The sequence below is a fragment of the Carassius gibelio genome, chromosome A21, assembly GCF_023724105.1.
Source record: "Carassius gibelio isolate Cgi1373 ecotype wild population from Czech Republic chromosome A21, carGib1.2-hapl.c, whole genome shotgun sequence".
NCBI classification, from domain to species: domain Eukaryota; kingdom Metazoa; phylum Chordata; class Actinopteri; order Cypriniformes; family Cyprinidae; genus Carassius; species Carassius gibelio.
Window position 1 is genome coordinate 2,420,494 of NC_068391.1, and position 232,071 is coordinate 2,652,564.

General features: G+C 34.5%; 8 protein-coding genes across 15 annotated transcripts; 5 read left to right on the forward strand and 3 right to left on the reverse strand.

The window, feature by feature from the left end:
- The first annotated feature begins 18,478 nt into the window (after positions 1-18,478).
- On the forward strand, positions 18,479-56,226 carry LOC127942346 (synaptic vesicle glycoprotein 2C-like). Its single transcript, XM_052538034.1, has 13 exons — positions 18,479-18,750; positions 26,271-27,016; positions 38,610-38,790; positions 41,345-41,496; positions 45,879-46,012; positions 46,392-46,481; positions 46,578-46,688; positions 46,992-47,080; positions 48,488-48,652; positions 50,301-50,434; positions 51,716-51,919; positions 51,997-52,156; positions 53,362-56,226. Exons 2-13 carry the CDS (start codon positions 26,440-26,442, stop codon positions 53,543-53,545), a joined length of 2,181 nt encoding a protein of 726 aa, XP_052393994.1. The 5' UTR covers positions 18,479-18,750; positions 26,271-26,439; the 3' UTR covers positions 53,546-56,226.
- Positions 56,227-59,730: 3,504 nt separating this feature from the next.
- LOC127942129 (semaphorin-4D) lies at positions 59,731-106,733 on the forward strand. 5 transcript variants are annotated; one of them, XM_052537726.1, is made up of 20 exons: positions 66,788-67,224; positions 69,702-69,802; positions 86,869-87,002; positions 88,852-88,997; positions 89,085-89,147; positions 89,294-89,392; positions 90,492-90,585; positions 90,685-90,801; positions 92,406-92,557; positions 94,290-94,465; positions 94,659-94,815; positions 96,001-96,223; positions 97,291-97,406; positions 97,536-97,705; positions 99,353-99,399; positions 100,349-100,681; positions 103,519-103,629; positions 105,053-105,262; positions 105,330-105,403; positions 106,252-106,733. In XM_052537726.1, the coding sequence occupies exons 2-20, from the start codon at positions 69,765-69,767 to the stop codon at positions 106,279-106,281; spliced, it is 2,490 nt and encodes an 829-aa protein (XP_052393686.1). In that variant the 5' UTR covers positions 66,788-67,224; positions 69,702-69,764; the 3' UTR covers positions 106,282-106,733. The 5 variants fall into 5 exon arrangements, with proteins under 5 accessions (XP_052393683.1, XP_052393682.1, XP_052393681.1 ...); XM_052537723.1 differs by lacking the exons at positions 66,788-67,224; positions 103,519-103,629; positions 105,053-105,262; positions 105,330-105,403; positions 106,252-106,733 and adding exons at positions 59,731-59,865; positions 78,916-78,986 and having other exon boundaries at positions 100,349-102,734; XM_052537725.1 differs by lacking the exons at positions 103,519-103,629; positions 105,053-105,262; positions 105,330-105,403; positions 106,252-106,733 and adding an exon at positions 78,916-78,986 and having other exon boundaries at positions 100,349-102,734.
- A 2,118-nt stretch (positions 106,734-108,851) lies between these two features.
- Positions 108,852-110,932, reverse strand: LOC127942208 (cyclin-dependent kinases regulatory subunit 2). The gene is made up of 3 exons (XM_052537876.1): positions 110,713-110,932; positions 110,310-110,437; positions 108,852-109,555 (listed from the first exon to the last, which is right to left on the reverse strand). Exons 1-3 carry the CDS (start codon positions 110,769-110,771, stop codon positions 109,512-109,514), a joined length of 231 nt encoding a protein of 76 aa, XP_052393836.1. The 5' UTR covers positions 110,772-110,932; the 3' UTR covers positions 108,852-109,511.
- A 2,650-nt stretch (positions 110,933-113,582) lies between these two features.
- LOC127942206 (SHC-transforming protein 3-like) lies at positions 113,583-138,892 on the forward strand. Of its 2 annotated transcripts, XM_052537875.1 has the most exons (14): positions 113,583-114,310; positions 114,396-114,445; positions 114,893-115,988; positions 121,732-121,802; positions 124,003-124,066; positions 126,485-126,604; positions 126,681-126,734; positions 127,999-128,050; positions 130,261-130,390; positions 130,464-130,611; positions 131,694-131,748; positions 131,843-132,037; positions 134,284-134,579; positions 136,290-138,892. In XM_052537875.1, the coding sequence occupies exons 3-14, from the start codon at positions 115,425-115,427 to the stop codon at positions 136,416-136,418; spliced, it is 1,878 nt and encodes a 625-aa protein (XP_052393835.1). In that variant the 5' UTR covers positions 113,583-114,310; positions 114,396-114,445; positions 114,893-115,424; the 3' UTR covers positions 136,419-138,892. The 2 variants fall into 2 exon arrangements, with proteins under 2 accessions (XP_052393835.1, XP_052393833.1); XM_052537873.1 differs by having other exon boundaries at positions 113,583-113,832; positions 114,069-115,988.
- Positions 138,893-139,359: 467 nt separating this feature from the next.
- On the reverse strand, positions 139,360-143,523 carry LOC127941338 (sphingosine 1-phosphate receptor 3). Its single transcript, XM_052536323.1, has 2 exons — positions 143,316-143,523; positions 139,360-141,890 (listed from the first exon to the last, which is right to left on the reverse strand). Exon 2 carries the CDS (start codon positions 141,768-141,770, stop codon positions 140,721-140,723), a length of 1,050 nt encoding a protein of 349 aa, XP_052392283.1. The 5' UTR covers positions 141,771-141,890; positions 143,316-143,523; the 3' UTR covers positions 139,360-140,720.
- A 12,620-nt stretch (positions 143,524-156,143) lies between these two features.
- On the forward strand, positions 156,144-162,885 carry LOC127941814 (guanine nucleotide-binding protein subunit beta-2-like 1). Its single transcript, XM_052537252.1, has 8 exons — positions 156,144-156,369; positions 156,970-157,141; positions 157,223-157,370; positions 157,535-157,630; positions 157,897-158,007; positions 159,603-159,743; positions 160,802-160,912; positions 162,752-162,885. The coding sequence occupies exons 1-8, from the start codon at positions 156,261-156,263 to the stop codon at positions 162,815-162,817; spliced, it is 954 nt and encodes a 317-aa protein (XP_052393212.1). The 5' UTR covers positions 156,144-156,260; the 3' UTR covers positions 162,818-162,885.
- Positions 162,886-163,722: 837 nt separating this feature from the next.
- LOC127941815 (heterogeneous nuclear ribonucleoprotein A/B-like) lies at positions 163,723-169,438 on the forward strand. 2 transcript variants are annotated; one of them, XM_052537253.1, is made up of 9 exons: positions 163,723-163,847; positions 164,235-164,387; positions 165,193-165,361; positions 165,436-165,594; positions 165,668-165,823; positions 166,332-166,425; positions 166,514-166,675; positions 166,763-166,843; positions 169,085-169,438. In XM_052537253.1, exons 2-8 carry the CDS (start codon positions 164,254-164,256, stop codon positions 166,828-166,830), a joined length of 942 nt encoding a protein of 313 aa, XP_052393213.1. In that variant the 5' UTR covers positions 163,723-163,847; positions 164,235-164,253; the 3' UTR covers positions 166,831-166,843; positions 169,085-169,438. The 2 variants fall into 2 exon arrangements, with proteins under 2 accessions (XP_052393213.1, XP_052393214.1); XM_052537254.1 differs by having other exon boundaries at positions 163,724-163,847; positions 165,668-165,799.
- Positions 169,439-175,820: 6,382 nt separating this feature from the next.
- LOC127941339 (zinc finger and BTB domain-containing protein 7C-like) lies at positions 175,821-201,601 on the reverse strand. 2 transcript variants are annotated; one of them, XM_052536325.1, is made up of 4 exons: positions 201,442-201,588; positions 189,541-189,674; positions 180,200-181,514; positions 175,821-177,824 (listed from the first exon to the last, which is right to left on the reverse strand). In XM_052536325.1, the coding sequence occupies exons 3-4, from the start codon at positions 181,498-181,500 to the stop codon at positions 177,254-177,256; spliced, it is 1,872 nt and encodes a 623-aa protein (XP_052392285.1). In that variant the 5' UTR covers positions 181,501-181,514; positions 189,541-189,674; positions 201,442-201,588; the 3' UTR covers positions 175,821-177,253. The 2 variants fall into 2 exon arrangements, with proteins under 2 accessions (XP_052392285.1, XP_052392284.1); XM_052536324.1 differs by lacking the exon at positions 189,541-189,674 and having other exon boundaries at positions 201,442-201,601.
- Positions 201,602-232,071: the final 30,470 nt, after the last annotated feature.

A 232,071-nucleotide genomic window follows, 5' to 3' on the forward strand; every position in this document is an offset into this window, starting at 1 on the left:
GCAGTACTATAAACTGAATGTGTTTTAAATTCACAATAACCAGTTTTATATATTAATCGTCAATAAATCAAATCCGCTTCATCGTCAAACATTTTATCCATTTTATCTCTTTTCTTTTTTTTAACTGAACAAATTCAATCGTTATCACAATGAACAGATTTATGCGGATTCTAAGCAATTTTAGTAATTGGACTTTGAAAATACTATTTAAGTGAAATCAGATAGATACAAATAATTAATAATTGATGGCTTTTCTGAGTGCAGATGTCATATCAGTTTTGTTTATATATGACTGACAAATATGCAAGTTATGTAAGTTAAGTTATTAAGTAAGTCAATTTATGTTTAAAGCTGCGGTAGGGAACTTTTGACGCTCTAGCGGTTAATAAACAGAACTGCTTGCGTCTTGCGGAAGAACATCGTAGCCGGAACTACTTCTCTCTGTTTATGTCTATGAAGAATCACAAAGGTATTGGGTTACTCCGCCGCGGTACCCCCGAAGCAATCTAAAATAGTCCGAATATAAACACTTATTATAGGTGCACCCTAGTGATTCAGGACAAGCTAAAAACACGGTTTGGAAAATGGATTCATGGTGTACTCGCTTATTATATACATTTTTCTACATTTTGAACACAAACAAAGTTACGGACCGCAGCTCTGATTGGTTATTTCTTACCGGGAGCGGATGACTTTCTGTGTGTGTTTATCTGAATGTGTCTCATGTCCTTTAAACGACTCCTGAGCGTTAATGAAGCAATAACAGAAGAGAAACCGCAAGACACTTGGCGGTACAGTAATGACCTTGAATATTATTAAAGCACAGACTATGAGAATAGTTCTCCCAAAAATGTACCAAGTTTGTTGTCTGTAGCTAAAACTAACCCCACATGTTTTGTCAAATTTATGAGCTTTTGCCAGTGTCTATCTATCATTAATACTGATTTGTGTGTTGAGTTTCATGTAATTCTAAGCATGTTTTCTGTCTCAAAATCACCGTAAAAGAATATTCAAGGTTGACAACAGTATGTTAGGTCCCATTAATCCCTTCACTGTTTCACATACACAAGAAAATACTATTTCAGTCTTACCACTTTCTAATGAAATGTTTACCTCAATGTATTACTTGCAATTTATTTTTATTTGTGAAATTTATTAGCAATTTCTGAGTGAAAGTCAATTTTCTTTCTTCTCGATTATCCTGTTTTTCTCAGGAAAATAGATGTTATTTAGTAGTAGTAGTTTTTGGTTGTTATAATCTGACTGCACAGATTTAATATAATGCGCCGGCAGGTTGCACTCCTGGACCGTCGTCTCTCTCCATCTCTCTCGGTCTCTGTGGGGCTTTAACAAAGTACAGACTGTCTCATGCATCCTGTTCCTCTTGGACACGCCGCAGGATCATAAAAATAAGAGAGAGATGAGAGGGATTTACGAGACTAGCAGGTACACGATGCTCCGCTGTGTCTGCTCTTATGATGAATGCTCTCGTGTGTTTCTAGGCTTGGTTTTTCTCTGTCTCCAGCTGTCAGTCATTCATCACAGATGAGTCCCCGTCCTAGCAGACACGCACACAGAATTTACACTCTCTGATCTTTGATTGACAGCTGTCAGTCATATTCCTAGTGCCTCCTGAGACGAGCACTTCCTGCTGGTGCAATCAGATCAAACTGTGGTGCACACTCATATATTTTAAATATTACATTTTTATATTATATATAATATCTGAGTAACATATAATATTAATTATATATAATGTATATTTTATACATCTGTATATATTTATATAAACTATTTCTACTGTATGTGTGTATATTTGTTTATATTAATTACTGAATTTATGTAAATATGCAGTTATATTATGCACATATCTATATATGCATACATTTATTTATATAATTATAAATATGTATTAATTTTAAATTTTATTATATATACATATATAAATGAATGCATTTATTTCTATAAGTATATATATTTATTTCTATATATGCGTATGTATATTTAAAATAAATTATGAATTATCATATATATATATATATATATATATATATATATATATATATATATATATATATATATATATATATATATATATATGCACACACACATAGATGTACATATCATAGATGTACATATACATAATTAATCTAGTATAATAATAATAATATAAAAATAAGCATTTATGTACAGTATGTATTTATCTATTTAGATAATATATGTATATTTATACATTGAAACGTCTGAGATCTCCTTTAACTCAGGTCTCTAAAGCTTTGGGCAGGATCATGTTTATGGATGAACAGGAGAAGGTTTTGTGCTCTTGGACACACATTAAGTCGAATTTCAGGAAATCACAGCCAAATGTTCTATTTGTGTTCATTCCTTTGGCTTGATGTTTCGTTTACATGCATTAGCATAAAGCATAATGCAGGGAATTATGAGCAGTCGTTAAAGTTTAATGGCGTTGCATTTGGTCAGTCGTGTAGCCGCAAGCAGCCATGAGAGACTGAGACAGAATTAACCCTTTTTTGATAATACAGAAAGTAAAAGATGTGCTTCCTTTCTAGAGCCATTAAAGACAAAGGAGTTATCTGTTCTCAAAAATGCATAATGCATGAAAATATAAAGGTATATAATAATGTTTTTCATTTAACTATACCTCAATATGATATAATGCATAAAACATGATGATATAACACAAGCGTTTGGGAGTAATCATGTGTTTTAATGCATTCTGAATCATTATGGATACAGTTATTCACAAGATCATGCAACTGATTATTAGTCACGATGGATGCATAGGTATATCTGTGTAATGCATTATAAATACAGGCTTGCAGTTGAAGTGTCAGTGTAAGGTCTGTTCGGCTAATAAACACATATGATGTGTGTTGTAGTCGAGAGCAGCTGAAATATGTGGCAGCTCCCATATGGCATTTCTGCAGGACGCCAACACTGTAGTGCAAACCCAGCAGAAACCTGATCGAGAGAGTTGCATTTACCCCCAGTGTGTGTGTGTGTGTGTGTGTGTGTGAGAGTGTGTGTGTGTGTGTGTGTGTGTTCTGGGATGGCAGCCCATTATAGCCGCTCTGACGGAGCTGATGGAGGTACAGATATTATAGCGCCATGAGCCTCTTTCACTAATAAAATTATGAAAGACTTGTGGTCACATTCCTGGCCTATTCCTTATATATTTATATATAGAAAGATATGAGTGTGTGTTTTCAGTAAGGTTTAAATGTTTGTGGTTGGTAAGATTTTAATGTTTTTATGCTCACCAAGGCTGCATTAATTTGATCAAAAATGCAGTTAAAATGTGAAATATTATTACAATTTAAAATAGCTGTTTATTATGTGAATACCTGTTACAATTTAATTTATTTCTACGATGCAAAACTGAATTTTCAGCATAATTATTCCATTCTTCAGTGTCATCTGATCTTCAGAAATCATACTAATTGCTGCTAAATAAATTTTTTTGATTATCATCAATGATAAAGACAGTTGTGCAGCCTCATGTTTTTGTAGAAACCGTGATACATTTTATTTTTTAGGATTCTTTTATAAATAGAAAGTTCAAAAGAACAGCGTTTATTTGAAAGTCTTTACTGTCACTTTTGACCAATTCAATAGAATGCTTCCTTGAATAATAAAAGAGTTTATATCTTATCTTATTGAACTTTTGAAAAATATGTATTATGTACATATTTTACATTCTATTACCAATAAAATTGAGATGTTCTATCACATAAATAGAAGGACAAAGCACAAAAAATATATGTTTTTGGGCATGTGGTAATACTATAGTATCTTTTGATGCACTATGTGGAATCGTTCAGTATCAGGATCTTGAGGGATGAAGGGTTTGAGCTTTCCTGCAGTGATCTGCTTTTCCTAATGCATGTGGACAGTACACAGACCTCTTAGCGTGATCATGCGTGACGCAAGCGTGTGCGTGTAACCCCTGGGCTCCGTGTTAAACACCCCCACTTCATCACAGAGGCTCTTTTGACCCCGAACACCATCAGGAACCCTGCTGTGATTCTGTCATACCACTAAACCTCAACTCTTGCTTTCAGTCCTGCATCATTATCTGCTCAACGGAATTCAATACCTGTTTCTTACTCATTTTCAGTGCTGATTCTGTTTATCACACTTTCTCACAAGGTATGATGCATTTCATTGCGCGACCAAGTCTTGTATTCTCTCCTTTTCAGGAGAGACAGTGGTTATAGAAAATAATCAGTTTTATTTTTTTCTGACTTTTTTTCTGACATGTTGGTGTTCATATTTCACCTGGAAAACGTTATTAGAACTAGCTACTAAATTAGTTAAAACTGCCTATCCATATACAGCTATGATTCGTGAATCCCAAACTGACTCAAATGATTCGCGAACCTGTTCCAAACTCCCGAACTGACTCAAATGATTCACACTCCGAACTCCCAAACTGACTCAAATGATTCGCGAACCCGCTTTGAACTCCCGAACTGACTTAAATGATTCGCGAACCCGCTACGAACTCCCGAACTGATTCAAATGATTCACGATCCCCAATCTGACTCAAATGATTCGCGAACCCGCTACGAACTCCCGAACTGACTCAAATGATTCGCGAACCCGCTTTGAACTCCCAAACTGACTCAAATGATTCGCGAACCCGCTTTGAACTCCCGAACTGACTCAAATGATTCGCGAACCCCCTACGAACTCCCGAATTGATTTAAATGATTCGCGATCCCCAAACTGACTCAAATGATTCGCGAACCCGCTTTGAACTCCCGAACTGATTCAAATGATTCGCGAACCCGCTACGAACTCCCGAACTGATTCAAATGATTCGCGAACCCGCTACGAACTCCCGAACTGATTCAAATGATTCGCGATCCCCAAACTGACTCAAGTGATTCGCGAACCCGCTTTGAACTCCCGAACTGATTCAAATGATTCAAATTATGGTTTATATTTCACCTGGATGTTATAAACTGAACTAGCTGGATAAAACTAAAACTGTGTCCGTCTTTATTTCAGGCAACATGCGAAAAAAAAGGAAATTATTTTAAAGGTGATTATTTTCTTTGCCCACTGTATATATTATAGGCTAGTTCACAAGTTTGGGGTCAGTAAGACTAAGAAGTCACCAAAGCTGCATTTATTTGATCAAAAATACAGTAGAAACTGTAATATTATGAAACTTTAAAAAGCTGTTTTCTGTGTGAATATATGTTGTAGAATGTAATTTATTCCTGTGATGTAAAGCTGAAATTTCAGCACCATTACTCCAGTCTTCAGTGTCACAGAAATCAATCAGCATGTTTTTCTGTCTATTCATATTCAAACACAACCCTGAGCCACGGTTCCTCCATCATATGTGTGTCTGTGGGGTTTCTCACCTGTTTTCTGGTGCAGGTGAAGATGGTGTGTCTGATCATCACAGCACACCTCAGCTCAACACTGAATTATCATCAGAATTAGCATCTTAAATCTGTCCCTTTGGAATCAGAACGTTCCCTCATGCCTGGTTACCATGGAGATCTTTTGGGTCTTCAGTACAGAGCTTCTTGTTGATGTCCTCATGAAAACAGAAAACAGTTTTTGTTGTTAATTTTCTTCGCTCGGATTGCTTTGAACATTTAAACAACCGACGATAGTTGTTTTCATGAAACATTTCAATGGATGTAAACTGAGAGATGTGTGTATGTGTGTGTGTGCGTGTGTGCGTGTGTGTGTGTGTGAGTCATCTGCTTACAAATGGATTAAGTAGGAGAGCTTGCAAGAGGGGAAAAAATCCTGATAGAAACTGGAGGTAAATGCTCACATGTTACTACACAAGTCACTACACTGACACAAAAATTTACTTTAAAACAATTTTCTACTGTTAATTCAGACTTACTGCACAATTACAAAGAAGTTGCAAAATATCAAATAAAAATGTTTGAATTAAGACTAAAATAGTAATTGAAATTGAAAACATATACTCCAATAATCTTTGTTTTATTGACATCTTCAAAAAAAAAAAAGTTGCAATATTTATATAAAAACAGGGTTAATATAGGTCACTAAAACTAAAACCAAAACCATAAAGTTTTGTTCTTGAAATAAAATAACTGAAAAAAAAACATTTAAAAAAATATATAAAAAAAAAAATCTAAAATCTAATTTACATTTAGTTTATCTTGATGTACTAAAATAACTAAAAGTTAAACTGAAATACATAAACAATTACAACTACATATATATATATATATATATATATATATATATATATATATATATATATATATATATATATATAAAGAATAACAGTGACAAAAATAAACAGCAAAATTCCTGAAACTTTATCTAAAATGAAAATGAAAACAGAAAATATAATTCAAAATATTAATAAAACGTTTTCATAAATTTTACTTGGAAATGACAAATTATTACAAAGAAAAGGCAAGTAATATTGAACTAATCATGACATTTTGAAGTAAAAAGACTAAAATTTTATTTTCTTGTCTTTTTCAAATTATACAACTTATATTTTTTTTTCTCATGAGAAACATCTGAGACTTTCCAACATTTTATCTCAGAGAGATCTCATTTGTTGCATTGTCAGAGTATTATTGCTGTTTTCAGAGTGTTGTTTAGTGTGTTCGTGCAGTTGCTGTATGTTGGTTGCCAAATGGTTTACATTTGTGTTCATGTCAAAAATAAAAAAAATATGAGCAATAATGATGAAAACACATTTTTTTCAGTATGTTTATTTGTGGCGTCCACTATTAGACTCTTAGCAACAGAAATAACAGATTGCATGTTGAAACAGAAACAGGCCTCGTCTGCTGATATTTCCCTCGTCTGAGTCAAGCTTTGTTCTTTTATGTTGTGTAATAATGGAAAGAGTCCGCACCTGCTGAGAAACACCAGCGGCCTTCAGCAGCACTGTGTGGATGTGAAGAGACAAAGAGTTCACGTTCTCCTGCTCATCATGACCTGCGGCGCTTCTTCCTCAGCAGCCCACGCACACGAAATAAAGCACTTCAGATGCATGAATCAGCCGTGGGAATTTTCTCTTCTGATGAAAGTATTTTTAGTGCATTGTGGCAACACATCGCCAGAAGCAGTGCGTCGCTCAAACACACCGTGAAGTCTGTGCATTGAAACATCTGCTTGCTTTTCTGTCTCACTTATTTCTCATTCTCTCTCTCTCTCTGTTTATTCCTTCAGGTCCTCCATTTCTCTTTTAATAGGACTGACCTGCTCTGTTTCTTTTTTTAAAGTCTTAAATAAAAAAGATTATAGGAGTATGTTTTACAAGATGCATGTTGTTTGCACCAGGGTTGCTACAGTAAACTAAAACCATAAAATAAATAAATAAATAAATAAATACTTGAAATAAAATAAACGTTAAATGAAAGAAATAAATTCTGGTAGTTTCAAAGAAAACGTTTCTCATTTCATTTAGTTTAAGTGCTAAAATAAACTCAAACTGAAAAAACTGAAAAACAAACAAACAAATAAATAAAAACATGTTAAAATACTAATTAAATGTCAAAACATAAGAATAAACACTGAACAAAAATGTACTTTGAAACAGTTTTACACTATTATTTTTACATTTATTTCTCAATTAATTACAAATAACATATTTAAAAAATGAAATAGTAATTGAAATAGTATTAGTAATAGAGTAATTGAAATAGTCTTTTCTTGTAAACATACTACACAAATCTTAATTAATGATGTCCTACAATCACTAAAACTGATGACAAACAGCTAAATTACTAACACTTTAAAACCGAAAAATATAAAATAAAAAATAATTCAAAGTATGAATAAGAACAGTATAACACTGTTTGGAATCAATTAAACAATAATAATGTCAAGACAAATAAATAAAAACTGAGCTCAGCTCATTATTCACATCAATGGGGTTTTTGATGGATAATATCATCTGTTGTTTTGTTGCTTTATTGATCAGCGTTTCTTTCTCATTGCAGCACAGATTCAATGTGAAGGTCACACACACGCCTCCGTGTTCCTAATAAATGAACAACATCTTGATATTAATGACCGTCTGAAGATGCCATCTGATATTTCATCTCTTTAGTTTCTTATTCTATGTTTTTGTAATTAAATGAATTATTTTTCTTTTTTAAAATATATAATGTCATCATCCTCAACTCAAACCTTTCTTTATTCCGTATAAAAATAGTCTTTTAAGCTAAAAAAAAAACATCAAATTATATATATATATATATATATATATATATAATTGCATCAAATTATATATATATATATATATATATATATATATATATATATATATATATATATATATATATATATGCAAGACTTGTTAACTATATTATTAGTCAATAACAACTTATGACCTGTTTCTAAATACAAAGAAAGCTAACAGAGGTATTGCATTATAATTATAATTTTATGCCTTTAACTGTAATTTTGCATTATTGACACACTGTGTTCCTAATGAATGTTGTTCAGTTGCTTTGACACAATCTTCTTTGTTTAAAGCGCTATATAAATAAAGGGGACTTAAAACGTAAAAACGTATCAATAAAAACGTATTGCCAGGAGAAAGTCATACAGGTTTAATGAGAGTTAATAAGTAAATGATGACAGAATTTCTTTATGTTTTCTCTCTATTAAACTATTTTTGATTGCTTCCATTCATTGCTTTTAACTAGGTGTCAGTTTGCCTGCCAGGATTTATCTTAAACATTTTGGCAGCGTATGACATTATTATCAGAGATTCCTGACTCTCCTGTAGCTTCTAAAAATGATTGCAAACTCAGCCGATGAAAACACAAAACAGTTGCAGATGTTGTCACCCACTCCGGTCTGTTCCGGCTCTGTAATTAGACTTCAGTTTGACAGCAGACAGCCAGAAAACATGGCATACCTGACTCGTTTACTGTGCTTTTATTTATAACTTTTAAGACAAATTTGGATGACAATTTGGGGCCTGACAGTCAAACAACCAAGAACCAGTCTGTTTAGCATTTAAGAAGTGCACTTTGTGAGTTTTCCCAGATTAAACTTTTAAAAAAGTGAATTTGATCAAAGACAGTCGCTGAGTTTTTTTACTGGGATTTTGCTGGGATCAAACAAATGATTTGTTCACCGTTTTGAAACGCTTTGAATTATTGGGTCAAAATTTGGTAGAGCTCTTCTAAAACATGTTCTGAAGTGACCTGAGGAATTTCAAGACAGCGCCACCTAGAGTTCAGAACATATAAGGATGTTTTATAAAGATCATACAAAGATATCATACAAAACACGCTCTTGAACATAACAGAATAATTGATTTGCTTATCTTTAGATTGAGCAAAACACTTTTTGAATTATTATTTTGACTTGGCTATATGGTTCTTTTTGAATATTAAAAATATCCGGTTCTTCCGGTTCATTCTTTACAGAAAGTTTCTGTTTTCTCGCTTTTTTTTTCAGTGTTTAGTTTGATTCAGCGAGCATGTTGTGATGGTTTAAAAGCACTTTTGCACTGCATAAATACAATTAATGTGAGATGTGTGTGGGCTGCGATGTGTGTTCGCAGCTTTAAAACATTTGGCTCCATTTGCATGTGCTGAATATAAAACACTTCGTCCTGCGTGCTGCTTTTTCATAATGAATCCTTTTTAAAAACACTTCAGAAATAAAACAAGCTGAATCCATTCTATTGCACTTTTGTGATTTTCATTTGCGTATTGTTTTTAATCATTTTGCTCTTATTGATCAAGTTAATCTTGAGTTAGCAGCCTTTCGTTCATTTCTGACTCAAGATTAGACAAGAATTAGTGAATAAATGAGATTTTGGTAAGACTTTACACTTTTCATTTGCTAACATTAGATCCCTTTGGAAGCTTGTTTCTGCCACTGAATAAAAAATGAATAAAAAAAAACATACTCTGGCTTTTTCTTACAATTCTGACTGTTTTCTTTTGTTGCAATAGTGAGATATTGTGATCCAAACTCACAATTATGAATTATAAAGTCCAATTAAAAACAAACAAGAGTCAGGATTGCTATAGTAAATTATATCATGAAATTCGAAAGAAAACAAATGTCAAAATTGCGAGATTTAAACACGGATACCTGCAATAGTGTACATGAACTAACAAATAAAATTCTTATAAATAATTAATCAATTTTAGTTCATGTTACAGTAATTTAGAAAATTACTAATGCATCATTAACAGCAAAAAGAAAAAAGAAAAGAAAATAAAGTATCTGTTATTTATTTGACCTTAGCTTACGTGAACAATGAACAGTTGCATTTTTATTCATTAACATTAAGAAAGATGACTAAATAATGTAACTAATGTATAGCTCACTGTTAATTATGCATTAACTAGTGTTACGTAACTAATGGGACTTCACAGATGTTCAACACGTACGTTTATTAAAATGTGTGTAAATCATGTAAAATACACATGATGACATGAAAATAAGTCAGACTTCCCAAAACTACAGTAAATGACGACACATTTTCACTTTTATGGTCAAAATGTCTTATTTTGTGATCCATGGAAAGACATATTGGTTTGAAACGAGTAAATAATGATCGTTTTAACCTTCGGGTGAGGTGAGCTATTTCCTTTTTAACGAATAAAATCTCTTTGTCTCGTTATTATAGCTCTGTGTGGAGATGATGGTTCTACTTCTGAACATAAGAAGAGGAAAGATATTACCACAGTCTATCAGCACAAAGATGATAAAAACTGTGTGTCATCACTGAGAAACCAACACACACACACAGACACACACACACACACACACACACACACACACACACAGCTGTGTCAGCCCTTTCAGGGTGGGGTTCCCTTCTCCACTCATGACTCATGCTGGAAATGTGTCATGTGACTCCAGACAGCCAATCAGACGCATCAGAGCAGGGATTCCATGTGTGTGTGTGTGTGTGTGTGTGAGAGAGTTAAAGCTTTAGCTAAACGACACATTAGAGCTTTACACAGAACTGCACTTCACCATTAACTTCCACTCATGGTTATGTGAGGAAATGGAGCTCAGAATAAAATTAAACCATATTCAAAGATGATGTGTGTAGCATATTAAGAGCATCTACACATCTCATATACTCAATCAGGATTGGAACAAATTTTACTAAGGCTGGAAAGCTACCACAGAACACCTTAGCACATGCTTATCAACACCCTGGCAACAACACATTATTTTCCTATTTCTTAAAACCATCATAAATTACACACTAAAGCTGTTTAATGCATTTTTAGCCAAAACGCCATGAAGATGTTAAATATGTCAGTATTTCATCTGAATAGAAAGGATATAAATAAAAAATAAAGGATATTTTGTTATTCTAAAGAATAAAAGCTATGCTTATGTTATGCATCCATGATTCTGCTGTGTTGACTCGGATCACATCAGATTGTGGTTAATCTTGCAGATCATGACTTATATCTACTCTTCCTCTCCCTGCAGTTTGGTAATATAAAGATTCCTCCTTTGAACTCCCACCTCTTCTGTGGGATTTATTGAAATGCCACCTCTTCTGTGGGTTCATATAAAGTTATGATTCGCGAACCCCAAACTGACTCAAATGATTCGCGATCCCTGTTTGAACTCCCGAACCGACTCAAATGATTCGCGAACCCACTACGAACTCACGAACTGATTCAAATGATTCACGATCCCCAAACTTACTCAAATGATTCGCTAACCCTCTTTGAACTCCCGAACTGATTCAATTAAATTTGCGATCCCGCTCCGAACTCCCGAATTGATTCAAATGATTCGCGAACTCACTCCGAACTCCCGAACTGACTCAAATGATTCGCGAACTCACTCCGAACTCCCGAACTGACTCAAATGATTCGCGATCCCCAAACTGACTCAAATGATTCGCGAACCCACTCCGAACTCCCGAACTGACTCAAATGATTCGCGATCCCGCTCCGAACTCTCGAATTGATTCAAATGATTCCCAATCCCCCAACTGACTCAAATGATTCGCGATCCCCAAACTGACTCAAATGATTCGCGATCCCGCTACGAACTCCCGAACTGGTTCAAATAAATGTTGCTATGTGGTTGCTAGGTGTTCTGAGTGGTTTTTATTGTTGCTATGTGGTTTCTAGGTGTTCTGAGTGTTTTTATATTGTTGCTATGTGGTTGCTAGGTGTTCTGAGAGAACATAACAGTCCTGAATTCTTAACACACACACACACACACACACATACACACACAAACAGGCTTCTGCTCGGTGGAGAAAAAAGCCAATTAACATCAATGTCAGCAGTCATTTATTATCCGCAGAAGTGAACACGGGTGACAGCGAGAGGAAGTACCTCCACACCTACTCAATAATGCTCACTCTTTCTCACTCTTTCTCTCTGTTTCTCTCCATATTTCTCTTCTCCTCACCTGTAAAGCAGCAGGCGTTTGTATGCCGTTTGCTGATGGCTTTTCAAGCTCATTGTTCCTCAGATCCCACGTTATATTGACAGAGCCTCATCTGATGTCTGCAAACACACGCACACCTGAACCAGGTGTCTGACGGCGCATCTCTCACACGAGATGAGGACTACAGCCGTCTGACAACACAGGATCTGTCAAGGGGTGAGCTAAATGGATCTTCATAGAAATAATTGTATTTATACCATCTACATATGTATATACTGGTGATTTAAAACTATATACACCAGTCAAAACTTTAAAAGAATTTTAAAAGAAGTCTCTTCTGCTCACCAAGGCTGCATTTATTTGAAAATAATGCATTCCTGTGATCGAATTTCCCAAAAACATGAAGCTGAACAGCTGTTTTCAACATTGATAATAATCAGAAATATTTCTTGAGAATGATTTCTGAAGATCATGTGACACTGAAGACTAGAGTAAAAATTCAGACGCGCATCACAGAAATAAATAACAGTTTAACAGATATTCACAAAGACAACAGCTATTTTAAATAGTAAAAATATTTCACATTTTACTGTATTTTTGATCAAATAAATGCAGCCGTGCTTAGACTTCTGTTTTGATTATTCCAACATTTCACTGGTACTGTAAGACTGAAGAACTGAAAACGTTGAAATGACACACAGTTAATTGTCCTTCACCATAAAGCATGTCAGCGTAACATCTGACCGAACTATAATCACTTCATTTACCACGGGAAAAAAAATCACGTGCGACAGAAACTCAGTAACAGCTTAACCATCACAGCGATGATTGACACCCGCCCACTCCTGTCCGCTCGTGTCATCACACCTGTCATGTGACCAAAGGGTTGCTACAGCACTAAGCAGCTCATTTGTGGAAATGTGGAGAAGTTCACGTGAGCGTTTGTTCGCTGTCTATTCAGGCTTAGATAAGTGCTGCAAGTGTGACGCTGAGCCCTGAGGTCAAAACAGATGCTATTCATGAACAACAGAACCGAGAGACACGAATGGAGATAATTAGAATCTTTCCTGAATAAAAAGGGCAAACGGCTGAGGTATTGAAGAGATTGTGTTTACTTCTTTATTAATCCAAGCAGGGTGGCTGATGGACGTCATTCATTAGGGCTTTCAGGCTTTTCCAGCACACACACACACACACACACACACACACACACACACACAGGTCTGCGCTTGCTGTATGAAGCTCAAATGATGAATCCCTTTGAGTAATTCACAGAGGGCAGTTCGGCATTATGTCGGCTTTCTTGGTCTTGAACAATACAATTCCTTTAAGCGTTTCCCGGCCAGATGAAATCCACAGGCAGAGACAGGGAATTCCCACACAAATCCATCAGGACTGTCATGAACCACCACAGATGTACACTAGCGTTCAAAAGTTTCATCCTTCAGTGTCACATGATCTTCAGAAATCATTCTAATGTGCTGAATTTCTGCTCAAGAAACATTTCTGATTGTTATCAATGTTGACAGCAGTTGTGTTGCTTCACGAGTTTTGTGGAAACCTTAATAGATTTTATTTTTCATGATTCTTTTAATGAATAAAAGGCATTTATTTGAAACAAATAATTTGTAACCTTAGAAATGTCTTTAATACCCCTTTTGTTGAATAAAAGTAAAAACTTATTTTAAAAAACGAATGAAATTAACTGTAATTTTTTGTGTATATGGCTGTTATAAATTATAGTAAACTTTCATACAGTACTTTTATATTTAGGACACTTAAATGCAGGTTTTAATAAATAAGGTCTCTGGTTTCCAAACAGGTTTCCAAAGTAATGCCCCTCCCACTTCCTATTTAGCTCCACCCCCGGTCTGCCATTGGTGTAACTAAATTCACACGTCTTATTTCTGCTTTGACCTTTGACCCCTGCCGCACTGATTACAGCTTTGGAACACTCAAACACAGCTCTTTGTTTTACAGATAACATTGGGGACAGACACTCACCGTAAGAACAGCACTTAAGGAGGATGGGAAATGTTACTGCTGACTGAGAGGGTAAAATCAGCCGCTCTGCGGGTCAGACCGAGAGATAGAGGAGAACGCAAGGTTAATTACATCAGACAGACAGAGAAAATAGAGCATGTGTGGAGGCCTTTCTCGAGGTCCAGCCAATGTCAGCGTTTAATATCGTCCTCCAGTGAAAAAGTCCATCTCCTGTTGTCTCTCACATTAAAATCCACCTACATATTTGTTTAGAGATATTTTGGACTGTTTTGGCTTGTAAAGGGTTCTTGATCTTTGCAAATGTCTCTCTTTTCATTGAAGCAAGTTATTATAGATTATGGACTCATATTTTTGCCTAAAGCAATGGTTTGAAGTTAAAATGTCTCAATGGATTTGCTTCTTACAAACATACAGCTTTTGTTTTCTCCAGATGTTAACTGATGGACTGGAGTGCTACGGATTATTGTGTTGTTTTTTATCAGAGCATTTATTGCTGAGAAAGTGATGGAATGCTACATTTCTCCAAACCTGATGAAGAAACAAACTACATCTACATCTTTGAGTATACACTGTAAACCCGAACAGTGAAAATTTATTTAAAAAATATAATTTCAGTTGGACTTAATTTAAATGGAAGTTCATTGGACTTAATTGAAATAAGTTCTCTCAAAAGGCTGTTGTAGTAAGGTGAACTTAAAATGATTGTGTTTTCTAGTTCCCAGCATGCTTTGCATCAACCATAACATTAAAAGAAATATAGAAATGAAGTGTTATTTTGTTTGTTTTTACACAAGATTTATATAGAGAGACATAAGTTAGTACTTCAATGTTGTGTTATGTTAGGATTTACATATGTTTCTGTTATGTTGGTTTTGTAGTGTTACCGTTGTGGTGAAGAGTAGAGCCTGTGTTTAGCTTGAGGATGGAAAGCAAAATTTAAAGGCTATATATATTGCATGATGATTGAATAATTATATGCAAGTATTGTGAGTCTTTTTCATAACTAGTACATACCAGTGTGCTGTTGTTACTTTGTTTACTTAAATATTTTCCACAAATGTTTTGAGTATTCCTGACTTACCAGGTTTACAGTGCAGGTTTTCAGCTAATTTTCATTTTTCTGTGAACTGTTCCTTTAAGTTAGGAGTTATCAAAGAAGGTAGGTAATGTGTACTAAAGTTCAAAGCATGTCTTTGTGTCTGCTTAATGAGTTATGAGCAGCATCATTTCTGAAAGTTTGCATGCAGGAAGTGAATGCTTTGGCAGACAGTGGAGAATTTAAACAGGCACCAATTACACCCTTCCCATCCGCCTACAAAGGTCTTCATCATCACCCTGCAGGTGTGAGTTTTATCAGTAAGCAGGAACAGGGTCTCTCTCTCACACACACACACACACACACACACACTTTACTAACAGCTCCCTGTTTTCCAGGTTATTTGCATGAAATTAGACGCCCACTGATGCACGTAATTGCATATCAATTAAAACCAACATCACATGTCCAGAAGATGATGTAGAGATATCTGAGAACATTGTGTTGCTATTTACAAAGCTTTGTACTTTCTCCAGTGCTGTATCTATGTGTGTGTATACAGTATATGTATATTTATTTGAACCATTAAGATGTTTTTGTTAGTTTTACCTTTGGTCACATGATGATTATAGATGATCGGATCATTGCCTGATTTCTGTCCCACAATCCTTTGCTCTAATCAATATATCACCATGGCAACATGCCGCCCTCTCACACTCACAGGAACAGTCTTGAGAGGATTGGAGGCGGAGTTATTCAAATCAAAGAGAGCATGCTAATAATTACAGGGTCACCAGTGAAACTACAGCTGTCTGGAAATATGTGTGTGCATGTGAGCACAATATTGCATTTTTTATTGGATTTTATTGAATAACCATAAAATCACATAATGTCCATGTATAGTATTACAGTACATTATATGTAGTGATAGACAAATATATTATCACCAATGTGTGTATATATACATTTCTTAATTTAACTATTTACAAATAATTGCAATAGTTTAGATTTGAAATGATCAATTAGATAAATTTATTACAAATTAAATATGATGACTATGAGGTTTTAATATATATATATATATATATATATATATATATATATATATATATATATATATATATATATTATTATTATTATTTATTTATTTATCTTACTATATCCCGTTAAAGCATTTAATTAAATCAACCACTGAAATAAATCAAATTTAATCTGAACATGTGTATATAATTTTACTAAAGCTTTGGCAATGTAAAGCTGTTTTTACCATGCCAGTAAAGTTTCTTGAATGGTAAGAGAGAAGGAAACTTTATTAGTGCCCATTTGAGCTGAAAAACTGGAAACAGCTGGTGTTGGATGTGAATGCGAGGGCATTAGCATATTTATTGCGGCCGTTAGAATGAGCAGGGAACCCTGCACTCTTCCTTCCTGCATCTTCATCCCTCTTTTGATTCTCAAGACTTCCAAGAGGAGGAGAGCTGAATGATAGAGTTCGGGGTTGAGAGGCCGGATAGGATGTGAGATGCATTTCTCTCCCAACAGCTCTCCGGGGAACCGTTATAGCTCTAAACAAAACAGAAAACCCTCCTCGAGGCAGGAACTCATTTCACACAAGCTCCTCGACTTCATTTTATGCCTTTGTGATGTTAATGGACACTGACTTGAAAACCCATCAGAACTCAGTGCTGTGAACTTCAGCTGAAACTCTGGAGCTTCTGATGCCAGCTGATGTCACGGATCCGAGGGGAGGCGATCGTGAACGTTTCCTTTCATATTCACTTGTGCATTTGGGTCTGTTCTGTGTGGTTATACTCTATACAAGATCATATAGAGTCTGTTATATATTCATCTGATCTACGATATTCTGTTATATGGTTCTGAGTAGATCTGTTTTGTGCAGATGCGGATGGTTCTTTATAGATCTATTTTGTGAAAATGTGATGTACGTGGTTCTGTGTGATTCTTAGTAGAGATATTTAATGTAACTTTGTGGTTCTGTAGGGTTTGTACAGTAGATCTGTATGTTTTTGATCTATGATGTTCTGTTTCAGATTCTAAGATCTGTTCAAATCTGATCTGTGTGGTTCTACAGGGTTCTCTAGTTCTCTAGTGTATGAATCTGGTGTGTGGTGTTTGTTCTGGATGCTTCAGCTCTACCTTGCACTCTCAGACACCTGCTCTTCCACAAGTGACATCACTAGCCATTTTATTTTATTATTTATTTGTTTTAAATTGAATCTCTCAACATTTTACAAAAGCAGGTGGTGAAGACAACATAAAAGAGCAACACCTACACTCTCCACTTCCTGCAATGTCACTTGCAATGGACACAAATCGTGTGTTTTGCCAATGGAGAAAATAAGCTGTGGTGGTTAAATGATTAAAACTATTTTTTTTTTTTTTTTTAGATATGCAGGTCTTGTCTTTTTCTCCTACAGGTGACTTGCACTGTACGTTATGGTACTAGATTAGTTTTAATCGTTTTTCCATTGGCAACATGCAGGATTTGTGTCGATTGCAAGTGATGTTGCAGGAAGTGGAGAGTGAAGTTAGGTGAAGCGACATTAATATTTTGTTCTCTTTATGTTGTCTTCACCACCTGGCTACTTTTGTAAAATGTTGAGGGATTCAATTTAAAATAAATAAAATAAAATAAAATAAAAAAGACTGCAAGTGACGTCACTTGCGGAAGCGCAGGTGTATGAGAGAGCACGTGCCCGAGTCCAGTGCAGTTCTATGTGTTCTCTTCTTCAGAACCTTGGAGAGCTCCATTCCCACTGTCCCGCGCGAGTCTGAGCAGATCACGTGATCTCCTGCCTGGCGATGAGTCGCCTTCAGAACAACAGTGCCGCAGTTTTTTTCTTATTGATGCATGAGTGTCGGGGGAAGCGCAGAAAGTTAAAAACACCGAAACACGAGTCACTCCAACAAAAGCAGGAAAAAGCCCCAGAGCCTCCAGAGAATCGTGACTCGCGGAGAAAGAGCAATGCGTCACGGGTGGGTGTGGTCTTCGTATCCACGCATACAGTCATCAAATATCCTCACTATGATCCTAACGTGCTCATTCTGCTCCCCTGCCCCCCGTCGCGTTACATTCAGCGGGGCTGCTCGCTTTACAACTATTGATTCCTCTCTCTCTCTCTCTCCCTCCCTCCTTCTATCTCTCTCTCTCTCCATCACTTCTTATCTTTTCTTCAAGTGCTGCAGAGAGCGCGGCCGCTGCTGCATTGTGAGGAGAGAAAGAATAACGCTAAAGGAAGATCCGCGTTCACGCGCTCAGATGGCCGCGCGCCCGTGAAATCTGGACTCGCGCACATTCGGTAAGTGATTGAGTTTTTCTGCAGGTTTTACGCACGAGTCTAAAACGTAAAATTAACTTTAGCTTCATACGGGGAACGTTCACACGGACGCGTTGATGCATTTGCAAGGTTTCGGCACGCATTTAAAAAAAAAAGTTGAAGTGTTTTTAACATAACACGCCAGGTTACAAATGCAACACAAAGACGCAAATCTTAAGCTTGTGTAATTAATAATTACAGCGGAACGCGTCCCGTGTAAACGCTTCTAATTAAAAGCGGTGTCGAGTCGGATTTATATTTATGGCGTTTCATCTGTGATTAAAAAAAATTCTCTTGAAGTGTGTAGCCTATAAAAAAAAATAAAAAATTAAAAAAAGCCAAGAATGCAAAACGCATGAAACAATTACTGTAAGTTATCTTGTATGTCAGTTTAGTCGGATTTAAATATTGATTTTGCTCAAAGGTAATAAAGTCAGGGGTAATAATTAATATGCAAACACATATATATTATGTGTGAATGATATTTTTCAAATTAAAATGGACTGTGTTAGGGTGGACATTTAAAATGATAGAATTTGAGATTTTAATCAGGAATTTACGAGGTTGTGCGCCGTTGCTTAATTTATATGTGTTCAAAAAAGTAAAAAACTGTTATTTGTAATCCATTATAAATTCATTTTGGATTTAAGAGGCAGAAATATTGTTCAAGAGCAAATATTCAATATTTTAAAGCTTTTTACACTGTATTTTCACCCCCTGGGGAATACAAAAGTAGAAAATCTTTTTCTGATATATATATACAAAATTGGTATGCATGTGTGTCAAGCTCCGAAAAGGACCAAAACACCATATAATCAGTTCAAAAAGTTCATTTTTTGAGTCTTTTGAAGTCAGAACAGACCACACGTGACGTCATTAGAATCAAACAACAGCATTGGTTAATGTAACATGATGTCACTGACACGTCAGAGAATCATGATTAGATTTGATTCTGTTCCACATGCAAAGCATCATATAACTTGAGAAGGCATGGAATAAATTTGAATGGATCACTTTTATGATAAGTTCACTGCTTTTTTGTCGCTTGACGAAAAAAAAAAGCCATTTTACATGATAAATATTCTTTAAAATGATACATTTGTATTAAGAGAGAGTAACGAATGACAGATTTTGGTTTAAAATATTCCTTTAAGTAGTAAACATGGAAAAAAGTATTCTGAGTACTATAGATGATGAATGTGTGTGTGTGTGTGTGTGTGTGTGTGTGTGTGTTTTTTTAAGTTGCTCAAGGGCTCCCAGTGGTGTCCTGGATTATAGAAAGAGAAAAAGAGAGAGTCACTTTAGGATCTTGTTCCCTAACAGAGCAAAATTTGTGTGACTGTCACAAGATGACAGAAATCCACCTGAAAATGAGTCATGGAGGTGCATGTGTGTGTGTGACGGAAAGATAAAACGGAGAGGGATGGCGATTGATTCCCATGCACAATGTCAAGACAGGCCAAATCTCATTACGGGGCGCAGCTTGCGTCAGAGCCGGACGGTGATTGATGCCTTTTCCCGGTTTGCTGGCGATTCACGTGCAGGCCAATGACTTTTTTGCCAAGTGGTAGTAAACGGGTGAAAGCTGCGGTGCGTGAAACAACCTGCCTGAGAGAAAGAGAGATGCGCTGAATACACAACTACAGTGTTGTCCTGTAACTGGAAATGTAGCTTTACTACAGTAATAAGTAGCTTTTTGGATAGACTTACTTCTCTCTTTCTTTTTTGCACATCGTGGTATCAATGTATCCTTTGGGTGAACTGTATTGTATTGTAAGTATAATGTGTGGCAATGATTCAGTACCACAGTTGTTCTCATAATACCCAAGTATTACCATCTGATACCTTCACTTCACCTTTTATAAGCGGTTTTAGTTGAAATCTCACTGTGTTGACCAGTTTTAACCTGCACATCTGCATTAGACTGTGTGTTTGCTTGGACTGCTCCTTTGACATTTAACATTTTTATGAGAAGAATGATTCACTTTTATTCAGGTGAACCACATATATTTTAAGTCAAATATATCCCACTGAGGTGAAGCTTTTGTGCTTTCGGAAATATTACATTTTATTATATTTAATAGACTTTTAATCTAATAGTTTTATATATATTTATTATTATTATTATTATTATTTATTCATATTTATATAAAAATACAAAATAATATATAGTAATTTGTTTAATAAAATCAAATCATACATTATACATAATATAATAAGCACACACACACACACACACACACACACACACACATGTAAGCTTAAAACAGTATATAATCAATTGGTCTTTTAATTTAGATAGCTTTTCCAGGTTATGCACAGGTGTGGTGTATTGATGCTCTCTCTCTCTCTCTGTGTCTCTCTCTCTCTGTGTCTCTCTCTCTCTGTCTCTCTCTCTCTCTCTCTCTCTCTCGTGTATGAATGTGTCAGCTGATCAGTGGAGGGGATCAGACAAAGAGTCCCTCAGCACACAGAGCTGTGACCTTTGACCTGTAGTCTGAGCCACTGACAGGAAAAGCACAGACATTCATTTTACACACAGTACCCTGTAACCCGCTGTGTGATATATATATATATATATATTGTATTTCAAGCCTATAGTTTTTACTTTATAGGTAATAGATCAAACTGTAGGAATCTGTCTACATTAGACACACACACACACACACACACACACACACACACTCCGCTGCCTTGCTGGAGAGTCCCAGTGACCAGTGAAGCCTTCAGCTATCCATCATTACATTACTGCAGGATACACGTGTGTGTGTGTGTGTGTGTGTGTGTGTGTGTGTGTGTGTGTGTGCAGTCTTCAGTTGTGTAAGAAGTTTAGTGTTTTTTTTACCAAACCACCGAGTTTTATGAACCACAGATCTGTTTTCTGCAAGGTGATCCAGGGACAGTGGAATACAGCACGACCTTCTTCATGCAACTTTATAATTACTCCCTCCAACACATCAACAAACACTAGTCGTTAAGTGTTGAAGGTGTGTGTGTGTGTCCTGATGTTACACGTATTGAGTGCAGTTACCTGTTTGTGGAGGGGTCAAACCTTTCGGCTTATGGCTGATGCTGCAGCGTCCCACGAGTTCACCCCCCGACCGCGCTCAGATTGGGGTTAATGCAGAAAAACGGGTGTCGCATTGATTACATCAGCCCTCGAATGATGTCATCGTTACGTCAGGGACTGCCTTTATTTGGTCTAAGAGGAAATGATGCCATGCTTTGCTGGTTTTAGGTCTGGGTTTTGCCGCAGTGTTCCGGACATGTCGTTTTGAGGGAAAGCAAGTTTTATTTTTTTATTTTTTTATAATTTTAAAGAAAATGCTGCATTCATTTGCCCAGATTTGTGATTGATTGATTGATCAGTTGTTACGTGTTACGGGTCAAGTCTATCACGTCATGTCTTCTTACAGTATTTCATGTTAAGTGTATACTGTACAGGGTGTGAGAGAGAAAGCGTGCGTGTTCCCCTCCGTGATTAATGAGGGTTCTCCGACAGCATCAGCGGCTCGTGAAACACGACTGTTAGAGAATCATTCGTTTGGTTTCAGCCGAATCTGGACAGATTTCGCTGATTTTTCAGGAAAATAGGCCATACACAAGACCGACTCATTTCTGAGATTCAGTTAATTTGATTTATTTGTTGTTTTATGTCTTCATGTGTTCCCAAACCATGCAATTTGATATTTTAAATCAGTTTTAATAAATGACAATGCTGAATATTATAATCGAGTTTATGCTTTTTCACAGCAAAAACCTTTCCATGCATTTACAGTCTGTGAACTTATTAAAAATAAATTAATCGCTGACGAATCACATTTTTTTAATAATCAAAATCAGAATGAGATTCATTTTTAATTTGAAATTGTTTTTTAATTGTATTTATATTATACATAAATAAATGTTTCTTAATGTTTTAATCTGTTTTGGTTTCAGGGACTAAAACAGCAAAATTTTAAAAAAAGTTCTTTCTGGAGCTAGAATAGAGTAGAGTAGAGTAGAGTAGAGTAGAGTAGAGTAGAGTAGAATAGAATAGAATAGAGTAGAGTAGAGTAGAATGGAGTAGAATAGAGTAGAGTAGAGTATAATAGAATAGAGTAGAGTAGAGTATAATAGAATAGAATAGAGTAGAGTAGAATAGAATAGAGTAGAGTAGAGTAGAATAGAGTAGAGCAGAGTAGAGTATAATAGAATAGAGTAGAGTAGAGTATAATAGAATAGAATAGAGTAGAGTAGAGTAGAGTAGAGTAGAATAGAGTAGAGTAGAATAGAGTAGAGTAGAGTATAATAGAATAGAGTAGAGTAGAATAGAGTATAATAGAATAGAGTAGAGTAGAGTATAATAGAATAGAGTAGAATAGAATAGAATAGAGTAGAGTAGAGTAGAGTAGAATAGAATAGAGTAGAATAGAATAGAGTAGAGTAGAGTATAATAGAATAGAGTAGAGTAGAATAGAGTAGAATAGAGTAGAATAGAGTAGAGTAGAGTAGAGTAGAGTAGAATAGAGTAGAATAGAATAGGGTAGAGTAGAGTAGAGTAGAATAGAGTAGAGTAGAGTAGAATAGAGTAGAATAGAATATAATAGAGTAGAGTAGAATAGAGTAGAGTAGAATAGAATAGAGTAGAGTAGAATAGAGTAGAGTAGAGTACAATAGATTAGATTAGAGTAGAGTAGAATAGAATAGAGTAGAGTAGAGTAGAATAGAGTAGAGTAGAGTACAATAGATTAGATTAGAGTAGAGTAGAATAGAGTAGAGTAGAATAGAGTAGAGTAGAATAGAGTAGAAGAGAGTAGAGTAGAATAGAATAGAATAGAACCTCTGTGTGATGCACCAAACATCTGGAAGTGTTTGGAGTGGAAGGACTGAGGTATTGATGCTCTTTACTGTGGAACTGAATTGAATAGTTGTGGACTTCTTCATCACAGATGGAATATTCTCTGTTATATTTTCTGGTTTTCTCATTCTCAGGAATATCTGGTATGTGTCAAAGAGATTCACTGAGTTTACTGGGGTCAGAGAAAGCGAGTGTGTGTTTATTTTTCAGATGTGAGGAGATCTTCTGTGTTCATTCTTCAGAGATGCACATATGTGTGTGTGAAGTGTCAGTGTCCTGTAATGTCTGCGTGCGGAGGTCTCTTCTTCTTCATTATTCTTTATCATGACTCTGTCCTGGTAATGTCCACATCTCTTCCTGTGGAGGTGAACAGTGTGAATGCAGTTAAACTGGGCTCTCCGTGCCTGATTTATGGCTCTCCTGTGTTTCTGCAGGGCACATGAACACCTGAGATCTGCAACGCTTTCACTTTTTCAATTACAGCTATTCAGTTAAAACCAAAAATACCTAACTAATTCAGATCTGAAGTAGACTGAAATTGATGATTATATTATATTATTATAATTATTCATATTATATTATTATATTATTATTATTCATAATTTTAATTCGATATTATGTTTGGTTAAATTATTTTATTTATTATTTTTATTTAGCTGTATATACAATAAAAGTAATTTATTTACTTTTAATTTGGTAAATTTTTATTTAGTTTAAAATAAATTTATTATTTATATTGATTTAGATATTTTTTTAGAATAGTAACTTTTGTACTTCATTTTTTATTTTATATATATATATATATATATATATATATATATATATATATATATATATATTGTCACGGGAGGAGCACAAGACAGACACAGTGGGCGTGGCGTCAGGCCTCGGAGAGGCTTTTATTAACAGAAATCATAAAACAAAGGGAATAAAAGTGGCCAAAGGGGGAAAGTGTCCAAAATAACAGGGAATCTGGTGTCCTCGTCGTGCTGCGGGGTTTGTGTAGGTCGGGCAGTGTTCATCAAGGAAGGGTCCAGGTAAGGGGCGGAGTCCGGCGGCCGCACGCGCTCCCCTCCTTGGTCCGGGGCGCGAGGGGCGGCGGCTTCCTCTAGCGGCCACATCTCTCTCGTCGGCCGCGGCGCTGGTAGGGGATGGACGGCCCGGCATCCTGGCCCGTCGGCCGTGTATACGGGTGCGGTTCCCATCCGGATCGCGGGTCCGGCAGCTCACGTCTTGGTGGCGCGGGAGTCCCTCAACGCACCCTTCCTGGACCCACGAGGACACCAGTGTGCATGCACGGGGAAGAGACCGGTCTCCCGAGGAGAGGCGCGTTGGGCTTTTAAACAGCGGCGGTAATGAGGCTCCACTTCCTTCAGGTGTGCCCCATCACACGCCGCCAGCCCTGACTCGTCCAGCGCCCCTCCTCTCACACACCCACTCCAGTCGGGAGCCTGGTGAAGGGCGGCGATTTAGGACGGGGTGCCGGTGACAATCAGGGAGGAGGCAGCTGACTCGTCACATTCCCCCTCCCAAGCGACATCCCCGTCCCCAGGGCGCCACCCACACGGGAGTGCTACCATCCTCAACCAGGCTCCAAACGGTCGGAGTGGGCGGGGCTTCCTCTCCGGGCGGTCCTCCCTCTCGCAGCGCACCAGAACAGGGACAGAGAAACCGGGTTTTAGTGACAGCCTCAACCAACCACAGGGTAAAATGACAATGGCAAAGTCACTTACCCCTTGTGTGGCTGGGAGGCTGTCCCCAGTTTTCCTCCGTCCCAGTCTGGGTTCTCACGAACGTTTGCAAGCGAGAGGGAGTGACGTCACCAGACGTTTCCCAACTGCGCTGTCTAGGCTCCGCCTGCCCGCATTCTCCACCAGTGTCACGGGAGGAGCACAAGACAGACACAGTGGGCGTGGCGTCAGGCCTCGGAGAGGCTTTTATTAACAGAAATAATAAAACACAGGGAATAAAAGTGGCCAAAGGGGGAAAGTGTCCAAAATAACAGGGAATCTGGTGTCCTCGTCGTGCTGCGGGGTTTGTGTAGGTCGGGCAGTGTTCATCAAGGAAGGGTCCAGGTAAGGGGCGGAGTCCGGCGGCCGCACGCGCTCCCCTCCTTGGTCCGGGGCGCGAGGGGCGGCGGCTTCCTCTAGCGGCCACATCTCTCTCGTCGGCCGCGGCGCTGGTAGGGGATGGACGGCCCGGCATCCTGGCCCGTCGGCCGTGTATACGGGTGCGGTTCCCATCCGGATCGCGGGTCCGGCAGCTCACGTCTTGGTGGCGCGGGAGTCCCTCAACGCACCCTTCCTGGACCCACGAGGACACCAGTGTGCATGCACGGGGAAGAGACCGGTCTCCCGAGGAGAGGCGCGTTGGGCTTTTAAACAGCGGCGGTAATGAGGCTCCACTTCCTTCAGGTGTGCCCCATCACACGCCGCCAGCCCTGACTCGTCCAGCGCCCCTCCTCTCACACACCCACTCCAGTCGGGAGCCTGGTGAAGGGCGGCGATTTAGGACGGGGTGCCGGTGACAATCAGGGAGGAGGCAGCTGACTCGTCACATTATATATATATAATAAAATGTATAAAGTATATAGTAAAAATTCTCTGTCTTTCTCTCGAGAGAAGAGAGAATTAAAATATGACTCTGTTTCTTCTCTCCATAGTTCCCTTCTGCTCTGAGTGAATGAAGCTGTCTGTCAGAAGGAACCACATACATCACACTCTCCTTTCTTTCTCCAGACCCCTCGACTCTGATCTCGTTCCCCGAAACTCACGTTTGATTCCTGACTGCTGGAATCCACTTCTGCTGCCAAACAGCTGAACTCTGCCCAGATGGAGGACCCCTACAGAGACAGGACGTCTCTGGTCAAAGGCGCTCGTGACATCGCCAAGGAGGCCAAACGCCACGCCGCCAAGAAGGTCAGCAAAGTGGTGGACCGCGCTTCGAACGAATACAGCAGCCGCAGCTACAACCGCTTTGAAAATGAGGACGCCGATGAAGACTGTTACCAGGACGGCCAGGCTCAGCGAGAGGATGACGAGGGATCCAGCGATGCCACAGAGGGCCACGACGACGAGGATGAAATATACGAGGGCGAGTACCAGGGCGTGCCTGCAGGGGGCGGGGCTACGGATGGGCGTGGCCAGGTGGCGATTGGCCAGCTGTTGACGGATGGAATGAAGGACAAGCGTGAGCTGGAGAAGGAGAGAGAGGCGGATGAAGAGGAGCTGGCGCAGCAGTACGAGCTCATCATCCAGGAGTGTGGACACGGACGCTTCCAGTGGCAGCTGTTCTTCGTGTTGGGCCTGGCGCTCATGTCTGACGGGGTGGAGGTGTTCGTGGTGGGCTTTGTGCTGCCCAGTGCTGAGACGGACATGTGTGTGCCCAACTCTGGAGCTGGATGGCTGGGTGAGTGATGAAAGAATAGCACAAACAAACAAATAAAATACTACTTTCATGAAGTTTGGAAGTAGTTTGAAAAAAAAGCCAAAGCATCAAGCACGAGAAAACACAATGCATTATGATCTGGTAAAAGGTTGTCAGTGCAATCAAACAGTATTTTTTATTTTCAATATTTAAAATGAATAATTTTAACATCTATATATATTATGCATCCAGTCAATCTACAATATTTGCTGAAATTTCTAGCTAGAAATTATAGGCAAAAATGGAATAAAAAAAAAAAAAACGTTTCCAAAAAAATATGAAGCAGCACAACTGTGTTCAACATTGATAATAATCAGAAATGTTTCTTGATCCTTGATCGGTAAATCAGTAGCTTTATAAGAATGATTTCTGAAGAATCAAGTGACACTGAAGACTGGAGGAATGATGCTGAAATTTCATCTTTAAATCACATAAATAAATTTCATTTTAAAATATATTCAAATAAGAAAAAAAAAATGAAATTGTAATAATTTATAAAAAAAAAAAAACTTTATTTTTCAAATAAATGCAGCCTTGGTGAACAGAAGAAAATCGACCAGCCACAAACTTTTGAACTGTAGAGAAAATTCTAAATGTGACCAGTGTACTTTATCTCACTATTTAGATATGAAAGCACACATGAAGTATCCAGTGTTAGAGATTCAGCTGAAGCACCTCTGCTGTCTTAAACCGCAGGCTGTGGGATGGATTCTGGAGCTGAGCCTATATTAATCATCTCTGTCTTTGTTCCAACACATTTCTGTCTGTACTCACACGCTTTAAAGACCACAAGCTGCTTTTTTCCACCCTTTGATGTAATGGAGGTTTTTTCCCTTGTGTGTGTGTGTGTGTGTGTGTGTGAGGGCTTGTGTTTGGTGTGTAATGTTGGTGGTTGGGTGGTGTTTGCCAGTGATACCGTCCTGTGTCGTGCTTGTTTCATGGTTCTCTGTGTGTGTGTGTGTGTGTGTGTGTGTGTGGGTAGAGACTGCTGTTGTATTGTTTAATGATCTCTCTGGGTCTGGATGAGTTTAATGTTTCGGCAGCAGGTCGTGCAGCACATTTTTTGGGCTGGGCAGATTTGAGCTTATTTAAGAGGAACTGGAGTGTGTGTGTGTGTGTGTGTGTGTGTATTTCCTTCACTCTTTCTGTTATATAAGTTTATATTTACCTATTATATGCTATTCATGTACGTGCATACATAAAACATAAACCAAATTAAAGAGCTGATGTTTTCCATGTGTTTTTTAGATGTTTAGACAGAACACTGTCATGTTTAGCATCTACTGTATATTAATTACTTGGCAGTTTATTATAATCATTTAAGAAGTATATGCAATAATAAGTTGCTTAGGTAGTCTCCACATTTTGGATATACAGTATTTTCCCCCACATTCTGTTTTTTTTTTCTGATTTGGTTTTTGCTTTAAGGGACATTTTAATAGTAACATTCGATTTTAGTATTTAGAAAGCATATCTTATTAGCTGAATTCATGAAACATACAATTTATGAAAAGTTTTAAATATCGTTTTAGGGCCTAGTAAAATTCAGTTAATTTAAATTATTTTTATTTTTTAACAAATCAGGTTTTCTGGATTCAATTATGGTTTAATTGCATTTTAATATCCAAGAGTGTCTAATCAATTGAATTGGTAAAACTTTGGGCCCTTTGATTTATTTTTTTATTTTTTTTCTGGATTAAAGATTTAATACAAATATATTACCAGGTGTAATAACATGAAAGCATAAAATATTATTCAATCATTATTTTAAAATATAATTAAATTGAAACTTTAACAAAATTAAAACTAAAACATAAACAAAAAATATTATTATTACTTCCTTTGAGAAGTAAATTCTTCTGTACAATGTTAATATATTTAATTACTTAAAATGACGATTTTCCATGACGATGTTTGCGTTTCTGTGTATATGTGACATGGCAATAGTTTTTATCAAATGAAAACCGCTTCATTGCATCAGCAGCAGCTGCTGTCATTCATTATATAGTGATTGGCTGTAATTGTGTTGCATCTTGCAGCATTTTATCATTTTAGCGAGCACAGAAAAATGACTCGTCTCCAGTGTTGGACGAAGTACACAAATCAAGTACTTGAGTAAAAGTACAGATACGTATAATAAAATATTACTCCAGTAAAATTAAAAGTACTCCTTTTTCAATTTTACTCAAGTGAAAGTACAAAAGTACTAAATTTTTTATGTACTTAAGTAAAAAAGTACTGAAAGATAGATGTTTGCAATTTTATACAGGCTAATTTTATTTTATATTAGCACATTTTTTTATTTTTATTTTTATAATCCTACTGCTCAAAATACCTGGGATTTTTTCCAAAATAACCACTATATGGAGTCAAGATATATTTTTGTTGTTGATATGGACTACGCTGACGAGAGTAATGTTCACTGTGAAGCTTACACTGTGATGAACCTGAGAGAAAACAGAGATGACCATCTGATCTTCACCAGTAAGAACAAAGTGTTTTAAAGTTTGTTGTTTTACAGAACATCACAGTTATATATGATAAGGCCTGAAGATTTTAAGGAAAATATAATTATATTTTCATAATGATTTTTTTCCTTCTCAAACCTTGTCTGGGGTGTAAAAACACCCCTGGCCAAATGGGGTGCCTCTTCCCCTCTTTGATAATTACTGTAGTAACCATGTTTCATGTCTTTTCTCCCCAGATGTTATATATATATATATATATATATATATAGGTGGTTGAATAAAAATATTTGGACATTATTTATAAAAATGACCTCAAGTTAGCACCAGCAAGCTTGTTAGCTAGACAGTTAGCATCAGCTAACAATATTTACTTATTTTCAGTACGGTTATGAATAACGTCCTTAATAACAATGGATGAAAAGTTTAGAGCTCTACTGATGATTAAGTCTAGAGTGTGTCCACCTTTGTGTGTGGGTCCATGTACATAGACAGGTTAAAAAAAGCCTCAAGTCAAATATTAATTTATCACCAATTAACTGTTTGACAAACACTTCCTGCTTCGATGTCTAGATCTGAATTTAAAAAAATCTCAAACATGCTCCGAAGTGGCGATCTGAATCTACCGAGTCGCGAACAGGCTCCGAAGTGCCGATCTGAATCAACCGAGTCGCGAACAGGCTCCGAAGTGCCGATCTGAATCAACCGAGTCGCGAACAGGTTCCGAAGTGCCGATCTGAATCAACCGAGTCGCGAACAGGCTCCGAAGTGCCGATCTGAATCAACCGAGTCGCGAACAGGCTCCGAAGTGCCGGTCTGAATCAACCGAGTCGCGAACAGGCTCCGAAGTCCCGATCTGAATCAACAGAGTCGCGCACACCTCCGAATTGCCGATCTGAAAACTTCGACCAAAGAATGTAAAAATTTTTTTTTATCAATTTCTCTAATAACTCTATACTCTAATAACTCTACAAATCTATGAAAGACTCAGATCACGTGTCTAAAAATAAATCGCTATAGTAAAAGAGAAATAATAAGAGGAGTGAAGTTTCCTACCGTTCTCTGTTTGGTCCTCACGCGCGTCTGACGCTCTGCGGCGCGTCTCCGCCCCTCACACGCGCGTTTACAGTGCTAAATTAATCATCTTTGCTAATTATTATACATTTACTTCATTGTCAGCTCCAGGTACTTCATTTATTATTGTTCATTGAACTGTTTGAAACAAAAAAAGGTTGTATTTCAGTAATAATTCTAAATTATCAAAATAAAATAAAATAATGGTTTCTATTTTAATATCCTTTAAAATATAATCTATTTCCTTGATGTGCAGCTGTATTTTGAGCATCATTCCTTCAGGCTTCAGTGTCACATGATCTTTAGAAATCATGAAAATATGATGATTTATTATTAGAACTATTAATAGTTGTGCTACCAAATATTATTTTGGAATCTGTGATCTGTGAAAGTGTTTTAAAGTTTGTGGTTTTACAGAACATCACAGTTATATATGACATGATAATAAGGCCTGAAGTTAGGAAGAACATTTTAAGGAAAATATAATTATATTTTCATAATGATTTTTTCCTTCTCAAACCTTGTCTGTTGTGTAAAAACACCCCTGGCCAAACGGGGTGCATCTCTTCCCCTCTTTGATAATTACTAGTTATGTTCTGAACATCACATCCTTATTTATAAAAATTACCTCAAGTTAGCACCAGCAAGCTTGTTAGCTAGACATTTAGCATCAGCTACAATATTTACTTATTTTCAGTACTGTTATGAATAAACATTCATGTCTGTCTAACGTTACTCGTCTATAATCCAAACAATATACATATGTTTAACGTTACTGTTAATACACAATATAAAAACAGATGTCATGGTAGCATTTTAATAAAACGGTTAATATTACGGTAGCGGGGAATTTGGACATGCATGAGTTATTTTATTTAATCTGTGTTAGTTTAAGGTTATTTTATTTTATTTTTTAACCTAAAACACAGAGACGCTGATTGATGTGTCTGCATTTCAGTGGGCTTAAACAGATCACTCTTTACAGCGGATTTAGTTCCCAAACAACTGACAATTTTGACCTAAATATGATTTTCAGTTACAATAATTAATCCTAAATTTCGACATTAATAACTTACTTTTAGCAACATCAGACGCACGCACGCTCACAAGATCTGCCTGTTCTTACTGACTCGCACTAAACGGTTCATTTGAATCAGTGAGTGGTCGACTCCAGAACAGCTGCAATCGGATCATTCTAATTCGTAAACGAATCGTTTGGTGCGATTCGCGATCCGATTAAAGTTTATTTTGAAAAGACTCAGTTCGTTCATGATGAATCAGACACCGCTTCTGAGTGTCGGAGCACGTGATATATTATAGGGAGTAACGATATGTTTTATGAAATGTAGTGAAGTAAAAAGTAGGCTACGATCTTATGCTTTGGAATGTAGTGAAGTAAAAGTAAAAGTTACTCAAAATAAAACTACTCCAGTAAAGTACAGATACTTGAAAAATGTACTTAAGTACAGTAACGAAGTAAAGCTACTCCGTTACTGTCCACCACTGCTCGTCTCTGAAAACCTGTTGCATCATGTCTGAAGGTTTTTGTTAGACGGAGTTCATTTCTTGATTTCATCAAATGCTATAATGCATTTGCATGTTCATTGGCATCATGCGTTTGATGCACATGCATGTTGAATTATTTGAGTAAGCGTAGTTGTAAATCAAATAATGATTAAATAAACTACCAGAAGGATGATTTCCTCTTCATGCAGATCAATACTCCACACTTAGTCTTGATCAACTCTCCTCTTCTGAAGACATGCATGTTTTATCATGTTTTAAATCTCACAGAGCTCCCTAACTAGACAGCATCTTGTTAACAGGAAAACGATGCTGACTTCTAAGATTCCCCTTTGATGCAAAAACAAGCTAGTCAAATCCTAAAGCAACATGCTTTTATTCTTTGTAACGAATTCCAGTGAAAAACATTTGTAACTACACACACGTTTCGTGAATAACTAAAGAGGACAGATTCAAATAAGTGTGCAGTTTTCTGTATTTAGTTTGCCGTGTCTGAAGGTTAGTTTGAGTTAGTATGCAGCGTGTGTTGGCAGCTCACTAGCTTCAGCAGCAGGTAATGAACAGCGAGGCTCAGAAACGACTCCTCACAGACACAGAGAGATGATATTCATTTGTCCGCCGGCCACAGAGCTTCCATTATATCTTATCTTTCTTCATCCCCTGCAGTAAAGCTGCTTTATTTACCCTCTCTCTCTCTGTAATCATGTGCTCTTTTCCTCCTGTCCTCTTTGTGCCCGTCGCACAGGACGACTCTTTCCTCCTAATGACGCTGGAACGATAACAGTTGAGAAACACACACACACACACACACACACACACACACACATGCACAGTAGCAACAGGAACTTAACACAATCATGTAAAACACACTCTGTTAGCCTGCGGTTGGATCAATAACTGTGATCGATCCATTAGACGGCAGTCGGAGCGGATGGAGAGATTCTGTAGTCCTGGATAAAGAGAGCTGTCAATCACAGATGCCTTCGAATGAACATGTTACATAATCTGTGAAGAGATCATGCAGACTTTTATTAACCCTCTGTGCTGTTTGGGTGGTGGTCAAACATTACCATTTTTTTTAACATTTTTTAAAAATTCAATAGTTTAGTTTGATAATTTTTTTTCATATCAAATTTTGTATTTTGTATTGATTTTATGGTACTAAATTATAGTTATGATCCATTTATTACTTGTTTAACACTTTTCGAGCCTGAAAATAAAATTTGTTTAGAAACTGAATTTAAATCTTTAATGGCTTTGGACCAAAGTATGGTCTGGAGTATCCCTCAAGAAAATGAACCATGATTTTATTATAGTTAATGTGTAGTAACCATGTTTATTTGGGCATATCGATTACTATTTAATTGCAAATAGCATGGTTAAACAATGGTTTAACTATGTTTTTTGTGTTTTTTTATATAAAACCATGGTTAATTTTCGTAAGGGTTTAATGCTGAAGTGAAATTCAATTTATAGAAGTTTATTATCATAAACAAATGATACATCAATAAATAAATAGATAAATAAATGTTATATATTCTCCACACCATGTTTTACTCTAAAACTGCAATAAAATCAAAGCCATAAATCTAAACAAGCTGTGTTCCAAATTTGAGGTTGACATCACAAATAAATTCAGTCAGATTTTGTTTGGGTGCAGTAGCAAACATTTCCACTAGATGAAGTTCATTACCTGTTCATTTCAAATGCATTGACTCTGAACAATGCAAGTGTCTTTTTCCCCAGAACCATGTTAATGTGTGTGTGTGTGTGTGTGTGTGTGTTCGCATAACAAGTGCCAAAATCTTGGTTACCCACCAGGTTTCGTACCATTCAAATAAAGTAAAAAAAATAAAAAAAAGAACTTAAATTTTTCAATTAGAAATAACAGAAGAGCCCTGAGGGTTAAGACATATATGCATACAGAGAGAACGACTGAAAGAGAGAAGGATGCAGCACATGTGATGTGGGTGATTTAGCTGGTGTGTTGGATAGATAGAGAGGATGGAGTGATGGAGAGATGAGCAGAATGAACTCTGAGAGGTGAGACGCTCTTTTGCTGAAAGGACCCCTGAGAGGCGTCCGTAATAAGCCTGACACTTTCTGATTTCACGCTTTACTGCTCTCTCTCTCTCTCTCTCTCTCTCTCTCATACTGCAGTCTCAGCAACATCAGATGTTGTACTCATCAAGCAGATTTGTGTGTGTGTACAGTATAAATATATTATATATATATTAAATTCAAGAAATTGATACTTTCATTCAGCAAGAATGCATTAAATTCATCAAAAGTGACAGTAAAGATATTTATAATGCTAGAAGATTTATATTTCAAATTAAACTATTCTTTTGACCTTTCTATTCGTCAAAGAATCCTGTAAAAATAAAGGTTTCCACGAAAATATTCAGCAGCACAACTGTTTTCAGCAAAACAGTTATAAATGAATAATGATCATAAGGTTACAAATTATTGGTTTTAAATAAATGCTGTTCTTTTGAACTTTCTATTCAGTAAAAGAATCATATAAAATAAAATCTATCAAGGTTTCCACAAAACATATGAAGCAACACAACTGTTTTCAACGCTGATAATAATCAGAAATGTTTCTTGAGCAGAAAATCAGCATATTTTTCTGATTTCTGAAGATCATGTGACACTGAAGACTGGAGGAATGATGCTGAAAATACAGCGGAGCATCACAGAAATAAATAACATTTTAACTGATATTCACATAGAAAACTGCTATTTTAAATTGTAATAATATTTCACATTATATATATATATAGCGTCGACCTACAGATCAGACCTGAAAAACAAATATCTGCGTGTGTAATCATGCTTGATTAGTCTTTATCTGTCCAGAGCTTCTGTAATTAAAACATACAGGATGTTCGTCCCGCCCACACTCGTCCTGTCCTGCACTCTGATTGGTCGAGCCAATCAGACCATATTTGGTTATGAATCTTTCCCATTAAACACACGTTGACCTTATCACGACTCATTCTCCAGTCCCTGTTTTCCATATTCCCGTGTCTGGAGTTGTCCGTCTCGCTCCGGCTGTCGCTCGCGTAGGTTTCCGCAGGGATTTTCTGACAGGATCAGGGGAATCACAGACGATTCTCCGAGAGAGAGAACCAGAGAAAAGGAAAGCTCATTACTCTCGCTGAATGCAGGGAAATTAAAAACAAGAGCTTTGACATGAAGATTCAATTCACTTGCACAATCACACATGAGAGGAAAGATTACGCAGCGAAAGAGGGGAAGACAGGAAAAATAGATTTTGAGTGATTTCTGCACCATTTAGGAACATTCTGTGTATGATATTACAAAAAAAAGCATATTTAATAAGCTAAAGCCGCATATTTTTGCATTTGTGACCCTAGAGCACAGTCTGAAGTCTCTGGGGTATATTTGTAGCAATAGTCAAAAAAACATTGTATGGGTCAAAAAAAAAAAAAATAATAATAATAATGCCAAAAATCATTAGGATATTAAGTAAAGATCATGTTCCATGAAGAAACTTGGTAAATTTCCTACTGTAAATATATCTTAAATTTTGATTAGTAATATACATTGCTAAGAATTCATTTGGACAAATTTAAAGATGATTTTCTCAATATTTAGATTTTCAAATAGTTGTATCTCGGCCAAATATTGTCCGATCCTAACAAACTATTCATCAATGGAAATAAGATTTATATATTAAAAAAAATAAACTCTGAAAGCTGTATAAATCATCTTTCCATTGATAGATGGTTTGTTAGGAGGACAATATTTGTCTGAGATACGACTATTTAAAAATCTAAAATCTGAGGGAGCAAAAAAAAAAAAACAAATCGAAATATTGAGAAAATCATCTTTAAAGTTGTTCAAATGAAGTTCTCAGTAAAGCATATCACTAATCAAAAAATAAGTTTTGATATGTATATGGTAGGAAATATTCAAAATATCTGCATGGAACGGGATCTTTACGTTCTTTATGTTCTAATGATTTTGGGCATAAAAGACAAATCGATAATTTTGACCCATACAATGTTTTTTTGGCTATTGCTACAAACCTAATCAAAATATACAAAATATAGAACAGAATTTTTTTTTAATCAGAGAGAGAATTCAAATTCAGGCCAGAGAAATATGTTCTAAATTGATAAATCTGTATTTATAATATTAATTTATTATTGTGTATTGTGTGTGCTCTTGTGTTTGTGACATATCAGGACAAAACTCTGTATGATGACAGAGTTCGTGTAGGGCGACAGAATATACAGTTTGTACAGTATAAAAACCATTATGCCTATGGGATGAACACACTTTACACAAAAAAAACATGTGTGTGTGTGTTCACTAGACTGTAATACTGTGGATGAGTGTCTCTGAAAGCAGCTCTTTTGCTGATGGTGGTGTAAAGGTCTGTGCTAGCGTTAGCGAGTCGCAGTATTCAGTTCTGTCAGACAGTAATAGATGAGCGCGGTTCCCGTCCCATCCGTCTGCACACAAAGATAACACACACTCTCAGAGAGAACACCAAACACACAGAAAGAGATGAGGTTTGGGGTTTCCACCGGTTGAGCTGGGCTTCACTTACACACCAGCACATAAATCAGGGATTTATTACCATATCTTGAGTGAGCGGACAGGACTGGATTTATTACGTTGGATTTATGTGTGTGTGTGTGTTTTCTGGACTGAATACATCTCACAAAGGGAACAATGAAATACTCCTATTATTATTTCTGTTGAGACATTGCTCATCTTGAGTAACTGTGTAGGTCATCAGGGTTTAAACAAAATAAGCTTGATTAGATCATATGAGCTAATCTTTTAGCTAAGCTTTCCTCTTAAAGGGACAGTTTACCTGAAAATAAAAGTTGAGTCATCATTTTCTCTCCCTCATGTCGCTCAAAACCAGTATGACTTTCTTTTTTCTGCCAAACACAAAAGAGAGACACTAAATTAAAAAAAATAAAATATATATATTTTACAACTTATTATAATATTTTTGTGTTTATGCTTAAACAAAGCATAGACCAAATGGACACTTGCTGTGGGAGATGAGAAAAATACCCAGTTATCTCTCGTGAGATATCAACAACATTTACTGTACTTTTACTGTACTGTCTCACTTTTGTGTGTTTTTATTTCTCCAAACCATCTGGACGAGAAACATCTGAGACAAAACCAGTTTTGTTATCGTTAACTAAAACTATTAAATAGCATCATGGTCTATTTGAAACGAGCCTGAAATAAAATAAAATACAAGTATTAGATGGATAAACTTAAACTTTAAAAACTTAAAAAACAGGAATGGACTGAAATAAGTAAGTTTAATTACTCAAATTAAAAATAAATGAAAGCTAAATAGATAAAAAAAAAAACAGCAAAACAAGCACATATTAATTAATAAATAACATATAAATATGAATATTAGATGAAAACTTAAAGAACCTTAAAAAATTTTTTTACAAAATCACAACAAATTTTTTTTTAAATAAAAGTACACAAATAAAAGCTAATTAATAATAATAAATAAGATTAGTCATAAATAATAGGAATAAAAAATAAATAGTACTAAAATAACACTGAAAAGATTATTCTTAACGAGACAACTGATAATACTTGAGTTGTTTTATATTTTTCTTTTAATGTTTTTATGTCTTTTAAAACATCAGAGTTTAAACATGTAATCATTAAACATGTAAATCAAACAAATTGTCTTATAATTCATCACATAATGATGGGAGACAAACATACCAGTGTTATTTTAGTACTACTGAGATACAATTATAGTTTTTGATGATGTGTGTGTGTGTGTGTGTGTGTGTGTGTAGTATAATATGTAATAATCTTAATAATCTGTATATGCTGTTTCACACTCGTGCTGTGTGTGTGTGCGTGTGTGTGTGCGTGTGTAAGTGTACGTGTGTGTGTGTGCATGTAAGTGTGTGCGTGTGTGTGCTATGTGTGTTTGTGTGTGTGTTATGTGTGTGTGTTATGTGCGTTTGTGTGTGTGTGTGTGTGCGTGTGTGTGTGTGTGGTTGTGCGCGTGTGTAAGTTTGTGTATGTGTGTGTGTGTAAGTTTGTGCATGTGTGTGTGTGTGTGTGTGTGTGTGTGTGTGCGCCCATGTGTGTGTGGGTGTGTGAGTGTGTGTGTGCGTGTGTGTGTGTGTAAGTTTGTGTATGTGTGTGTTTGTGTGTGTTTGTGTGCGCGTGTGTGTGTGTGTGCATGTAAGTGTGTGTTTGTGTGTGTGTGTGTGCGTGCGTGTAAGTTTGTGTATGTGTTTGTGTGTGCGTGTGTGTGCGCGCGTGTGTGTGCGCGTGTGTATATGTATGTGTGTGTGTGTGTGCGTGTGTGTGTGTGCATGTGTGTGTGTGCATGTGTATGTGTATATGTGTGTGTGTGTGTGTGTGTGTGCGTGTGTGTGTGCGTGTGTGTGTGTGTGTGTGTGTGTCTGAAGTATAACGTGGTTTCCTGTGATGGTGAGCTCACAGTCTTCCTCGGTGTGTGTCCTCAGGCAGTGTGGTGTATCTGGGAATGATGGTGGGAGCGTTCTTCTGGGGCGGTCTGTCAGATAAAGTGGGTCGCCGTCAGTGTCTGCTGGTGTGTATGTCAGTCAACGGCTTCTTCTCCTTCCTGTCGTCCTTCGTTCAGGGCTACAGCACCTTCCTCTTCTGCAGGATGCTCTCTGGGTTTGGGTGAGTTCACAGTCCATCCGTCTTCTGCTTTCATGAGCTTTCCTGAACTGAGCTAATGACTGTGGGTTCATTAACTGCACCGTGACGAATGATCACCGATGACGTGCGGGAAAGATCAATCAGAGCATTCTTTAGACGAGAGAATAGAGCTCAAACTTAACTGCACTCTAAAAAATGCTAAATACGCTAGTTAAATATGGACTAACCCAAGTTTTGGGTTAAGAATTGAATTTAAAACATTTAACCAACAGCTGGGTTAGTCCATATTTGACCCAAAGTTGGGTTGAAACAACCCAGCATTTTTTTTAGAGTGCAATATTTTCCAAGCTGATTACATGAAGATGTTTATGTTTAAATATGCAAATGAGGCAGTATCTAATTAAATACACACTGATTTGCATACATTTAAAGCAGAATTATTATAGTTAACTAAAATCATAAAAAAGCATTTTTTTGTTACTTGGAATAAGATAAATGTTAAGTGAAATAAAATAAAATGTAGAAAAAAACTTATTTTAATTTAGCTTTCACCTTTTCAGTTAGTTTAAATGTAAGTACTAAAATACAAACTAAAAATTAATGAAAAATTTAATATAAAAAAAATGTTAAATGCAAAAAAAAGAAAAGAAAAGACAAAAACAACAAATTACTGAAACTAAAAAAAAAAAAAAAAAAAAACTGAAACAGAAATTCTAAAAATGAAATCTAATTTCAAAATATTAACAAAAATTTTAATAGTTTATCAATGATACTAAAATAACTCTGGAATAAAGCCAGACTCAAAATCCATGCATTGAAGTCTACAGATGCAGATCAATAAAGTGCAATAAAATAAAGACTTAAATGCATATTTTTGATGTTTTCTTTGCACTAGTCTTAAAGAAGATGAATATTTAAAGGCCAAAATCTCAAAATGTATCAGTGTATGGAAAAAAAGGCTTTTCCTGTAGTGTCTCACCTTAAAGGTGAAGCATGTCATTTCTGCACCATTAAGGGCAAAAAGGTAAAAATGCAGAGCCAGAAGCCATTCAAATTGAGCATTTGCTGTCTTTAAATTCTTTTGGGATGGATGCACATGAATACCTACCAAATGCTTGAATAATTGTCCATGAGAAGCTCAGGATTTCAGTCAGGAACAATCTTAGTTAAAGAATCCTGGTGCAATCAATGTGCATTGGTCATACACTATTAAGTTAAAATGTATGCATGCATTTATTTATGCATGGGATTTTTTATGAATTACTGTAAATTATTATACATTTAAATGTATGCATTTTCCGTACTGTAAAAGTTTGGGTATAGATTTTTTGGACCAGACTTGAAATCAGCCTTTTATTTTAATGCAATATTAATATTTGTGACCCTGGAGCACAGAAGCAGTCTTAAGTCTCTGGGGTGTATTTGTAGCAATAGCCAAAAATGCATTGTATGGGTCAATATTATTGATTTTTATTTTATGCCAAAAATCATTAGGATATTAAGTAAAGGTCATGTTCCATGAATATATTTAGTAAATTTCCAACCGTAAATATATCAAAACATAATGTTTATTAGTAACATGCATTGCTAAGAACTTCATTTGGACAACTTCAAAGGTTTTCTCACTATTTAGGTTTTTCTGCACCCTAATATTGCAGCCAAATATTGTCTTGTCCTAACAAACCATGCATCAATGGAAAGCTTATTTATTCAGCTTTCATATGATCTTCAATTTCCAAAAATGTACCCTTATGACTGGTTTTGTGGTCTTTATGATCTTGTGCAATAATTAAGCAAATAAATGCATCATCAAAATCCAACGTTGCATGGTAAATAAATAAATCAGTTGCAGATTTTTTATGTACATATATGTGTTAAACTCTGTTTATTATCTGTGGAACATGTGCAAAGAAATAATAGCACTGACATTTTGTTCCTTTGAATCATTTTCGGAGTATCGGACCACTTCAGGACGGTAGGAATATCCAACATCCGACTAAAAAACTGATAAAACACACAGGAAGAAACTGTGCTGAATTTAACTGTGCATTATATAAAGAAACTCTTACATTAGATCAAATGTGACAGTTACAAAAGTTTCCATAATGTTACAAAAATTCCATTTGAAATAAATGAGAGATAGACTGTATGTGTATAATATATGTATGAGATGCAAATCCACTCTAATAACCATAGAAATATGCTGTAGACATGAATGTTGTTAAAAAATATAATGGTAAATTCTAAGTATAGTTTTATGATGCTATTGATTGACATTAATGATACCGGATTTAATTAAAACCTACGGTTCTGTTCAAATCATTTGGGCCTTAAAAAATATTAATACTTTTAATCATCAAAGACACATTAAATTGATCAAAAGTAACAGTAAAGACACTTTTAACGTTTCTGTTTCAAATAAATGCTGTTCTTTTGAACTTTCTGTGAATCCTGAAAAAGAATCACGGCTTACACAAATTATTATTTTTTTTAAGCAGAAGAAATGTCTTTTTAAAAACACTTGTTATATTTTAAATCTTTAAAATCTGAATAGGTTTCCCACACTGCTTTGCAGGATTGGCGGTGCGGTTCCCATCGTGTTCTCATATTTCGCCGAGTTCCTGGCCCGTGAGAAGCGCGGGGAACACCTGAGCTGGCTCTGTATGTTCTGGATGGTGGGCGGGATCTACGCCTCAGCCATGGCCTGGGCCATCATTCCACACTACGGTGAGTGACAGCTCCAGTCGACCAATCAGAGAGCTCCGCTTCTACTGTATATCCAGTCATATCACCCAATGACGTTGCAGAAACAGCGAACAGTGATGCTCATCATTTCAGCTTCATAAACCACAGCAGACAGCTTCATTTGCATTTATGAGTAACTAATTACATACTCGTGCATGTAGAATGCACATTAAAATATATTTTTTTGCAAAGTATTTTATTAGTTTGCTTCTTTAGTTTGTTTCTTTTTTTAGTTGCTAGGGTGTTCTTATTATTTTAAATAATACAAGAGACTCTGTCCAACTAGCAGATGATGTTAAACAGAGGCACAGAAGTCAATGCAAATTTGTTCATTTTTGATACCTGCTTTTATTTGGCGATTATTTGATTACATGTATAAATATAAGCAAGCCAATAATAATTACTATAATAGTGGATCATTAATTAATATTAATTATTACAGATTATTTTATAAATATTGATAAATGCATTATGTACTAAATACATTTTAATATCAATATTATATATATAAAAATGTGTGTGTATGTGTGTGTGCGTGCATAACATTTAATTAAATTATGATTTAATAATGATTTATATACAGTATTTATACACACACACACACACACACTCACTCACTCACTCACACACACACACACACACACATATACATATACTGTATATTAATGATCACAAATTTTGGTAATACTTCCGATGCAACTTTTTAAATTAAGAATATATTAAGAATATAAGAATATAAATATAGACAATAAAGAATATAAATAATCTAGTTTATGTTTTATATTTAATAATATGCTTACATTATTTGTATACTTTAATAGATGACATTATAATATCGATAAATAAATAAATATTTTAGAATATTATATATATATATATATAATAACTATAATATATGTAAATAATAAATATTATAATATATTTAAATGTTATAATATATATAGAAATAATATAAAATATATAAAGATTATATAAAGATGAATTCTCACTGTAAATAATGTTCAGTATGTATTTTAATAAAGCATGAGGTTCTGCTGTCCTGCTAGCAGATAATATGACACACTGACACAGTTTGTGCAGAATGAGACAGATGTTTGTGCTGATGTCAGATAACTGATCCTGCGGGAGGTGTTTGGTGCTCTTCTGTTTAACGGGAAGCCTCTGTGTCCTTCATCATCTCATTATGAGCAGAATCTGATGCATGATTCCCCGTGAGAGAGTAAACAGGAGCAGAAAGAACAGTCTTCTGAGAGATACTGAGGTCAATTGATTAGCGGCTCTTGTTTTAGCTGCACTTCTGTGGTCAGGAGGCAGCGGTGTGTGTCCGAATGACTCCATCACTGCAGGAGAGAGACTTTAGCGCCGCTCAAACTGTTTAAGAGATGCTAGCTGTAAGCTAGTGTGTGGATTTAGCTTTAGTTTGAAGATTTACTGCAGCACGACCGCCTCATTCATGCTCAAACTTATCAGATTGTTCAAATATTTTTGGGTTAATTGTTTTTAATAAAATTTGTATCCCAATATTTACTTTTGTCCATATTTGACCCAAAGATGGGTTGAAACAAATCAGCATTTGTTTTAGAGTGAATATTCATTTATTTATGGATTTCTTTTTCTGTGACTTGAACAATATTTACTCCAAATGTTTATTTTTAATTTTTTTTATTGTATTTATGTTTAAACTGATAATGCATTATGTTTTGATTATGATTATGTTGGATTAGAATTATATTTAATATTTTCACATTTGACATATATATCATATTAGTATATATCATAATATTATATCATATTATCATATTATTTATGTTTATTAAATATTACATTGTTTATTTTTGTATTTCTACTGTGAAGTTTGAAAAAAACGGAAAACCTTACTCCAACTGTTTTTATTTTATTTTATTTTATTTTATTAAAATAATGTGTGTGGAATTAGCTACAAAACACCTAGTTTATATTTTCAATTTTGTATATTTTCCTGGTAAAAAAAAAATAAAAATAATTCTCAGACCAGTTTAGATCACCTTAAATTGAAAGGTGTGGTTTTTAGACAAACAATGCTAGTCTTTTACTAGCTGGTTAAGATAAGATGCTAAACCATTCCCACCGTCCTGGTAACCAGCTCAAACCAACATTAGTCAGTGATGTTCAGACTAGTTCAGCTGATGTATACTAGTTTGTGATGAAAGCTGTGTGTGTGTGTGTGTGATGTTGGTCTTGTGCTGGTGTGTGTCTGTAAACTCACTGGTCTATGAACACACTCCATTACACACATAATCTGAATAATGAGATTCTCTATGGTGACTGATAAACACAAATCCACGGGGTTATTCCTCACACACACACACACACAGTGCGCTGCAGTCCTGTAATGAGTGTAGAGAATATTAAGCTACACGTCTGAGATGAACATGACACATTGGCTGAGTCTGTGAGAGACAGAGAGAGAGAGAGAGAGAGAGAGAGCGAGAGAGAGAGAGAGAGACAGAGAGAGACAGAGAGAGAGAGAGAGAGTGAGCGAGCAGCTTTAAGTGTGTAATATTAAGTCTAATCTCTGCGGTGATGTTTCTGTGTCCCCGACGGCCCTTTTACAGCCACGAGTGAGGGATCGCATTAGAATCTAGAAGACATTAGTGCTTAAAGACTACAGCGCTCTCTCTCTCTGTGTGTGTGTGTGTGTGTGTGTGTGTGAGATATTACCACTCATACAGTATAGTGCATTCTTGCATCATCAGCTAAACTGCAGAGACTTTCAAGTGCTGGCGCTATAGCGAAGAAAACATGTATGAATAAATAAATACTCCATAAAATACACTTTTTTTCAATTGTCATAGATCTTCTGTCACTGAACTGAACAAAGCAGTGTGAACTGTGTTAAACTCCATTTGTGTTTGAAGCGAGAGGAGAGTGAGTAAATGATGACAGGATCTTCCTTTAAAGCATTTTTTCTGGTCTAAGGCCTTTCTGTCCTCTAAGGCACATTCATTTTTACTCTGTTTCCCCGCAGCTGTCCTGTAAGCATCGCACTTGGCTCCATCTCACACACACACACACACACACACACACACACCATATGGTGCGGCTCCGCCTCTAGACATTCAGCGCAGCATCAGAGAGCAGCAGCCATGTGGAAAATGATACCAACTTTAATGATTATTTTTCAGTGAGAGTGTGTTTTTCAGCAGTATTACTCCTGCAGGCATTCTTAATCGACTCCTCTTCACACACACACACACACACACACTCACACACACACACACACTCACAACAAACTTATTCACTGTGAAATTCAGTTGCAGAGGCTCCTCAAACACTTTTGTGGAAACCACATTTCCTTGCGTCACTAACAAAATAACAAAAGAAATCATCATGGCATGCAGGGTAAACTAACAATAATATTAAAACCATAAAAATACAAAATAAAACATTTCATTGCTTGAAATAAAATAAATAAACATTAACTTTAATAATCTTGCACTTATTTTATTTCAGCTAGTCACCAAGGAAGCCTTTCTCATTTTTATTTAGTCTGAGTAGAAGTACTAAAGTAACTAAAGTAACAAAATAAACTAAAAATAAACTAAAAAGTATAATATATATGTAGACATTTGAAAAAAAAAGATGATAATAAAAAATTAAATTACTAAAACATTACATTACATACTGTACATAACTTCAAATTAAATCTAAAATGAAAAAATTCAATATAATAAAAAAATTATAATAGTACATCAATAATACAATAAAAGCATTTTGGACATGGTACCACGTAAATAAATTTAAACCCCAATTTTTTTATTATTATATTATATATATTATTATTTTTTTTTTACTAGTGGGTGCAGGACACTATAGTTCATTTATTTCAGTGAGGATAGCAAATGTTTTGCAGGAATATTTTCTGACATCATCAAGATGGACTTGAGTTCTAGTCATATTTTATTACCATTATAGCGAATAAACTGTGATAATGAGTTAAACGTTGAAGATTTGACAGTACCAGTGTTTGGGGAATGTTACCATGGTACAATCATATCTATTTATTGTTGTTGTTTAAGCTAAAATGGTAATGCTTTTTTATTTTTTTGTTGGTATCACTGTTTTATTCTTTGAGTATCATGTAAATATGGCAAGCTGTATATCAAAAGTACCATTATATGATATTATATTATATGATACCATCGTTGTATCCTGGTGATGCCACATTGCTTTTGTTATATGTGTGTTTTGTGCTTTTAAGTTATACATAAATAATCTAAGATCACTCTCAGCAAATTTCACACAGCTGGTTAAAGTAGAAAATGATGTGTGAGCATAATAAGAGATCTACATTGAGAAGTGTGTGTGTGTGTGTGTGTGTGTAGGCTGGAGCTTCAGCATGGGTTCAGCGTATCAGTTCCACAGCTGGCGTGTGTTTGTGGTCGTCTGTGCGTTGCCTTGTGTTTCGGCGGTCGTGGCACTCACATTCATGCCAGAGAGTCCTCGCTTCTACCTCGAGGTAATGAGTGTGTGTGTGTGTGCCAAACTGTGTTATTTTACATTTTTTATTATTATAATATTTTACGATTGTTATAACTATTCTTCTATATTTATTTCTATATTATTTTAATATTTTTCTTCAATTTTATATTGATTTTTATATTGATTTTAGTCAACGTTTTGGTCATTTTGTTATAGGTTATAAAAAGGAATTTTTGTGTAACATTGTGAAATATTATTACAATTTAAATTAGCTGGTGTCTATTTTAAATGTATGTTTTAAAAAAATAATTTATTCCTGTGATTGCAAATGGTTTATGTTCTTAACACTTCTGCTTTGAAACGATGTGTGTTATGAAAAGTGCTGTATAAAAAACATGACTTATTCTCATCTCCAGATTGGAAAGCATGACGAAGCGTGGATGGTTCTCAAACAGATTCATGACACCAACATGCGTGCGCGCGGAGAGCCTGAGAAAGTGTTTACTGTGAGTCACACACACACACACACACACACACTCACCAGCTTGACCTCTTGACCCCAGTCTCTCAGCCTGCGCTCGTCTCTCTGTCTCCCCCTGCAGGTGAACCGTATAAAGATCCCCAGGCAGCTGGACGAGCTGGTGGAGATGCAGTCCGAGTCAGCAAACCCTGTGGCCAAAGTCTTCTTCAGGATCAAGAGAGAACTGCGCGGAGTGAGTGAACAAACCCTCACATCTCCTGTAGATCCAGTTTATACTACTGTTCCAAAGTTAGGGTCTCTAGGATCTTTTTTTTTTATGTTTGTGATTTGTTCTGTTCATCAAAGCTGCATTTATTTGATCAAAAATACAGTAAAAATGGTAATATTGCGTTATATTATTATAATTATAAATAACTGATTTCTATTTTAATATATTGTAAAATATTATTTATTCCTGTAATGCAAAGCTGAATTTTCAGCAACATGTGTGTGTGTGTGTGTGTGTGTGTATGTGTGTGTGTGTGTGTGTGTGCAGATCTGGCTCACATTCATGAAGTGCTGGGATTACCCCGTCAAGGACAACACTGTGAAGCTGGCCGTGGTTTGGTTCTCGCTGTCCTTCGGGTGAGACTGTTTTGGCCTGAATATAAACACATTATCACCCATTGGAGCTGTGATTATAGTGATCACACACTGTTTGTGCCATTTAGAGTACAATATCATCATATTCTATTCTATTGAGCCTTGCTCTGATCAAAAGATGCTGTTTTCTTCTTTCTGGAAGTGTAATGAAGTGTTGTTGTTGTTGTAATCCCTGTGTTTAAAGTAGCTGTCTTGCAGTGGTTAGGCCCAGGGGTGGAGCTGCATGAGGGGGACCAAGCACTGTTTAATTGCTGTATTTGTTAGAGCTTAAGTCTGAATGGATGGGCTCAGAGACTCACAAAAATCACACTGACCTGGCTTTTCTGGGACTTACTCTATTCTATTCTAAAGTAGAATAGAAGTAGAAACTCTATTCTATAGTTCCAGCTCTAAAACCAGATTGGACGAGTCATGATCTAATCTGTAAAATACCCAGTGTACAGTTGAAATCAATTGAAATCCATATATTAATTGTCCAAGTTAGATTAATTAAATATATTAATGGCACAAGATTTGTTTGCAAAGTCAAGTGTCAAAGTCATTGTGACTAATTCTTAGTGTGTACTAACTATACTTAGTGTGCTCATACCAACCAGTGTTATTTGTATATTTATTTAGTATTATTTAGTAGTATTACTGCTTATATAATGAATTATTATTTATTATAAACAGTAGTGATTATAAAAAAAATATTTCTAATATTTAATGGTATTTATTAAAATATATTAAACATTTAAGAAATAAAAAATATTTCTAATATTTAATGGTATTTATTAAAATATATTAAACATTTAATAAATAAATAATATTTAAATTACCTTTTTTCAGTTTGAATTTAATTTTTTGTTAAATTCTTTGTAATTTTGTTGTGTATTTTTTTCATTTTTATTTGTTCTTGTTTTTTTAATGTGTGTATATATACTATGTATGTATTTTCTTTTGTATTTATATTTTTGTCATTTTAGTACATCAAGTTAAACAAAAAAAGAAAAAAAGAAATGTTTCTTTGTCAACTATGTTATAATGTTTTATTATTTATTTACATTTTTCATTTAGCATTTATATTATTTATTTTATTTTAAGTAGTCATTTTGTTATATGGTTTTGTCATTTTATGAAATATTTCTATATAACTTTATTTCAGTTTTAGTTTTGGTAGTTTTAGTACTTGACCTTAAACTTATTTTATTTCAGTTAGTTGTACTGAATTTTTTTTATTCATCTGGTTAATTTTTTGCTGACGAGCAGAAATTAATTAACTAAGGGCTGGTGTCACCACCTACCTGTGTCTCTCACACACACACACACACACATACACACACACACCTCAGCCAGCTTCAGTCCCTGTTAGTCACTCAGCTCTCTGATGATGTCACTTCCTGTGTGCAGGTACTACGGTCTGTCTGTCTGGTTTCCTGACGTCATAAAGCACCTGCAGGCGGACGAGTACGCGTCCCGCGTCAAGATCCACAACAACGAGAGAATCGAAGATTTCACCTTTAATTTCACCCTGGAGAACCAGATCCATAAGAACGGAGTGTTTATCAATGACAGGTGTGTGTGTGTGTGTGTGTGTGTGACAGTGTGTCTGTCTCTCATATTAAAGATCGGATTCTGCACTTGTGTTGCATTTTATACAGTGAGTTACACTTATTATCTCCATCAAGGTTTTTTTTTGGCACCAAAAAAAATCATAATTTAGTTTTTCACCTTCCGTACAAATAAGCATGCTGTTCTTTTGCTGTGCTTTCATGATAACATTGTCCATTTGAATTATAAGAAGAAGAATTGGTATAAATGGTAATAATAAAACATTTTGACACACTAAGTATCTCACAATTCTGACTTTTTTCTCACAAAGAGTTTACATCTCACAATTGCAAGTTATAAACATTTCACAGTTCTTTATGTGCAGTGTATATATATATATATGAATTCTACATTTACATCTTGCAATTCTGACTTTTTCCTTGGAATTCAGAGTTTATATCTCGCAATGATACTTTTTTTTCCAGAATCCTTAGTTTGTATTTCACAATTCTCTCTCTTTTTAGAAAAGTTTAATTTGAACAATTCTTTTTTTCTTCTTGTTTTTATTTATTTTTTATTTCTTATGTAAATCGCAATTCTGACTTATTCCCTCATAATTCTGAGTTTTACTTCTTTGCCATTTGAACGTTTTTCTTTGAACTCTAAATCCTTCAATCCTGTTTTTTTCCCTCATTTTTTTAAAGAATTTGTAAGCCACTGAATTATTTTTTTCTCACAAAAGTGTATTTATTCAGACTTTTCTTCTCAGAATTGTGAGGTTATATCACAATTCTGAGACACAGATAAAATCGTTCTTATTTCATGGCTAATTAAGCTCGCATAGGTTTATAAGTTCACTTGGAACATGATTGGCTGTAGGTGTTGATATGTAAATGTGGGCGGTCATATGTTAATGAGCTCATGGTTGTGATGTCATACTTAGGAAGATTTCCTGAAGATTTCGTTTCAGTAAATAGATGTTTTGGGTTATGAATGTTAGAAATCAAGCTCTTATATCAAAAGAGCAAGAAGAATGGGAGTTTTTCTCTTGATATAAAAGTGAGATTTCATTCTCCAGTGAACTCTGAGAGGCCTGAGTAGTCATCTGTGTGTGTGTGTGTGTGTGTGTGTGTGTGTTCTCAGCGGTCCGATCGCTCTCTCATAAATAACATCCCGGCGTTGAGGTAATGTCTCATCCAGACGCAGGGCCGGGAAATGAAAACGCCCTTATCTCTCCTCCTTTTCTCTTTCTTTGAGTTTCGCTCTGATTCTCTCTCTTTTTTGTTTATTGTCTCCTGCTCCTTCTCTTTCGCTCATCCCTCGCTCCTGCAGATGAAGCTCTTATCGTGCTGTTGTAGCGTCCAGCTCCTGTGATGCTCATTTATGAACAGATGAGATCAGACGACACACACATGAATCACGATGACAGAACTTATAAATCATACAAACAACTAAATGGAGAATCATCTGAGAAGCTGGAGACTTCAGCAAACAGTTGACCTCCATTGAATCCAGTTGCTAACCTAAAGAAGCAATTGAGATGATTATTTCCTTATTGGCTCCAGATGCAGATTGAACTGATGTGGATTCTCTCTCATTAACATTTTAAGGTTTGATGTGGTTGTATGCTGTCCTTTCGAGCTGGTTAATCGTGTCCTGTCCTTTATTTCAGATTCATTGGCATGAAGTTTAAGTCTGTGAGTTTCATCGACTCCAGCTTTCAGAGCTGTTACTTTGAGGACATCAGCTCCATCGGTTCCTTCTTCAAGAACTGCACCATCATAGAAGCCTTCTTCTATAATACAGGTACGAGTGTGTTGAGATTTAATGATCTACATTTTAGGGATGTCAGCTGATAGAAACAATCACAATGTGATATAAATATTTCAAATATGTCTAAAATAAATATTCTATAAAAATAATATATTTATATATATATATATATATATATATATATATATATATATACTGATTATTTAAAATTGTAATTATATAATTTCTAAATATTGTGCAAATGTAATAAATGGTCTAGCTTTCATACATATATATATATATATATATATATATATATATGTATATGTAAAATTCTAAATATAAATAAATACTATAAAACCAGGACAATAATATAAATAATACTATATAATATTATAAATAAAAATAAAATATATAAATATTCTTCAATAATTAGCAGAATATTATATTTATATATAAATAACATATATATTTTTATGTTTAAATATTTATTTATTCATATTCTAATTTAATATTTTAATTAGAATATATTTTTCAATTTCAGTGTTCTAAACTGAACATAAAACTGAAACTTTTCTTTTTTAATTTAAATAAAAAAACATGACAATATTTTAATAATAAATATGCATATATGATTTTATAATTACAATTATATTCATACAAATATAAAATGAGGATATAACCAATGTCCCCATTTTTCAAAACACTTATAAATCATACAGAATGAGTTTTTTTGAGAAAGTAAAAATGCACAAAGTTTCCTGTGAGGGTTAGGGTTAGGGGTAGGGTTGGTGAAGGTTCATAGAAATATACAGTATAAAAACCATTACGCCTATGGGATGAACACACTTTACACAAAAACAAACATGTGTGTGTGTGTGAGCAGACAGAGATAGGGTCATTTCAGGGTCCGGCTGACTCAGGAAAAGCCACCTTACACACTTCCACAATCTCCACAACTCAGCAGAACGCACACAAACACGGACCGTGCAGAGGCCTCATGGGAAATTGAGTTCACGTCTCTAATGAAGCCGTTACAGAGCTGCTACAGAAAGCTGCAAATGAGTTCTGAGTGAAAGTGTGAGAGATGGACATCTGCTGCACACGCTCAAACCCACTAATAGGTCAAACTCCCTGAAGACCCTCCAGTGTGAAAGAAACAGAGTGTAGTTCAAACTGTGACCAGAGGGGGCAGCACAGCATCTGTCTGTCTATATATCGTTTTATCTTTTGTTCTGTAAGTTGCTCTAAACATCTGTCTGTGTACATCACTTTACTGTTCTCTGTAGGTTTTTAAAGAGGTTTTGTGTGTCATATATCTCTTCTCTCGTTCAGATATCGACGACTCAAAATTCATCGGCTCCTCTGTGATTAACTCCACGTTTGCGCACAACAAGACCGGCTGCCAGATGACGTTTGATGACGACTACAGCGCGTACTGGGTGTATTTCATCAACTTCCTCGGCACGCTAGCCGTCTTGCCAGGCAACATCGTCTCGGCCCTCCTCATGGATAAAGTGGGCCGTCTGAGCATGCTAGGTCAGACACTTCATCAGATCCACCAATCACTTCACCAGATTCACCACATCCTCATGTTGCTGTGTTGTTGTGTTCAGGCGGCTCGATGGTGTTGTCTGGCATCAGTTGTTTCTTTCTGTGGTTCGGCACCAGTGAGTCCATGATGATAGCGATGCTCTGCCTTTATAACGGACTCAGTATATCGGCCTGGAACTCACTGGACGTGGTGACGGCCGAACTGTATCCCACCGACAGGAGGTGCGTGAACACAAATACACACAATCACTATAATCACGGATCGCAAGATGCTTTCACTTGACTCGAATCAGCTTTACTCAATGCATCAAGCTACAGTGCTGGTATAATCAACTAAAACTAAAGCCTTTAAAAAATGTTTGATTGAAATGAAATATATATATATTTTTTATATTAAAGGAAGAACTTAGAGATGTTTTGGCGGATGACTGAAATAAGTAAAAAAAAAAAAAAAAAGGAAAATAAACTTAAAAAAATAAAAAACTGGAAAAAAATGTAATGCAAGGAAAAACATACAAGTGAAAAAGCACATAACATAATATACTTAGAATTAATTAAAACAAATTAAAACTAATGAATGTAAGTATTAGCATTTAAAAAATAGGTTTAAAAAGGTTAAAAACATTTTTAAATTAAAATTATTTTGTTGTTTCTAGATCTCCCTATGCTGCATTTAATATAATTTCTATAGCTAATATAGATAAATGCTGTTGTTTTTTATGTAATTACATATATTATAATCACATTAAAATATAATTTATATAAAAATGTATTGATTTATTATTTTTATTATTTATTTTTACAATTTTATCAGTTTTGTTAAATATATCATTTTTATATTTATTTAATTTAATAGTTTCAATCATTTATACTTTATTATTTATATTGTTAAGTTGTATTGTTTTTTTTGTTTTATCAGTTGTTAAATATATAATTTTTTATATTTATTTAATTTAATAGTTTCTATGATTTATACTTTATTATTCATATTGTTCATTTGTATTGTTTATTTTTTTTTACAATTTTATCAGTCGTGTTAAATATATACTTTTTTAAATATTTATTTACTTTAATAATTTATATGAATTATAACTATTTATTATTTATATTGTTTATTTGTATTGTTTATTTTTTTTTTTACAGTTGTGTTAAATAGAATCCTAATAACATAAAATCATACAAATGTTACATAATAATAATGCAATAATATCCTTATTTTGTGCAACATGAACACTTCTCTGCTTAAGTGAAATGTCTAGTCTGATCATTATATAATGTAAAATATTGCGCACAAAAAATGGTTAAAATGTAGTTTGGCTATAGCTGTAATTACGAGTGAATATTAAGCAGTGAAGACCTTAAGATGTCAAAGCTGACTAGAAAGCTGCTAATCCTGCTAACACTGGTTGTGTTTGTGTCTCCTGCAGAGGAACTGGCTTTGGCTTTTGTAACTCCATGTGTAAGCTGGCCGCAGTCTTGGGGAATCTAATATTTGGGTCATTGGTGGGAATCACGAAATCCATCCCGATCCTGTTGGCGTCGTCTGTGCTGGTCGCTGGAGGCCTGGTGGGTCTGCGGCTCCCCGACACACGCTCCAACGTCCTCATGTGACCCCACCACACCTGTGACCTCTGACCCTGAGTCCTCACAGAAACACGCTCAGGGTGCAGGTGGAGGCGACGACGACGTGTTTGCTTTATTTGTTAATTTAAAGTGTGTTACTCGTTCATTTAGAAATGTACCCAGTTTAGATCAAAACTAGATTTCGATTTTAGACAGTGAGTTTTTGACCTAATCTGGGTGGGCGGTATTATTATTTTTAATTATTTATTTAAATTTGTATTATTGTATTATTTTATCTTTATTATTTTTAGCTGAACACACACAAAAGAAAATTCAGGTGATTTTAATGTTGGTTTTTTTTTATATTAAAGTGTTAATTTTTTGGTTTTAAATTATGCTTTTAAACCCAAACGAGAGTAAAAAAAAGGCCATTTAGAGATGTAGAGATTAGCTTTTTTTGTTAGCATCGGTCTGATTCTCCAGTGGCTTCCACCGGAATATTTCTTAAACAAGACGATAACGATTATCCAGTTTACATTTTCTGCTTTTTATAAAGATTTAGTTAACAGACGAACACCGACACGCTTTAACTTAATTCTTGCCTTGGTGAACTTGTCATCGATTTAGCCCAAACGGACTTCATTTGGTGTTTTTCTCTTTTAAAGACGTCTTGATAACCCAGCTACGCTTCCATGTGCAAATCTTCCTCGGAAAACTGAATGGCCTTTGCTTTCTCTCCATGCCTCCTTCCTGTAAACCCCTCCCGTCAGCTTCTCGTAGGTTGTAGCGATCCATCGTTCAGCAGAACTGAGCGTGTGTCCGATTTATTTTGGGATGCTCTACTGCTCCAATAGCTGGAAATATTGTGTTTCATCACCATGCACTGGAAGTTCGTACATGCAGTTGTGCAATATGACAGGACGTGATACCATCGAAGCCCATCTCTTCGAAGATAAAAGTTAATTGTGACTTTTTATCGTACACAATTTTAAATTTTTTTGCAAGTTAATATCTCGCCATTCACAATTTGGACCGTTTCTCGCAATTTTGAATTTTTCTCGCAATTGCGAGTTTGTGTCGCAGTTCTGAGTTTCTAATGATTGCAAGGTTATATAATGAACAACAATTCTGACTTTATAACTTGCAATTGTACATTTATATAACAATAATGAGAGAAAATGTCAGAATTGCTAGATTGTTTTTCGCAAAACCACACAACTGCGAGTTTTTGACACACATTTCTGAAATATTTCTTGCAATTATGACTTTTTCGCAATTGCGAATTTATATAACACTGATGCAAAAAAAGTCAGAATTGCGAGTTTCTATCTAGTTTATCTCGCAATTCAGATTTTTTTATTGCATTTCTGTAATTGAGAGTTTATGTTTTGCTATTCTGACTTTATAAATCATAACTGCAAGAAATAAAGTCAGAATTACGAGATATAAATTCACAATTTAGAATTTTTCTCACAATTCTGATTTTATATCTCACAGTTCTGACTTTGTAACACGCAACTGCAAGTTTTAACACACATTTTTTTCTTGTAATTCTGACTTTTTCTCGCAATTTTGAACTTATATAACAATGATGACAGAAAAAGTCGGAATTGTAAGTTTATATCTCGCAATTCCGAATATTTCTCACAATTGCAATTGTGATTTTTTTTCATTGCATTTCTGCAATTGAGTTTAAATCATGCAATTCTGGTAAAATAAAAACAGTCCAAATTGTACGATAAAAAATTGCAATTACCTTTTTTACAGTAAATGGGCTTCCATATGAAACGCCTACATCCTAGAAAATAAAAAGCCATTCAGCCTGGTCTGGTCTTGATGACGTACAGACTCTGCTGCTGCTGTCTACATGCACTGAAGTATACACTAAACACCAGAAACAGACTCCACACAAGTACACTAGTCCACTGCATCAACACTGAGATATTACGGATGGAGTTTGCATTCACGGACTTGGGTATACATATGTTTCTGGCCTAATTTAATAATATTTTATTGTGTGTATGTCAGGAAAGTAATTTGTTTTGAACCCATTATGGGTGAAAACATTTGCTGTACTCGTCTAAATGTTGTAAAGTGTTGCCTGTTGAGTTTGAAACATTAAAACATTATTTTGCATTGTCAGATGTGTATGCTAATGTCTCCTCATGTGTTGTAGATATCTTGTATTTAATGAACATTATTTTCTGTCTGTAGATGTTTTTTTTTTGTTGGCTGGTTGTGTGATTTTCTGGGTGTTATTTAAGCTGACAAGAGGATTCAGTGTCATACAGGTATTTATTATTATTATTATTATTATTATATGTACAAGTTTGAACAAATTCCGGTCTTGTTTTTTTTTTTTTTACAAAATCATTTGGCCTATCTGAAAAATTTGAAAAACGTGTGATATCTTGTGGTTAAATGCACCCATGCATGTGAATATTGATACTTTGTGTTGCAGTGATTTGTTAATCCTGATTTGGAAGATGAATGTATCATTATTGTGAGCGTGTGATGTTGTTCTGAAATGCGTTTGGATTGGTTGTGGATCTTGCAAATTCATTTTGTCGAAGTGTCTGTGTTGCCACTGGCCAAATATCTCAGATATATCTCATTTTATTTTGAAAAGAAAGAAAAAAGTGCCATGTACAGTGTGAATGGAAACTGAAGTGGATTCGCTCTGGATCCAGATGTACTGCTATTAAAGAGTTTCATTATAAGACTCTAAACAGTGTCTGCTCTTTTTTATTTTCAGGGAATAATATCAATTCAATTTACCAGGACACATAAAATAATGAATAACAAAGATTAATCATAATACCTCATCTGAATTATTTGTATCTAATAAATTTTACAAACCCTTCTTGAAATGATAAAAACCCTCATGGATGTAAAAATGTGTTAATATTTTGAACTCTAATGCTGAATGTGAGTACAATAAAATGTCTTGGAAATTAAAAAAAAAAAAAAAAAAAAATATATATATATATATATATATATATATATATATATATATATATATATATATATATATATATATATATATATATATATATATATATATATATACATTTTTATTTTTTATTTTTTTATTTTAAAGTATGAATATACTTAATAATGGTAATATATAACACCTGAAAATTGCTGGAAAAACGTGCTCATAATTTATGAATTTGATCATATATTTTCAATTGAACACTAATATTATCTAATTGTAATATTAATATATGGTGTAAATATATTTAATATAATAACAGCCATATATAACACCTTAAAGCCTAGAAAAACTTGTTTATAATCTGTGAAAGATGTCTAAAGAATATAACATATTTTCTAATGAAAATGATGAACATAAATAATAGATAATCCTGATGATGCTTCGACACTAGATGGAGCACGAGCTCCAAACATCTCCACACGTGAACTAGACTCCTATACTTCTATTGCACCTGGACTGTGTAGAAATGTGCTGTGTAATTCAATAATTCAGTAATGACATCTGTTGGTGTCTGACTGACTCAAGGACAGTTTAATCCTGCAGGAATGTTCGACTGAAACCAGATCCTCTCCAGCGCCTCTGTCTCTGTCTGTCTCTGAATTGGCTCCTGCTGAAAAACAGCTTGCAACTTCTTCAATATGCATAATAATAATAATAATAACAATTATTATTGTCAACCTTATTACACATTAAACATAAAAAAAATTACATTATTTTTATTAGATTAATAATTGCATTATTTATTAAGTTCAACAACATCCTTAGGGTGCATGATAATAATTACAATAAATATACTATATTATTATTATTAGAAATATTTCATCAAACATAAACAATATTTTATGTTATATAATTATTAATATGCATACCAAATTAAATCTTTTTTTTTTTAAATTTCTAATTTTACAGGTGTAAGACACGGTTGATCATTTTTGTCCTGGATTTGTGGTTTAAACCAGGATTAGGATTGCAGAAGCCGGAAAACTCCTCTCTGGAGCCCTGATTGTTGCTGGAATCTCCATGATCGGGATTCCGGGCGAGTCTGAGGATAATTCTGCGTCCCGGTGGATCCATTTCACCCTGAGCCGCTCACAAGAGCAGCTGAAATGGAAACAGGTGAGAGATGTTTAATAGTTTGTATACATAGTAGAAGTTATACATCATATACGAACTGCGACTATCTTCTGTACGATTCTGTTTACAAATGTTGCATGCTGGGTAAAATAGAAAGAACTCTGTTCAGAAGTCCTGCATGTGCTTGTATGCACCACAAAACAATAATATGGCAAAGCATGGTGATTCATACTCGGAATTTGTGCTCTGCATTTAACCCATTCAACTGCACACACACACACACACACACACAACCTGAGACTTGAACCTGCAACCTTCAGGTTACAAGTCCGACTCTCTAAACGTGAGGTCACGACTGCCCCAATTATAAAGAGAGAGACACAGATCAGATCACTAGCACATAGGTCAGATCTGATCATAAAATACCACACATTCTGTGACCTCACAGGTGTATGTGTCACTGTTTACGATGTGACCGATCAACATTACACACAGCACTCAGAGCGTGACGTACAGATCACACAAACATGTTATCTGTGTTACAGAGCAGTTCACCAGCACACAGCTGATCTATCAGATCTGCATCTGTGTAAGGAGCGTCATTACCTCAAATCACTCTCTTTAAAATTCTTCTAGCTCGGCCGATCAGGGTGTAACAGATAAACAAGATTAAAGGGTCACAAACAAGACGTGAAAACAGATGGAAGCAGTTTGCATGGATCATCAAAGCTAAATATCCAGTAGCCAGAGGAAGGTTTGATGGATAACAGCACAGGTCACGCAGGTTATGAGAATTAGCTTTTTGAAAGAAGCCATGAAATATGTTTATGACTGACAAAAAAATTATCAAATAAAATACATTTATAATTTCATAAAACAAACAAATATATAAAATGAATAGTAATGGTAATGTGTTGGAAAAAGACAACGCTTGCTCTGTCCTCTATACTCATGTTTTGGATTCACTCCTCCACGGGCAGAAAATGTCACATAACCTTTGACCTTTCGGACAAGGGGCCTTTCATTTCTTTCTTCCAGCTTGCTTGTAAAGAGACAAATGTTTTTTTTCCCTCTTTTTATATCTTATAAACTTCCACTGTAATGTAAAGGCACATAAGCTGAGACAGAGAGGTCAAAACGAACACAGGGATCCTCACATACTGAGGTTATATAACACTTTGACCACAGGTTAGCTTTTAAAATAAATAAAAAAATATACATTTTAAAATAGATAAATAATATTATCACAAGGCTGACTAAAATACTCTATTTTGATAAAATATACATATTTTTAATATTTGTAAAAATATTTTTGAAAAACTTTATTTATGGATTTTTCAGAGCCACTTACCGCAGTTTTCGCAGTTACACCTGTATGTAGCAACAAGTGACTGTATTATGAGAATTTATTGAATCATTCACTCAACAGATTTGTTTAAAAAAAAGTTGATTCATTTAGAAACGAAAGTGACCGTCATTAAGAATGAGTCATTGAATCGTTCACTCAACAGTTTTGTTTAAAGACTATTCATGAGTTTTTATTATTGTTGTTGTAGAAAGCTGGAACATGCACATAATAACAAGGCGGATTATACACATAAATACATATTTAACATAAAAAGAAAGAAAAACAAACTTTCATCGGGTTTTATGATTGTAGTAACTAACCAAGCTGCTGCAAGTTCTAATGTGATATTTTTTTTAACACACACACACACACAACAATTTCGATAAACAACATAAATAAATATTTAGCAGACGCTTTTATCCTAACAATTTTTACCTATCGTGTGTTCCCTGGGGATTCGAACCACTTGCACTGCAGGAACACTATATTAAATAATATCTAATAAATAATATATTAAATAATATTTATATTTATTAAAATTTTTAATGGTAATATTTATTATAACTATAGGATTTTTTTCTAACATATGATGTTACATTGTGTCATTTAGTTACTTTCGTAAAAATAATGTTTCCTAAGAAAAACATAAAATCCTAATAAAATTAACGAAAACATTTCAATCAATGCTTTAAAATCAAATATGTATCAAATAAAAATATAATATATTGAAATAAATATATTTCACACGTATATCGTGTCGTTTGTAAGCATCTCATTTACTGGCACGCTCTCTCTCTCTCTCTCTCTCTCACACACACACACACACACACACACACACTGCTGTGCTGAGAGGGAAAGAGTGTGTGGCATCAGCTCTCTCTCACACACTCTTTAAACTCGAAGCGCTTGAGTCGCGCGCGGAGGAGCGGAGCTCGTGACGTCTCTCGGGTGAGTGAGTGTCTGTCTGCGCGGGAGTCATTCGCTGTGTTTTCAGGGTTTCACGATTGTTTTCCTCCGGTTTCTATGGTCTCTGCTCTCGAGAGCTTTGAGGACTTTGAGCTGCACTTGTTCCTCCGCGTCTGGATCGTTTACAGCAGGTTTATTCCTCCTCTACACGACAATACGCGTCGGTTTCCCCCTCCGCTGCCGCTTTATTCAGTGTTACTTTATATTTGGTTCTGAAACAATGTAACAAAAGGGAAATATTCGCTTGTTTTAAAGTACAAACTCTCATTGGCTGACAGCGACTGCTGTTCTCTCGTGTTCACTTTAACTGTTTGCATAAGTTCATTCAGACACAGTTAACATGGTTAACCTGGATCTGTCGCACTGTTTGATTAGTTGTGTTTTTTAATGTTAGTCTGGCATTTTAGGGTCATGTGGAGGTCTGCAGTCAAACTCGCATAAATTATCCCACACTTTTTTTTATCAGAACAACAAAAGAGGCTTCTAGTTCAAAATGAAAAGCTTTTTTCTTGGTGCGTTTTCTACGATTGCTAGTTGAGAACTGGTCAGGTTTTGCCAATGTAAGCAATGTATTTGGTGACAACATAGATATGAACTTAAGGTTTTTGTTGTTTTGTAGGAGTCATGTGATGTGCATTATAAGTAATATACAAGTAGTAAAATCTTACATGCACGCAGAGTTTTAATGAATAATTTGGTTTCATACTTGCATGTGCAATAGTCTAAAAATGTTGTTTAAAGTAGAAGTATTGTGTGTTATATTGTATTTGTGCAGTCAGCTGACATTTGACGCACTGACATATGTCAGCTAAATGCAGAAATGCTGTATTTCCCTGTATCTTTGTCTGTTTTTCCCCTGTTTATCCTCCTCTTGTTCGTAGAAACACAGAGAGTGACTCTTTCGTATCTCAGAGCAGGTGCCTGAAGGCCGTCTAAAATAGAAGCTGGTAAAAGAGGCTCGAGAGTGGAAGAATATAGCCCTCAGTTATCATTAAACGCCTGTGTGTCCATGACCTCTTGACCCCTGATGCCTAAACCCTGACCTCGGAAATGATAGTTTAGTCTTGGACTGCTTGGTATTTCGCTGTTAATTGTTAAAACTGAAATGCTTTTGTGAATCTGTTTGAGATAAACATGATAATGTTATTCAAAATAAAAATGGTTAAAACTAATTCTTAAGTTTAGTATAAACTCATTTGAAAAGTTAAGAAAGATGACGTAACCTAATACAAGTGCATTTCTGGTTATAATCAGCACTAGTCATTGCTGTTACACTTTTCTTTCGTATTAGTGTCATTATCATCATCATTGGTTTGCTAAGGGGCAAAAAATCTCAGGTGAATTTCTGCAAACTTTACAGGATTTTTTGGAGGGAAATTTTGGAAAGTTTCTGGAAGTCTACACGCCTTTGCATCCCTGATTATGATTATTTACACTTCTTTTTTTTTCTTTTTTTTCTTTTTTTTGGGGGAACTAAGTATTTTTATAAGAAAGGCTTAGGGTAAGTTGAATAAAACTTTTTCAAAAAAATCAATAGCAGAAGTCACAGTCATGATTTATTACCATGTTAATCAATGGAATAATCAACTATTCTGGAGAGAGAAAAAATATATAATTTCTGAGTCTTTGACAATGCCACTTGCTGAGTTTCATGTGTGTGTAATGAGGTCATGTGACAACAGTGTAGCATACTACTATTAGAAATGCCTGTATGCTGTTTCACATACTATAGTTTTTTTAAATAGTGTGCAGTGCAGTAATCTAGTATTTATTTTGAGCGTAACCTTGATCTCATTATGTGCTGTAATATTTGAGCAGATGCAATCCCCCTCTCCACCCCCCATTGGGTTCATTGGTGTTAAATAAGACCCTCGGGACATTTTTAATGAGGAAATGATCTCCTGAACGGGTCATATAGTGTATGTTCTTCTAAACATGGTTCATGTCGATGGCACATACAGTGACCTGCCTTCATGGTCACCATAAAAATGACTAGATCTCACCATAGCTTCCTAGTTGATTGATTGCAATAAGAATTGCCTTTTTTTTGTATTACTAGTTTTTTTAAATGTTGTGTCTAAATATGCATACGCATTAGTTAAATATACAACAATATGCATATGTTTCCAAAACAGAAATCTGAACATTGGATAAAGCCTGGTTTTTATTTTATTATATGTAGTCATATTAGAGTTTTGTAAGGATTTGCATTTCTCTTTTTATCACTCCATAAATTAGAAAATACTGTCAACAGCCGAAAAAAAAGTACATTTGACTATGCTTTTGGAATTAAGTGTTGTAAAAAGTCAGACGTATGATATATGAACAAACCCATTCAGAATGTAGATACTGTAGGAATAAAACTGTAAAGTTTGGTGCATGCATGCAAGTGCTGTTAAAGTGGAGAGAAAAAAAAACCTCATATCCTTAAAGAGATGTACTGAAATTGAAATCTACAAATGCAAGTAAATAAACTTTCCACTTAATGAAACCCCAAATCTCAAAACTGCCTAATGCATGAAAAAGCAATGTTTTTGCATGCAGCTTCCTGCTTTAAAAATCAATGCAGCGATTGACCATCTTCAGACCTGAATGGAAGCGATAGCAGGGGTCTCTCATTAGCTTCGACCGCGTTCTTCATGCTAGTGAAATGCAATCTGACCAGAGTTGACATCGATGCCCTTTCCGCTGTCCGACCCTGATTTAAGGCTCCGTCCACATTGTGGATGCTGAAAAAGACCCGTCTACTGCGTCTAATGTTCCTTCACTTCACAAAAGTGAGATTTGTGAGCCGAACACAGTCATGCTTTGTGTCCCGCTGCCAACATCCCTCCATCTCCCAGAGGAGTGCGTAGAGAAGGACATGGACTGATAGGAGGACGCCCTTTCTGGAGAATAATTACCCCTCTAATCTGACCAAGGGCTCGTTTATGTAGCCCCAACACCTGCACAGGTCTCAGATCAGTCGTAGGGTCTCTTCATATGGCTGCTGTTTCTGGTTCTGTTCTTGAAGACTCACAGCAAGCGAGCAGTGCTTGGTAATCGATAACAGGGTTGAGTAATAACAAAGATGCCCTGAGGCCAGTAGAGCGTCTCGCTTCAGTTGACAGGACTGCGCTGTGTGTCACTGCATCTTACCTTGGTGCTCATGCACATGTTTTACACACATCAATAATTAATTTTGTGTAATGTGTTGAATGTTATTGTTGGGAGCAGTGTTTATAGATAGATGTCATAGTCGACGCAATCTGCAGCTCTTATTGCAAATATCGTATGTTATTGTATACACTTAAGCCAGTAAGATTTTTTTTATGTTTTAATGCTCATCAAGGCTGCATTCATTTGACAAAAAATACAGTAAAATTGTGAAATATTATTACAATCTAAAATAAGTGCTTTCTATGTGAATATTTGCTAAACTGTAATTTATTTCTGTGATGCACAGCTGTATTTTCAGCATCATTCCTCCAGTCTTCAGTGTCACATGAGAATAATATGATGATTTGCTGCTCAAGAAACATTTCTGATTATTATCAATGTTGAGATGTTGATATTTTGTAGAAATTGTGACTTGTTTTCTTTAATAAGCCTGAATGCAGGGTCAGGTGTTGGTCAAAAGTTTTTTTTTTTTTTTAGTGCACGTTCCCCTCCCTGTTCTTCTTCTCTTCTAAAATTTTTAGGCCCACACACATTTTTCTTTTTCCTTGACCTTTATCCTCCGGTGTCCATGTATTTCTTGGCATGTGAAGAAACTCCTGGTAATTGGAGGTCAGAGGTCAAAGTGAAGTGGAATGCATTAGTCAAAGCCAGAGAGATTTGAAATAAACCACCCAGATTGCTACTTTTTGAGATGAATGGAAAACAGGTTGGATGTTTTGATTTTTGTGGTGAAAAATTGGTGAAAGAGACTTTCTGACGATTTTTTTTAGCATAACATCATGCACTGATGTGTCATTCACATTGAGCCCATTAAACACGTGTATTGAATTTGGTTTTAAATGAGCGTCAGGTTGTGTCGGGTCACAGGATGAGACTCACGCTTGTGTGGGATAATCATTTTAACCTCAGATTCCTGAAACAGGCTCATTCCAGAGGTAATGGATTTATTGGCTGATGGGAAAGCTGTTTTTGAAGCATCTCAAAGCACTCATTGTGTCGAGTCGACTTGATTTCTGTTGCATGCCACGAGTTCTCGGACACGGGTGTTGTTTTTGACTAATGCTAGCCAATTCTTTCTTGGGAAATGATAATAATTATTCCTTGTTTGCATTTAGAGCAGCAGGTTCCAGTGAGACTTGTGCTGGTCTTTGACTCTTTGTTCACGAAAGGAATAGTTCATCCAAAAATGAACATCTGCTCAAAATGTTCTTATCCCCAGGCCATCCAAGAAGATGATTTAGTTTCTTCTTCGGATTTGGAGAAATGCATTCCATCACTCGCTCAGCAACGTGTGTTCTGAAGTGAATGGGTGCCGTCAGAATGAGAGTCCAAACAGCTGATAAAAACATCACAGTAATCCACAGGACTCCAGTCCACCAGTTAACATCTGGAAAAGCCAAAAGTTGTGTGTGTGTAAGACAAAAATCCATTATGAAGACATTTTCAACTTTTTTTAACGGCTGTTTGGATTCTCATTCTGACGGCACCCATTCACTGAAGAGGATCCACTGGTGAGCAAGTGATGGAATGATATATTTCAAAAACAAATGAATAAATCTGCATTTTGGATGAACTGAGGTTGAGTAAATTCTCAAGAAAATAAAATGTTGTGATAAACTAGGACTATTCCTTTAAAAACAAGCTTTCTGAAAGAGGATTTTGTGCAGCAGTGCCATTTAAGAAACATTTTCGGTTCCTAAAAAAACCTTTAAGTGAACCGTTCTTAAAAGAACCATATTCTTTCATAATCTGAAGAACATTTTAATAATCTAAAGAACCTTTTTCTACTATAAAGAATGACTGTTTTTTGGATGTTAAATGCTCTTCATGACCATTGATGCCTGAATAGGACTATTAATTTAAATGAATGATTTATTAAAGCCATTGTTTTCTGTGTTGTTTAGGGAGTTTAACATGTAAAACATGAATTTAGAGATGAAATGCGTCTGTAAAGAAACAGTGGAGATCAGTGGAGAACAATGTTACGTTAGAGCTTTAATAATGTTCCTGGGCCAGTACAAACATCTTGTGTTAGAGAGGATGCATTTGTTTTTCTGCCTGAAGCTCGTCAAGGTCTCTTGCACCAAAACAGGATCATTTTTTCAACTTTTAAACTTGTGAGCTAATACAGATCATGCACAATGTGACTAGATATGATTGATGCAGTAATGCTTAGAGGTTCTTCGTTACTTACTAGCAATTTCTGAGTGAAAACGTTCTGTTCTTCATCATGTGATGGCAGAATTGGCTGAAAACGGGCATGATCTGTATCTTTGCTTGTGTTTCGTGAGAATCCTGTGACCTTCTCGGTTGGGGTGGTGACCAGAAAGACACATGGTACCCAGTTGCAAACAACATCTGCTGTAGTACACTGACTCGTGGTCATTCTGTCTGCTCAGGGATCATTGTGTTCTTTGGTGTTACATTGTAACATTATCCAGCGTTCTAGAATGTTGAGTGCAACATTGTTAACCCAAATGTTATTATTAATATGTTAATGCATTTGAAGTTTTATATTTCTCAATAAAAAGGCAGAACTGATGTGATTTCACTTGGACACCTCCCTTTAAAGTCGAAACAAGGAGTCACAATCTGTGGCTGTTCTTCCAGAACGGTGGTTTCGGAGAGAAGCAGGCAGTTACAAGGAAAGACAAGCAAATTAAATTGGGTAAATGATTGGCGTGTAGATGAGACACAGTTCAATAAATGTACATGCACAGCTTTCAACACAAACACTATTGATGATTCTTTCATAACACCTGGGAATTATCTGTGAATTTATTTTTATAAAGAGGCTCAGTTTTTATGAATCTAGGGAAATTTGATAGACAAAAAACTGGTGTAAGATTCACAAATTGTAAAATGTAATAAAATATAATTTCACAAATAATTAAATGGGAGGTATTACATTGAATTAAGCTTGCAATTTTGAAATAAATATTCCGAAATAGTATTTTCTTGTATCAGTTTTATAAAAAAAATAAAAATAAACAGTGTAAATTATTGATAATTTTATAACTCTGTGTTATCAACTTGTTTTAACATTAAAATAAATTATGAAATTAAAAAATAATGATGTATTATGTATTAATGTGTAGATTCACATTCATTATGATATTTATATTGAACTTAGCATGCTTCAGTAAAAACCGAAGCTCAAAACTATTTAATATTTGATCATTTTATATTCAATTTCTAAGGTTTTTTTCCTAGAACTTGTTATAGAAAAATAGTATACTGCCGTTTGAACGAAAGAAAGAGTACATGTATATATCTGCTTCAGCTATGAACAGTTAATCAGTTTGATAATGTTTTTGTGCATATATAATCGAAACACTACTGATATATCTACTGTGATCTTTTGTGTGTGTGTGTGAGACTCTTTTTAATTGCTAAATCCACACAGAGCAGTTTGTGAGGTCAGCTCAAGTTTTGTTCAGGAGTCTGTGTTGTCGTCTCTTGTGTAGTGGTTAAATTTAGGATAGAAAGAAATGCGATAAGAGTGGATCAGTTTGAAAGCAGAACTCTGGTCAGGCCTGGTTAGACAGCAGACATGACCCTGTAAACAATAGAAACACAGCCAACACTGAGCCAGCCCCCTCTGTGCTGCACGGACATTGATTTTATTCTGCTGTCAGCCGTCTCAAGTGTGCACGGCCATGCACACACACACACACACACATGCATGCACCAGCTGATCTGCGTTATTGTTTTGCACCTGTCACAGAGGCTGTGCTTCAAACGGTGTGTGTGTGTGTGTTTGTGTGTGTGTGTGAGCGTATTAATATCTGACATCAATATTTAATTGTTGCTTTGACTGAGAGTGAACGTTGAGGTTAAACCGTCTTGATCTGAGAGCCGTTTCTGCTCGACTGTGATGTTTGGCACATGCTTTTCTCAGAAAGGGAGCGAGAGAGACAGAGAGAGAGAGAGAGAGGGAGAGAAGGAGAGAGAGAGAGAGGGGGGAAGGAGGAGCGTTCAGACCTCCACAGCCAGACACAACCATCAACCCTTACGACACCCAGAAAATCACAGATTTACTCTAAATTATACACACGTCTGGAAGCAAACAGACACGTATGAGACCGCAGACTCTGAAATGATTCTGGCTTGGGTTTTCTGCATCTTTGTGGATTTTGTGGTCATCTTCTCTGAGCCTCAGAGTGTCTTCACCGGCACTTGGTGAGTTATGCTTTTTGTTTTATGGGATGTGTTATTGAATGCATATTGAAAATTTAACAAATATGCAGTAGATTAATTGCACACTTGCAAATTTTATAGGCTCTTTTTGTTATTTCTTTCTATATATATATATATATTATTTTATTTTTTTGATATTGGATGCATTAGAGAATTTAACATGGCAGACATGAACATTTTACAGATACTTGATGTTAGAAGGCATTTGGTGAGTTTAATGTTTCTTGAATGTTTTGGGATGCATATTGCACATTTTAATAACAGTAGTTTATTTGATAACATGGAGATTTTATAGGTTCTGTTGGTTGTTTATTTGGAAGCATTTGGTCAGTTTAAGTAATGTTTCTTGTTTTTTCTTGATGTTATTGGATGCCTATTGCTTATTTTTAAAACATGCAGACAATAGATTAGTTGAGAACGTTTTACGGATTCTGTTGATTGATTGGTTAAGTTTTTTTCATTTTTAAGCGTGTTTGCGTGTCATTTTGCATGTCATGCATTGCTATTAATATTGCTCATGCTGAAGATTATTATAATTGCATGCATATCTCACACAGACATGCATGATTCCTCAAATCAAACACCTTATCAACTTCAAAGCAAACGCTTGCAACACACTAAAATCAAGCAAGTTTTGCATAAAAATAACGGCAGAAAATGTGAAGATCAGGTCTCGTATTTTATTTTGGAAATATAACATTTGGGTCGATGGCCATATTGTCTCCCAGAAGACTTCAGTGATGTCTCAGACAAACACACGTCATCTAGAACCAATTAAAAGCCAATTAAACAGTGATGAAATTGCATTAATTGATGCTGTTGATTAACCCTTAACTGTCAACCCGTCCCGAATACGGGACGCCTATGATTACTTCACTATATTACAGTCAAATCTAATCTAATCTTGACAAACTATATATCGTTGGAAAGGTCTAAGGCTCCCAAATATATATTTTACCAATGTTGTTTGTTAATAATTATGTAGGAAAAGTAATAGATTAATTTATGACAAGAGTGCACCCTCGGAAATCTACATTATAACGGGAGTTTTTACCTTTGTTTCACATTTTAGAAATCATCAGAAATTGTATATCAACAGAAAACTTAAAATATCAGAATTCATCCTTTTAAACCCATTTTAAAATCAGACATTGCATTACCATGTAAATGGCACATCAAAATCATGTTACAAAATGTTTAACGGCATGAATTATAAAAATTTAGGTTTGTTTCATGCACATTCAAGTCTATCTTCAAAAACGTGAGTAACAGTTAAGGGGTTTTAATATGCTATTTTATCTTATTATTTGTGGTGTTTAAATGATCAGACTTATGATTTTTCACATGCTGGTTAATAAAATCCCATGCATTTTTTATTTATTAGAAATAATAATCTGATAATCCTGAAAAAAAAAATTTATAACTTTTTTTTCACAAAAACATGATGAAGCCCAACTAGGTAAAGATCATGTTCCATGCAGATATTTTGTGATTTTACTGTTGATATATTAAAACTTAGTAATATGCATTGCTAAGAACGTTATTTGAACAACTTTAAAGGGGATTATCTCAAAATTTTGAAATAGTTGTATCTCATAACCATAACAAACCATGCATCAATGGAAAGCTCATTTATTCAGCTTTCAGATGATTTATAAATCTCAAACTGACCCTTATGATGGTTTTGTGCTCCAGGGTCACATATAAGAATGATTCTGAAGGATCAATTTAAACTAATGTTAATAAACGTAATAATTTATGAAGCTGACAGTGTGCTGGAGTTATAATGATATAAGGGGAAATTAACAAATAACACACAAGCCCTGTAAGATATCGCTCTCTTTTTAGCACCACTGCTTGATTTGGCACAGTTTCTAGGATTCATATTAATCGATATTTCGGTTACACAATGTTAGATTCACTGGCAATGTTTCAGAAATCAGGTTTTGAATCGGAGTCAGTGTTGTCTGATTCACTCTGAATGATTCACTCTTGGGAGTCAGGTTAAATTTTTAACAAAATAGGAAATATGTTGCAAGAATACTATTATATTGTAAAAATGTAGTGTTTAATATAGAAATGTAATGTGTTTTAATTGCACTTGTGTTGTGAGTCAGGTTAAATAGCTTTCGGAAGCCGGTTTGAATCGCTCACGTGAGTCGGATTGAATCTGTTGAATGAATCGGAAGTAATATTCCCATTTCGTGCTAGACTTGTTATTTGATCAGCCTGACAGAAATTGAGATTCAAAATTGCATTAAAAAATCAAAATAAAAACACTGAATTCATGTGACAATGTAGCATTAAATCGTTTGAAAGACTTCCATAAAGAGTTGCATGCAATGTGAAGTACACACTGTGCAGCGAGCAGTATGTTAGGATTGTATTCTGAGCCTTTGTGTGTGCAAGTTCAAATATCTCCCCCTCCTAATGTGAAAGTCCTTGTGTCCTCTCCACAGATCTGTGAAGAGCTCTCTGCTCCATCTTCAGCTGCCTGAGACGTGAACCCCAGAAGACTCTTAATGAATCAGTATTCGCCGCTCGATGCCATGGCGTTCAAGTGAGTAGTTGTTTTCCTCTGTATTTTTCTTCTCCTGTATGATCTCAGTCCCTATCATTAGGTTAGCAGGGATGCAGGGTTACGTCTTCAGTCCAATGCATGGAAAGCGATGGCATATAAAGGGTCTTTTCTCCGAGGGCCCCTCGGAGACGTTTGGCATTCGCATAGAAGCTGATTTGCATTCCATCTTGGCAGAGTCGAGGTTTCTGACGCTGGATGCTTGTTGGCTGCTCGCTTGTTTTTCTGTTTGGCCCAAATTCCTGTTTTCTTTCTTTATTTCTCTCTTTCTCTTTCTCTCCTGCTTGCCTTTGCCAGTTAGAAGACAATGAGGAATGGAAAAGATGACTGTCTTCATGAGGTATTGGTCAGATGAGGGTGTTTTCAAAGAGTTTGACAGACAAATACAGAAGTTTTTTAACTCTTTGAGCTAAATGGTGTCAGAAACACAATTCATAATGTGTTCATTGGTTTGTTTCCCCACGCAGTGAAATCAAATAAGGCTGCAGGATATCAGGGGGAAAAATACTTTTTTGTATTAATTTGTTATTGATTAATTTATTATTATATTTAATAATTAATTAATGAGTTTTTTTGCATAAAGTAATTTTCACTAGATTTAAAATAATTACAAAATGTTATATTATTAACTGTGATTAATATTTTATTTTTTAATAAAAATATTACACAAAATACTAAATATGCTGCTAGAATACTATTCTGTGGAACTAGAAAAAATATTTAATATTAATATTAGTAAACAGAATTAGTATAAATTAAAATGATAAAATATATAATTTAAAATATTTAATAAAATGAATATTTTATAGTTCTATTGTAAAAATAGTTGTAAATTATCTTTTTTTTTTTTTACTTTAAACCCTCAATACAATAAATTACAATACAATAAATAAACCCAGATGCTGTAAGCAACTGAAACAACACATGAGCTGCTCGTGTGTAAATGAACACAATGCAGCACTTCACTGAAACACACAGCTCATGTTTTTATTTCTTTTGCAGTTTGATCGCATTAGGCCATATCATGCAGTCTCTGTTAGTGATTGAAGGCTGTCAGCTGTCTCTCTACCTCATGCACACAAACCACGGTTTCCATTCTGTGGAAAGTGTTGCAGTGGCTTATGGAATTTGGACATATTGCTGAAGCATCACATCATTTGGTGTATTTTCCCTGGTTTTTAGGCGAATAAGCAAATAGTTCATAGCCATTATTTTGTAATGGTGTCAGCAGTCCTGAATCTGAGTTTTGCTGAGTTTTGAGTCTGTTTTAGATGGTGTTTCAGTTTGAGTGAAAGATGATCTTGAGGAATCAACACTGAAAGAGGAGAACTTGATGTTTGTTCAGTGAATGCAGTCATGAAAAGGAATGAAGAACAGTGTGCAATGAACTATACTGAAAATACAGCACCATCTCCTTATTGCTATTATAAAAGTTTATAAAACACACACATGCACACACACACACACACACACACATATATATATATATATATATATATATATATATATATATATATATATATATATATATATATATATATATATATATACTGTATATATACTGTATATTGAGAGAACACTTTCCAATAAAAACATGTTTTATTATTATTGTTATAGAATTTTATTAATATTTATCAATATTGAATTTGTCTCTATATATTTGTATTCATTTTTAAGTTTAAGTCGCATTAGTACATCAAATAAAACGGCTGAAATAAAATTAATTTTATAGATTTATTTTATTATTTTATACCATTTATTTTATTTACAACGAACAACAATATTCATATCATGGTTTTAGTTTAGTTAAATATATCAACCCTGTGAAACTTATAGAATAATTATTAATATTGATAAATAATAAAAATCACGTTATTCATATTATTCATTCTATTGATCATATTATTTACATTATAATAGTGTATAATTATTAACTAAAATAATTTGTAATAATAATATTACTTTTTAAACAAATGTAGCATTTTATTTTAAAGTGGTCACATGTTGTCATTAAAAAGAACATTATTTGGTGTAATGCAGTGTGTTTATGTGGTTTAATGTTAAAAAAACACATAATTTTCCATTTAATGTACATTATTGTTGCTCCTCTATGCCCCGCCTTCTAAATCATGGCGATTTTAAAAGACTCATCTTTCTGAATAAGAAAGGTGTGCTCTGATTGGCCAGCTATCCGGTGCGTTGTGATTGGATGAATGCCTCAAGCTAAGTATGAAGTTTCATCATGTCTTAAAATAAACAACATCTGCAGAAGTTAAATCATCCTCAAGACTTCTGGAAGTGACGAGCTTGTTGACGACGTGTTGTCGTGAAAGATCAAAGGTAACCTAGCAACCGGCACGGCATCTGATCCGAGGCCCCCGATCCAGCCGTCCTTTATATCGCCTGCGCTGAGGTTTTGCAGCACAATTGTTTGTGTGGAGGAATGATAAATGTGCTGCCAAAAAGAGGTGAAGAAAACACAGAGTACGAGAATGAGAGATGCTCGCTGTCATCGGGTCCGGAACAAAGACGCTCTACACAAAACTACTTGAGATTCATGTCTGTCTGAATGCATGCCTGTCTTCCTCCCATTCTCTCTCTCTCTCTCTCTCTCTCTCTCTCTCTCTCTCTCTCTCTCTCTCTCTCTCTCTCTCTCTCTCTCTCTCTCTCTCTCTCTCTCTCTCTCTCTGTTAGAAAAAAGAAAAGCACACACTTTTGTCGGTCTGGATTTGAAAGGACTCTTAAATGCAGAAAATCTGTGATACAAGTGTCTTTTCCTTTTCTAAAAGGGGATTTTTAGAGACAACGATGGTCTGTACGTGTTCAATTGTATTGTGCTATCTCAGAAAATTATTATTTTAATTAAATAATTAAATGTTACTAATAAATATATAAGTAATCATTTTTCAAATTTAAATCGCATCTAAAAATATATAAAATATTTTTATAATTTAAGTAATATTTAAATGAAAAAATATATATTAATATTGAATCAATGTAAAATTAATAATTTTCAAAAGTTCATTTAAAATTGATTGTATTGTGCCATCTCATTACAACTACTGTAAAATTAATCTTTATTAAACGAATGCCACAAATGAATCAATATTTAATTGCATTGTGCATCTCATCTCAATCATATTTTGAAAACATACATATTTCAAATAACATTTAAATAAATAATATTTAAATATTAAATATTTATTTATTTAAATAAATAATATTTAAATCTTTAAATATTAAATATTTATTTAAATAAATAAATAAATACCCTAATGGTATAAATAAAAATAAAAATTATATAAAATATTTTGTTTATATATGTTTATTATAATAATTGTATAATTATTTCACCAGAACCACATTAATAGGGTTGACTGATTAAGAGCTGATTTAGTCTGATTTCTAAAAAGCTCTTTTAAGGAAATATCTCAGCCGCTTTTATGGAGCAAAAAAGTTTTCTGGGAGCTTAGATTTAATTGGTTTAATATTTAGTCTCAAAGCATAAAATAATCCAAATTCGCATTTACAAGTGAGTTATTAAAGCATTTCTTGGATTGTTCTGATTAGCATATGAGCAGTCCGAGATCACATGACCCTGATTTAGGCGTAGGTCAAAGGTCAAGCTCCTCTGACCCGTCACCTCCTGGTTGGCGTAACAGCTCTGATTCAGGCCGAACAAACGGGAAGCAGCTGCGATCTGAATCGTTTACAGATATTAATTGTTGCCTGAAGTCTTTAGGAAATCTGGAGTTACTCGAGAGGAAGATAATAAACCTCGTTTGTTGCTTTGTTGAGTCACTTCTTCCTCTGTGGAACAACAAAAGGAGGATCGTTCATTCTTCTCGTTTCCATATAGCTGACGAAAATAAATGGGGACTTTGACTGACTTTTAGCTTTTTAAAATGACCAGAATGAGTAGTTTTCTGAATCACAAAATCACTTTATATGAGAAGTAGAGAAAAATATAAGTTAATATAAGTTTCAGAGAGTATAATTCTCTGAAAAACCATTCCCTTCTCTATGGCTCCTTTTCTTTTTAATTTTCCTGATTGCAATTGTGATTTAAAATGCAATAAAAAAAGTTTGAAGTGTTTGTTTGTAGGGCTGCACAGTTTAGTTTAAAATTAATTATATAAAATATGAAATTTGATTATATATCAATATGATTTTATATAATCATATTGATTTTCATATTGATATAATAATAATAATAATAATAATAATAATAAATTAATATTGAATAAATATATTCAAAATACTTTTATTTGAAAAACACCTTTCATAAATAAAATAGAGCTCAATTTTTTTCTCATGGGTGGCATGTGAAAAATAGTGATAAGAAAATAAAAAACTAAGGTGAATAATCATAATAATCATTATTATTATTATTATTATTATTATTATTATATAAAATTATTAAACTTAAGAAATGCATGCTGAAATAATTAACTGTAAAATATAATATTTAATAATAAAATTAAAATTAAAAGTATAAGAAATTATAAATAAAAAAATAGGAAAACTTAGAAAAATAGTGATAAGAAAATTTTAAAAAGTTCAAATATTTATTAAAAAAATATATAAAAATGTTAAACTAAAGAAATTCATATTATTTCCCTGTGAAATATAGAATATAAACAAAAACTAAAAGTACTTGTTAAACTATCAAGCTTTTATCTGGAAAGTGCTTGGGAGAAAATTAGCTAAAAAAAAATTGGCGGAAATTTTTTTGGGGCTGAAAATGTAATAATCGCACCAAGCCTTTTGGTGATTTTGGATTTATTTTGATTAATTGTCTTCCATTATAGCGCTCAAAACTGGTTTAAGTCCTAAAGACACGCTTCGACCAGTCATAAATATTAGACCCCTATTTTTTCTGCAAGAATGGTATATGCATATCTTTTTAAAGTAAATTACAAACAAAACAAAAGTAAGACTGAGTTGGTTACCTGCTAGTTAATCAAACTAGCTTAGTCTTAACATGGGATCTATGTCTATGACCTCAGGTTCGATGTCAGTGGACGACATCTTTGAATGTCTTGAAGTGTAAACTCTCGAAGGGAAGATTTTTTGCATGAAACAAATAATACAAGTTATTCATATGGGTTTGAGATGAATGACCAGAACTCAAGTTTGTTAATAACTCATCTCTGTCTCTGAGAGCTGTGCTTGAGCAATTGAAATCTAACAATATCATGCTCTAGTTTTGTAGTGCTGCGGTCGTCTTCTCATCAATCACACGCGTTTGTTCTCCGATCTGCTCACCAACAATCGAATAGTCGTCTCTGTTCAATAGTAGAAGTTCTGCTTTATGAAGAGGGCGACCTGTGACATCTTCACTTCCTCCGGCTCTTCTGAGCGTGACGGATGGCTCTGTCGCCGGATGTTGGAGACACGTTTTGTGCGTGATGTGTGAAGCGGCGTGCGACCGTTTCCTCTCGCTGTAACGTGACGTGACCTTTGACTCGTAGCTCATCAATTTTAGGCCGCTGTCAGTGATCTGACAAGAGATCCGACACCTGCCACGGCGGGACGAGTGTGTGTGTGTGTGTGTGTGCGTGTGTGTGTGAAACCAGAGGAAGGATGCTCTGAAGGTCAACAAGATGAGATAAGAGCTTGTCGTGTTTTATTATAAAAATAAATTATTTGATTATTATTTATTAGACTGTTTCCCTTTGTCTTTATTAATTTTATTCCCTTTATTAGCGTTTCTTTTTAAATATTTTTTATTAAATGCATTTCTATTTCTATTATGTTCTCTTTTTGTCACCCTGAAGCAGTGCTGTACAAATAAGTGTTATATGAATGTTTTTCTTCATTACAAAATATTTACTTATAATTTATTTTTCATATTTATTTTATATATTTATTTTCTTGTTTATTAATATTTTCTGTCATTTAAAAAAAATGCTTACCTGTGAATTACTTTTATTTTTAATAAGGGGCGATACAATGAATTATTTATTTTAATGAATTCAATTTATTTATTTTTTTTTTAAATTCATATTTATTTTCTGTTCATTTTCTTGCTAATTCCTTCCTGGGAATCTCTCTGTGCTGTGTTTTATGTATGAAAGGAGCTACAATTATAATAGTAAAATAAAATAATAAAGTCATTTATTATTATTATTATTATTATTATTATTATTATTATTATTATTATTATTATGAAAGCACTTATCAATATAACTAAACTAATATAATGATAAACAGCAGTATTTCAGTGAAAGTTCATTTGTTACAATTTTTTAAAAATATACTAAAAATCAAGTGAATTGATTGAAACTTTTTTTTTTTTTACTTTTTTTTTTATATATAAAAACCACACATTTACTAAAATGACTGTCTGCAGTACTGCCACATTCTGGGAGAGTGTTTTTGATAACTTCATTATGACTGTTTTAAAACTACAACAACAACAACCTGTAGCTTGAGGAAAAGTAAAAAGTAGCTTTTTAGTTGCTCTGATGCTCCGCTAATGAGGTTTGAGGTCATTACGTCTAAATATCATCATTCATATCTAAACCACATTTTCCAAATAAGTCTCTCAGGTTGTTGTTTTCCTCTTCTGACCAATTGATCCATCTGAAGTTAATGCTGATATATGCAGACATTTGTGAGGATGCATCACTCAAATGAAGCACTGAATCAAATTTGGACTGACATCAGGAAGAAATTAGCATGCAGTATAATGGATAATTGGGACGGGGCCTGTGTTTGTGTGTGCTGGCATTACGTCCGCATGACTTGCAGTAATTGTCTCTGGCTGGTTTATTCACCCCTTGCCTCAGTCCCGGTTAACAGACGCTTGAGCGCTTTCTCTCTGACCTACATTAAAGTGTATAGCTGATTGTTTCTTCAGCAAAGGTTAATGATCTCAGTTATATGAATCAGAACCAGAACTAATCAACAACACAGTAGCTACTTGTTCATTTTCAGCTTGTGTTTGTTTGATTTTGAAGGATGTAGTAGTTAGTTAAAGGCTAGTCTCTGCCTGTGGTTGTTTAACTGTTTGCTAAAAGCACATAGAAGTGTAAACTAATCATAGATCAGAGATAAATTGACAATTCAGTTTATTTTCAATAGAAATGGACCGATTAATCGGTTTTACTTATATTTACTTTTAGCAATTTTCTTAATCAGATATCAGGTATTGTTTATAGGGCTGCAATAATATGATAACAGTAATAGTACTAAATAATAATAATAGCAATAATAATAGTTGAAAAGTAAAATAATAATTAATAAAGATTTATTGTTATTATTGCATTATCGTTATTGTTATTCCACATACTTGTATTTGTAAAGCACCTTTCATATATAAAATGCAACTCTAAGTACTTTACAGTGTGACATAAGAAAAATATAGAAAAAAAAAATGAAGTGGAAAATATTTATTAATAATAATTATTATTATTTTTATTGTTGTTGTTGTTTTTAATTGTTAAAAGATATAGTTTTATAGTATAATAATAATAAATTATTTGCAGTAAATATAAGTAAAACCGATTATCGGATAGTTGAATTTTCCGTTTATTTCTGATTATTATAATTATATTTTATAGTATTTTATAGTATTATAATAACAATAAGCTTTTTATTTTTTTCCAAATTCCGTTTTTTTCCGTTTAAATTTTTCTGGTTTGTGTTTTTTTTTCTGTTTTAATTTTTCTCCTTTTTAAGGGTTAAATTAAATTGTATTAACTAAAAAGCATGTCCAATTAATTAAAATAATAAAATGTATACATTTTCACATTAATTTATTAAAAGTTTAACAACAATTACATGTTTAGGGCCCTATGAAATGTTTTATTTCCGCTTGGAAATTCTGTTGTGTATTTACATTTTTCTGGTTATCAAATGAAGGCATAAAACATTCATTTAATTAATCTATTAATTATTTAAAATTAAGCAAACTTTTATTTTTTGGTAAACGAAGGGGATCTACTATATAAAATAAAACACGGAATAAATATTGTGTTATTATTCCTTAAAAAATAGTTTGTTTAATTTTAGTAGTAGTAGGAGGCCATGTACATTCTGCTGAACATTTCTGGCAAACACATGTCCTTAAATTAAACCGGACTTTTATTTTGACGGGTTGATGTACCTTTACAGTTCTGTGTATGTGATGTGACGTTAGTTTTACACAAATCAAACTGTAAAATATTTATAGAGTCACTCTCTTACAGATATTAGTTCATTTGATGTAAGTGCAATGACCTACTTTTGATTAATTCATTCAAAATTGTACAAATTCCGCAACATTCCGCGTTAAACTGTAAATTCCGTTTTTATGACTGGATTCCTCGATTCCGTCCGTGTTTTGTGCATCGCAGATATAAGTGAAACCGATTATCGGTTTCCCCCCATGTGCATTTAGCAGCCAGATAAACCACCTCAGTCTTTAATCGCAGATTTTTAAGCAGTTTTCTTAATAGGATTTCATTTTTATAATATCAAACCGAACGTGGATAAACTTCCTGTTCCTGTATACGAGGACGATATCATGACATTTGCGTTTAGACCAATGGTGTTTTACGAAACATGCTACAGTACTCTACTGCTGTTTTGTTTTTAACTGTACTTTTGTGTCAAGCTTTTGAAGGGCATCCAGTATCTGATGTCTGATCTTGCATCTGTCCGCATCTGTATCTCTATGATTGCTTTGCTTCAAATGTGACACATTATTATTTCCGCTATTGCACGTGAGTTCATTTTGAGTGTGTGAACGGAGGCAGATTCGCTGCTGCTAATGTCCACTTGAGTGTTTTATGATTGACATGATGTTATTAAAGTTAGTTTCAGGTGATATTCTGGACAATGTTGTATTGTTTAAGTAAATAAAGATGGCTAACTGCTTAATGCTTTGGATATATAGTTTAGAATTGATATGATTTTAATATCTGACCAATACCGATAATATTTAACATCAAATCAGTGCTAGTGTTTTAGAGATAAGTTTATATGTGTTCATTTATGCTCTCATGTGTACGGTCTCTGTGTGTTTCCTCTCTTTAACATTCATCCGTCCATCCGTTCAGTGTGTGACTCCATGATAACCCTCTCCTCATCTCTGTGTCTCTCTTCAGCCGGCGGATTTTATAGTTCTCTCTGAAGGACGGATCTTCAGGTCTTGTCGAGCATCGTGGGAGAGTTACAGGTCAGAAATCCTGTGTGCTTTGGGGCTTTCGCTCGCTCTCATTGGCTGAGCTGCATGCGATGACATCATGCATGTAACCCGATGGCCACATTTTAAACCTGCATGTTTCTTTCTCCTCATTTTGATCTTCTGCTTGAGGTGGAAATCCTTCTCGTCCATCCCAAGTGATTTTTCTTTTTCTCCTTGGTTGTATTCAGGTTTCTTCTCTCTCTACTTTTTCTGCAGTTTACCTTCTTTTCTTCATTCGCAAAAGTCCACAGAGTGGCTTTGTTTAATCTTTTCTGTTTGGCTTTATGGTTCTTTGCCTTTTATTTCTTTTTTGTACATTTGGGTTTGTTTTTTTCAGTCTCTCTCTCTCTCTCTCTCATATATATCCAGCTTGTGTTTGATTACTATAATAAAGTGACATTATTGTGCTATTGATGAGTTAACCAATACCTTGCTAGCAATTATATCATTTAACTATCATTAGATGGAATTATAGCTCTTTTTTATGTTTTAACGTTTGTAATTTCCCTTTTCACTTTTTGGTAAATGTTAATTTTTTTTTCAAATGCCTAAAATTATTTATTTCAGTATTAGTTACTTTATTGCGTTAAGTTAAACTACATGAAAATAAACAGAGGTTGCTTTGACACACAGCTGACATAGTTTCATTCTTTAATAATAATTTTTTTTAAAAATTTTGTCATGTGAAAATTTTTTTACTTGTTTTTATTTATTTATATTTAATTATGTTTATATTTAATTTTATAAAGATAAAATTATATTTTAAAAGATAGTTATATTTAATTAAATTATTTTGTGTATTTAAATTATTTTATTAACTTTTATGTTTATATTTAATTTTATAATCTATTTATTTATATTTAATTTTATAAGTTATATTTATATAGTTTTTATTAGATATATTATATTTATATAGTTTTTATAAGATAGTTATATTTAATTAAATTATTTTGTGTATTTAAATTATTTTATTAACTTTTATGTTTGTATTTAATTTAATAATCTATTTATTGATATTTAATTTAATAAAAGTTATATTTATATAGTTTTTATTAGATATATTATATTTATATAGTTTTTATAAGATAGTTATATTTAATTTAATTAAATTATTTTAACTTTTATTTACTTTTTTTTTTTTTACATCGTTTTCTGGTCCAGCTGCTGAAAATAGTGCATCTGAGGGCTTGGACAAAGCGAAAGATCACCAGAGTCTCTCACACAGTTGATGTTGTGGATCTGAAATGAGAAAGATTTGTAGCACATTCTTCAGTAGAACTTGATCCAGAGTTCAGAGTGATTTGTTGTTCATCCGAGCGATCTATAATGCTACTTTATTGTTAGTGGGATGTGAGTATTTAAACTGACGGACGGTTCTTGGCCAGAATTTGTTGCATTGTGGGTCGTCAGGAGTCTGGAATGAACTGTATCAGTGTCTGGCTGTCAAAATGAGCATTTACTCTCACGTTTGCCAAGTCCCAGGCGAACACTGTGGAGGTGCTGGGAGTTTCACAAAAGAGCCCAGAACGGCTTTTTGTCCATCCTGAACCTTAAATCCGAGCGTGAAATCGCTGTCATGCTAAAGATGGTGCCGCGTTACAATACTGAGCATGGAGTGTGACAGTGAGGAGTGTCATGGGGTTTTACTCTTGTTTTAAAGACTCGTCAGGGCAGAAAAAGGCACCTTAATTAACAGGAAACAGAATGATGTATAAAAGCGCTGCTTCAGTGCGGCCCGCTGTGAGGGGCTTGATTCACTGTCAGCTCTGTGTGAGACACTGTTTCTGATTCATTCAGCTTTTTTTATTGTCTGCAATGGTGTTTGAGTTCATCTGAAGTCTTCTTAACTTAAAAAAGGGCTCATTCTAAACATTTTGTTTCCCCATATATAATTAAAATTTTTTTGCATACATAAGTCATTATTTCGTCTTTGTGAATTAGACTATTTATGTATAAATATACATATATAATTGTTATTATTATAATATACAGCCTATTTTAGATAAATAGATAGATATAAATATAAGAAAATAAAAAATAAATGGTATATAGTGTGTATATATATAAAAAACATTAAATTAAATTACAATAAAATAAAATAAAAATAAAAAGGAAATGAAATGAAATTGAAAATGTTATATATATATATATATATATATATATATATATATATATATATATATATATATATATATATATGTCATTAATATATTCATTATGTAGATATATTTTTTATTTTATATTTATTTGTATTATATATATATATAAAATCTCATACATATAAATATAAAATAAAAATATATCTACATAATGAATTATATATATATATATATATATACACACACACACACACATATATATAAATGACATTTTCAATTTATATATATATATATATAACACTGAAAATAAAAGTACATTTATGTATGAATACAATTAATATATATTTTAAGTTTTAATATTTATTCGTAATATGCTAATGTTTTTAAACAAATAATGTGTGAATACAATTGAATGTAATAAAAATGATACTTGTATTAAAATATCTGGAATTGTGACACTGTGCATGGTTTAGTTTCACGAGTCGTTTCTGTAGTTAATGTTCAGTAAATAATCCGTGTAGACTGGATTGAAAGCTGTGAATGTGAGATTATGTAACTGTGAATAAGGCTGTGTTGTTATAAAACGGTGAGTAAAATCCTGTTTTGTACGACCTGAGAGCGGTGCGCAGCTACAGAAACCCAATCTTTCTGCTGCTTTGAGTTTTTGTCAGTCTGTTGTATTGCTGTTCATCCAAAACTCTGCTCGTGTCGTAATATAACCCACCCCTAAACCTAAGTGTGTGAGATTTATTTATATTCCGAGAGAAACTGAAGATTCCTGCGCATGTGGAGACACACACACACACACACACACACACACACACACTCATGATGACCAGCACTCGCTGAAAACTGTCCAGTCTCGTCAAGGTTAAAGTCTTTCACAGTCCAGACTTCTGCTTCTGATCTCTGCCGCCAGGGAATATTAATAGCCTGTGAATATCGAAGATCAGTTCCTCTCTTATCCTCCTGGACTTCTGTTTTACAGAGAGTGTTCCTCTTCTGTATTTCTGTCATTAGAAACTCCTGAACGATCAAAGTCCTGTAGATCACAACACCCAAAACCCTCATTTACCCCCACAGTCAGATTCTTTCATGGCATATGAACTTTGATTATTTTGTGGAATCATATCTGACCCTGGAGCACAAACCAGTCTTAAGTGTCAACTTTTCTAAATTGAGAAGTATACATCATCTGAAAGCTGAATAAATCATCTTTTCAGTGATGTGTGGTTTATTAGGATCAGACAATATTTGGCTGGGAGACAACTATTTGACAACCTTTATCTTTAAATGTGTCACAGTGAAGTTCTTAGCAATGCATATTATTAATCAAAAATTAAGTTTTGATATATTTACTGTAGGAAATATGATCTTTACTTAATATCCTATTGTTTTTTGGCACAAAAGAAAAATGGATAATTTTTTACCAAGACTGCTTTTGTGCTTCAGGGTCACATTTGTTTCTTTTATAGCATCATAGGAACTTGTTTTATGACATCAGAGGAACTTAAAAGTTCTCCTATAGGATCATTACATTCACATTAATCTTTAGCAGACGCTTTTATAGGAACTTATAGGTTCCTATGATGTCATAAAAGAACATTTAAGTTCCTATGATGTCACTAAATGAACCTCTAAGTTCCTATAATTCCATTAAGTTCCTGTGATGTCATAAAAGAACCTTCAAATTAAATGATTGCTTAAATTATAGGAAGTTTTTATACAGTAGGTTTCTTTTAAGGCATTAAAGGTTCTTTAATGACATGATAAAAACTTCATATCATCATGGGAACTGAACGTTTCTTTATCACGGGAGAAACGTAGGTTCTCTTCTAACATTTGAAAGCAATTTGAAAGGTTGTTTTAAAAAGCTTCTCTTATGTCATCAATCTATAAAACCCATTTTAGGAAGCTTTATTTTTAAGAGTTTAGACACTCGGATGTTGAAAATGAAGTTTTTCATTTGACTCAGCAGAGGTAGTCATTATATTTTACAGCACAGTGACACGAGTGTGTGTGCGTGTGTGTGCGTGTGTGTGTGTGTGTGTGTGTGTGTTTATCCTCTTAAATGCACCTCACATGTCATTTCTGCTCCGTCCTGCAGCTCATGAAAAGCGTGTGTATTTTAAAGGTCTCCGTAGCTCTGCCTAAATGTACGTTTTTACCGGGACTGCCCCTTCGTCAGGCTTTGGTGTGGTCAGGTCAGCGCTGTGCAGATGGACGGCTGTAATTACATGTGAAGCAGCTATTTTCTGTCCTTTGCATTACCTACAGTTCCTGTCCTGACGCTATTTAAGGCTTGACCGTAGCTGTGCTGCAGCTCGCTGTATTTAGAAGGATATTGTAAAGCAGATTTACATACATACAGTGGCACCAAAAAAGTATTTAGATGCGTTTAGTGTGAACTGATGGCTACTGTAGTTTAACTAGTGTTTTGTTGCACGGGGCATTAATTGCACGCTGCTGCTCCACAGAGCCATGATATCATGAAAGATTCATCACATCTGATGCCAAACTACCGCAGTATTTCGGAGTAGTTTTATCAGTAACTGTATTCTGCTGTGGTCACAGGATTGTAGATATGTTTCTGTGTGATTTCAGGTCAACATGCAACATGTTTTGCTCAGAAATGCATCGCCTAACTGGGCTTAAATACATTTATACACGCCATTATTTTATGCAAATACCAAATATCATTTTAACTAAAACTTGTAAATATTTTTTATTTTGTAAATATGTAATGTAGCAAGCTCATCTGCAATTGGGTAATGGGTAATTATTTATTAAAATATATTAAAGTGTATATTAATTATATTACAATATAAAATTATAAATACAATTATTTTATATATCTATTATATTATTTATATATTTTTATGTATTTTTAAATAAATACATGTAATATTTAAATACACACACACACACACAAATTCAAGGGAATGAGCTGATAAAATAAATACCTTGAGTTGTCTCGGATAAAAGCATCTGCTAAATGCAAAGTTGTGCATCAAATGCAGAAGATGAATATTTATTTTTCTTTCTTTTTCTTTATTTAAAATGTTTAGAGAGGAGTGGACAGATTGAGGGTGAAAGATAAACTCTCAGATTCTTAGAAAGAAGCTACAGAAACCTAAAGAACGATCCGCAGTGACACACACACACACACACACACACTGCAGAGAGAGAAGGGGGATTGTGGGAGCTGTCAGCAGCGGTATTGTCGGCAGAGAGTGGCATCGATGGCTGTGTCCGAGCGAGAGGAGGGTCTCCGCTGGCAGGCGTTGAATGTTTGAGAGCGGACACATGCTCGCCCAGTTGGCCGGACGCCATCCTTTAAACCGAGCCTGCGCTTCTGAGGCCGTGCGTGCGGCCGACACCAAACAGGTGCTGCACATTCTGGAGACATCAAGAGTATGAATGCAGGACAAGTGGACTGTGTTTGAAATAGCATGCTACATGAACTACTGTGTAGATATCAAACACAGACTCAGAGATTTGTGTTGAAAGTGCTCCATAACTGTATGCTGCATGCAAAACGGTCACATCTAATCATTTCATACTGAATAGTTTTGCATAATATATATTTTTTTTAATAGTAGGTGGTGTGCAGCACATTCTGTACTGTGCATTGTGAAAAATGACATAATTACATCACGATTTAAAAAAAAAAGTGTAATTAATATTTTTTATATATATAAATTACAAGTGGCACAATTACACGTGCAATGTAGTGCATTCAACAATTTTAATAATTATGGTATGCATTTATAGTAGGAATGTAACAATTTAAGTTATATGAAAACTTATATTATTTATATATTATGTTGCATTATAATATATTAAAATTTATTATTTTACAATATACATGATTATACATTTTAACCGTGCATATATGTTTTTATTAAGATAACAGTTATATTGTGTATATCAAATATTAGATCAATTTTATATACACAAACAAATGCGTATAAATGTGTACATTTTATAATATTATTTTTAAATTAAATTATATTTAGTTAAATTATAAGTATGTAATATAAATGTGTAAATTTTTTATTAGGTCCATGTTTTCTCGTCATTTTTATAAAAATAATTATATATGTATTTACACAGTATAATGCATAAATCTTTACATATTTTAACTTTAATATATATATATATAGAGAGAGAGAGAGATTATATTTATTTATATTCACATCCATTTATTTTAATGATTTTAGAAAATGTTATGCATATAAATCACACATCATATTGCAGATAGAGTATTAGTATGTTTTTCCATACACACTCACAGAATCACAGAAGAACCGACTCAGTGTTTAATTAATCAGGTCTGACATGTGAATAAGGCTTTCTGGGAAAGTGCAGTGTGTGAGAGGCCATGTCATGCGCTCACACACACACACACACACACACACACACACTCAGGCCCAGTCTTTGTTGATTGTTTACTGTGTGTGTGTAATTCTCTCCTCACACACACAACAGGCTCTTTGTGTTTTTGTGTGAGCCCCTTCAGCAGACCCTCATGTTAGGGACTTTGGCTTCAACAGCAGCACATGTCTGTACATTAAGGGTCACTGGAGTGTGTGTGTGTGTGTGTGTGTGTGTGTGTGTGTGTGTTTCATCTGTCTGTTGATCAATGATTGTTATTTTATTTTACGCTCTTGATTTCCAGTGCATCATTCAGTGGTGTTGATGTTCAGTCATGTCGGTTTGATTTCATTTGGGTTTCTCTCCAAACACTTTGGGTTTTTTTTTTTTATGTCTTTAGCCACAAAGAGTGTGCACCAGCTAAAGAGTGCATATCCAATACTTTAGCTGAGTTTTTCCCTTAAAGCAAGCTTATAATATTAGTTTCTGGCACCAAAAACAATCAGTTTAACATTCAATTTAATTTGTAAATCAGTTGAAATAAAATACTTTTTCTTTAAACCTCATTCAGAATTTTTGAATGGAAATGTATAAATATTTATAGTTATTTTAGGACGGTAAAAAAGAATAATATTGCACTCAGTATTGCTAATATTGCATATAATATACATATAAACAATGAGGTCAGAGCCTCTAAACATTGAGTTGCATGCTATTCAACTATTATATTTAAATATTTTTGATTAGATTTCATTATTAAACCAGTTTAAAGTCGGGCAGTGTGAAGTCATAAGTTATTGAACAGTGGTTTCTCTTTTTGTTTTTAGTCAGTTTTCCAGTGATGTTCCCCTTTAAAAAGCACTGTGTGTACTTTTTTAGTTTCTTTCTTGTTAAATCTATGTTTTAAGGATTCTGTGAAAGCTTCTTCTCTGTCCGATCAAGACGAAAGAAATGAAACCTGTGTCTGATATAAGCTGCGAGCAGAAGTTTGTAGTCTGTCTGTCTTTGCTTGCAGCTATGATGTTCACATGTTGAAATGATGTTCTGCGGAGCTTCCTGTGTCTTATTATTACATTGCTCTCTCTTCGCTCCGTTTGTTTTCTTTTCAGTCTTTGAATCTTTCAGCACTCTGCTCCACACAACAGTAAAGTGAAGCACGTTTGGAAATCATTTGTAGGAATTTGAAATCACCTTCCAATACTACTTCATTTCCTTTGAGTGTTTTTCTCATGTTTTTTATACACTGTGCATGTGTAAATGTGTAAAACCTGTTTGATGATACGATGACAGACACGTGTCTGTTTGATCATGCATCATTTCTGTTTCTTGTTCTCTGTCAGATGTGGTTTTGACAGTCCTCTTCTCTCTCTCTGTGTGTCTGTGTGTCGCTCTCTCAGAGGAAACCTCACGCTGCCGAAGATCCCGGAGTCTAACATGGCTCTGAGCGTGTTAGGTGTGTTTCTGGGATTGCTTCTGGAAGTTTCCACACATGGACCCTCCAGCGTTCCCAGAAGCTCATGGAAGCACGACGGTGAGTCAAGGGTTAAAGTTTTCTCGTCAAAAGATGTAATGGATGTGAAGCATGTGCAGGTGCCACGTGTTTGCTGATGCTATCTGTGATCAAAAGAGCAGACGTCTAACGGTCTGTGTCTATAAAACATGCATCTAAATACATTTCTAATCAGCATCATATTATTCTGATTTCTGAAGATCATGTGACACTGAAGACTGGAGGAATGATGCTGGAATAAGATTAGATTAGAATAGATTCAACTTTATAGTCATTGCACAATGCATGCAGTTAGCATCTAACCAGAAGTGCAATAAGCACAGAATACACATAATAAATTACATTTTAAGGAATATTCACATTGAAATCAGCTATTTAGTATTTAAATCATTTATTGCATTATTATTTTATTTTTGATCCAGTGAATGCAGCCTTGAGCGTAAAAGTCCTCTTCAAAATCATTTATAAACTTTTGATCTATATATATGTATATATATAGTACAGTTTGGTTTCAGCAGCACAGGAAGTGACACGTGTGGTCTTTTTAAACCAAATAGCATCAAAGGAGGTCTCGAGCAACCTGAGACACACACACACACACACACACACACACACACACGTGTGCAAGTGACTCATAAATCATAATCTATGCATGTGCATAGTGCGTAAATGTAATTTATTAAGCCTAAAGTCTTCAACCGCTTCATTCTGTGTTGGTTATTTGTGCTCTTTAGCTTGTTAACTTTCTTAAAACATGATTATAATGCTGGTTAATGTTAATTTAATGGCAGTAATAGCATTGGCTCATGTGGAGATGCTGTCTTCTGTTGAGCAGACACTGAAGGACAGACGATGTTAGTGTTTTATTGTGCTGAAGATGAAATGAAAAGCAGTGAAGCATCTGCTGCTTTTATAGAGATCAGGATCTCCTCTGGAAGAGATTCGACCACAACCGGCTGGAGAGGGATATTTCTACTGCTCAGAATACTTTTTGGAAAGTTTATTTCCTTTTGTGTATTCGTTCAGCAGACATAAAGAGAGCTGGAAATATTCCAGATCTATAAATGTATTTTCTTGCTTCGCTGGAAAATGTTCCGCATATTTATTATAACCACGAACATATTGAAAGGTTTGTAATGTTTTGAAAGAAGTCTCTTCTGCTCATCGAGGCTGCATTTATTCGATCAGAAATCCAGTAAAAATTGTGAAATATTTTTATTATTTCAAATAGATGTTGTTTTATGTGAATTTATTGTAAAATGTAATTTATTCCTGTGGTCAAAGTTGTATTTTCAGCATCTTTCCTCCAGTCTTCAGTGTCACATGATCTTCAGAAATCAGAATAATATTCTGATTTGCTTCTCAAGAAACATTTCTGATTATCATCAATGTCGAAAACAGTTGTTCTACACAATATTTCTTTAGAAACCGTGATGCTTTATTATTTTTCAGGATTCACGGTTGAATAGAAAGTTCAAAAGAACAGCGTTTATTTGAAATCGATATCTTTTGTTTCATTATAAATGTCTCTCCTGTCACTTTTGATCAACTTAATGCATCCTTGATTAATAAAAGTATTATTATTATTTTTTTTTTTTAATTACTAAAAATTTTTGAATGGAAGTGCATAACACTGATAATAATCAGAAATGTTTCTTAAGCTGGAAATCAGCATATTAGAATAATTTCTGAAGATCATGTGACACTGAAGACTGGAGAAATGATGCTGAAAATCACAGAAATAAATTAGATTTTAACAGATATGCACCTAGAAACAAGCTTTTTTAAATAGTAAAAACGATTTCACATTTTTCCTGTATTTTTGGTATTTTTGCTTGGTGTGAGCTGCTCTGTGTGTGTGTTTGTGCAGATGTGGATCTGCTGGAGTTCTGGGAGCCGGATGTGTTTAACTACACGACTCTCCTGCTGAGCGAGGAGCGCGGCGTGCTGTATGTCGGCGCTCGAGAGGCCGTCTACGAGCTCAACATGAGCAACGTGTCGGTCAAGAGCAACCAGGTGAGAGTTATAACACACAACTGATTCCTGAGCAGCTGAAATGTCTTTTAAAGACTCTCTTGTGATGTTATATTGATCCTGTTCCAGCTTCCGTGGAAAGTTCCCGAGAGAGAGAAGGCGATGTGTATTTTAAAGGGGAAGTCTAAAGAGGTAATGTGGAAAAACTGAGCTTAATCATATTGAGCTCAATCTGATTATTCCGTCACTGTAAAAGTTTGATCCTGAAGCTGTTTTTGATCTGTGACTGAAACGGTTTTTTGATCTGTGACTGAAACGGTTTTGTGCTCGTGTGACAGACGGACTGTCGAAACTACATTCGAGTTTTGCAAGTGCTGGATGAAGACACGCTGTATGTGTGCGGGACTCACGCGTTTCAACCCCTCTGTGATTATCTGGTGTGTACATAAGACTAAGACTGCATCCATTTCTTCAAAATATCTTTCAAGAAAGTGTTTTAAATCCTGAACTGATGCAGCCAACGCCCAAAAGAATTGCACTGTAACATTTGAAGCAAATAAGTATTTGAAAAAAACTTGGTTACATAAAGCAATAGAAATGACTTTAAATCATCCAAAACAATAACACTGAGGATTCAGCTGTTAAATACAGTTTTGTTTTGAAAGACACTGATTCATGGCTTCTACAGAAGAATATAAAATCATTTTACATTTAAGCTAAAAAAATCAGAGTGTTATTTTAGTTATTTCTATACTATTATAATATTTCTTTAATATTTAGATTTTTTTAATTATATAATTTTTATTTTAGTTTAAGTTTCAGTTGTTTTGTTATGCGCTTTAGTTTTTTATTACTTTTTTAAATATTTTTATTTCAGTTTTATTTCAGTTTTTTTTATTTTTTTATTTTAGTTTAAACTTATAATTGTTTCAGTTGTTTTCCATGGCAACATTTAGGTTTATTTATTATTGTTGTTGTTTATTTTACAATTGCAATCTAATATTTTATTTAAATATTTATTTTTGAAACAATTTTTAGTTTATAAATATATATATATATATATATATATATATATATATATATATATATATATATATACAATTTATATATACAATTTATATATATACAATTTATATATATACAATTTATATTTATTTATTTAATTTAATTGTTTTTTGTGCAATTTATAAGTTTTGGATTTAGTTAATAATAATAATAGTGTTTAGATTTTTTTATTTTTCATTTGGGAGCTAGTTGTTCCGCTTTATAGAATTAAACACAAACACTTGTTGCCAAACTTTGTGACGTTTTGGTATTTTTAGAAGTTCCCTTGTGTTTTGAACACAATGCTGTCAATGCTGCATTTCTGCATATTAATACAATAGTTTCCTCTTTCTGTTGCCATGAAGTCAGGTTTGTATCATGTGACTCTAATCTGTACTTTATACCTGTTCTGTGTTTTATTTTTGCTTTATCTTATAATAAACTCAGACTTTGAGATGCATCTTCACGTCTTACTGTCTGATCTGTCTTCAGTCCCTGCAGGGCTTCAGTTTGCAGGATCGAGGAGAGGACGGTCGGGGGAAATGTTCCTTCGACCCGGCTCAGAGCTTCACCAGCGTGATGGTCGGTGAGTTAACACACTCGAGCACATCTGCAGGACACTCGGTGTGTGTGTGTGTGTGTGTGTGTGTGCTGACGGACGCTTAACTGCTTGTTTCTCGTTCAGACGGCGAGTTGTACTCGGGAACGGCGTATAACTTCCTGGGCAGCGAGCCGATCATCTCCAGATCTTCTCCGTCTCAGAGTCTGCTGCGCACGGAGTATTCAACGTCCTGGCTCAACGGTACAATACTGTATAAAACAGCACGCATTAGAAGTGTGCAGAGAGAAGCGTTAGTGTGCAATCACATTCAGATCATTTCATGAAGAAAAACAACATCAAAATCATCATCATTGTCATTTTGAGTTAATAAAAATGAGTTAATAAAAAAACTAAATTAATACAAACATATTTGTTAATTAAAATAAAGATGAAATGCTATAAAAAGTAACCATTAGACGAAAAACTTCAACTAAACGAAAGTTGAAATAATTAAAAACTAAAACAGAACTCAAATGAAACCTAAATAGAATAAAAAAATAGTAGTAAAAATTACAAAAGCACATAAAATCATTAACAAAATTATTAATGTATAAAACTAATATTAAAAACTAAAAACTGAAAATATAGAATTAAATTTGAATTCAAAATATGAATAAAAACTATAGTGTAAATAGTACAAAAATATAAAAATTGTAAAAAATAATAATAAAAATTATAAATGTATATGATATTTCTAGAGTTTTTATTCATATTGGTAAGAATTTAACTATGTTTTAGAAGAAATTTCAAAACATTAATAAAAAAACGATAATATTTTAATTTATATAAATATATTTTACTAATTAAAAACTAATAAAATTACTAAAGCATATAACAAAATTACTGAAAATGTAGTATTTTTATTAGTATGTTAAAATAAAAACTGAATAATAAAATTGCTCAATATTAAGGATGTTTATTAGTATATAAAAAATGTTTAACTGAAACAGTTAAAATGAAAACTAATTTAAAAAATATTAGTAAGTGTATAAGTAATACCTAACTATTAATTAAAAAAACTAATAAAATGATTAAATCACTTAACAAAATTACTGAAAATGTAGTGTTTTTATTTTTATATTATAATGTAAACTGAAAATATGAAAATGTAAGATAATTAAAAAATTTGAATAAAGTATATTAGTGTATAAATAAAACAATTATTAATAAAAAACAAACACAAAAACTGAATAAAATTACTAAAGCATATAACAAAATTACTGAATATTTAGGATTAAATAAATTAAATTAAATTAAATTAAAACTTAAAACGATTAAAATAAAAATTAATTAACAAGTGTATAAATAATACAAAAATATGAAAAAAACTAATAAAATGACTAAAGCACATAACAAAATTACTGAAAATGTTGTGTTTTTATTTTTATATTAGAATGTAAACTGAAAATATGAAAATTTAAGTATATTAGTGTATGAATAAAACAAATATTAATAAAAAACAAACACAAAAACTGAATAAAATTACTAAAGCATATAACAAAATTACTGAATATTTGGGATTAAATAAATTAAATTAAATTAAAACTTAAAACGATTAAAATAATAAAATGACTAAAGCACATAACAAAATTACTGAAAATGTTGTGTTTTTATTTTTATATTAGAATGTAAACTGAAAATATGAAAAGTATATTAGTATATTAGTGTATAAATAATACAAATATGAATAAAAAACAAACACAAAAACGAATAAAATGAATAAAGGCACATATGATTCCTAAGAAAGACCGTATGAATCAAACTAGAGCGTAATATAGAGTGAAACAGTTCTGTTCTGTGTCCAGAGCCCAGTTTCGTCTTCGCCGATGTGATCCGAGAAGGACAGGACAGTCCGGACGGAGACGATGATAAGATCTACTACTTCTTCACCGAGGTGTCGGTGGAGTACGAGTTCTTCGGGAAGCTGCTGATTCCCAGAATCGCACGCGTTTGTAAGGTGAGAGCGTTTCGGTTTTTAATCAAAGCTGAAAAATGACTCCTTCCTGGGAATTTGTTCCACATGCTTGGGGTTTTTTCTCTGGTAAACAATCAACTTCCTCCTTCACCTTTGACAGATCTGATCACCTGCCTTCGTCTCTTCATTCTTGCTTTATCTGTCAACATCTTGCTTTCAGTTCACTCCTGGACAACCACATTTTCTTCATTATATATAATCAGTGCAAAAGCAACCACGTCTGGTCATTTTTGTTGCATAAAAATCATTCAGAGTTATGTGTGTATTCTTGCAAGTCACATTTTTGACAGTTTCGCACAATATTGATGTTTATTCTAGAAGCTTTTATTCATAAAAGAGTTATTAAATGTATATTAGTTATATAAACTATTAAATAATAATGATTAACTATTTAAAAACTATAACTAGTAAAACACTACATAACAAATTTATTAAAACAAAAACTTAAAATCTAAAATTAAAGGTAATTCAAAATAATAAAAAAATCTTAGTGTATAAAAATATACAAATATTAATATTTAAAAAACAACATACAATTCTAAATTTAAAAACAAAATACAATTTTAAAACAACATAATACAAGTTCTAGACGCATGAGTATTTATATTATTATTAATAAACCTGATATTAAAACAAAAACTTAAAATCTAAAATTAAAGGTAATTCAAAATAATAATAAAAAATTAGTGTATAAAAATATAAAAATATTAATATTTAAAAAAAACATACATTTGTTAATTTAAAAACAAAATAAAATTTTAAAACGACATAATACAAGTTCTAAACGCATGAGTATTTATATTATTATAAATAAACCTGGTATTAAAACAAATACTTAAAATCTAAAATTAAAGGTAATTAAAAATAATAAAAACTTTAAACAAATAAAATAAATTAAAACATTTTTTTATTTAATTAAAATTTCAATCTTTATACATTTCTAAATTTAAAAACAAAATACAATTTTAAAAACAACATAATACAAGTTCTAAACAAATGAGTATTTATATTAGTATAAATATATATAAATATAAAAATAAAAGCTCATTCAAAATATGAATAAAACTATAATTGCGTATAAATAATACTAAAATATTAATATTTTAAAACAAAAACTAGTAAAAATGACAAAACTACAAAAAAAGTATTAATAAATAATTTTAATTATTAATAAACCTAATATTGTAATGAAAACTCAAAAATATGTAAAAAATAATAAAAATAATAATAAATAAAAAATTTAATAAAAGTGCATAAATATGAATTCGACCAACCATAAATGAACATATCTAAATTAGAGAAATTATTTGTATTAATATTAGTTTTAAATGATAATGTAGTATTAAATGATATTAATAGCTGCAGACGGAGACGGTTGTTTAGTTTATGATGCAGTGTGTCGTTCTGATGGAGAAATTAATAAAAAATAAAAAAAGTCTGATATGAATCATTTTCTCTATTAAATATAATAGCTCTATTTTTCTTCATGTCACCATCCTGGTGAAACTCCCGATGATCTAACTGAATAAAACTTCACTTCGAGTGTATGAGATCACAAACATTCATAGAATAGTGTGGAAACCGCACGACTTCTGCTTTCGGTTTATCGCTCGGAGCGGTGTTTGGTTTTAGTTCCAGATCTGTCGAAACACACACCTGGTGTAAATGAGACGAGCTGATATTGTGAAGCTGATGGCGTCTCTCGCTGTAACAGGGCGATCTGGGCGGTCAGCGCACGCTGCAGAAGAAGTGGACGTCCTTTCTGAAGGCCAAACTGGTCTGCTCCATGCCAGAGCTCAACTTTGTCTTCAATGTGGTTCACGACGTGTTTATTCTGAAAGCAGCGCACTGGAGAGACACCATCATCTACGGGGTCTTCACATCTCAGTGGTGGGCTGTGTGTGTGTGTGTGTGTGTGTGTGTGTGTGGTTAGTGACTCATGCTGATGAGCAGGACTTGAAGCTTGTCTGGTATTTGATTCACTTGTTCCTGTTTGTCTGTGAGTCAGAAGAATGCAGATCAATAGTTGTTTTTATGCATGAGGGGTTTTCTTCAGAAATGTTCCTGTGTGTGTGTGTTTCAGGGGGAATGTCGGTCTGTCCGCCGTCTGTGCGTATAACATGAGCTCAGTGCACGAGGTTTTCTCCAAAGGGAAGTTCATGCAGAAGGCCACGGTGGAACAGTCCCACACCAAGTGGGTTCGGTTTAACGGCATCCCCCCGAGTCCCAGACCAGGAGCGGTCAGTGTTTCCCCAAAACGGGGATTTCAGTGATATATATGTGTGTGTGTGTGTGTGTGTGCTTACAGGATCCTTCCATTAGATGATGCTGGGAAGGGAATTAGTCATAAGAGTCTAGAGAAAAGTAAATAAATTACAAAAAAATATTAATTTAATATTATATAATATAAATATGTAAATATGTATATATATATAAATAAATATGTTTTTTAAAGCATGTGATGCTTATGTACGGCAAGCAGTTTGGAAAATGAATGGATGTGAAATAAAATACAAATCAAATTTTAATAAAAAAAGTCTAAATATATAAAAGTGAAAAACTTGTTATAGAAAGATGTTTGATTAGTGAAATAAAAATAGTTAAAATAAATGTCAAAAAATGTAAAATATAAAATAAATTCATGAAAAATAAATAAAATAAAATGTAACTTATTTTAAGGAAATAAATATTTTTAAACAAGTAACAATAAATACATATATATATATATATATATATATATATATATATATATATATATATATATATATATATATATATATATGATAAAAAAAAAAATGTACATAAAGTTATTTAAAAAACATTTTTAAATAAAAAGTTTATTTATATATATATATATATATATATATATATATATATATATATATATATATATATATAGTTTGTTCATATATATATATATATATATATATAATAAAATATTTGAAAAATAATTAACATTTTTAAATAAAGTTATATATATAATAAAATAATAAAAAAATAACAATAGATAAAATAAAAATAAATATAAATAAAATGTAAAATATTAAATAAAATCATAACACATAAATAAAATCAAATAAAAATGTACTTATTTTAAGGAAATAAATGTTTAAACAAGTAACAATAAATAAATAAAACAAAACAAAAAAATATATGTATATATAATAAAAAAAATACATTTTTAAATAAAAAAAGATATATTTAATAAAATAATTGAAAGATAATTAAAATTTTTAAATAAAAAAGTTATATATATATATATAATAAAATAATACAAAAATTATTACAATTTAAAAAAACAAAACATTTTTGATTAAACTTTTAGGATGAGCAGTTTGTAAAAGAAAAGAAAACTGAACCCATTAAGTTGGAGCTGAGCTGCTCTCTGGTGAATGTTGTCGTGTGATGGTGATTGTGTCCTGCAGTGCATCAGCCGTCTGAACCGCAGACAGAACATCAGCTCGTCGCTCCAGCTGCCCGACAAGACGCTTCAGTTCGTGAAGGACCATCCTCTGCTGGAGGACCCGGTTCTGCCCATCGGGAACGGCCCGCGCCTCATCACCAAAGACGTCAACTACACACAGATCGCCGTCGAGAGAGTTCAGGCGCTCGATGGAAACATCTATGACGTCATTTTCACCGGCACCGGTGAGTGTGTGCAGTGACACGTGTGAAGGCACAGGATCGCCTCATTTATATAGAAGAGAGATTTAATGTAGTATTTCTCAATACCTTATAATACACTTCATATTTTAATCATGTAAATGGGTCAAAGACGAAAAAGTGTTTAAGTATAAAAAAGTGCAATACTGCTTTAAACTGTTGTAGTTTTTCCCCCCCAAAAAATGCAAAAAGTTTTCTGTTTTATTTAATTGCAATTTTGTTTTTGTTTTTCGAAGCAAAAAATAAATATTATATATTTACAACAAAAATCTATTTATAAAAGACTAATTACTTTCACCCCAAACACTAATGAGTTGTAATTTTACATTTGTAACATTTGCCACTATCCTAGGTTTTGCCCAGTTTTTTTACTAATTTAAAACACAATAAAATTCAATATGCTGCATTATTCTTTTAGATATTTTAATATGTACACGTCAGAATAAACATGTTGTTTGAATTTTTGCATAAATATTGTGTTACACTGAATGACAGTATAACATTATTTCAACCACATTTTGACATTCTCCAAAAACTTATTTAAACCTTAAAAGTAGACATTTAACTTACATTGAATGTGCTTTCTATGGAGACAAAATCACTTCTGTACATTTTTTTTTTTTTATGTCTTTGACCCATATATAAATATTCATACTTGCATTTTTATTCTGAAATAACTTCAGATTTAAATAAATCATATAAAATTAATGATTTTAATTTATAGGCACCAGTGTAATTGAATAAACAGCAATATTTAACTATATATTTATTTTTTTCTTAATACTTTATAGTATATTAAAAATTTTCAGAAGAATCATAATTAAATTTTTTTTTTATCATTATCATTTTTTTTTTTTTTTTTTTTTGTAATTTTTTTGTATAGTTTTATAATACAAGAATCATACTTGTTTTTCGTATATACTGTATTTTTTTATTTTCTATGATATATTTTTAAGTGATTTTCACCGAGTGTGTTTATGGTGAAACGTGTGACCGTCTGGTTTTGACCGTTGATGTAACCCGGTTCGGTCCATCTCTGAATGTGTTTCCAGACAAAGGTTTTCTTCATAAATCTCTGCTGTTGGACGGCGAGGTTCACACGGTGGAGGAAATCCAGCTGCTGAAGAACGCGGAGCCGATTAAAACCCTCCTGCTCTCCTCACGAGGGGTAAGAACCAGAATCACGAGGAACAGGATCCACAAACACATCGAATCTGAGCAGAGAGGAAGTGTCGTTCGCTGGAGCCAGACAGACGGAGTGTGTGTTCCTCATCTGTGTGTGTTGTGTCCCTCTCAGAGCCGGTTCCTGTACGCTGGATCGGACTCAGGAGTGGTTCAGTCTCCCACAGCGTTCTGTGAGAAGAACCCGTCCTGTGTGGACTGTGTTCTGGCGCGGGACCCTTACTGCGCCTGGGACCCGCGCTCGGCCGCCTGCGTTAATATTTTCCAGCAGGATGCCGACCGACGGTGAGAAAAGAGAAGTAACGTTGGTTCACATTGTGTTCACTTCTCACACACTTTAACAGGAACACGGGATTTAATCAGCTCTCGGATCTGATCTGATGGATTATTATTACACACATCATTGTAGAATTTCCTTTTAGGTTTTGAAAACTCTTTAAACATTTTTGAATATATTTTATGTAAGCCAGACATCTTATATTCACTCTTAGTTTTATGTTTATATATATGAATAATAATTAAAATATATATATTTACTTACATTTATGCATTTGGCAGATGCTTTTATCTTAAGCTACTTTCAGTGCATTCAGGCTATTTATTTATTTATTTATTTTACCTAACGTGTGTGTGTGTGTTTGTGTTTGTGTGTGTGTGTGTGTGTGTGTGTGTGTTTGCGTGTGTGTAGGTGTGTGTGTGTGTGTTTGTATTTGTGTGTGTGTGTTTGTGTTTGTGTCTGTGTGTAGGTGTGTGTGTGTGTGTATGTATGTATATATATATATATATTTTTTTTTTTTTTATTATTATTATTATTATTTATTTATTGTTTTGTATTTTTTATTTACATTTCTGCAAGTATTTTTTCATACTATTTAATATTTTAAATATTAAATAATTATATTTCTAATTTATATAAATCCCTTTATAATTTTTTTTAGGATTCATTATTTAAATATTTCAGAATTTATTATTATATTACCTAAATCAATATTTGCATATTTGTTTAGAAATAATCATTTTTATATTATATATATATATATACACTTAATAATTTTCGAGTTATGTCAAACATCATAATTTATTTTATTTTTAGATTTTTTTTATTAAAATTTATAATTTATAAAATAGTATCTGTACTTGCATATTCATTCTTAAAGGGCTTTATAATCATAATTTAAACAGACTTTTTCCATTTTTAAAACAGGAAGTGAATACAGTAAATATTTTATAGTGTACTTATAATTTTAGAGTTAGATGTATAATTTTATGTGTTTTATGTATACATATATGTAATTGTATAATATAATATCTATTTACATATGTCTTAATCATTTTTAATGGTTTATTATTTTAGTAATTTATTATACGTTGTAATTCATATAATTTATAACATAAAACTGTATTTGCATATTTATTTGGAAATACACACACACACACACACACACGTATATAAATTGTAAGTGTTTTATCTCTCTAATATGTAGGGATGCACGATATTGGATTTTGGCCGATATTCGATATGCCGATATTTTCTAAATAATTTTGGCCGATGCCGATACCGATATCGATATATATACAAATATATACTGATATATTTAAACTTTAATTTTACTGAAGAGAAATCCATGTATCTCTTCTGTACTGATTCTACCATCAATTTATTATTTTACAAATGTAGACAGACATTCACATCTGAAAAACAGGTCAATTATTTCACTTGGAGAATATCGGTTTGGCTCATCGGCAGAAATATTCATATCGGCCGATACCGATAATTGTCATTTTAAGCTTTTATCGGCCGATACCGATGTTGTGCCGATATTATCGTGCATCCCTACTAATATGTGTTCTGGAATCTGTTTTCCAGACATCTGTAATCAGGTGTGTCTGTGTTTACTCTGAACTCTGTGTTTATGTTTTATGTTTTTGCAGGAAGTTGTTTCAGAGTCTCAAAGGGGATGCTGGGATATGTCCTACAGGTGTGTCATGTAGAAATGTCCTCAGTATTGACTCAAACTCTTTTAGTGCCTGACTTTTGTTGGTTTAGGTTTATTTTTAACTGCATGTACAGAGAGCGCACGAGAACATTCTCACTGTTATTCTAATGATCAGATAGACTTGCATGTGAGTGTGTGTGTGTGTGTGTTTGTGTGTGTTTGTGTGTGCGCGTGCGCGTGCGCGTGTGTGTGTGTGCGTGTGCATGTGCGTGTGTAAAAGTGGCACACAACGCTTAGCTTTTAATGTTTATAATTTATTATATCTTACTATACATTTTATATATTTTTATCATTTATTATTTTATTTCATTTAAGTATTTTAAAGTATAATTACTACATATATATATATATATATATATATATATATATATGTGTGTGTGTGTGTGTGTGTGTGTGTGTGTGTGTATATATATATATGTGTGTGTGTGTGTGTGTGTGTGTGTATATATATATGTGTGTGTGTGTGTGTGTGTGTGTATATATATATATATATAATTTTTTTATGTATATTATCATAAAATGTATATTATGATTGATTTTTTTCAGAGTCTCAGAAATTAAATAAAAAAACATAAATGTAATTAATTCATGATTTGTTTTATAAATGTGAAGTATTTATTAAGTATAAATTCTTTATCATTTTAGTCATTTGGGTAATTTCAGCTGAATTATCATCATTAATTTCTATTTATAATTTACTATATCATATATTTTTATTTATGTAATTTTATTATATAAGTCAACGATTGTGTATTTTATTTTGAACTCATTTTCGAGTCCGAGTCGTTGGGTTAGGAAGTGAAATACAGTTCAGATCTAGTTTTAAATAAACGCTGCATGTATTCTTCACTACGCAAGAATTGGTTTATAAGCACCGTTTAAACGAATGTCTTTTGTGCGTCTGTTATGTGTGTTTTCTCTCTGTGTCCAGCGGCTCGTCTGGCGGTGAGCGAGTATCGGCAGGTGTTGGTGAAGCCGGGTGCTTCTGTCGATCTGTCGTGTCCGGTGCGCTCAAACCTGGCTCAGGTGTTGTGGAAGCTGGACGGCCGTGTCCTGACCGAAGCCTCACGCTTCCTCCTGCTGGAGGAGAACGGGCTGCTGATCTACAGCGTGACGCCGGAGGACGCCGGCCGCTACGAGTGCTGGTCCATCGAATCATCCGCGGGAAAGAACTTCACCCGTCTGGTGATGGGATACACGCTTCGACTGGAGCTTCCCGAGAACGTGCCGTCCGTATCCGCGTCTACGATCACACCGGAGGAAGGTAATGATGGAGACGGCTCTGGACTAACGCCGGCTCACACGGACGCTCCCTCACTAACAACCCCTCCCAGCGTCGCCTTTAAACCCAGATCCTACATCCCTCCGGAGGTCAGCAACGTACCGACGCGCACCGAGACGCTCGACCCCTCGGCGAAACAGATTCAGGATGACATCAGCGTCGCTCTGCTGTTGCTCTTCCTGCTTTTCTTCCTGCTCTTCCTCGCCGCTTTGGCGTACAACTGTTACAAGGGGTACCTTCCAGAGCCATGTCTCCGTGTGCGGTCCGCGCTGCTCGGCTCCGACAAAACGCCGCCGCAGTCCAAGTACGCAACATGTGAGGCTGGGCTCACGGAAAAGACGGATCGGAACGGAGCGCATCCGCTGCGTCCTCTCAGAGACACCGGATACGAGACGGAGCCGGAAACAGGGAACGGTGGAGTCCCGTCCAGCAGCTTCGAGGACACCAGTGATAGTCCCATGTTCGACGTGCAGTCCGCGTCGCAGTCGATCGAATACGCAGACGGCGACGCGACGGACTGACGCGTTCACAGAACCAGCGCAGCTCTGCAGGAACAAACGCAGAATTCCAAATCAGATTCCAAATTGGAAACATTGTTTACCAGATTGGTAGGTTTCGTGATGTTGTCCAAGTTGGAGCAGCGGACTGTATTTGAGTATTTTTGTGGCGTTTAATGTTCACTCTCAGATCACGCTGCAGAAGCTGATTTCTGACTTTGTTTTCAGTGCAAATATCTGCACGCCGTGATATCAAGACACTCTTACTTGATTAGGAAAACGAGTTTAGATATTAAGCATGCTTCTAAAAATGCAAAAAAAAAAAAAAAGGTTAAGACTAGGTGAGGCTTTGCTTAAAACGAAAAAATACTGTCTTTTATGCAAAATATAATTTACAGGTTTTTTTTGTTTTTTTTTTGGTGAAACCCCAAAATTTGAAGACATTTTAACATATATATATATATATAAATGGTACCTTTTATTATTTTTATTTGTTAATAATTTTTTCATTTTTACTATTTCATAACAGTGATTTTGATTATTATTTTTTTTATATATATAAAATAAATAATAATAAAAATTGTCAGGTACATTTTGATGACTGTATTACATATAAATTAGAAGACAAAAACAAAGCAAACTGTAATTTCTAGTATTTTTAAACTTGGGATGAAATGCAAAAAAAATACAACAACAACAAAAAACTAACAATTGTTGCATAAAAAGGCACATTTTTGGACCATTCTATAGTTCTATAGTTTTTTTTTTTTAACTTATTTTTTTTCTTTCTTTCTGTTCCTTTCCTTCTTTTCTTTGCATTTGCATTTTGACATTCCATGACTTTGTTTCAAAAATAATCATTCTAATGTCATATAATATGTATCATTAAACACATAAACTTAATTCAAAGCAGCGGAAAGATGATAGTTTTTCTGACCGCACTGACAGATCTTTTGACACTTTAAGCATAAACTCTCTTCACTTTGAGATTTGTTTTTCAGGAAGACAGACTTTCCTTCTCAGGTAAATGTGTCTTGGTTTAGGAGTGTGGAGATATTGGCAGGTTTTCTGCTCGGTCTGCGTGTGATGTTGAATCTCAGGGATGTTTGATGTGATGAGGAAGAGCCACTGTTTCTCCAGCTGCCGATAGAAACCAGACCAAAAATGTCTGAACACTGATGCGTCTCTTGCACAGCTTCCTGTTGTTGTTTCTGCAGATGTCTAACACTTTAACCTGCTTTTATTTGAGAGAACGAGAGCGAAACAAGATTTTTACACAGTCAAATAAATAAATCTGAGACTTGTCCACTGGTGTCCACAGACGTGAGCTTTGAACACTTTTTTTTTTTTCTTAAAGAAGGTTTATGTTTTAGATATTTTTAAAGCTATTATATTATTTAATTACAATTCTGCAATAATAGCGTGAATGTCACAAAAAAAAAAAAAATAATAATCCCCAAAATCTAAAGAAAATCTTTTTATGACATTATTTCATGGCTTATTTAATAAAAATAAAACAAATACATAAAAAAATTAAATACATGTGGTCATACTGGGATAATTATTATGACTGTATTACATATAAATTATTTTCTGCTGTTTTTTTTAATGAAAAATATAATATATAAAATATTCTTTTTTTTCTTTGATTTTGGAGTGAAATGCATTAAATTTAAAGAAAAATTATCAATGTTTACATTTTACTGATATTATATGAAGTCTGGTTTAAATACAAAAAAATACATTACAAATATTAGTTTTAAATGTTTCTTTTTTTTCTTTTCAAGAATTACATTTTAGCATTCTATATTTTGACATTATTTCATAACCGTGATTTTAATACACAAAATAATAAAAGCATCCTAACCAGATAATTTCCTTGACTGTTTTATCATGGATTTTTTTTTTCATATATATATATATATATATATATATATATATATGCACAATATAATTTTAGTTTTCTTTTGATTCTGGGACGAAATGTCAAAGAAACTACAAAATATAAATAAAAATTATTTTTATTATTTTTATTTTGCAATTTTGACAATATTTCCTGACAGTGATTTTAATAAATATAATTTAAAAAAATCGCATCCAGATTCATATAAGATTTTTTGCCATTGTATGTAAATGTGCTTGAATGTCATGAAAATAAAATAGAATAATGATGTCACAAATAGAGTTTATTTTGATGTCAAATCTTTTTCTTTTGATTTTGGGGTGAACGGTGTCCTGGTTTGGCTGTAGTGTTCCCACATCTCCTGTCCTCCTCTGATTCTCAGCACACTCTTCCTTCCACTTCCTGTTTCCTGTTTCCAGAGCCCAGCTCTTTCCCCTCGTCCGGGGCTCGTCTGATTCCTCCTCTGCTGACGGAGCAGTCCTGGAGCGTTCACCCTCACCAGGCCTTTCTGCTCTTCTGCCTGGCCCTGGGTGAGTGCTGCCTCTGACCCCTGACCTCTGACCTTTGACCTTTCTCTCTCACTCATCCATCTCGTCTCAATACTCTGTGACTTCCCTTCCTCGCTCCTCCTGCACTATCAAGTGTTCTGATTGGCCGAGGAGCCAGAAGTCAGACAGGAAGTCAGTGAAGAGTATTTAGACAGCGTTTGTGTGTCTGCATGTTCCAGATCTTCTGTCTGATGCATGATATGTTTTTTTATTTTTTTTATTTTATGCATTCTTTTTATTCAATCCATAAAGGATGAATAAGCTTATTAGTAAATCGTTTTAGAATTTCTTTCCTTCCTTTTTTTTTTTTTTTTTTTATTCTCTAATTTATGATTCTGGTTTCTGCCTTGTTTCTCCGCTGACGTGTAAAGGAAGATGATTGACTGACTGTACAGTGTAAATACACTATATGTACATATGGAAAAGCTCTAGATGTACAAAGTTTCTTCAAATCTTTTTTGGTAGAGGGACTGAATAAATGTCTGAATGGCAAAACATCTGTGTTGAGGTGTGTTAGTGAAGATGTGTTTTAACATGCACGCTCATGACAATATGAATATAACTTTGCACAACAGACTGATTCTTGTCTCAAATACATATTTGTGTACTTGTAACCCTCGTGCTGCTGAAAATCCTTTACCTCATTTGCATTTTAAAAAAGACTTGTAAATGGTTCTTGGTTTCTTCTTTGATCCCAGGCCTCATTAATCTTAACACATTCACTTCCGTTTCTGAGCGAATATTAGCAGAATTATCTATAAATATTGTCTTTTTTCAAGTTCCAAACGTAAAAACCTATGTTATTTGAATGAAAACCTCATTTTAAAAAGATTGAATCCAGTATATGGCAATAATGTCTTTATGAGAAAATTTTGAATTTTTTTTGAACATTTTTAAATCCCCGAAAAAAAAACAAAAAAAACATATATATATATATATATATATATATATATATATATATATATATATATATATATATATATATATATATAATTTTTTTATTTTTTTATTTATTTTTTCATATATATCCAGGTTAAAATGACTGGAGCAAAACATGAAAACATTTATTAACTTATGCTTTATTTTATTTTTAAGAACCCGTTTTTTATTTTATTTTTTTATATATATAAAAGCATTTTTTTAGGAATACAGAGAGACATTTGTTTCAAATAGTTATATATGGTGTGTTTTTAATGCTTTTTTTGTGGTGATCCAGCCTAATCAAATAAATATGGTGATTATTGCTGGTTTATGATCTGAACCTACAGTTTATGATGCATGCGTGTGAAACTAGTGTCATAACACAGACAGCATGATGGTGCTTTCAGCAGTGAGTGTGTGTGTGTGTGTGTGTGTGTGTTGGAGTGCTAAACAGGATCCATATGTAAGTGCAGTTTTCCTTCAGGTCCTAGAGATGTAAGTGTTGAGTGGCACATAAACGGGCAGAAGCTCGAGACTCGCGTCACTGAATACAGACATGTGGTTTCCCATGATGCCGTGCTGGTGAGCAGCTGGCTGAAGGAGGAGGCTTTGACTAAAGACGTCCAGTACGAGTGTACAGCGGTGTCTGAAGCAGGAAGTGATGCGTCTAAAGTGGACCTGCGGCTCAGCAGAGGTAGTGTTTCATCACTGTGTGTCAGTCTGAGCTGAACGTGATGTGACGTGTGTCTGTGTGCTCTCAGACGAGGCTGTGGAGCGCTGGAGAACCGCTCTGACCGACCACAACACACTCCTGCAGCAGTGGAAGAAAGCATGGGTGAGAGAAATCACAGCATCTTTGATTTCATAACAGTCTCTCAATGAAATCAAAAGAGTTTTCAACAACAAATCAGCATATTATTCTGATTTCTGAAGATCATGTGACACTGAAGACTGGAGGAATGATGCTGAAAATACAGCGGAGCATTACAGAAATAAATTACACTTTAACAGATATTCACATAGAGAACAGTTATTTTAAATTGTAATAATATTTCACAATTTTTACACTTTAAATGGATTTGTGATCAAATAAATGCAGCCTTGGTGAGCAGAAGAGACTGATCTCAAACTTTTGGATGTTAAAGTGCATGTTTGATTTCAGACTCATTTGGGCTCACTGCACACATTTGTTGAAGGTGAAAAAGACTTCAAGTATTTATAAATATCTGCATTATTTATTTGTGATGCATTTCTATGTTTAAAGTGCTTCCTCATCTGACTTTGGGTCAGTACTGAGGTCAGACATAGAAATGCTTCCTTAAAATTGCTTCAGAAAATACTGAATAAAGCAGTATTTATTGCACTCCCCCTCCAAAAATTCATATTTTTTTTATTGTATATATTTTTATTTAAAATGTTATATTTTATTTTATTTTAGATTTTATTTAATTAATTTTTTTATATTTTTATTTTAATTTTATTTGTATTCTGTTTTATATTTATATTTAATCATATTTTATTTAGTATTTTACATTTTTTTGTATTTTAAATATTTATTCTGTATTATATGTTACATGCCATTGTCTGGACATGAATATAAGCCCAAAATAGTTTCAGATGCTTTATTAAACACATTTGTTTTCTGCAGGCTGATGTTTGTTGTTTATTGTTGTTGTCCTCCAGGAGAGCTGTGATGGACAAGGTGTTCTCTGAACCGCCTCATTATCGCTCATCATGGCATCATTTTCTGACTCCAGGGACAGACGCTTGGACAAGAGCGCACACACACACACACACACACACACACACAGCTCAGACCGGGAGCTAAACACACACTCGCAGTCGCTCTGGGTCTGTTGGTGGTCCGTGGATCCCGTCGGTCGGTGAATGTGTTTGAGCGCCGTGGAGGATGTGTGCAGTGAGACGGGCCTCAGGCTGATGACAAGTGCTGTCTACGACCGTCTGCACACTTCTATTTATACTCCCTCCATCCTCGAGAGCAAATGACACCGGCTCATGTTAGTCAAAGCAAGATCTGGATTTCAACTATTGTGTTATTTCAATAATCACGTGTGTTTATCTGAACAGATATATTTAAACTTTCCTAGAATATATTTTGTCTTTTAAAATAGAGGTTATGACCACAATAAATAATATTTCTATCACTTGTGAGCGTCTATAACCATGTTTTTAGTATTGAGATACTATCATTACTTTTTCATTTTCCATTTTAAATAAGTTTACTTCTTCAAGTACTAGTATATTTTAAGTGTTTAGATACTTTTTTTATTTCAGTTTTAGTTTTAACTGAACTAAAATGAGAAATGTTAATTTGTCAACCTGGAAAAACAAAACTATTTATTGAGATACTTTTATAGTTTTATTCATATTTTAATTGCTTGAAATATTTTCTTTTTTCATTTTAATTTAAGTTCGTTTTAGAAAAAAAAACCTTTTTAGTATATCAAGTTCATCTATTATCTTTTTTTTTATTAAATATCTATCTATATCTATTTATATTAATATAAATATCTCATTTTAGATTTTAATTTTTTTATTTTTGTACATCAATTTTAATTTAGAATGAAAAATATAGTATTGGCAACTAGGTGAAATAAAAAAAAATTATTTCGGTTATCGTTTATTTTATTTCAAATAAAAATAAAGTTGTTTTTAGTTTTAGTTTGATGACAATAAGCCAGATTTGCATGCGTCTGTCCTGTTTTGAGCTGTAGGTTTGTATGAAAACATAAAATCTTTAAAAACATAAAAGCTTTTGTGGATTCTCTCCATATCGAGGTCAATGATGTCACCCTTTATCCTCATCCAAAGGTCAGCACACATGACCCTGACCCCTCTGACCTCTGAGATGACCATATGACTGTAAACTAACCCACACAATCAGTAGCCAATAAAATACTTTTATATATAAAAATCGATATAGACTCCTACGACACACACACACACACACAGACATTGTTTATGCCTCTTAACAAGGGAAGGTGACATCTCATCCATTCATATTTCTGCATAAAAACCAAAACTGGATAGATTATTATTGCAATTAATAATAGTATTTAATTATTGAATGCATATGCAACAGTATTCTGCAGCACAGCTGTCACACAATGCTCTTTCTGTACATTTTCCACAAGATTCTCAATGCAATCATTAATCTGTGAGCAAAGGAAAGCATATTGTGGTTTTATCTTGTGGTTTGAGGCTCTCTCCTCTTCCTCTGTTCATTATGAGCATCTTTTAGCCACATGCAGGATGTGGTTCTTCAGAAAAAGGAAATGAGTTAGATCCAGCCACAGGTGAGTGAATTTAATAAACAAATAATTTAATTAAACTCTACTTTGATGAAACACAGACTTAATAATAAGCATCTGTAAGTAAATCTGGTCATGCTCCAGCCAAGACAGAGACATTTATGATAACTGAACAGATCTGTTTAATGTTTTAGAGTCCAAACAAGGCAAACCTAGTGGCTTTTTTTTTTTTTTTTTTTTTTTGACAGCTATCGAAGTCATACAAGTTGTGATTTTTGTTTTATATATTAAGAAAACCTGGATGTCTGGATATTTAGCAGAAGCATTAAAATACATATTTTATATTTACAGAAACAAAACTGGACTCGTATTGCAAACAATAAAACGTAAACTCTGCCATGATAATCTGAAATCTGATAAAACACGTTAAATATTCTGCCTTAATTGTGATCGTAATTCTTCCGTCGGAGTATTATATTTCCTTCCTCTAAGCTTTAAACAACTACATATATTATTTTCAAATAGTTGTGCTTTAACGGGTAAGTTCGTTGATTTTAAAACAGCTTTGTATTGTAACAATGTCAGGGGAACAAGTTAACAATGAATAGCTATGTTTCCCGTTTGTTTACATTCGACAGGTATAATGCTTTTGTAAAAACTACAGATCATACTTCCGTCTTTTTGAATCCCCACACACGGTTATCCTGATCGACCCAAGTGCATTATGGGTGTTGAAGTTTTCCTACCTACTTCAGACCCGTTTCACGATTTTCTCTAATCGTTTTGCACAATTGTTTGTCGTGTATAGACAGACACATTTTATGTGTATCTTATTTTGCCAGCCGTGAAATTAGACCTTTTACAATTAAATAATTTACCATTAGAATATTTTTACAAACCGTTTTTATTCAGTTTCAAACCGAACCATAGCGTTAGTTGTGATGTGGCGCCATCGTGTGGTGAAAGATTTGAAGTGTTGATAGAGAAACCTCTCATAAAGCACATGTGAGGTGGAATTTTAATACATTTTTTTATTATAAAGAGCAGCAATAATAAAAAACAGTTTACACAGTCACAATTCTATTCTTTTTCAAAAGTACATTGTGATGAAGGGTGAAAACTTGTTCTTTTCAGGTAGCACAGTTGGTGATAGTGCTGTGATCATGGCTCTTGTTGTATTTCTACCTTTTTAACAAAGTTTTATATGTGATATAAGCACATTTCTAACTTCATAAAGCATCTGTACAGTATCACAATCGCCTTCCCTGAATAATTAATTTCAACCTGAGAATGGCTGATGTCTTAACGAGATAGACACCAAGAATCTCCCTTTAGTACATCTCTTATCCCAAAAAATGTATTTAGCTCAGCCACTTAAACACTGATTTAGGTTTCTAAACACTGATGATGCATCACAGACTTTTATTCAACACAAATCTTTAAAGGTTTGGCTTCACTCAGAGAGGCACTGGAGTCGCATTATTATTATGAATATTTTTTCCAGAGTTAAGAGTCCTTAATTTTCACTGAAAATACATTTCCCACAATCCCTTGATTCTGTTTTAGCACAACAGACGTGAAACGCAGCATCATGGTCAAAGGTGTCCAGAAAACGTGGTTAGTTCTCCAGTATTCACTGAAAGCCACAGGAGTGTTCCTGACGGGACGCTGTCACTGTTTCGGCAGAGGTCGCCTAAACAGCAGAATATGAGGTTCTGAAAAATAACAATCAAATGTAAGTCTTTTTAGTTCTTTCATCTATAATAACTTTTATATTCAAGGAGTCATTCACTTTCAGAATAAACGTTTCCTGATCATTTACTCTCCTCCATGTCTTTCTCTCTTCAGCTGAAAAGAAATCAAGGCTTTTGAGGAAAACATTCCAGGATTCTTCTCCAAATAATGAACTTCAATACACAGACAAAGAAGTCAAGCATTTGAGGTTAAAAGTATATGACTTTTTTATTTTTGTTTTAGAAAATGATCGCACGGCTGGGATCCTGGAATGTTTTCCTTCATAACCTTCATTTCTTTTCAAATGAAGAAAGACAGACATGATCTTGGATAGAATGGAGCGGAGTCAGTTATCTGGGATTTTTATTCTGGAATGAATTTATCCTTTAAGGACACAGTTTGGAAATGCAATATTCAAGCCCAGATTCACATCACATGCTCAGAGATCAGCTGACTTTAGTGCCGTGTGTGTCTATCTGTGTGTGTTTGTTTGTTTGTGTGTGTGTGTCGGTCTGTGTGTGTGTGTCTGTCTGTCTGTGTGTGTTTGTGTTTCTGTCTGTGTGTGTGTGTCTGTCTGTGTTTGTTTGTTTGTGTGTCTGTGTTTCTGTCTGTGTGTGTGTGTGTCTATCTGTCTGTGTTTGCTTGTTTGTTTGTGTGTGTGTGTGTTTCTGTCTGTGTGTGTGTCGTTCTGTCTGTCTGTCTGTGTTTGTGTGTGTGTCTGTGTGTGTTTCAGACCTGGTTCATGGATCATATAATGCACCCATCCGAGCGACTGCTGCACGCCCAGCCTCCTCCACTCGTCCTCGGTCATCAGATGGGATTTGGGCACTTGTTTGGCCAGTTCTCGCGGTAAGACCACGTGTCTGCGTCACAAAACGACAATCAATAATATTTACGTGCTGTGACTGACGTGAACGTGATGCTGCGGAATGACGTCACTACAGTAAAAGCACACGGGAGGCAATCCTTCCACAAGTTTTCAAATGACGTCAAAACATGCTTCTAAAATGACCAAATTCGTATGAATTAAATATACTAAGCAATTCATAACGCTTCCTTTCAATATTGACGCACAACTGACGCTTAAATAAAAACACGCGCCGTGTCGAGGCCTCAAACCTCGTTTTTCTCGTCTTACCGGTATTCGTAAAGATCATCTGTGTATTTATCCGAGTAATAGATCTGTTTATGAGCCATTGTAGTTGTTAAATTAAGTCACTTATGACAATGATCAGATGTATTGATCCGTGAAAGAAGGATTCAATCAGACTTTCGCAACTTTAACAAATTTAACCGAAACAGTTTTGAACCCGATGTTCAACCGGAGCCGCCGCTTCTGATTGGTTGAGAGAGGTCATGTGATTGGAGTCAGCGTGAGCACGTCGGAAGGGCGGGGGCGGAGGAAACCGATCAGCGATGAAAAATGTTCCAGTTAATATATAATAATGTTTTTTTGTATTTTTATTTTTAAATAACATTTTACTTTTATTGCATCTAACTTTTATAGTGCTCGACGTATTCAAATTTTCAAAGAAGGTAAAAATAAAATCGTATAAATTGTATTATATTTCAAAAACAGAAGAGAAAAGCTGAAATAAAAAAAAGACGTAATAAACAAAATTGTCATTTTAACCAAAGTCCTTTTAAGAAATATGTATATATATATATATATATATATATATATATATATATATATATATATATATATATATATATATATATATATATATATATATATATATATATATATATTTTTTTTTTTTTTTTAATAACTCATCAGACATTTTTAAACAATATCTAATTTCATATAATCATTATACATGCAGTTTTTAATGAAACCTAATTGTTCTGTCAAAAACAATCTGTAATTTTGGCTTCAAAAAGACAATGCAGTTATTTGTTGAAAACCTTGCTCATGTGAAAATGCACACTTTATTTTGTGTATTAAATAATAATAATAATAATAATAATAATAATAATAATAATAATAATAATAATAATAATAATTATAACCAAAAATCATTTTGCACAAGTTAAGGTCCATTTTATGTCAAACACCTAAATAAACTCAAGCTACTGTTAAATAATATAAATAATTTACACATTAAATATGCATTTGTGCCATTACAACTTTTTGAGATATGCACCGAATGATACATAATATTTTATCTTCATGCTCCTAAATGCATTAGAATTTAAAAACACACAAAAACATAAGCCATCATAATCAATATTGTTCATGAGTCAATTATAGTGACTCATCCTCGGGAATTTGCATCATAGATTGTTTGCATGAAAACAAATGCTGATCTTATGTAGCGGTATCCTAGTAACACCTGAATTCCATCTTCCTGCAAACGCATGTAGTGGCATGTTACACTACCGGAAAACACTCTATCGCAGCAGCCAATGGCATCCACCGAATGTGAGCTGCCAATCATTAAGGCCGGCCCCCTCACCTCATTCCTGTTGCTATGCTGTCTTTGAAACTATGGTTACAGTAAAGGTTCCTGTAGGCAGCAGCATCTCTCTCTCTCTCTCTCTCTCTCTCTCTCTCTCTCTCTCTCTTGTGTTTCTGGACGCAGTCAGAAGATTTACTCTGCTATATGCAGTTTTGAAATAAATGCTCTATCAATATGTAGTAGATATTATTGTTTTATTCTATATTTAAATTTTTTTATACTGTAAATTGACATTTTAGGGTCACAAAAGACATCTAGAATATTGAATCTTTCAGGGTCACAAAAACAAAAATAGTCTGTTATAAATCTGCAGTTTAGTTAAACGAATGCTTTTAGGTCACTAAACCTTACTATCAGTCACAGGAATAAAATTATTTTTGTCTTAGCTTGCTTTTCCTGCCATTTAAGAGTGACATACCTCATATGTGTCCTAACAGACATGTGATCATGTGATGTGATGTTATTTTCTGACTTTGGAAATAAAAGCTTTATGTGCTCTCTCTCTCTCTCTCTCTCTCTCTCTCTCTCTCTCTCTCTCTCAGTTTCCATACTTCCTGCTGTTTTAATGAGCATGTGTAGGAGTGAACCCGACACACTTCAGTCACGACTATGAAGATAACACAAACACACACACACACACACACACACATACATAGTCCGCCACCCACTATCACCTCTCTCTCTATGCGTATAAATATAAACATATACAACACATAATTTGTAATAAATACAGTATGATTTCTTATATATCTGTAACAGATTTTCTGTGTTTTTCATCATTCAGGTGTATTATGAAATGAAGATGAACCCGATGAACTCGTTTCCACTGTGAGTAAACAGCCTGAGAAACACTGTAGAGTCGAAGAGATTAAATAAATCCTGATCCAGATGTGCACCACTTACGTTTATTCATTATTGAAGGCTATTGATCAGCTTTGTATATTTAATATGTTAAATATTAGAAGTCAAAGTGAAGTTTTTATTTTTTTTATTAGTGCATGTTATTCCAACAAATATTTTATGTGACTTCATTCAAGGCTAATTTTTAAACTTAAATGGATATTCTTTTCTTAAACTTCCCTAAATGCATCATATTTGTGGATTTTTCATCTGCTGGACAATAAAACTCAGACAGATTTACACTGAAGAATGAACTCAACCAGTGAGAGAGCCCCTAGCAACCACACACAACATCCTAGCAACACTGTAAATACTCTAAAAGCAGTCACAAACACATTAGCAACCAAATAGCAACATTCTTGCAACCATCCTAATACCCTAGCAACTGCACCACATTACATTTAAAAAAAAAAAAAACTGACATTTTCTTCAAGAAATGTACAAATCTAGTTCCTTTGCTCTTGCTGCGTGTTTTTATTTTTAGAACGACCTACTGCAATCAAACGGCTCTGTTGTGCAGGATGCATCATATAATTCAGTATATGTTCTTTGATCAGCCTTCATTCATATGAATGTGCTAAAGACACAACGAGGGATCCGTTTATCGGCGAGTGCAATCGACTATCATTGTTTTCTTCTGAAACAGGCCATGCATCCCACTGGGATGTATTTTAGGGTTACATGCATTCAGGAGTTTCGAAGCGACGCAGTATGCAGTGCTGTCAGGAGAGAATGGTTTCTCCCATCACCTGTGCTTCAAGTGGTTTGTCCCACTATTCAGCCAGCCTACCCTGAATGAGTCATCCTGCTCTTCCCTGATTGGCCGGTTGGGATCCATCCCGAGGGATTGCCATGCAGAAAGCTGCCGAGGCCTGACTTCATTCACAGAAACATCGGTATGCCCTTCTGCCTTTCCATTCACAGCAAGCCCAAATCATTTGTGTGTGCACGGCTCCCCAGCATCCTCACATCCTCTCCTCAGCATCTCTTCCACATCTCTGTGACCTCACAGAACAAGGAGCTCTTATAACGCTTTCTTAGCTTTTGTCTTAGTGGAGAAGACAAACCCTTGCTCGCTCTCTCTCTCTCTCTCTCTCCTTGTTTCTCTCTCTGTCTTTTCCTCTTTTTTCAGTTTGCAGGCAAGAAAGCGAGACGCTGGGAAGGACTGCAGTGCGTTAGCCGCAGCGCTACAAGAAGCTTGTGAATGACTGCTGCTTCCCTGTCACGAGCGCTTCTGGACATTTTACATGAATGGCTCTTCTTTTCCTGCCTTAATATCGTGGGCTTCATCCCGTTGGCTCTTTTTTATTAGGGCTGGGAGATCTGACATCACTGTTTACGGTCGTATCCCTGCTGAATACGGATGGCATTTAAGTGAGATTGAATCGTTGAATGTTGTGTTTAATTATACAGCAAAGCTCATTGAGGAGTAAAGCCTAGCTTGTTTTGTCCTCTCTAGGGGGAGATATATTCGAGTGCTCGTGTGGATGGATTTATGCCGATTTCGTAGTACGTAAGGAAGAACGTATGTGACGAACAAAGATTTAAATTTGAACACATTTTTTAAACAATGGCGATGCATTAGCGAGGTAGAACCAACCAGACTGATGCTTGGGAAAAGGAGAACGCTTTCAAATATTTAACATCAGTTTGGTAGATTATTATTTTACAATCAATGGCAGCTCATGCAACACACCTTTTGAGTAGAGCACCTTGCTTCTGAAATAAAACTGTGATTGCATGTGTGGAAATTTAGAGGGCTCCAAGTTTCATTGTATATGTGATCCACAAACACGCACTGTACTCAGTCGTGTTTTCTGCATTATGTCAGTGGATTATGCTGCTGACTGATTTTGATTCTAGTTCATTCTGACTGAGCTCGGATTTCATTACAGTGATCTGTTTATTGCATCTTTTCCATTCTGTTTATCCGTTTCAACACGGATCGAATCAAAGCAAGAGGCGTTCCTACAAACAGGGCGAATTTGAAGAATTGATTGGTTCTACTGAGCTGTAAGGTGGGAGTTTTTTTTTTTTTTTTTTGTTAGGGAAAGTGCTCTGCAGTGTTGAGTGAGTCTTTTGTTGAGAAGGGTCTCTCGTTCTCTCTCTCTTTCTCTCCGAGTGAGTCATGCATGTTCAGGGATCTGCCAGGATGCAGAGGGAGAGAGAGACATCCCATCAGTAGAGCTCTTTCTCTCTCTCTCTCTCTCTCTCTCTCTCTGTCATCTCTGGCCCTCTATCTCTGTAGAGGAGCGACCTCGCGCTGCTTTTCTCTCTGTCTCCATGGATTCTGCGTCTTCTGGTTTATTTTTGGTCCCCAAGCTGCTGCTGCCGCTGCCGCAAGGCGTCGGATTTTCCTGACGGTCCCCTCGCTTGCTTTCTTCGAACCCTTGAGGGACGCTTTCTCGGCTCCAGCATGTTGAAGAAGTGGACAGTCAGCTGGGAGTTGGATGTGTCCGTTCGCGTGTAGGCTGGCACACCGAGGGGAATGCTTCACCGTGCTAAATACAACCGATTCCGGAATGAGTCAGTGACGTCCGTCGATGAGCTTCTGCACGGTCTCTCCATGAACGCCAAGGTCTCGGCCGTCCCGCCGTCGCCGCCCGTGGGCGACCCTCCGTACGCCCCACCAGCCGACGTGTTGCCGCCTGACCCTGTGGAAGAGACTGGCACCTTGTGCACCCTCATTAACAAAGTCTCCAACCTCAAATTCGCCAACTCTTCTGGACTCCTAGGCATCAAGGGCCTGCCGTCCGCCGTCAAGGACCTGGCCGTGTCTAAACTCCAGGGAGGAGCGACAGGAGGCGGATCCGGCAGCCCAGGATCATCCACCCTCCCGGCGGCCTCTGGAGCGCCTCACGCCCCACTGGAGCCCGGATCCACAAACTCTGGGAAGAAGGGAAGGATGGAAGAGTCTCAGCCCGGCGGAGAGAGCTGGGGCCTGGGAGCATCGGGTGCCGTGGCTTGCGGTGGTCTAGTGAATAAGCCGTCTCATGGATGGCTGCACTCAGCCGAAAAGATTTCCGGACCTGGAGTGACGTACGTCGTTAAGGTAAGATCCAAATTCTTTCTGTGTCCTGCATTTCTCTTGTTGTTTTCCTTCCGTGTGCTGGGACGGAGGGATTATGTGTACATTACAGATCGCCAGTGACTCGAAACAGCACCATTAGATTCACAACTGACCATAAAAGCACAGACTGTTCTGTCACATACTGCACCATGTTCATCTTACATGCATGTAAATCTGATTTTGTAATACCGTTAACAAATAGTTTGGAATGAAATCATACGGTATAGATTAAATGATCATGTTTGTGTTTGAATAAATGAGTGAATTTAAATTTAGTTTAGTTGTTTTCTTTGATGGAACTTCAAAGGATGATTATGCATAACCAGTGTTTGATATTTTATAACATTTGAGCAAAACCGTAAAACTAATATCATAAACACCTGTGACTGAACCAGGGTTGTTATAGTACTAAAACTAAAACATTTTTTGGTTTCATTACTTGAAATCAAATAAAATCAACATAAAATAATAATAACATAAAAAAAAAACATAAATGTATTTTTTATTTATTTAGTTGCCAAGGCACCTCAGTTTCCTTTAGTGTAACTTCTTATGCTACAATATTTAAAAATAAAATAAAATAAAACTATTTTTAATTATATGATAACTAATATCAATTATATAATAAAAAATAAATCTATATAGATCTATTTATAAAAAATATATAGAAAAATGGCAAAAACACACAGCTATTTTTTAAATGAAAAAAGAAAAAAAGAAAAACTTTAAAATTTTAAATATGAATAGTATCTCAATAATACAAAATGTAAATATAAGTTAAAATGAATGTGGATAGTTTGCAAGCGTGACTTTTCATATTCCTCTTCGTTATTAAAGTCAAATTATATTTATGTACACCGCTTTATACCAAGCAGCTTCATATTAATTAACCGGAAAATATTGTGTTTATTTTTTAAAACTGTAAAACGGATGTAAAGGAGTTCTACAGTAAATAAAATGAATCATTCGTGTCCAATCATAGCTTTATTTAATTCACTTTATACAGTAAAGCATGTTTTTACGTTCCAGAGACTCTTCTCTATGTGCATCGTTATTGTGATTATATTCTCAGCTTCCCTTAAATATCAAAGGCAAAGGCCGCTTATTTTTTACATCTACAGATTTGATCAATTCAAATTAACAGCAAGTTTATCACATCAAAAGGGAAGTGCATGCAAATCGCGTAACCACAGCGACCGGTCACCAGTCCGGGGGGATGTTTTTCCGGCTACGGTTCTGTTACTGTATCGTCTCCGAGGATCATGACGTGTGCAGGACAGAGCAGTTATTCTTGTCCACATCTATATGCAAAGACAAGCATGATAACCGATCTTTGACTGTTGAAGTTTTGATTTGTGCAAATATGTGCACGTACGCCATGTTTTACATGCGTGCATGCATTCTGTGCATTCGAAATATGAATGCACATGCTTGTATTTGTCTATAATTATATATGACATAAATATAAACATGTGCATAAATAGGTGCTACATGCATGTTAATCATAAACATAAACACACACATATATAATATATCATTCATTCATTCATTTGCTGGTCATAGCATTGTGTAAATGCTTGAGAACTCTGTGTTGCATGTGCATTTCTCTTCTATACATGCAACATCATCGTCTCCTTTTAGGGTTGTTTTGCAAACATTTAAAATATTTGTGCTTCGGTAAGTGCATTTTAATGCCGTTGTACAAACATATTTGTGTAATAGACAATGCATGTTGAACACTGACCTCAGATTTTACAGGATCGTGTATTTTAAGCGTATTGTCTAGTGTGTTTGCGATCAAATAGGCATGTTCGCAGCCCCATTGAGCTAAAGGTGACTTGGATTCGTGCAGCATGAATCATACATTATTCCCTTCTAGCTTTTTTTTTTAGTTCTGAATTGGTGTTGAGGCAAAACACGAACCGCCAACACGACTCAATTATATTGTGCAAACCGGCGTGCAATGGAAGTGGACTAATTTGATGTGTTTTATTATGAGTGACAAAGGTCTCTCTAAGCATTCAACCTACAGAGAGTGACACAGGCAAAGTAAAGGACAGTATTTCTAGCTCCTTGTTCGAGTTTGATGTGTTTTAGTAAGAGTAAGTTGGCAAAAGTTAGCGGCGTCTGTACCAAACCCCTCTTTGCTGGACTGAATGTGTGTTATTCTTTACAGTTCACTTATTTAGTGACCCTGTGCATGAACACACACACACACACACACACACACACACACACACAGACTATGCTCCATTTGACTAAAAGGACAGCTGCTGACATTGACTGGATGGGAGCTTCTCAAACAAACGTGACTAGCATTCAGACAGACTACAGGCTTTTTTTTTCTTCTGTTAAAATTAATAAGACACTTATTGTGAATATACATTGCATATTCCAAAAGCCCCCTGTTGGCATTTTTCTGAGAATGCAACATGTACTTATACATTTCAAAACACAGAATACAAGTTTGCATAACATATGCATTTATTAAATATATTTTTTAGAGTAGGTTTTTGGGCCTTTTGGGCATTTTTTATTGTTCTCATCATTTTACTATCTTTGATTATCATCAAGTTACTAAATGTAGTACCTTATTTCCTACAAAACAAGAAAAAGTAGGTTACTGAAAACCTGTAGATTAAAAAATATATAATATTACAAAATATATATTGAATGTTAAATATATATTCAATTATTTAATTTTCAGTGATTTATTTAAAATTATTTATTTTTCTGGTCATTTTACTGTCTTTGATTATCTTGACATTGTACTGTCAGTTGCTGAAAATCAATAGGTGTAAAAATAAATGCAAAATAGATATTTAATGTTACAAAATATAAATGATTTACTTCTCTAATTTATTTATTTATTTATTATGATAATTTTACTGTCTTTTATTATCTTGTCATTTTACTGTCAGTTGCTAAATATCTATATATGTAAAAAAATGCAAAATAGATATTTAATGTTACAAAATATAAATGATTTACCTCTCTTATTTATTTATTTATTATTATGATAATTTTACTGTCTTTTATTATCTTGACATTTTACTGTCAGTTGCTAAATATCTATAGATGTAATTTTTTTTTACAAAAATAGATATTTAATTTTATAAATTATAAATTGATTACTTCTCTAATTTATTTATTTATTTAGTATTATGATAATTTTACTGTCTTGACATTTTACTATATGTAGTAACCACTTTCTTGAAGTGACAAAAAAGTTAAAAGTTGCTAAAATCCATAAGTTTTTAAAAAATATATTCCAAAATATATATTTAATGTTAAATTATATATAAATTATTTACTTTTCGGTCATTTATTTATCGTTTATCTTGATATTTTACTATATGTTACTAAAAATATATAGGTGTTGGAAGATATTGCAAGAAATATATTTAATGTTAAAACATTAAATTAATTTTCAGTTTGACATTTTACTAAATGTAGCTTGCAGTGACAAAAAAAACATGAAAAGGTATGTAGCTGAAAACCTGTATGTCATTATATACGTATAATAATATATATGACCCTGAACAACAAAATCAGTGTCAATCTTTCGAAATTGAGATTTATAAATCATCTGAAAGGTGAATAATGAAGCTTTCATTGATGTATGGTTTATTTTATCTTTAAAGTTGTTCAAATTAAGTTCTTAGCAATGCATATTACTAATCAAAAATTATATTTATGGTAGCAAATTTACAATATATCCTGAGGGAACATGATCTAACATGATTTTGGCATAAAAGAAAAATTTATAATTTTGACCCATACAATGTTTTTTTGACTAATGCTAAAAATACACCCCAGAGACTCGAGACTGCTTTTGTGCTCCAGGGTCACTTATGTATACATAAATATTATTATAAAACTTTGTGTTGTCTAACACTATCATTCAAGAAGCTCAAATTCCCAATCATTGTATTAAGCCAAATACTATTGGCCCGAACATCAGTGACTCATCGTCCGCTTCCGGCCTCGATTCCTCTCGAACACCAGAGTTAATCCAGGCAATAAAAACAAGGCAGTAAGGAGATAATTTTCCATGAACCACTCGAGTAAACTTAACTAATCAGCGTTTACGGTGTTCTTGGAAGAAGGTGACGTGACTGGAGCGGACGCTGGAGTTAGTGGGTTCTCAGGTGGCTTACTGCTGGTGAATCATTCATTTAGTCAAGGAAAGTTGTAGAGAGACTCTGAGTGAGTGAGTCATACAGCATTGAGAGATCAGCGAGGTGAGAGGCTAAATAAAGCAGAGCTGTGCTGATGGATGATGTCATCGCCTGGAGAGGAAGTGACACGGCTCTCCACGGACGCCTCCTGCAGAGCTGGCTGTTTTTATATGATTATTGGATCTTATTTACGTGCATTTTAGTTCGTGCTTTTGTGATGTGTGACCCTGGAGCACAAAACCAGTCTTAAGGGTCATTTTTTTTAAAATAGAGATTTATACATCATCTCATTATCTATACAAAGCTGAAGATACAGCTGTTTGAAAATCTGGAATCTGAGGGTGCAAAAAAAAAAAAAAAAGATTTAATTCTAAGCAATGCATATTACTAATCTAAAATTAAGTTTTGATATACTGTACTTAGGAAATTTACAATTAAATCTGTACTTAATATACTAAAGATTTTTGGCATAAAAGAAAATATCTATAATTTTGACCCATACAATGTGTTTTTGACTATTGCTTCAAATATATCCCAGCGACTTAAGACTGCTTTTGTGCTCCAGGGTCACAAATCCTGTAAGTTGTACTTTTGAGTCATTTTAAATGAATTTTTACTCTTAAATTTAATTGATTTTTATTTAGGAAATTCTTATATAGTTCATGTAGGTTTAGGGTTTTCAGTTTAAGATTAAAAAATATGAGGTGAATCCTTTAAGATGGAGCATGATTTTTTTTTTTTAAATGCCTTCTATCAGTTTTTATTTTTATTTTGGTTTATATGTTATGTATTACTTTATTTATTTATTATATAGTTATTGCAGGGTTAGCATTTTGAGTTTTATTTGATTAAAGAATATAAGATTAATCATTAAACCATTAAAAGAGTGTTTTTTTTTTAATAGTCAGTTTTTTGTTGTTGTTGGTAATCATTATTTTTTATTTTATTTTATTTTATTTTATTTTATTTTTTCTTCGGTTCATTTAAGGTCAAGGGTTTGTGCCTTTTTATAGATTTAATATTATGAGATTGATCCTAAAAACTTTAATGTGTCATTTTATTCAGTGTCCTCTTTTGTGGTTTATTTTAAATATTTTTATTTTATTGATTTTAATTAATACTTTAGTACATGAGAGTATTTTTATTTTATTTTTTTGCTTTGATTTTGTAGTTAATCATTTTTGTTATTTTATGCATCATGAATAATTGTAATTAATATGTTGTTATGTAGTTTATGTAGGGTAAGGGTTTTGATCTTTTAAAGCTATATCTCATAATTTTTTTTTTTGCTTTTGCAGAAAAATCTTTTTTTTTATTTTTAGCATAAATGACAGACTTATGCTGAGATGAAGTACAAGACTATCAACATATATCAAAAAACTAAATAAGTTTAATTTTGATATCATGTTGGCTTTAATGTAATCAGTTGAAGTTGGTTTGAATATTGAAAATGTTTTTTCACCCACACACGGGATAATAATATCTAGTGTTGAAGAAAAGATGATTATAAGCTGCTCTAATCCTATTTCTGTCTTCTTTTTCAGTATTTGGGCTGTCTTGAAGTCCTCCGGTCCATGAGATCCCTGGACTTCACCACACGATCACAAATCACACGGTACTCTCTGTCTTTCTACAAGTTTTATATATATAACAGTCACAAACGCTTCTTGTTATGTTGTGCAAGGAATTGTGGGTAATATTAGCTGAAATAGCATGCACAAATGCACAGGTTAATTTGGTAATATTTTAATGTTTTATAGATTGCAAATATTTAGTTGTATGTGGATTTGGATTCAGATGTATGCATTCCATCTAATGCAAAAAGAATAAATAAAATAAAAAAATGATTTATAAAATTTCCACTGTTAGTTAAATAAATAATATTTTATCTACATTTAAAATTATTGATCATTTAATTAGATTTATCTAAATGTAAAATTATTTAACCAATTGTGTTTTCAAGCACAATTATTATTATATATTTTTTAATTTGTTGGCAGTATTAAAAATTTTTTTAATGTAAAGAATTAGTGACAAGTATTATTGCTAAATATATTTTATATTTAAAAAAAAACTATAAAATTGAGATAAAATGACTGTTCTTCCAACTCTGACTGCATATATAGATTAATATTATTAATAATCACAAAAGAAAAAACATAATGATCTTCCCTAATTTTCCTATGTTTTAAAATGTTATTAAATGTAACATTTAGTTAATTTATTCATTTTATAAATAAAATAATTAAAACTAAAAACTTTTACAAAAAGAGAATAAATCATTGTGTATATATATTTATTTAAAAATAATATATAAAAAAATTGATAATTCTATTTATATTTATTTACATTTAATTAGCATTTATTTATTTAATAAAATAATTTAAAAGACATTGACAAAATGGGGACAGATCCTTGTATTTATATTAATTTATATTTAATTAAATTTTTATTTATTTATTAGCTTGTTTTTGTGAACTGTCCAAATGAACCGATTCACTAAAATGAATGAGGTTTTCCAGTCGTACATATAACAGAGAGGACAGATGTTATGTTTTCTCCATTATATATTTCTCTTATGTTTATATATTTATTAATAATTATGTTTTTCTGTTGTTTTGCTGCCAAATCACAGTTAATGGCTCTGTGTGGTCTTCATGGCACATTTATGTTTTATTCTTTATTTGAATCCGCAGTCAAACGCTCATTTATTGTTGCTAAAACGAGATGTGAATGTAAGGCATCCGTGTGCTGATGAGTCATTGTGTAACATCAGATGGGATCCCAGCGGACGCGGTTTGTTTAGTGTGGGCCGCTAGCGTTAGCAGCGCTGGAGATGATGTCATATCCTGTTTTCTGCCTGACTTCCTGCTGTTCCTAATCGCTCTCTTGAACTGTTCTTGAATGATGAACCATCAGCAGGTTTATCTATATTAACACTGACATTGTTTGATATATACTGTGCCTTTTGCAAAACATTAAATGCAATTAAAAGCAATGTTATTCTCCCAGAAATTATAATTTATAGGACCATAAATATTTATTGCATTGTAAAATTAGGTAATTTTTCATTACTGTTATTTTTTTTTTTCTAATTCTAAATATTATTACTGTTATATAAAAATGATTAGTATTTATACAGTATGATAGTATCGGTCGCATTGCATTTAATTTATGCTTAAATAAATAAATGTACTACAGTAATAATAATTTAACGACAATCAGCATTAATTAGAATTATATAAAAAAAATTACATGCTTAATTTCTATGAGAATAAAGTCAGTGCAAAATAGTATTTTTGGTATTAAAATATGCTTTGTTTTCTTTACACACACACACACACAAAATATATATTATTTATTTATTTATTTATGAAAAATATAATGATCTACACTAATTTTCCTCAAAAATAAATATTTTATTTTACAATTTATATTTGTATATTTTGTTTGTTTATATTATTTTTACTATCTACTTATGGCAGCCTTATTCTCTAGATATCATCATGAGTGTTAACTATTGAAATCACAATATTCTGCACTAATCTTTGTTCATTCTTTTATATTGTGTATGTTTATAGTATTAGCATATGTTATTGTTATTATAAATATTTTTTAATATCAACCTGTGGCAGCTCTGTTCTCTAGATATCATCATGAACAATAAAAAATGATAAGATTCTTATCTTTGGGTCAGATTGACAGGATGATTTGCCTTGTTTTTTCTTTGTTTTTGCCACTGTTTTCACACAGGTTGCTCTCTCTGTGCTTCAGAATTGCTCATGTCTTCATATTTGTGTAATTCCTCTCGGCAGGGAGGCGATCAGTCTGGTGTGTGAAGCCGTCCCTGGTGCCAAAGGAGCTCTGCGCAAGAGAAAGGTACATGTGCAGTCATCCTAGAGCAAATAATAAATACATCTGAACAGAGACGTGTTATATTGTAACACATTCAGCTTCAAAAGCACAATAGAAAGCTTTCTAAAGACAGACTGACATCATGGAAAGTCTGATTTTATGAGATGATTGTGTGCCTTTTTGTAAGTATTTGGACAAATTTGATAATGCTATCAGCCAGGGTTATTACTCTCAACTAAAACCAACTCAAAAAAATAAATAATAAGAATTAAATGATTTAATAAAAAAGTATATACTTTTAGTCGCTGAATAAAATAATTATTTAAAACATATTTAATCTTTATTATTATATTTATATTATATTATATTATATTTTCGATTATTAAGATTTCATTGTTGATGAAGCCACTGTTTAGTTATTTGTAAATAAATTAGTTAAATAATTTAAAATAATAATACAAAAAATATCAACACTGATAAGATAAATTAATAAAATATTAAATATTAATAAAATTTAATACTATTACTACAGTACTACAAATGGAATGTAGATATATATAAGACTAAATAAAATATTAAATATTCAAATGTAGAATTAAATAATTCTGAATATATTTAATCTTCATATGAAATACAATTATATACTTAATTTATTTTCGCTAGTTGACAAAGCAACATTTCTATAAATAAACATTTATATTAAATAAATATAAACTATATATATTGAAAACAAAAAACACAAATAAAATAAAATTAATAAAAAATGTAAAAAAAATTATGAAAATAACTGAAAAAAAAAAAAAAAAAAATATATATATATATATATATATATATATATATATATAGTTTTTTTTATTTTTTTTATTAAAGTATGAATAAAAAAGTATAAATGATACTAAAATAACATTGGTCTGATGTCATACATTTAACCATTTATAAATCCATTTCCCCCAGCGAATCAGCAGAAAATGTGAAGTCTAAACCTCAGAAGTTCTTTTCCATGAAAACTGAGCTTCTAAGACAACGTGAATGAGGAAAACTGAATTACATTCAATTTAATTAAAAAGCACCAGAGACAAGCATCGTAAGAGAGTTACAGACTATTGCACATGACAACAGGAAGTGGTCAGAGGTGGAGGCTATTGATACAGAAATATAAAGGGAGAAGTAAATAAGGTAAAAACAGAAAAGGGCTAAACGAGGATCATGATGAGGTTTGGAGGGAGATAAAGATGGTTAGAGATCAAATAAAGGCTGGAGAAAAGAGAAATGGCGTGCTGCAGTGTGTGTGTGTGTGTGTGTGTGTGTGTGTGTGTGTGTGTGTGTGTGTGTGTGTGTGTGTGTGTGTGTGTGGCATACTGTTAGCATGGTGACTCATTCTGTACTGAGCAGCAGTAATCAGCCCTCCTGCCTCCTGCTGTGTGTGTGTGTGTGTGTGTGTGTATGTGTGTGTCTGATGCACGTTTGTAGCCGTGGAAAGGGACGTGTCCGCTTTCAGATGAACGTATGTGTGTGTGGGGGTTTTAGGGAAGCTTTAAAGCGTGCCGTGCTGAATGTCCTGATTTAATGACGCGATGCTGGACACAGAAGGATGCATTGCATGCATGGTTTTTATTTTTTTAATCTTCTTCCATTTTATAATATGAATGTAGACTGACACAAGTGATTTGAATTTAATTTTAATTTTAGTGTGCATGGCAAAACACTGCATTTTAATTTGCAGCTAAATAATATAGATTTAAATAATTATAAAATAAAAATACATTAAAATAATACTACAAATGAAATGCCAGTATAACAAGAATAAATAAAATATTAATTAACAAAAATTATAATTATTTAGAACATGATTTTTGACCATTAAGATTCCACTGTGGATGAAGCTATTCAATACAGGACAAAAGTTGGCAAAATAAATTAAAATAGCAGTACTACAAATGAAATATCAATATAATACTATACAAAAAATATTAAATAAAATAATTGTTCAGAAAATATTGAATCTTTATTTGCGGAATATGATTTTGGACCAGTGAGATTTCACAAATCTCAATAAAGGACATAAAATAACAGTACTTCAACTGAACATAATATAAAAAGAATTAGTGAAATATAAAATTAAATGAATAATTAAAAAAAAAAATTTAATCTTAATTTGTGGAACATGATTTTTATATATTTTATGCAGGACAAAAATAGTATAATAAATTAAAATAACAGTACTACAAATTAATATAATACTATAATAAGAATTGGTTAAATATACAATAACATATTTAGATTTTATTTAATCTTAATTTGTGGGAAATTATTTTGGATTAGTGAAATTATTATACTTTTCAATACAGGACAAATAGTTTTCAAACAGGCAATCTTTATTACATGTAAGAAGTTAAGAAGCAATGAAGAAGGTCTTAAGATGTCTCTCTCTCTCTCTTTCAGCCTCCCTCCAAACTCCTCTCCAGTATTTTGGGCAAGAGTAACCTGCAGTTTGCTGGGATGAGCATCAATCTCAACATCTCCACCAGCAGCTTGAACCTGATGACACCGGACTCCAAACAGGTCCAGAAACACACACTTATCTCCTCTCTTTCCCTCTCTCGGAGCAGATGAGTGATGCTCCTTCCTGTTTCCTCAGATAATAGCCAATCATCACATGCAGTCCATATCCTTTGCCTCCGGTGGAGATCCGGTAAGACTTGACAACATCACACCCGTGACTCACTCCTCCGCTGACTCTCAGTCTCACCACACTTTATGGCAAATCTCAGAGAGCTCAGAGAAGAGTGTTTAAGGGCATTTCGAAGAACGACTTCAGTGTTCCTGGGAATAAAGGAGCCATACTAAATATATCTTATTTGTAATCTTTATTACGCCAAAAGCAGCGAAAGATCTATTCACTAAATAAGCTGTTTTATCTACTGTAAGACTCGTGTTCGTGAATTACTTTATGATTGGCTAGCTTCTGCGTTCATGTTGTTTATAAGGTTCTGAATATTGAACAGTGTAAATATGACTGTTCATATGCTAATGAGCTAACATCAAAATCATGTCAAATTAGTAATTTTTTCAGTAATTTATTCCAGTCCTCATACACTAAATCCAAATAATTATACATAATTTTACATATTAACCCCCCAAAAAAGGTTTAGGCTGAAGCCTTTGAGCAGTTTTTAATATGTTAATGTGGGTGGTAATATTAATGAGATCATCGTTCTGATGTCATAATCATGACGACGTCATGAATTGGTTGTTATTGGACTTTAAATATGTAAAAGTGGGTCGTCATATGTTAATCATTAATGTGATGTCATAATCATCTCATTTTTTCAAATAAATAATATTTGCTGGTTTTAATGAGTAAATATGGGCGGTCTTATGTTAATGAGATCATAAATGCGATGTCATAATCATCTCACTTTTACAAATTAGTAATATTTGCTGTTTGTAATGAGTAAATGTAGGTGGTCTTATGTTAATTAGATCATAAATGTGATGTCATAATCATCTAATTTTTACAAATTATAGTAATATTAGCTGTTTATAATGAGTAAATATGGGCAGTCATATGTTAATGAGCTCATGGATGTGATGTCATAATCATGACAGTTTCATGAATTAGTTTTGCAGTTTTTAATATGTAAATGTCATAATCGCGACATATTCACGATCCGTGTTTTTAATGTGTAAATGTGGGTGTTCATATGTTAATGAGATGTGATGTCATCGTCATCATCATACCAATCAACAAATGAGTCATTTTTTGTATTCCAGTTTCAATAAACAGAGGATGAATTGTGAATTTCAAAGTATGCATCAAACTCATTTCTAAAAAGCAAGAAACATTGTGTTTGCCGTTATATGACACCTTTAAAAAAAACAGGCTCATAAAAGCATGAAGAAGTGGAATTAGCTCAGTTTAGGTTTGAATCCTTTCCTGTGTCTTCTGTCTACAGGACACGACTGATTACGTCGCTTATGTGGCGAAAGATCCCGTTAACCGGAGAGGTATTATTCCCGTCTTTTCCTCTGCTGCATGCTCTGATGATCTGTGTGACATTGTTTGGATGTAAAAATACTCTTTCGTTTCCTACTATAAATAATCCTTTCTTGCACCATGTTACATCTTGAGAAGCCGACAGCTGAAACAAATCCATCATTAAGATGTTTTGATTTTAAACCATTGCTTCCAGTTAAAATTCAAGTTCATGATCTCCTGTTGTGCCTCACATCAAAATCCAGCCACATATTAGCTGTTTTGGGGCTTGATCTGTGCAGATTTCTCTCCTGATTCAGACCAGACTTCGTATTTTAGCCAAAACCAGCCGTTTAAAGTTAAAACATCTTAGTGATGTATTTGTTCCTTTTAAACGCACAGCTTTTGACTTCTGAAGACATAGACTGATGAACTGGAGTGGTGTGGAATATTGTGATGCTTGTGACTTCATTCTGACGGCACCCATTCACTGCAGAGAATTGTCATTTTTGGGTGAACTGTTCCTTTAAGAGAATCCTAACCATAACAGTTACATAACATGTTTTTGCTGGATGGTGCAGAACTGAGGATGTTCTTGTTGGTCAACCACAGTTTTAACTCTACGGCTCCTGAGGGCCAGTTTATTGTGTTTATCACGCCGGGCCGTCCTGTAACGGCACATTCACACACAAGCGTGATTGATCAGTGCACCACAGCTGCATTTAGCATCAGAAAATCAATTTCTGTGGCTGTTGTATCTCCATCTCTTTTCATTTCATGGATCTTTTAACTTCCTCTCGGTACAAACATGCGCTGTTCTTGCAAATGCATTTTTGATGTTGTCAGAGGAAAGATCTGGCAATGAACACCTTAGAGCAGAGTGAGTCAGCCAGTTCTCCATCTGCTGATATCTAATACTTGTGTCTTGTGTTTGTGCATGTGTGTTTGTGTACCTGCATGTTAATGTTTCGTGTATTTTAATGGATAAATCAGATAAAAACATGTTCATCACAGTTCACCCTAAAATTACAAGAAAGAAATGTAATTAAGTTTTTATGTTTATATATACAGTCTTCATTTTCTTTATACAAAATAAAAAAAAATTATATATTTTTTTTAATTTAAGCACTTTATTAGACCTTTAGACAGTATTATTGTTATTATTATTATTATTACTATCAAGATTTCAGTTTTATAATGCAGGGTTTCCCAAATGTGGATTCGGAAAAGAACCGCCGGTGTTTTCTGAACTGATGAAAAGCTGATAATTAAATCAGAAAAATGTCAAATTAAAATACATTTTAATTTATTTTAATTTAAACAATTTTAAATAAATTAAATTAAAAACTTACTAAAAATGATTAAATGTTTTATTTGGTTTATCAGATGTGCATTTTTCACATCAGAGGACTGTGAAAAATGCAAGTATATTGTTAATTAAGTCAATAAGTTTAGTTATATATTTTAGGTCAAAGGTTTTTGGCTGACAAAAATGTTTGGAAATTCCTGCCATAATGTATAACTTCGAGTTGTATATATATTTAAAAAAAAAAATATTAATGTATGTGTGTGTGTGTGTATATATATATATATATATATATATATATATATATATATATATATATATAAAATTCTTATTATAGTGACTGATTAGATGCTCAGTACTTTTAATGTTGTTTTTTACAGTGTTTTTTACGGTAATATTTTTATTTATTTAAATGAGCATATATTAACAACAGTTAACAGGATTATTACTCAAATCCATAAAAAACTTTTTTTTAAATAAAACAAACTTTAACTGAAAATAAATTATTTATTTAATTTTAGCTGTCATTGCACTTGCATCTCGATTTACTAAAATAACACTTAAACTAAAACAGTAAATGAAAACTATATATTAAACCAATAAAACCTACAAATATATATATATAAACAAATTAAAAACATGAATAAAAATAAGTAAAATATATATTTTACTGCATTTTTTTTCCGTATTTTAATAATAAAATATATATTTTATATGTATAAATTAATAAATAAAAATTACCATAATGTACAAAATCTTAAAATTTTTTGCATTTTTTAAATATTTTTTCTAAATTTAGAGTGTTAAATGTGCTTAATTATCATGACAATAATCCTAATGGTCATAAAAGTTTTTTGATTTTGGGGTGAAGCGTGTGATGGACATGCTCTCGACAGGATTGGTGATATTGATCCTGACGTGTCCCGTGTTTTCTAGCCTGTCATATTCTGGAGTGCTCTGACGGTCTTGCTCAGGACGTGATCAGTACGATCGGTCAAGCCTTCGACCTGCGCTTTCAGCTCTATCTGCAGTGTCCGTCCAGCAAACCCTCGTCCATGCACGACAGGTCAGTCCTCCTCCAAACCTACAGGATTCTGACCCTGAGACCCGCTCTGCCTCTCACTGTGTCCTCTCTTCAGGGTTATGAGCACAGACGAGCCCCCGTGGACGGAGGAAGGAGAGGATTCGGCCGATCATCACTACTACAACAGCATTCCCGGAAAGATGCCGCCACCAGGAGGATTCATTGATGCTAGACTGACCAATCAGACGCAAGACAGCAGCCAGGTCTGCACTCATCTGCTATTTATAGTCACCTGACCACAGATCGATCATCACTCCAGCTCAGCTGCTTCTGCTGAGTTTCTGTCAATAGCTCTTCATTTATTGTGTTTTGGTAAATAATGAGAGTAAAGATGATGCTATTATTCTGAGGTTTTTATAAAACATTATTTACTTCTGTAGATCAGAGAAATCAGGTCACTAAAATGAATCAAGAGAACTTTAAATTGAGGGAACGGGAACTAAACAAATCTGATATTAATCGTAATTTTTGCATGCATTTTTTTTTTACGTTTTGTTTTTATTTTGAAAATAATAACGCAAAATATAGATTTATATATATATATATATATATATATATATATGCATTACTAAAAATACAGAACAATTTACATTTTCCCACTCAAATATATATTTAAACAAGAAAATTTTATAAAACTAAGTAAATAAATATTATATATTGCTACAATGTCAAAATAAATTTTTTCACTCCAACTTAAAAAAATTAAAATAATAATTAATATATTACAAAACATTACATTTTGTTATGATATTGAAAAAAACAACACAAAATACTGAACAGTTCCAATTTTCTCTCTCCAATTTGTAATAATTAAAATAATAAATATTATATTTTTTTTTATATATTTTTAGTATTTAGTATATTTGGTATTTAATATCGAAAACAAAATACAAAACAACTTTTTCACTCCAACATATGTAATAATTAAATTAAAATAATACATTTTATATTTATCTATTTGTAAATAAATAAATAACAACACAAAAAGAACAATCACAACACATCTAATAAACTGTTAAATAAATAAATAAATAAATACATTTTGTCATAATACTGAAAAGAGCGATACAAAATACTGAACTATTCCATCTTTCCTACTCCAACATATATAAATTAAACAGTAAAGAAATATTATTTAACCCACATTCCGCATGATCTACTTCTTAACAGCTTACTGTAAATGTTACATTAATAGTGTGATTTTAATCTGAGCTATAATAAACTGTGACTTCCTGTCGTGTGGCCTCTGTTTCCTGTGTTTTATTATTTTATTGTTGTCACACAGGCAGCTGGAGTCGACCAGACTTACTACCAGAGCCGCCCCATGTTCATCCAACAAGGTACAATCTCCTTTTATTCTCACTGTTTTGAGATCGAGTTAAAGGGACAGATCACTCAAATATCTTCCTGTTTCTGTCTGTGCCTTTCCTTTAGGCTCCTGTGACATATACAGCCTCCCTGAGGTCAAAGGTCAAGCCCCTAAACCAGGAGAAGTGGCCACGTATGTGAACACGCAGCACATCGACACACAGATGTTGGCCGCCCTCCAGGCAGAGTCAGAGACGGCGTCCGAGTCGGGCACGAACGGGACAGCTAAAGACAGCCCGAGGAAGGACCTCTTTGACATGAGTAAGAGTTTACAGTCAGATCATTCTTAACACTGCTGTAGGTAGAGGCGGATCTAGAAAAATATTGATGGGGTGGCGAGAAGGGGGCAGGAATTTTTTAGGGGTGGCAACATATGGCAGACGTATATATACTAAATTTAGTCACAGTTATCAGTTTGATTATAAATATATGTGTGCACACTACAAGGACACAGGCTATCATTTACTAACTTAGCAATTTCTTACAAAATTTCTTTGAGTTAGACCAAACTTTTATTTTGGTGGGTTGTAACCAGAGTTTCTGTGTTTTTTAATTAACTATTATTATTAGCTAATAGGAAGTATAGCATATCAAGTATGCTAATACTTGAAGAATAGCATACTCTACTGTGCAATAGTACTATATTTTTTGTTTGAATTTCTTCAAAGTTACACCAAAATTGTATTTTGACAGGTTGTCGTAAAGACATTGACGTTTCTGTCAGGCGAATCATTTGAGTCAGTTGGGGGATCGCAAACCATTTGAATCAGTTCGGGAGTTCAAAGCGGGTTCGCGAATCACTTGAGTCAGTTTGGGGATCGCAAATCTTTTGAATCTGTTCGGAAGTTCGTAGCGGGATCGCGAATCATTTGAGTCAGTTTGGGAGTTCGGAACGGGTTCGCGAATCATTTGAGTCAGTTTGGGGATCGCGAATCATTTGAATCAGTTCGGTAGTTCGTAGCGGGATCGCGAATCATTTGAGTCAGTTTGGGAGTTTGGAGCGGGTTCGCGAATCATTTGAGTCCGTTATGGGGATCGCGAATCATTTGAGTCAGTTTGGGAGTCGGAGCGGCTTCGCGGATCATTTGAGTCAGTTTGAGGATCGCAAATCATTTGAATCAGTTCGGGGGTTCGGAGCAGGAAAGATTCGCGCTCTAAATTTTCAAATTGGCAATAACGTTTAATTAGTAGATCCGCCCCTGGCTGTAGGATTATATAATGTACATGTTTTACAGGGCGATCAATAGATGGCACGTAAGAATGCAGTTCATGACACTAAAGTTCAGGCTTTTTAGACAATTTAAAGCATAGAAGATTAGATTGTCAAAATTATTTTACATCATTCTCTGTGGCTGTAGCAAACTGAGAGAAAATACCAAAAAAGCATAAAATGACACGAAGCCAGACACGTTGTGGCAAAGAACTAACAAATAAAAACAATCTCTTCCAAGACCGTGTCCAAACTGAACATTTGTGATTCTGTGTGTTAGCTCCGCCCATAATCAAACCTCATTCGTCCACAATCCAACCCCTCATTTGAATATTAAATATCTTCTGACTTCGTCAGCTCATTCTCCGCAGTTTTTCAGTAGAAAGATGATAAAAATTAGATAAAGTGAGTTATTTTATTAATTATTTCCTTTTTTTCCTTTTGTTTCAAAGCAACTTTATGGAAAATCATGATGCTAATGTTTATAATATCTCAATATCTTTACGCCTCACTGTGGCATTTGGTGGACAGAGATTATATATCTGGATAATGTTGGAGAAGAATTATACGGTATATCAAAACATGTTTTATAAAATAATGCTGGTTTAAGTTCTCTTAGAAAAGAATAATAAGAAAAATAAAAGTGCAGTTCAAAAAACCTACAATATAAATTGTTTAATAGTTTATTTATAGCATTTCAGCTTATTACTTATCATAAACATAGCAAAAACATTGGTGTTGAAACACCAACCTTATATGTAACCCTGGACCACAACATTTTTTTTTTATATAAATATTAAAATATTAAGTAAAGAACATCTTCCAAGAATATATTCTGTAAATTTCCTATTGTAAATATATCAAAACTTTATTTTTAATTAGTAATATCCATTGCTAAGATGGACAATTTTAAAGGAGATTTTCTCAATATTTCGATTTTTTTTGCACCTTCAGATTAGTTGTATCTCAGACAAATATTGTCCGATCCTAACAAACCGTACATCAATGTAAAGATGATTTATTGATTATGTATAAATCTCGATTTTGAAAAATGTACATTTTAAGTTTTGAAATATTTACGGTAGGAAGTTAACAAAATATCTTCACGGAACACGATCTTCACTTAATACCCTAATGATATTAAAGTAAAAACTATCATTTTGACCCACACAGTGTATTTTTGGCTATTGCTACAAATAAACCCAAGAGACTTCAGACTGCTTTTGTTCTCCAGGGACACAGATGAAGAACTGGGTGACATTTTAAGACTAAATAAAAATGTCAAATGTTTTCTCAGAGCCGTTTGAGGACGCCATCATGACCCGGACTCCAGCATCAGAGCTGCACAAAGCGGCGTCTGTGGATAACTCCAGTCCTCTTCTGATGCGCGCCGCCGCTCTGAGAGCTCAGGAGGAGCTGGAGGACCAGACGTGGTACCACGGAGAGATGAGCCGCCGACAGGCCGAGAAACTGCTGCTCCGCGACGGAGACTTCCTGGTGCGGAAGAGCAGCACCAACCCGGGCTCATACGTCCTGACGGGGATGCACAGCGGCCTGGCCAAACACCTGCTGCTGGTCGATCCGGAGGGAACGGTGAGACACACACACCACACTGTCTCTTACAAATACAAATCCTGCTCCGAGCATTAACACATATGTAAACCGTTTGCTTGTAAATTTCACAAGTAGTTACAAAGACACAGCACCTTGAAATAAGCATGCAATTTTTGCAAAATAAGTTTTTTTTACAGTATATTAAAGTAAATGTAGTGGTATTCAAACGTCTTCGAGTTCTGGAGAAAATGCTTCTGGTTTAAGTGAGAAGTTGAACCCGAGTTTGAGATCGTGCATGTTCTCCAGCATGATTTGAGCATCGGTGAAGAAAATCTCATCTCTGTCTGAACACAGGGTCACGTGATCAGTGCTTATGTTTGATTAGTCACAGAGATACGGAAATAGATTCACGTTCGTTTTATTTAAAACATTTTCAAATCCTAAAACTGTTTAGCTCCAGGTTGCCACAATGATTTTTTGATGTTTCTGAATGAAGTGTCTTCTGCTCACTGAGGCTGCATTTATTTGACCAAAAATACAGTAAAAGCTGTAATATTGTGAAATAATATTACAACTTAAAATAGCTGGTTTCTATGTGAATATATTGTCAAATGTAATTTATTTCTGTGATGCTCCGCTGTATTTTCAGCATCATTCCTCCAGTCTTCGGTGTCACATTATCTTCAGAAATCAGAATCATATGATGATTTACTGTACGAAGGGGTTCATTATCTTATCAATGATAAAATTATTATTATTTCCGCTACCTGACAATTTAATTTAAACTTAAACATAATACAAACTATATAGACATTTTAAAAAAAGCATAAAATTACTCAAATTAAAATGAAAACAGTGTGAAAAAATTTAATCTAATTGAGAATATTAACAAAAACTATAATAGTATATTGATACTAAAATAACACAGGTGCTCAAGAAATATTTCAGATTATTATCAATGTTGAAAACCGTGGGAACCGTGATATATTAAAATTTTCAGGATTCTTTGATGAATAGAACGTTCAAAATAACAGCATTTATTTGAAATCTTTTGTAACATTTGAAATGTCATAACTGTCACTTTTGATCCATTTTATGTGTCTTTGCTAAAACAAAATATAAATTTCTTAAAAAAATAAAAAATAAATTCTGGCCCCAAATTTTTTAAGTGCTGGTGTATATGTATTAAAAATAAATATCAATAAATAAATAAATAAATATATGTAATAAAAAGTAAAAATCATGTTCCATATAGATATTTAGTCAATTTCCTACTGTAAATATATAAAAATGTAATTTGTTATTAGTAACATGCATTGCCAAGAACGTATTTTGCCGATTATTTAAAAGGGATTTTCTCAATATTTTGATTTTTTTTGCACCTTGAGATTCCAGATTTTCAAATAGATCCTAAAAAAACAATACATCAATGAAGAGCTTATTGATGTATAAATCTCCATTTCAAGAAACTGACACTTATGACATTTCTGATTATTATCAACGTTGAAAACAGTTGTCTCGCACAATATTTTTGTGGAAACAGTGATACATTTTATTTTTCAGGATCCTTTGAAGAATAGAACGTTCAAAAGAGCAACATTTATTTGAAATCTTTTGTAACATTTGAAATGTCTCAACTGTCACTTTGTGTCAGTGTCAGTGTCTTTGCTAAAATCTTACTGACCCCAACTTTTTTCCATGGTGGTGTATATGTAATCAACTTTCAAATCAAATCTATGTCTCCTCAAGGTCCGGACGAAAGATCACATATTCGAGAGCATAAGCCACCTGATTGGCCATCATCGTGACAACAACCTGCCGATCGTTTCGGCGGGAAGCGAACTGTGTTTGAAGCAGCCGGTGGACAGAAAACAGTGACGACATCTGAAACACACACGCTCAGATGACTGAATCTCCGTCGGAGAACACGTGACGCTTGTCCAGCTGCTTGACTGTGCAGATTTCAGTCTGGATGATGCGAAAGCGCTCTCTCCGAAAGCTGATTTACTGAACTGAGTTATTTTATTGCGTTGGCTGAGAATCTCTATTTTTGAAGAAGACAGCGGTGGATTTCGGACAGCCGTTGGAAAGAGTTTAGACGAACTCGGGCCCCCGAGAGGGATGCGACGAAAACTAGATAAAGAGTATTTTAGAATAAAAAAAGTTTTAGTTTTGTCTATCAAGCACAAGCGGATTTTTCGTGTTCGTTGGTAAGAGCTAGAAGGAAAACTACGAAATGGACCTGTTTTAGGAGTTGGTCCTTCCCTGCAGCCTTCATTCATCATTTGGAGAAGATGAAGTGAATGTGTTTGCTTTAGCAGAAGTCACACATACTGCACGAACACACACACACACACACACACACACACACATGGCTTTAAAGTACCTTCATTTTTCTATGACGTTGAAACCTGTGGCATGACTTAAATTCTTAATTGTGCTTGTGGTCATTGTTGGTAGCATCCAGAGCCCAGGAGAGGTGCTTTTGTGTGCTCACAATGTAAAATATGTATGCTTTCCCAGTATTTCTTGAGTTTAGCTCCTTCTTTAAACGTGTCGGAGGTGTAGTCGCTCGGCTTTATACCTTGATGTTTCTCTTGGTTCTGACTTTAATGGTTTTTTCATGACTGTGGGCTTCACACACACACACACACACACACACACACACACACACACTGGTATTATGATTCTCCTGCTGATGATTACTTTAAATTAAACGGTTCTAAATGAATAGCACAATCAACGCTTTTCTGTTTTTGCACAGTCTAATTCCTGGACAAACTGAAATGTTACTGGATTTTTCACCCTTTTAGCCACACTTTAAAATATTCTATTTATTATTCTGTAAACATGCTTCTGTTGCATTCAGTTGTTTTCCTTTTTTAAATCCACATTTCAGATAAATCAAATTTGCAGCTGATGCTATTCATGTTTAGAAAATAGCACCAAGATGTGAATACACGCGGGTCAATGTCAAGAAAATGACCCCAAAATCAACAAAATAATTTATTTTTCATAAAAACAAGCTTAATAATCATGACAATAATTGTAAAAAATATTAGTAGTCGTACACAGGTTGAATTTTTTATGGTGAATATAATTTATGTTTTTGTTTTCTTATTAAATATGATTTATTTATTGTTGCATCTGATTACTGTTTCATAATAAAAAAATTCCTGAAACTGACCCCAAAATAAAAAAATCTTTTTTTTTTCTCATAGTCATAAAGAAATTTAAGCTTAATTGTCATGAAAATAATGAAAGAAAAAATTAATGTTCTTACAAACAGGTTTAATTTATTTTTTAATAGTGAATATTATTATTATTTATTATTATTTTATTTACCTTATAAAGTTATCATGCATTAATAAGGGTGAATCTCTTTTTTTTTTTTTTAAAGGCAGGAAATAAAATCCAAAATCAACAGAAAATTAAATTAAAAAAATTTAGAAAAATGCAGTTTCATATATGCTCAACTGTGGATCTCTTCTCTTTCTCTAAATTTTAATATGCTTATAATTGTTATCGTTTGCATTATTGCATCACTTTGAATATTGTCATTCTCACACAAACACAACACATGGTTTTTATATAGTGATTATTGTCATATTAAACCCTGAATATATTGATGTGGAGGTACAGGATAAATGAGAAAAATATATGTTTAGTTTTAAATAATTTTCATTTTACAGTTAAATGAATTCTATTTAATTAATTAAATACTAAATAATCTGATACTTCATATTTTCACTGAAATATTTACAGCACAAGATATAATCAGTATGTCAATGCATTTTACATGTGCATATACATAAAGTACATATTTTTGTTGATAAATATTATATTGCAATTATTAAAAACCAAACCTAAATTGCAGATCATGGTGAATCAACAGAAGGTTTGGAAAAGAAACACTAGTTCAGTTTGAGCTGCTCTAAATCTAATATTTTCACACTTTTCTAGTCACGCTTTTCTTTAACTAAAGCTAAACTGCCAAATCCAAGCATAATTTCACAGGAAAGATGTTCTATTATATTACATTATCATTAAACTGACTCCAACTAATCAGCGGTGGTTGAACTGTTCTTGTAATGCTGCAGCAAAACTATTCAAGATCTTATTATTCATTACTAAAATACAGTTTTGCTTTACATTCCCGAGTTGTGTTGAGGAAAACGTGCCTTTTATTTGTCCTATCGTGCTTTTCTCTTGAAAGTGCAGTAGTCCAAGCACCTTCCACTGATCACAGCGGTTCACAGGCCATGCAACAGGTGACAGAAAGCCCAAACTGTGCTTGTATGAATTATTCCTATTCTTTATGATTGGTGGCAATAAAAGAATCATGTGTATTACTCTTTGATTTCGCTGGTTATTCGGGTGAATCTGAACGGGTCAGGTCATATTTCAGCCCAAATTATTTTTGCATGAAGAAAAAGTATCCTACTTTCCTTTTTAAATTAATTCTATATACAAGTATATGATAGATTCTTAAATTAAGATGCATTTCCTTGAGAAGCATTTGATCATTGCACTTATTATTTTATTTTTTTCTAAACAATTTGTCAAATTTAAGGGAGGTTTTGCTTAAAAAAAAAAAAAAAAAAAAAAAAAAATTATATATATATATATATATATATATATATATATATATATATATATATATATATATATATATATATATATATATATATATATATATATATATTTTTTTTTTTTTTTTTTTTTTTTTTTTTTTTTTTTGTGTCCAGCAGATGGCGCACATGCACTATTAATATTTCCTTACACAGCACTACATGTGTGGGACCATACACAGCTGTACTGGTCAAAATCATTAAGCTTTTAATCTTAAAATAAATTTACAGCAGCGTACATTTACTTCATACAGACTTATCTCGTATGAATATTTTTGGTAAAAGTTTGATAAGTTACAACAAAAAAATCTACATCCTATATACAATGTATCATACAGACTGAAGTGTCAAACATGCTAGTATAATATTTATCAGCACCTGGCATAAAAGGCTTTAGGTATACAGATAGTACAGCATTTAACATAATACTTTATAAATACTGTCAATATTTATAGAATTGTCGGATTAGTCTTTTATTTGTCCCGTCTGTACTTAATACAAAACAATGATTTTCTTACTCAGTATTTTTGTTTATTCAAAACATTTCTAAACATTCTTAAATCAAGACACATTTACTTGAGAAGGAAAAGCATTAAAGATATTAAAACTATGTAGCAGATTCAAGTTTATGCTTAAAACAAGAAGAAAAAAAATCTGTCAATGGGATAAGAAACATTTGATGCAAAACAGTGTTATAAATAAATATGAAAGTGTTATTTATGTATCATTGAGACTATTATAATAGCTAGTATTTTGAATCTGTATTTGCTGTTTTCATTTATATATATATATAAATAATTATTCCAGCTTTATTAATTTTTTTGCATTGTTAAACAAATAAAAAAGGTTTTTATATTTTATTTCAAATTTTTTTAAAAATTATAATTGTTTTAATTTTAGTTTTAGTTAACTATAATAACCCTGATTCAAAGCAAAATATTTTTTTCTGACCACATTGGCAGATATTTTGGTAACAGTTTACAATAAGCTACAATAAGTTTACAATAAGCTAGTTAACTAAATTACTTCTAAAGCATTTATTAATCTTATTTAATGTTGATTCCAACGATTATTAAAATAAAAAGTTCAATCAATTAATGTTATTTAATGTACCTGAGCTAACATAGACTAACATTGAACAGTTGTATATTTATTAACTTACAACAATTCTTAAATTCTCTAACAATGTCTTGCGCATTATTAGTTAATGCATTAAATATAGTTAACAAACAGAACCTTATTGTAAAGTGTTACAAATATTATTTTTTTTATTTTGTTACAAAAAAACAGGACTTCTTATCTTAAAGTCATTTGATTTCTCAATGCGTCTTGATTTAAGAATGTTTTAAGAAAAATACTGAGTACGAAACATTATTGCAGTGTAAGAACAGATGGGTTGGGATTTCAAAAGAAAGCATCTGTTAGGATATTACAGCTGCTTTCTATTGTTCAATATGCACTTAACGTGTTAATGCTTTAGTATGCACTTAAACATTGCACACTTAAATTCTATAGCATGCACTAATGCTGTAGTGTGCATCTGAGTGCTTCAGCTAGTGTTAGCTTGATTCTGCGCATTGGCGACTTGGTTTTCCTGTTCGGCCGCCCGGGGGCAGTTTGAGCTGGATTTGCTCCGGCTGGGCTCCGCTGTGTTCTGCTTGCACCCCACCGAACCGTCTCGCACCAAACACCCGCACACGAGCCTGTAAAACGCCCGGCGCATTTCCCTGCTGGCCAGCGTGTAGATGACGGGATTCATGGCCGAATTCAAGACGGCCAACACGATGAACCAATCGGCGTTGAGCAGAAACGGGCACTTTTTGGTCTGGCAGGCCACGTCGACGAGGAGCAGCACGAAGATGGGCGTCCAGCAGGCGATGAAGACGCCCACCACGATGCTGACGGTGCGCAGGAGCGCCATCGAGTGCTCGCAGTTGCTGTGCTTGGTGACTTTGCGGCTGCTGCTCTTGACCAGGATGTAAATGCGGGCGTAGAGGACGGAGATGGCCAGCAGGAGCGAGATGAAGATGGTGATGCAGAACGCGACGTAGCTCTTGCTGTAAAGAGGTAAGATAGTCGAGCACTGAGGAAGATTTCCTATACAGTTCCAGCCTAAAATAGGCAGCGCTCCCAGTGTGGTCGCGATCAGCCAGCACATTCCTATGAGCAGAAACACCCGGTAGTTTTTGCTGGCGTCATAAGGCCTCATTTTGATCATAGTAATATGCCGTTCGATCGCAATCGCAAGTAAGCTGAAAATAGACGCGCTTAATGCGACAAACATACTCCCTTCTCGAACAAACCACGCGTTTAGGGACAAGTGTAGCGTCCACTGGCCTGACATCAGCAGGTTGACTATATACGTCACGCCGGCTAACAGGTCGCACAACGCCAGGTTGGCGATAAAGAAGTACATCCGGTTGTGAAACTTGTGGTTTTGCCAGATGGCCACCAGCACTATGAGGTTCTCCAGGATGATGAGGCTGCAGATGACCAAAAACACCGCCGTTTTGGGCTCCAATGGCGCGCCTTCGGTCTCATTGCGGTTGTCTAGTTTCCCCGTGTAGTTGTAATGCAGGACAATGCGTTGGTTGATCATTGCGGGATGATTTGGACCGGATCTTCCGGATCGGTCACTGATGGGTGTCTGGCGAGCGGGTCGACTGGGTTTACCCGTCAGTCCTCACCCTGTACTGTCATGTCGGTGGCACACATCTGCCTGCGGAGTCAACCAGATGTGCTTTAACACCAATAACACCATTTCATGATGCAGTCAGATCTGGATTCTGTTTCATGGAAACTTGACTTCAACACATGCATTTCAGATCACAATAAAGAACTAAGATGACTATCAAGAATTAATGATATGGTGCCTCTACATTTATACACTAAGTAGTGTACATATATGGTATTTCAAGGTACTGTACAAAACTGTTGGGTCTGTATTTTTATGTTCTTGAAATGTCTCTTACCAAGGCTGCATTTATTTGATGAAAAATATTGTTTAATTGTGAAATATTATTACAATTTAAAATATCAGTTTTCTATTTGAATTATATTGTAAGATGGAATTTATTCCTGTGATGGAAAGCTTAATTTTCAGCATCATTACGCCAGTCTTCAGAAATCAATCTAATGATTTGATGCTCAAGAAACTATTATTATTATTATTATTATTATTATTATTAAAACCTTTTTTTAGAAGTCTTTGATGCATAGAAGGTGCAAAAGAACAGCATTTATTTGAAATAGAAATCTTTTTTTAACATTATAAAAGTCTCTACTCGTACTTTATCAATTTAATGCATCCTTGGTGCATTGCTTTCTTTCAAAAATCTATCTTACTGACCCCAAACGTTTGCACAGTAGCATTTTTCAGAGAAATCCATGGTACTACTCACTAAAAAAGTCCAGTCTTAAACTTGCAGTTGCAGCTGGTTTATTAAACTAGTCATTAGCTGGTTAAGATGGAGGTGGTGGTGGTTAACCAGCTACTGACCAGCTATTATGCTTTATATGAACACATTAACCTTCATCTGAATTTTCCAACATGCAAGCTACTTTATATTAGATTAATATAACATGCATTGCATGCACATGAATTATACTGTATGCAGAGCAGGGTAGATTACTTTCAAACAGTAGACCATTACCGATTCAAAAATACATGACAAAAATTGTAGCTAGTAACATAATCCATTACATTACACATTTAGGTAATACAATCAGACTACTATGTGAATGCTGTTGTGAATATTACCAAAACTGGACTTTCTGAGTGTATATAGGTGGTATGCTTAAGAAATGATGAGAAGAGGAATTAGGGGGAAATCAATAAATTATTACAACTGTGTGAATAGTATGCAATAATGTTAAAAAGCAGCTGTAGTTTGATTACGGATTTTTTTTAAAAATGGAATCTGATTAGCCTAAATGTAATCTACCCAGCTCTGAATAGATGATCCAGAATAATTCGATGCACGAAACTTACTTTGTCGTTTGCATTGAACTTGCTGTGGTGCGCATAATTGCAGATTGAATGACAATAATTTAAAAACCAGCATAACAAGATTTCAGTCCCATAAAAACTTATCATCGCATAAAAATCTCTGGCACGCATCTCGTCTTTGGTTGGGCTACTCACCATCAGTTATCACGAACCGCAGAGTTTCTTCACTGAGACCCATTCGTTGTCGTGTTTTGTTCAAGTAGGAGCTGTTATATTCCCATCTTTAATGTGCAGAAGTTCAGACCTCCGGAAAGTAATCGCGCGCGCAATGGAAGAAACTATTTTTCTCGCAAGCGTCTGCTGCTCTTTTCCTGCGGTGTGTGTGACTGACAGTCCAGCCCACCACACACACCCCCACTGTCTGGAGCAGAACACTGTGATCAAGAGCAAACCAGAAACAATTCGGCTTTTTGCATTATTATGGGATGTTTAGCTGCACGTTATTTCAGAAGAAGCGAAAAGCACGATCAACCTAATGATGAACAAATCAAACATTCTAAAATGTTGCTGATAGTTTCAAATGTTTCAAAAGCGGCTCTTTGATGTTAGAATGATACAAGTATTATAAAAGTTAAACACTGAATATTTGACAACAACTGTTTTTACGATTAAAAATATTAAACGACTGTCAGCAGTATCTACTTGACTTTTTTCAAACTTCAGTTTGATCTGAAAATATACGATGAACAGTTTCATTCATAACATAATGTGACGACACAAAAACACTGTCGTTTTTTTCAACATATAGGTAAACACATTCAGTCGTAATCATAATTTAAAATAAAAAATATTATTTGCAAATAATTGAAATCAATTATGGAAGCAAATAAATAAATAAATCACGTTATTTTACTGTTATTCTCTCTTTTGTTTTCTTCACTTAAATCAATGTAAATACTTAATTTTATTTAATGAATAAAATAAAACCATTGTTCGAAACATGGTTATGGCTTTGGATTATCGTTTTTAAACTTAAGAAAAGAACTAGAGATGCATTTTTTATGTAATTTTTACTGTAAATATGGTTTTCATTGGAGATAACATACAGAGGGATATGTTTCAATTATTTTCTGTGGTAACAACAGAAAAAGTATTTATTATGGAATATTATTTTGGTGACGATTTTGGCATTATGGCATTTCTTTGCCTTTTGTAATTATATATTTAGCCTATTTATGTTTCAAATAAAATTTCTCCAGGTTTTTTTTCCCCCTTCACCACAAATGAAGCTAGTTTTAAAAGAAACCAAAGCAACACGCTTTAGTTCTTAGATCACTGCCGGTCAAACTGAAATGTTTCATGCAAGAAGATCCAAGGAAAATGCAAGCTCGGTTAGAAAAGCTCTCATGACTGAGGTATGTTAGAATCGATGAGAAACAAATAAAGCGTTTAAAAATAACTGCAAACTCTACAGTGCATAACCAGATTTTCCATCTTATCTCAGAAGCGACTGGCAGCGGCTCACTGTGCTCAGCCCGCAGATTTCAGAGGTGAGTAATGGAAACATCCCAGAAAGAGAGAGAGAGAGAGAGAGAGAGAGGGAGGGAGACTGCCAGGACCAGCCAGAGGACCAGAGCAATAAACACACAGTGAGCTCAGATGACATCAGATGAAGCTGTGGTGAAGGCCTGATCCCTGCTGACGTGTGTGAGCTGCTCTGAAAGTGTGTGTTTAGCATTTATACACCACTGAGTCAAAGTGGAGTGCTCTACTGTTCTTCTCCTTGTTTTCACTGATCCTGGATCAGATGAGTATAATGTGTCTGCATCATGTCTAATTTAGTCACATTCAGTTTAATGGGTGATTCTCATCAACACGGGTGTCAAGATAACATAGCAGACGAAATAAAGAGAAAAAAGTAGATTTTTACAATATCCAATATTTTATTTTTGTTCTTCATTTATCTTTATTTGGTCTGATATATATATATATATACCACACACACAAAATACAGGTGAAAATCAATAAAAATCAACATGAAAAAACATTTGGTTTATTCAGATGCAATTTCTGTTATTTATACATGCATTAAATACGATGTATAAATACTTTATAAATGTATTTATATTTATGTATGTAAATTGACGATATTCATTGTATTTATATATTCATTGCTTAAATGTTTTAATTTAAATAATTTAATTTAATTTAATAAAATGTTTAATAAAGCATTTTTTCATTTCTAATATTTACGTTTAATTAATTTATATATATATATATATATATATATATATATATATATATATATATATATATATATTATTTTATATGTAATTATTATTATTATTTTTATGTGAATGTCATTTTATTTTATAATTTGAGATGAGTATGTTCTAAATGAACTTTCGGGAGATTCACAGTTTTTGTTCATGCTGTCACATTGTTCACCCAAATATTAAACATACTCTTATTAATAGGAAAATAGACTGGTTTCAGAGCTAAAGTGAATCAGATTGGGCTCAGAGCTCAGCACACACACACACACACACACACACACTGGTGTTTAGAGCGCTGAGCATCATCAGCACTGTTTGCACATGTCCCACCTGGACAGCAGGTGTATTTGTACAGATATCATGGATTACTAATCTGAGTTTAGTTTAGTGCCGCCAGAAAACACACAAAGCCAAGAGTCAAGAGCTTTCTGCAGAAAATGTTTTTGCTCAGAGCTCAGGAGACTTAGCACATAGAGAATATCGTTATCATGGACTTGTTGTTTGGCCAGAAATGACAGTTTAAAGTTAAAATAGACAGTTTCTGGTCCAGATGTTAACTGATGGACTGGAGTGCTGTGGATTATTGTGATGTTTTTATCAGCTGTTTGGACTCTCATTCTGACGGCACCCATTCACTGCAGAACATCCACTGGTGAACAAGTAATGCTGTATTTGTGATAATTTCCCTAAGTGCTTTCTTTTAAAAGAAGTTTTCAAATATGTTCTTAAGAACCTCTTATTTATTTATTTGTGTGTGTGTGTGTGTGTGTGTGTGCGTGTGTTTGTGTGTGTGTGTGTGTGTGTGTGTGTGTGTGTTTGTGCGTGTGTGTGTGTGTGCGTGTGTTTGTGTGTGTGTGTGTGTGTGTGTTTGTGTGTGTGTGTGTGTGTGTGTGTGTGCGTGTGTGTGTATGTGTGTGTGTGTGTGTGTGTCCAATTTGGACTACCATTACTAAAGTATGTAGTGCAGATTTTAAGGACTTTGTTTGATCAAAAATCAAACCCTGTTGCAAACCCGGCCGATTGGATTGAAAAACAACTGCGGTCTGCAGGAGGTGATACAACCAGCGATTGCCTCTGTCACAAAACAGCATCAGAGAAACCCTCAACAGGTCGGCAAAAACAAACTAACCTACCCATGGCAGCATCGTAGAGCAAAGGCGTTTCACATTATCATAAATGACTGAATGTTTCCGATCAAACTACTATCACGCTTGAATTACCCCCGTGGAATGATGCCTTAGACCACATAATGAGTAAGTCACCACCACCTACATCATCGTTTATAATAGCAGAGATTGAGAAATTAATTGTAAATCTGGCAAATAATAAAGCCAGCAGCTCAGATGGTGTTACTTCAGAGAATCTGAAAGCCACTAGGCAAACATCTTACTACATATTGAGAAGCATTAACAGTAAAGTCCCCAGTTCATGGACGGTAGGACTCATTCATACAGTACAGAAGAAAGATAATGTACCAGAAGATCCCTCAACATGGAGGGACATCTCACTATTTCCATCTGTAGATAAAGTCTTTATGAAGTGCCTGCTTTCAAGAATACTACCTTGGCTGGTTGATGCTGGAATTTTGTCTAACAAAAAAAATCGCTTATAATCAGCGACAAGGCATGAATGAGCATGCTTTCTGCTTGAGGTAGGAATCAAAACTGGCTGTCCATGGAGCACTGTAAACTACTAGTTTAAATTGCAATAAATCAATGTCTAAAATAACTCTGCCCCACGTTCCTGTCCCCATAGAACTGTATAATCCATAACAATGCTTTAATCTGTTGGATCACTCAAAAAATGTGATTCCTAATTAAATTTGTCTTGAAATGTGGAATCACATAAAGTATATAAAATGTGATTCCAGCTTCTCTTTCTCAGAAACCATCCACGGTAATCTCACACGTAACTAAAAAGGCTGTATAAAAACAGAAAAGGATGTGGTAATTTTATGCAGTCAAGTTTAAAAACTTTCCATTAACCTTAAAATACAACACAATTTATAATACGATTAAAACGCTGTAAACCACACACACACACACACACACACACACTATACACTAAATTCCTTCATATTAACACGCACTGTTTTTCAGGACTTTTCTTAGTGTTAATATCTCATATACTGTGCCAAGATACCAGTGTCTGCAATTACAGATATTATTTTATAGCTCTAGTTTAATAACTATTTGGCTCATTTCTGTCTGTTTTTAGGACTTTAAGGAGCAGCATTATGAAAGGGCATTGAATCTGCAGAAATTGTGTATTCGCTGGTTTTTCTGATGCAGGAGTCTGTCTCTGTGCCAAACATGTTCACTACAGGCCTCAGAAAGCAAGATCTGGGGAAATTCAGATGGAAACCCCTCATTTACTTACAAGAGAAACTCATGAGCAATTACAGTGAGCCAAAGCCTATCATTTTCTCTCTCTCTCTCGCTTCAGTTTTTCCCATTTCGCATTCCCATTTGCATGCATATTTTTATTTTTTATTATTATTTTATGGGTGGAATAGTTTTGTCTGCCATATTCAGGGAGGGAGAATGTTTCACCGGGAAGCCTGTTGTTGTCATGTGTCAATAAAGCTATGAAACAGGAAATGACATCACAGAGAGGCCTGCATGTCAAGGTAACACTTTAACCTAAAATATATGTAATTTTGTTTTTATATCCAGCTTTCAAAGTCACGTTCAAAAACTAATGCTAGAATGTTTTTTTTTTTTTTTTAATCGTGCAAAGGGAAATCATTATTTTTACAACATTTTAATTCAACGGAATTAATGATACGGTTATATTTTTGGGAAGTGAACTTCACTCTTGTTGATAAGTCACTCTCCTCTAAATGGGTTTTCTAATCTAATGTCTTGAGATGTGGTCAGGTTGGTTTGTTCCAGTGAAATACCACAAGAAGAGGAAAGAAGGGCGAACACTCGAAACTCTCTATGTTTAGTCTGAGCTCCGTTGTGTCACGTTAGTTGTGTGTACAGAACATTATCGGTGTTCGGACAACTTTAAGGAATATTTAATCCAAAAATGAATATTTGCTGAAGTTGTTCTCACCCTCAGCCCATCCAAAATGTAGAGCATCCATTTATTGAGCAATGCTACATTTCTACAAATCAGATTAAGAAGCAAACTTTTCAGCAAATTAACATTTTTGCATGAACTAGTCCTTAAGTGTAAGGTTCAGAAGCGTTTGGCTCACTCTTATATAACTGCATTCACACAATTTGCATGTATCAAACAGTCACCGAACTGATCTGAATCTGTTCCACGTCAGCCCAGTGCTGGTGAAATCCCAGCATGCTTTGCTCCAGTGCTTTCCATTTACTGGTTATTTATTCGTTCATTCTTTGTTGCCACAAATCAGGACACTGGCTCCTAACAGCGCCGTCTGAAGACCGTTTGTTAGACAGATGATTCCTGGTTTATACGTCTCATTGACTCTGAACAGAAGGTGGGGTTTATTCTGGAGCAAATGAGGCTTTCCAGAAGTTTGTGGTTCTGCTTTTAATTGATTAAATCCTGATGCTTTCACCGAGTCTGATAGACGTCCGCTATTGATGATTGATGTTATCGGTCAGAGAGAGTTTAGAGACTTCAGAAGTGCTGAAGTAGAGCTGAAAAAGAGAAATCATTATAGAAACCTCTTTCTTTTATTGTTGTAATAAAAAACGAAATGAATGTGCTCACCTTCAGGCCATCAAAGATTAAGATGGGTTTGTTTCTTCATCAGATTTGGAGAAATGTAGGATTGCATCAGTGTCTCATCAATGGATGCTCTGCAGTGAATGGGTGCCGTCAGAATGAGAGTCTGTAAAAACATCACAATAATCCACAACACTCCAGTCCATCAGTTAATGTCTCGAGAAGCCAAAAGCTGAAACAAATCCATCATTTAACTTCAAACTGTTGGTTCTGCTCGATCTATCCATAACATTGCTGTCTCCAGTCCTTTCTCAATTGTGTTCTAGACCAAAAATATGGAAATCAAATGAAAGAGAGAGAAAACTTCTGAGAAAACAGCCCAAATGTCTCTTTCAGATCTCAATAATGACTCAAACTATGTCAAAGTCTTTCATTAAAAGCCATTTCCCATCAATGTGTAATATTCATTTTAATTTGATATCATTTTAATTCATTTGGTGAAAAAAAGAGAGAAAAAGTGAAGAATTTACTATTTACTATTGCACAACTTTGATTTCAACATGAGATTTGGAAGTAGAAACTCTGAAATAGTGTATATATATATTTTTTTTTTTTCAAGTAATCTCCTGAAAATATTGTTTTGCATTATAACTTGATGATACATTTGTTGAATTTCTATTTAACGAACATCAGAAAAAAACAACTTCTGAAACTACGTTGATACTTGATAAATCAGTTGAGGCCGGCTGAGCAACATCTTGAGCAAAAATCCACACTTAGCCTATCGTGTCCTGTTAACAGATAAGAGCTCAGTCATTTTACACCACAGGAACAGAAGCTTTGAGCTATAACGAGACGCTGGGTCACTTTGTGTAAAGGTGTCGAAAGGCATGTGTCATATAGAGCAGATGTCATAGCTTTAGACCACACATGCACACGGCAACTTCACAAGAGCTCGGCTGAAATTAATCACATGTAGTTTCCTGCAGCCTTTGTGCTTGATTGCTCAAATCTCCAAGTCTTCACATGCTGGACCAGAACACAGGTGAGAAAACACTGAAGGAGAGATCTAGAGAGCTGGAGATCACTGACAGACATCTGTGTCTCACATTTTGTTCCCGTGCTGGTTATTGGAGTTTGGTTATAAAGGCACTCACTCAGTGTGCATCGCTCCTCTGCATCAGTTTAATATCACGTAAATGATCTTATGTCTAAACTTCCTGTTTGTGCATGCTGCTCTATTTTTATATTCAGAATACTATTGCAGAGTTTGAAAGAAAGAAAAAGAAAGAAAGAAAGAAAGAATTTGGCCTTTTCACTTTGGTCCTTGCTGATTTAGAACAGTTCCTGGTTGAAATCCAACAGTAACACTGGATAACAGATGCTTGTCTCTCTCTCTCTCTCTCTCTCTCTCTGTCTCTCCCTCTCTCTGTCTCTCTCTCTCTCTCTCTCTCTCTCTCTCTCTGTCTCTTAACTCCCTGGACGCACTGTAATTGTAATGTCGATGTCCTTGAGTTGGAGCCAAACCAAGCGATCCAGGGCTGACATGACCTTGTAAAGATGCTGAGAGAAGACGCTTACGTATACAGATGTACTCTTTCTCTCTCTCTCTCTTTCTGTTCAAGACGTGTGATGCAATGACTCTCACATACAGTATACTAGTGTTCCTAAGACCGGCCTCTTTCTCTTGGGTCATTTCCCGTTACTGCCTATATATCTATTTATTTATTTAAATATTTGTTAAATATTTAAAATTATGGATTTTAACCAGGTTTATTTTTATTTTTTTTTATATATATTTTATTATAAATATTTCAATGATTTAAACCAGGTTTCTTTGTTCATTAATTTATTAATATGTTTGATTATTCATTAATTAATTTGTGGTATTGAATTGTTATTTAATATTTGTATATATTCATTTGAATCAGGTTTATTTGTATTTTTATTAATTTGGTTTTAAAATAATTTTTTATAATTAATTAATTTATATTATTCAGTTGTTGACTGATTTTCACAGCAGCTTTGAAAAACAAAACATTTATTTACCAACATTTATTATAAATATTTTTATTGATTTATAGTTGTTGGTTGGTTGAATGTTTTCAAATAGTTTATTTATAAAGTATGTACTTATTCAAAATTATTTTATTTTATTTATAAATGATGTTTTATTGATTTTAAACACAGATTTTAAAAACGTAAAACATGACGGCCTTGTATCCATCTTAACAAAGACGAAACGTTATCAACATTAACACACCATTTAAATATTTCAACATTTCAAATGGACGTACACCTCCACTTTACATTTGCTTTGTACCTTCCTTTACTCATCTGTTACTTCAAGCACAATCTTCACTTTTCAGAAAGATCATAAATGAATTTCAAATGGCTTCAGAGGCCATATATTGATCTTTCATAATGCAACTGGCGTATGTTTTTTTTTTTTTTTTGTTCAGTCATCTGTTTAACCCCATCCATTTTCTTCCAGTGGACTGTATGGGATGTTTATGATGTCCATAATGCTGTAGTGTGTGATGGTTTATTATTTCGCATCTGTGAATCTACAGTATATAAGTGCATCATTAAAACCAATCAAACAACTCATGATGGTCATCGGATGCATTTATATACATGACACCAGCGCTTATACAGTACATAAACTTAAGTATTACACTTTAGAAACTTGAAAAGAAGCATTAAAAGCCATATGCATGAATAAAACATGGAAGTATTAATGTATGAAATCAGTGATGGCATGGTACCTATACATTCCATTGCATTTCCCGTCATCTTCGCTTCACGTGTGTTACCTGTCTTGTGTTTTTTAGATGTCAGGCATGAGTACAGCTGCTGTCTGGCGTCAGACACACAGACACAGAGTCTGAATCTGCCTGAGGTCAAGGCTCTGAATGTAATGGAGATCCTGTGAGTGTTATATTACACTGAGCCTTAAAAGCGCTGTCCGTTTAGTGCTTTTGCATATAGACTCACATCAATGCACTTTTATGTGCTTTAAGAGGCTGTCAACATTTAATGTTAAACTACTGCGTTAAAGTTAAGAACTTGTGAGAGAAAACTGCAAAAGCATGTCCAGGTCATATGTCACTCTATATCTGTTGTATTTTTATATTATTTACTTTTTTTTTTTTTTTTGGGACGAGTAAACATGCATCACTGATTTATTAGCATTATTGAAAAATTTGTATAAAATTAATAAATTTTTATTTAAATAAGCATTAATTAAATGTAACACACAATCTCCCACTGTGTACAAATCATTAAAAAAAGAAATATTTTGCGTGATGAATATGAAAGACCATTATTTTTTATTTAAATTATTTATTTATTTATTTTGCATTTATTAATATTATTTACATCACATTAAAAAAAAAATCCCAAATTTGTATTTGAGTCAAAATACAATATTATATTAATATTATTTTACTAGTATTTTTAACTAGATTCCTGTAAAAAAAAAAAAAACATTAAAATAAAATCTGTGTATACAGTATATCTAATATAATTTCTTTTTTTTTTATTGTGGTGAAATGCTTTTGACATCTTTCTGGGCTGTGCAATCCCAGTCAACCACAAAAACATTGCTGTTGTTTTTTTCTGTATTTCTCTTCTTGTGAAATCTTATCTCTTTTGATGCACGTTTGTCTTGTTTTATTAGGAGCTGATTGTCTGTGACACTGATAAGCAGCATACGTGAGCGACACACTCGTGTGTATAAAACACTGTGCTCTTGAGTGAGGGACCTAGTGGCTGATTTGTTATCATTATGTTGTGAAACAATAGAGGGTGTTGAATATTTTTTCGCAGGAAATCTGCTGTCAGATCCAAACTAATAATTAACCCCACAGGGATCTTCTCTTCCAGCCCTGCCCTGCCCAACAGAAAGAAGAAACACTTGGGATCAAGCTTTAAAAAGACTCGTGACTCAAGGTCTGAGTGTATTTGGTGGAGTTGATAAGATTACAAAGAGCATTGTGAGGACGTTTCCTGTGTGGCGTTTCTTCAGACCAGCGTCCCCATGACGACAATGTCACGACTGATGATGTCACAATGGGTCGGAGCCCACAGAGTGCTACATTGTTTCTTCGGTTTCCTCAGAGGATGCGAGCGATGAACACAGGAAATCGTTTTTTATTTAGAGAAATCTGATTGGTAAGAAGTCTTGCTGCTCTTCACACTGACTCTACTGCTAAAGAACATCAGATCTATCTATCTATGCATCTATATATCTATCTCTTGAAATATCACACTTCTGTTGCATGTTTTTAGTGGGTTTGAGGTTGATGTGATGTTTGGAGGACTTTTACCTTTGAGCTGACTTCATACTGAGTCTCTAGTTTCCTCTCCATCGTTAACCCTTTGCACCTGCAGTTTCAGAAGCAACATGTTTTCAGAGAGCGTGTTTGACTCACACTCACTGTCTCAGCGTGTCTTACTGACATTATAGAGATGAGTTATGAGGGAGTTATTTGACCATGCCAAAATAGAAATTACAGTTTTTTTTTATTATTATTCTCTTTGGTGCATTTCTTGAAACGTCCTTAATATTTGCAAAGAATGTTTCACAAACATGAAAGTCAGAATGCTTAGTCATGTTGTCAATATAACAGTGCACTCTGTTCGTTTTACCTGATGTAAACTATGGTGCAGTTACATTGAAATGCAGAAGCTTGTGCTTCTTACGCATGGCATGCATCCTGAGAGGAAGAAAACGGGAGTGTGCGAGGGGCAGAGCCACTCTCTGAAAAAAAGTGATCCGCTGGCGAAAGAGAGGCGAGACGAAGTTCTTGTCGGGATGGATGGATACCAAATTCTTGGATTAATTAATCAATGCAGCATACTGTTGCAATGCATTTTTTATAGTTCTCGTATGCATGCAGAGTATGCACATAATACAGAAATATAGACTTTGACTACATGAGCTTATGAAACAGTGTTTGCAGTTGGCAAATATATTCAAGTGAGACTTAAAACGTGTCATGGAAAAGAGGAGGTCTGTCAGCTGGGAGAGAAACAGTGCAGTTTTCCACTGTGGTACAAACATTGGGCCGCTCTGTGTGGTCTGATGAACGGGTGCAGACCACAGCGACTAGAACTACTGAATAAACCTCACCTGAACTCTACAATAGCTTTCACTTCTGAATTTATTATGTGCATTGGCTTTATTTTAAAGAGCTTTTTTAGTCAAAAAACATCACTAAATCAACATCCAGAAGCCTTTTGTTACTCGTGTTTCTTTGGTTCCAGAAATAAAAACTAACCAGATTTCAGAAGTCTGTGAAATGCTTTCCGACATGCACAATAGAACAACACACCACCCTGCATCACATCCGCTGAATGAAATGTAACACTTGTTTCTTACTCATTTTTAGTGCTAATTCCAAAACAGATCAGTTGTTCAAAAACTGACTCAAACACATTATTCCTGTCTGAATCTGAGTAGATTGTTAAATTATCAGTCATTTCATATGAATGACTTTTTTTATGCCTAATCCTGTTTTCCAGGAATGCCTAATCCTTTTTTTTTCACTCCTTTGCAGATTGTAAGTTAAATAAATCATACATTTCCAATACTTCTTTGGTCATTAAACCAAAACTTTTTACATTTGACTGCTTTTGTTAAATCAATGTTCAAAAAAAAAAAATTCAGAGACTTCAGGCAATTCTGGCTAGGTTCTCTCAATGTTATGAAAAAAATTTATAATATATATAAAAATTATATAAGTTAATAGAACATTCACTCAAAGTTATCTGGTCGCTCATGTTCTCTCAACGTTAGCACAGAATATATTTTTTTTCTGGAAAAGGATGTTTAACTAAATAACTTTTTTTATGTTGTTTCAGAACGTTCAGAGAACATTCGAAAGTAACATTCCCATAATGTCTGGAAAATAATATAATGGAATGTTTTCTTAAAATGGAACGTTCGCATTAAAACAAAAACAAAAACAAAAAAACAACAAAAAAAAAAAAACTTTTGAATGCTTTTGAAATTTTGGACTCTCACAGAAGATGAACGTTTTCATGACGCTAGTTCAGATCATATTAGGTTTTTTTTTTTTTCACCAGAACTTTTTCACCATCGCAAACAATGCTATTCATTACTACTTCACATGTAACGTTTGTTAAGAACTCAGCGAGCTCCCAGATGGCCCAGTCACTAGGAGTTTGAGGTAAACCCCAGCCTGCCTTTGAGTTTTTCTGGGATGAATCAAAATAGAAAGGCAGGAAGAGGAGGAGAACATGTCTTTGAGGCTGAGCCACCCTGAGCGGACGCTGCAGAGAGCAGCACATGAAAGCAGTGTGGTTTCACGAGACCCAAACTCTCTGAACACAGATGTGCTGGCGACCACTGCTTTGTTCCTGGATATAAAAAGAACTGGAAAGAGGGGTTACGACAGATTTAATCTAAAGGATATAAAAGTAAAGTAAAATTAAGTACCAGAATATATATATCTATATATATATTCCTCAAAAGAAATGACATTTTGTGCCTTATACACGACAATCAGACATGTTTTATGTAAACAGGGCATCCGAATACTTTTTGGAGCCGCTGTTGATCTTGAGCGACATCTTGTGGACATTTATTACAAATGTTGTGAATTTCACTTTTTTTCTTTTATTAAAAAACAGGACATTAAAGAGCATTAAAAAAGAAATTGAAACAATAATAATAAAAAAAAACATTGAAGAGCATATACAGGAATTTATAGGAAAAACAAGTACATAGAAGTGAAAAAATAAAATGATTTTTCCATCGTTCCCTGACACGTCATAAAAAAAATAGAAAATTAGAGTCGATAAAATCTGGAAACACGAAACATTACCAAAGTGTTACGTATGTCATATTATTGTACAAATGCATATACTTTGTTTTCTGATGATTTGTTTTACTGACTGGAGTAAACAAAAACGAATCTTGTCTTGTTGATGATGATTGTTATCATTTTACATTATGTTTTATTGATATATTATTGTTATAAATATTATTTTAAAATGCAAAACTGATTTTTTTGTAATAGTAGTTTCAATCGGACTACAACTCCCACAATGCACCGCGGCATCGAAGGCGTGAAAATGTGCTTCCGGCGCGGAGCCGGTCTTTTTCCTGCACTGTAAACTTAAATGAAGCGGCTCTTTAGACCGAACAAACTCAATCTAGAACCATCGACCTGGACTGACCGCCGAGATGACCGAACAGATGACCGTGAGAGGGACCCTAAAGGGCCACAACGGCTGGGTGACTCAGATCGCCACGACCCCGCAGTTTCCGGACATGATTCTGTCCGCGTCCAGAGGTGTATATATACACAGTGTGTGTGTTTATATAGTAATTCAATTCAATTCAAGTTTATTTGTATAGCGCTAATTAGAAATATTGTACCATATGAATGAATTTAGAGGCCACTTTTTGCAAATAATAACAATGATATAACATTTTATATATAATGTTATATATTATATAAAGAATTAATGATAATAATTAATAATAATAATTATATTTTTTTACATTTATATATTGCTTTTCTGGGTACTTAATGCGCTTTACATTGTCTGGGGGTATCTCCTCATCCAATAGTAACGTATTTATCTATATAAATATAGATATAGATACAGTATATGTGTGTGTGTGTGTGTATGTGTTATTATTGCCATTATTTAAAAACGCATATATTTTATGTTGTAAAATAAGTCTTTTTAAATCATTTTAAATGCTTTATTTTACTCCGGAATCAAAAAAACTGCTGTTCTTCTATTCGGGTTCTGCCTTAAATATTTAATCTTTAATTATTAATCTAGGCACATTAGTTGGTTATGTAATATATTTATTTGGTTGATGAAGCCACATGTGTGTCTTGTTTGAACAGGACTTGCTCTGATGTCTCTTGTTTCTGCAGATAAGACTGTCATCATGTGGAAACTCACCCGAGATGAGACTAATTATGGTATTCCTCAGCGAGCCTTGCGTGGACACTCACACTTCGTGAGCGATGTGGTCATCTCATCAGATGGTCAGTTCGCTCTGTCGGGCTCCTGGGACGGGACTCTGCGTCTGTGGGACCTCACCACGTGAGTACAGGCTTTAACTGCTTTAAAATCTGTGCATTAATGACCTCAAACACACTTCTGCTCTTCAAATGTTGATTGTAGAGGAACCACGACCCGCCGGTTTGTGGGACACACCAAAGACGTGCTGAGCGTCGCCTTCTCCGCCGATAACCGGCAGATCGTGTCCGGCTCTCGGGACAAAACCATCAAGCTGTGGAACACGCTGGGCGTCTGCAAGTACACCATTCAGGTGAGGGAACATCCCGTGTCTTTTATGAGCCATAAAAGCCTGATGGAGCAAACATGACACTGAACAAAAAACACATATACAAGTTAATGATCCCATTAACAGCCTATTATTTGCTATGTCAGGCTTTAGAGGGTTAAAGTTGAAGATGTTTTGTTGTTCCTCAGGACGAGAGTCACACAGAGTGGGTTTCCTGCGTGCGTTTCTCTCCCAACAGCAGTAACCCAATCATCGTCTCCTGCGGCTGGGACAAGATGGTCAAGGTGAGAGCGTTTTCAGACGTGTTGTGTTTTGAAACAATGACTGAAATTGATACATTGTTGCGCTGTCTCCATGGTAACATTTCAAAGTGTTCTAAAATGTATCTATGCGAGTCACATGAGTAAAACTGTTAAACCTAAAGTTTACGATCTGGAGTCAAGATGGATTTTTCCCCCTACAACATTAACTCTTTAAAATCTGCATGTTTTATAGGTTCATAAGTTTGCACAGACAGTAAGTTTGACTCGTAGTGTTTTGTCTCTTTGAGGTGTGGAATCTGGCTAACTGTAAGCTGAAGACCAATCACATCGGACACACCGGGTTCCTGAACACCGTCACCGTTTCCCCCGATGGGTCTCTCTGTGCCTCCGGAGGAAAGGTCAGATTCCTGGTGTATGGTCCTGTTTTAGGGTCATGATCCGTAACGAAATGGAAGAAAATAAATCAAATAAGATTAAAATAAAAAATTATTAAATAAACAATACAAATTACAGTAATGAGTAGGAAAAAAAACATTATCTTGTAGCATAATAGAAATTAAGTATTGAGTATTTTTTCAGTGTAAATTGGATTTTTATATACGAAAAATTATAACTGCTTTTAAAATTTCTAGATGGCTGTCCCTTCCACAAATATGATCATATTTAGGGGTTCATATATATATATATATATATATATATATATATATATATATATATATATATATATATATATATATATATATATATATATATACCCTTGAGCAAAAAAGCAGTCCTAAATGGTTGAGGTATATTTGTAGCAATAGCCAAAAATATATGTATGGGTCACAATTATATATATATTTTTTTTTGCAGACATATAAAAAGGATTTTAAGTAAAGATCATGTTCCATAAAGATATTTTGTAAATCTCCTACCGTAAATATATCAAAACTTAACTTCGATTAGTAATATGCATTGCTAACAACTTTAAAGGAGATTTTCTCAATATTTAGATTTTTTTGCACCTTTTTAAATAGTTGCATCTCGGACAGATAGTGTCCTATCCTAACAAACCATACATCAACGGAAAGATGATTTATTCAGCTTTCAGATCATGCATAAATCTTAAAAAAAAAATTATTTACACTTAAAGCTGCAGTAGGTAACTTTTGTAAAAATATATTTTTTACATATTTATTAAACCTGTCATTATGTCCTGACAGTAGAATATGAGACAGATAATCTGTGAAAAAATCAAGCTCCTCTGGCTCCTCCCAGTGTCCTATTGCCATTTGCAGTTACAGACCGCTCCGGTTAAAAATCAACCAATCAGAGCTGCGGTCCGTAACTTTGTTTGTGTTCAAAATGTAGAAAAATGTATATAATAAGCGAGTACACCATGAATCCATTTTCCAAACCGTGTTTTTAGCTTGTCCTGAATCACTAGGGTGCACCTATAATAAGTGTTTATATTGGGACTATTTTAGATTGCTTCGGCAGCAGAGTAACCCAGTACCTTTGTGATTCTTCATAGACATAAACAGAGAGAAGTAGTTCCGGCTACAATGTTCTTCCGCAAGACGCAAGCAGTTCTGTTTATTAACCGCTAGAGCGTCAAAAGTTCCCTACCGCAGCTTTAAGACTGGTTTTGTGGTCCACGGTCAAATATAGTTCACTAAAACTAAATTAAGTGAACCTATATAAATTTTAAATAATAGTAATAATAATGATAATGACAAATGTCAAATTATAAGAACTTTTAGCAAAATTTAAATGAAAACAGAAAATATAAAGTTGAATATATTAATAAATTATAAAGGTATGTCAGAGATGCTAAAGTAATACTGGTCCATGGAATCTTAAAGTGTGTAGAATCAGTCTTTGAGTTTATTTTCTCTCATGATATAGACCGAACCATTTAAACTTCATCTTAAAGGCTAATGATTAATTATTATTTCATGCAGTTCTGTGTCCTCGTTATTCTAGAGGCTTAATCATTCTCTGTGTTCAGGATGGACAGGCCATGCTCTGGGATCTGAATGAAGGCAAGCATCTGTACACGCTGGACAGTGGAGACGTGATCAACGCGCTCTGCTTCAGTCCCAACAGATACTGGCTGTGTGCCGCCACAGGACCGAGCATCAAGATCTGGGTACCATAAACGCATCAAAGCATGTTCTTAGCACTTTGGTGATTCTTTGTGCTGGACAGTCAGCAAATATAAGCCATTTTTATATCAGCGTAATATCAGCATCATTTGTTAAAAAAAAATCATATTTGTAAACTGGGGATTTCAGTTAATCAACATTGAACATGGTCGCAACAAAGATGCCGTTTAGGTTGGTGGGTGCAATTAATTTCGGGGAATTTCTTATTTAACGATTCATTTGTCTTCACTTTGTTTTAAACTGGTGATTTCAATGAGTCAGCACTGGAAATCGTTGCAATACTTCATTGAATATCTTTGAATTATGTTACATTTTTACAATTGCGTAAGAGTTGGTGAATTCAGTTCCATTGGTAAATCAGATCAAACTGTCCGTTTCAAAAATGTAATGAATTAAACATCAAACTTAATGTTGTATTTGACTAGTGTTTTCAAATAATCAGTGCTGGAAATCATAGCAGTGCATGTTAAATTTAAAATGGACTGAGATTAATTTGGTAGGTTCAAACCATTTTGGTGAATCCGTTCAAACTGTTCAAGACTTTGATTCATTCATTCATAATAATTAATTTGTGTCAGCAGTTAAAGTTGATTTTTTTTTTGACTCATTATTTCCGTTAATCAAAATGGTCAATTTTGAACATGCATTGCACTGATTTCCAGTGATGGTTAATTGAAATCAACAAATAAAAACAATTTACTGGTGACACAGTTGAGTTGTTAAATCAAAGTCAGTTTGAACTCAAATCACTGAGATTTTTTTAATTTACCAACCATCATGCCATCTTTTTTGATTTTGAGAGCTGGCATTAGAGTTGCAAAATTGAAAAACCAGTAGTTCAAACCGTCAGCTGACTCTGATTTGACAATTCACTACTGAATGTTATTATATATAAAAACTATTTTATGAGTAATCGAGATTAAATAGCATGTGCTAATTGTTAAACAACTGCAGAAACTGGTTTGTTCTAGATTTTTATTATAAGTGCACTACACTTGTCTACTTGAATGAATGTCAATATGAATATTTGGTTTCTCCACAGGATCTGGAGGGAAAGATCATCGTTGATGAGCTCAGACAGGAAGTCATCACCACTAACAGCAAGGCTGAGCCGCCCCAGTGCACGTCTCTGGCCTGGTCTGCTGACGGACAGGTGTGTGTGTGTGTGTGTGTGTGTGAGTGAGTGAGTGAGATCACTGGACTGAGTTATATTTCCTGCTAATACTGTCAAAAACACACAAGGTTTACATATAAACACAGTTGGTTATGTTTCAAATTAAAGTAAACACGGCAAAAATGGCTGCCTGTAGCTCTTAAAGTGACAGCAGCCTAATTTTGTGTTCACACCAAACGCGAATAGAGCGTCAAATTCGCGTCTACCGCGCCTAGTTTGCCACTTGACCATTTTGAGATCATTCGCGCGTGAAATTAACTTCACAACAGACGCGAATTCGCGTCATGGGGGGGCTTCTGCCAGCTGAGTTCACGCTGCATTTTCAACCGCCATTTTTATTCGGATAATGTTCAAAATATTACTGTTATTGTGTCATGAAATGTAGTTTTAAAAGTATTTCAGGCGAGAATGTAGTTGTTTTAAACTCAAATATGCGGTTTATTTATAATGACAGCGTCTATTTAAAAAATGTGTTTCGCCGATCTCGGAGATGAGCTCCATGCGATCAGCGGGAGCTCCGTCAGCATGTATCCGCAGAGAGCAGCCTCAGCTCGGATAGATCTTCTGACATTTGCCGCTGGCTCTGTTGTGTCTTTAGTGGTTCAAGATAAAATATAATTCGTTTGGGGTAAAATGAAACGTTTCTTCTCTTTGGCCTTTATTCAATTTATCTATTAATATGTTATATATATATATATATATATAGGTCATTTTTATTCCTGTCTCAATAGAAATATTAACTTTTGTCATATAGCTTCGGATGACTGCTCACTGACAACATCAGTCGTTCCTCCTTGTTGAATGAGTGGAGAAGGGTATTCCTGCACAACCGGGGCTGCAGGAACATACTGTTGAATGAGTGACTCCTAGCAGGCTCCTGATTGGTTAACGCGGCGCGAATTGACGCCAAAGTTAAAATTTTTCAACTCGGGCGGCAGACGCGAATTCGCGTCAAACACTAAATGCACAAAAAGCACCATTTGCGCTTAACGCGCGTTTCGCGCGGAGCGCTCTATTCGCGCGTCAATTCGCGGCATTCACGCGAACTGGACGCGCGAATGAGGCGAATTCGCGTCTTCCGCGCCGCGCTTAACGCCCCATTCGTGCCGCGAGACCTCCAGACGCGCGTAAACGCGCCTTTGCATTGACTTAACATTGAAATCATTCGCGCCAGACGCTCTATTCGCGTTTGGTGTGAACACAGCATAATAGTACCATACATGCTGCTGCTTATCGTTAAAGGGACAGTTCACCCAAAAATTCTAATTCTGTCGTTATGTACTCACTCTAATGTTGTCCCAAACCTGCATTCATTTCTTTCTTGTGTCGAACACAAGATATTTTGAAGAATGTGGTTAACTAGACACCTGTTGTAGTCATTGACTTTGATAATAGGAAAAAAATAAACACTATTGAAGGCATCTGTTCGGTTGCCACGTTCTTCAAAATAACTTTTGTGTTCAACGGAAGAAAGAAACTCATTCAGGTTTAAACGATTTGAGAGGGAGTAAATAATAACAGATTTTTCATTTTTTGGCGAACTGTCCCTTTAAATGTAAAAAAAAAAACTGAAGAACTTTGACTGAAGAACTTTAATACAGTTGCTTTAATAAAAATCAATGTATAATTTATGCAGTGAAATGAATGTAGTGTTTTTTTTTTTACCTTTTGTTACAACTTGCTAAATAGTAAACAAAGAATCATGATAAAATCCTGAATCGTGATTTTGAAAAGATTTGTGATTATATCTAATATAAACCAACTGCACAACTAAAAAGAGTTGTATTAACTGCATTATTATTATTATTTCATCCTCAGACTCTCTTTGCTGGATACACAGACAACCTGATCAGAGTTTGGCAGGTGACCATCGGAACCCGATAAAGATGTACATTTCAAAGAACAGAATGCAAAATATGGAAAATTGAATAAAAAAATGTAATGAAATAAAACCGATCTTGTCCTTGTTAGTATTTTTCTCTTGTGGCTAATGGAAATTTGTAGTATATTAATGCAATTTCCATTGATTCTTTATGTAATTATATCTATCTTTTATATTAATTTGTTATATTACTTGTGATTTAATCTCATCATCATCTAAATGTATATGTATATTATATACCAGTTTATGAATGATTGAGCAGAACTTTGCAACATTTATACACCTACTGTACAATTGTGAAAATTTACTATAAATATAATGTATTTCTAATTTCCATTTTACTATATCAGTAACCTGGGTTCCAAATGCTACATGTAGTAACTATTTTATGGTTTTTATATTGTCCAGAATTAAGCAATGACTGGTTTTGGGCTTTGCAAGCCATTAAATATTGGTGGAATATCTTCTTTTTAGAGAAAAAACATCCTAACAATCGCAGCTAATTTAGTTTTATTGTCAGTGATGATGTCTAAAAAAAAAAAAAAAACAAGACAGTAGTACAAAGAAAGGCTGAATTAGTCTGGAATTTTTTTTTAAAGTCGCAAAAAATTCGGATATTAATGAAATGTGTTCTTGTTAGGATAATCTCTACTTTGTGAGTACAGTCCTTCATCGACCATTCGTGGACATAATGTCAATTGATAGGGAAGCCTTACAAGTTTTTTTTTTAATATATATTATCATTAGATATATAGTTTGTGCATGTTGCATGTTTATGCATTGTGTTTTATTGTGCACACGCACAAAGCGTTACAACGAACAGCAGAAAATAAGTGCGCAGTAGGAAACCATAATGGGGCGGTGCCTTACCGTCTCTGGCCAATCATAGAACGACATAGAAACACTGTCGTCCAATCACTGCGTGTTTTATTCCAGCGGACTCATGCGGTGCTATAAAGATAGCCACGAGCGAGTCTTCTAAGCGAGAGTCCATTTTGGAAAAGCGGCTTTTTCAAGCGCCAATATTTTACAGTAAGCCAGTTAATTTAAATTTTAATTTGGGTGGTTAGCGGCGTTGTGTTATTTTATGTTACACACAATTACATTTTAGACTGAAATGCCTGTTTAATGCGCCCGACGCAGTCAAAATAATGTAAACGCGATCGTGCAGCTAGCTTAGCCTTTGCATGCTACTTTCGCGCTTAGCGGCGTGAATGAATCGTTTTATTTGTTTGTTTCAAACCACATAGCTCTTATGCGTTTCTAACACATTTTTACACACTATTTTTGTGTGTGTTTTTAAAAAAGCTTAGATTGAAATCGAGCGTTTGCGTTGAATCCGACGGTGTAAACACGCGGCTACTCGATTATTCTAGCATGTGTAAACTAACGTTAAATCAAATTTCTTGTGCTCCAAAGGTAAACAAAAGCTACTACGATGGCCGACGCAGAGCATCAGTTAATGGAGACCTCTGAGAACGGGAACGAGGAGGATTTTAACGGAGCGGAGGAGGAGAACGGAGCATCTGAGGGAGGACAGATCAACGCCAGCAAGGGCGAGGAAGACGCGGGGTGAGAAAACCAACGCTTTCATAATTCATGTGGCGTCTCTGTGGGTCTTTGTTTAACAGAGGGGGAGGGTTCTGCTACTAGTTTTTGGATATGAGGGTTGTTTGGGAATGAATCTTAACTCTAAAATCGCAAACACGCCGTCTGCAGTCGCTTTATTAAACCCAACATTGGAAACCGTTTTCATTTAGCCGAATAGTAGCCTGTTTATTGTTGCCAAGCAACTGTGTCTCTATATATTGTATATGGAAATGTTCGTCCAATCAGAATTGGAGTTAGCTGTCAATAGTCCCCGCCTATTTTTCATTTGTTTCATGTGTGGTTTTTTTCCACCTTAATTTCACTCCATTTAGGGATTTTTGAACATTCTTAAAGGGAGTAGGGTATTAATGCATTACCAGAGGTTGCCATATATATATATATATATATATATATATGGTTTTTTTCCACCTTAATTTCACTCCATTTAGGGATTTTTGAACATTCTTAAAGGGAGTAGGGTATTAATGCATTACCAGAGGTTGCCATATATATATATATATATATATATATATATATATATATATATATATATATATATATATATATATATATATATATATATATATATATATATATATATTCTTGCTATTATTTCCTGTATTTAAGTTATTTGGTTGTTTAGTTGCATAATGTAACATTTAATTATTGTCCTCACCAACCTCTAAACATACCTGTTGAAAATAACCAAATTTGTGTGTGTTCTTCTGGTTTTAAATTCCATTGTCTTGGAAAGAAAAGCTTGTCAAGACCTTTAATTTTTGTCCAGTAAAATGTTTGTTGGAGGACTCAGCTGGGACACCAGTAAGAAAGACCTGAAGGACTACTTTTCAAAGTTCGGAGAGGTGACTGACTGCACAATAAAGATGGATTCAAACACCGGCCGCTCACGAGGGTTTGGGTTCATCTTGTTCAAAGAAGCAGAAAGCGTGGACAAGGTATGGATGCTTTCGCTTCCCTTAAATCCAGACACTTGTGTAGTGGCAGGGGTTCACGTCTCTTCATTTGTAAGGTGCTAGAGCAAAAGGAGCACAGGCTAGACGGCCGACAGATCGATCCCAAGAGAGCCATGGCCATTAAGAAAGAGCCCGCCAAGAAGATCTTTGTCGGTGGCCTTAACCCCGAAACCACAGAAGAGAAGGTCCGTGAATACTTCGGGGCCTTCGGAGAGGTGAGTTTTGACTCAAAGCATAAAAACATCTGCTTTTGTCATCCGACTTACATTAATGTTGTACCTTTTGCAGATTGAAACGATTGAACTTCCAATGGATCCAAAGACGAGCAAAAGGAGAGGCTTTGTCTTCATCACGTTCAAGGACGAATCCGATGTCAAAAAGATCCTGGAGAAGAAATACCATAATGTCTGTGGAAGCAAGGTAACGAACGGGAAGGAAGACCTTGTATGTATTTTTCAGATTTCTCTAATATTTTATGATTTGTTACAGTGTGACCGTTATAAATTTATGGAGACTTGTTTGTGCAATGGGATTAAAAAAAAAACTTAATTAGGACTTTTTATTTTTTAATGGCAAGATATGAATGTAGAATTGAATTGGAAAAGTCCGAAATGTGAGCCAGATTAAATTTTACCTAAAATGTATTTTATTGAAACTCCAACTTCACAACTGACTGTTTCCTCCACCTTTCTTTAATTGCAAGAGTAAAAAATTGTAAATCTTATTATTCACAATTTTATCTTCCCTAAATCGCAAATGGAGAGGTGTCAAGTCATTTTACTACCTTCCTCTAAATTGCAAGGTGTCTGGTCCAAATTTAGATTTTTTTTTTTGTTCCCATTGCTACTATCATTTTTGTATACATGTGTTTGAGTAACCATTTATCTTTACATTTAGTGCTAGAAATTGTGCATTTATTTGCCTTTTGCCTCTGTTTTGTGTTTGTTTTCAGTGTGAGATCAAAATCGCCCAGCCCAAGGAAATCTACCAGCAGCAGCAGTACGGCGCTCGCGGAGGCTTCGGAGGTCGTGGCAGGGGTCGCGGGGGTAAGCGGCATGCTTTTAGTTGCTAAAGTATGCACATTATTCTAAACCCCATTTTCAGTCCTTGAACCAATTGTGTCGGTTTCCTCAGGCCCAGGCCAGAACTGGAACCAGGGCTACAACAGCTACGGGAGCCAAGGCTACGGTGGCCCGCAGGGCTATGGTGGTTATGGTGGCTATGGAGGTTATGGTGGCTATGGGAACTATGACTACTCCTCTGGGTATTATGGATATGGTGGTGGTTATGACTACAGTAAGTTGGCATCTTCCAAACACTCATGATCATCCTGGGTTTGCTTCCATATTCACTCATTCACATGTTTTGTATTGGTTTCTCCAGACCAGGGCGATGGGAGCTATGGGAAAACACCTAGACGTGGAGGCCACCAGAGCTACAAGCCATACTGAGCATGCAGAACAGGTAGTGTATAACTTTATCAACAGATTAACGTGTTTGCTTCGTTATTGATTAGTTGGGATTTAAAATGTTATTTTTACAAAGTAACATTGATTTAAATGGGAAGTATTATAGAGTTTTTTTTTTTTTTTTTTTTTTTTTGGACTAATCCTTGTACAGGTGCTGGTCATAAATGAAATATCAAAGTTGATTTTTCACCAATTCCATTCAAAAAATGAAACTTGTACATTATATTCATTCACTACACACAGACCGATATATTTCAAATGTTTAATTTTTTTTTTTTGGTTATAACTAAGGAAAATCCCAATTAGTACTGCAATGACGCGTCAACGTCATCGATTTACGTCACACTTTGTTTACATCTCGTGTAATGGGATACTGGGAATGGAGAAAGTTGCATTCTATCACAAAAACAGAGACCACTGTTATCAAAAGTATGGGAATACTTTAAACAGAGGACAAATAAAATGGCCCTTTGTTCCCTTTGCAAAACCGACATGGTGTACCACGGCAGCACAACTGCGATTCGCGAGCACCTTGCACCATCTTGGCGATCTCCAGTGTTACGGTTTAACTGGTTACCGTGTGATTTGGTGACCTACTTCCTGGTTCAGGTCTGATATTCTTGCGCTTGTGGCATTCTGAAAAGTTGATGTTTTTAACTCAGTGCGGATGCGCCTGAAAAAAAAAATGAGCACGTCGCTGCCATTATGAGCGCGCTTATCACGCGCCTACATTGGAAATAACGAACTTGAGCGCGCAAAAGACGTTATATGTGAAGCGCGCCGCGAGACAACAGTCACAAACCACCGAGCTACCCCGAATCAGCTCCAGATCTCTGGAAACCATGCTAAACCATAGCAGAACCCTGACTACATTTTATGGTTTGTGATGCTAAAGAACATTTCATGACGTCTCAGACAACTGTAAATTTATGGCTACTGTGGTTTAATTATAAGCGTTATCATAAACTCATGTTTACATAGTAAAATTTTCTTTGGCTCTTTATTATTTTATACTGTAAAAACTTCAACCACATTGGTTGAAAATGAAAAAAGGCTGAAATATTAGTTTTTTTAAGTTATCCAAAGGATTCATTAGCTAATTAAAAAACATTAGATTATTTATTGTAATACAAATAATCATTAGATTAGTCGTCAGAAATAATTGTTAGTTGCAGCTCTAATCCCAATTTCAGTATCTCAGGTAATTATAATATTGTGAAAAGGTTCAATATTGAAGACACTTGATGCCACACTCTAGCTAATCAGATAAATAACTCAAAACACCTGCAAAGACCTTTAAATGGTCTCTCAGTCTAGAGTACACAATCATGGGGAACACTGCTGACAGTTGTCCAAAAGACGACCATTGATACCTTGCACAAGGAGGGGCACGACACAAAAGGTCATTGCAAAAGAGACTGGCTGTTCACAGAGCTCTGTGTCTAAGCACATTAATAGAGAGGGGAAGGAGAAGATGTGATCGAAAAAAAAAAAAAGTGTACAAGCAATAGGGATAACTGCACCCTGGAGAGGATTGTGAAACAAAATCCATTCAAAAATGTGGGGGAGATTCACAAATTGGACTACAGCTGGAGTCAGTGCTTCAAGAACCACTACGCACAGATGTGTGCAAGACATGGGTTTCAGCTTCACATTCCTTGTGTAAAGCCACCCTTGAACAACAGACAGAGTCAGAAGCGTCGTGCTTGGGCTAAAGACAAAAAGGATTGGACTGCAGCTGCGTGGTCCAAAGTTATGTTCTCTGATGAAAGTAAATTTAGCATTGCCTTTGGAAATCAGGGTCCCAGAGTCTGGAGGAAGAGAGGAGAGGCACACAATCCACGTTGCTTGAGGTCCAGTGAGCAGTGCCACAGACTGATCAACTCCATGCCACGCCGCATTGCTGCAGTAATTCAGGCAAAAGGAGCCCAAACTAAGTATTGACTGCTGTATACGCTCATACTTTTCATGTTCATACTTTTCAATTGGCCAAAAATCCTTTCTTATGTATTGGTCTTAAGTCATATTCAAATTTCCTGAGATACTGAATTTGGGGTTATATATATATATATATATATATATATATATATATAATATTTTGATGATTCTAATTCTATGACCAGCACCTGTAATGGGTTTAAGTGAACAATGGACTGGGTCCTTTGCTCTGCAAATGCATGCTGCTTGCTTTGACATTTTCTAACCTGCCACTGACCGTCTCTCTGTATCCCAACAGGACTGAAGTATTCCCAAACACCAGGAGTCTGACCATGATGACAACCACAGTTCACTCACACACACACACACACACACGCGCGCATGCGGGCTCTTTCCTTTTAGCGGACGAGATCATGACCCATTTGTACAGAACCGATTAATGGGGGAAGCAATGTCACACTTCCACATTTTTATTTTAATTTTATTTTCCTTTTGTCCACATTTCCAGAGATGGAAGTGTTATTTTTACTGTACTTTTTGGTACCTTTTTTGAATAATGTATTGTATGGTTGTATTTTACATGTCTACTGGATTTGCCACATGAGGTTCGGGAGCTGCCAGAGCTTTTGAAATAAAACAATTTTTGAGTAAATTTTTCTCCATGTTTCCCGACGCTTGTTCTGCTTCCTGTTGCGTAGCGTAGGAGAGCCGTTGAAGACCCCAGAGTCCTGTGAATGTCAGCGTTTTGGGTAATGCATCTAATAGTGATTGGAAATTTCATCTTTTTGTTAGCTGCTTTTTTTTTTTTTTTTTTTTTTGACTTGCTTTCTCCGTTATAATGCTAAAGTTGTATCTTTGTCAGTTAGGATATTTGCTAGCGACCAGTAATGTTGCTTATTGAAATCTCATTCCTATAGTGTTTTTGGTAGAAATAAATGATTTGTAAGTTTTTGTTTGTGTTCTTTTACTGGCTAATGTTAATTGTCAATCTTAATAGTTTAAAGGGTGACTTTTTTATTTTCTTTATATATTTATTTTTATAAAGTTTATGGGGATTTTTGAAGCGACCACTTTGAACCCTTATGACTTAGCACACTTATGACTTTGCATTAACTACGTGTTTTCTGAAGGATATATATATTTATTATTTTATTTTTTTTACAATTGTGGACTAAAACTGCGTTTTTTAAAAACTTTTTTTCAGAGAAATTTAAGTTTATGCTTGAAACCGTAACAAACGTTCATCAAACTATTTTTTTGACTCCACTGGCTGATTTAAATATTTACTATTTAAATCACATTGAAATGTAAAAATGCTGATGCCTTAATGTGAATGATGCAACAATCTTCAGCAAATGTTTCATTTGTTTCCATCCATGTTTTGGATCGTTCCTTCAAGTCTGAGGTTGTGTTTGGGATTGCGTTCTTTCATTCTAGCCTTACTGTTGCGGTTATATAGCTACTAGATTTAAATTTTCTATGTTCTAAGGATATTTGAATTGAGTGTACTTAATTTGGCAAATGATTTTAATGATGCATTAGTGCATATCAATATTTTTCTAGCAGGCAGTATACAGTGTACACTATGCAGTATTGAGTGCTTAGTACAGACTTTTAGGTTTATTCAAATATTGCGTTGTACACCATGCACATCACAGTTTTGCTCCTAAACGAAGCTCGTACAGGTGAAACATGAATCGCTCGAATCATTTAAAGAACCGATTCAAAATGATGAATCGATTTGGAATTATATTCACTGGAGTTGTGAGAAAAGTAAACGGGGTTAAGTTGGAAGACAAGAAAAAGAAATATGGAAATACTGTATGTAATACAGTGCTTTAAGTGGCCCAAAAGAGGTGCCGGTACTGTATTATAGCAAAAAATATATTTTCTTTTTTTTTTTTTTGATGACTCCTCTCATCCCCTGAGGTAACAACAACTATATTGAAGGGCTTTTATATACAGCAGTCAACAGGCGACCTTAATAATAAATCCTTTTATTAGTTCGTGGATTTGCTTGAGCTAGAAAGAACTACTGAACATAAATCAAATGTGCAAAAGGATTTAAAAAATACCCTTAGAAAGAGCTACTGCATTACTGCATTCAAACATCCAAACTGACTCAAATGATTCGCGAACCCGCTTTGAACTCCCGAACTGACTCAAATGATTCGCGAACCCGTTACGAACTCCCGAACTGATTCAAATGATTCGCGAACCCGCTTTGAACTCCCGAACTGACTCAGGTGATTCGCGAACTCGCTAAGTACTCCCGAACTGATTCAAATGATCCACGAAGCCGCTCCGAACTCCCGAACTGATCCAAATGATTCTTGATCACCAAACTGACTCAAATGATTCGCGTACCCACTTTGAACTCCCGAACTGATTCAAATGATCCGCGAACCCGCTACGAACTCTCGAATTGATTCAATTTTAACATAAATTGGTCAGACAAACATAGTAAGCAAAAACTGAAATCAATTATAGCAAAACACAAATTTAACCAGTTAATGAAAGGACCAACAAGAATAACAAAAACAAGTAAAACTCTTATTGATTTGGTATTTACAAATAAACCTGAACGGGTATTAAAAACATATAATCTTTTGACAGGTTTGTCTGACCATAACATGATCCTGGTTGTTAGGAAATTAACAAAGAAACGTTTGCAGAATAATTTTCATCAAATCTTTAAACCAGGAAAAGTAGGTATTCCTCAGAGTAAAATGTTAAAATTTGAAAATGATATGAGAAACACAAATTGGGATGATGTATTACAAATTGGTGAATTGGACAAAAACAGTGAAACTGTGATGAGAACTAGTGAAAAAACTATTCAAAAATACACACAACCGCTAAAATGTAGACAAAATGTATCTCTACCATGGTTAAATTCAGATATCTATCAGCTAATGAAAAAGAGAGAAATAGCCTTGAAAAAGTAATTGCTTACAAAAACGCAGACAGATATACATTTTAAATCATTAAGAAATGAAGTAATTAGTGATATGAGGACCCTTACGAAAATTAACCATGGTTTTACTACAAATAAAACCAAAAAACCATGGTTACTGTAGTTAAACCATGGTAACCACAAATTAACCATGGTTTTGCTATATTAACCATAGTTTAACCATGGTATTTGTAGTAAATCTGTGGTTTTACAAATGGCAGTCAATACGCCAAAAAACCATGGGTTACTACAGTTTTACTATAATAAAACCATGGTTATTTTTCGTAAGGGGAAGGCAAAAACTGCATATTTTGAGCAATTGGTTACAGAATCATGAGGAAATAGCTCATCTCTTTGGAAGTGTATAAATAAACTTTCTAAAAAAGAGGGTACACAAAAAAAACCTTTAGTGGAGCTGAACATAAATGGTAGATTAAGTACTGATAGCACTGAAATTGCCAATGAATTTAATAGATATTTTACTCAGTCTGTGGAAGAGCTTGCTATGTGTTTTAAAACTATACAACTACCTCAAAATGTAATAAATGGCACACCCTCATCCTTTCATATTTCTGAGGTTGATGAACATAAGATACTTCAGATTATTAATCAACTGAATAACTCAAGGGCTCAAGATATATTTGGAATGGGTACTGCATTTGTAAAAACATATAGTGCTTGTTTGATAAAGCCCTTGGTAAATCTGATAAATTTATCAATTAGAGAAAATAAATTACTAGTATTGTAACTCCAATTTTCAAAGCAGGATCAGCTGATGAGGTTCAGAATCAGTGTGTTAAAATTAATAATTCAAGATCAGCTTTACGAAATAATAATATGGGTCTCCCTCAAGGGTCAATTTTGGGCCCATTGTTGTTTTCCTTATATGTTAATGATTTTCCAAACTGTTGTAAGCAAACAAAATGTCAGTTATATGCAGATGACACAGTCATTTATGTATCTGCAAAGACTCCAAGTTTAGCCGCAGAAATATTAACAAATGAAATGATTGGTGTGTCACAGTGGTTACAGAACAGTTGTTTGACCCTGAACTGTACAAAAACTGTCTCAATGTGTTTTTCAATCAGAAAGAAGGAAATGAGTGGTTTTATAATTAAGATCAATCAAACGGAAATTGAAACAGTTTTAATTTTACATATTTAGGTGTTATTTTAGACTCTCATTTGAAATTTGATATGCATGTTAAGAAGCTATGTAGAACAATCAAAACATATCTGAATTGTTTTTACATGATTAGACCATATATATCCTCGAAAGCAGCCAAGTTATACATGCATGCAATGATTTTTTCACACTTATCTTACTGTGTGACTGTCTGGAGTCAGGTTTCTCAACTGACTATTAAACCTGTTAGATCCCTATATAAACAAACACTAAAAGTTTTGGATAAGAAACCAACCAGATGGCATCACTGTAGCATTTTACAAAAATATAGTTTGCTTAGTTTTGAAAAATTTATAAATTCATCTGTTATTAAAATGTTTTTTACATTTTTAAACAATCTTGCGCCAAAAGTTATATGCAAATTAATATCAAAACAGAGTAGTAGGGGGATCGCTACAAGAGATGCAACTACACAGAACTGTATAGCACCACAGAGAAAAACTAAATTTGCACAATCTACATTTACAGTTCAAGGTACATTGTTAAGGAACAGCTTGTCAGCTGAATTGAAAATGCAAGGACAGTTGGATATTTTTCAAACAAAACTGAAAAAGTGGTTCAAACAAAAGCAGATATGTGAACATTGATGGTTGTACATAGACTTATTTGTTTATTTTATTTTATTTAATTTGTTGTTGTTGTTTTGTTTTTGTTTTTTTAGCCTAACCAGGGACTGGGGCTGCAAATTAGCCTTTGGCTAGAAGCCTATGTGTAGAGCATCGGCTGCATGAAACTGTAGCAATGTTATACTGCATTGTCCCTGTTAAATAAACTGAAAAAAAAGAGAAAAAGATCCGCGAAGCCGCTATGAACTTCCGAACTGATTCAAATGATCCGCGAACCTGCTATGAACTCTCGAATTGATTCAAATGATCCGCGAAGCTGCTCCGAACTCCCGAACTGATTCAAATGATTCGTGATCACCAAACTGATTTAAATGATTCGCGAACCCGCTCCGAACTCTCGAATTTATTCAAATGATTCGCGAACCCGCTCCGAACTCTCAAATTTATTCAAATGATTCGCGAACCCGCTCCGAACTCCTGACCTGACTCAAATGATTCGCGAACCGGCTCCGAACTCTCGAATTGATTCAAATGATCCGCGAACCTGCTCCGAACTCCCGAACTGATTCAAATGATTCGCGAACCCGCTCCGAACTCTCGAATTTATTCAAATGATTCGCGAACCCGCTCCGAACTCCCGACATGACTCAAATGATTCGCGAACCGGCTCCGAACTCTCGAATTTATTCAAATGATTCGCGAACCCGCTCCGACCTGACTCAAATGATTCACGCTCCATACTCCGAACTAGGAAGAATTAGGAAGCGTTCATTGTGAAGGGTGCTCTGAAAAGTGGCAGCACAGGCAGAGGATTAAAACCTCTATTAAAACAGATGTCCAAATGAACGTACAGGTACGCTAAAAGCACGTTCTGGGCGCACGGAGAGGTGGGGGTACGCTCAAGAGCTATATTTGGAAGTGGTGTTACTGACTGAGTACTGGTGCGTACCGGACCACTTAAAGCACTGATTACATAGTAAGCAGAAGGTTTATGGATAGAGGCTAAACAAGTCTGAGATGTGTATGACTCAATTTTCGATGTTAACGAACTAGCAGCTGAGGAAAAATGTTGCATAGATGACGGAAAAATACTGAATCACAGAACTCTTGTTCAACAATCAGTCAGAATAACACAAATGCAATATTCATGAAAGAGTATTAACTAGCATGGGACTAAATAAGTGGTTTACCTTGCAACAAGCTCTTATTGGTGGCGTGGTAAATGTGGTAATATATTTTATTCTTTAATAAATAATTTCAATTGTGCATTTTGAAGACCTCCAAGAACAGCTTAAAAAAAGAGAAAAACTCAAGTTTACGCTGTAATTTTTGTAATGTGTACCTTATCTTGATTTCCGATAGAGGGCGCTAGATAGCAATAAAACATGGAATATATAAAATGCATGAATATTGTATTTAAGTAAACTTTTTAATTGGTTTTAATTTAAGGGCTGTATTTTATATAATTGTTAATGGCCCATTTTTTATTTTTAACTTTTTAACGAATTTTATTATGTTTCTTAACTAAATTAAGAATAGTTTGTAAACTTATTTTAAATATTTTTAATTATTCAAGACATTCAAATATTTGTTTATTTAAAATAAATTTGCTCTCATACAACATATTATTCTGGAAATATAAATAATTTTTAATGGTTTCATTTGATTGAAGTTGGAGTCAGTTAAACATGCAATATACATCAACAGAATTAAATTAATCTAGCAATCCTAGTTTAAAAATTCTTCATAATTCAAAACAACATTTGCATGTGTGGCTTCTACTGAAGCGCAGTTATAACGTGTGGGTTTAGATTACTCACAGAGATGGTTAATTGTGCCAGAGAGGGCTGTCTGTTGGATCTTCACCACTTTGTGTCATAACAAACTACCACATGCTATGATTTCAGAGTAATTTTAGGTTGAGGTTAAGTAGAGCCGGTAAAGATCTGCTCTGTCGTCCAGAAAGCTGGAGGTTAAGGAGCGAGACCAAATCTGCCTTCGTTGTCCCCTCGAGATGAGTATGCATGCTCTAAAGAGAGCTCTACTTGACCTCATCGCTGTAGATAAAAGCCTCATCAGATGACCCCATTCAGTAGAGTTCCCTTCCTCAGATTTCCAAGAAAGACATGAGCCATTAAAGACACAGGGTTCTTGAAAAAAGCTTTTTTATTTTTATTCCAGTTCTTTGAATCCGTTAACCAGGGATTTATCTAATATACAAATACCACGCACATTTATAAAAAGTACTTTCACTGAAATTGTTCTTGTGTAAAAGAGGAGTAAAGTGCATATCTCAGACACGTTCTGTGATTTTTTGTGTGTGTGTGTGTGTGTGTGACTGTTTTTAAATCTTTAAGCTAAATCAATATATCGTAAACCAATATTAAAACATAATCAAACAAATAGTGCAAGTAAGTTCCCACCAGTCGCCACAGAAGGGCTTCATACATATACACACACACACATCTTTAAGCACCTTCATTGTACACGGTCATTGAAACATCTTTGCATTTTTACACACCGAGATAAAAACATTTTAAATGTCTTGTGTGAAGTGCAGAAACTTAACTTTCCAGCTGATTTTAATTCTCATTCTCACTTTTATTAATTAAATGCATTTTTTTATTAATATTATTTCCATATTCTTTTGAATTCAGAGGATTTGATGTCAGATATCGTACACTGCATTGACACGTTCTCTCTTGAAAAACAGATAAAACCAGAACACAAGTGTGTTAGTGTCTTTATAAAACATCTTAGTAAAATATAGCCAAGGCTTATTTAAATATGCATAAATAGCATGAAAATCTGTTTTAGTTTAAAGGAGGCATTCAGATGAGGAACAGTATCAAAGTTGTGGATGTTTTCCCCCGCTTTATTTTCCTGTACATATCAAGCACTTCCAAGACACTTCATATGTGAAAAAGCTGCTTCGCAAAGAGATTAGATATCAAGTTTGTTCTTTAACAACACTTCTTTGGATGTGTTACAATAGAAACACTTACAATAATCAACAATTTCACCACAGAACCTTAAAGCCGTCCATGCAAATTATTATTTTAAACAGCATTCGATTTTATCAAGGGTCAATTTGAAATGCACAGTATAAATAATGACAAAAAATTACTTGCATTTTTTCTCTTTTGTTTAATTGCATGATTGACTGCAGATTAGTTTGGCATATTGTCATAACACGTGATTTTGGCCTTTTAAAAAAAATAACATTTTTTTTTTTTTTTTTTAGTTATTTATAATCCTGAGAGTTTTTCTAAATAATTTAGTTTTTGTGGTAATTGTAAAAAAATTAACCGCTTCTGTGTTTTGCATAGTGGATTATAATGTTTAAGTTAGTTATTTTAGCTGGTTTTAGCTTCACTGAAAACTGTTTAATTACAAAACCTGTCAGGTAATACAATGCAAACATCAAAGCTTCTAGCTTATTCAGCAGGACTTGTTTCTTTCTGCACACCTGATTGTCAATTTTTTGCATTCAATTTTCACTTACTCCATTGCACTGGACACACAGTCTATGAGCGCATCACCCTTATATTAGCAAACGCTGAAGCATCAAAAACAGCTTTAACAAATGCACATCCAAGATAATAACAAATCTAGTCATTTAAAAATCCCTGCCATCCCATTTGGAAGCAAAATGTCAAACAAAAATGTCATTCTCATTTAATTTTACAGAGTCTGAACCCGGTTCGTAAAGACTTTGTGGCGTTCGAGGCGAGCGGCTGTTTCAGGGAATTAACAAAAGTCACTTTGCGGCCTCGGGAATGGGCGGAGCTCGTTCCAGTCTCACGGCCCAGGGGTCAGAGGTCGCTGAATAGAAGGCCGGGTGTGGCAGAATGTCCTCCCTCGCCACGGTGAAAGCAAACACGCCCCGCTTCCTGTCCGCATCCTCTGAGACGAGCTTTCTGTGCATCTCCCTGCTGTCACCGTCGACATCCTTCAGCGTCTTTCCTCCCGTGGGCTGCTCTTTCGGCAGCAAGGGGTCGCCACCGGTGCCTGGAAGCCGCATGGTCCTGTCTGCCTGGAGGGTGTTGGGATCTGGAGAGAAGAGGAAGTTGGTAGACCTCCAGGTGGAGGGTTTTCGTCCTCGTCGTGGGCGTGAGACGCGGCAGCTCTGACGCTTGATGTGCCTGTGAAGGTGGTCGGAGCGCGTGAAGCTCTTGTAGCAGTGCTCACATTGATACGGCCGCACGCCGGTGTGGATGCGCAAGTGGTTCTTCAGGTCGTAGTTGTGAACGAACTTAGAGTTACAGTGCAGGCAGATGTATGGCCTCTCGCCCGTGTGTTTGCGCATGTGAATCTTCAATTTGTCTTGCCTGAAAAACAGAAAAACAGCTATTAAAGGAAGAAGTCACCCAAAAATGTTAATTTTTACTCAGTAATGCATCGTCTGTGGAGAAAGTGTGCCTTCTAAGTTTGTAAATCTTCATCAGATTTGGAGAAATGTAGCACTGCATCACTTGCTCACTTTGCAGTGAATGGGTGCCGTCAGAATGAGAGTCCAAATAAAACATCACAATAATCCACACCACTCCAGTCCCATCACTTAATGTCTCAAAAAGCCAAAACCTCTGTGTTTGAAAGAAACAAATCCATCATCATAAGACATTTTTATCTTCAAACCCTCACTTCTGGCCAAAATGTGCATCCGTTATCCCTAACAACGCTTCCTTTAGTTAAAAAAAGTCCATCTCATGTTGTAAACAGTGTTGGATCTGTGCAGATTTCTCTCCTGATTGAAATGAGATGACTTTTCAACTGGAGGAAGTGTTATTATATGAACTCGTATTTTAGTCAGAAGCAACGGTTTGAGGTTAAAAGCATCGTAACGGTGGATTTGTTTCTTACAAACACGCATCTTTTGGCTTCTCGAGACATTAACTGATGAACTGGTGTGGTGTGGATTATTATGATGTTTTTAATCAGATGTTAGGACTCTTATTTTGACGGCACGCATTCCTTACAGAGGATCCATTGATGAGTAAATGATGGAATGCTACATTTCTCTAAATCTGATGAAGGACTCATCCTAATCTTGGATGGCCTGATTGTGATTAAATTTGAGCGAGCTGTTCTTTTATGTTTAGGTTTTGAGGTTTTCGTGCACACTGTAAGAATCTCTGCAAAACCTCAAGATGCATCATGCACGCAGAAAAACGTACGTGCATGCAGAAAAACACAGAGACAGGTGTACGCCTTCGTACTTGAAAAGCAGACAGCTGCAAGTTGCTCAACAGTAACAGCGACCAAAAAAACACGAAAACCGGATTTAGTGTTCCTGTTATGTGGTATCCAGATGAGTTGTCCAGAAGCTCAAAAGCCTTCGTTTGATCTATTTCTCAGTCTAGATCTCGCTCATCGAAATTTCATTCCTCTACAGAGCGTTTGAGCCCAAAAGTCTTATATTAACATCACTACTCTTTGGCTTTTATTACAGTGTGGAAACCTCATGCGGCTCCGACCACAGTGATGCATAAAGTGTTTCACAGCAGGTTTGTCCTTATGATGCTGCTCTAGTTTTCATGTGCCAGTTCACTGTTGTTATACTGAAGCTTAGCTCTTCGGCTTCAAAGAGGCGTTTTATTCTAGTAGACAGTCTGTTTAATTTGTTTTTAGGGGAGAGTTTGCTGCTACATGACAGCAAGTCAGAATTGTTGCAAGTCAGAACATTGTTTGATTTCTTCAGTATGTCTGTTCCTGTTTAGTGTGTACACTGTTCATTTTAAAGTGTTGTTCTTGTACTCTATCTGTTTGAATTGATGTTAAAAACAGTCTTGAAATGTTATGTGCTGATGTGCTTTTGGACAGCATTGACTTTCATTTTTAATGGACGCTTTTGTTCTGCAAATAAAGGAAAGTCATAATGCTTTAGAATGGCATGAGGGTGAGTAAATGATGACAATATTTTTAAAAAAAATTATGCAAGTCCAGATTGTGGTCTCCTTTTCATCCCATCATTCCCATCAACTATTACTTTAAATAAAAGTTGTGTTTTTATTTAATAATAATTAATTAATTAATTAATTAGAAATAATGCAAATAAAATGTTAGATTAAAAAAAATACAAAAATTAAATGTTAAACAATATTTATAACTATAATTAAAAACAATGTTTTTTGTTTTAATAATAATTAGAAGTTTGTAGATGGATGCAAATATAGCCACCATCATTTCCATCAACTATTAATATAATTAAAAGTAGCAAAAAATAAATTATAAATTAAATAAAATATATAAACAAAAACTATAAATAATTGTAAAAATATTGAATTGTAAAAAAATAAAATATTAAACAGTAAATAATAAAATGAAATGGTAAAAAATAATTGCAATACTTAGAAATGTATAGAAAAAAATACAATATGCCCACCATCGTTCCCATCAACTATTGCTATAAATAAAAGTGGATTTTTTTATAGTTATGTAATAATAATTTAAATGAAATAATTTAAAAAAATTATAATAATTTTTGTTATAGTAATTTAATAATACTTTTAATTTAAAAGCTAAAAACAATAATATAAAATAGACATCAAATTTTATAATAATGTTCTTATTTATACAAAGTACTTCTATACTAATATAGGAAAATATACTTGACTAGTGTGACTTTTTCATGTTCTCTCATTTGTGTAGTATTGAGGGCTCAAGTCTGTGGTACTCTCTTTAGTGTCACTTTAACCCGACTCACCTGGTGAAGCGGACCTCACAGATGGTGCACATGTAGGGCTTCTCTCCGGTGTGTGTTCTCATGTGCCGTGGCAGTTTTCCCGCTCCCTGAATCACCTTGTTGCAGATGGGGCACTGCTGCGACGCCTTGGGCTTCATCTTCCTCTCCTCCTCCAGCTGCCACGGAGGAAACAGTGTCCCAAGATGAGATGCGGAAAGAAAACTCAGGTAGGACCTCAGGTCCGCTCCCTCTTTGATCGTTCCGAGAGCGGGGTCGGAAGTTATTCCCAACGCTGGACTCATGAAGTCGTTGAGGAAGTCTCTGTGGAGGACAGGGTTTGAAGGCTCATCCTTCAGCTCTTCTTTGATGATTTCTTTCTTGACTGCAAGGTCCAAAGGGCCGTTTTCCAACGAAGCATTGGGAAAAGGGTGGGAAGGATGCCGCGGCTCCAGAATCTGAGGATAGCCTGGGAATTCTGCTGCCCATATGGGAGGATAGAAGCCTGGGAGAAGGGGCGAGAATCTGGTGCCTGGCACTTTCGGATAGAGTCCCTCTTGAAGTAAGGACTCTATTGAGAAGTCTTTCAGTGCCCGTCCCTCCAATCCCTCCGGGACTTTGGGTTTCTGGGCTTCCGGAGTGTCCGATTGGTGTCTTTGGGTTTCTTGAACATCCCGGTCTGTCGTCGGCGCTCCTTGTTGGGAGCTGCATGGTGGGCTGTCTGTCCTCCCGTCCTCCAAAACTTTCAGTTCCTTTTGGTTTTCAGCCTCTTGAGTTGATTTCTCGCTATTGTTGTCCTCAAATTCTCCATCTTTGGAGTCGACCTCTTCTTCCATTTCCTCCTCCTCGTCTTCTTCGTCCTCGTCTTCATCGTCCTCCCCTTCAAACTCCTCTCCTTCCGGGGGTCGGTCTCCTCCACCTCCTCCCGTGTCCATGATTTCCAGACACACGTTTATAATGCAGGGAATTTCCAGGAGCCTGGCGGCGCTCAGGATCTCCTTGACGTTGGATGCAGTTATCGTCAGCGTCGACGTGTATGCGAACTCTAGAATGGCCGTCAGCGACTCCGGAGCCACGAAGTCCAGCTCGTAGATGGCGTGTTGGTTGGAGTCCTGGCTGGAGCCGGTGGCCACCGTGAAGAGCTTTTTGAAGTACTGGCTGCAGGCGGCCAGGACGGAGCGATGGGTGCGGTACTCCTGGTCCTGGACCACTAGGATGACGTCACAAAGCAGCCCGTCCCGCCGCTGCTCATTAAGACTGCACAGGACGTCATTACTGTGGTTCGGGAAGGGGATTCCGATCAGGTCCTCGTCTGTGTGTGCCATCCTCTCCGAGGAGTCTGTGTACAGGTAGAAAAAAGAAATTGGTCAGAGCTGTCATGCATTAAAATAAGACTGTGCAGCTGAAGAGATATTTATCGAAAACATGGATAAAAGTGTCTGTTAAATGAATACATGGAATTGTAAATAAAAAAAATTAAGTAATAATAAATTAAAAATAGCTGTTCACTACAAACTGAAACAGCAAGTAACACATTAAAATTAAATGTGAAATTTTGAAGTAGAAACTTTTGAGCTTTGAAAAATCAGTTTTTTACAGTATACTTCTACAATTATTATTATTATTATTATTATTATTATTTAGTAAATATCATGCAACCAATATATTTTTTCATTCATGGTTCTGTTGCTCCACACTTTTTATTCTGTATGTATATATATTTTTTTTTGGTAAAATTAGTAATATTTTAATTTGATTTCATGTTAAAGGATTCGTTACATTTATTTAATTAGACACAATTTTTGATGATAAATCTGTATTAAAGCATAAAACAGAATCTAGAAAAATTTAATAAAATGGAAAACAGAATATGGGAAAAATAAAAAAGATTTCAGTAGTTTAATCGTATTTTAATTTGACTTCATGTTAAGAGATTTATTAAATTAACTTGTTTTGATGATAAAATCATATTAAATCATAAAACACAAAATCCAGAAAAAAAAGGAAAACAAAATATGGGTAAAATAAAATGATTTCACTCTATGAAGTTTAATTGCATGTTAAAAGATTGATGTTTGATGATAAATTTGTATTGAAGCATAAAACATAATCTAAAAAAACTAAAACTAATGAAAAACAGAATATGGGAAAAATAAAACCAATTTCACTATATGAATTTTAATTATATTTTGATTTGATTGCATGTTAAAAGATTGATTAAATTAATTTCATTAGACACTGTTTTGATGATAAATTCATATTAAATCATAAAGCACAGAATTCAGAAAGAATAAAATAGAAAACCCAAAACAGAGGATTGATTTCACTCTGTGAAGTTTATTTATAAGCAAACAAATTATGTATTCATTGTCTAACAGACAGCATTTACTTTCCTGTTAATGGTATAAAATGAATATCAGGATAAATATTAATAACAAATGGAACGGAAAAAAGAGCTATATTACAATAAATTGATTTAAATTAAGATTTGAGCTAAAGATGCATGTTTCTGCACTTTGTAAACTTGTATTTTTGCACTTTGTGGTTAAAGAAGATGCGTGACACAATCAGATAATTAACTGGTTCCCATAGAGCGTCTGAGGAACAAATCTCTGCTTCTGCTTCTCTCTGATTGCGATCAAACATCATCTCCACTGGCTTCTGTCTTTCACACCATATACAATGATAGCATAGGCTATTTTTCTGTGAAGGCCTCAAAAGATAGCGCATTAAATCTGATGGTTTTGCATTGTGAGAAAAGCTGACACTTATCTTTGTCAAGTTCGGAAAAAAATACAGCACAGGAAGACAAAAGGGGTCAGGCTCTAGTTTCTGCTTTCCACGGGAAAAAAGTGTCAAGGCATGAGTAAAGGTAACCCACCGCCCACAGATTCACTCACGTTTCAATGCTATTTCATTACAGTTACTTTAATTGACATGCATGTCTAGTTTAGCAGTGCACTTCTACAGAACAAAAGCTCAGATGCTCTTAAACTACATGCAGAGTTGAATGGAGCCTGAATTATACCTGTGGATTCCCTGAAATGTTTAAAGTGACTTTTTAAGAGGCGTTTTGGCAGCATTGTCCTTCATTCATGGCTATGAATAGAGTTTAATCTCAGCGTGTCTCGTCCCTGTGGTCAATGCATGCTCCTAAAACAACCTGTCCGGCAAAGTAAATCAACTTCTGGTGTTTTCAGGTTTTATTCCTTGTACATTGTTTGTCTTTATTCTCTGTTACATTGAGCATTTTAACATCCCTTCCACTGTTGCTAGGTAACGGTTGCAATTAGAACATATAGTCCACTAACAAAGCACACATCTTTTAAATTAAGATCATTGTTTATCAAACAATGTCGGCCTTCAGGTAAATATATATATATATATATATATATATATATATATATATATATATATATATATATATATATATATATATATATATATATATATATATATCTTAGTCATGCATGATTAGTTTGTTCCTTGCTTAGACCTTGTATGCGTCACGGTGTCAGGGTTATTATAGTTAATTAAAACTGAAACTCAAATTAAAACTATTTAAAAACTTTTCATTTCTTGAAATTAATATATATTGAAAAACTTAACTTAAGCTAGTTGCCAAAGCAACATTTCTCATTTTAAATTTGAATAACTTGATGTATTAAAATAACTAAAACATAATGAATAACAAACCATATATATATAGAGAGAGAGAGAGATAAAAACGACAAAAAATGTAGTTAAATACAGACATCTAACTAAAATTACTATTACTACAGAAAATATGTATATAAAAAAATTAAGATTCAAAACGCTAATAATAGCTATAATACAATTTCAATAATTTCTAACACTGACATGCGTGACATTTTATTCTTTTTTGATTGTGTGTAAAGAACACAACACAAACTTTCTGCGAAAAAGAGAAAGAGAAAGACGGAGGAAGAGGGAAGGATGAGATCTCATGTCCCCAGAAGTTCCCCGACAGGTTGGGCAAAACTCAAAAAAAAAAAAAAAAAAAAGGTGCTCCACCCTGGAAAATCTTGCCAAGTTAAATAGCATTCGGAGCTAAAAACAACTCTAGGGAAGGAGGGAAAAAGAAGGAAGAGAGACAGGGTGAGGTCTCCCACCCACCCTGGGAGCGCATGCGTTCTCCCTCCGGCCCCCCACACCTCCTCACTCAACCCCAAAATTACAGTGTGTGTGTCTGAGCGCCGACGGACCCCTCCACACACACTTAACACTCAGTAACTCCTTCAAACCTTGACACTTTACTCCCTCCATATGACACAGTCTACACAGACACACCACAGACTTCTGCTGCTTATATATACAGCTAATTATTAAAACTACAAATTTATCTACTTGAAAACCTTTAAGAAATCCTTTTGTGTTTTTCATGTCAGAATTTATATATATATATATATATATATATATATATATATATATATATATATATATATATATATATATATATATATATATATATATATATATATATATATAACTGTACCTGGAGCTTTTATTTGATTTCTGTTGTTTTTAGGTTGACTGTATCCTTAACACAGGAAAAAATCATTTGCTTTACTTTTTTGGTTTTGTTTTCCATTGCAAAAAAAAAAATAGGAAGCTATTAAGTTGTTTTCTTTAAAAACAATTCTATAAAAAGTAAAAAGAAAAAAAAAGAGAATTGAGTTATCTGTAAATGAGGTCAGAAAAATAATCTTGTTTTCTTTTGAATTAAGTCTATTTTTCTGATCCCAATGACAGATATTTGTTCTTGTTTTAAAGCATTAAACACTTTGTTTTAATGTTTTTTTAGAAAACAAGACTTAATACCTGAAGTCAATTAGATTTTTTTGTCTTGTTTTCCTGTACAAATATCAAAAAGCTCTTAAATCAAGATACATTTAGAAGGAAAATTGCTTAAGATATTAAGTCTTATTTTATGGAAAATAATAATAATAAAAAAGTGGGGTTAGAAATATAATCTTGTTTTCCCTTTGAATTAAGCATAAACTAATTTCAATTTGTGCTGCAAACAAGACATAGTTTTTCTTGTTTTATGCACAAAATATTAATCACTTTTTAGACAACAACTAAATATCTTAAGTGAAGTATATACACTCTCAGAAAAAAAGGTACAAAAGTTGTCACTGGGGTGGTACCTTTTCAAAAGATACAACTGTGACAACTTTTGTACCTTTTTTTTCTGAGAGTGTAAATGTATCTTGATTCAAGAATTGTAGATCTCTGTAATGGAAAACAAGACTGAAGAAGAAAATGGGTTTTTGCAGTGAAACTCTCATGCCGACTGATGCATTCATTGTCATTATCAAGCCGTTGTTCCCAGCATGTGGACACAAACTGACCGACACACACCTCAGTGATAGATGCTATCTGAAATCCTGTGTCTCTGCTAGTAACCCGTTAGATCAGTATCTTGGACCGCAGCTCAGTTTGTCCATCTCTAGACAGAACATCAGTTCATTGTGAAATGATTTGATGATCAATTGGAGTGTAGTAGATTTTTTTTCTGCAGATGTGTATCGGATTGCTTTGTGGTTTGCCTGTTGTTTCTAATGAGAGGAAGATATTGTGTTTTTCACTGAGAAATATTTTTTTTTATAATGTTCAAATGCTGCTGTCATATTTTGGCGGTCAGACATTCCTTATAGTTTCAGTGAATCCAATTGATTTGTCTGTGAATGACATGAAGACTCAAATGCAGATTTTTTTTTAGAAGCACAGATTTGGTTAAATATAGTATAATTTTTTTTTATTTTTTTTTGCATATTCAGATGTTTGAGTAACTCTGTGTGTGTGTGTGTGTGTGTGTGTGTGTGTGTATATATATATATATATATATATATATATATATATATATATATATATATATATATATATATATATATATATATATATATATATATATATATATATATATTAAGCCAGTAAGATTCAGGGACTATATCAAGCACATTCTTTTTATATTATCTGGTTATATGTATTTTGAAAAATTTCTACTTTTTTTTTTTTCGTTCAGTAAATTTCCTAAATATTTTTTTCAAAGCATTTTTTGAGCTTTTGAACAATTGGAAAAATAAATAAATAAATAATATATATATGAATACAAATATTTTTAATACAATTATAAATTTAAAAAAAAAAATGGTTAAAAGAAGCATTTTCAGATTCTTATCAGCTGCAGTTCGTTCTATGCCAAATCATTGTAAACCGTATCAAATCTCCTATTTTATGTTGGAGATGTTTGGAGATAATCTGAGGATCTAAGAATTATGCTCCGCGTTTGTTCTGGTGTCTTTCTTAATCAACAGTTTGTGGAAAGAGGTGAAGAAAATACCCTCTATAGCCCCACAGAGTGCCACACACTCATTTCAGCACATAGACATAGTGTTTGTCATGAGAAAAGAAAAATGCATGCATGTGTGTATCAGTGTTTCCAGCACCGCTATTCAGAAGCAGCACTGCAAACGAAACAAACAAACAAAATTAAGCTAATGGTTTTGCTTTGATATTGCGTCATCCTCATTGTCAGCGTGCAAAAATTAACACACAGTGAGCACGTTTTGATTCACAAATCCGCTCAGATCACTTTAAATGAATCATTTGTGAATCAGACTGAATTGAGCGCCTTTCAGAAATTAATGCATGCTGTGTCATCATCAATAATAACCTTTTTTCCTATTTTCCTTCTTGCATGTTCATACATCACTAATTCTGAGTTCAACATCAATCATAATGTGTCATATCTCAAAACATAAATGACATAAGTGAGTAAAAACCCAAACTACCCCCTCAGTCTTTGATCATTCAGAATAACACACCTGTGTTTGATGTTTGAACTAAATACGTACACACACGCGAGCTTTGATCAACATCTTAACTGGGACAAACACTTTAAGACTTAACAGGTAACAGTGATTGTTTGTTAATGTGAAGTCAGTGCATGCTAACTGTATTTTGCAGGTTTAATGCATGCATTTGGTGCACGGCGGATGCTTCGTCTGACTTTGTGATGCAAAGATGACCAACTCTTGATAGGGTAGAGTTACACCATCTTCTCCAAAAGTTAAAACAGTTCACATTTGTGTGAGATATTTCATCATGGCCTCTTTAGGGAGGCAGGAGCGAGCGCGTGTCACGCTGCTCAGACTGCTGCTAAATTGGCTAAATCCAGCCGTGGGTTCGTGGGTCCTGAGGGAGATCATTTAGGGGCCTCACCTGCAGGGGCACCTGTAGGTTTTAGTCTATTAGTGCTTTGCAGAGACTCACGGCCCTGTTTACAGAGCTCGAAGCATGGTGCACCAATCAGCCAATAGAAAGCTGTGGATTTGAATACGATTCGTCTCGGTCCTGTAGATGATGAACGCTCTGCATGTGAACAGTTTCTGACATGCACGTATTGTTTCCACAGTCTGGATGATAAATGGTGAGGTTCTGCCAGCAGATTTAAACATTTGCATTAAATAGTAACAGTTTTGAGTATAAATATTGCTCTTTGGCAGCCAATGTGTGTGTGTTCGTGTACCTACTTTGGAAATATTTCGAGGACAAATTTGTACCCAAAAGTGAGCAAAATCGGACAAAATTGCCTAATATTGGGGACGTCCTCATTTGTAAAACTGGTATTAAAAAAATTAAGTAAACAAGTTTTTTTTTTTAGTTTTTTTTTAATATGCAGAAAGTTTTCTTTGAGCGGTAAGGATGGGTTTAGGTTAAAAAGTGTAACTATCTGTATATAAAAACAATAGAAGTCTATTTAATGTCACCATTTAGATATTGTTATTATTAATGTTATTATTATTCAATTATATATTAAATAATTATACATTACTAAATTATATATATATATATATATATATATATATACACACATACATGTAATATGTAATTGTTTTATTATAATTTCATAAAACTATATTTTATATTTATATAAAATATATTATCTATCTATGTAAAAGTAATGAATCATTTATTATTATTTGTACATTATGTGTGTGTTAGTGCATGTGTATATATATATATATATATATATATATATATATATATATGTGTGTGTGTGTGTGTGTGTGTGTGTGTGTGTGTGCGTGTGTGTGTGTGTGTGTGTAACTTTTTATATATGTCCAAGTTACTTGTCAAGCAGTCTAATACAGATCGAGGACAGACCACAGACTTAAACCAGGAGCTTGTTCAACAGAGTTAAAGAAAACATAATAAAGTGCGGCGTGTAGGTTTGGCCTCGTGTCTTGGCCGGAGTTCATTTAGAGTTGTGCTGTATATTTGAGCTGCTTTTCACCCGTAGACTAATTCACCCCGCGCCAGATCAGAGCGAACGTAAATGACACTTAAAGAGCCTTGTTAGAATTACACACAGCCGTTGTGTAACGTCTGCTGTAATTCATCTGTTGGGTAAATATATGAAGTAAGACGATACAGACACCTGCATCACGCGCTTCTGCTGCTACAAACAGTAATTTACACTGTTTTTACTCTGCGTTCAGCCCTCTTCAAACACACACACACGCTCACCTATCACCTTAGCACCCTTTTAAAACCTTTTGAAACATGTAAAAACTGTCTAAACTTTAGTAATTCTAACAAATCTAGCTGCATTTGCTTTTGTGTTTGTGGTGGATTTAGCCAAAGCACGGAGACGTCCCCATCACAGTCGTGACACAGATCTCTTTTTGATAATATGAACAGCAAAAATCACTGTCTGACATTTTCATATCTGATCTGGGCAAATTCTGTGCAGAAATAAATCTGATAGCTATCTGATTTTTGCGACGTGACGTCAATTTGGATTTTTTGAAAACTTCCAACCCAAAATTGATCATAATCGATTTATACTTTGAATAAATCATAGTTTGTACATAACTATATTTTATGCTCCTATGAAAATGATTTGTTAAGATGACTATGTGGGTCAATCGTGTGTTTAGATCAGTGGGACGCATCAAAAAGGTCAAGAGAACAGCCTCTTTAAATAATAATTGGCACTTTCTTACATCGTGTGAGCAGATTGTTTCGATAACGCTTTGCTTTGATACACATCAGAGTCAGCGGTGTGTGGTGTAATTGTGGATTTGCTGTGTCATTATTAGTTGATGTTAGTTTGTGTTTACAGCGGGCGAAAACTCCACACTCATTTTCTGGAGACGACATCTAAAGAATGGCCTAAATGATTACATGAGTCATCAAATTACTGCCTACAGACGTGCTGTTCTATACCTAAAATGCACACAAACACACATATTTTGTATAAATCGTGCATATTCTGACTCAAACACACACTTTTCTCTCTTGAAAACAGGTGAACTGGGCTGCAGCGCACTCACCCGTCCAGATCCTCAGGTGTGTGTTACTGTACGGCTGATTTATTCCAGGTCTAAGTGTGTTTCAGATCCGAGCCTGTCTCATCTCCGTCTCTGAGGGACGTGAAGACATCGGTCCATCCCGACTTCCCGAGCGTCTACTCTCCATTCACAAAAAACACAGCTGAGCATCCAACTACAAGCCCAAAACAACGGCGCACGCGGACAGACGGAGAGGTTTGTGTGGACACTGACAGGAGAGAGAGAGAGAGAGAGAGAGAGAGGAGGTGGATCTACTCGAGAGCAGCGATGTAGTTTTTATAGCTGGGTGGGAAGCTCAGGATAATAATACCCATCCTCCTCCACAACACAGTTTAAGCTCAGTATGTAATAAAGCCCATGGTGCACAAACCCTCTGATTTGGGGTCAGACAAAATGAATTTTTAGTTTTATTCGTGAAGGATTTGCAACTCGAACTTGGGCACAAATGAAGGAAGAGAGAGAAAAGTACCAGTTCTATAAATGCATGTGCTGTGACTTCAGAAGATGAATTAGACGGAGGAACAAGGTGGAAAACCTGAAGTTCAGATTTTAGTGTAGAAACCAGTCAGTTTCACAATTAATTACTCTGTAACTGCAAGTGACACACTGAAGTAAACATTAAATATTGCAGTAGATTTTTTTACAAGCAGTTTTCTTGTAAAATGTGCTCAATCTCCATTAATTTAATCTAGGCTATATATATTACATATTACAATGTACTATTCTTGCTTCTTACTTACTAAATACTGCATGGTAAACAATATATGATATATGTTTTTGTTTTATTTTACCTATTTTGGCATGATTTAAATATATTTAATTCAATTCAATTTCAATTAAATATATATATATTTAATATATATACTCAGTACCACCACTTCCAAATATAGCTCTTGAGCATACCACTACTTCTCTGTGCGCCCATACGTTCATTTGGACATCTGTTTTAATAGAGGTTTTAATCCTTTGCCTGTGCTGCCACTTTTCAGAGCACCCTTCACAATGAACGCTTCCTAATTCTTCCTAGTTCGGAGTATGGAGCGAATCATTTGAGTCAGTTTGGTGATCACGAATCATTTGAATCAGTTCGGGAGTCCGGAGCGAAATTGCCAATCATTTTAGTCAGTTCGGGAGTTCAAAGCGGGTTCGCGAATCATTTGAGTCAGTTCGGTAGTTCGTAGCGGGTTCGCGGATCATTTGAATCAGTTCGGGAGTTCAGAGCGGGTTCGCGAATCATTTGAGTCAGTTTGGTGATCACGAATCATTTGAATCAGTTCGGGAGTTCGTAGCGGGTTCGCGGATCATTTGAATCAGTTCGGGAGTTCAAAGCGGGTTCGCGTATCATTTGAGTCAGTTTGGATGTTTGAATGCAGTAATGCAGTAGCTCTTTCTAAGGGTATTTTTTCAAAATCCTTTTGCACATTTTATTTATGTTCAGTAGTTCTTTCTAGCTCAAGCAAATCCACGAACTAATAAAAAGATTTATTATTAAAGTCGCCTGTTGACTGCTGTATATAAAAGCCCTTCAATATAGTTGTTGTTACCTCAGGGGATGAGAGGAGTCATCAAAAAAAAAAAAAAAAAAAAAAAAAAAAAAAAAAAATATATATATATATATATATATATATATATATATATATATATATATATATATTTTTAAGCTATAATAGAGTACCGGCACCTCTTTTGGACCACTTAAAGCACTGTATGTGTGTATATATATATATATATATATATATATATATATATATATATATATATATATATATATACATACTGTCTGTATATGTATAAGTTGAAAGTTGAAATACTAAAATAACGAAAACTTAACATCTAGATATAAAAAATGAATAAACTGATAGATAACAAAACACCACAAACTTTCACTGAGAGGCAAACAGAAAATTCAAAATATTAATAAAAACTATAATAGTGCATCAGTGAAACTAAAATAACACTGCCGTGCACAAGAATATATGTCATATAATGCAGTAATAGTAAGATTAGTATGCTTTATATACTGTAGTGTGCATATACTATATACTATATTTACAGTATGTAGTATACTGTTTGCATTGTTTCTTATGTGGCACATAAAACAGATTAGCTGCTTATATTTTGCATTTGTGTCAGTTTAATTAAATTACATATTCTAAAATGGCAGAATCGAGACATTATGATTTTCTAGTTAATTACAAGTTGTTTGTTTTATACATGTGGTTTGACCCATATTGCAGTTTAGGAAGTGTGTTCCTCAACAGGGCTGTTTAATTTCCCTCCGTTGAAACTGAAACCAGAGGTTGACGGCTAATCAGTTATTTAACTTGTAAGCTTATACTCAAGAGTTGTGTGAAGAGTACATTCGTTCATTCATTCGTTCATCCAGCTTTTATTTACTCTCATTTAATGTGGTAAAAGGGAAAGATGAAAGATTGTGGTTTAATGTGGTTTTCTGCATATTCATCTGTAGCAGGTGCATTGCAAATTGTATGTGTTTAATGCACCTGCTACAGATAACCTCATTAAACCATATATGTGACCCTGGAGCACAAAACCAGTCTTAAGTCACAGTTTTTGAAATTGAGATTTATTAGTGTAAGTTATAAGTTATGATAGGACATTATTTGTCTGAGATGCAACTATTTAAAATCTGGAATCTGAGGGTGCATAAAAAAAAAAAAATCAAAATACTGAGAAAATTATCTTTAAAGTTGTCCGAATGAAGTCTTAGCGATGCATATTACGAATCAAAAATGAAATTTTGATATATTTACAGTAGGAAATGTACAAAATATTTTTATTGAACATTATCTTTCCTTAATATCTTGATGATTTTTGGCATAAAACAATTTTTTTTTTTTTTGGCTATTGCTACAAATATACCCCAGAGACTTAAAACTGGTTTTGGGCTTCAGGGTCGCATTTTATTTTAATATACCAGTAAAAGACTCTGATTTGCCACTTGTGTTCAGTCAAATTTAAGTTTTGTTTGTGATCATCAAAGATTGTCACAATCAAAAAGTTTAATCAGCCAATCAGCTCGCTACACATTTCTGTAAGCAGACAGAAAGATTTAACTCTTAAAAATGGCAGACAAATACTGCTTGTCTTTCAAATCTATTGTTTCAAAATCCATAAAACTATTACAGTCTCTCTCTCACTTGTGTTTTTTGGCACTGTGACATTTTCCCGCCGTGTCTGTCTCTTTAAATAATGACTCGACGCTTTAACACGGACAGGATTTCCTAAATGACATCAAGAATCCACCTAGTTATGTAATTTATGACAGATTCATCGTGACCTGCTTTTTTTTTAAACCAGCACAGTTACTTAATACCAAATCCAGCGTTTTACTGGGGGATTCTGGGTAAAGGGTAATTTCGATGGACTTCTTTGTCCTGCTGTGAATGTGATGACAATAAAGTGTGAAAATTAAAGAGATGGAGAGATGAATTACGGGATTATTAAGTTAAAAACACTCACATGCGACATTATTTATAGGTATTCTCACTTAGTTGTCTTAGAAACTTCAGACAGGTGATTCTTAGTAAAATGATGTTTAAATGCTTAGTTTGATTATCAAATCATATGATGCATATAATGCACAAAAACAGTCTTAAGTGACATGTTTTCAAAATTGAGATTTATACAAGTTTTGATCATGTTAATTATTTAGAAACATGCATATCAAATATGATGCAGCAGGATTTATAGGGTTAAAGAACCATTTAATGTAGTTAACATGACGTGTCATTGTCGGGTCTTCAGATCAGTGTTTGTGGGATCTTTAAAACATTAATAAATAAAAATAATTTTGTGTGTTTGTAATTAATATTATTTTTAATGATTATTTAAAAAACATTCTATGCTATTTTAATATATTTTTAATATTTTTAGTTGTTTTGTTTTTTGTTTTTTATTTTTTATATCTTCTGCTTTGATGTAACTGTAGTTTTAGTCATTTTTATTTGTTTTAAATATAATTTTCATTAATTTTTATTTCAGTTTTTTTTAGTTTTTAAGTTTAGTTAATGTATATTTAAATTTAGGTAATCAAAACTAAAACTAAAACAAATTTCCCAGACATCTTTTGTAGTGAAAATGCAGTGAAAATTAGAAACAAATATTTATTATTATTATTATATTATAATTATTATAACATTTTTTATTTATTATTATTTTTTTTTAGAGCTGCATTCAGATGAAAACGAGATACATTTAAAACTGAGACTGACATTCAACTTCTACAAACTATTGTGTGTTTGGTAATGCCTCACTTCAGGTAAGGTCAGATCTTTCTTTCTTTCTTTCTTTCTTTCTTTCTACAAATCAATTCTCCATTTCATGTTTTGTTGAGGAGAGATGTGCTGATGTTTGCACCTAGCAACCGCACCAAACATCCTAGCAACTGCATAGAAACACCCCGGCAACCACACATCTCAATAGCGTTTTTCGTAGTCAAGCACCAAAACATTGATCCTGATGCTGTGTTCAAATCTGATGCACAAACTCTTCAGTTTTCTATTCTCTGTTTTCTAAGCCTTAGGATTTGAAATGTGGGACTCCGTGCACAGATGTATTCTGGGAGTGGGGGCTTTGGTGCTCCAGGGTGTGGGCTTGTGGGAAAAATGTGTCATTTCTGCCCACTTACAGACAAACCCACCAACTAGGGTGGGAAACCGTGTCCAAGGACAACGCACACACACACAAACACACACACACACACACACACACACACGGAGCCCAAAATATGCAACAAGGTCATCGGTGAACCCCTCCACACTCCAACTCCTGTTTTTACTGGAAGTGTTGTGTCTTTCGGACAGTTTCATCTGTGTTATCTGCACACACACACACACACACACACACACACACACACACACACATATATATATAATGGGCGTTTTTGGAAATGCTGCTGCTAAGAGGGTTTTTATCTGTGATTTTTAGTTTGGTGAGTCTGTGTGAATGTGGACAGCATATCGATTATGTCTTAAATTTAATTTTGAGATTCTTTTACATTTCATGCTGAACAAGGTCTAGAAACGACAACATACAAATGTGTCAGAACGCCACCTTTTTTTATATGTGTGATTTGTTATCGTGGCTTTTTAGGCGTTGACTTGTGGTGCAGTTGGTCATGGGGATGAACACTTTCAGTTTGTTGCAGCAAAAGCATAAAGACAAATTATGAGATGTATACATGCTTTATTGTGTAAAAAAAGAAAAAAATGCATGCAAAGAAAAATGGCATTAGTGCAGTAGATGATTAAATACTGTTTTTGTACTTCTCAACAAGATTTGGCATTTTTGTGCTAATGCTAGAAACGCAAACAATGTGCATTAGTGAAGTCGTTTAAAAGTTTAACCATTTTATTTAAATCTTTAACTAGTTTGTTAATAGGTGGGAGTTGCAATTATGTATTAGAATAAAGCAAACAAATTCTTTCTCTTTTCATATTGTAACCAATATTTGACTTTTTTTTTTAGTTTAACCAAATAATAATATGCATGAGTGAAACCGATGCTTTATCAGACGCATTATAGTTCCTCGGAGCATGATGGGAAACGGTTTCATTCTGCAAGCCTATCAAAATGCATAAAAGCTAAATAGTACAATTTACATTTATGCAATTTGAAAGACATTTATCCATTGCATTGAAGGTAAACATATTATTAGTTCATGCATTTTCTGGAAATCGCACCCATGCTCTGCTGTCTGAGCTACAGGAATTACAAATTATTATCATCGAAACCAATTAGCTTCCACAATGATTCAGTAATTGACACACCTTCAGCAGAAAGGTCGGGACTCGTGGTTCATGTGTGAATCAGAATCTGAATCTGAATGAGCTTTATTGGCAGGTATGTTCACACATACGAGGAATATGTTTTCATGACAGAAGCTTCTGCAGTGCAACAGAATGACAGCGACGGAACACAAAGACAGCTACTTAAGCACTCAAAGAGACTGAAATGTGCATGTCATCAATCAAACTAATCATGCATGTGAAACACACCTCACACGTGTGTTTCAGACAGATGGAGTGTGTGTGTGTGTGAGGGTGTGTGTTTTGTGTTTTTTGAGATGCTCCTTCTGAAAGGACATTTTTTGTGGAGGATTGTGAGGGGGAGGCTGGCCGTGTGTGTGTGTGTGTGTGTGTGTGTGTGATTATGACTAGCCCCTGTCTGCCCTCGGGCCCTCTGGCTGTACCTAATTAAAACCAACCAGGCTGCAGGGCACAGGAGACAGATGTCTGTCAAAGCACACACACACACACACACACACACACAAGATGCAAGTTATCATAGTGATCAGTCACACACCGTATGCATATATGCCGCTTCATGCAAAAAAATGCAAGCACATATCACAGACATGTTCTCACACACACAGTTCACAGATGTCTATATTGATCACAGCACTGGATATTTAGCTTTCTGTACGTATGTATATATATATATATATATATATATATATATATATATATATATATATATATATATATATATATATATAGTGTATTTAATATACATTTTAATTATTCAATATAGTTTATAATGTATAAATATCCAAATTATTTGCACTTGATATTGATAAGCTGAACAGTTAATAAAACAAACAATATATATATTATACTAATTTATTTGAGATATATACATATGTATGTATGTATATTTGTGTATTTATATATTACATATATTATGTATTTATTTACAAAAAATATGTATATAAGAAAACTTTTTTTTTTTTTTTTTTTTACAAATATTTAATATATGTACATTTAATATTATATTATATTATATATTTATATAATCAATAAATAATATATCAATTTAATGTCATATATTTACATTTAATTTGATTGATGCTGACAGTCTGAAATTACACGGAAATCTACAAAAATGTTGGGAACTGTATTTTTACCCAAGCTGGAACTAATTTGATTCGCCTGACAGGACATTTCCTTCTTTTCTTTTTCGGAACACATTGTGTCAAGTTTAATTTTAATACATTATGTCTCTTTTGTCTTTGTGCATTAGCAGTATATCCACCAAACCGCTCTGAAGATATCATATCATCCACTGAAAATCATATTTCCTGAACGATATCCAGACGATGATTCCTCAATCAAGTGAACTTCCTGAACGTCACACATTACAAGCCCACAGTCAGTCCATCAGGCCGCTCGGATACCTGAGGCATCTGCTCCAGTGTGTGTGTGTGTGTGTGTGTGTGTGTGTGTGTGTGTGTGTGTGAGAGGTCGGGGTGGGTGGATCAATGTGTCCTTATTTTAAACTGAAAGAGTGAGTAGTGAGTGAGTGATAGCCCACACACTCATTTCTCTCTCTGTCTTTCTGTGCCTCTCCTCTTTTCTCACACCAGTGGGTGGACCCAGTTTCAAAACCAAAATCTTACAGCAACATTACAAAACAGCCAGCTTTCCCTCTGTCTCTCTCTCTCTGTGTGTGTGTGTGTGGTTGATGGATCTCGGTCGCTCTACGTAAACGTGTGTCGTGGTGCGTCGTCCTCAATCCTGTGTGTGTGATCATGTCAAGCGTATGTGTGTGTGTCTCTAATTTACCCAGAACGGCGGAGAGAGGAGAGAGTCTGGGAGTCAGTGACTCTTCTCACACAGGAAACACCTACAGGAGTTTAGATGCTCCCCAGTCAGCTGCTCTCACTTTTCATAGAAGACCAGAGGAAATCACTCACACACACACACACACACACACACACACACACGGGCCCAAAGCGTTCAGCTGAAATCACATCAGATCGGCTTTAAATTCAAAGAAAGACGCGTCAGCTAAAAGAAACTAAACTATGTTACAGTAGAAAGACATACTGTCATAGTAAATACAGCTATTGTATAGAATATAGTTGACAGACATCAATGCTTATGTAGTTTGGTTATAGTGTGTAAAGTAAAATCTAAATTAAAATCATGAGGTACAGTCAAAGATTATTATAGTAAAGTCAAATAAAGCTTTATTTATACCATAACATGTACAGTATAGCAAAGTCTAATCAAGTTTAGTAGTGGGAAAATAGAAAGTTTAGTTATTTTACTACTTATGGTATTAAAGCACAGTTACATTTAAAGAATAATTAAATTTGATTTTATTAAAATATTATTTCTGTCTAATCTAGTTCTAGAGAAGTACATTTAGTTATAGCAAGTCTAAAAAATGGTTAAAGTCTAGTTATTGATTAATCTAGATGTATAAAAGAGTATAGTTTATTGACTAGTAAGGTTTGATTATAGATAGCACAATATAATTAAACATATATCTAGGTCAAATTAGGATTCTGGTGAACTGATCATCAGTTTTTAGTTTATCCGGAAGGGAAGAGCTGTATGGAGTCATTGTTTGAGCAGAAAACATTTTCTCCTTCGACCCAAATTTGTTGTTAATTTCCTGTTTGTGATGAGGGATTAGTCATGTGATGTGTAGGAGCAGCTAAAGAAAAACACCTGTTTGCACCGTGGCCATAGGGACGGACTTTAGAAAGTGCGTGACCATGTGACCTGCTGAATTACTTTTAAAAATGGCATTCTATGACATCAGAATCAGGTATAGGGGCGGACGGCTGTTGAATATCTATTGTTAACCGTTTAACTGGTGAATTAATTAGATGTGAGGTGTGTGTGTGTGTGTGTGTGTGTGTGTGTAAGAGGTGAGGCCATGACAGTTGTTACACTTTGGGCTTTACCTAAATCGCCAAACAGGCTTTTTTTGATGATAAAGAGAGAGGAAGGAAAATGACAGATAGACAGCAGTATTTGACTCTCTGTGTGAGTGTGTTGGCGGCTGTGTCATCAGAAACCTGTTGTGTGAGCGGATGTGAATCCCCTAACTTTATCTCACGTTGTGAACTGGACAGACTGTTCTTAATAGGTTTCTTCAATGCTTACAAACACACTTACATGCACACATTGACAGAAGAGGCTGTGTTCGCATGTCTCCGAGTTATACTTGTGAAAGTGAAATTATTTCGTAACAAACCACAAATTTGTTTTTCTCTGACTAGCTGAATTAAATGAGAAGATTTACTCGTTCGGATTAACATACTTGACTTTTGTAAGTGTTAATATGTGGTTAGCTGGTCGTTATTACAAAGTTTTATTACCCAGACCCTGATGTGAGGGTTTGTATCAGCCTGACGGGTTTATTTTGTGATAATGAAACTAGCACGGATAGAGATGGTGCAGAGATGTGATGTTTTTTTTGTGTTTTTTTTACATTTTAGTTTCTTTAAAACATTGCAAACCAGATAAAATCTCTCATATTTCTTCTTCTTTTTTATTTCACATAGCCATCCTGTTTATTTTGAACAGTGCTTCTCTTTAACTTGATCGTTCTGATCATAATTGGTACTTTTCTGTGTTCTTTTTTTTTCAAATTACTTTTATTATTATTATTTTTAGATAGAAATATTACCTATTAAAGAATTAAAGAATCGCTTAGCTAGCAACACCACATTGTCTTAGACAACAATTTATATAAGGATGTTTTAAATCAATCAAAAGTGTAAAGTAATTTAAAATGTTATAATATTTTATGTTATATAATGTTTTTTTTAAATGAATGCAGCTGTTTTTAATTTTTTAGTTATCAAAAATTCCTGAAAAAAAATAATCTATGTTTTCTAAAATAAATTAAGCAGAAACAGTAATAATAATGTTTTCTTGAGCAGTAAATAAGCATATTAAATTGATTTCTGAATGATCATGTGACACTGAAGACTGGAGGAATGATGCTGAAAATTCAGCTGTGAATCACAGGAATAAATTATATTTTAAAATATATTTAAATAGAAAATAGATGTTTTAAATTGTAATAATATTTCATAATATTACTGATTTTACCATATTTTTAATCTAATAAATGCAGCCTCAGTGAGCAGAAGAGACTTTTTTTCAAAAATATAAAAAAATGTACTCTTTGAACAGTAGTGTATGTACATTGTGCGTGTGTGTAGTTTGAACTTTTAAATATATTTCTGTTATGGAAATGTATAGTTAAGGTGTTATAAACAATACATTTGTGCTGAGCTGTGTTTGTGTCTGTGTGTGTGTGTGTGTGTGTGTGTGACATACAGTCATGTACCCAGCAGTGATCTAGAACCGCTCTGAGATCCTGATCATTGTTCTGGTTCCCTCGCACCCACACCTTCCCATGGCAAGAGCCCACGGAGCGCAGCGCACTCTCGAATGTTTGAGAACACACCGGTGTAAAAGTATCCGGCGTGTAACAAAAGCTCGCTTCAGATCAGGTTCAACTTTGATAAACCTTGTCCTAGTGAGTCGACAGACAAAGGCGTGGTGCGTATCCCGGCATAACCTCCCTCGCTCACTCTGCTCCGTCCCGCTCTCTCGCTCTGTTGAGTGTGTAAGAGTGACGGAGAGTTATGGACGCGGGAGTTTTTATGTACTGTAATCACGGCCTGTTAGCGTGGGGTTAATCAGTGCTGCTCCAACACGTCGTGATGGATCTGAAAGCAGTTGCTTGGCATTGAAATCTGGTGTCCGTCACAGCCACAATTAAAATAAATGAATAATTGAGTCTGGCGGTCATCTGCCCATTCACCTGATACACTGTGTCCCTGACCACACCGAACAAAGCTCCCCCTCTCTCGGTGTTGCTTTAATGAGAAGTCTATACTGTATTCACACAGTGCATTGAATGTACATGTTGGATTATTTCAGTCTTTAAGCCCTCAGATTCATTCTGTGATAGAGTCTTGGCTTATGTTCACAAAGAGAGCAGATGAATGATGTTTCCTGTATTCTGTGGTAGACATGACCAGTGCTGCTCACAGTTTGACTGTACGCGAAGTTTACGCAAGATAAGTCACAGCAGAAAACATGCTGATGAGGGTTTTCAAAGCAGTTAAAAATAATTAGAACATTCATTTTAAATTTTAGATTTTGAATTCATTTGAAATGTATCAGATTTTCTGAAATTCAAATAGTGCAAGACATTCCAATATCCCATAAAGCATTGCAAATGATGTCACTGAATCAGGTTATGGTACAATATAAACCTATAAGTGATCGATTTTAGGTTGAAAATACTATGTTTGACGTTAATTGCAACAATAAAGTATGTAAACAATATATGTATGTAAATTATGCATATAATATTAAATATTTTAATATATATAAATATATATAATGCATAATAATAATAACAGACCCTATTGAATGTGTCGTAGTCAGTTTTAAACGAATGATTAGATTTTCCCTGTAAATATGCAATAATTTGTCCCTTACAAAACAGTACTGTGATAATACCATTAATTTTGTACTTGCGGTTTTTTACTTATTTATTGACACTTAGACTCCGATCAGACTCTTAAGTTTTAAACATAACATTTGCACGACTATCGAAACTGAAAACAAGTGCAAATATCTTTTGACTTATTATATAAACTTTCCCTTTCAGTTTTATTTGTGTTCCCGTGCTGTTTTTGTCGGCTTGCTTTAGGGGCCTAATCAATAAAAGCTGTCGATGGATTGACCAAAGCCTGATTCTTCTCAAACGTGAGATCTCTTGCAGGGCAGCACTGAGGGATGCTGCGATAGCATCAGACCCCCGTCCCTGCCCTATCAGCTCATTTTACTCTATTAGACTTTCTAATTAAAGAGACTGTGAGAACGAGGAGGTGGGGGGGTCCCACACTCTCTAATGCACTTTGCATACACTCTAAAAAGTGACAGATGCACAAGACGAGCGAACAAATGCCATCACAAACCCCTTCGATTTCACTACAGACAGTGATGGAGCAGTCAGACAGACAGCAATTAAAAGACACTTGGTGAGACAGAGAGAGAGAGAGAGAGATGAAAGAGAGAGAGAGTAGTGGTTGCTGACCTTTAGGTGTTGCTGGTGGAGTTGCGTCTTGGAGAGAAGTCTCTGCGTGTCAGGAAACAGACTGCTATCCTCCGACTCAAACATGTGAAAGTGAACACAGACGAGAGAGAGAGAGAGAGAGAGAGAGAGAGAGAGAGAGAGCGACAGGGGGAAAGAGATAAGCAGAGGAGTTGCGTTTTGCACAGAAGGTGTGTCGTGAATCAGGGAGAGAGAGGAAGAGAGAGAGAGAGACACTAAACAAAAGTTCACACCCACCCAGCCCTCCCTCCAAACCAAAAGTATGTTGGCAGCCGGCCGCTCGTGTCCACCTGACATGCACCTCGCTATGGGAGGAGAGACACACACACACACACACACACACACACACACACACACACACCGGCAGACGCTGGTAGGTTGTCATGCTCTGATAGCAACATGATCATCAACATGTTTACATTTGGAATAAATGCACACACACAGTGTCATGTGTTATTCTGCATTGGTTCGGAAAGTGTTCAGCGTTGTTAAAGGTTTTTAACAAATGTAATACATTTTATTGAATTTTTTTTTTTTTTTACATAGAATAACAGATTTAAAGATTTATTGGTTTGTATGGAAGTATGGGATTAAAAATATATATATATTTATAAAAGGTAATTACAATGGTTTATTTCACAAGTTGGCCTTTTTTTCTTGGAAATCTGAGAAAAAAAAAATGTATTACAAGGGGAAAAGGCAGAAATGTGACTGAAATTGCAAGATATGAACATTTATTTATTTATTTTTTTTTTTTTTTTGCAATTCCGAGTTTATTCAATTTAATATAATTAGTTAAAAAAAGAAAATCTCAGAATTGCGATGTATAAATTGCAGTTTTGAGAAGACAAAATCAGGATTGTGGAATATTAAATTTAATCTCAGAATTCAGACTTTTTTCTCGCAATTCAGAATTTTTCTTCTCAAAATTAATTGCGACTTTTTATTTCACAACCGTGATTTTTTTCTCCTTTTTTTGCGTGTTTACATCTCGCATTCTGAGTTTATACTTGCATTCACTTTGAGATATATACATACTCAGAACTGCGAGAAAATAAGTCAGATTTGTGAAATAAAAAGTTGCGATTAACTTATTTTATCTCATATTGGAAACAAGCTTCCATAGTTAAAAGTTCATTTAATAGAGCACCTACATACTGTTGGTCAAATGATTGTAGCACATTATCTTTTGATATAGCATTTTTTTTATAAATATAAAAAGCTGTTTGTACCTGATCTGACACTTAGAAATGACTTTTGTTTGTGCACTCCAATGTAATCCCATTATTTAGTCATTTTACTTAATATTTGTGAAAGAATAATACCATACTACGTATTTGGTGAATACTCATCTAGTTAAGTAAGCTGCATATGTATTGTGTATGTATTGATCACGGCGCCTGTAGAAGATGTGTATATGGGTGTGATGTGTAAATATGTGTTGATTCTTCCCAGCATTCAGTGTCTGTGCAGTAATGGTATTAAAGTCAGGGAGGGGTTGGAGATCTGTGGGCAGCTCCATTAATACCCAGCTAAAGAAGGGAGCGGGCTTGTTTCGGCGAGGCTCATGAGTAAGGTGTTTGTGAATGCAGGTGTGCGCCACACATAATTACACAATGCATCAAGTAAATGCATTACTGTGTCATTCACGCTGTGCAGACGGCATCATTTAAAGATCAAGATTAATTTAGTGTTTACCCGGCTCATATAACTCTTGAGTACTTTGATACCTGGAGGAGGATTTTAATTCAGCCGCGCATCATTAATCATGTGACATCATGATCTGATGAGTATGTGGTGTGATTCCTATCACTGCGGTCAAATAGGGATCACTGGACGTGATTATAGAAGCTATTTGTCTCAGAATTGCAAGATATTACTTTAAGAGTTTTTCTTGCAATTCAGTTGGTATCTCACAGTTGCGACTTTTTTTTATCATAATTTCTACTTTGTTTCGAGTTTACATATTGCAATTCTGTTTTGTTTTTAGTTCCATCTTGAAAAAAAAAAACACAATTGTGAGTTTATACCTTTCAAAGTCAAGACTTTTTCTCAGAATTCAGACTTTCTCGCAATTTCGAGTTTACTTCTCGCAATTATATATTTTTTTTGCCACGGAATAACACAAAGAGAATATAATCGTGACTTTATTCTGAATTTTTTTTTCTCACAATTCAACCACGACATAAAAAAAATAAAAAAGGTCATTGAAACCATTTATCTCACAATTCTGAATTTGTATTTATATCTAGTTTATATCTCGCAATTCTGAGAGAAAAATATAAGAAATGTTAGAAAGGCCAAATTGTGAAATATAATTGATATAATTTTTTTTTAAAAAGTCACAATTACCTTTTTTATTTATTGATTCATTGATGTATTTATGTTATTCTGTGGTGGAAACCAGCTTCAATGCATGATTGCCAAAATAAGACAACTTTTTTTTTTGCTTTCTTTTTCTCCAAAAGGACTCATATGATGAGAATTCAAATCTTTTTTTGATCCTTTGACATAAGAGTTTGATGATTGGCTTTGAAAACATACTGTAACTTTCAGAACTCAAAGCTTCATTGAAACAAAGATACTAAAATGACTCGTTGTGAACTTCCGCAACTCGTCAGATAAAAATGTGATGCGATGAAAAATGCGATGAAACTGTGGTCTGACGCACATCAGTGGATGCAGCATCACTCAGAAACATGATGTTATTGTAAAAATGCTCGATTTCCAGTTCAAGACCATTAATATGATAAGAGTCTTCATCGGAATGTAAACAATTACCAAAAATGCTATTCATGTCATTAGCTTTAAAATCTTTTGAATCTCTCTTTCATTGATTTTTGTGTTTCAGAAAGATGAATGACACCGTCTAGTTTTTTCAGCCTCTTTCTCTCTCTGTTTTGTGATCACTGATTGTTTGAAATGAGACAGACCTATAAATGAGGACTCACTCTTTCAGCTGAAACTGCAAAATATCAACCACTTCCTTTCCTGCAGTGTGTGTGTGTGTGTGTGTGTTTCCCTGTGCAGTAACAAACATCTCCCTTTTAGAAAGACACAAATGGGTGTTTCTTCAACTTTGGCCCCTTTTGACCCTGTGGACTTATTTAAAACTATTTTTTTAGTTTTTTATGAACTAATCTCATCTAAATTCTACCACATCTTGAAAGATGTATTGGATTTGTCCCATTCTGGAGTGGAAACACATTATTTTAATATTATTTAATAATACAATATTTTTGTACAGTATGACAAAATTACAGATGACTGGATAAATAAATAAATACATATGTATTTATAAATATTTATATTTATGAAATATATTTTATATATTTCTAAACAAAACAATTAACCTACCTTTACATTTAGCAGATGCTTTTTTTCAAAATGACTTATGACATAAAAAGCTAATATGTAGGCTTTTATTATGTATGCATGTATTATGTACTATAAGTATGTGTGTGTATAAATATTTATTATTTATATAATTATTAAAGGGGTCATTTGATGCGGTTTCAAGTTTTCCTTTCTCTTGGTGTGTTACAAGCTGTTCGTGAATAGATAAGATCACAAATGCAGTTTTTTGTTTACATGGCACAATGCAACTCATAAAAACACATAAGTCACTATAATCAGTAATTACGCACCAGTGTTCTGAACGGGACACCCATCACAGTATGATAAGAGGCGTTACATTTCTGTCAAATGCTTGTGGCATTCGGCCAATCACAACGCACTGGATAGCTGGCCAATCAGAACACACCTCGCTTTTAAGAATGATGAGCTTTTCAGAAAGGTGGGGCATAGAGGAGAAACAATAATGTACTGTATATATATATATATATATATATATATATATATATATATATATATATATATATATATATATATATATATATATATATATATATATACACAGGGCTGCACATAAGTGGTCCGCAGGTCCGCATGCACGGCCAAAATAAAAAATGCGTTGTATAAATATTTTCTGACAGCGCATTTGCGTACCGACATGGTTGACAACTGTTAAAACAAAATAAAAGCCTGCTGATTTTAAGTTTGAATTTGATGAAAACACTTTTATTTATTTATTTTTAGACGCTTTTCTCCAAAGCTACTTAAAATTGGGGAATGCATAAAGCGATTTTTCCTAAAGAGGCAAAGTAGTGATAAATATTAGCATTTTATTTTTACATTTACTATAAAATAAATGTATTTGTATTTAATAATAGGACTGTCTTTTATCTTTTATAATATTATCACACACTCTTATTAAGTTTATTTACTATTACTTTATTTAAAAAATAAATAAAGTGCATTAATATTATAACTTTTATTAGTTCTTTCATTTTTTTATAGTTCATATAATGGGTTACGCTATATACAGTGTGAGGACCACACCAAATCTCCAGGTTCTCTTATGAGAACCAGGCTGAAAAAATTGTGTGCACCCCTGTGTGTGTATATATATATATATATATATACATATATATATTTATATATATATATATACACATCATTTAACTTATTAGTGCTAGTAATTTAGAGAAATGTGTGTGCACTAGAGAAACAGAGTGTACTGCTAGTGTTTGTCAGTGCCGGCTACACCCCTAAAGTGCTCCGACTGGTTCACACCAGCCTTCTCTCTCTCTCTCTCCCTCTCTCTACTCTTTCTCTCTCTCTGTCCCACAACCCACTGCATGAGAGGACAAGAGATGGAATGTAATCCAACCACACACTCATAGATTACCTCACCCTCCTCCAATCCTCTCTCTCTCTCTCTCTCTCTCTCTCGCCCTCTCCGGTGATATTGCTGCCAGTTCAGAATGTTTTTCTTAGCCTCTCCTACACACTTTCACACACATGGCCCTCAACTCTCCATTCTACCCCCGATCCTGTCCCATCTCTCTCTCTCTCTCTCTCTCTCTCTCTCTCTCTCTCTCTCTCTCTCTCTCTCTCTCCATCTCTCTCTCTTTCTCTCTCGGGGTGGGTGGGTCTGGTCTAGTAAAGCTGTTCTGAGTTAAACCCCCTCACTGGGATCTCAGACTCTCTCGTGTCTTAACTTGCCCGCTGGATTTGTGTTTGTGTACGGTACAAAAATGACATTTTTGCCACACCTGCGCACGGGGGTGAAACGTTCCGTGCAGAAGTGTTACTTACAGGCCCTGAAATGTATACTTTTTTTCGATTTTCAAATTAAAGCCATTACTTATATTTTCAGTGTCACATGATCTTCAGGAATCATTCTAATACGCTGATTTACTGCTCAAGAAACATTTCTGAGCATTATCAATGTTTGATATGCTTCATGGAAACTGGTAAATTTGGGGTTAGAATGCTTTTTATTTTTTATTTATTACAATCTTTTATTCAGCAAGGACAGTAAATACAAGTATAATGTTATAAATGAAATAAATATAAATTGGGGTAAAAATTATTTTAACATGGCTTAATGCAAAGATGGCGTGTGTTGATGGAGTCAGTGTTATTACGTAAAAAGTTAAAAATATGACCGGTTTTGCAGAAGTTTTTGGTTAATTTAAGTTTTTATTTGCTTTTACTTGGTTTAAATATTTTCCAACATTCAAAACATAATTAAATTATTTTACATGAATGATGAAAAGTGAATGTATGCTGTCACCATAAGTTTGCAGATACACATCATTCATTGTAGTTGAAGCAAATTCTGCTTTTATAATGAAGAGCCTCGAACCTCTGGAAACATTTGATTAACAGTTTTGGAAAGGCTGCCACATGAAGAAAGACAAAAACCATTGAGGAAATGTTGTTAGAAGATGTAGAAGATCAGATCTGGGTTTTATATCTTTCATTTGCTGAGTTTTATTTACTTCCCAATCCCAGTTTTGTTCTTGTACTTGGTTTTGGATGAGTGTTGTTTTGGAGTCACTCTCTAGACTCAAATCCACACCTAACTGTGGAAAACACAGTGCAAAGTGTTTTTATTCCTACACTGAACATAAAACCGTTTCCTCGTGTCATTTCGAGAAGCTTCTGTTATTTATGTGACAGGAAGTGTGATGTCAATTTATAAAAGGTTACCATCTTTATACACTTTCCCTCTTGATGTGGTTTGTTCAGCAGGAAGTTTAGACTGATGTCTATTCAGACTGCATCCATAACATCATCCTCTCATCATACAGTTTTCATTTATTTATTTATTTTTACTGTTTTACATAACATCAACTCCACCTTTTAAGGTTTTGATCCAAAAGTCGGGTTAGTCCATATTTCACCCAAAGTTTTTAGCATTTTTTAGAGTGTAGCATGAAAGATGATCACAACACAAATTAGCACCAGGTGCCAGATTAACACCAATGACTGGGTGTTCTTTTACAAATACCTCCTTTACTGTACGACGTTTATATTGTGCTTCAGAATACAATTAATTTGTGAAATATGCTTGAAATATATATTAAAATGTAAATAATAAATTATATGCTACTATAGGCTTTATCCACTATTTAGATCTATTTGTCCATATTTAATTAGGTAATGCCTTATTAGCATATTTAAACATGACATTTGATAATACAAAACAATTGAGTGCGTAATCAGCTGGGAAAATTATGCTGAAATCTGTTGTCAATTTTTACTTTGCAGTGACTCTACTTTTTAACATTTTAATTAATAAAAAAAAAATTCAAGTTAAGCAAAGCAATACAAACAGTTAGCACGTTACAGTATAGCAAAGGAATGCAAACTTAAAGCAAATACAGAATTGGATAATACAAGTAAACTAAGAAGCAGCTAATTCAAGGTGTGCATCTGACTCCTGCAGGTTCAGTCTGATTGGATGTTGTGATTGTTTCAGGTGTGGTCCGGTTCAGCATCAGACGGTCAGCGAGCGGACTGTGGGCGTGCCGACGGGTGACCACATGCTGGTCAGAGGAATTTAAACTAGTAATCACTCCGGCTAGCTATCAGGATCCTGGCAGGCTGGGAGGGCGTGACTGCTCACTGAGGGATTATGGGTAAGGCCGTTTTTGGCGGTGAGATGCTAAAATAGGCTGTTTCAGTGCGGTGCGAGGCGTTGGCAGTGCTCGTTTAACTGACCGCCGTCCTGAAGAAGCTCTCTTTCATCTGAGCACCACAATGAAAGATGGGGTCAGAGTGTGACGGGACACCCGTGTGTGTGTGTGTGTGAGTGTGTCATATTAGGACACAACTCTGTATAATGACATGGGTATGACACAGGTATTACAAGGAGAGGGTGACTTATGAGGACATAACCCATGTCCCCATTTTTCAAAACGCTTATAAATCATAAAGAATGAGTTTTTTTGAGAAAGTAAAAATGCACAAAGTTTCCTGTGAGGGTTAGGGTTAGGTGTAGGGTTGGTGAAGGGACATAGAATATACAGTTTGTACAGAATAAAAACCATTACACCTATGGGATGAACCCACTTTACACAAAAACAAATTTGTGTAAAAAAAAAGTGTGTGTGTGTGTGTGTGTGTGTTTGGAGAGAAATTGCATGTTCATAATTAGGTCTCAGTTGGAGTTTTAGTCCATGTCTGATGAAACGTATTAAAGTTGAGATAAATGCATTTCAGATGTTCAGTCATTGTTTTCCTGGAACTGTGCGATGTAGACTTTGAATACCCTGCTGAAATTTAAAGCGATAGTCCAACTATAAATGAAAATCTGTTTTTATTTACTTACAAAAGAAGATATTTTGAAGAATGATGGGAACTAAACAACAGTGGAGTCCATTGATGACCACTGTATGGACATTTTCCAAAATATTTTCTTTTATGTTTGCCAGAAGAAGGAAACTCATGCTGGTTTGGAATGACATGATGATGAGTAAATGATGACAGAATATTTGGGTAACCTGCTCCTTTAAGAGATAATATACACTACACACAATAAACAATACAGTTTGCACAAACATTGTTTATGCAGTATATATAATCTCTTACATGTTAAGCATTTAAAGGCCCTATTAGGTCAAAATTTGAGTTTTGTGAGATTTTTTTCATGTCTGATCATCCTAATTCAAGTATATTCAAGTATATTCAAGTCATTATCTTCCAGGAAAATGGACCCAAATTCTTTGTGACTCATCTTGTTTATGCAGTATTTTTGTCTAAAGAAATGCTGTCTATGAGAAGTCCCCTCCCCTTAAAGGAATAGTTAGTCCTTTTTGAACTTGAAAACACTGACTGACAAAATATGGGAAAAACATTATTCAAAATGTATTCCTTTCACAGAAAAATAGAGACGTGTCATAAGAGTTTGGAGAAATACGCCATACAAGTCTGGAACGATATGAGTAAATGATGACAAAATGTTATGGGCGAAAGACCCCTTCAATAACAGTGACTAGCAATGGCAAGGAACGATGTATTTATTCGCAGCATTTCAGGGGTTTTACACAGTGCTTTAAGTGGCCCAAAAGAGGTGCCGGTACTCTATTATAGCTAAAAATATATATATATTTTCTGTTTTTTTTTTTTTTTTTTGATGACTCCTCTCATCCCCTGAGGTAACAACAACTATATTGAAGGGCTTTTATATACAGCAGTCAACAGGCGACTTTAATAATAAATCCTTTTATTAGTTCGTGGATTTGCTTGAGCTAGAAAGAACTACTGAACATAAATAAAATGTGCAAAAGGATTTTGAAAAAATACCCTTAGAAAGAGCTACTGCATTACTGCATTTAAACTGACTCAAATGATTCGCGAATCCGCTTTGATCCCGAACTGACTCAAATGATTCGCGAACCCGCTTTGAACTCCCGAACTGATTCAAATGATTCGCGATCCCACTCCGAACTCCCGAATTGACTCAAATGATTCGCGAACCCGCTACGAACTCCCGAACTGATTCAAATGATTCGTGATCACCAAACTGACTCAAATGATTCGCGAACCCGTTACGAACTCCCGAACTGATTCAAATGATTCGTGATCACCAAACTGACTCAAATGATTCGCGAACCCGCTTTGAACTCCCGAACTGACTCAAATGATTCGCGAACCCGCTTTGAACTCCCGAACTGATTCAAATGATTCGCGATCCCACTCCGAACTCCCGAATTGACTCAAATGATTCGCGAACCCGCTACGAACTCCCGAACTGATTCAAATGATTCGTGATCACCAAACTGACTCAAATGATTCGCAAACCCGCTACGAACTCCCGAACTGATTCAAATGATCCGCGAAGCCGCTCCTAACTCCCGAACTGATTCAAATGATTCGTGATCACCAAACTGACTCAAATGATTCGCGAACCCGCTCCGAACTATCGAATTTATTCAAATGATTCGCGAACTCGCTCCGAACTCCCAAACTGGTTCAAATGATTCACGCTCCATACTTCGAACTAGGAAGAATTAGGAAGCGTTCATTGTGAAGGGTGCTCTGAAAAGTGGCAGCACAGGCAAAGGATTAAAACCTCTATTAAAACAGATGTCCAAATGAACGTACCGGTAAGATAAAAGCACATTCTGGGCGCACGGAGAGGTGGCGGTATGCTCAAGAGCTATATTTGGAAGTGGTGGTACTGAGTACCGGTGCGTACCGGCCCACTTAAAGCACTGGTTTTCCAATAAAATGAGGTTTTTTGTGCTTAACCCAAGGAGCATTGAAGAATCTTTATTTTTAAGAGTGAGCGACCGAGCATTGCATCTTCTGAAGCTCAACAGGTGACGAAAGATAAGAAGGAGCTTTAGTGAAGGTCTTTAGATGCATGTCTGATCTCTGTGTCATGGGTGACTCTGTGTGTGTGTGTGTGTGTGTGTGTGTGTTTGTGTGTGTGTGTGTGTGTGTGTGTTATGTTACCTTATGTAATGCATGAATCAGAAGCGTGAGCAGGCCGCTGGAGTTTGGGTGGTTGCTATGATTTGACCCTGTAGTGGTGATCGCTCACTCACTCATTCTTTTCATCTCTCTCTCTCTCTCTCTCTCGCTCTCTCTCTCTCACTCTCTCTCTCGCTCTCTCGTTCTCTCAGTGCTTCTTTAAAAGTCACCCACACACACATTTACTTAGCTATCTAAAGTATTTTTTTTGACATCAGCCTGTCCAGGGACTACAGGTGTAAATTAGCAGAAGTGCTACAACCTGGTAAAATGCATATCTCCTTTTAAGGTTAATGTATATTTTACACTGTCCCTGTTTAAATAAATAAACAAATGAAATGAAATGAAAAAACAGGACAACCATAGACTTTGTTCTTCTATATAACGTAATTAGACTATAAACCAGGGGATGCGCAATTTAGGGGAAAAATATTTAATTGCGTTTTCCTTCTGATAAAACTGCATTTTTTAATATTTAATTTTTTAAAACTGTTTTTATTTGTAAGGCTTCAAAATTTCACGAACTTCACATGATCATGAGATGCTCGTGTGTAAATGAACACTGTGCCACTCTCAACTCTTGAAACAAGCAGCACATATATAGATTCAGTGCTTTAAGTGGCCCAAAAGAGGTGTCGGTACTCTATTATAGCAAAAAAATATATATATATATTTTCTCTTTTTTTGATGACTCCTCTCATCCCCTGAGGTAACAACAACTATATTGAAGGGCTTTTATATACAGCAGTCAACAGGCGACCTTAATAATAAATCCTTTTATTAGTTCGTGGATTTGCTTGAGCTAGAAAGAACTACTGAACATAAATCAAATGTGCAAAAGGATTTTGAAAAAATACCCTTAGAAAGAACTACTGCATTACTGCATTCAAACATCCAAACTGACTCAAATGATTCGCGATCCCGCTTTGAACTCCCGAACTGACTCAAATGATTCGTGATCACCAAACTGACTCAAATGATTCGCGAACCCGCTTTGAACTCCCGAACTGACTCAAATGATTCGCGAACCCGCTACGAACTCTCGGATTGATTCAAATGATTCGTGATCACCAAACTGTTTCAAATGATTCTCGCTCCATACTCTAGGAAGGATTAGGAAGCGTTCATTGTGAAGGGTGTTCTGAAAAGTGGCAGCACAGGCAAAGGATTAAAACCTCTATTAAAACAGATGTCCAAATGAACGTACAGGTATATGCTAAAAGCACGTTCTGGGCGCACGGAGAGGTGGCGGTATGCTCAAGACAAGAGCAATATTTGGAAGTGGTGGTACTGTACCAGTGCGTACCGGCCCACTTAAAGCACTGTATAAATTTATTTAATTAAATCACAGCCTTTGCATGATTTTGGTTTTGTTTCAATTTATCTTGAAACAATTTAAAAATAAATATGCATATTAAATAAACAGCATTTTTTTTTTATAAATATGCTTATAAAATAAATAGAAATAAATATATAAGTATAAATGTGCATTTTAAAAAGTATTATAAATAAAGAGTAAAAATAAATATGCATATAAAATACATAGCATAAATATAATATATATATATATATATATATATATATATATATATATGCATATCAAATAAACATTATAAGTAGTATACATAAGTATGCATATAAAATAAATTGTATGGATAAAATACAATACAAATGAATAGGGAATAAATAAATATACATATAAAATAAATAGCATAAATAAATGACAGTATAAACAAATTAATGAAGTGTATAAATATAATAAAAATAAGAAATAAAGATATTTATAAAGCATATAAAATAAATATAAAAAAACATAATTAAACATAATTTAAAAAGAGTATAAATAAATAAATCTAAATAATAAAATAAATAGCATAAACAAATTACAGAATAAAGAAATTAATGAAGTGTATATATATAATAAAAAGGCATTATTTTATTATTATGCATCATGGCTTTTTTTAGAATAAAATAAATGTCTACTTTTACACTTATGAGAAGTTGACATGTCTAGCGATGTGATGTAGTACTTTATTGATTTTTATTGTGTTATTGTACATATTGTACAGATGTCTGTCTGAATGACAGTAAGTTAACTGAAGGACAAATGATTTAGTTGGGTAATAACACACACACCCATATTAAAACACATGCTGTAAAGCAGCACCTCGTCAGATGTGAATCTCCTAAAAGAAGAAACAAATAGTGAAGTGAAGCCAGCTGCCAGCGTGTATCAGAGGCACACACACACACACACACATATGCACAAATTACAGGAGCGCAGCAAGCAAATTTAGCCAGGATGCTAACCAGAGAGGAGGAGACAAAGGCAGTCGGGCCTGGACGGGCTCTGAGCAGGACTATTTCAGTCAGCTTCACTCTCATTATTTATCTTAGTTCGAGTCCCTGCGCTCAGATGCAACCTACAATTGAGTGCTGGAGATGGGCTCCTCCATCAGACCCTCCAACACAACACGATTCACCTAAATATACAACACGCACACCTGGACCCTCCCACACCAGCCGCCCCACGGCCAGATCTGAGGAGCACTCACTCACACAATACACAATAAACACGGCCCATCCGTCCGTCTGTGTGTGTGTCAGCAGATGAAACATCACTCACTTTATTACCTTTATATTCAATGTTATGTATTTAATATTAATATTTATATTAATATAATAGTTTATATATTTATAATATTTTAATATATACACTATTTGATTATTAAATATTTAATATCATTTAATGTTTATTTAATATACATTTTGATAGGGTGAAATTATTGAGAGCAAATTAAGGTTGCTAAAGTAATGAAAATTATTAACCTTTAAAAAAATGTATATTTAATATTAATGTTTTTATATATATATATATATATATATATATATATATATATATATATATATATATATATATATAGTATTTTATATTTATTGTGTTTGTATAAATAAGATATGTAAGATATGTAGTATCTTAATACATTTCATATTATATATATAGTTAAATATGTTTTTATATTTTATATTTCCATTTCTTTGAAGTCTATTTAAATTATTATATTATATTTAGTACTAATATTTAATTCTTCTAAAACCCCTTTTTTTCAAGAGCAAAGAAAGATGGTTGCTGAAGTGGTCATGAGATTTATTTACCATTAAATCTATTTGAATATTTAACATTAATATTCGATTGTGTGTTTGTGTGTGTGAATAAATATTTATTAGCAGAAGTGAGATTAATATCAACTTTTCCAGGAGCTGCTTTTTTGACAAAGATCCCAGTAATGTCTCATTTTTTTCTTCTAGAGTTTCAGGAAAGATCTCAGCCATGTCTCAAACTGTGCTCAGATATAAGTCTTGAAGAGACCTCTAAATGAACTCAAACATTATTTTGATTCTAATTTTTTTTTTTATTCCAGGTTTTCAAGACCTGGTGAAAATGTCGCTGCCTTCAGTTGCACCCTGAGAAGTTTTTGCATTTCCATACAGCACTGAAATGGTCATTTTAAAATGTGGACATTCAGAGTATTGACTGAAGACTTGTTTTCCAGCGTCTTTCACCTGGACACGCAGCATCCAACTCTGCTGTACTGCTCAGAAGTCAATGTTTCACTCTGATAAATATGACATTGATAAAGTCACCTGAAGCCTGCATGTTGCATATCCAGAGCAGGGTTAATTATAGTTTCAATTAAAAGCATAAAAACACATTTTTGTTACCTTAAACAAAATAACCGTTAATTGAAATAAAACAAAATAGAAAAATCACAGCTCGCTGCCAAGGCAACATTTCTCATTTATATTAAACTTTAACTAATACCAAAGTCATACTTTATATTAAATTGATCAAAAGTGACAATAAATAGATTTATAATGTCACAAAAAAAATCAAATAAATGCAGTTCTTTTTAACTTTCTATTCATCAAAAAATAAAATGAATCATTTTCACAAAAATATTCAGCAGCACAATTGTTTTCAAAGTTGGTAATAATCAGAAATTGTTTCTTAAGCAGCAAATCATCATATTTTCATGATTGCTGAAGATCATGTGACACTGAAGACTGGAGGAATGATGCTGAAAATACAGCGGAGCATCACAGGAATAAATTACATTTGAACAGATATTCACATAGAAAACAGCTATTATACATTGTAATAATATTTAACAATATTTACGTTCATTCTGCAATTAAATGCAACCTTGGTCAACATAAAAGACATTCAAAAACACCATACTCCATACTCCAAGTAATGTATGTAGATTTAAAGTAGTGAAGTATTGAATTTCTGCTTCAATATCTAAAGTGTGAATATACTAAGGGAATATTGTTTTCGGTGTGTGTGTGTGTGTGTGTGTGTGTGTGTGTGTGTGTGTGTGTGTGGAGTAGGATGATTTGTGACCGTATATTGAGCTACAAAAGAGCAACATCTGAGCAATAATGTTGCCCTTGATATCATAAATACACATGCGATTTCATTATTATTAAATGAATGTTTGAATTTAATCTGCAGTATGAACATTTCTCATCAAATTCTTATTCTCTTTTACATATCTCTATAAAAGCATAAGATCCCGCCCTCCTTGCAAATCACTCTCCAAAGCCACGCCTCCTCCGAGACACTAGCCAATGACACGAGGAGAGACGGTGTTGGTGGAGGTTCAATGCAACACTGTCAGATTAACTCATGTATCATTCACCGGTGATAAAACATGCAAAGTGCATAATATTTCATTTAACACCTTCCATTCTCGCTCGGTCTGCAATAGTGTATGAATGATTCATTTGAGTCAGCTTTTTTCCTGAGGACTGATTGGAGAAACATCTGAGACAAATTTGGCACTTAAATGAAGCACTTATAAGAAGTCATCTGTATCTTGTGAGCTATAAAAGAGCAATATCCGAGCAATAACTTTACCTGTGGCACATTGTTTAAATGTAAATGAATTAATTTATGTGCAAAGCATACATGCATAAAATCATTTTTGTAAAAATGTTGCATTTAATTCAATGCAACTATCTGCACATGAATGGATTTATGAGCGATTTGTTGGGAATTCATTCTATTTGTCTTTCGTGAACGAGGCCCATTGTGTTTAAAATCAGTGTGTTTCATGAAATCCAGAGAAGTGTAATCCTCCGCAGTGTTTCTCGACATGTTGACGACCTCCCTGTAGGCGACGGCAGCTCGTCATGACTCTCACAGACTGGTGTGTGTGTTGTAAGTGATGAAGACAGAGGTGTGTGTAGTGTGTCCTGCTGCGGTGACGGTCTCTAATCAGCTCGGGTTTGAGGGCATGTCTGCTCTGCCCAAAGGCAAACTGTATGCTGTGGGACCACCAATATCATCTCATTCCTCTTTCTGTCTATGGCTGGCTCTCTCCCTGTCTCTGTCTCTGTCTCTGTTGTTACTAAGCCAATAATGACCATTGTTTACCTGAGGTCACTGAGGAATGCACAGACCATGAACCAATATCAAACTACACTCGTGTCATCACAACTAGTGCTGCTTTCTCTTACTCTTAACTTCTTCATATGTTTCTAGTCTTATTGCACTTCTGAAACAGAACTTTAGCATGCTTTTAAAAAGAGTACTTACTATAGAAATAATATAATTTATAAGAATATACTGAATGTAATGTTTACTGACACTTAAATGCATGTCATTTGCAATTAAATGAAAATGCATTAATAAATGCATTTAATGCATTTTTCCTCCAGATAAGTTAATTGATATATGATTTCATAACTACTTCTGTTAACGTTAAAGTGCACTGCTGAATGTACTGACAAGTATTTAAGGGAAACTAAAATACTTTAATGTCATTTTATATATGTCATGTATTTAAATATATGTGATTTCACATTTGTAATGATGAAGTTGCAATTTAGTGCATTTAAAATATATTTTCTTTAAATGTAATATTGAATTAAGACACTACTGTAGTTAAAATCAAGTGCTTTAGTGTTATTCAACACATCAAAATAAGTGTATACCTTAAAGTACATATTTAATTTAATTTACATGATTACAAAGCACACTTTTTAAAAGTGTAGTGTGTTAAGAAATAGTCATGAAAATGTACTTTTTTTTGTTGTAATGTTATATTATCTACAAGTGCAGCTTCTTAAAAAATACCAGATTTGAAGTACACTACAAGTGCGCAAAATACAATTGAACATGGTGCTTTTACACATGTGTGCATGGTTCATTTGCGCTTGGTATTCTTATAGAGCGATTCTTATAGAGCTGCAATATGGTTCAATGTATTAAATCTGTTTATTGCTTTCTGGGTTCTTTAAAGTACCATTATTGAATATTTAGGGGTTCATAGTTAGTGTGGTTTACATGCATCAGTTAGCCCCTGCTGGAAGATGCTGTAACTACAATATTATTGGGACAAAAAACGTTTTTCTCCAGTGAAATGCTATTGAAATGAAGCCGTGCATTCTAAATACTGTACTTCTTTTAAAGCACCATATAAAACACAAAAATCTCAGTATATTATAGTAAGGTTTTTTTGGAAGTGTTTGTTTTTGTCTTTCAGGCCACTTCAGGCCATCAGTTGCTGTCCACATTGAGTTGCATAGTGTTTTTTTTTTGTTTTTTTCATACAGTGGAAGTCAGTGGAGACCAGCAAGTGAAGGTAAACTTCTTCTTTGTAATTATTTAAGAAATTCCCTCATAGTAATTTAAGGTTATGGCATCATCTGTTAACCCCTTTTTAATTCTAAATGGAACATTTAATACAATTTTAAGAATGTTTTCACGTTTGCTTTAGTCTAACTGCTCTTTAAGTTTAACATCTCAATGATTTTCCTTTCACAGTGATGACACCGACAGTATTTCGTATCAAAACCTGACACATTTCATGGTTCTGTGCAGCGTTTGAGATGAAAGGCTGGGAAACGGAGATGCTGTCATGAATGTAGGTTGTCATCCGAGTCTTTGGTTTGAAGCCAGCGACTGTGATGTTAAAACACAACTCTGTGTGAGCCTCAACGCTGTCATTACAGAGGGCCACGGGGGGACGGAAGTCACATCTAACCCTTCATCACCGGCCGTTTGGAGCAGACGTCAACAAGGTCAGATTATATCTGTGAGAGGAACATGGGCCAGTTCTTCAGACATGACCAGAGCCTGAAGATGATGCGATCAGATTGCTTTGCCACAGTCAGGATGGAGGGACTGATCGATTTTTTGATAGCACCTTTTAAATCAGGTTATAAATCGGATATTCAAAACCGGAATAGTTCACCCAAAATGAAAATTTGCTGAAAGTGTGCTAACCCTCCGGTCATCAAAGATGTTGATGAGTTTGTTTCTTCATCAGATTTGGAGAAATTGAGCATCACTCGCTCAGCAATCGATGCTGTGAAGTGAATGGGTGCCGTCAGAATTAAACAGTCCAAACATCTGATAAAAACATCGCAATAATCTACACTAGATTGTTAACTGTAATTATTGAAGTAATAGGGCTGTGCGATATGGGAAAACAAAACAAAACAAAAAAATATCGTGATTTCTTTGATCAATTTCAGATTGTGACACACATATATATGCTTTACAGTCACAAATGCATTCAGGATGAATTTGAAACATATTTCCAAAAGAAAACCAATTAGAGCTTTATCAAAAAGTTGAAACGTCTCTAGAACAGACATAAGTCAAAATTATCACTATAGTAAAGACTTATGGCAACAACAAAAAAATAAATCCCGTGTACACTGATTTTTTTTTTCTTTTTTGCCCTGCATTGTTCATAGAGCTCAGTAATTGTAGCAGTGCCGGGTGTTTGCAGTGTGTATACAGTATGTGTGTGCGGTGAGCAGCAAGAGCGCATAAATATAACGTGAAAGCACATTAAAATAATGCACTTGCGCGAACCTCTCTGTTCGCACACAGATTTCCTTTGCGCTGTCACAAAACCAGACGTACTTGCTCAGATACACGCTGCTTTGCGAGGAGAGAGTGTGCGCACTTAAAACATGTCTCCTCTCACTTAAACTGCGTCCTGTGCGCTCACAACTCTCTCTATGCTCATGTGTTAGATATTAATTATTTTTGCTCGTTTTTATTTCTAGCCATTTACCGCGTACAGTGTGAAAGCTGTGAAAAAAAGCGCATCACAGACAGTGTGAGAACCTGGAGTTAGGCATATGCCCAGTCTGTTCTGTTCTCGTGCTAGGCGCAATGCATTCTGATTGAATCGGATAGCATACTGCGGGAAAATCATGCTATAAAGCATTTAGAAATCGTGCATGCTCAAATCGTGATTTTATGACGATTTCTTTTAATCGCACAGCCCTGGAATGGACTGAAAATGAACAGAAAATAATTGGCGGCCCACCTGCAATACCACCGCGACCCACTAGGGGGCCGCGGACCACAGGTTGAAAACCACTGATCTACAGCACTCCACTCCATCAGCTGTGTGTACTTTTAAGAAACAAATCCATCGAGATGTTTTTAACATCAAATGATTGCTTCTGGTCAAAATGTGAGTCCATAATCCATAATAACAGTTCACTTAATTAACTATTCCTTTATTAGTGATGTAAAGAGTGTGAATAGTATCCTTCATTTATTACACAATACTATGTGCTTTTAAACCACATAAAGATTAGTTCATCTTTCTTCAAAAATGTAATTACAGGCATGCTTTTCATTTATGATCATAGTTAGCTAAAACTAAAACCAGAAAAAATGTACTTAAAATAAAATAGTATTTTACTGAATTAAATATTTAATGTAGATGACACAGCATTTGAACTTTCATTTAGTTCATGATGTTCTAAATCAAAATTTCAAAAAAAAAAAAAAGAAATTTAAATGTTTAAAATGACAAAAATGCAACAAAATCATAATTTAAACAAAATATAAAAATACATTCTGATTCCAAATACGAATAAAAACTGTAAAAGCATCTGACTCAGACAAAGCTGACACTATTTGTTCTGTTCTTATCTTGCATTAAGGCAACCGTCAGTGGAAAATGAATGATATTTAAGTGCGTGTTTCCTCTTGTGAGAGGCAGTTGGTGAGTAGAACCTCAATTATTTACTCACATGAGAGAAATATTATAACTGTGTACTATTTCATGCTGGAATTTCCCACGATAAGGTCTTGGAAGAGGCTTTGCTCTTTCGCTTTGTATGTTCAGACTTTGATCAGGGTCAAGTGTGTGGCTTTTACAGTTCACTGTAGAGGTTTGGGGTTCACGGTTCTGCCCCTAAAACTCCCTCCAGAGGAGCAGAGGGTGTGATGACCTCTTTAGATATCCTCACCTGCAAATATATACATGTCAATGGCCTGAATACTTGTTACCCAGTGTGCAAATGTGTATTTCAAACACTTTAAACTGTTTTAATGGCATTGCATTACATTTGAAAAGTTTGCATTGATAAAGATCTAGTGTAAAGTTTAGTGTCACTTTGTGGACTGATTAAAAAGTGTAAGACTTTCGTGCTGACAGAAATGGAGGACGTGTGCATAATTCATGATGACAACAAACTTTGTAACGGAAATGCATGATAAATGTCTAGATGTATGTCGATCCTGGTGATTTGCGATGATGTTGTTGATAAAAACAAGGGACGTTTTATTGCACGAACACACTGTTGCAGGAAACTGAATCATCAGTGTCCCAGAGTTAAGACTTGCTAGTGCTTGATTTTGCTTACAATAAACCGCAAGAATTATTCAAAGAAGTGAAATTAGTTTTGAGAAAAGCACTTGAGCAGAGATAACCTTTGCATTTTTTTTATTTTTTTTTTAGAAGCTTCTGAAACCAAAACGAATAGGTGGGAAGGGTAATGCATTTTAATTACATTGTCAGTAGATCATTATTTTACAGTTAATGACTGTAATAATTTCAAGTGTCCCCCCAAAAAATAGTGCACCCTAAAATGAAAATTTACTAACAATATACTCCCCCTTATAAACCATCCAAGATATAGATGAGTTTGTTTCTTCATCAGGTTTGGAGAAATGTAGCATTGCATCACTTGCTCAGCAATGGATCCTCTGAAGTGAATGGGTGCCGTCAGAATAAGATCAAATTCTGTGCAAATTATTAAAAAGTCTTCCTGTTCCTGTGCTTGTGTGTTTCAGAGGAACACCTCTCATAGAGGGATTCCTGTGTCTCTTTTTAACCGCTATGGTTATTAGACCTTCTGTGCAGCCGCCACTAGCGCCAGTTTTATTTTAACAGGTTTTAATGTTCAAAAGAGACCACTGTTCTGCAGGGGTTTTTTGTAGTGTTTTTTTTTTTTTGGAGCTCAGGCTGTTTTGTGAGGCAGGCTTGTAATTTGTGGTCTCAAATGGAGACCTTTGCAACCCGTTTCCTTTTGCTCATATGCAACATACATGGCAAAGATAAATATAAAGGCTTTGCCACCTCATGTCTTTGAATCCACATTTCGCTTTAAACTAAATAGTGTAATTATTGTTTTCTCAGTAATAGGGTTGTGTTCGAAAACACAAACAACAGACATATAAATTAAAGAACAAAAAAATTTATTATCCTTGATTTTAGCAGGAAACTGACATGTCGCTCAGACATAAGCATTAGAAAATTGTGAGGAACAGATTTGTGAGCACTTGAGCGTGTGGAAACATTTAAAACTGATTTTGCATTGAATTATTTGCTTTGCAGTATTGTTAGATTATTTTTTATTGGTAATGCATTAGTGCAATTTAAAAAGCAATAGTTATTAAAGCTATACTTTACTAAAATATATCAACATATGTTCACCCTCATGATGTTCACAAACTGAATGGCATTCTTTCTGCCATACAACACACACAAAAAATAGATAATTCAAGAATTTTCTGCTTTAAAATATGATATAATATAAAAATGAGATATTGCCTTTATAAAATTAAATATATTTAATTTATATATCTTAATAATATGTATTTTTAAACTATTTTAAATAAATGTAATTTATTTTTTATTATATATTTAATTATATAATTGTTTTTTTCATATTTTAAAATTTAAGTTATGTTACATGGGGCAATCATTGCCTAATGGTTAGAGAGATTTTTTTACTGCAAAATCTTAAAATTATATGCATTTTTTATGCTTATTTTTTTGCATTAATTCATCAACTCTTTAATTTAATAATGAAGTTGAAATGGCTATATATATATAAACATTCAGATACATATCTTTTTTTTCTAGAGGATTTTTAAATATATATAATGTATTTATATAATATATATAAAGACTCCTTTAAACAACTCCTTTTAAAATCTTACCAACCCCAAACATTTTAAACGAAAGTGTGTGTTTATGCACTTGCATTAGTTTAAGACCTAATATCAACTGAAACTCTTTCCATTTGAATAATTTGTTATGCATTATTTGCATTTTTATCCTAATTTTGTAAGTGACAAACACATTTAGAAGTGATGCAGTCACTGATCGTGTCAAATGCACTTGTTGAACGACTGATCAAATGAACAACATTCAGATAGACTTTAAATACAGCACATAAACTGATGAGCGGCACATAAATAAACGTGCTTTTATTAGCATAACATCACCGGATCGACGCAGGCTTTCTGTAGTACCTGCTTCATCAGTAATGCATCTCATCCGTATGGATTTCTGACCTGATTTTACCCAGAATGCTTTTATTTGCATTGTGGCGCATCCAGCAGGCAGCACCATTATAGAGCGGTTTCTCGACTACCAGAGCCTAATTCAGCATGCAGCGTTGCAAATGACTGTCAGAGTAATGAGAGCTTGACATGGTGTGTGTGTCCTGTGTCATGTGTGTGTGTGTTAGTGTAAGTCATGTCTCATGCTCACTGGGGCTCCTCCAGGCGACGGGGGTCTGTAAACACCTCATCAGCTGATTAGCCAGACTCAGTTCACACACACACACACACACACACACACTGTCATAGAAACAGGGTTGTTCATGTCCTGCTATAATAGCCAGAACATACTTTGTGTAAAATTGAGGCGCTGTACCGATCAACCTTTTATTGTAACTTCACATGCATGGTTAAAAGCTTTGACTGACACCCACAATCCAGACAGACTTTACAGCGAGGTTTTTGTTTTTGCATAATGCAATGCATACTGTGTAGAATGTGCATATGTTGTATATGCATGCAGAACACAGACGACCTGCCCACAATGCAATGCATTCGACTTGAACTTCCATTTCTATACTCTCTATACATCTATGCAACTCTCTACTGACTCATTTATGAAAACTTATTTCTGCCACAGGATAAAAATATAAAAAGTAAGTATGTTGCAAATTTTGAATTCATATCTCACCTCTGCAAGAAAAGGCAAAATTTTGAGATAAAAAGTTGTAATTGTTCTATGGCAGGGAAAAAAAATACAATTTGTGAGATATAAACTCAGAATTGCAGGAAAAAGTCTTAATTGTGAGGAAAATCATAATGAAAAGTAATGTTATTTACTTATTTGATTATTATGACTGAATGCCGCTCACAAAATTACACAGTTGCAATTTTAAAATAGAAAAATATGTAATACTGTAATAATATTTCACAAAATTACTGTTTTTTTACTGTATTTTAATAGACTAATGTCAAAAACTTCACTTTTTAAAAAAATTTTTTTACTTTCATATTTGAAAGTATACTTTTCATAACCAGTGTTATTTTAGTATTGAGAATCATTTAAATTAGTCTGAATTTAATGTTTTTTTTATTTTCCATTTTCATTTTACTTTTATAGTTTTTATAATTTTATTTTGTGTTTTTATTATTTTTTATTACTTTTAGCTTATTTTATGTTTATATATTTTTTCTATATATTATATATGAAGTATATTATATAACAAATATGAATAGTTTTGTTTCAGTTTAGTTTGAGTTGCTTTAGAATCAAGATAAACTAAATGAAAATGAGAAGTGTAGCTGCTAGATTTATTTTAGTAAACATCTATTTTATTTAATAATTATATATATATATATATATATATATATATATATATATATATATATATATATATATATATATATATATATATATGTGTGTGTGTGTATATATATATATATATATATATATATATATATATATATATATATATATATATATTTATATATATATATATATATATATATATTTATATATATATAAAGTTTTCATTTTAGTTAACTCTAATAACCCTATTCTGAACATTCCCAAAATATGCCACAGGTTGTACATTAATCTTTATTCATCGTTGTAGTGATTTTGGACTGGTTTACCAATGCAAAGCATAGTTCTCGACTGGATTACTCTTAAACAACCAGTTAATGTTCACTTCAGTCCTTGTACCTGTGCTCTCGTCTGTTCATTGACAAGAACTATATTTGGCACAGCTCTGGTCTTCGGTCCCCCGTCGGCTCGTAGTGGTCATGGCTTTTCGGGGCATCGAAGGGGAACGACAGCATCCGGATACGCGAGGTCACCACCCTTCAATTGCCATGGTGTCGGTTCGGCAACCGAGGTGAAAATTAAAGATGGTGGGAGGCGTCTCGCGCCTCCTTCACCGTGTCCCAAGAGACAGGGAGGGTGTGTGGGGGGCGGCAGATGACAGACATCTCAAGAGCCTGATCACCCGACGAGAAAGACGGGCGATGCTTGAGCTGGGGTGCAGTGAGACACTCCCTGCTTCTTTCCTCACACTCATCAGTCAAATCTCACTATTGTTCAGGGTTAATGCGTGCTGGTGACGGACGGCTGACGCTGCTGCTTTGACAACACAGTGCATTAAGAGAAGAATAGAAAGAAATGAAGATATAGTGTCAGGGAGGTTTTTTTGTGTCATCGTTCATTCACAGGTTCATTCAAACACCTTCAGCAGGTGCTTTTCTGAGCTTTGACCGTCTGCGGTGCTTTCACGATTCGTCAATGGAAGGTTTTCTAGTCTAGGACTGGAAGAAGATTGTGTGTGACAGGTTTAACAGCAACGTTTTGATCGTGTTGATAATTTAGAAGCCCTGTTTGAGTATTAAATATGATACAGCAGGCTTTATAGGGTTAAATTCTTGGTACTTTTTCATTTTATAAAGGCTTTCAACTCTGGCTCAGATGTTTTTCCTAAAATTCATTTGTAGACTCAAATGAGTCACTGCTTCTCATCCAGTAAGAGTCTAGAGCTGCTTAGTTGTATGCAGTGCTTTAAGTGGGCCGAGACGCACCGGTACTCAGTTCCACCACTTCCAAATATAGCTCTTGAGTGCACCGCCACCTCTCCGTGTGCCCAGAATGTGCTTTTAGCGTACCTGTACATTCATTTGGACATCTGTTTTAATAGAGGTTTTAATCCTTTGCCTGTGCTGCCACTTTTCAGAGCACCCTTCCTAATTCTTCTTAGTTCGGAGTATGGAGCGTGAATCATTTGAACCAGTTTGGGAGTTCGGTGCGGCTTCGCGGATCATTTGAATCAGTTTGAGAAATCGGAGCGGGTTCGCGAATCATTTGAGTCAGTTTGGTGATCACGAATCATTTTAATCAGTTCGGGAGTTCGGAGCGGCTTCGCGGATCATTTGAATCAATTAGAGAATTTGTAAAGGTTCGCGAATCATTTGAGTCAGTTCGGGAGTTCGGAGCGGTTTCGCGAATCATTTGAGTCAGTTCGGGAGTTCCTAGCGGGTTTGCGAATCATTTGAGTCATTTCGGGAGTTCAAAGCGGGTTCGCGAATCATTTGAGTCAGTTTGGTGATCACGAATCATTTGAATCAGTTCGGGAGTTCGTAACGGGTTCGCGAATCATTTGAGTCAGTTCGGGAGTTCAAAGCGGGTTCGCGAATCATTTGAATCAGTTCGGGAGTTCAGCGGGTTCGCGAATCATTTGAGTCAGTTTGGATGTTTGAATGCAGTAATGCAGTAGCTCTTTCTAAGGGTATTTTTTCAAAATCCTTTTGCACATTTTATTTATGTTCAGTAGTTCTTTCTAGCTCAAGCAAATCCTAACAAAAGGATTTATTATTAAGGTCGTCTGTTGACTGCTGTATATAAAAGCCCTTCAATATACCCCTTCAAGTTACCTCAGGGGATGAGAGGAGTCATCAAAAAAAAAAAAAAAAAAAAAAACAGAAAATAATATATATATTTTTTTGCTATAATAGAGTACCGGCACCTCTTTTGGGCCACTTAAAGCACTGGTTGTATGATAACTTGTTTGAGACTCTAGAGGAGAAACATCTGAAAAGTAGAAGATTTGTTCCTCATTTACTTTCAATAATGTCTAGGAGAAGCAGCTGAAATATTAAAGTCTCATGTGATTTTCCAGTCCTATTGGTCTTAAAATTGTCTCTATGTAAGTGTGTGTGTGTGTGTGTGTGTGTGTGTGTGTGTGTGTGTGCGTGTGCGTGTGTGTGTTTGTTTTCTTCCCTGTGAGTCAGTGTGGTTGTCCATTCTGAATGCCGTCGGTCAAACATTATAATCTTCCTCATTTTGGTCTCTCATCAAAAAAGCCAAATAACATTTATTGCCAAACGTCTTTGTTCCACTGCTGTTTTGATAAAACAAATGTGTTTTTAAATGCTCTTCATGCAGGCGTCCAGACTGCAGCTCAACGCTTCTTCAACACACAAGTCAGATCAGAGTCACACAGAATGTTATGAAGGATTTTGACACATCCGTGTTTACACACACACACACACTTGGAGCATCTGCATATTCATAGGGCAGTATGGGTTGAGATTAGTTTTATTGTGAATTAATTCAAAATGTAAATCACAGATTATCTTCAGTTTGATGATTCCAAATCCACACAAATTCAACAACAGTCATTTAAAAAGTAATTGAATATGTAACACTTTATATACACTCAGACATACACAGAAATTATTAATCTGAGCAAGACAAACTACTTTCACCAATCCACATAATGGCCACATTATGCATTTTTTTTATTTCTTTGATTTTTTAAAAAGTGATCGAAAATGATTATTGTATTTTTGTATTTTCACCACAGAATAAAATTAATGCATTAATGCATGTTGAATTGGATGGAAATTCTAATTTTAAAATCTCCAAAATAAATAACACAATTTTATTATGCAATATATTTTAAATTCAGTCTCAATATTTGGTTGATGGAAATGAGAAGTAACACATGGGAGAAGTCAAACTTTTTAAAATGTTTTTTTAAAGAAGTCTCTTTTGCTCACCAAGGATGCATTTATTTGATCAAAACTACAGTGAAATCTGCAAACTTATAAAAATATTATTACAGTCTAAAACAGCTATTTTCTATTTTTGGAATATAGTTCGTTGCTGTGTTTTAAAACTGTATTTCCAGCATCATTCCTCCAGTCTTCAGTGTCACATGATCTTCAGAAATCATTCTAATATGATGATTTTCTGCTCAAGAAACATTTCTGATTATTATCAATTGTGCTGCCCAATATTTTCATGGAAACTTTGATACATTTTATATTTCAGGATTCTTTGATGAATGGAACGTTCAAAAATAAAATCCTTTATTTGGCATTGTATAAATATCTTTACTATCACTTTTAAACTATTTAATACATTCTTGCTGAATACAAGAGTCCATTTCTTTTTATCCGGCTATACATGTATATGCTTGAGCAGTGCTTTAAGTGGGCCGGTATGCACCGGTACAGTACCATCACTTCCAAATATAGCTCTTGAGGGTACCACCACCTTGGCCTGACTCTGTGCGCCCGGAACGTGCTTTTATCGTACCGGTACATTCATTTGGACATCTGTTTTAATAGAGGTTTTAATAATTTGCCTGTGCTGCCACTTTTCAGAGCACCCTTCACAATGAACGCTTCCTAATTCTTCCTAGTTCGGAGTATGGAGCGTGAATCATTTGAACCAGTTTGGGAGTTCGGAGCGGCTTTGCGGATCATTTGAATCAGTTCGAGAAATCGGAGCGGTTTCGCGAATCATTTGAGTCAGGTCGGGAGTTCGGAGCGGGTTCGCGAATCATTTGAATCAATTCGAGAAATCGGATCGGTTTCGCGAATCATTTGAGTCAGGTCAGGAGTTCGGAGCGGGTTCGCGAATCATTTGAATAAATTCGAGAGTTCGGAGCGGGTTCGTGAATCATTTGAGTCAGTTTGGTGATCACGAATCATTTGAATCAGTTCGGGAGTTCAGAGCGGCTTCGCGGATCATTTGACTCAATTTGAGAGTTCGTAACGGGTTCGCGAATCATTTGAGTCAGTTTGGTGATCACGAATCAATTGAGTCAGTTCGGGAGTTCAAAGCGGGTTCGCGAATCATTTGAATCAGTTCGGGAGTTCAAAGAGAGTTCGCGAATCATTTGAGTCAGTTTGGATGTTTGAATGCAGTAATTTTTTGCTATAATAGAGTGCCAGCACCTCTTTTGGGCCACTTAAAGCACTGTGCTTGAGCATGAGTTATACGGTGCAGTGTGATCTTGGGAGGAGTAGAGAGAGAGTGAGTGAGAAAGGTTGAGAGGTTAGAGTCTATGTAGAGGGTGGGGAGCGCTGGACGCCCGTGATGGCTGTGTTTCCATGCAGACGGGCCAGGCGGCTGGTTTCGGAGGAGGATGTGAAGCAGGGAGCTACACCCTTGTGTGACACACACTCAGCCCACCCTAACATTCCAGCTGCTAAATGTGGAGCTCAGTACAATTGCATGTTAGCAAAGTTTACAAATGAGACCAGCGGCGCAGCTGAGGACAGATAGACAGAGAGGCCTTGCAGAACTTTACCCTGGTAACAATAGCCTATAGTTATTGCTAAAATCATAATGTGTATTTGATCTCTTTCAAACAGTGTATGGATCTTTGTGTTACTAGTTGTTTTATTGTATTAAAGGAAAAGTTCACCCAAAAATGAAAATTTGCTGAAAATGTCCTCACCTTCAGATGTAGATTGTTTCTTGATCAGATTTGGAGAAATGTAGCATTGCATCAGTTGCTCACCAATGGATGCTCTGCAGTGAATGGGTGCCGTCAGAATGAGAGTCTGTAAAAACATCACAATAATCCACAACACTCCAGTCCATCAGTGAACATCTGGAGAAGACAAAAGCTGTATGTTGTAAGGAATAAATAAATCAAGACATTTTAAACTTGAAACCACTGTCATCTAAAATATGAGTTGTCTATCCATTTTATTGTTTTCTTCAGTGAAAAGTTAATCTGGTCTAAATCAGGAGAGAAATCTGCACATATCAAACATTATTTACAAGCTAAAACATTTCCAAAATATATGTAGGTGGATTTTGATGTGAGAGAGAACAGCAGATGGACTTTTTCACTGGAGGAAGCGATATTATGGATTATGGACTCATAATTTAGCCAGAAGCAACGTTTTGAAGTAAAAACAGTTTACTGATGGATTTGTTTCTTACAAACACGCAGCTTTTTGCTTCTAAAGTCTTTGATTGATGGACTGGAGTGCTGTGGATTACTGTGATGTATTTATCAGCTGTTTGGACTCTCATTCTGACGGCACCCATTCACCGCAGAGCATCCATTGCTGAGAAAGTGATGTGATGCTACGTTTCTCCAAATCTGATAAAGAAACAAACTCAAATGGGGGAACTATGACCAACGTAAATGTTTTGAATTGTGATTATGATATAGGATCCATATGTTTGCTTAACCGTGTTCACACTAGGAAAGAATATTTGCAGTGAAGATTTTGAATTGAATTCCTGCACAACAATGCATTCCTGTTAACATACTCACATATAGAAACACTAAATTACTCTAGTGACATAAGGTTTATTGGACCCCCGATGTTGTGCATTTATGTCATTTTTTTCAGCTTTAAATCCTCAGTTCTGCTTCGCTGTCATTGCATGGCGAAGCTTGCATATCAGTGAAAAAAATGCTCCTTTTGTTCACAGACGAAAGCAAGTCACACAGATTGGAATGACACGAGAGTGAGTTCATGAAAACTATTTTTTGAGCATGTACTAAATGGATTTCATAGTGTGTTTAGTAAATTGGAGCAAACAAAATCTGGACTGGATCATTTACAAGATGTAAAGAGGATTTCCTGATTTTTGTGAAGCTGCTTTGAAACGGTATGTACAGTATGGTATTGATTTGAGCACATGTGAACACTCAGGTCACGTCAGGTGACAGTTTATAACAACAGAACCAGAAATGCAATTAGCAGAGACGGTATGTGACTTCAGAGAAGCCAACAATACCACAAACATGCAGTAACACGGGTCAGGGTCACGCTTAAGTGTACCTATAATCACACGCTCACACATTAGGGTTGGGCTAAATTAAGATCAAGTGTCTGTGTGCACTCGGAAAGCACGGTACAAAAGCTTACACTGGGGCGCTTTTGTACCTTATTTACTCTAAAAGTGTGCGTGTCAGTACCTAAAGTGTACATATTAGTACTTAGATGGTATTTGTACATTTTGAAAGGGTATTACCATAGTGGCAGCTTTTGTGCCTTTTTCTGAGAACATATCCAGCAGTGTGTATTTACAGTATATGCTAACCATGGCTAGTCTGGTCATACATGTTATTTGTTCAGCTGTAGAGTCTAGCATGAACATTTAACACAGCCCACTGCATCTTGGTCATTTGTTTTTTTAAATAACTTTTCCCAAAAACCCACCCACCCGCACACACACACATCCATGCCAGAGCTTGTAGACAAACTCATTAAGAGACCACGGGTATCATACTCACACACACCCTTCTCATGGCACACCACACTGCGGTCCTCAGCATCTGCCTGCTGACACACACACACACACACACACACACACGGCCCCTCCACCCGAACACTCAAACAAATACAGCACCCACCCTCAACGCTTCCTCAAAAAGAGTGTCTGGCCACAAACTCAAGTTCAAACACACTCAAACCCTCTTTGATCAACAGACCGATCGACCATAAACACACACACACACACACACACACACACACAGAGGCATGCTGTGGTTTAGGGTCTGAGGTTTTTATTTTAAGTCCGTTGAACCCTTCAGGTGTTCAGTGATGTGAAGACACCCTTTACAGCCCCAACAATGGTTTTATGTTTAATGATGATTAAATGTAATTGCAAAAGCAAATATTTATAGTAAATTTTACTGTATATTAGTTAAAATTCTACCTCATCGTTTTACTTTATTATTTATTTCTAAGTCAAATCATTACTATGATCTATAGATGATAGTATTTGTACATGTATTTTCATTTTAATTAATTAATAATCTTAGTATTGCAGTTTTAAAATAGGATAAATTATCTGCTGTTATAATTTAATGGGGCTCATTATGGGGAACAATGAGTACAAAACCTAAAATGTAACAGTAAAACTGAACGTCATTGCATAAAACGTAAATGTTTATGGTTGATGCTACATACAACATAATATTTCATATTTCACAACAATGTAAAAAAAATAATTTTGCATATATTTTACAAATTTAGAACAGATAGGTTTTTATTATTATTTAGTTATCCAATATTCTATAGATCATAATAGTATTTTAAACTTCCTTTAATGTATTTTCATTTGATTAAAAAAAGTAAATAAATATCTAAATAAATGTAATAAATGAAAAATAATAATAATAATAATTGTATTATAGATTTCTTTTCTATAATAAACTTTTTTTTTTTTTGCTGTGTTACATTAATGAGGAGCATCATTGAAAATAAGTACAAAATCTGCTAAAATGTCATTATAAAACCATTCTCGCGTAAACTGTTGCATTGAACTGAATGGAACAATTAAAGTGAATTTACTAAAATTTTTCACAGATTTTTTTCTTCTATAGTTTTAGGAATAACGCCCATTTTATTTAATA

Excerpts from the sequence above, each read along its gene's own strand:
- LOC127942346 (XM_052538034.1), top strand. The coding sequence starts at position 26,440 with ATGGAGGACCCCTACAGAGACAGGACGTCTCTGGTCAAAGGCGCTCGT. Across the intron at positions 48,653-50,300 it reads GGAGTGTTTATCAATGACAG|ATTCATTGGCATGAAGTTTA; the intron begins GTGTGTGTGTGT and ends CCTTTATTTCAG. Across the intron at positions 51,920-51,996 it reads GGGCCGTCTGAGCATGCTAG|GCGGCTCGATGGTGTTGTCT; the intron begins GTCAGACACTTC and ends TGTTGTGTTCAG.
- LOC127942129 (XM_052537722.1), top strand. The coding sequence starts at position 69,765 with ATGAATCAGTATTCGCCGCTCGATGCCATGGCGTTCAA. Across the intron at positions 89,393-90,491 it reads AACCCCTCTGTGATTATCTG|TCCCTGCAGGGCTTCAGTTT; the intron begins GTGTGTACATAA and ends ATCTGTCTTCAG. Across the intron at positions 90,802-92,405 it reads TTCAACGTCCTGGCTCAACG|AGCCCAGTTTCGTCTTCGCC; the intron begins GTACAATACTGT and ends TTCTGTGTCCAG.
- LOC127942208 (XM_052537876.1), bottom strand. The coding sequence starts at position 110,771 with ATGGCTCATAAACAGATCTATTACTCGGATAAATACACAGATGATCTT. Across the intron at positions 110,438-110,712 it reads GATGATCTTTACGAATACCG|ACACGTGGTCTTACCGCGAG; the intron begins GTAAGACGAGAA and ends TTTGTGACGCAG. Across the intron at positions 109,556-110,309 it reads TTATATGATCCATGAACCAG|AACCTCATATTCTGCTGTTT; the intron begins GTCTGAAACACA and ends GTTATTTTTCAG.
- LOC127942206 (XM_052537875.1), top strand. The coding sequence starts at position 115,425 with ATGCTTCACCGTGCTAAATACAACCGATTCCGGAATGAGTCAGTGACG. Across the intron at positions 126,605-126,680 it reads TGACACCGGACTCCAAACAG|ATAATAGCCAATCATCACAT; the intron begins GTCCAGAAACAC and ends CTGTTTCCTCAG. Across the intron at positions 130,391-130,463 it reads CCCTCGTCCATGCACGACAG|GGTTATGAGCACAGACGAGC; the intron begins GTCAGTCCTCCT and ends TCCTCTCTTCAG.
- LOC127941338 (XM_052536323.1), bottom strand. The coding sequence starts at position 141,770 with ATGATCAACCAACGCATTGTCCTGCATTACAACTACACGGGGAAACTA.
- LOC127941814 (XM_052537252.1), top strand. The coding sequence starts at position 156,261 with ATGACCGAACAGATGACCGTGAGAGGGACCCTAAAGGGCCACAACGGC. Across the intron at positions 157,371-157,534 it reads TCTGCAAGTACACCATTCAG|GACGAGAGTCACACAGAGTG; the intron begins GTGAGGGAACAT and ends GTTGTTCCTCAG. Across the intron at positions 158,008-159,602 it reads TCTGTGCCTCCGGAGGAAAG|GATGGACAGGCCATGCTCTG; the intron begins GTCAGATTCCTG and ends CTCTGTGTTCAG.
- LOC127941815 (XM_052537253.1), top strand. The coding sequence starts at position 164,254 with ATGGCCGACGCAGAGCATCAGTTAATGGAGACCTCTGAGAACGGGAAC. Across the intron at positions 165,595-165,667 it reads ACTTCGGGGCCTTCGGAGAG|ATTGAAACGATTGAACTTCC; the intron begins GTGAGTTTTGAC and ends TACCTTTTGCAG. Across the intron at positions 166,676-166,762 it reads TGGTGGTGGTTATGACTACA|ACCAGGGCGATGGGAGCTAT; the intron begins GTAAGTTGGCAT and ends TGGTTTCTCCAG.
- LOC127941339 (XM_052536324.1), bottom strand. The coding sequence starts at position 181,500 with ATGGCACACACAGACGAGGACCTGATCGGAATCCCCTTCCCGAACCAC. Across the intron at positions 177,825-180,199 it reads TGTGAGGTCCGCTTCACCAG|GCAAGACAAATTGAAGATTC; the intron begins GTGAGTCGGGTT and ends TCTGTTTTTCAG.